This window comes from Pinus tabuliformis, chromosome 7 (assembly GCF_031772625.1).
Source record: "Pinus tabuliformis cultivar Carrire ecotype Pingquan chromosome 7, CPIR1, whole genome shotgun sequence".
In the NCBI taxonomy this organism is placed as follows: Eukaryota; Viridiplantae; Streptophyta; class Pinopsida; order Pinales; family Pinaceae; genus Pinus; species Pinus tabuliformis.
In genome coordinates, this window is record NC_142293.1 from 1946777340 (window position 1) to 1947065697 (window position 288358).

Consider the following 288358-nt stretch of genomic DNA (forward strand, 5'->3'; position numbering starts at 1 on the left):
ACTATCACAATGGCTGATGTAGTGGGAATATTCAACACAGGTATGCTTTATTGCATTGAGTATACAACTCTTGGTTGTTGAGGTAGTATTGGAACCCAATCGCTGGATGTAATTCCAGCATGACCCGAATTCTATTGCGAACTCCCATATGGTTGTTCTCCCAGAGGAAACAATGAAAGGGTATACTGCCCCCCATATGGTGGAAATCCAGTGCTCAAAGGAATGATTGGCCTTTGGGGACAGGACTGCCCAAATTGATATTGTCGCGAAGGATCAATTATTGAGACTCAACATAAGAGATTCTAGATATTATTCCAGACGAACAAACGAGAACATACCATACTGTTGAAACAGTGCCTGGGTGGACTCCATCTAGTGGTTGAGAGCTAGTTGGGACAGATGGTATACCGGTGACATAGAAAATTTTAGGGGCGAATGTTCGCCCTTTGGCGAAATTAAGGGGTTTTAAATTTTTAGTGGGTGAATTTTTTGTATCATAGTACATTTTTACAAATCACCTCAAACAACCCACCTTATTTTAAGGGAGAGGGTAAAAAAGGTAAATTTAGCCCTTGAAATTAGGAGTTACAACCTTCTATTCGCCCATTTTCAAGAATAGGTTTTATTTAAGTGAATCCATTCGCCCATTTTCAAGATTAGGTTTTATTTAAGTGAATCCTATGGGCCAAAGGCCCAAATACCATATTTATAAAAGAGGTATGGTAAATTAATAAAAATATAAATAATTGAGAGGTATGGTAAATAAATAAAACATTTTTTATATTTACTTCATAAGTCACCTTATATACATGCAAGGGTGTAAACAAATAAAAATATAAGTAAAGTGGAGGTATGGTAAATAAATAAAGCGTCTTTTTATACTTACTCAAAAGGTATGGTAAATAAATAAAAATATAAATAAACTAGACGCATGGTAAATAAATAAAACCTCTTTTTATATTTAGTCCATAACCCTCGTTCTATTTATGAAGGCTCAAGAAAGAGGTTTTATTTAAGTGAATTCTATGGGCCAAATACCATATTTGTAAAAGAGGTATGGTAAATTAATAAAAGTATAAATAAACGAGAGGTATGGTAAACAAATAAAACATTTTTTTATATTTACTCCATAGGTCACCTTATATTTATGAAGACTCAAAAAATGCGTTATATTTAGGTGAAAGCTATGGGCGAAATACTATGGGACAATACCATGCAAAAAACATTATTAACCCTAATATTAGTTTTAATTAAAATAAAAATGGCACATGGTATTGACCCATGGTATTCACCAAAATGGCACATGGTATTGACCCATGGTATTCACCTGGAATGTAGCCTATTTAAATGGGGGAATTAAACCAGCATAGATCCATCTTTACTCTGGATCTACTAACCCCCGAGAGGTATCAAATATCGTGATATGCAAACTAGCATAGAGTGAAAAAATATCTGATCCGATCAAGAGTAAAAATGGATGTTGTAATTTAATGTATGTTAAACATTTTAGCTTGGTTAAAATAAAAAATAAAATAAAAATCAACTATTAATTTTATTAATTTTTATAAATTACTAATAGTAATTTCTAAGCTCCAGGTTTATGATAACCCATGGTATTGACCCATGGTAATACCATGGTATTCATGTGAGCATAGACTATTTAAAGGGGAAATTCTATCATCTTAGATCCATCTTAATTTTGGGTCTACCAAGTGCTCAGAGGGATAAATAGATTTCATCCCCCCAAGAGTGGTAGATGTGGAGTTAATATGGATACAGGTTGGTTTTTATGATAATGAAGGTATTAAATAGACTAAGGAAATTATATTGTAAAAACATCTTAAGGTGAATGGTTAAATCATAGACATTGGACAAGTATATTTGTATACTTCTGTTTTAAACTGAAACAAATCCAGGGCTAAAAGGAATGGATTGATTGCACTAGTCATCCTTCTATAACTTTCCAACATATGCGGAGTAAACAGATTGTAATTTGGGCAATTTTTCTAATTGCAAACAGGAACATACTTGTGTATTGGCAGGGTGGTTACGAGGTCCCTAGAAGTGATGAATTTGAATTTTTCTTGGTTTTATATATAGTATTAGGTTTTTTCTCATGTTTTCTGTGAATGGCATGGGTGAATTTTATCCTACACCCACTAGGTTATCGATATGTAATTTCGGTAATTTTGATTTCAAAAGATATTTTAAAGAAATGCGATGATTTCATTTGTGTATTCAATAAACACAAGATTTTCTAATTGAGTAAAATATTCGCCATGCCTGGTGAGAGATTCGCCAAAAAATTATATATACATATCATATTATTGATAAAATCGCCTTCCATTTTTCCTATATACCATGGAGATTCGCCCATTTATTATACATGTAAATTTAGGGGGGGTTCTTAAAATTTTCCCTGACCGGTGAACATTGTTGGAGTAGCAGCAGGTGGTTCTGCTGCTACTGTGTCAGATGACACAGTCCTAGATGTCGACGGTTGTTCAGACATATCTAGTTTATCCAAGAGATTTCCTAGCGATTCTACAGGAACTTGCGATGTAGGGAGACTAACTTCTGATGAAGAAGGATATAGGGTGATCCCGGCTCCAAAATGAAATGGAGTACTGGATGGAGGATCCTGCTGCTACTGCGTCAGATGACACAGTCCTAGATGTCAACGGTTGTTCAGACATATCTAGTCTATCCAAGAGATTTCCTAGCGATTCTACAGGAACTTGCGATGTAGGGAGACTAACTTCTGATGAAGAAGGATATAGGGTGATCCCGGCTCCAAAATGAAATGGAGTACTAGATGGAGGATCCTCCACAATCTCTTCTATAGCAATCAAACCAGGTGGGAGAGGTAGACCATCAGGTCCGTAAAATATTTCTGGTGCCGAAGAAGGTATAGTTTCTGTAGCGACAGTTGTTGGAGGGGTAACACCTTCCGAATCAGTTGTAGATGTAGCCGGTTCAGGAATAGAGGCATTTGCTGTTACACTAGGATCAATTCTAATGTCCTCTTGTGGCTGCAGAACTTCTTCTGTAAAGGCAGGGGTACTAGAGATGGTTGGAGTAATTGGAGTCGCTGAGGATGTTGGAACAGAAGTCCCAAGCAAACTTGGGGACTTTGATCCGGTTAAATGAGTTCGTTTTGTCCGGAATAGTTTCGTTTCTAGAGTCAAAGACGGTTGACTCGTTAATCTCTGCGAATGACGGGGTTTCGATTGACTTTCTTCCACGATTGCGGATTACTTGATCAACTCAAAATAAAGGGGAAAAAGTGATTCCGAATTTAATGAATTTTAGACGCTTTGACACAACTTGCTTTTTCAATTTTTAAGAGTCGAGAAAAAGCTAAAGATGACTTTAGTCGCCTTTGATTTTTAATGAGCCTGAAGTGACAAGTTCTCAGATGGACCTTTTCCTTTAAGGAATCTGAAAAGGAACAAAAGAGACTACTCTGGAAATCTAGACAGAGGGATTACCAAACCAATCCCAAAACTGCAGAATAATTTTTACGGTACGACAATCATTCTTCCTGAATGCTGTGTTTAGTGCATTGCGATCGATAGGGCGGCAAACTCAGCTTCCTAAGGATAAAGGATATAGCCTATTGTGGTCTCCCAATATATACTCGACGGTACGTGGGAGCACAAGTCCGTACTGGCACTTGTCGTCTCAAAGAGGAGGAATCACCCAACCTACGATGAAAGTGATAGTTACCAGGCTTTACGACGCTGAAATACGTCTCTAGCCTAGACTTCTAAATGTTGTGCGTTAGGTTCCAAAGCATTTTTATGTTCATTGAATTTATTTTACAGTTGATCTTTCTTAAGAATTTTGCCTTTCAGGTTCACCGCATGATGTAGATATACAATTCCTAAAATGCAATCTAAGATGATAAACAATTGTTCAATCTTCTTTTTTCAATGAAAATCCTAGCTATTAAGGAAAGAGAAGCATAATTCTTTCAACATAGAGTAGAGAACACACACTAGATGCACTGTCCTAAATCAAAATCAACAAGCAGTCTAAATGCAAATGCACATGCAGGTATTTGTTTTCACTTTCTTAATGTGTGAATGACAAAAAGAATGCTAAGTACAAATCTGAATCGTTTCAAGCGACAATACTAATGATTTTCTCTTCAAAAGACGAAAGGAAGATAATGATGACATTTTGCGACTTTGAATTGAAAATTGCTTTCGACACTTGAAGAACTATTAATCCAAATCAAATACAAGAGTAATAGTGTAATCGACCATCAAGAACAACAAGATTCTTTTCTTTGACTGAAAATGACACTTGCGACACTTACAAATCAAAAGACAACAGTTTGATTACGCTACTTCTTTGTAAAGGAGAACCGTAAATGGCGAACAATACATAAAAAACATTTACTATTCCTTGTACTATGGAGGCTGAATCATGCAAAGGAAGGAAGTTTCCACAGAGGTATACTGATCACAGACAAAAAAACTCTTGAATAAAGCCGAAGAGAGTGAACAAAAAACCAAAATATGGAAGTAGAAGAGGTCTTATCTGATCATCGCACCTGTAACATAGGGAAAGAGCGATGCATCTCACCTACTGCACACGGGAGGTGCGATGCATCCAGATTCCCAAGAGGAGAAGGTGCAATGGTCCAGGGATGAGACTTCAACTTGGTTTTGGGTCACAGTTTGCAGCTTAGTTTAGGGATTTAGGCCGAGCTAATGATAGTCAGTAAATGCAAATCACAGGGGCTGATCTAATGAGGCTACTTGAGCCACCACTAGGGAAATTAGGATGTTTGAAAATCAATTGTTCAGTTTATAAACAAAACCCAGAGATAGACTGAAGCAACATTGATCTACTTTGCACTTGCATAGCAAAAGCAGTTCAAAGGCTAGCTGGCTTGACTTCAGGCTCCGTCTGTAAGTTTATAAAGCAAACAAATATAGAAAATCAAACAAGCTATTCGCTCCCCAGTTGAGTTTCCATTTTTTTATTGGCAAATCTAGTGTTTATGCAGAGCTGCTAGTCCCACTAAGACGGGTAGCTATCTTAGAAACAAACAGATTAAGGTTACTTTCATTTTCCTTTACGAGAAATAGATAGGAGAGGAGCAAAGAATACCAACCTCGATCTCTCGCTCAGTTTCTTGCTTGTTCCTCCTCCTCTCTAACAGGTCTTTGCCGCTCCTTCCTTGACCACTCCACTTCAAAGAGTACCTGTAACGTAAAAGCAACATAATACCTTCAAAGTGCAGAGATCTACAATCATAAACAATATAGGACCAGATATATATTGACCACACAAATGCATATATCATGAAACGTACAAGAATGTGGAGGAAAACTTGAATAGCTTTATTGATAAAGAGAGTAGAAGAGAGGATTACAACCAATTGATCTAACCCAGTGTCATCCTCCTAGCATGAAAGCCCTTCTTCACCTCATGAAAAGCTTAGATCACCCTACACTATGATCTTCCACCAGGAAACCAACAAGACTTCCTTACAAGATACAAGATTCCAGCCTCTAACCTCTGGATCTCTGGGATGAGGGATCCATATATAGATATTTGCAGAGGTGTGAGTCAGCTCTGGGTTTTTGATTAGTGTCATTCCACTAATAGTTCTTGGCTCCACTTGGAGATTTCATTGATCTAGTACTCATCCCTGGGCAAATTCTGAGAGGCAAGTGTCATATGAGAAGTTTCTAGAAGATTCCTTGATCATCCACTTAGAAAACTGTCTCTGCCATTTGTCTATTCTCGCTCATCGCACCCTATAGAAGGAATTTTTAGTATGCATCGCACCTCCCGTGTGTAGTAGGTGCGATGCATCGCACCCTGACCATGGAGCAAGTGAGATGATATAGTTTTGACTAGTTCTGAGTAGTTTTTCATTGAGAACTTCTGGGAGATGATGTAATCAACTGACCTTGTTCCTTTAGGGTATGAAACAACACTTTTAGGGACTTTGAAGCCCTTGGTTTATGGACATATGTGATTGGGGTTGTAGTGCCCAAATATGTTTATAACAGGTGCCTCGTTCCACATGAAAGGGTGTAGATAGTTTTTCAGTGACCTAGAGGAGAAATATATCTAGATGCATATTGATCTTGGGGATGACAGAAGGTACAATGCTAACGTGATTGATACAATAACCTTTAAGAGGGAGTCATGATCCCCTCTTCACCTCAAAGATGTTATGTTTTCACTAGACCTAAAGAAGAACCTTATCTCTATAGTAGTTTTGGAAGACCGTGGCTATGCTGTGATATTTAGTAAAGGGAAATCCTTCCAGAGAAACATAGCTACTGGGCAAGTGAAGCCGACCGGGGTTCATGTGAATAACCTGTATAAAATTGATGTGGAATATTACATTGCATTAAGCAGTAAGGAATAAAAAGAATAGAGTTGAGATGTTGTTGAACTCTCACACAAAAAACTTTTTCATTTTCACTGTGGCGACCTTAAAATTATGCAGCAAATAACCACTAGCGTCCCTAAAGGATCACTTGAGCAACAGGATGTTTGCAGGGTTTATGCCTTGGGGAAGTATGTAAAATCCACATTCCATGATCGAGACAACAAAGAAAATGCAGTCTTAGAGAGATTCCACTGATGTTTGTGGACCCTTCTTGACAACATCCACTTCTAGACATAAATTCTATGTTATTTTTATTGATGATTTCTCAAGAAAGTGATGTATCTTCTTCACATGGGAAAGGATGAGACATTCTCAAAATTTGTAGAATTCAAGGCACTAATTGAGAAAGATACCGACAAGAAAATGAAGGCTTTTAGGAGCAACAAGGGAGGTGAGTATGTTTCGAATGACTTCAATGAGTTTTTTGCCAAAGAAGGAATTCTAAGAGAACTGAAAACTCCCCACAACCCACAACAGAATGAGGTAGCTGAGAGAAAGAACCATAGCATGCTGGAAGTTTCGACACCTATGCTACATGACTAAGGCCTACCACTGCATTTGTGGGTAGAGGCATGTAACACAACAATCTACTTGCAAAACCAGAGTCCTCATCGAATTCTAGGTATGATTACACCAGAGGAGGATTTATAAGGGAGAAAGTCAAATGTGTCTCATTTCAGAATTTTTGGAGCCTCTGTTTACTACCATGTCTCAAAATATTTGAGGATGAATCTTGAGCCAAAAATAAAGTTGTGATATTTTTTGGGTTACACCAAAACTCCACACAATTACCAGGTGTACTTACCTTCCCTTAGAATGAAAATTGTGCAAAGGGATGCAAAGTTTGATGAGGATAAAGAAACATGATTCTCTCTTAAGAGTGATCTTCAAATCCCACCAAAAGAGGAAATTTTAGCTCCTCAGGAAGTTGTGGAGCAACCACAAATGGAGGAGAAGAGAGGAGGTAAAGTGGAGACATCCACTCAAGTAGAACCATCCAGATAAGGTAGAAAGAGAACTAGGGAAGCTGATAGATTGGTGTAGGATGCAAGTGAGAAAGTGGTAGCTCCTTCAAATTTTCGTAGGTAAAGAGGTCACCTGAGATGTACAACATAGCTCTAATGATTGAGCTTGCAGAAACTGAGCCATCCTCTTTTGAGGAAGCGGCTGAGAAACCAGTTTGGGTTGATGCAATAGTGGAAGAATATGAATCCATCAAGAATAACAATGTTTGGGAAGTGGTCCCAAGACTGGTAGACAAATCAATTGTGGGTTCAAGATGGATCATCAAAGTTAATCATGTAGTAGAAAAATGAATATATAAGTATAAGGCTATATTTGTTGCTAAAATATTATCTTAATTTGAGGGAATTGACTATGAGGAAACCTTTTCTTCTGTAAGGTATTCATCCATTAGATCAATTCTAGCACTAGCTGTGTAGATGGGGTGGAAGCTCCAGATGGATGTAAAAAAATATTTCTCAATGGTTTTATTAAGGAGCAAGTGTACATAGAGTAACCATAAGGTTTTGAAACATTTTATCGAGAGTCTCATGTATGCATACTCAGGCGAGCATTGTATGATCTCAAATAAGCACCCCAAGCTTGGTACACTCAGATCGATAGTTATCTCACTAGAATGGGCTACACCAAAAGTGAAGCGAATGTGAACCTATATCATATTTTGGTAGAAGGTAAATTTCTTATCATTTTTTTATATGTTGATGATTTAATATTGAAAGTTAGCCCCAAGGGTTAGCTCAATCGGTCAAGTCGGGGCCTCGCCAATGGGAGGTCACAGGGTCGAAACCCGAAAGCTCTTGGGGTTAGGTCTGTGGTGACCGAGGGGTGGACCCCCTTCGGGTGGGGTCCACCTTGATTTCTCGAACCTGGAGTAGCGGATCAACTGACCAGGGTCCGTGAACCAGCTGGAAAAAAAAAAAAAAAAAAAAAAAATTAATATTGAAAGCTGATGAGTAGTTGATAATTTCTTGCAAGGAGGGCCTTGAAAGGGAATTTGAAGTATGGCAAGGCAATGCGGAAATTCTTGTATCTCAAGGAAAGTATGCCACCAAGATAATGTAGAGATTTCACATGGAGAGTTTTAAGCCCATGGATACACCTCTAGCGACCAACTAGAGGAAGGCGAATTCCACTTCAAGTGAAGAGGTTGATGCTGCCATTTACCGACAACTAGTGGGTTCACTAATGTATCTTGTGAACACACAACTAGATATGTGTTATGCAGTCAACCAACAGAGCCAAGCTATGGTTAGGCTGACCAAATTGTATTGGAAGGCAACTAAGCATGTTTTATGGTACCTCAGAGGCACTATGGTATAGGCAAACAAAGGGAGTGAAAATGTGTTGAGGAATGTAGCAAGAAAGGCTTAATTTGACTTAGCCTTAGTCATGTTGAGAAATTTCGAAATCTCCACATCAACAGACAACTTGGAGGTAGTTAACTGATGTGGCATGACTCTTGTCACTCAGTTAGCTCAGTAAATTCAAGTTAGTGTGCTTGGAGTTTAGTTCGCATGTGTTGATTTCTAATTGGTAGCAATCCAGTTTAATTATTTCTAGTTGTAATCAATTAAACTAATTCTAATAGTTAATAGAACTAGTTGGAGGTGAGGTTTGCATTGGGACAACAATCTAACTCAGAGATCATCAAGTTAACTGACCAATCAACCAAAATTAGCTCATGCATGGAAGGAATTCGAATCACTCAGCTATGGTGGACATTCCAAGGCAGTGTAACATCAATTGTAGACTACGTTTGAGTGTATAGGCATTGCATGTAATCAATGATCAATCCTTGGGAATTGCACAATCATTTTGGAGGAAATTCCTAAAGAATAAGGGCTAATTTCTTGAGGATTTGCGTAATGAAATAAGAGCTTAGGGGGGGGTAGAAATTGACTAAGTCTGGGCTAGAGCTTCGCATTGGACATAGAGAATAGTTATTCTTTTGCAAGTTGAGCTTAGAGTTGGAGCTAGAAATTGTAATAGATTCTCTATTCATCTAATTAATGCAAGCATAATTAAGGGGGTTTTTACTGGTTTATTTCCCCTAGATACATCTGTGTACTTGTGTTTGTTATTGATGCATGATTTCGAATGTTTTTCTAAATTGTGAATTAATTTCTGCAGATCAGCAGAGAAGAATTATGTCTCTTGATTTAGAGTAAATTTCTTGGGTAGTTTGAATTCTATCACCATATTTCTATACTTCACCCACTGATAGCCAACAAAGGATTTGGGAAAATTTACCCATCATCTCTTTCCTTTGTCGATCGAGGGATTCTTCGAGCGACATTTTGAAAGGATATCTTACTCCATCGTCTTTCTTTTCTTCCACCATGAGAAGCTGTAGGGGTTGGCGAGGCTATTCTTGAAAGGGTTCAACCAGTACAAGTCCTAACTCCTTATACCCCAAACTCATTGGGGACATGCAAAGAAAAACAAAGAAAGATAAGACCGCCATGATACCACTGATCCTAATTTATGTTGAAATGAAATGCAGTATAGATTCAAATAGAAACTTAGAGCTACAACAAAAACTAAATTTCAATTCATTAATAAAAAAAAATACTAAAACTGTTTACATGTAGAGTGGAAATAAAGTAGCTTGGGCGATGGTAAATTATCTCTGAGAAGAGATGTGGAAAATACATACCTTTGAACTACATTACAATGAGGCTCCAAGGGATTTTTATTATTGAGAAACAAGGGAAAACCCTAAACATCTAAAAACCTAACCCTAGGAGATGAGGCACCAAAATTTTGTTGACCCCGTTGGGGTTAGTTGGTACATCAACGTTTTGCGGTAATAACTTTGGCAGATGATCTTGATTTGACGTGTATGATACCTTGTTAGAAATATATATCCGAGGAATACAAATTTCAACTGCAATCCCATGTCACAACTTACTAATTTTCTCATTTTCCCAAAAAATATCGTTTAGGGCCTCAAAACAAATCCAAAAGTTTAGGACCTGAAAAAATGCCAAAAATAGTAAATTGTGCTATAATTAAGGAAACTAAAAGAAATAGTGTTGGGGGTCCAAGTGGAATAGGTAGGTGGCCATGAATATCCACCTATATCACTAAGAAGTTTAGGAAAAATGTTGCATTCATGGAGGTTTCAATTTAAATATATCAACTTAAGGTTCATACAAAGTTAAGAGGTATCATGCATTGTATATGTGAGTCGCATTCATTTTTAATTCTCAATGCACATTAATCTATGAAAGTGTTGACGATGCTGGACCCACCAACATGTCACGAGATCTCCTCAGTAAGAAGTCCCAACTAGACCTCAGACCATTGTGGTGAGGATAGGTGTTGCTCCAAAAATTATTTAAGGCTTTGATGGTCTGTGTGGATTTGGAAACGCCGCCCCAATAAGTATGGCCGCCAGGTATCCATTACATGTAAGATGGCCATCACCTCCTTCTCATAGGTAGATTGTCCCAGATTTGTCCCACTTAGTTGTTGGCTAGTGAAGGCCAAGGTTCGACCTTCCTGCATTAAGACCGCCCCAATTTCCATACCTGAAGCATCACATTCAATCACAAAAGATTTGGTGAAGTCATGTAGTGCTAAAACAAGAGTGGAACACATGGCATTTTTGAGAGCTATAAATGCCTGTTGCACTTCATCATTATAGAGAAATGATTTTTTCTTGAGAAGTTGAGTGAGGGGTCTAGCAATGCGACCATAATTGCTGACAAATTTGCGATAGTAGCCCGTGAGACCAAAAATCCTCTCAAGCTCTTCAAGGTCTTTGGTTGAGGCCAATCCTACATTGCCTAGATCATTTTGGGGTCCACCCTGATACCTTCATGCCCCATAATGCGGCCCAAATACTCAACTTCTTCCATGCCAAAAGAGCACTTGGACATATTGACAAATAATTTATGCTTCCGGAGCAGTTGCAAGAGCAGATCTACATGCTGAAGATGTGTGGCCCAAGTGCGACTGTAGATGAGGATGTCATGAAATAAAACAAGGACAAATTCTCTGTGATATGGTTTGAGCAAGTGGTTCATGAGGCTCTGAAAAGTGGATGGGGCATTACAAAGACGAAAAGGCATGACCAGGAATTCATAATGGCCTTCATGAGTTCGAAAAGCAGTCTTTGGAATGTATACTTATTTCATGCGAATTTGGTGATAGCTTGAGCAAAGGTCGAGCTTAGTAAAGAATTGAGTCCCATTTAGTTCATCCAACAAATCATTGACAACCAGGATGGGAAATTTATCTTTGACCATCAACTTGTTGAGGGCCCTGAAGTCTGGACACATAAGCCATTCCCCATCTTTCTTGAGCACCATGACCACATGCAATGAATAAGGAATAATGCTAGGACGAAAGATGCCTGCTTCTAGGAGTTCCTTGATGATTTTTTTAATTTCATTCTTTTGGGCGAGCGGATATCTATATGGGCGCACATTTGGTGGTTGGGCTCTTGGGACCAAAGTAATGTTATGATCATGTTCCCCTCTCGAGGGTGGAAGCTCATGAGGCTTGTCAAAGACCGAAAGATGGTTGTTTAAGATCTATTGCATCTTAGGATGAATATGAAGAGAAGTGGGTTCAAAGGCCTGGATGGCATTAAATTGGGCTATAACTCCTTGGTGGCCCTTTTTTAACAATTTTTCCATCCTATGCGAGCTCATGATAGAGGGAGCACTTGCCTGGAGTTCGCGGAGGGTATGTGTGTGGTTTTTTTTCTTAAAGCTCATATATAACTCCTAGAAATCCATTGTGATTGGGCCAAGTGGGTGGAGCCATTCAGCACCCAAGACAATGTCACACCCACCCATGTGTATGGAAAACATGTGGGTCTTTAGATGATAATCCCCCATTTGAAGTTTGACATTTTCACAGTGGCCTTCACATTTCATTGTCCCCCCATCAGCAATTTGGACCTGGAAATTAGAGATTACTCTGACAAAACAATGCACTGCTTTAGCGACTCTTTGATGGATAAAGTTATGCGTATTGCCACTATCAATCAAGACTACTACAGGGCGATGCTTAATAAAACCTCTGATTTTGAGAGTTTGGGGAGAAGAAATCCCTGCCAAAGCATGAAGTGAGATAACTGGTTTGTCAGGTGTAGTTGGGATTGCATTGTCTGGCTGGTTGTCCTCATCTTCCTCCTTTGGTTCCTGAAATGGTGGGGCTTCCTCTGATGAACTGTGATCCGTAGCATCAATTTGAAAGAATTTTGGTTCCTTGCATTTATGCCCTGGGGAGTATTTCTCATCATAGTAGTAACACAATCCTTGCTTTCTTCTTTCCACCATTTCTGCTGGTGACACCTTTTGAACCTTAAGTGTTTGGGTAGTGCTTGGAGCCTAGGTGGGGCAACCCTTGGCTATGAAATTTGGACGAGTTGACTGGGCCTCTAACGCGCGTTCTACTTCACAAGCTATCTTGCAAGCATCCAACCATGATATTGGGTGTTGTAGTCGGACGTGGGTTTGTATGGCTTCTTTGAGACCACTGATAAAACATTCCAAGTAGAACTCATCTCGTAGACCTCCTGTGTGGAAGGCTAAGGCTTCAAAGGCTGTAATGTATTCTTGCACTGTTCCTATCCATCAGAGCTTAGTAAGATGACCAAAAAAATTAGATTCATGGTCAAAGTGCTTTGAAAGGGATTTTGCAAATATCTGCCAAGTCACGGGATTTCCATAGCAACGTTGATGCCACTGCCACCATTGCCATCTTTCATGGTCCAAGTACATGCTACCCACACTTAGCTGTGTCACATCATCTATGATGTGATTCAATGTGAAATATTGCTCCATTTGTGCTAGCCATGTGGCCGGATGACAGCCATCAAATTTATACATGTCCAGCTTGGGTGGTCGCGACTAGGACTGTTGGTGGTTTCCATAGAAGTGAAGAGAATGGCTAGACTCGCCCTCAATGTTTTCATTAAAATCATATGCCTCTGAATGTTCCCCTGGCTTGCCCTTTGTGAGAGTTGCTTGTAAATTTTGGATCTGATTCATTAATTCCCCTAACCTATGTTCAAGGGAGTCCATCTTCTCATTGGCCATAGCTTGAGCTCTGATTTGTACCATGCACCAATCCGCTACACATGTCATTACTGTGAGAAAAAAATTGGGACCACCCAATTTTTTGACGTTGACAAGTGAATGGTACCACCTTGCTCAGCTCGTCGACCTAATTCTTATGGGATAAGTCTCCTATAAGCGTCTCGAGAGTGTCTTAGACCTTTTTTTTTATACTTCGAGAAGAGTTTTACTTCGTGATTAGGAGTACTACAGTAGCAGATTCCTTGAAAATTTTCCTCTGCCCAATGTCCTGTGAGAATCCTACCCAGGTATAGGAGCCACATAATGGTGGATCTAACTGTTGTGACTGCTACCGAACCCAATTGCTGGATCTGAATGGTGGATCTGATTGGCGGATCTGATAGATCTAGTGGCAGAATTGATTGTTGCTATGGCAATCAAACCCAACCTGCTAGATTTGATCGGGCAAAGATGATGCGTGATCTAGAGAGAGACAAGGCAACTAGGGTCTCAAGGAGTGTTTGGTGCTATAGATCGCAATATACATAAGGGTTCGACAGTAGTACTCGACCCAATCTTTCAGGGCACTAACCAAGGAGTATCAACCATACCCTTAGCCGTACAACCCAACTACCCTATCGTATGCGCGAGTAATCTTCCCGAGTGCTGTTCTCAGTGTACTGTAGCAGCAAGACGGTCGATGGTTTATCTATGGCGAGGTTTCAAGAGAGCCCAGGGGGCTTCCGATATACCCAGAGGGTACTTAGAAGATAGTCCGTGTGCAGTTCTGTCTAATGCGCTACTACTCGAAGGGGTACCCATAGGGATTACAAGGGAGTCCAACAAGCATGACCACCTCTTGTATTTCTTGCATGCATGCTTCCCCAAAATCTGCAGGTTTATGTGCTCAATGATAGATCCCATGGTTTAAAGACGCCAGAACACGTCTCTAGCCAAAAACAATTCTACTAAAAATGGAGATCCCACCAGCCCTGGAAAGTGCTTTGATACCACTTGTTATGCTCTTGACCTACGAGAAGATACCAGAATACCAAATATGCAAAGAAATATACCCAGAACACATAAAAATAAGAAATAACAACATGTATTTTATTATTTAGAAAGGAAAGAAATGTTCACTTGCCTCTTCAAGGGGGCAACCTCCACTAGAGCTGGGCTCAATTACAAAATAAGACACGATGCTCCTCGAGGGGAGTATTTATCCTTTATATAGGATTCATACATGCAATACCATGGGTCAGTACCACGGTTATTATTAATACCATCTATCTAATACCATAGCCCATTTGCAACTAACTGTGGTCCCTTCTTTAAATGCAGGTCAACCACTTACAATTATTAATATGGGCTTTATTGACTATTTACTTAACTATAACTATGACTCGACCCTATTACATAAATAAGGGGGTTAGGGTTTGACCCTAACACATTCATGGAGGTTTCAATTTAAATATATCAACTTAAGGTTTGTACAAAGTTAAGAGGTATCATGCATTATATATGCGAGTCACATTCCTTTTTAATTCTCAATGCACATTAATCTATGAAATTGTTGACGGTGTTGGACCCACCAACATGTCACAAGATCTCCTCAGTAAGAAGTCCCAACTAGACCTCAGACTGTTTGGAGTAGGAGTCCCAATAGTGGGTAGTATGGTATCACCTTAATTACGGTTGCACGCATAGGTAAGTAAGATGTCCTTGTTGGTAGAAAGGGTGTTACCCTATAGCAAGTCAAGGAAGGTGCATGAAAGGCTCTAACACGCGGAAGGGGGAGTGAGTGCGCCCCTTAGACACCTATGATAACATGCAGCTTGAAAGGGAACAAACGAGAAAAAAGACATCACGAGATGGAAAGGAAGATAACCGATGATCCAAAGTGATGGGTTATAACAACAACATGCTTCGATAAGATTCATACAAACACATACGGAAAATTCCATACACACATACATACATTAAAACTACATACATCATTAAAGTAACCAGGATAGCCGAACTACAATAAAAACATATGCATGAAACATGCTGGCTCTATTATATTAAAAGAGTGAAAGATCCAATAATACATACAACCATGAATTCCACTAGCCCCGGTTGCGTAACATGACAGTCACTCCCACCTGCTCCTCCAAAGACATGTACTAGCTTTGCACTATGGAGAAGCCAAGGCTTGTTACAATACACTCCAAGCTTTCTCTAAGTTAACCCTATAAGAAGCTTGGCTCCCAAAATACTGTATAATGAGTTATGAGGTTCTATTAATAGCAAAGAGTGGGATGACCCTTGACATTCCCCTTTGTGACTCTTCACCTACCCTCATGACTTTTCAACTTACACATGACTGTTACATTCTACTATTGACACTTGGTCTTTCAATTTTACAACATGTTTCCATTACAATCTGCACATGTACCCATGCGAGACTAAAATGGGCTTGAATAAGCCATGCAATACATGACTAAGACTTAGAAAACTATGGGAAGAATAACTCTTTGACATCCTCTCGATGATCGACGGTGACGAACTGAGGCCAACATTGGTAGTCTGTTATGGTATCCACATACTCTTTGGTGACATCCTTCTGAAAGTGAACTCCTTCCTCCGTTGCATCTAGGTACACTGATTTGGTACTTTTTTCCAACTTGTCAGATAACATGCACATCATGGTCTTGAGTGCAACCACACCAACAACATACTGGTGCATAATGTCTATGCTCATCTGCAAGTCTGCACTGGAGCCTATGCACATCAACTGATCAAAGTACATGTCCAACTCCAGTTAGACTTGGTTCTTTGTCTTCACCTTGGAGAGTGTGCCAATGGATGGGATTGCATGCGTGCACACAATGGCATCCATGCTCCTGAACACTCGTGCATGTGAAGCCTGTAAGTTGGTGATGAGTGGCGAGAGTTCCTCATAGTTCTGGATCTCACTCTGGATGCATGCCTTCAACTCTATTACCTTTGGCTTGATCATCTTTGTCAAGTTCAATGGGGCTCCTTTTTACATCATTGTCCATATTTTCATGTGATCGAAAATAGTGTGTAAGTTTGACAAGATGCGTGCTCTCTTAGCACCACGCTACTGCCAACCCTTAATATGGACAAATGAGTTCTACATGGTGACGAACCTAAAGTACACCTTCTGCATTATTATCTCAAGGGACGATACTTCATCAAGTATCCCTTTCCTCAACTCTGCTCTTGCGGATGTTGTAACATGCTCTTCTCCTTGCTTGGTTGCTTGTAGCTCCTTAGCCATGCACTCGTTCTCAACTATCAAGAATCTAATACTTGAGCTGGTGACTTCGGGATATGCCTTGGTAGCTTCGGCCAATGTTGCTAGATGTTTGTGCACATCGGACATGATCACTTGTTCTTCAAACTACGCAGGAGATACATGAACATCCAAAGTGGGAAATCTGTGTGATTGCACAACTCTATGTTGTGATTCGTCGAAAGATATGTTGCACACATTCACTTCCGGATTGTCCTCAAGGATTTCAATGTCTCCTTGATCACTTGGGACTTGCTTTTCTTCTGGATTTGGTGAAGCCAGTGGAGTCACCTCTTGCTCCTGAGGCATGAGGTCAATATCCTAATCTAACTCTGGCTGAACCACATCCCTGTCCATTTTCTCTAGCATCTATTCAATCTCCTGAGAAAAGTATTGCTCCTGCAACTACTCACCTTGTATGATATGTGCCAGCTACTCAAATGAATCAATAACCTGTATAGGTTCAGTTTCATCAATATGTGCATGCTGCACCTCCTGCTGCTCCTGTTCCTCCTGTGCTTCCTTCTCTCTTCTACAAAACTCTTGTTCTTCCCTGAGTTGCTACTTCAACTCCTACAACTCCTTTTCTACTTCTTCCAGCTTCTATTTCTCCCTTTTCCTTTGCATGATCCTCCTGTTGCGCCATCGCCTCTTTGCCTCAATCTCCAAAGCTGCTCTCAACACAAGTGGGTATGCTTTGAACTTGCATCTTTTCTCCACCTTTGCGTTGTCAGCAACCTTCCTCTTACGTTTTTCAAGCGTAGGTTTGCTGCGCTCTGCTACTGCTGATGATGCTGCTCTCTGAGATGCTGCTGCATTTTGCACTGCTAACCACTCTGCAGCCTTTCTAACTTGTTCATTGAGCCTGGGGAAGTTGTAGAAATATCTCCATGGTTCTTCCTTAGGCCAATGACACGCACCGTGGATCCAATGATGATACAATCTCGCATAATGCTCATTCACTAAGAAATGTGGGTCATATGGATTGGAATTCTGGGGCTGAAGGTGAACCTCTTGAATTCCTTCGTCTCAGCCTCAACATGCTTGAGATTATAGATCTCATAAAACCTAATCCGCAAAGGAAGAGCGGACCAAGGTGCCTTCTTCTTCCTATGCAGTCTTGCTGACAACCCTATTGAGATGTGATATGAAACTTCTTGCATGACCAACTTATCCATGGAAAAATTTGGTAAAACATGTTGAGCCTTCTCTGTGCTGTACATTTGTATGAAGGTGCCAAGGGGTGAGGCATACCAATCTTCTATGTCAACCAATGCCTCCATCGCTGCCTGCGACATGCAAGGTGGATCCTACTCAAAGATCATTCTGTATACTGAGGTGAAGACATGGTCTGATAGCTGTATGATAACTCCATGAAAGCTGCATTCAAAGAACAACCTGCAATAAGTGTGCACAATGGTTTCTGAAGGTGTCCATGCCCAACCCAAGCCTAAGAACTGTATAAGGAAGAAATTTCATTGAGTATGTAAGAAGACATGAACACCTTTTTTTGCTGACCCTTGGGCAGATGCCAGGCTTCTGTTACTTATTCCTTCAACCGCAGAGCCAACATGTCAGACCAGTTGAAAGGTCTCCCTTCATTATCCAGCTGATCTAACAAAATCACCCAACTCTGCGGGAAGTTCTTTGTACTCTCCAGACAGTATAAGTAGTATGTGAATATTAGCAAGAGATGATATTCCTTCCATAGCATCCTTGTATTTTACACTTGGGTGTCATTATGAACTTAGATGGCTCTTTCACCCAACTCTTCAAGTTGTCTCTTGAGTTTGAACTGCTGCTGGGTCTGGTGAAGGGTGTATCCATCGTGATCACCGACTGCAGCAAGTGATACATCTCCTAAAATTCCTTTGCCCTGAAGGTAGAAAGTTCTGTTCCACTGATACTATTGAACACCATTGTATCTGGACCAGTATGCGAGACAATCCAGTGGATCATGTCCGCACATGGAAACGCAAGATATCTGCATGCAATCTGGTACAAACCATAATTGTGTATGTTGACACAGACTCTGAGGTCCTCTAGATCCTCCTCAACTGTGCATGAAACGATGTCACTGATTTCTTTCCATTTCATCTTGATTTCCTTGTCTATGAACAACTTAGTGTCTTCATAAATGGGCAAGCTCATAGACACTTGATCAACTATATCTCTAGTTGCACTCTCAACGATGTCCTTTGAACCTACTCTCTTGGAAGCCATTGTACCTGTACTGCTGAGAGACGAGCGAACACATGTGATACCTGGAGATAAAAACATGTTGGCTTGTTGGGGCATGACCCAGGTTCAGAGTTAATTAGCCAAACAAATCCCTGTACTACTGGCCCTTTCGGCAATAGCCCGCGGAGCGCGGACTGAGGTCTCACCTAAAATAGTATGGGGGGGGGGTGCTGGAACTAGGATTTTGCACCCTTGAGATGTCTGAGGGTTTGATAGGGCCCAACCGTTAGTTCCTTCACACACTTCCTTGGCCTTCGCGCCTTGATATACTCGCCTTCGTGCATCCTTAACTAGGGGCTGTGGGGCTTCTACGCTGCTGGAGCAACGCTCTGCACTATTTCCCTAAGTCACACCTGTGATCTTACTTAGCTTCCTACACCAGTTAGTTATCTTCATGTAAATGGATGCCTTATGTTAGATTTATTTATATAGTACATTCATATGTGTTCGCGCAACAAATAAATGATAAATTTGCAATTTATACCTAGTCATACATAAAATAGGAAAAGATACACATAAATATGATAAACTTCTCTTTATTAATGCTTCCAATGGTTATAGACTCGACTTGCCCTACGCATTCAACTGTAGGGATCTGCGCACTCAGCTGCAGACTACTAGGCCTTTGCGCACTTAGCTGCAGATCCTTCTTCTACTCTACAACCCAAGACACCCTTTACACTTCGACTCACTCTCTTAAACTCATCATGCTTCTATTATATTCCCTTGATTCATTGATGTTTTTTACACTTAGAGCCTCACTCTATTTATAGAATTCCATGGTCTACGGACCATGGGTGGATCTTTCAAGCTGACATTACATCATAAAAACAAAGGCGGACAACCTTGTGACTCTATTATGACTTTGTGCTCTGCACCCACAAATCGCAGAGCATTTACAAAGGAATTGGTCAAAACTTTGGCTTTAAGCCCCAAAACATGCCTTGGGGGTGATTCCACACCCAACATGCCCCCAACTCAAACATCGTGACTTACCCTCAAGTCACTCTGTCGGTGTGGAGATCTTCGTGCAGAGTCCCTCCAACTCTGTTCAAACTGCTATAAGGTCAGCAACGCATTGAGCGACTACCTGTTGAATCTTCTGGACCTATTGTTCTGAGACCGCGGTGTCAGATTTTCTTCCCTGCATCTGTTCTTGCGTCCCCTACATTTGTACGAGCTTGCCTTCAATTGTTTCTGTAATGGTGAAGGCCTCGCCGATCCAAGGCTAAACGCGCACCTTTAAGACTGCTTCTTTGTGCCGTGCTGCATCCACCTGCTCTTTTAGCGCTTTGGCCTGTTTCATTTGCGCGAGCCTCTGAGTGAGGGCCACTGTTTGTGCGATCCCTTTGACACTGTCGTGTTGCTATTCGAGCTCAAATGTCTCTGTCCCTAAGCGCTAGATGTTGGGGTCCTCCTGCAGATTCGTGAGGACCTCAAATGAATCCTCCAACATTCTGGTGCAGTCCCTTACTGCACTGCTGATCTCGTCCAACCCTGATGTAATAGCGCTGGCGCGCAGTTCTCTTACTTCTGGAGGGGTGGAAGGTTGTGCCTTCAACCACAACTCTGATATCTGAAGGTTTAGCTCTAGCTAAACATTAGTCATTTCTTCTCATGTCTCGTGCACCCCTGCTGCTAGTCTGTGCATGTGCACCTTTACTGGTGTGTCTGCTGGGATGGCTAGCTCAGGGACCATCTGACAAACTTCTTCTAGTACCTGTACTAGCTACCTATTCTAGGATACCACTTCGTCGTGTTGCAAGCTCAACTGCTCCATGTTGATCTTTTGCTCGCTCAGTACTTACAACGCGCCACTCTCCTTAGCCCGCAGTTCTGCAGTAATCCCATCCCATAGAATGTATAACATCTCCCATGGGGGTGCAGCCATGTTGATCCTGATACCTTTTAGTGTGCTAATTGCAGTCCTGTCGGCCTCATTTGTTGTAATGAGTGCCCCTTCTGGTAGCACTATTGTGTTCGTTGTCTGGGTGCACAACATCTACTCTGCTGTAGTTGTCCCTACTGTGAGGCTGGTCGAAAGGGTACCGACCTGAGGAGTGCGCACCTGCAACTCCTGAAGCTCCATCTTTGAGGACCCCCAACAAAATCTGGTTCTCTTTCGTGAAGTTCTGGAGGGCCTTGGAGGTGATTTTGTGGCACCATATCACGGATGTCATGTAGATCACCCTTAGTAAGGGTGATTGGGTCTATAGAAAACTTCGATGCCTTAACCTTCTTGCACGGCCCCGTCTACTCGCTCAAGCACTTGCACTTTAGTTGTGTTGACGCGGTTTGTGGGTCCATGCCGCCCTCCTGTTCCTCTATTTCCTACCTATGCAAAGGTGAATTTTGGGCCTCGCACGCCTTCTCAGCTTCCTCTTGTGTTGTTGCTACCTTTTTCTGTTCTGCTGCTATCTGTGCAGCATCCCATGCCTCCTACACTTTTGCTACTGCTGCTTCCTGCCTTCTATTCTTCTTCTTATGTGCCACAGAATTCTCCAATGGCACGATGTCTGGGTGTGCCACTCTGATGGCCATGTCACTAGTACATCAAAGATTACGTCATCCATGGCTACAAAGGATAGCCCTCTCCATTTCTTGGCCGGGTCCTTGCGCACTCTAATATAGATGTTGTGGAGGTCTGCTTTAAATTTTGCAAAACTTTGCAGGCTGTTGTATACAGTGGGTGATAACCATGGCTTGCGGTTAATCCCCATTCTGATGTTCATTTCCATGAACACCCATAATATCTTACTATCATGGATCTAGTTCGTGTCCTTCATGGCCCAGAGCGAAGCGTACTTCGTAGCCTTCGGTAGATCCCTGTCAATTGTGGGGAACTGATTGTCCTCCGGCAATTCCCTGCCACAAGCACTATGGACATCAGAAGCCATGCCCAATGGAACATTTTTCCTTGTTCCTAGGCCTCGCGGTAATTTTCCAGGAACTCTTTGCATAGGAACTTGGACCAGTTAAACTGGACCCCTCTGTGCATTGCTCAACAAGTGCCACCACCGGTGCAGGTACCTCGTCTGCATGGCACTTGCGCATAACTTTACTTGCTAGTATTTGGGTCGCCACTTTAACTACTTTGTTGTTGATGTTGGATATGGAGTAACCCCTTTTCTTCTTCTCCATCTTGTACTTCTTCTTCATGGCCTTCGTGATGGCCAAGTCACTGCTCTTCCCTTCTGAGATGTCTACGGGGTCCTCTCCTTTGGATGGGAGCTGGGTAATGCGGTGGATTAAGTGGTCCGTGATGGGGATGGGCTCCTACATCCATAAACACCCACCATGCACTAGACAGAGCAGCTACTCGATGATGAATATTGTTATTGGGGCATGGTGGAAATGCGACACCCAAAGCAGGTTTAGTAACCTTGCCTTTTCCACTCCGTGTAACCACTTTCATGGCTCCAATTTGATAACCCTGCCGTGATGTTCTGCTTGGGCTTAATGAGCTGTGTGGTCTCTAGATGAGGGAACTTCTTGTGGTTAGTGAGATCCCAATATTCAAATTTCAAGCTCGGCACCCATCCCAAGTGCGTGCCCTAAAAAATGATGTCTTCCAGGAGGAGTAGGGTCTGGAGAGAGCTCTTGCTCTTGTTGAGATCCTTGGGCACTTTTTCCTTCCACCTCCTCGGTAACTTTTTTGGAGTGTGTGCAGGCTCAGTTTATTCCTCCATGCCTTTGTCCTCATCTTCTTGAACAGTAAGGTCCTCCATGTCTTCCTCCTCCTCTTTTGTTTCTAAGTTAATTTCTTTCCCCTTCTCCTCCATTGTTAACCTAATGTGCAGTGGGTTTTGAGGGGACACACGTACAGGAACCATCAGCTATTTGTCTTTCTTAGGCCTAGGCATGCACAATTATATGGGGATTTTCCCCACAATTCCGACGCCTTTAGGGGCATCCCCCACAGTCAAGGCCTACACAACCTCTTCAGCGGTCATCTCTACAACTTCCCTAACTTCTTGTGACGCTACCATCTTGCTTGTCTAGAAATCTTTCAATTGTGTACTCAGGGACTCAATCAACGCACGACATAGGGCAAACAGATCTTGGCTCGGGATACGTGGGGCATACAATAGCTCAATTCGCAAATGACCAAGTTTTGTTTGTTGGGCAACCCTTTGTAATTTATAACACCTTTTGAATTTGAATTCGACTGCTCCCCCCAAATCTGGTTCATTAATGCTCCCTTGGCGGCATATTTTCCCAAATCTTGCCCATAAAGTGCGTCTTAAATGCCTACTGTGCACTCCATTTGGTCTCAAGTCAAGCATCACATCGTGAATAGTGACTCTATTGGTCACTTTCCATCCAACCCGTGCAACACCGTAGCCCCAATTGCATGGTCGCGGACCTTGTGACTCTTTTCTTTTGTGCACAACTCCAACATCGCACAGCTCTTGGGAAGAGTATTTTATAGTCCTATTCCTCCTATCAAATGCCTAGAGCGCTAAGACTATACTTCCCACGGTTAGTCAGGTGGCTGCACCACCTGTATAGGGTTTCACTCAGTCATCCATCCATTTTCCTAGAATATACCAACCTTTTATTGTTACTGGCTACATCGCACACTTTATCATCAACATCGTGCCACCATGGTTGATCCATTTGGTAATATGTCGTCCAATCCAAGGTGCAAGCTGATCAATTCTCAGCAATAGTCCCCAAATTTGTCGATGTGATCATGCGCATGATTTGGAATTTATCCAGGACAAAGAATTAAAGGTATTACAGACTCATGTGCATGGACATGCCTATGTTACTTTATGCAATGGACCGATAAGATTGCTAGAATACATAGACACTGAGGCAGTTAAAGAAAACATAACAGACAAACATGCAAACACAACAAGTTTAATAAGGAGTTCACCCAATGCTCTTGGGCTACGTCTCCTAGTCTATCCTTCAATGGTGGCCTCTCTATTATGTTTTCAAGTAGAGTTTTACAACAGTGAGCTCAAATTGAGTCTCACTTAATAGATATAAGTCAGTAGGACTGGAGTACACAAAATCTCCTTATTGACTCTCGACCTCTAAGGTTCACAGTAGTATGACAGGCCTATGTCGAGGAGTTTGGTTGAACCTCTCAAGCCTTCTTTGGAGTACACAGACTCTCTGAATCTCTCTCGCTCTATCTGGATTGATGCTGCCTTCAGGTTTGCTCGGCTTCTACTCTCTGTTCTCTGTCTCAGCTTTCTTCATCTAACTAACTCCCTTGTCACTACCTTCTCTACTTCTGTCAGTTCATGGCTTTAAAGCTAGCCTGTTCCTTGACTGTTCGTTTCCGCTTCCCGACCTTTTGGTTTCCCTGCCTCTGTCCCTTCGAATTCCTCTGCTCTAAGTCACCATCACTGGGTAACGTCTCGCAGGGAGGTGGCCACCTATTTCCTAACGAACTAAGTGTTAGATTCCTTGAATCATTTTTGAATAGCTGTTAATTCTGTTTGTTTCAAGATTTCCCACTAATCACAACTCTTTTGCTAACTCATCATCCATGTCGTACTTCAAATCCCCTGTAATCTTGCTTTATAACTTCGCCAAATCTAGTTCTTCATCGAGATGTGCCTCTGCCATTGATCTGGGCCCCCTAGATCCTACGGTCATCATTCATATCGGGTGGGTAAGTTGCATGATGTTTACCTGTCCGATGTGGGTGGTTTTCCCTCTCATCTACCGGATGTGTGTCACTTGGTGTGTGGCATTGGGCGGGACTCAGTCAAAACTACTTATTGCCTTGAAGCCTTCTGATATCCTGCTAGTTTGGGGAATCCCGCGCTACGGAACCGAAACAGTTACTTTTTTGTATTTCACAGCGATTTCAGGTCCGAGCGTTGCGGGGCTTTCCTTCACTAAGGGGGACACTTAGCGCTAATTGTGTATCAAAATCTACCTCTGTTTTTTCCAATTTGTGCCATCGTACTTTACCATGGGTCAATGGTCTGTGTGCTCGACTGACGGTCCTTGTTGCTCCACTTTGGCCACAACTGCAACTGTCATGAGGATTCCTTCTAATAGTTTGATTTCTCTAAGACTTGAATCTTTTAGCATAATTTGAAATAGTCATGAAAACTTAGAGAGTGTTTAGGATCCAATTCGGATCACGACCTTCCCACTAAAAAAGCTTTTGGACCACCAAAAGTTGGTTTTCTTTTAAGCATCAATCAAGTGAGGGTATAGATTCCTCACTTGCTCAATTTCTATCCATTTCGCACTGCTTGGCTTTGAACCTTTGAGTCCAATCCTGAGGTACTCAACATCCCCTCTGTGTGTGGTTCTCACCTTCCTGTCCAGAACTGTATCTTCCTGCAACTCATTAAGATATTCAGGTAACAGATTGTCAATAGAAGGCAATTGAATCTACTCTTCGAGATCTTCAATTAATGAGGGTTCAAATAGTGTCAAGCTGTCTGCATTAACAACTAAGTAGATGTGCATGTAAGCTGGTATATCAAGGCGAAAATCATTCTCACCAATTTTCTCAAGTATTTTTAAAGGTCCATACCTTATTGGCTTCAGCTTCTTACCTTCACCTTGCATTCTATCTTTGCTAATATACAGCTAGACTTGATCACCAACCTGGAGACTATGCTCCATCCGATGCTTGTCATGCCTTGCCTTGTACTTGGCTTGGCTCTTTTCTAGTTGTTCCTATACTTCCTGGTGAATATCTTGGATTTGTTCAATGAACTTGGTTTCTTTGTCCACATCACTATGTCCATCAACTGCTATGTCCTTGCCAAAGACAAAATCCAAGGGAGACCTTGGTGTGAAACCAAAACAGGTCTCAAAAGGAGATCTCTATGTAGAAGAATTTTTAGCTCGGTTGTAAGCATGTTGCACATAACATAAATGTTCATCCCAAGGCTTGGGATGCTTACTGCAATAACCCCTGAGAAATTGGATCACTATCCTATTGACCACTTCTGTTTGGCCATCTATTTGTGGATGAAAAGCTGTACTCTTTTTCAGTCTGGTGTCCATCAATTCCCACATACTCGACCAAAATTTCCCAACAAATCGGGTATCTTAATAAGATATAATGGAAGTGGGTAATCCAAAATGAACCCATACATACTGAAAGAACAACTTTGTAGTTTTTTCAGCTGTAATCTGTTTGTTACAAGGTATTAAAATACACATTTTGCTGAACCTATCCACAACAACATATAAATAGTCATAAACTTTCCTAGATTTAGGCAGTCCTCCAACAAAGTCCAAGGAAACACTTTCCCAAGGATGAGAAGGAACTGGTAGTGGAGTGTACAAGCCTAGTTTTCTATTGCTGGGCTTGCTTTTAGCACACATGGTACACCCTCTTACAATCTAGAAACTGTCTCATTCATTTTTGGCCAATAACAAAATCTTTGCAGCTGTGCAACTGTTTTACTTACACCAAAGAGACCTGATATTAGAGAAGTGTGTGCTTCTCTAATTATCTTTACTCTTTTAGTTTGTGGAATGTATTGCTTTCCAAAATGATACAAGAGCTAGTCTTTAACATGATAGTCCAATTCTCCTACTTGTTTCCCTTGACTTAAAGTTGCATATACATCTTTAAAATCTATATCTTGAGCATATTGTTAAATGTAGCTTTCATGCAATACTGAAGTATGCTTTAGTAGACGAATTTATAATTGGTCTGGACAACATGTTTGCAACTTCATTGTGTATGCCCTTTTTATATCTAATGACAAGATGAAATTGTTGTAGAAAACCCATCCACCTACAATGTCTTGATTGCTACAACTTGGTTTGGGAATGTAAATATTGAAGTGGTTGATGATCAGTGCGTATAACTATCTCTTTGCCCAATAAATAATGTTTCCACTTTTTCACACTTTGTACTAATACATACAGTTCTTTATCATATGTGGGATAGTTAACTACTACAGAATTAAATGTCCCAGAATGATAGCATATGGGTTTACTGTGCTACATCAACATTGCTCCTATGACATAGTCACTGACATCCGTTTCAATCTAAAATGGTCTTTGAAGATCAGGCAGTGCTAGTACTAGTGATGTACTAATCTTTTCTTTCAAGGTGTCGAAGGCTTTTCACTGTTTGCCTCCCCACTGAAACACCTTGTTCAATCCAATTAAAGCATGTAAGGGAGCTGCAATTAAGGAAAAGTTAGAAATAAACTTTCTCCAATATTGTGCTGCTCCTAGGAAGCTTCTAACTTCTGTAGTAGATTTGGGTTTAGGCTAGTTTACAATGACTGCAACCTTAGAGGGATCAATCTTCAATTCACCACCCCCTACTATATGACCCAAATAATTCAAAGATGTTTTGCCAAATTCACATTTTGAGAGTTCAACATAAAGGTTTTCTCTTTTCAAAACATCTAGAGTCTGCTTAACATGCTTTAAATGTTCTTCCCATGTTTTGTTGAAAATAATAATGTCATCTAAATATACAATAACAAAATCATCAAGAAAAGGTCTGAGTACATCATTCATTACTCATGAAAGTAGCAGGAGCATTAGTTAAGCCAAAAGGCATAACCAATCACTCATACAATCCTTGCTTTGTTTTGAAAGTAGTCTTCCATGCATCTTGCTCTGCAACTTTGACCTGATGATATCCACTATGCAAGTCTAAATGGGAAAAATAAACAACTTCTTTCAACTGATCTAATAGGTCATCTATGCGAGGAAGGGGATAACGATTTTCGATCATTATTTTATTCAGTGCTTGGTAATCAATGCACATTCTCTATGAGCCATATTTCTTTCTCACCAAGACAGTTGGAGACCCACATGGTGATGTGCTAGGTCTTATGAACCCTTTCTCGAGCAGCTCCTGCACCTGCTTCTTGATTTCTACATTCTCTAGAGCAGACAACTGTACATCCTAATGTTAGGCAATGGAGCATCTTGCTGCCAATTAATATCATGTACTATTTCCTTATTGGGTGGCAGACCTTTAGGCTTTTGAAATAATAAATCATATTCTGAAACAACTTTTTCTAAATCAGCTTGCTATTTAGCATCGCAACCCTCAAATACATTGGTTTTATTAGGTTTCTTTTCCTTTACAACCATCAGTAAAAATTGTTTCCATGAATTTACTATTCTCTTCATCTACCCTGAGTTTATGAGAGTATAACTATTCTTCAGCTTATGAGCTCTTACAATATATTCGATTCCATCTTTAACAAGTAGATACTTGTTCTCAGCTCTATAGAAAATAGCTTTTCAATCATACAAGTAACCACATATATCCAAAGGAACTATATCTAACTCAACCTCATCTACAAATGCTGACCCAAAAGAAAACTTAAGTTTACATTGTCTAGTCACTTGTAGTTTTGCTTTATCACATAACCAACCTAATGGATATGGTTTCTTGTGAGGTGTGGTTAGTAATCCCAACTTCTTTACAATTGCTTCAGAAATTAAATTTACTTGTGAGCCACTATAAAACAAAGTATCAATCTTTTGATGATTGGAAATAACTTGAATATGAAAAATCTCATGTCTTTTCCTCTCATTTTCTTAATTATCAGTAGATTGTGTAGAATCACTAGTAGATGCTTTAGATTTTTACCTTTTATACTTGTGGTTGCGATTGTTGTTTCATGCCCTGAGTTTGACCCCAAATCCTTTTGAATAGCTGCAGTAGTCTTCTTCCTTTTGCCCTCGTTTTTCTTGGGTCTCAGCTCCGGATGCAGAATCCAGCATTGTTCATCATCATGCCCATCCTTCTTATAGTGAATGCATGAAGACTCGCTCTTTTGTACAATATTTGTCTTCCTCCCTTTCCATTTCTATTTTCTTTTCTCCTTATTTTTGCTTGCAGTGGGTTTGGATGATCCCCCAACTTTTGGGTTCCCATTCTTACCTCTAGCCTCTAGATGTGTAGCCTGAACGGATACCTCATCTATGCTAGTGGGATTAAACATGAGGATAGTGTGCCTTATGTAGCATGTAGACCACCTATATACTTCAACAGAGTTTCAGTTGAGTCTAAAGAAATTCCTAGAATCAAAGCTCTTTTCCTAAATTCTTGGGTGTAAACTTGTACACTTTTCCCTTTTAATTGACGAAGAGTTTTCCAGCTTATCATGGATTGTTGCATATAGGCTAGTGGATAGAATTTATTTTTAATTGAAGAAAAAAATTCACTCCAAACAGAAAGAATCTTACCATGTTTCTTCATGTCAGCTTGTGTCCTGCCTTCCCACCATACCAATGCAGTGCCCCCAAGGCGTAGGTTGGCCAACTGAATCTTACTGTTGTCTAAATCAATGCTCTGCACTTTGCAATAAACATCAATCTATCTGATCCAATTATTCAACTTCTCTACATTCAATTCTCCATCATATATTGGCAAATCAAATTTAACATCTTTAATCAAAGATGCTTTCTTTTTATTTTCAGGACTATTAGGAGGTGTGAGAAATTTTTCTTCTTTCCCTTTGCCTTTAGAGTGGTCATGGATGAGAGATTCTTCTATTCCCTTGTCTTGTTTAGAGTTCGATGAATCTTCATCTCTATTTTTCTTAAATTCCCTATACATTTCCTCCACCATGGATCTCATGGCCATAAAACTATCCATGAACTGGGGGTCTGATTCCAAGGGACTTTCTTCTGTCATTTTCCTCTTAGAATAGACTCTTCCAATTTCTTGGTTAGTTTCAACCAACTCTCCTTCTCCTAATTTAAGATTTGATATAGTTATCATTCAACAACAAAATCTAGCACAAGCTTGTCTAACCTTAATAACCTAGAGCTCTGATACCACTTGATCTGGAATTTATCTAGGAAAAAGAATTAAAGGTATTACAAACTCATGTGCATGGATGTGTCTATGTTACTTTATGCAATGGACCGATAAGATTGCTGGAATACATAGACACTGAGGTAGTTAGAGAAAACATAATAGGCAAACATGTAAACACAAGAAGTTTAATAAGGAGTTCATCCAATGCTCTTGGGCTACGTCTCCTGGTCTAGCCTTTAGTGGTGGCCTCTCTGTTATGTTTTCAACCAGAGTTTTACAACAGTGAGCTCAAATTGAGTCTCACTTAAGAGATATAAGTCAATAGGACTGGAGTACACAGACTCTCCTTACTAACTCTCGACCTCTAAGGGTCACAGTGGTATGACAGGCCTATGTTGAGGAGTTTGCTTGAACCTCTCAAGCATTCTCTAGAGTACACAGACTCTCTGACTCTCTCTAGCTTATCTGGCTCGATGATGCCTTCAGGTCAGCTCGACTTCTACTCTTTGTTCTTTGCTCTTAGCTTTCTTCGTCTAACTAACTCCCTTATCACTGCCTTCTCTGCTTCTGTCAGTTCATGGCTTTAAAGCCAGCTTGTTCCTTAACTGTTCATTTCTACTTCTTGGCATTCTGGTTTCCTTGCCTCTGTCTTTTCGAATTCCTCTACTCTGCGTCATCATCACTGGGTAACATCTCGCAGGGAGGTGGCCACTTGTTTCCTAATGAACTGAGTGTTAGATTCCTTGAATCATTTTTGAATAGCCATTAATTCCGTTCGTTTCAAGATTGCCCACGAATCACGACTCTTTTTCCAACTCATCATCCACGTCAGACTTCAAATACCCTATAATCTTTCTTTATAACTTCGCCAAATATGGTTATTCATCTAGATGCACCTCCACAGTTGATCTGGGCCCCCCAGATCCTACGGTTGTCGTTCATATCAGGTAGGTAAGTTGCATGACATTTACCCGTCCGATGCGGGTGGTTTTCACTCTCATCCGCTAGACATGTGTTGCTTGGTGTGTGGCATCGGGTGGGACTCAGTCAAAATTTCTTACCACCTTGAAGCCTTCCGATATCCTGCCAGTTTGGGGAATCCCGCGCTACCGAACTGAAACAATTACTTTTCTGTATTTCACAGCGATTTCGGGTCCGGGTGATTCGGGGCTTTCCTTCACTAAGGGGGATGCTTAGCGCTAATTGTGTATCAGAATCTACCTACGTTTCTTGATTTAGCCTTCGGTTTTTCCAATTTGTGCCATCGCACTTTACCACAGGCCAATAGTCTGCACACTCGACCGAGGGTCCTTGTTGCTCTGCTCTGGCCACAACTGCAACTGTCACGAGGATTCCTTATGATAGCTTGATTTCTCTAAGACTTGAATTTTTTAGAATAATTTGAAACAATCCTGAAAACTTAGAGAGTATTTAGGATCCAATTCAGATCATCGCACCTTGATTTTTCATCCTAGGTTCTTTATTGAGAAAATCCTTCTTGATACCATTCTCCAGGTTCTTGGATTCCGCTTCCAGCAGAGCGCTTTTCTCCCTTAACTGCACCCTATCGTTTATAAGTTCTTAGAGCCTAAGGTCACCCTGTTAGATTTCCTCGTCGGGTCCCATGTGTTCTGCCTCGTTCAACTGTGCTACCCCATCTTTCACAGTTCCGCGAACCATCGTATTTGCTGGTGCTGCCATGCGCGGACTAGGAATTTTATGCTCTATGGGGATTATAGCATTCGCTCCATACTCCAACATCAGAGGCACCTACACTGTCATTTTCTTGCATGTGGTCCTATAAGCCCATAGAACCATTGGTACGCGTAGGTCCCAATCAGTCCACTCCGCACTGTGTACCGTGTTCAGTGGTTCGCATACTTTGTTAAAGGGTTCTGCATGGATAACCTTCTGTGCACTTGGTCGTTCCATACTTTGGGGTTCCAGTTAGAGGGGTTGTTCGCACCTTTACCTTGCCCACACATGCTTACTGACCATGTCTCCTAACGTGAAGATTGTGTTCATCCACCCAGGTTTTATACCATATGCCTGTATCCATCTGGACATGTGGGTGCGAAAATAATTTTGTCTAGTAATATTGTCTATTAATTACATCTGAAGCTTCCCAAATAATATGCGCATCGTTCTCTTGCATTCGTGCCAGTGCCCGAAGCTTCCTTGGTGTTTATCACACCACCTCGCGGGTGTAATGCGCAGTACCCATTTCAAAGCTTTGAAACATTGCTGTTCTGGTACCTATCTTTCAAATCTATTCAGGAAGTCATCTACCTTGCTTAACCCATCATATGTAGGAATATCCATTACCTCCATTGATACGTAGTGCAATGATCTCATCATCATGTTACAGTTCAGTGTGGTTACCTCATGTAACCGGTTCTGCCATCACTCTATCTCCTCGTTAGAATCCGATGTGCAAGAGATTTCATGCTCCCATGATATTCATCCATTCGCAGTTTGGCTTACCCAGTCTTGCTCTTACGTGGTTATCTTGTAGATGCAGTATAAGTCATCACCGCTTTCATATTAGATCTTTGTAGTGCGAACCTTCTGCAGTGTCCAAGGGTACAACTACGCGCAGATACTTTTTCTCAAAAATCATCTTGCGCTTCTTTAGATTTATCACCCCATTCATTTCAAAGGCCTAATCTATTCCTAATAGCACAGGATAGGGATTGCTGTCATCAAAAATCTCTATCACTTCGAAATCTACCAGCACGCTTGCTCCTTCGATATCCACTGTGATTCCCTGCAATCTTCCCATTGGTAGGATCTTTTGCTGGTTCGCCATTCACAGTTGGATAGGAGACCATTGCAGCGTAGGCCTTCCCATGTGCTCCCATGTTTGCTTCGGCAGAACGCTCGTGTCTGATCCTAGGTCTAGAATCACTTGGTCCATCTCATATTCCCCAATTTGTGCGATCAATATCATCTCCCTTCCCGTCCTTGTTGTGTGCTTTTCGAGCTTCTGGACTACGCACATTTCTCCTAGAGCGGTCCCAACACATCTATTTATGACTTCTGGCAGCCCCTTTACAACCTTGCTATCACGCAACAGTTTCATGCATGTTTCCAAGAACGTTGTGAGCATCGATGGGTCCATTTTCGGCTCCAGTCGATCTTTGCTTCTTGAAGTGGAGGCATCAACGAAGCTCTTCCTGGCTTCCATGAAGGTTTCCTTAGCGCACTCCAAATCAAACTCAGGTTCTTTCGTTAGAGCCTTGCAAACCCAAGTACTCTCTTCAGGCTACTTGCCTTTGTCATTCCCTGTTGTAATTCCACTTCGGAGCACAATATTTACATTAGGGTCTTCCTCATGTGGCTCAGACCTCATCATTTGTATGTTCTGAGTCGGGGGAGGTTGGAGTGCTCCTTTATCGTGCAACCTCTCTATCAGTGTGGGACAATCCTCCGTCTCATGGTCAAAAAATGTATAATAAAAGCATGATGGTTATGTTGGATTCGTACAATCGTGGGCATAATGTCATGGTCCTCCATAATTGTACCATATCAGCTGCTCGTGACCTCTTCTAGGTCCTCCTCCACCTTAGCCTTGTCCACGTCTCTGAAATCCAGTTCGCGCCATTCCTGCATTTTGATCCACGGGCCGTGTTTCGGCCTGAACTCTGTAGGTAGGGGTCTGATCTATCATCAGCTCATAACTTCTACAGGTGCGCTCATCATGTCCCACTGATCTACAAAGATTATAGAACAACTGTAGTGAATTCTGTGTGTACTTCTGTAATAGTTGGCAGTTATCTGTAGCATGCTTTCCTCCTATTTGACAAATCACGCACCATAATGAAAGCACTGTGCTAGGATTTTCTTGTGGCTCTGGTCTTATTGGCATTGGTCCTCCTCCCATGAGGTAATTCACGAACACTGGGCAATGGTCCTTGTCATGTCACTGACCCTTCCACTTTACGCACCATACCTCGTCGTGCACTTTTGGGCGAGCTATCCTCTCTTGTTTCAAACTCAACATCTCAAGGCACATGTTTTTGAACTGTGTGTGAATCTGCTAAACTACTAGGTTAGGATTCTATATCGGATTCTAGTGCAGTCTCATTGCAATATCCAAGGCCTTGGCCTAAGTTGTTAGCCTCTGTTGTGACATCGCGTTCCTTAGATGCAACGTCAATGATGCTACAAACAATTTGCGGTGTTGCCCATCCATCAACGTCATGTTAGTTTCATGAATTGTGCATTTCAATCTCTGATCCAACTCCCGAGGGGTCTCACCTATTAGCATTGTGATTTCCTTGAACCCAATGATTGACTGCACCTCTGACTTTGGCCTGCTAAATTCCTTGTTTAGCACAATTTGAATATCCACGATCCTCGCATTTGGATTGTCATTGGAATGCCTAATGTACCATGTCAGTGCGCGATCCTGTAGAGCACTGACCAATGTCGCTTTCTTTATATTGTCATCCGTAACTCCTTGCGCTTCCCATACAACTTTTATCATGAACCAAAACTGGTCTGGATCTTCATTCCCTACTCCCTTGAATACTGGAAACTTTATCATGGTCGCCATATTGACTTGTGATGGTGTGGGTGGGGGTGGTATGCGCAGAATCCTCTGCCTTATCAAATTGATCGCACTTCTTGGTGAGAGTTTCGCGAGCTCTTCTTCACCCCCTCACGAAGGTGAAATCAAGGGGCTAGTTTCTAGCTCCGCACTACCTTCGTTTCTATAGATTATCCCACTTTGCATAGTCCCAAACATCAATTTATTCACATAACCCATTTTTCACGTAGTAGAATTTTAATCTAAGTGTTCAAATACTTAACATATTTACCTCGTGGTCCTTTGAGGAAGCGTCGTTCTACCTCGCTATAGTTGACTGAAGTATGTACCGTGAACTTGGTGATAAATCCTCCTATAATTCAATCGAGCCAATGATCAACAATGCGCGCGATCTTATCCTCTGATGCTTCCAATCTGCGCATCAATTCTAGAGTCCACACAATAGGTCTGTCAAGCATACACCTTCCTTGGTTATCTTCTAGCTTCGCGATCCACTCGTATATCTTAGTAGGGAAAGATGCGAATAAAATTTTGTGGATATCTATGTATAGATAGCAGTCTAACCACTCTTATTTTGATGGTTGCAGATTCTTGTTCTCCTGCGTCGCGAACTTATGAATCTTCCTATCCAACCAATCCTCAATTCATTTCTTAGTTGGATTCCAGTGATATCAGACATCTCTATGCAAATCTCGATCCTGGCAACAGAACCATTTGTTGGCTTGTTGGGACCTGAGCTAGGTTCAGAGTTAATTAGCCAAACAAATCCATGTACTACTGGCCCTTTCGGCAACAGTCGGTGGAGCGCAGACTGAGGTCTCAACCGAAGTAGTATGGGGGGGTACGGGAACCAGGTTTTTTCACCCTTGAGATGTCTGAGGTTTTGATGGGGTCTAATCATTAGTTCCTTCATGCAGGTTACTTCATGCACTTCTGCGCTGCTGGAGCAGTGCTCTGCACTATTTCCATAACTCACACTCGTGATCTTACTTATCTTTGCATAAATGGATGCCTTATGTTAGATTTATTTATACAGTACATTCATATGAGTTCATGCAACAAATAAACATAAAACAAGAAAAGATACACAGAAATATGATAAACTTCTCTTTATTAAGGCTTCTAACAGTTACAGACTCGACCTGTCCTACGCACTCAGCTATAGGGGTCCGTGCACTTAGCTGCAGACTACTAGGCTTTTGCGCACTCAACTGTAGGGGTCTGTGCACTCAGCTACGGACTACTAGGCCTCTGCATACTTAGCTATAGATCCTTCTCCTATTATACGACCCAAGATACCCTTTACACTTCGATTCAATCTCTTAGAATCATCATGCTTCTATTCTATTCCCTTGATTCATTGATGTTTTTTACATTGCCTCGCTCTATTTATACAATCCCATGGTCCGCGAACCGTGGGTGGATCTTTCAGGCCGACATTATATTACAAAAACAAGGGTGGAAAACCCTATGACTCTATTATGACTTCGCACTCCGCGCCCACAATTCGTTGAGCCTTTACAAAGAACTTGGTCAAAAATTGGGCTTTAAGCCCCAAAACATGCTTTGGGGGGGATTCCACGCCAAACACAACACTCATGGAAAAAAAATCTGTCAGTTGAAAACCAAAAGAAACTTGAGGACTGACATGAAACACATCTGGGTGACTGACTGGAAGGTTTGCACAATTTTCACTAGGAGGTTGGGAGATTGACTGCTAGAACTGTGTAGAACATAGTCTAGACCATCAGTGGGTTGATTGACTACTGAAATTGTGCATAGCATAGTTCAAATTGGCCTGCTAAGGATTTAAATTGTGTAATGTGCAATTTCAGTCAGCTTCACTGCAACATAGTCAAACTGCATCTGCGCAATTTCGGGGGTCAACGGGGAACTGCCTCTCAGAATTGCACAGAGAAAGCCTAGGAGGCTAGTGTTGGGTAAGCTCTGTACAATTCCTAGGAGGAAGGTAGAGCCTTCATTCTTAGGAATGCACAGTGCAAGTTGGGTAAGGCAAGGTTCGGGCTAAGGTAGCCCAGACCCGCCAACAGGTGACTGAAAACATGTAAAGGATGAATTCATGTGCAAAGATGAGTGCAAAAAAGAGTGGAGGCTAGTGTTGGGTAAGCTCTGTATAATTCCTAGGAGGAAGGTAGAGCCTTCATTCTTAGGAATGCACAGTGCAAGCTGGGTAAGGCAAGGATCGGGCTAAGGTAGCCCAGAACCGCCAACAGGTGACTGAAAACATGTAAAGGATGAATTCATGTGCGAAGATGAGTGCAAACAAGAGTGAATGATCATGCATGAAAACATTGAGTGAAATATTTATTAAATGAGAAAACAAGTAAGTGTGTCAAGCAAGTCATCGCAATGGCGACTTTCAGTGCAGAAACAATGTCATGCATGCAACAATAAGGAGATGCAATAAAAAAATTGAAACCATGCTTCTACAAGCTAACATCCATTAAAACAACAACAAGCGTTCAAAAAAACCAAATAAACAACTCACAGAAACCAAAATACAAAAAGCAACAGAAACTAAACAAAAGACATGAAAAGAGGACCTACCTGAAAAAAGCAGAGTTGAGTGTGCCGAATTCTCCTAGATGCGATGGGGTATGCGAGAGCTCCAAGATCGAAGTGAAGAATGAGCTCTGAAGCGTTGAATAAATAGTTTTGATAAGATTGGGGCTTATGATGTGCATGCCACAAATCTAGTAAAAAAAGACACTTGGCGGGAGGTTTCTAAAACGACTTTTGCATGTAACCTCCAACTGCTAAAAATAGATCCCTAAAGTCTAGGGATTCTTTTTAATTTTTTCTTTCTTGACTTTTCAGGAAAGGCAACCCATGCATGTAAAGAAAGACTGGTCAGTCCTAGAGGGAACTGTCAACTTGGGAGCACATGCAATGGATTGCAAGCCTCTAGATGACTTCTGCGCATTTTCTGGGCCGAGTGGCTCTGGCTTCCCCTTAGGCTCTGCACAATTTCTAGACTGAAGCCAAGGTTGTCAGCTATATCTGCACAAATTTTGAGAGCAAGCCCAGTGATGGGTTTTTCTATGCAATTTTCAGAGGGAAGGCTTCTTGGTTTCTCTGCGGGTTTCTCAAGAGCAGCAGGTTGCCTTGATGGCGTGCGCAATTTTGGAGCGGAAGGTTGATTCCCCTCTAGTTTTGGACAATTTTCCAAGTGAGAAAGACAACCAGAAAATGACCAAGTTCTAGGATGTCAGCTTGTGGGTGGAAGGAAAACAAGCTAACAAACACAAGCTGATAAGCCACTGAAAATCAACTGAAGAATATGTACCTGGACAATGCAAGACATGGTGCTGAGGATGGTTGGTAGGGAGACTTCAAAATAAAGCTAAGGCAAATTTTTTGAGAGTGGTTATAGCTGCTACAACACTTGGTGACACACTGGTAGAACTCTAGCTCTTTGAATGGACCTTGTTTCATGAAAATAAAGTCTAACTCCTCCAGAAGTATTGTTCGATTCTTAGATCATCGTGGTTTCCACACTAGCTTGATTGAAAGATGTAGCACCTTCCATGCTCTTAATCAATCAACACATATTCTTAGCCAAGTCAACTCAGTTATTTTGATTGGGGATGAGGGGTATATTAATGCACAAGTAATATGACTATTAGAGTTTAAGTTTCATCTCTGGTATTGCTCCACTGTTAGTAGGCCTGGACAGTACCCGACAGAGTTACACAAGAACACAAGAATCACTTCACTTCCAATGAGCCTGGTTAGTACTCCGGTAGAGTTACTTGAATCACCTCTTTGTGCAACAAGCTTTTCTCTTCTTTCACCTTATTTATTTTTTCAAAAATTTTCACATTTTTGAAGTCCTCTTGTACTTTACCCTGCTTGTTTTAAGAGTCATGCATGGTTTCATGCAAAACTAACCTACAGGCATAAACACGCAAAAAAAAATAAAAATAAAAGAATAGAAGAAAATATGAAAGAAACAAAAGTAAGAAAAGAAAGAATGCAAGCAAACAAACAACAAAGCAAGAAAGAAAACATGCATGCAAGCAAACAAGACAAAAGAAAACACTACTCCTACTTCTAAGCTAACGGTGCATGGGTCTGCTCACGTGAAGTTATATTTTCAATGCAGCCATCAACGCATTGGTTGACCCATGTTGGTGAAGGCATGGTTCGCGAATAACAGAGTCAAGCGAACCAACAAACATGAAATATATAACAATTAAGATAAACACACTTCGAGTCTAAATGCGTCCATAGAAAATAAATGAGTGAAAGCACACGACAAACACTCTATGGAATTAGCATGGTGTTGTGATACATTGCATGCAGATGTTAAGCATATGCACTCTCTTGATAGTGACATGCAAGCAAACGTGAGAAAAAGAGATAAATTACATGTTGCAAGTTTTCTTGCTGTGTAAGATTCCTCCAATGCATGAGTAATAGGATCATGTGATTTAGGTGGAGGAAGAAAAATCTGTGTTGGATTGATCTTCAATGCACATAGATGAGTGATGAGGAGGCTTGGGTAGTTCAACCATTTCCTGATCGGAAGTAAAACCAACCTTAGGATAGTGATGGCTTGACATATCCATCAGCTCAGGTTTAATTGCCTCGAAAACCTACGGGGTTTCGACTTCATCGACAGATAGATCATCATAAATAGGTGGCTTTGAAAGATAAACAACGATATAATCAACATCCTGATCAAATATGGGAGTAAATAGACCACGACAACTATGATAAAAAAATCAATGAATTCATCGACATCCTCATGATCTAATGAATCAAATAGAGGGGTAGATGAGAAGCAATAATGTTTACCCTCTGCGTTTTTGGAAAAAGTAGATCAAAAATCAAGTGGATTTTTTGTGAAAAAATTGTCCTCTCCACTGTCAAATGATGAAATGACATTAGGGGTGTTCTGCAAATGATCAAAAGTAGATGCATTCATGGATGGATTTACACAAGGAAAATCAGAGATAACAAAATCACTAAAGATGTCAGGAAAAAGTGGAGGAGGTGCGGACAGAAGGAGGTCATCCTTCATTGTGGGTTGATGCTCAAATCCCTAGTCATACTCATTGTAAATGACAACACAGGTTGGTTGTGCAACATCAACTTCGTTGATGACCTGATCCTTGTTCACAACAGGTGTAGATTCCGAAATGGAAGAACATAAGACAGTGCAATCCGGAGGATTGATAGAACATGAAGACGAAGGGTGAGGTAACAAGTGCATATGACAACCCATGGGCTTCCCAACCAAATCTACACAGAAATTAAGAGTAATGATGGTGGGAGGATGTGATAGTTGAACATACGAGTGTGCATTCTCTCCCACATCTCTGTGGGGGTCGAGCTGTTTGATGAGGGGAAAGCGGATAGTCACTTGTGATAGTGATTATGTCCACTTGTGATTGTGCAACACCATTTTTAGAAAATTATATATTACAGAGTAATGGAACACATAAAATATTGTTGAAATATAAACACAGAAAATGCATAAAACAAGAGAGACACAGATATATGTGGTTCACCTAGTTTGGGCTACGTCCACGGAGAAACAGCGAGTCCTTCCTTTTATATTATTCAACAAACTGAAGAGATACAATCTACAACAAATTTGCTGAAATTCCCTCTTCGCTCTCAATCTCCTCTCTCTTCCTCACTCAAAATACAAATCTGCATAGACACATTATGATGACCTCATATATAGTGAGGGGTTGCCTTCTAGGGAAAAAACCATAAATTAAACATAACTTCTACTGTCAGATCTCCGCCTAATGAATGGCCCAGATTGACTATGAAATTACAACATTTTACAAGGTAATTTTACATCTATTCTTAGTTTCGGGGGCACTACCCCCGATCGGGGGGGGCTCTGAAAGGTTGTTACCGCCCCCCCCAGATCCCCCCTACAACGAATATTTTACGGGCGGTGTTACCGCCACATTACAAACTGGGGTCCAATGCGGCAATACCTTTGAATACAGAAGATAATCAGGCCCCACACCCAACAATCTCCCACTTGCAGACTGATTATAGTAACTCCACTGCTGCTTAATTTTCTAGACAATGAATCCACTTTGGACCTGGCTGTTTCTCATCTTCTTCATCATACTTTAAGACCAATTGAAACTAAGCAGATTCTCAGTTTCTCCCTGGTTACAAATTTTGTTAACATATCTGCAAGATTCTAGCTAATGTGTATCTTTCAACTTCAACTGTCCATCTTCCAATGCTGACCATATGAAATGGTACTTGAGCTGTATATGTTTGGTCTTGGAATGAAATGTAGAGTTCTTTGCAAGATTTATGGCACTCTGGTTGTCACTGTATAACTTTCCAAACTCTTGCTTCTTACCCACTATATAACCTGCCCAACTCCTACTTCTTACCCAATTCATCCAGAAACCTTTGTAACCAAATCATTTCTTTAATAGCCTCTATAGCAACAACATACTCTGCTTCTGTTGTTGAGAGTGCAACAACACTTTGCAGTTTTGAGACCCAAATGATAGCTGTTCCACATATAGTAAACACTTACCCTATTGTGATCCTCTTGTTATCTCTATCACCCACCATATCTGCATCAGCATATCCTTGTAGAGCAATGTTTGAACTACCAAAGCATAATGCTTGATTTGTGGTACCTCTCAAGTACCTGAGAATCCACTTCACTTCCATCTAATTTTCTTTTCCTAGATTGTTCATGTACTTTCTTACAACTCCAACTACATGTGCAATATCAGGTGTTCTGTAGACCATTGCATACATTAAGTTTCCAACTGCTGATGCGTATGGAACTTTAGACATATGAGCCATTTCTTCCTAAGTCTTGGGACACTCCTCCTTACTTAATTTGAAATGGCTAGCCAAAGGTATACTAACTGGTTTTGCATTATGCATATTAAACCTTTTCACCACCTTTTCTATGTACTCACTTTGAGACAATGTTAATTTGCGATTCTTCCTATCTCTAGTTATTCTCATACCAAGGATTTGTTTTGCAGCACCCAAATCCTTCATGGAAAATGAATTCGCCAATTTTCTTTTGAGCACATTTATTTCCTGCATGTTAGAACCTGCAACAAGCATGTCATCTACTTACAATAACAATATAATATAGCTGCCATCATTTTTCCTTTTGAGATAAACACAATGATCAAAGTGAAATCTAGTATAACCTTGTTCAGAAATAAACCTGTCAAATTTTAGATACCACCGCCTTGGAGCCCGTTTTAAGCCATACAAGATCTTCTTCAACCTGCACACTAGTTTCTCCTTCCCTTTTACCTCATATCCTCGTGGTTGCTGCTTATATATCTCTTCCTCCAAATCCCCATGGAGAAATGATGTATTTACATCTAACTGCTCAAGATGAAAATATTCAGCTGCTAGTAGACCTAAAATAGTTCAAATTGAAGTCATTTTAACAACAGGAGAAAATATCTCATAAAAGTCTATACCCTTTTTCTGTGCAAACCCTTTCACTACAAGTCTAGCTTTATACCTTTTTCTACCCCCATCTTCTTCCTTCAACTTGTAAACCCATTTATTCTGCAATGTTGTTTTACCTGCAGGAAACCTAACTAAGTCCCAAGTCTGGTTATGTGCTAAGGAGTCCATCTCTTCTTTCATGGCTTGCTCCCACTTCTTCCTGGTTTCTACCTATACTACTTCTTCATAACATTCTGGTTCACCAGAATCAATCAAAAATACATAATATAATGAAGGAGAGTATCATTTAGGGGGTCTACTTATCCTGGTATATCTTCTAACACCACTTTTAGGTGTTTGAGGTGCTTGTTGCTGTTGTGGTTGTTGTTTTGGATGTTGATCATTATGATTTTCAGGCACCATCACTTTTTCTGTGATCTCGTCAAGCACTGTGTATTCTCTGTTTTCTTTTTCTTATTTCTTTTCCTGCAGTTGATCCTTATACAAAACCTTTTCATTGAATATGACATCTTTTCTCCTAATGATTTTTTGTTTTACATAATCATAAAAGTGATAACCAAAATCATTAACGCCATATTCAATAAAGGTACATTTCTTTGATTTTGCCTCAAGATTTGTTCTATTTTCTTTATTAATGTGGACAAAGGCTTCACAACCAAAAGTCTTTAAAAAAGAGTAATTTACCTTTTTGCCTTTCCATGGCTCCTCTGGAATACCACCATCCAAGGAACTTAAAGGCCCTCTATTTACTAGATAAACAACCATATCTACAACATATGCCCAAAATTGTAAAGGCAATCCTACATGCAATCTCATGCACATTCCACGCTTCATGATTGTCCTGTTCGTCCTTTCTGACACACCATTTTCTTGTGGTGTTCCTGGAACTGTCTTCTCTCTGCGAATTCCATTCTCTGAACAATACCTATCAAACTCTTTGCTACAATATTCACCTCCATTTTATGATCCGAGACACTTCAACCTTTTTCCTATATCATTTTCAACCAAAGCTTTCCATTTCTTGAAAGTATCAAATACATCAGATTTATTTCGAATACAATAAATCCAAGTTTTTCTGGTTACATCATCAATAAAAGTAACATAATAATGAGAACCACCAAGAGATGATACTTGAGCAGGTCCCCATACATCTGTATGCACAAGCTCTAATTTTTCACTCTTCTTTTTGTTCCCAACTCCGAGGAATCTGACTCTCTTCTGTTTTCCATAAACACAATTCTCACAGAATTTTAAATCAACATGCTTCAAACCTGGCAACAAATTTCTTGAGTGAAGAATCTGCATCCCCTTCTCACTCATGTGCCCGAGGATGCCACAATGCCATATCTTCTCCTGTAGAGGTTAAATCATTAACATAATTAGAAATACCATTGCATAAATACAATGTACCAAACTTTTCTCCTTTTGCTATTACCAGGGATCCTTTAATGACCTTCCAGGTTTTATCTGTAAAATTAGTCACACAACCTTCACCACCCAACTGCCCTATTGAAATAAGATCTTTCTTCAGATCTGGAACATGCCTTACCTCCTTCAATAGCCATTGATTTACATTTTGCTGTTTTATGAAAACTGTACCCATTCCAATGATTTTACAGGGTTTATCATCACCCAATCGAACCTGTCCAAAATCTCCTTGAACATAATCATGAAAATTTTTCTTATCAGGTGTGGCATGGAATGAGGCCCCTGAATCTACCACCTAGGCATCAATAATATTTTCTAAAGAAAGAATCAAAGCATCTTGTAATGCATCACCTATTACATTCGCTTCATGATTATTTTCTTGCTGTGCGCCTCCTTCTTTTCCCTTTAAAGACTTGCAGTATTTCTTCAGGTGTCCTTTATTCCCACATTTCCAGCACACTATCCCCGATATGGACTTGGATATGCCTTTTCTTGACTTACTGCGATATCCAAGGCTCTTTCCTCTTTCCATTTTTCTTCCCTTAGTCTCTGCAGTCAAAGCATTACCTGATGTCTCAGCGGAGCTTTTCCATCGCATTTCCTTGCTAAGAATTGCACCAACAACGTCATCAAACTTTAAAGTACTAGATCCAGAGACAGAGTTACTAATGGCCATAACTAAACTATTCCAACTTTCTGGCAATGAGCACAAAAATAAGAGAGCCCTAAGTTTATCATCAAAAGTTACCCCTACATAATCTAACTGTGTGGTAACTGTATTAAATTCATGTAAATGATCATTGACAGATCCACCTTCTGAAATTTTCATATTAAATAAACGCTTCATAAGAAATGCCTTATTTGAGGCCAAGGGTTTTTCATATAGTTTGGCCAATGTCAACATTAAACCCTCTGTTGTCATTTCCTTTGAAATATTAAACAGTATTGATGCCGCTAGGCACAACCGTATTTTTCAAAGTGCCTTTCTGTCGAGAATATCCCATTTTTTGTTTTTCATACTCGTCGAATTCTTTGCCTTTCTACTCAATGGTTGGTACATATCTCTATGATATAGATAATCTTCCATCTGCATCTTCCATGGTTGATAGTTTTGCCCATTGAATTTTTCGACCCTAAACCTACCCTCTTCTGCCATTGCTCCCACTCGAACTAGGAACCCTTCTCTCCTACGAGTTTATCAGCCAAATAGACCTTCAGTTTTGATACCAGTTGTTGGAAAATTATATATTATAGAGAAATGGAACAGATAAAATATTGCATAAACATAAGCACATAAAATTCATAAAACAAGAGGGACACAGATGTACGTGGTTCACCTTTTTTGGGCTACATCCACTAAGAAACAAGTAGTCCTTCCTTTTATATTATCCAGCAAACTGAAGAGATACAACCTACAGCAGATCCACTATAATTCCCTCTTCACTCTCAATTTCCTCTCTCTTCATCACTCAGCATATAGATCTACATAGACGTAATACAATTCCCTCATATATAGCAAGGGGTTGCCTTCTAAGGCAAAAATTGTAAATTAAACATAACTTCTACTGTCAGATCTCCTCCTAATGAACGACCTAGATTGACTACAAAATTACGACATTTTACAAGGCAATTTTACATCTATTATTAGCTTCGGGGGTGTTTCCCCCGATCCCCTCGCTAGGGGGGGCTCCCAAATGTCAAAGCCGCACCCCCTCCCCCCCCCCCCACACCCTCTAGACCCCCCTGCTGCGAATATTTTATGGGCGACGTTGCCGCCCCATTTCAAATTGGGGTCCAATGCGGCGATACCTTTAAATACATAAGATAATCAGGATCCACACCCAACATCCATCACCAAAGTATGTTGAGTAGGGTTTGAGCTTTATCTTCATTTTGGGACATATTGATTTGTTAAGGAAATATTCAAATCTATCCATGAGATATTAGAATTTCATCTGAGTCTTCAAAGCTTTAAACATGAGTTAACGGAAGCGCTTCCAAAAATCCATAGGAAATTCATGCGAGGCCTTCCATTGTTTTAACATTTTTTTGTCAAGAGATTCAGGATCAAAATGATGGAAAACATATTCGATTAGATCACTAAAGTGATTGAATGAGTGCGCACAATTGTGAGGTAGGTTGCAACACCATTGTTCCAGGGATTCATAAAGTGTGTATGCAAGTAGCATTCTAACATCTACTTCATTAAAATATTTTGCATCCTCCAAGAATGCAAGGAATTTATGTAAGTGCTCAGGTCATGCCACTTCGCCTTCACCATCATACGTGATTTTAGACAAGTGATATTAAAAATCCTTCGTGACTTCAAAGGAATGAGCATTGGAGAGACATCACGGAGGGTTAACTGCAACGATATCCATGATAGATGTGAGAAGAATCAAAACAATATGTGAGGGCTTAGCTTGTTATCTGGCGCTCCTTCTAGCACCAGAAATGTTGACGGTTCTGGACCCACCAACATGTTAGGGGATCTCCCCGATACGAAGTCCCAAGTAGACCTTAGACCATTTGGAGTAGGAGTCCTAGCAATAGGTAGTACGGTATCACCTTGACTATGGTTGCACATAGAGGTAAGTAAGAGGTGAGAGCACCCCTTAGAAACCTGTGATAACACGCAGCTTGAAAGGGAACACACGAGAAGAAAGACATCACGAGATGGAAAGAAAAATAGCCGACGATCCAAAGTGATGGGTTATACCAACAAAAATTCTTCGATAAGATTCATACAAACACATACGGAATAGTCCATACGTACATGCATAAATCACAACTACATACATCATTAAAGTAACTAGGATAGTCAAACTATAATAAAAACATATGCATGAAACATGCTGGCTCCGTTATATTAAAAGAGTGAAAGATCCAATCATACATACAACCATGACTTCCACTAGCACCGATAATGGAATATTACAGTCACTGCAACCTGCTCCTCTAGAGAGATGTACTAGCTCTGCACTGTGGAGAAGCCAAGGCTCATTACAATACACTCCAAGCTTTCTCTAAGTTATCCCTATAATAATCTTGGCTCCTAAGAGCCCATACAATGAGTTATGAGGTTTTATAAATAGGAAAGGGTGGGGTGATCCTTGACATTCCCCTTTGTGACTCTTCACCTACCCTCATGACGTTTCAACTTACACATGACTATTACATTCTACTATTCACACTTGGTATTTCACATTTACAACATGTTTACATTACAATATGCACATGTACCCATGTGAGACAAAAATGGGCTTGAGTAAGCCATGCAAGACATCACTAAGACTCAGACAGCTATGGGAAGACTAACTCTTTGAAATCCTCTCGATGATTGACAGTGGTGAACTGATGCCAAGCTTGGTAGTCTGTTATGGTGTCTGCATACTCTGTGGTGACATCCTTTTGAAAGTGAACTCTTGCCTCCATTGCATCTAGCTACATTGAATTGGAACCTCTATCCAACTCATCGGATAGCATTCACATCATGGTCTTGAGTGCAGCCAGACCAACAACATACTAATGCATAGTGTCTGCACTCATCTGCGAGTTTGCACTGGTAGTTATGCACATCAATTGATCAAAGTACATGTACAACTCTAGTCAGACTTGGTTCTTTGTCTTCGCCTCGGTGGGTGTCTCAATAGATGGGATTGCATGCATGCACACAATTACATCCATGCTCATGAATACTCATGTATGTGAAGCATGTAAGATGGTGATGAGATGCAGAAGTTCCTCATAGTTTTGGATTTGACTTCGGATACATGCCTTCAACTCTATCACCTTTGGCTTCATCATCTTTGGCAAGTGCAATGGGGATCCTTTGTACCTCATTGTCCATATTTTCATGTGATCGATAACAGTGTGTATGTCTGACAAGATGCATGCTCTCCTAGCACAATTTTGCTGTCAACCATTAATATGGACAACTGACTTATGCACGGTGATAAACCTAAAGTGAAACTTCTGCATTACTGTATCGAGAGATGATACTTCATCAAGTATCACTTTCCTCAACTCCTCTGGCAGATACTGTAACTTTCTCTTCTCCCTGCTTGGCCACTTATATCTACTTATCCATGTGCTCATTCTCAACTATCAAGAATCTAACACTTGAGATGGTGGCTTCGACATATTCCTTGGTAGCAGCGACCATTGCAACTAGATGTCTACGCACATCATAAATGATCACTCGTTCTTCAAAATGAACATGAGATACATGGGCATTCGAAGTGGGCATTCTGCGAGATTGCATAACTCTGTGTTGAGATTCATCGAAAGATATGTTGTGCACATCTGCTTCCAGATTGTCCTCAAGGATTTTAGTGTCTCCATGATCACTTGGGACTTGATCTACTTCTAGATCTAGTCGAAGCCATTGGAGTGACCTCTTGGTCCTGAGGCACGAGGTCAATATCCTGATCTAACTCTGGTTGAACCACATCTACGTCCATTTGCTCTAGCTTCTGTTCAATCTCCTGAGCAAAGTCCTGCTCTTGCGACTGCTTACCCTATCTGCTATGTGATAGTTGCTCGGATGAATCAATAACCTGTATAGGTGCAGTTTCATCAATATGTGCATGTTGTGCCTCTTGCTGTTCTTGTTCTTGTTGCACTTCCTTCTCTCTTCTACGCAACTCTTGTTCTTCCCTGAGTTGCTACTTCAACTCCTACAACTCCTTTTCTGCTTCCTCCAAATTCTATTTCTCCATTTTCCTTTACACAATCCTCTTGTCATGATGTCACCTCTTTGCCTCAATCTCCAAACATGATCTCAACGCAAGTGGGTTTTCTTTGAAATTGCAGCTTTTCTCCACCTATGTTATTAGAAACCTTCCTCTTTCCTTTGTCAAGTGCAAGTCTATTTCCCTATGCTGCTGCTCTCTAAGATGTTGTTGCCTTTTGCACTGCTAACCACTCTTCAACCATTTTGACTGGTTCATTGAGCCTAGAGAAGTTGTAGCAATATCTCCATGGGTCTTCCTTAGGCCAATGACACGCCCCATGGATCCAATGATGATTTACTCTCGCACAGTGCACCTTAAATAAGTAATGCAGGTCATATGAATTGAAACATCAGGTGCTAAAGGTGAAAATCTTGAATTCCTCCATCTCAGCCTCATCATTTTTGGGATTCTAGATATCATACAACCCAATCCATAAAGGAAGAGAGGTCCAGGGTGCCTTATTCTTCCTATGCAGTATCACAGATAAACCTGTCAATATTTGATATACAACTTCTTTCATGACCAACTTATCCATGGAAAAATTTGGTAAAACATGTGGAGCCTTCTCCACACTATACATCTGTATGAATGTGCCAAGGGGTAAGGCATGCCAATTTGCTATGTCAACCAATTACTCCATCACTGCCTACGACATGCAATGTTGATCCTGCTCAAAGATCATTCTATATACCGGGGTGACAAAGTGGTCTCATAACTATATAATAACTCCATGGAAGTTGCATTCAAAGAACGACCTGCAATAAGTGCGTACAAAGGTTTCTGAAGGCGTCCTTTCCTAACCCAAGCCGAGGAATTGCTAGTGGGCACAGATTGCATCGAATATGTAAGCGGAGATGAAAATATTTTCTTGCTAACCCTTGGGCGGATGTCGGGTTTTTGTTACTTATTCCTTCAACCGAAGAGCCAACATGTCAGACCAGTTGAAAGGTCTCCCTTCATTCACTAGCTAATCCGATAGAATCACCCAACTATGCGGGAAGGTATCTATACTATCCTGGCCATATAAGCGGCATGCGAAGATGAATAGGAGCTAATATGCCTTTCACAATATCCTTATATTGTACACTTGGTTGGGTGTCATTCTAAACTTAGATGGCTCTTTCACCCAGCTCTTCAAGATGTCTCTTAATTTTGCATTGCTGCTGGGTCTGGTGAAGGGTGTATCCATCGTGATAACCGGCCGCGGAAAATGATAAATATCCTGAAATTCCTTTGCCTTGAAGGTAGAAAGTTTTGTTCCGTTGACACTGCTCAACATCATTTTCTCTGGATCAATATGTGAGACAATCTAGTGGATCATGTCTATGCATGGAAACGCGGGATACCTTCATGTAATCCTATACAAGCCAGACTTGTGTATGTTGATATAGACTTTGTGGTTCTCCAGATCCTCCTCAAATGTGCCTAAAACGATGTCATTGATATCCTACCATTTCATCTTGATTTCCTTGTCTATTAATGTCTTAGTGTCTTCATAGACGGCAAGCTCATAGAAACTTCCTCAACTGCATCTCCAGTTGCACTCTCAATGGTGTCCTTTGACCCTTCTCTCTTGGAAGCCATTGTACCAGTACTGCTAAGAGATGGATGAACACCTGTGATACCCAGAGACAGATCAACACTCATGGAAAGCAATCTGTTAATTGAAAACCAAAAGAAACTTGAGGACTAACATGCAACACACCTGGGTGACTGAATGGAAGGTTTGCACAATTTTCACTAGGAGGCTAGGAGACTGATTGCTATAACTGTGTAGAACACAACCTAAAAAATCAATGGGCTGACTGACTACTGAAACTATGTAGAGCACAATCCAACTTGTCCTGATAAGGACTGAAACTTTGCAATGCATAGTTTTAGTCGGCTTGACTGCAACAAACTCAAATTGCATCTGCACAATTCCGGGGACCAAAAGGGTAATGCCTCTTAGAATTTCATAGAGCAAGCTTGGGAGGCTAGTGTTGGGAAAGCTCTACAAAATTCTTGGAAAGAAGGTAGAGCCTTCATTCTAAAAAATATTCTGTGCAAGCCAGACAAGGCGCGGTCTAGGCCAAGGCATCCTAGACTCATCGATGGGCGATTAAAAACATGTAAAGGTTGAATGCATGTGCGAACTTGAGTGCAGAAAATAGTGAATGATCATGCATGAAAATACTAAGGGCATGATTGAGTAAATAAGAAAATAAGTATGTGTGAAGCGAGTTTCTGCAACGATGACCTTCAATGCAGAAACAATTTCATGCATGTGACAACAAGGAGATGCAATGAAAAAATTGAAACAATACTTCTACAAGTTAACATGCACTAAAACGACGGTAAAATTTCAATAAAACTAAGCAAACAACACTCACACAAATCGAAATAAAAAAAGAGACAAAAAAACAACAAAAGACATGAAAAGTAGACTTGCTCGGGAAAAATTGAGCTGATTGTGCCAAATGCTCCTAGATGCGATGGGGGATGCCAGAGCTCCAAGATCGAAGTGAAGAATGAGCTATGGAGTGTCGAATAAATAGTTTTGATAAGATCGAGGCTTATGATGCGCATGCCAAAAATATAGGAAAAAGCAACACTTGGTGAGAGGTTTCTAAAATGACTTTTGCATGTACTCCAGTTGCTAAAAATAGATCCATAAAATCTAGGGATGCTTTTTTTTCTTTTTCTTTTTTTCCTTTTCAGGAAAAGAAACCCATGCATGCAAAGTAAGATTGGCTAGTCCTAGAGGGAACCGATCAACTTGGGAGTGCATGCAACACACTGCAAGCCTCTGGATTAATTTTGCTTAGTTTCTAGGCTGAGTGGCTCTGGTTGCCCCTCAAGCTTTGCACAATTTCTGGATTGAAGCCAAGGTTGTCAGCTAGATATGTGAAAATTTTGAGAGCAAGCCCAGTGATGGGGTGCTCTGTGCAATTTTCAAAGGGAAAGCTGCCTGCTTGCTCTGCACATTTCTGGAGAGTTAGTTCCCCTCTAGTTCTATGCAATTTTCCAAGTGAGCACACCAACTAGAGAATGACCAAGGATGTCAGCTTGCAGGTGGAAGGAAAACAACCTAGAAAACACAAGCAAATAAGCCACTTAAACTCAGTTGAATCATATGTACCTGGACAATGCAAGACATGGTGCTAAGGATGGTTGGTAGGAAGGCTCCAAATGAAGCTAAGGAAAAAATTTGGAGGGTGGTTGTAGCTGCTACAACAAAAATAAAATATATTTTTAATCAAGTGAAAGTGGTAATCATGCAAATAAATTGTCACTTAGCTAGTTTACTCTTGCAAGAAATGAAGTTGTAGATGTAACACCCCTACTTGACCCATGGAATGTAAATAATATGTATATGTGGAACTTAGGCTTGTGAGTTTAGGATCTATTTTGAGTGTTCCTGTGTAGCTGTGTGTTTGTGTTTTGGAGTTGAAATTCCTAGGTGCACTTGTTTCTAATTGTATATGTTTTTTAAGACTAAAGGCCCTAGAAATGTAATTATGACAACACATGCACATTAATGAAATTATATAATGGCTATAGATCGATAAATCATAAAGAGTTTTAGGGGATGAGACTTGGAGTAGAAAGGGGCTTATGATCTAATAATCATGAAAAAGTGCACTTGCATAGAACCAAGGTCCATTAAGTGCCTTGGGTGAATGCCAAATGGAAGAAAAATGACATGCATATAAAATGAAGCATCTTGGCATTGTGAAGGGGGGATATTCATTCAACATTCATTCAGTTAGCTATGGATGCATCAAGACAATATGGAATGAGAACCTTTAAGGTACTTGGAAGACCCATGAGGGCAATGGAACTCCTATAATTCACAAGACTTTGAAACATTCTTATCTAGTCGAGTAAGGTGCCTTGGAAGGTGGTGGTAGAAGTTGGGGGATTGTAGGTGCAAAGAAGGGCGTGCGCCACTTGGGTGCAAGTCGATGGAGAATGCGAGCCTATTGGTTTGAGTTGCAAGGTTAGGTATCTTAGATATGTAGGGGTATGAAAGTGTACATGAAAGACTCATGAGGGAAGTTAAACTCTTAAAATCACAGGATTTTCGAACATATTTGGTCAACCAAGATAGGGGCTGAGGGGGATGTGAGATTGTTGGTTGGAGACTTCCATGTTTGGTACCTTGGGTAAAAGAAGGTACTGGACACGTACTAGGATTTGGGTGATTTGTTTCCCCCATGAATTTGAAGCCCTAGCTCAGGGGTGACCCATTATCAAGAGAAAATGAATAACATGGTCTATGTTTGTGTGGAAAGTTGAAGGTCTGCAACCAGTTGGGCACAAATTAAAATATAAGTATTTGTATTATGTATTGAAATAAATAATACATAATACAACTATAATTTTTTTATTCCCGGGGAAAAGTATTGTAATTTTCATTATCAGGAAAATTACATGTTGTAAATGCCATAGGCATATGCAGAAAAATGACAGTGGTCATCTGAGAACATTTGTACTGTTAAAACCTATACAAGAAAACCCAACATAGGTTGTGCTGATAGTATCTGATCACATACAATATTATTTACATATTCAAAATTTCACCCATGGTGATTACTGTTCTATAGACAAAAATTAATAACAGAAAATAGATAAATTAGGGTCTGTCAGCCCTCTGCAGTTCCTGATCCATGTATGGTCTATGATAATACTAGTAGATATGTTCAGGTGTGTGCTCCCTAATCAACCATTCCCCTCTAGGATGATTCATTGCCGCTTTTGAGAGCCTGTCTGCGGGATCATTGCGCTCCATGTAGATATGAGCACATGAAACATGATCAAAATTTGTTTTTAAAACAAAACATCATCCAACATGGTTGAGTGTATATGCATGACATGTAGAAATGCAGTTAAAAAAGTTAATAACAATCTTGGAGTCCCCATAAACTTGTAAGTGTCTATAGTTTTTATATAAAGAAAAATATAAGGGATGACAAAGTGTAAGGAGCTCTGCAAAGTTATTTGTTCCATCTCCCAACCCAAAACAGATGTGATAATAATGTGACTTAGATATATGGAGAATAATTTCACCACCACAACCTTGTTCCTATGCCGATCTGTCGAAATAGGCCCAAGGGTGCTCTTTGTCTATGAAATTTGAGGTAATGTTGTGAATCTTGAAAACCTGTTCATCAACCGGAATTTCCATGTAGCTGTTACAAATCTTGGGAATAATCAAAGGCTAGACTATCAGCTTCCCATGGAAAATATTGTTGTTCCAGCTCGTCCATATATGCCAACATACCATGAGTGGAAGGTTTTAGGATCTTGGTTCTGGTGCTTCAGCCCACCACCAGTTCCAGGCTTTTAGTATATCATCGCCAGCCCATGTAAGTGTTTTATTTAGAGTATGTAAAATTTGCGTGCAGACCCGTTGTGTTGTAGGATAGGAGAGAAAGAGATGGTAATTTGATTCCTCCTCCTCACGGCATAATACACACCATGTAGGTCCTTGCCAAGCTCGTTTTCCGAGGTTTGTTCCGGCAGGGGTTTTGTCCATAATGATGTTCCACATTAATAGATGAGTACGTGATGAGCCTTTTAGCTTCCATTTGCTGCTCCACTAGCTATCCAATGAATCAGGCTTATGGCTAGCATGGATAATAGGATATCCATCCTTTGAAGTATAGTTTCTCTTTTGTGCATGCCCCCAAATCAGTTCATCATCCTTGTCCCTTAATCTCACATGCGATCCACTTAACGTTGCCAAAAAACACCTCCTCTCCATATGCCATTGATCTGGTATATCCAAGGCCTCCCCTAATAACCACACTTGGTGATATATAATGTTGTTCTGTAGGTCCCCGATCTAAGCAATGTATGCCACTCCATATTGATTTAGGAAAGCAATCAATCTAGGAGGGAGATGGTATGACTTGCCGCAACCAATCCATGGAATAGTCCCAATGCAGACAAACATAGCATTGCCGATCTTCCAAGTGAGACCCCTTCTTATAATGGGAAGGGTATTTATAACAACCCTCCAAATCACCGATATACCTTTCTTGTTCCAAGCAGGTAACCTTAACCATTCCATGACTGAGTGCAGCGAGATGTATTTATAGGTAACTACCTTTGACCAAAGGCTCTTATGCTTTAGAAGCAACCATCCTAATTTGGCTGCTAGTGCTCGTGCAAAGGGCGAGAGATTTTTGAGGCCCCAATCGCCCCATTTTTTGGGAGTTGGAATTCTACTTCATTTGAGCCATGCATAGGGTTTTCCATCCTTGTGACCCTTCCATAAGAAGTGACAACAAATACGCGAGATCCTTTGTAGAATGCCTTGGGGGATCCAGGCCAAAGACATCTAGAAGACTGGTGTAGCTTCTAGAACCAATTTAATGAGTACCAGTATACCAGTGTTGGATAGTAGACGATGGCTCCAAATGTTTAATATTCTTTCCACCTTGGCAATCAACCGTGTCCAATCTGCAATTTTGTATCCATCTTCTTTTATCCTGAACCCCAAGTACTTCAATCCATCCTCCATAATCAGGTTTTGGAAGGGGAAGTGTTGGAGTGCATGATAAGTCTCCTGTTGAGTACAAACTGAGAAAGATATAGTGGATTTGGCCTCATTAATTTCCATCCCAGTTGCAACACTAAAAATATTCAGTACTTCAGAGAATGTGTTGTTGTCCTGTATGCCTCCATCTAAGAAGATGATAATGTCGTCCACAAAGAGCAGATGTGATAGAGTGCATTGTTCCGTGATCTTGAGACCCTTGAGTCTCCCAGCTCTTTTTTCTAATGCAATCAGCCTGCTTAAGCCTTCCATCACAATAAGAAAAAGCAGTGGAGAGAGAGGACACCCCTTCCTGATTCCTCGCTCCACCTGAAAAGAATGGGAGACTGATCCGTTGATTAAGATTCCAAACGATATAGATGTAATGCAACACATTATCCATCTGATAAAGACCAGTGGAGAGCCCATGTGAGTAAGGATCATCCTTAAGAATAACCAGCTGACCATGTCAAAGGCCTTTTGAGAGGTCAATCTTGAGCATAACCCCTTTAAGATTCTTCTGTTTGATGGAGTGTAAGGCCTCTTGTGCCGTGACGATGGCCTCATGGATTTTTTGATTTTGTAGGAAGGAAAACTATTCCGAGGAGATGTTTTCCAATAGGATCAACTTGTTGCGGTTAGAAATAATCTTCGCAATAATTTTGTATAGAAAAGTACATAGGAATATAGGCCTGAAGTCATTGAAGGATAGTGGGGAGTCCGTCTTGGGAATGAGGGCTATATAGGTGGAATTTGTAGGTGCAAACATTATGCCCGATGAACAGCATTCCTCGATTACATCGAGTAGATCCAGTCCAATAATGTAACAGAACTTATCATACAATTCCATAGACCAACATTTTGGCCCTAAAATTTTGTATTTCTTAAACCACTTCAGGGTGCCCTCTAGTTCCCCCATAGTAATAGGTCTTATGAGATCCTCCACCAAGTCAGGTTACACGAATCTGGGGAAATTCCCAGTAATGCGAATGATATCAGCTAGTGGTGTGCCTGGTGGGGCTTTGAACAACTGCTTGAAGTGAGAGTTTCCCAACTGTACCAACTGGTTATATGTTTTAGCAATCAGACCCTTTTCTATGGGCATCTACCAGATAATGTTGCTGGATTTCCTTCCATTTGCAAATTTATGGAAGAGTTTAGTATTGACATCCCCCGCTTGTAACCAAATTGCCCTTCTTCTGAGTCTCCAATTTTCTTCTTGGTCCAATAGTATCTTTCATCTTTGGGCTTCCAAGCCCACAAGGTGTAGTTTTGTTGCTATAGAGATGAACCCTCTTCCTTGTTCATCTGTTAATAATCACTTAAGGTTGAACAAATTATTACAGAATCCTTCGGCCTTCCTCTGGAAATTTGTTAAGGGATGGGCCTTCCAAAATTCCAAAACCAACCTGAGATATTGAGGATCCTTTAACCAGGTTGAATTGAACTTAAAAGGAGCCCTAGATATTTTGAAGGCGCCAACCACTTCCAAATAAATAGGGGAATGATTCGATATTCCTCCAGTGCCAACCCATTGTCTGTAATTTGTGAGAGAGGTAAGCAGATCTTCATGAATGAGGTACCTGTCTAGTCTCCTTCCCAGAGCAGAATCTCCAGTCCTTCCATTGTGCTAGGTTAGCATATTCTTGTTCATAGGGGCATCAATAAGACCATATTGCTCCAAGAGGGTGCCCAGTTGATCTGAGAGTAGATCTAGCTACGAATGGTGTGCCCAACACTCTACATGTCTGATGGAAAAGTTTAGATCTCACCCTAGAATAATGGATTGATCTATCATGGGGTTTTCTAGGAGCTGATACCAGAAATCCATTATATTGTGATTGGGAGCATAAATGTTCAGCATATGGAGATTTCTACCCAATTCAATAGAAAAATATCCATTCCTAGGTAACCCTGACCTCCCCAAGTCGATGTAACTTTGATGGATCAAAGGTTTATCCCAACGGCTAGCCCCATGGATCTCCCAGTTGCGTCCAGGGCTTGAAAGTGCCACCTTGGTAGGATAGATAGAAGGGTCCTAACAATTTGCTCAGAGCTACCTAGGGTTTCCTAAAGAAAAAAAATGTCACAAGGCTCAGGTCTCAAGAGCCTCTTAAGGGATAATTTTTTAGAGGGACTAGCTAAACCCCTACAATTGTAGGAGAGCCACTTCATTGGGGAACAATGCCAAGGGTGTCCGGTGCTCTAAGTACCCTTTCAATGGTGTTATGTCGGCCCTAGGAAACATCATCCCCAATAATCTTAATGGCTTTGGACATCTTGGAAGGCCTCCCTCGGGCAGGTATATGCTCAACAGTAGAGGGTGTGATACCAAGTCCACATAATTTAGGGTTTGTGTGGTGGTAGGAATGGAGGTTGTAGGAATGTGAGCCTGAAGCAGATAGGGAAATAGGATTTTGATGGATCCCCTATCCAAGGACAACAGGAGGGGTGGTGGAAAAGATAGGTAACAGATGATCCAGTGCACAAGTAATGGGAGAGGTAACCAAACAAGATGAAGATGTAGATGATGCCAATGTGATGAAATGATGATTAAAATTTAGTGTAGAGGATAAGGGAGATGAAATTGTACCCAAAGAAGGAGTAGCTATCACAAAATATTGGTATCTAGTTAATGGTGGGGATATTGGTGGCATCTGGGAGGCACTGGATGGCTGAACTGTGACCCCAGCGCCATCCTTCAGACGATCTGGACCTGTGGGCTGCTCATCCACAACCGGGTCTTCTGCCTGTCAATGTTTTATTCCCTTAGTATTAGATGGAGTAGTATGCATGATCAGTGGGAAATATTTGAAAAATATGTCTGACCTTATGGCATCTTCTACACCTGAATGGGACACCTTCATAATACAAATTTTTTTTGGCGACATAAATGCCTCCAATGTAGGGTAATATTTTCCTCCAGGATTTCTCTGGTATCCAAATGAACCAGGATACGAGCCATAGTCATATTCCCCGACGTTTAATATGATTGATCATGTTCCAAATAGGTGCCAAGTGTGTCGCCTATGCGCTTAAAAACAAATGGGGTCTAGTATTGCATCGCAAGACCTCGTAATATAACCCAAATAGGAGCAACTCCCATTTGTTCCCTCTCAAGATCAAATAAGGGATCCCATATTTTCAGCATAATAGGTGCTAATTCGATGTGTCAGAATCTAGAGAGTATCCAATCCATGTACTCTTCCCGGTGGAAACGAAGGGAAAACCATCCTCGTGCGAGCACCCGAATGGTGAGTAATTATTTAAGTAAGGAACCCCAAATATCTGCAGTCCAAAGAGAAAGTCTCTCCACAGTATAGTTCTGCCCCATGACTCGGCCAACCAAGACTTTCTTGGCAGTATCAACGACTTCCCCCATCGAGAGGTCTTCTGCCAAGGAAATATTGATGTTCCTGTTAGGAGCTTTAAGGAACCTTCCTTTCTTAAGCTTGTCATATCTGTGAGCTATCAGATAGTCCCGAACAAGACCCTGAATGCCTTAATTTATCATCTGTGGGGTGGATGGGGTCGATTTAGGGTTTGGGATCAGGGAGCTAAAGCATCAATAATGGCTAGGTGTGCTAGGAGATGGGCCACTAGGATTTAGGGTGAAACCAGATTATGTAGGGATAGGGTAGGAAGTAGTCCCAGGAGGGGGGATGCCAGAGGAGGAAAGGTTGTAGGGCAGGGTAGAGATGTGGGAAATATGGGGCATCAGTGCATCAAATGTGGGCGATGGTTGCATGCATGTTCCGAGTAGATTCAAGGTAGCCAGGGAAAGTGGTGGGTAGTCCAAGCTGGAGGCATCATTGATAATGACTGAGGGCGGAGGATGGGGCACAGATGGCCCATGTCAGTCTAGGGCAGAGCTAGGAGTAGATAGAGGTCACAGAGTTGCGGAAAAGGGACTAGAGCCCGACATGGCATGCTGGCGAGACCAAATGACCTCATGGGGATTGGGGTCCTCGGTATAGTCCACCTCGTCTAGATCCATTGCAACCAACAAGAAAACAATCAATGGAGGTTACATATAGTAAGAAAGTTGGGAGGACCGCAGGAATGGAATGCCAGAGAGCCTGCATGAAGAAGGTAAGGTTGGACAGAGTCTGGTGAGCCATGAAGGTTAACCCTGACTGTCAGGGGTCCGGCTACAGTGCCACATTAACTCCATGATCACTGCCCTTCAGAGCTCTGCTAGGTAATACAACTAGATTTAAATACATAATACATAATACAATTTTTATATGTGTTAATGAAATACAACTAGATTCTCAACTTAAGAACCATGCTAGAATATGCTTATGCATTCATATTTCATTTCTACATGCATTTCACTAGGTGCAAATTTCCTAGAAGTCAAATAATGCAATTGGCTATGCCCTGTTTCACTATGAATCACACTATTACTTTGAGGGAGAGTTTTGACAAATATACGAAGTTGATCTGTACTCCTAGGCATTTGAAAAGTCATTACGTCAAAAACAAATTACTAAAAAAGAAAAAAAACGAGAACAATGAATCAAAGCTATATTGAAAATGAAAAAAAATCTGTAAAGAAACTATATAATAGAAATTAAAATATAGAATAAGTAAAGAAATCAAGCAACACAATATGAGCTATACTATTGACAGTTCCTCAACAATGGTTCAAAAATTGAAAGGCCTTTTAATTTAATCTTCTAATTTCTTAGAGAGATAACAAAAATACTATTCTTTTAATTTTCAACCTAGGGTTTGTAGAGAAATTGCGAAGTGTCATGCATTATGCATGCTAATATAACTTTGCATGTGTTTAAAGTTGTAGTAACTAAATTATTGTTACAATTCAAGACATATATATACTTTTACATGAAACTAAGTAATCTAAATCTGTAACACCCCTCCATTGTATGTAAAACTTTACTAACCTAAGCTGAGAAAAGCTAGGTCTAATGTGTAACAAGAAAAGTAAATACTTTATGAAATAAATAAAATAATTAATCACTTGGAAAAGCGAGACACCAAGAGATGAGATTCTTGCCAAATCCCATTGGTGAATGGGAAGGGATAATTATTTCATGATAAAACTTCTAGATAAAATTCTAGACAAAGCTTATTGGTTTGGGAGATAAATATCCATTAGCTTTCTTAGCTGTAAAAGGATGCTAAGTTTAACATAAAATCCTTGTAGGAGAGAAAGGAAAGCTTTTATGGGAAAAGCCTCGCGGGTTAGAAAGGAGAGCTTTTCCATGAAAAGCCTAGGCAAATGGATAAAAACATCCATCTAGAAGTGGGACACTGCTAAAGGAAACAATATCATGAAAGAGGGTACTAATTACCCATTGAAGAGATCAAAAAAGGCAGTTTATCCATGGCAAGAACTCTCATCTCGGGGGTGAATTGGTAGAAGACAGTTCTAGGTTGGGTGGCGGAGCTCGATTCTCCAAGTGACTGTCTTTAGCTAAGCCAGTTTACTTCAATTACTTGGGATGTACTGTATGTGGCCCCTTTAGTCTTTAAACCTATGAGTATGGTTACATAATGCTATCTTATGACTTATTACTCTTGGTGTTGTATAATTTGTGAGTGTATGATGCACGGATAATCCTTGCCCTAAGATGATGGAATAATGACGATTAATTATACATGAGACAACTATGTTTAAATAGTAATTATGTTTTAAGATGTGAAATTGTATAGTCTGTGGTTTAAGTTTTTTATGCTATGCATTACACATCATGAGGTGAATTGCATTCGTGGAAGCATCGTTTAACCATTTATTCCTATTACATAATATATTTATCAGTAATACTTCGACTATGCCAGTAGGACTATGATCATGATTCATGGCCATGCTAGCTACAATAGAATTCTTGATAGGATTCCATTAATGTTTGTGTTGAGTCATTAAAGAATCTTATTGGTTGCATGCCATGATTTATTCTTTTCTCCAAGCTGAAATTTATGCTTAAGGGGTTGATTTGAAATATAAGTCTTGTAATTGAATGAAAAGGTCCACATCATGGATTTGGTAGAGCATAGAAGGAAATTGTAGTATTTTACCCAGGGGGTATGTGACAAATGGTATCAGAGCATAAGTTCAAATATTTCGGCCTATGGGCCAAGCCACCTCTGTAAGGTATGCATGAGATTTAGGTTTCAAACAAATAAGAGGTTTCATTGAAAGGTTTTGGTTATAATTTTTTTATAAGAAAAATAACCCAAAATCCATAAAGGATTGAAATTAAATCACAAATCTTAAAGCATGTGAATATCATATTGATTACTAATAATCAAAGGAAATTAGGATTCCTTAAGGTTGAATCTAAATATTAAAATGATTTATTTGAGGGAATGTGGAAGTAATAACATATATATGTTAATCCATGATATACAAAATGTTATTATATCAAATCAATCTATTTAAATTAATTGATTGTCGAGAAATAGGTGGTTTCTATATGTTCCACAATATTTGAATTCATTTTGAAAAAGTGCGGTCTTTGTAATATAATGGTTCTAATTGGTTGATTTTCATTACATTGAACATTGGTTCCTTCATCTATGAGAAATGTTTCTCAAATTCTACCCCAATGCTTCGATGAGGGAGACAAAAAACTATGCTTGGTGGAATTAAATATAAAAGAGAGATGAACAAATTTCCACGCTAAGAGGCATGAGCTCTATTGACGTTAGAAAAAGACATAGACAACTAGATGGCCAAATGCGATCTCTGATCATTCACTTTCGAGTGCGAACCTTTGTCTTCATATTATATGGACCATAAGTCATTATTCCCCAAGTTCCTGATCGTAGCTATCCGACAACATGTTTTCTTGGTCGTTCGTCAATGAGTACCTCTCAAACCTCCATAGCAATTGGAAAACTTGTCAGTTTGTTATTAATGTACTTCAATTGTGGAATATTATTCGTGTAGATAAATTTATAGCTCGTGCAAAGCTAATAAGCAATGGAAACTAGTATTTGAATAAGGAATTAAAGTTGTTGTATTGCTTGTCAAATTATGTAATTAATTTTGTTTTTAAATTGCATAAAAAGATAAATTAAAAAACTGATAGAAGTTCTATTGTGTATATAGTAGAAACCTCCCATTGCCCGAAGGTGGGATTTGCATGCCATAAGCCCACTAAAGCAGTGAGAGGCACATTGTTACCATCTTGGTGGCCGACCATGGCACCCAAGAAGAGATATGAGTTGTAGTTACTGTATAAATTAACTAATTTTTATAAATTATGTCTATTTGGTAGTTATTACCCAATGCATGTGTCGAGAATGATGTTGGTAAAATAATTTCCACTCCTACGAATTTCAATTGTTTAAATTATACATGCAATTAGAGTAGGGAATGAGGTTTAATGATACCTTCATAACCAGATAAATTTTTTGATAGAATCGTCAACTTGTAAATTGTAACTATAGAGAATATAGATAACGAAGGAACAAAGATAATAGAGGAGCTAGATTGAAGATATAAATTACACAAAATAATAATTGAAATATTTCAATCAAATCGATTTATCTGGTAGTGGGGGTGATCTGATAATCACCCTTTGAGTGATTTCAGTTAAAGAATTATTGAATGAAGGTATTATAGACTCATGTACTGGTGTGTGTCTATGTTATTTTAGGCAACAGATTGATCAGATTGCAAAATACATAGGCACTGGAAAATGGGAAACAACAGAGAAACACAGTAAGCAAATACAAGAACACAACAATTAATAAGGAGTTCACCCTATCCTCCAAGGCTACGTCTCTAGTCTAGCTTTCAGTGGTGGCCTTCTTTTATTGTGTCTTTAAAGCAGAGAATTACAATGAGGAGCTCAATTTGAGTCTCCTGAAATAGAATTGCTTGGCAGGGTGGTCTTTGGATTCCCCAAGCCACTAGAGTGCACATAATCTTTTCCTTACCAGCTCTTGATCTCTCTAGTCTTCAATGGGAGGAGCCTAATGTGGTGCTCAGTTCTCGACAGATCCTCTTAGGGATGGCTTGAACCTCTCAAGCTCTCTGGTGCTTGACGCTGCCTGTGGTAAGCTCGGCCCTCTGTCTTTCTGCTTTTTGCTTCACTGTCTCTTCTTTTCTCTGTCTTCGTCTTCTCTCTGGTTCTTTTCTCTCCGTGTCCTCTCTTCTTTGTTCATGGCTTTAAAGATAATCAATCTCACAATTTTTGATTCCCCTTCCACCTCCGTCAGTTCACCTGCTACTGTTCACTTGGAATTACCTGTCTCTACATCATCGTCATCGGCTCCCAGGGAGTGACCACTTGTCCTCTCGTGAACTACGCCAGCTCTTCCTCGTTGGTTCAGTTCTTCGGTTACATCGTGGAATGAGTCATCCGTCACCTTGGCGATCAAATCGGACCTCAAATCCTTATAGATTGCGGATCAATCCCTGTCAAATTTGGTTCTTTCATCGGGTGCGTTCTCAACCGTTAGATCTGGAGCCCCCAGATCCTACGTCATTCACTCATTTCGCGTAGTTGACTTTCTCGATCATTAGCGTGTGATGAGTGGTGGTTTTCTCTCTGATCCACTTGCCACACGTTGGGCATTGAATGGAATCGCTAAGTTTTAGCCAAATCCGCTCACTGCCCAAGGGTGCCCCCGATATACTCCCGGTTTTGAAGCGAGGGTCCTGCCTTTAGCCTTTAGCACTTTCCCCATAGTTTTCCTAGCTTCCATGTGACCGAACGCTTAGGGCCTCTCCTTCTCAAGGGGTATTTCCCAGCGATGCATGATTAGTGCTAATCGTGCATCAGAAACTGCCTCCTTTTCTCGATTTGGGCTTCCCAAGTGCCATTTTTGCCTCCTGTGCAGTCTCCATGGGCCTCGGTCAACACTCTTTGAATGAGGTCCTCATCGTTCCTTGTTGGCTACCAACTGCCACTGTTTAGAGGTTTTTTTAATCGCTCTGTGCTCTTGAATTCGAAGTTTGTCCTGATCTGATACAGTCATGGTATTTTGATTATTTTTCATGGATCCAATTCGGATCATGCCCTTCCCACTGAAAAAGCTTGTGGACCACCAAAATTTGGTTTTCAAGCATCAACTAAGTGAGGATATTGTTGTCTCACTTGTCTAATCTCGATCCACTTTGCACTGCTCGACTTTGAACCCTTGAGCCCTACCCTGAGGTACTCAACATCTCCTCTGCGTGTTGTCCTCACCTTCCTGTCTAGAACTGTATCTTCCTACAATTCATTAAGATATTCAGGTAGCAGGCAATCAATAGAAGGCAATTGAATATGCTCTTTAGGATCCTCAATTAGCGGGGGTTCAAACAATCTCAAGCATTCTGCATTTACAACTAAGTAGATGTGCATGTAAGCTGGTAGATCAAGGCGAAAAGCATTCTCACCAATCTTCTCAAGTATTTTGAAAGATCCATACCTGATAGGCTTTAGATTTTTAGCTTCACCTTGCATCTTGTGCTTGCTGATATACAGCCAGACTTGGTCACCAACTTGGAAACTATGCTCCATCCATTGCTTGTCATACCTTGCCTTATATTTGGCTTGGCTCTTTTCCAGCTGTTCTGCCTGGTGGATCTCCTGGATTTGTTCAATGAACCTAGTTGCTCTATCCACATCATTGTGTCCCTCAACTGTGGTATCTTTACCAAAGACAAATCCAAAGGAGACCTTGGTGTGAAACCAAAACAGGTCTCAAAAGGAGATCTCTGTGTAGAAGAATGTTTTACTCTATTGTAAGCATGCTGCACATAACACAAATGTTCATTCCAAAGCTTAGGATGTTTGCTGCAATATCCTCTGAGTAACTGGATCATTTTCCTATTAACTACTTCTGTCTAGCCATCAGTTTGTGGATGAAATGCTGTGCTTTTCTTCAGTTTGGTGTCCATCAATTCCCACAAACTTGACCAAAACTTCCCCACAAATCGGGTGTCTCGATCAGATATAATGGAAGTGGGTAATCCAAAATGAACCCCTACATGTTCAAAGAACAGTTTTACAGTTTGTTCAGCTGTAATCTACTTATTACAAGGTATCAAAATACACATTTTGCTGAACCTATCCACAACAAAATATAGATAATCATGATCGTTCCTAGATTTAGGCAGTCCTCCAACAAAATCCATGGAAACACTTTCTCAAGGGTGAGAAGGTACTGGCAATGGAGTGTACAAACCTAGTTTTTTGTTGCTAGGCTTGCTTTTAGCACACATAGTACACCCTCTTACATATCTACAAAACCGTCTCATTCATTTTTGGCCAATAACAAAATCTTTGCAGCTGTTTTACTTACCCCAAAGTGACCTGATATCAGATAAGTGTGTGCTTCTCTAATTATCTTTACTCTCTCAGTTTGTGGAATGCAGAGTTTCCCACAATGGTATAAGAGTCAGTCCTTTACATGATAATCCAATTCATCTACTCATTTGCCTTGACTCAAAGTTGCATATACATCTTTAAATTCTATATCTTGAGCATATTGTTCAATGTAGCTTTCATGTAGCATAGAATTATGCTTAAGTATAGTAGATGCATTTATAATGGGTCTAGATAACATATCTGCAACTTTATTATGTATGCCCTTTTTAAATCTGATGATTAAATGAAATTGTTGTAGAAAACCCATCCATATGTAGTGTCTTGATCGCTGCAACTTAGTTTGGGAGTGTAGATATTGAAGTGGTTGATGATCAGTATGTATTACTGTTTCTTTGCCCATCAAGTAATGTTTCCACTTTTTCACACTCTGAACTAATGCATACATTTCTTTATCATATGTAGGATAGTTAACTACTGTAGGATTAAAAGTCTCAGAATGATAACATATGGGTTTACCGTGCTGTGTCAACACTGCTCCCATGGCATAGTCACTGACATCTGTTTGGATCTCAAATGGTCTTTGCAAATCAGGGAGTGCTAGTACAAGTGTTGTACTAATCTTTTCTTTCAAGGTGTCGAAGGCTTTCTTATGTTTTCCTCCCCACTGAAACACCTTGTTCAATCCTGTTAAAGCATGTAAGGGAGCTGCAATTGAGGAAAAGTTAGAAATGAATTCCTCCAATATTGTGCTTCCCTTAAGAAGCTTCTCACTTCTGTAGCAGACTTGGGTTTAGGCCAGTTTACGATGACTGCCACCTTAGAGGGATCTATCTTTAATTCACCACCCCCTATTATATGACCCAAATAATTTAGAGATGTTTTGCCAAATTCACATTTTGAGAGTTTAACATGAAGTTTTTCTCTTTTCAAAACATCTAGTGTCTGCTTAACATGCTTTAAGTTTTCTTCCCACGTTTTACTAAAAATCAGAATATCATCTAGATACACAATAACAAAATCATCAAGAAAAGGTCTAAGTACATCATTCATTAATCTCATGAAAGTAGCAGAAGCATTAGTTAAGCCAAAAGGCATAAATAGCCACTCATACAATCCCTACTTTGTTTTGAAAGCAATCTTCCATGCATCTTGTTTTGCAACTCTGACCTGATGGTATCCATTGTGCAAGTCTAGCTTGGTGAAATAAACAACTTATTTCAATTGATCTAAAAGATCATCTATGCGAGGAAGGGGATAACGATTTTTGATTTTTATCTTATTCAGTGCTCGATAATCAATGCACATTCTCCATGAGCCATCTTTCTTTCTCACCAAAACGATTGGTGACCCAAATGGTGATGTGCTAGGCCTGATGAACCCCTTATTGAGCAACTCCTGCACCTGCTTCTTGATTTTAGCATTCTCTAAAGCAAACAACTTGTACATTCCAATGTTAGGCAAATGAGCATCTTGTTGCAAAATAATATCATGCACTATTTCCTTTTTTGGGTGGCAGAACTTTAGGTTCTTGAAACAAGATATCATACTCTGAAACAACATTTTCTAAATCAGCGTGCTGTTTAGCATTACAACCCTCAAATACATTGGTTTTATCAGGTTTCTTTCCTTTACAACCATCAGTAAGAATTGTTTGCATGAATTTATCTTTCTTTTCATCTAACTCGAGTTTATGAGAGTATAATTATTCTGGAGCTTATGAGCTCTTACAAAGTATTCAATTCCATCTTTAACAAGTAGATACTTGTTCTCAGCTCTATAGAAAATAGCTTTTCTATCATACAAGTAATGACTTCCTAAAACAATTCCACATATATCTAAAGGAATTATGTCTTACTCAACCTCATCTACAAAAGCTGACCCAAAAGAAAACTTGATTTTGCACTGTCTAGTAACTTGTAGTTGTGCTTTATCATTAAACGATCCTAATGTGTATGGTTTCTTGTGAGGTGTAGTTGCTAATCCCAATTTCTTTACAATTGCTTCAAAAATTAAATTTACTCTTGAGCCACTATCAAACAAAGTATCAATCTTTTGATGTTTGGAAATAACTCGAATATGGAAAAGCTCATGTCTTTTTCTCTCATTTTCTTCATCAGTAATATATTGTGCAAAATTACTAGTAGATGCTTCAGAATTCTTACCTTTTATACCTGTGGCTGCAATGGTTGTTTCAACTCCCGAGTCTGACCCCAAATATTTCTGAATAACAATCTTCTTCTTCTTGCCCTCAAACTTCTTAGGTCTCAGCTCTAGATGCAGAATCCAACAGTGCTCATCATCATGCCCATCCTTTTTACAGTGAGTGCATGAAGCTTTGCTTTTCTGTGCAGTGTTTGCCTTCCTTGCTTTCCACTTCTTCTTTCTTTTCCCCTTGCTCTTGCTTGCAGTGGGTTGGGATGGTCCCCCAACTTCTGGATTTCCATTCTTTCCTCTAGCTTCTAGATGAGTAGCTTGTACAGATACCTCATTTATACTAGTGGGATTAACATGATGATGGTATGCCTCATGTAGCTGTGTAGACCACCAATGTACTTCAACATAGTCTCTGGTGAGTCTAATGAGATTCCTAGAATCAATGCTCTCTTTCTAAATTCCTGAGGGTACCCTTGCACACTTTTCCCTTTCAACTGTTGAAGAGTCTGCCAACTCATCATGGCTTGTTGCATGTAGGCCAATGGATAGAACTTCTTTTTGATTGCAGGCACAAATTCCCTCCAAACAGAGATAGTCTTACCATGTCTTTTCATGTCAGCTTGGGTTCTGCCTTCTCACCAAACCAAGGCAGTGCCTCCAAGGTGTAGGCTTGCCAGCTGAATCTTGCTCTTGTCTGAGTCGATGTTCTACACTCTGCAATACACATCAATTTGTCTAATCCAATTGTCCAACTTTTCTGCATTTAACTCTCCATCATATATAGGAAAATCAAATTTAACATCTAGCTTGATCAAAGATGCTTTCTTGTTATGTATAGGGCTATTAGGAGGTGTGAGAAAGCTTTCCTCTTTCCCTTTTCCTTTTGAGTGGTCATGGAAATGTGATTCATCTTCTCCTTTGTCTTGTTTAGAGCCTGATGAATCTTCATCCTTGTGTTTTCTAAAGTCCTTATACATTTCTTCTACCATGGACTTTATGGCTAGGAAACTTTCTATGAATTGAGGCTCTGGACCCATAGAACCTTCCTCTGACATTGTCTTCCGAGGATAGACTCTCCCAATTTCAGGATTAGTTTCAACCAACTTCTCTTCTCCTAATTTGAGCTTTGATCTAGTGAGCATTCACAGCTAAAACAACACAAGGTTCTCTAACCTTACAACTTGAAGCTTTGATACCACTTGATCTGATAATCACCCTTTGAGTGATTTCAGTTAAAGAATTATTGAATGAACGTATTATAGACTCATGTGCTGGTGTGTGTCTATGTTATTTTAGGCAACAGATTGATCAGATTGCAAAATACACAAGCACTGGAAAATGGGAAACAACAGAGAAACACAGTAAGAAAATATGTAATATTCCTAACCCGGAATATACCACAAACCCCATCAAAAACTCCAACCAAATATGTGCAAATGATATAATAACCCAGAAGTGATAAAATAACACTGGAAGAACATATAATAATGTAAACCGAAAATATAACTAGATACACAAGAAATGCAGCGAGAAATGCTAGGCCATTTTATTATACCGGGCAATAAATGAGTACAAGAGGTGATTAAACAGATGGCACCTCGAATTGCACAAGGCAAGTGAAGAAATACTCTCAGAATGACAAGAATGGCCTCTCTGCGTGGATGCTATTGCTGCTAGAAAACAAATGATGATTTGGGGCTACTCCCCTCCTCGGAAAAAGTTGAAACTCTAGATTCAGGCTCTACTCAAGAAACCTAGAAAAACCCAGAAATCTTTGCTGGAATAGCCTCACACTGATCTGCATCCCAGCTGCTAGAAAACTGTTGTGCTACTGGAAATCAAATGAGGATTTGGGGCTACTTCCCTCCTCAGAATAGGCTGAAACTTTGAAATTAGACTCTAGTAAAAACACCCAGAAAAACCCAGAAAGATTTTCTGAAATGGTCGACCCTCGAAAATCACCCCCTTGGGGTTCTGCGCAGTTCCTCAAAGACGCTGATGAAACTGCTACTGAAATGCTGATGAAACAACTGCTTAAATGATGATGAAAATATTGCTGGAATGCCAATGGAAATACCTTGCTTGAGCAGGCACTCGAAGTCCCCCAGGGCTAAGGGTGAGATCTCCGAATGGAGACACTCAATGCACTAAACAGTGCTGCAGACTAGCTAAACAACCAGCGTGCTCTAAGTCGAAATGACTATCACAAATGCTCATAACCAGAATGATCAAAATGAGGGGGCTCCTCTCTCCTTTATAGCTTTTGCCTCTCTCAATCCCAAGACTCACCCCCTCCTGCGTGATTCCTCTCTTGCCATGTGTTTCTTTTCTCCTGCGCAGTCCCTCCATGTGTCCGTGTGGGCTCCATTTCTGCATTCCCCTTTGGCCCCCTTGGCTCCCCTCTAAGTCACAACATTGTGCTACTAGGAAGTGATTTTTTATTCTAAAAGTGAGTTATGTCCCTAGTCCTCACTTTTTTTTTATTTACAAATAACTATAGAAGGCAAAAATATAACAAAATCGAATATTCCAATTAGCCATGGCTAATTAGGAATATTACAGTCTCCCCCGGAAAAATGTTGCTTGTCCTCAAGCAATTGAAGTGATGGATGCTGCAATATCTTCTCACTCTCCCAAGTGGCATCCTCATCCGGCAAATTCTTCCACCTCACCAAGAATTCCCGGACTGTCCTGCTTCGCAGTTGCCTCTCCCTGGTATCAATGATAGCCTCCGGCTGCAATACCGAATTCCCCTCATCATCCATGGGTGGTAGCTCATCTGTCACTGTCACTTGATGCCCCAATGCCTTCTTTAGGCATGATACATGAAAAATGTTATGAATTTTGCTGCCTTGGGGCATCTCCAACTCATATGCAACCTGTCCAATCCTGCGTATCACCCTATATGGCCCATAAAAGCGGGGCTTGCGCTTCTCAGCCCCCTTATGCTTCAGTGGCGACTGTTGGTATGGCTGTAATCGTAGGTAGACCATGTCCCCTACCTCGAACTGCCTCTCCACCCGACCCCTTTTGGCATACAACTTCTGCTGGTTCTGTGCTGTAGCCATGTTATCCTTGAGAGCTCGGAGGATATCCTAAGGCATAGAATGGTGACATACCAATGGACATGTGATGTGAAGTATTGTAGCAGTACTCCCCCAGATGCAGCCATTTCAGCGATGCTCGCTACTGCCCACTGACATAGTTACATAGGTAGCCCTCCAGCCACTTGTTAACTATCTCTATTTGCCCATCCGTCTGTGGGTGATAACTGGTACTCGGTGTCAACTCCATCCCCACCAACCGGAAAAGCTCCTACCAAAACCTGCCCATGAAATGGTTGTCCCTGTCACTGACGATGGTCTTAGGAAGACCGTGTAGCCTAAAGATCTCTCTGAAGAATAGCTTGGCCACCTGTGCTGCTATATAGTGTGCGAATATGGCAAAAAAATGTGCGTACTTTATCAATCGATCAACGATGACAAAGATACAATCCTTGACCTATACCATGGGCAACCTTGTGATGAAGTCCATCGAAATACTCTCCCATTTCCCCTCCAGAATGGGAAGAGGCTGCAATAAACCCGCGGGATGGCTCATCTCTCCCTTATTCCTCTGGCAAACATCGCACTCTCGGATGTGCTGAAGTACGTCCTCCTTGAGGCCCTTCCATGAGAACTTTTCTCTAATGGCCCTGTAGGTTTTGGTAAACCCATGATGTCTTGCCAAAGGTGAATCATGTGATGCTTGGAGTATCTTCTTCTTGAGCTGAGACCCCTCAGTCAAGAAGATCCAATCCCTGTAATAGATGATCTCATCAACCACCCTGTACCTGTCATCTGCCACCTGCCCATCCAGGACCTCACATGCAAACCTGTCCTTGGAGTACTCTACTAAGAGTCGAGCCCTCCAATCTGTATCCAAGCTCATAAGAGACAACGTGGCTGGTCTACGTGAAAGGGCATCTGCTACCACGTTGTTCTTACACTTGACATACTCAATGTCAAAGTCGTATGCTTGGATCTTACTGATCCACTTCTGCTGCCTCTCTTGTAGCTGCTTCTACTCCAAAAAGAACTTGAGGCTGTTGTGATCAGTCCTCACCCTGTAGTCGATGCACATCCTCAATGTACCATCCTTCTTCTTCACCAACACCATAGAAGAAGCAAAAGGACTCGTGCTCGGTCGAATGTGCCCAAGAGCCAACAACTCTTGGATAGCCTGCTCAATCTCATATCAATAGGCCTTGGGGTGCCTATAGGGGGTGGTGATCACTGCCTGGATGCCTTGCTCAAGCTCGATAGTGTGCTCAAACTCCCAGTCTGGTGGCTTTCCTAGTGGAATCTCCCCAAACACTATGGCATACCAGTTAAGGATGGACTGTATCTCCGGATGTACCATCCGCCCTGTAGTCCCTGCCTTTGATGCACGCAGCTCTAATGCCCACTCTATGTCTCCCTTTCTGAAGATTGCCTCCATCCGATGAGCCGAAACAGTCTGAGGCGGATATGTGTGCTGTTCCCGTATCTTCTCATGCCTCCCTAACTTCTCATCATCCCACTCCATCTCCAGGGTCTTCCAATCTGTCATGACCTTCCCTAGAGTGATGAGCCACTGAACACCTAGTATCATGTTGGTGTTCGGAATATCGACCACGAAAAAGTGGACAGTCAATGTGTAGGTGCCCATTGTCATTGATAGCTCTGGAACATAACGAGTACACATCATAGTCTGATCTCCTGGGACCAAAACTGAAAACCCATCGAAGCTCTCTGTCTGTATACCTCTCCGCTCAACCATCTGTGCATCGATGAAGTTGTGGGTGGCCCCACTGTCAACCAGAACTGATATGCGTTGGCCATGTACCGTCCCTCGTACACATAGCGTCATATACTTGGGAACTCCTCGCAACGCTGCAAGGGCCCCTCTGGTGGGTGCAAAAGATGCACCACCTGCTGGTGGTGGTGGAGGTGGCATAGGTCCCTGTATGGCATGGCTATCTCCTGCCTCCACATCCTCCTCGTCATCCTCTTCTCCACTGCTCTCGAAGAAGACCTCAATAAAATGTCCTCTGCTAGCAGCACATCTATGTCCTGGTGCCCATGGCTCTTGACAGGTGAAGCACAACCACTTCTTCTTCAGCTCCCTCTTGGCATCGTTGTCAAGCTGTACTCGTCCTGGATTCCCCTTTGGAGGAGGAATCCTCACATCCTTCCCCTTAGTCTGGAAAGTATGTCTCTGGGTGTAAGGTTTCCGGGTCCTGGGTAAGACATCCTATAAGTCCCGGGTCCTATTGATAGGATCCTGGAGTGTGGTTGGTTTAGTGGATCGGACTAAACCCCGAAGTGGCTCTGCTAACCCCTCAACATATATATAGACCCTCCGTGTCATGGATAGGTCTGGCACCATCACGGACCCTCAAGAAATCTGCAATGTAAGTCTCTAGGCTCCTTGTCTGTTTGAGCCTCGTCAACTCAATGAAATGTTGCTCTGGATCCCTTTGATCAAATCGCTCCATCAGTCACCTGGTAAACTAGGCATATGTCATCACTGTGGAGTGCCCTAGTGTAACCATCCCATGAAACCACCAATCCTGGGCCTCACCATCCAAATGCAATGTTGCCACCTTGATGGCCTCTGTCTCTGACATCTGGTTAAGCTGGAAATAAATGTCCAACTTCTCCACCCAAGACTTTGCCGAACTGTTTGATGAACCATCAAACGTAGGCAAGTGGAATCTACTCGCTACATGGTGGGTGTCACCATCATGGTAATGCTGGTACCCTCTATAATGATTGCGGGGTCTGCTATCCCACTAGAGCTGAACAAAATCTCTGAATGAGAGGGCTTCTTTGAACTCCTGCCCATAGGATTGGTACTCTGCAAAATAATCGCCCATATGCCCAGGCTCTGCCTCTTGCTGGGCTGCAGCCCCCATGTCTGCTCCTAAGAAGGTGGGCATGGTATAACGTGTAGGGGCATGTGAGGCTCCCTGCTGCACAGTATCACACTGCTCTGGCAAGTGATGGAATGCACCTGATCCCTCACCGATCTGAAAAACTCGTGGGCTTTCTTGCTGTCTGGCCTCTACTGCCATGAATCTCTGCCCCATCACCTCAATCTGCCTCGACAGATCCTGCACTAATTTGAGGAGCATATCCGTAAATCTCTTCCCGTCATCATATGCCATTGGATCCTTCTGCTCTATGTCCACCACAGGCTCCTCCTGTTATACGTCCACCACCAGAACACAATCTCCGTCTCCATAAGTGTTCTCCAACCTATGCCCAATGTCTCTGCATCTCTGACCTTTGTAAAAGATATAGGGTTTTTCCCCCGGTGTCATAGATTTCTAGCTCCACAGGCTGAGCCAGATCTATGCTCTGGTACCACTATAATATTCCTAACCCAGAATATACCACAAACCCCAGCAAAAACTCCAACCAAATATGTGCAAATGATATAATAACCCAGAAGTGATAAAATAACATAATAATGTAAACCAGAAATACAAGTAGATACACAAGAAATGCAGCGAGAAATGCTAAACCATTTTATTATACTCGGCAATAAATGAGTACAAGAGGTGATTAAATAGATGACACCTCGACTTGCTCAAGGCAATTGAAGAAATACTCTCAGAATGACAAGAATGGCCTCTCTGCGTGGATGATGCTACTGCTAGAAAACAAATGATGATTTGGAACTGCTCCCCTCCATGGAAAAAGCTGAAACTTTGGAATCAGGCTCTACTCAAGAAACCCAGAAAAACCCAAAAGCTTTCCTGGAATGGCTTCACACTGATCTGCGTCCCAGCTGCTGGAAAACTGTTGTGCTACTGTTGCTGCTGGAAATCGAATAAGGATTTGGGGCTTCTCCCCTCCTCAGAAAAAGCTAAAACTCTGGAATTGGACTCTACTAGAAAAACCCAGAATAACCTAGAAAGCTTTTCTGAAATGGCCGACCCCCGAAAATCACTCCTTTAGGGTTCTGCGCAGTTCCTCAAAGACGCTGATGAAACTGCTGCTGAAATGCTGATGAAACTATTGCTGGAATGCCAATGGAAATACCTTGCCTGAGCAGGCACTCGAAGTCCCTCGGGGCTAAGGGTGAGATCTCCGAACGGAGACACTCATTGCACTAAACAGTGCTGCAGACTAGCTAAACAACGAGCGTGCTCTAAGTCGAAATGACTATCACAAATGCTCATAACCAGAATGATCAAAATGAGGGGGCTCCTCTCTCCTTTATAGCTTTTGCCTCTCTCAATCCCAAGGCTCACTTTCTCCTGTGTGATTCCTCTCTTGCCACGTGTTTCTTCCCTCCTGCGCATTCCCTCCATGTGTCTGCGTGGGCTCCATTTATACATCCCCCTTTGGCCCACATGGCTCCCCTCTAAGTCACAACGTTTTGCTACTAGGAAGTGAATTTTTATTCTAAAAGTGAGTTATGTCCCTCGTCCTCACTTTTTTTTAATTTACAAATAACTATAGAAGGCAAAAATTGAACAAAATCGAATATTCCAATTAGCCATGGATAATTAGGAATATTACAAAATACAAGAACACAACAATTAATAAGGAGTTCACCCTATCCTCCAGGGCTACGTCTTTGGTCCAGCTTTCAGTGGTGGTCTTCTTTTATTGTGTCTTCAAAGTAGAGAATTACAATGAGGAGCTCAATTTGAGTCTCCCGAAATAGAATTTCTTGGCAGGGTGGTCTTTGTATTCCCCAAGCCACTAGAGTGCACATACTCGTTTCCTTACCAGCTCTTGACCTCTTTTGTCTTTAATGGGAGGAGCCCAATGTGGTGCTTAGTTCCCGACAGATCCTCTTAGGGATGGCTTGAACCTCTCAAGCTCTTTGGTGCTCGACGTTTCCTGTGGTCAGCTCAGTCCTCTGTCTTTCTGCTTTTTGCTTCATTGTCTCTTCTTTTCTCTGTCTTCGTTTTCTTTCTGGTTCTTTTCTCTCCATGTCCTCTCTTCACTGTTCATGGCTTTAAAGCCAATCAATCTCACGACTGTTGATTCCCCTTCCACCTCCATCGGTTCACCTACCGCTGTTCACTTGGAATTCCCTGTCTCTGCGTCATGGGAATCGGCTCCCAGGGAGTGGCCACTTGTCCTCTCGCGAACTGCGCCAGCTCTTCCTCGTCGGTTCGGTTTTTTGGTTACATCGTGGAATGAGTCATCTGCCACCTTGATGGTCAAATCAGACCTCAAATCCTTATAGATCGCGGCTTAATTCCTTGTCAAATCCGGTTCTTTCATTAGGCGCATTTTCAGCCATCAGATCTGGAGCCCCCAGATCCGACGTCATTCGCTCATTTCACGCGGTTGACTTGCTCGACTCTTAGCGTGCGATGAGCGGTGTTTTTCTCTCTCATCCGCCTGCCACACATCGGGTGCTAAATGGAATCGCTAGGTTTCAGCCAAATCTTTTTACCGCCCAAGGGTGCTCCCGATATACCACCAGTTTTGGAGCGCAGGTCCCGCCTTTAGCCTTTAGCGCTTTCCCCATGGTTTTCCTGGTTTCCGTGCAACCGAGCGCTTGGGGCCTCTCCTTCTCGAGGGGTTTTGCCCAGCGACGTGAAGCACTAATCATGCATTAGAAACTGCCTCCTTTTCCTGATCCAGGCTTCCCAAGTGTCGGTTTCACCTCCTGTGCAATCTCCATGGGCCTCAGTCAGCGCACTTTGACCAAGTTCCTTGTCGTTCCTTGCTCGCTGCCAACTGCCACTGTTTAGAGGTTTTTCTGTTTGCTCTGTGCTCTTGAATTTGAAGTTTGTCTTGATCTGATACAGTCATGGTATTTTGATTATTTTTCATGGATCCAATTCGAATTAGGGGGAAAAGAAATTTAATAATAAATCTTAGAGAAATTACTAAACTCTATAGATATATGATACATTAATGACTAAGTACATAGAGACTCTCCACATTTCGTGTGAGTTCCACCTTATGGAGTACTTCGAGATGGTAGAATCCAAGAAACTAAAGACTCTTGTAAAAACGGAAAATTGAGGATAGGTCCGTCCATTGTAGTGGTAGCCATATTGGTTCTCCAGCTACAAGAATTAAAACCATGGCTATGCAAAAATTTCTGTCGCAGTTTTGGCCAATACTAAGAGCAAAAGCGGAGGCATTGTCGAGTGCCAAGGAGAACCATTCTAAGTGTACCAGGGTGTTAGATGAGATTCGATGCCAAATTTGGGATAACAAAGTGAAGTAAATCGATTCCATCGTGTCGTTAGTGCTGATTGTAACTTGTTCCAAAGATTGTGCTCTGGTGAATTGTAATGGTAAGCCAACTTCTTTAGGAAAGGAAAAATATTGGATTGATCAAAACTTTTAAAGGAAAGTCATCGGTTGCTTTATCCTTTGAACTGAAGGCGTTCGATGGTAGATAGAATTTCCACAAAAACTTTCATATAATAATGCGTGGCACGCTTTAAAAACAAAAAAGATATTCATTGGATAAGTAGACATATCATGCTTGTTGTTTCTATAATATGCGTAAATATGGATAAGGGTTATGACGCGAGGACAATAATAAAATCCCTTCAACACCTTGAAGAGATTGACGTGAGAGTTATATGATTGTCCATCCACCCTCACAGTTAGCGAGTGTTAGGTTGGAATTTGACTTCTTGGCCAGAGGCCCCAGGGTTTGGTTGAATAGAAACCATGGACCCAACTAGGTAACGAAACTTCATCAACAACGATGAACAACGCGAACCCCGTCGAGGATTAAAGGGTAAACCGCAGACCCTGTCTGGTTTCTATAAGGAATACAATTTTCATGGCGAGGGTAGATTTTATGATCCAAAAATAAATGATTTTTTCTTCTCATTATTTTCTTTTTCTTTTTATAGTTACTGCATTGTTCAACGGTGGTTTCACGTGGCATCGACAAGATGGAAGAAATAAGTTGTGTTTATGTCTGTGTTTGACAGATGAGACGAGAGAGATTCCATAGTGGTTTCCCCCACATGTAGAGACTTCATGGCGGCGATGGCTAAACCTCCACTCTCTTATGGAATTAGACAACTGACGTCGCTCCTCGCAGGTCCTGGACCCTCTAAGATTTCACCAACCCCATCTCATGTAGGTTGAATAAGCAATGTGCATGTTCATCGTATAAAACTAACCAACTTTCGTTATTGTAGGTTCCCGGGTGAGTGTGTCTATGTTTTTGCCTATTTCTGTATATTCTCTTATTAAAAAGAATACAAAATCTAAAGAAGTAATGTATGCTTAAATCTCATTTCATCACTTTATTATATCACAAAGAGAGGAACATGGTATGAAAAGAAGTAAAAAATATTTCGATTAAAAATAGCTTTGAAATTATTTAAGAACTGCATGAGTTGAAAACCTTCTAACTAAATGATCTTGTACATGGGAAGACCATGTAGACTAAAAATGGAAAATACCTAATGGTAGTGGTAGGTATTGTATATTTTACACCTTAATGTGTGAAAACACCAAAACATGTTGATGGATATGCCATGATTTCTAGGAGGACAATGATATTGTTTTCCGATTAGTCTCCAACTTAGTTAAGCAGTAAAAATGAGAGTAGCCTATTTGGGGGACTTTTGAGTATAAACAAACTACATAGAAGAGAGTGTACAATTTATATGATTTTTTTGTTGTTGTTGCATAAAATAGAAGAATATGAGTACTTGAGTTGCACATTTACATATATGTATGACTTGCAGGTAGGGCTCATTTGCGTGGAATGCAATGAGTTGCATTGATATGCTTTCATGTGTGAAGGGATCAAAATTCTCACAAATTAACATGAGTTAAAAACTAAATTATGATGAAACAAAGTGGAAATTTACAATGTATGTTAGAGAATCAAAATATGTGGTGTATTTGATTCTTGTTAGATACAATAAAGGTCAAATATTAAACTATGTTTATCTTAAAAGTCATTAAATAAATTTCTAAGTGAGTATCTATATAAATGAGCAAGGTTGAATTTAATCATTACACCTATGTTAAATATTCAAGTCTTTGGATAGCTATAGTGCATGGGGGGAGAGAGAATCCATGGAAAACTATATTCGAACCAAAAAAATTCTGCCATGTTGAATTGTAGGGGAGAAAAGAGAAATGCAAAGAAAAGACAAAATTGATTATTTCAATAAGTAAGAGAGGGTCAACCATAAATTTGTTATTTTTACGAGTATATCTTGGAAATTAGAGTAGGTTCAAATACTAAACACCTCGACATAAGAGGAGTAAAGACTATAACCAACTCTAGAAAGGATAATGGACATGAAAGTTCTGAATAAATGATGATGGGGAATAAGTGATTTTTAAAGTATGGTTATTTGATGGATTTTAGTGATATGGTCATCATATCATTTTACTCATATTAAAATTATATTCTGAGTTGTATGATTGCTATGCAAGGACATAGCTTAATAAAATACAAACTAATTGAGGTAATTTAGTAATATGGTCATCACCTTATTCTACCCATATCAAAATCAAATTATGAGTTGTATATTTTCTAATTAAGGACATAACTTAAGGAAATAAAGTTATGCTTAAAAGATCCTAAGAAAGGATGAGATATGAAGGAGTAAATGTTGAACTCTTATAAGGTAACTCACAAAAATAGATAGAAGGTCAAGTATTTCCCCATAGATCATGGCCAACATGAGGAACAATCATAAAAAGCATATAGATGGAATCTATAAGACCTAGAAAATAATTCAATTCCATCTGAAAATTGATGGTTAATTAATTAGGTTCCAACCTAGAATAGATTCTGAAGGTTTTTTGTTCATAAAATTCCCATGAATTATCATTAAGCTTATGAAAGACAGGTCTCTGTATGTAGTATGAGACTAGGTATCTTAAAATTGTCTTTCAATTTAATATTGCTGTGTTGATCAGTGCACATGTAGGTAATGATGTAATTCACTTTGGATATGGTTTGCCAATGGATGAATCATTTTAATAAGAAAATGCTCCAAATACACATTATTTGAGGGAACAAAACCTTACCAGGTTATTATGCATAGTTAATTAAACATGCATAATTTGGAACCTACGGTTTCCTGTTGAGTAAAGAAATATCGTAACTGAGATATGCAAGAGGCATAAAGTACATTCCAATCTAGACTAAACTAGGGTCGAGATTGTGAAGAGTGTGCATAAATGTAATACAACATACTATATACATATTAAAGAAGACATCATGCATTAATAATGGTATGATTTTAATAAGAAGGTCAAGGGGACTGACCCAAAAGTACCTCTAGTGTAAATACATAATGGGAATGTAAAAGCAACTCCTGGTGCTTCTGGGCTAATAGTAGAAAGACAATATTAAGCTTAAGAGCACAAGCTCACTCAAATTATAATATGTAAAAATTTGAAACTTAAAATGTTCAACCTCAAACTCCACAACCTTAATAAACATATCCATCTAGATACAGATGGGGTTTGGTGAATATCTCACCAAGAATAATCTTTCAGAAATATGCTTTGAATAGAAGGATGGTAGATCTTACAAATATACTTTGCATGGGAAGGGATAAGATTACAATGATTTGTGTGTATATATAAACAAACTATACATGAAATGACAAATAGATTGGATATGGTGGTGCTGGATGCACTGGAAGTAGAAAGAGAACAATTCATAAAAACCAAATGAATAACAAGAAGGGTACACTAGATTCAGAACATGACTGGTCTGAATTAATAAACCAATCTTTGGTAAACCATAAGTTTTCACATTAATACAACCTATGATAATCAAAGGATATTAGGCTGGTGGTGAAATAATACACGCAACAAGTAAAATGGGACATATAAAATGTTCTAGACAAGGAAGAAAGAGGATGACAAATTAGGCAACAAGTTGTTGCTAAAATAAGAAGATGATGGCTAAAGTTTCATTGGTAATAAGGATTGTTGTGCACCAAATATATTGGGACAACCATTTAATTTGAAATGCATATTGTAACACTATTCCCTATCCAACAATCCTAAAGAAGTCTCCGTATTTGATTGTGGTAATAATGTTGTCTCGTTATGAATAGGACAACATAGAAAGTATTGCATAAACAATGCGGGAATTCATGTTAATAAATTTGACAATTAATAAATAAGTTATTTTCTCTTGGTTTCCAGGGGTGATTTAATGTTAAAAGGAGGTGTTAACATGTAAATACCCTAGGATCACACCTTGGTACACATGGTGCTTAAAAATTTAAAGGGTGTGAAGTTGCGAATATTGTAACTTTCATTTATAACTCATGTATGGGAAATGTATGCATGTGCATATTATTTGTTCAATGGGGTTTAGACCTACACTGAATTAATCATGGCCAACAAGGTGTTGGAAGAAGTGAAAAAAGAGCAACAATAAATCATATGACATGATTTGTTTAAGTGTGGAGTATTTGTTGAGTACCAAACAATTTTGTTCTTGGTTAAAGACAAGCTAAGATGGTTATTAGACTTCAAATATCTATGATAGACTAAGTATCATAGTCAATAGTCTGCTTTATGATTAAGCAGAAGTCATATTTCATTGTTGTTAAAACCTTGTCCAAGTGACAGATTTAATCCCAAAACTCAAAGTTATGGGTATGATAAAGTTGTAGTATGCATGATTACTTCTATGGTATTATTTTGCTGACATTGTACTACAACCACAAGACACATGAAAATAATTTGCTAAATAAAAGCACTTGAATATGTTGACATAAAATTATTCACTCGTTGCAGAAGCTGAACAAGTCCATGAAATTCCTTATTCTCTAGTCGATAAACTAAGCACGATTTGATTGAACTTGCCTAAAGGTAATAAATAAAGGAATTTTTGGCATAATACTAACATGGTTGAAAACATGTGGATGAAGTATATGTCATGCAGGTAACATTATGGACATTGATATTAGGTACACATGTACAGGTGGTAATGTGTACAAATGGTACATATGGTACTGGTATGGATGCATGTATTCAATGATGGTATATTACATGTATAGCTATGTGTGTGTAATGCACACTATGTGCAGGTGCGCATGAAGACAATGGGTGATTTCCTGGTAAGGAAACCTATCCAGAGTGTGTACAGAGGTAAGATAAAAGTGGAAACTAAGAATTGGTATTGGAAACTAAGGATAAGTATCCATATTTTGCTTCAGTATTAGTATACATATGACATATGGTTCTGCTTTATGATGGTTAAATATGGGGTATGATTTTGATGGTTATGTTTGAGCTAACCTGATATGATATTTTATACATGTTGATTAGTCAAAGTGCTAGTTGACTTGTTGTGACTAATGCAGGGAAACTACAGGAAGCAAGTGTTCAACAAGAACACAAAGGAATTGGAAGAATGTAGGGGAAGAACATGCATTTATTAAAATACAATGAACATGAGGAATCATATTTAAATGGTGGGCAACATAACCCATAGTTACTCAAATAATAACACTGTATATCAAATTATGATATTAACTGTGGTAAACATAGTTGAGTTTTTGCATCTAAAATCTCTCACAAAATTGGTTGAAACCAATGTTACAGGTAGCAATGGAAGGAGATGTGCTCGGAGAACTCCTTTGTAACTGATATATTTCTATCGGAAGATTTGCATCAGATGGAAAGGCCATGGGAGCCTGTAAATTCAAAAACAACTACCTATGAATGAGGAAATAATATTGTAAGATGTAGTAATACACCGAGGACGGTGTAAATTTAAGGGGGGAGTATGTAACACCCCTCCATTGTATGTAAAACTTTGCTAACCTAAGCTGAGAAAAGTTAGGTTTGATGTGTAACAAGAAAAGTAAATACTTTATGAAATAAATAAAATAATTAATCACTTGGAAAAGTGAGACACCAAGAGATGAGATTCTTGCCAAATCCCATTGGTGAATGGGAAGGGATAATTCTTTCATGATAAAAATTCTATATAAAATTCTATATAAATCTTAATGGATTGGGAGATAAATATCCATTAGCTTTCTTAGCTGTAAAAGGATTCTAAATTTAACATAAAAACCTTGCAGGAGAGAAAGGAAAGCTTTTATGGGAAAGCCTCACGGGAGAGAAAGGCGAGCTTTTCCATGAAAAGCCTAGGAAAATGGATAAAAGCATCCACCTAAAAGTGGGACGTGGCTAAAGGAAACCATATCATGAAAGAGGATATTAAATACCAATTGAAGAGATAAATATATGAAGTTGATCCATGGCAAGAACTCTCGGCTCAAGTGTGAACTGGCAGAAGACAATTCTAGGTTGGGTGGCGGTGCTCGATTCTCCAAGTGACTATCTTCAACTAAGCTAGTTTACTTCAATTACTTGGGATGTACTATATGTGGCCCCTTTACTCTTTTTGTTTTCACATCTTTAAACTTATGAGTACAATTAAATAATGCTATCTTGTGACCCATTACTCTTGGTGTTGTAGAATATGTGAGTGTATGATGCCTGAATAATCCTTGCCCTAAGATGATGGAATAATGGTGATTAACTATGCATGAGACAACTATGTTGAAAGAGTAATTATGTTTTAAGATGTATAAGTGATAGAGTAGGTTAGATCTTAAAAGAAAAGAGATGAAAAAGAAAAAAAAAATGAAAGAACAAAAAAATGCCAGGATAGAGAATAAGGGTAGGTAGAATCAGAGAATAAAGAAGGGATATCAAAGGGCCTTCTTAAAAATTGGAAGACATTTCCTAAGGTTCAAAGAAAATTCAATATTTCTAAGGTTAGATAGCAAGATTTGTAAGGAAAAGGAGCTTATGACACATTAATAATTATCTCCCCCTTTAAACCTTATCCTATAGTCCACCCCCATTCATAACCTGACCCCACCACACACTCACCCGTCATGTCATTATTAACCTATCCACCATATTTCCCCTCATCTTCACTCACTCTACCCGATCGAATGGCCCACGTATTTTTTTTTCCACCCCCACCCGCAATCCGAAAGTTAATCCCGGGGGTGGGGGGGGGGGTCGAGTGTCCGAAGTCAGTGGTTTCCGCTCCCCTACCCGTCATGCTCTCGTGAGTTCAGACCCCCCCCCCCCTAATACCGTCTACCGCTCCACAGGCCCCCCGAAAAGTTGTATTTGGTATCGTCTAAACCATTCACCCAAGTGACAGTTGAACACTCGTCACCTCACCACGCTAACCTGTCCCATCTGTCCAATCATCCCCATTCCCGCCTTTCAGCCATAAATGAGGTTGGGCCATTAGCCAATGGACTTGCGCCAAATTAAGACAATCTAATAGCTTGATTTCAAATCATAAAACCACCAAAGTCGCACTGAGTTCAAACTTTAAACATTATTGTCCATTTGCAGTCACTTCCTCCCACTCCATTTGTAAGTGCTTCCTCCCACTCCATTGATCTATTGCAAAGAATGAAAAACAGAGCAAGAGAACATCAACATAGTCCAACATTATTTTCAAGCATTGATCATCAATTCCTACAATGGTCATCAATTCCTATTCTTGAATCCCATTTTTGTTCAAATCCCCTTCTTTCTCCCTCACTAAAAGTCCCACTTCTTTCATCCTTTTTCTATTACAGAGTAGACAACAATGGCACCTAAGTAGAAAGAACCAGAAATCTTCAACCCAATGGTGCAGCCACCACTAGATTTAGATCATTTACCATTGGCTGATAGGGATTTCAAGATCCATGAAACCCTCTCAGAATTTGATCTGTTTAATGTATATTGCTGGTGGGAGGACAAATTCATGGAGGAAATGGATGACATAGGTGATGAGCCCCAAATTTGGTAACATTTTGGGCTCATTTGGCCTAACTACCCTTGCTCAATCCTTCATTTTTCATAACTTATGCATCATTTTTTAGTATGTTTATGTCATTTGTACGAATAAGGGCAGTCATTATTCCTAGGTGGCTAACACGTGCTCATTTCAGGTTTTTTGACACATGTTGGAGCAAAATTGAGCAGATAAGGGCTAGGAGACAGCCAAGATGGGGTTGAGGATTCATAGGAGGGTTGTCCACGGCATTAAATGGCCTTCCTCGGGATCTTCACCCCCAACTCCGAGCTCCAATAGCCACCACAACCGGATCTAGAAAAGCCAAACGGATTTTGAGGAAGCAGCTGTTCACTCCCAGTTTGGTCAGCCAAGTCCCATAGATTTAGGAGGCCAGCTTGGGGCCTCATGATGTATAAATGATAAGGCTTCAGCCTTCGAAAAGGACTTTTTGAAACACTGTTGCACATTCTGCACTACGAGCTGCCAGCTTTGTTTTTGCTCTTTTGTAGCCATCATTGGCATACCTCTGGACTTATGATTATTATTTTTTAATGAGAAGTAGTCAGATTTGATTTCAGCTCTGAGTTCCTAAAGGAGCCATAGCTCTCGGGGTTGGGCCCAACCTGAGAGCCTAGGGCCTCCTTCTTTTGTATTGATATCCTTCCTTTCAGCAATATGGTTTTCTTTACATGCATTTGAAACGCAGTTTGTTGAGTTAGATTTCTTGGTGTGGTTAAGTAGGTCATTGTTAGAAGATAGAGTTGCTTCAGATGTTTAGAATAGAGTGAAGAGATTAGAATTGATAAAAGTTCCAGAAAAGGGTTGCCTGCACTCTCATTTTCACCTCTTTCTAGGGGCTGGAATTGCAGAGAGTGCTACCCACCAAAAACATTGGTTTGCGTACTCATGCAATCTTTGGTGCAATATTTTCGTTTGTAGAAGTTATCCATGTGCTCAGACCTCTTGGAATGTTTCTTTGCTTCAGTACCATACATGGTTCTCTTTAGAAATAACGTTGTTGTTCATTGGTTTCATTAAACAGTTAGGATAGATTAGGAATGTTTTGATTATGTGCAGGACGTGGATGATTTGGTTCAGTTTACACTGTGCAGTGCAACTCCATCACTCTCTCGTCCCTCTAAGCTTTGTCCAGGCCAACTTCTCATCTCCAAATTAGACCCCTCGTCTCACAACTACTCTACTGCCCACGTCATCCTACCTTTTTGGCCTTCCATTCCCCCTGCCCTCTTTAAGACAAACTAGCTTTACACACCCTCTCATCACCTCATCTCTCTGTCACTAAGTCATTACAAACCCCTCTCCTACCTCCCTATCCATCCATACAGCCTCTTCCACTCACCCATCATCCAAAATCCAATCGTAGAACATTCTGTAGGAATTGAACATCCTGTAGAAATTCTGAAACATCCTGTAGAACCCCTGCAGACTTCCTGTAGAAGCTCATAAACGCGGTTTCTTGGCAGCCAAACTTTGTGAAACTCTCTGGAAGGATGTTAGGGACTCCTTAGACCCTCTCTAAACCTTCCCGACCTCTTCCAAGCATTTCTCCTCCGTGATCCGCCTCTACACAGTAAAAAGGCAGTTACAAGCACATGCATGATAATTCTAAATAACTTATTCAAAAATACAAAAAGATGTTTTCTTTAGGTAGAAGTAGTCTAGACACATGCATCTCACCTTCATAGAAGTAATGGCATCTCTTTCAGTAGTTTTCATTCCCACCTTTGCATCAGTAGGACTAGCTGGTAGAATTAGGGTTTGCTAGGGTTTGTGTTTCTTGTTGGCTTTCAGTTCCTTTCTGCAAGTAGACTAGCTTCCTTTGAGTTAGCTTTCATCCATCAGTTAAAAAGCTTCTTCTAAGAGCTCATAGAAGTTGGCTTGAGCCCCTAGCGAACTTGTGCCAGCTGACCAAGTGACAGCTGCGGCAAGAGCTAGTACTTGTGCATACAGCACCGTCGCTTCCAAGTTTGTTACGAACTACCGGGTTGATAAAATTAAAGAAGGAAGCTCTAGGAGTTGTAGCATTATTGCTACAATACTGGAGTCCACCATCTTTTTGGCGCCGTTGCCGGGGAAGCGTCAAAGTATTGGTGATTGTTGCTTTTCTTCTATTTTCCTGCTCTCGCCTTCTGCTAAGTAGTTTATTTAATTTCCATTCTGCAATTTCCTTTCCGCAAAAGTAGCATAGACATTTCCTGCTTTCATAGATTAACATTTCAATTCCGCAATTTCATTTCTGCAAGCGTAGATTAGAATTTCAATTCCGCAAGCGTAGCCTAGCATTTCATTCCTGTAATTTCATTTGAGCAAAATAGATTAGTTCTTTCATGTTTTCATTTCAATTCCGCATTTCCCTTTCAGCAAGATAGTTAGTTGCAGTTCAATCTGTTTTAAGTTTTGCAGTTACCAGAAAAAAGAACAAAAGCAATCAAAAGTCTTTCCATTTCATGCCTCGTAGAAATCGAGATAAAACAGGCAAATTCTTACCCAACATCCCCACCACGTCACTGAGTCACCCTTCTCTCTTCTTTGGTGACAGTGATCCAGAAGAATCTATAGGAGAGCCTCCTGAGATATACGAAGATCCTATAACAGAAGAAGAGTTAGAGAACACTCCATCTGAAGCTATGGCTGACAATAGGGGAGAAGATGAGAGAATTGAAGGTGCCTTCCCCATCCGAGAGACCAATGGAAACATGAAAATGAAGAACATAAGCCACTCTGCTTTACCTCACTTCCATGGACTGGCTACTGAACACCCTGATACCTTCCTGTTTGAGTTTGCCGTCCTTTGTCGAACCTATGACTATACCGAAGATGAGCAAAAACTGAAACTCTTCCCCTCGACCCTTAAGGATGCAGCATTACGCTGGTTCATGGGCTTACCTGGGAACAATATCACCACTTGGGCCCAGATGCAGCAAGCTTTCAATACCAAATACCGGGACTACTGTAGGTCCAAGGAAGCCAAGGGAGAAATCTTTCGGATGACCATGGGAAATGATGAGTCCTTAGAAGATTACGAGGAATGGTTCCAACTTAGCTATAAACGGGCCAGGAGCACACTTGACCCTGAATCTCTCAAGTTGGTCCTGCCCCGAGGAGTCCCTGAAGACCTCTTAGATACCCTTCACATGCTAGCTGGAGGAGATATTTACCAACTACCTTATGAGGATATAAAGACTGTGTTTAGAAACCACTCTAGGGCAGCCCGGAAAAGAGGTAGGGGAAACCTCCTCTCAGCCGGTATTCCTTTCTCCAAACATGAGTTTACAAATCAATTAGAGGACCTCAAGAGTGAAGTGAGACAGACCATTGCCATGCAACTTGATACATTCCGAATCCAACAGAAGAAAGAGGAAGCTGAGAGGGCTTTGGCTATCTTCTGCCCTAGGTGTACAAGGAAGCACCCTAAGAACGAGTGCCCATTACATTCGGTTGAGGTATGTTTTGTTTGTGAGGAGGACCACCCCACAAACCAATGTCCAACCTTACCTGGGCTTAAAGCCATGTATCAAGGGACAGAAGCGCCCACTGAACCTCTCTATTTCCTCAACCAAAGGAGGCCACATGGACCTAGACCTTACCAACAAGGGATGCAAGGGACACCCCAAGCTTATTATAGCCCCAACCAATCTGCTCCTATGCCTTCCTGGGGTCCCCCTGCTCATCCTCCCTGGTCTGTGCCTCCTCCATGGTCTTACCCACCTCAGTACCATACTCAGCCCACTACTCATTCGTTTCACTCACATGCCCAGCCACAGCCTCAGTGGAATGCACCTCAACCGGGGTGGAGGCCCCAGTACAATACTCCTCCCGCCATTTTGCCTCCACCACCAGCTCAACCACAACCATTACCTCCTGCTCCTCCAAGGCAATCCCAAATGCCTGCTCAACCGAACCCGAACCAGAACCCCAACAACCGACAGGCCCAACAGGTATATACTGGGGAAACATCATGCCCTACCTATGCTGTGGAGATCTAGGAGATCAACCTGCGATCTGGAAAGACTCTTCCGGATCGCCAACCTCCTCCCCCAGAGGACGAGGAAGATAAACAGGAAAGTGAGCCAAAAGCCATTCCACCCTTTCCTGAGAGACTAACAGCCACCACACAACCCAACCCAGAGGAGGATGAGCTTCTGGGAGAACTCAAACAGTTGTGTGTGAGAATACCACTTCTCCAAGCCATCAAAGATGTACCGATATACAACAAACTGGTTAAGGAAAAGTGTTTCATACACCCAGGCAAGAGAAAAAGAGACGCTTCAACCATCAATGTCATAGGACAACTATCTGATCTTATGTTGGGGCAGGGAAAATTTTAAGAACCCCCCTAAATTTATAAATATAATAAATGGGCGAATCTCCATGGTATATAGGAAAAATGAAAGGTTATTTTATCAATAATATAATATGTATATATAATTTTTTGGCGAATCTCTCACCAGGCATGGCGAATATTTTACTCAATTATAAAATCTTGTAAGATCTTGGCGAGTCTTTCACTAAATAATAAAACTTTGTAAAGTCCTAGTGAATCTTAGCATAGGCTATATGCTGGTTTAATTCCCCATTTAAATAGGCTACATTCCAGGTGAATACCATGGGTCAATACCATGTGCCATTTTGGTGAATACCATGGGTCAATACCATGTGCCATTTTTATTTTTATTAATTCTAATATTAGGGTTAATAATGGTTTTTTGCATGGTATTAATAACAATCTAGTCCATGGTATTTGTCCCATAGTATTTTGGCCATAGGTTTCACCTAAATATAACCCATTTTTTGAGTGTTTGTAAATATAAGGTGACTTATGGAGTAAATATAAAAAAATGTTTTATTTGTTTACCATACCTCTCGTTTATTTATATTTTTATTAATTTACCATACCTCTTTTACAAATATGGTATTTGGCACATAGGATTCACTTAAATAAAACCTCTTTCTTGAGCCTTCATAAATAGAATGAGGGTTATGGACTAAATATAAAAAGAGGTTTTATTTATTTACGATACATCTAGTTTATTTATATTTTTATTTATTTACCATACCTTTTGAGCAAGTATAAAAAGACGTTTTATTTATTTACCATACCTCCAATTTACTTATATTTTTATTTGTTTACACCCTTACATGTATATAAGGTGACTTATGGAGTAAATATAAAAAATGTTTTATTTATTTACCATACCTCTCATTTATTTATATTTTTATTAATTTACCATACCTCTTTTATAAATATGGTATTTGGCCCATAGGATTCACTTAAATAAAACCTATTCTTGAAAATGGGCGAATGGATTTACTTAAATAAAACCTATTCTTGAAAATGGGCGAATGGAAGGTTGTAAGTCCTAATTTCAAGGGCTAAATTTACCTTTTTTACCCTCTCCCTTAAAATAAGGTGGGCTATTTGAGGTGATTTGTAAAAATGTACTATGATACAAAGTATTCACCCACTAAAAATTTAAAACCCCTTAATTTCGCCAAAGGGCGAACATTCGCCCCTAAAATTATCCTTGTGTTGGGGCAAGTCATCTGCCCAAAGTATTTGGATCCTGGGAGTCCTGTAGTTGATGTCCACATCAATGGCACCATCATACCACACACATTGATTGATCTGGGGGCTACCATTAATGTGATGACCAGGGATACCATGCTCAAACTCAACCTTCAGGGTTCCTTGAGAAAGACCTCGACAGTCCTGCAACTAGCAGATCGCTCCACCATGACTCTCGAAGGGATTGTAGAGGATGTCTTGGTCTCCGTTGACTCTTGGGAGTACCCTGCAGACTTCTTGGTTCTGCAACCAAAGGCAAAGCTTATTGGATACCCCCTTATTTTGGGAAGGCCTTGGTTAGCCACTGCAGATGCTTACATAAGCTGCCGTGCAAAAAACATGACCATCAAAAATGGTCCTATGTCCAAGCAGCTAGTCCTGTACCCTCCTGCCCAACCCTTATTAGAGCATGACTTACCACTTTGGTTGGAGGAAGGAGAAGAGGATGAGGTGTACTCAGCACCTTTGTGCACCCTAGACACCACTAGGGGAGGCCCCCCAACTGAGGATGATTTGATTGAGACCTTGATTCAGAATCCACCTCCCAGTGCATTGTCCTTAGAGGAATTGGTGGAGGATGCCCAAGCCAGCACCTTAGTGGACCTTTGTGTGACCAACCCAGTCGCTCCCAGAGTAAAAAATGTGGAGTTCGGCCCCGAGAGAACGTTAAAGATCAGCTCCTCCCTATCTCCTTCCCAGGAAAAGGAGCTGTGTAGTCTGTTGGCCAGTCATCTAGATGCTTTTGCTTGGAGCTATAAGGAGATGAAAGGAGTCCATCCTTCGGTCTGTACCCATCACATCTACATCAAAGAAGATTGTAAACCGGTTAGGCAACCCCAAAGGAGAATGAATCCAGCCCTTAAGGACATCGTCAAGGAAGAATTGCAAAAACTGTTGGATGCCGGATTCATTTACCCCATCTCGGATAGCGAATGGGTGTCCCCTCTGGTGTTGGTTCCCAAGAAAAACGGGAAGTGGAGAATCTGTGTGGACTACCGAGAACTGAACAAAGCCACTAAGAAAGACCACTTTCCTCTACCATTCATAGATCAAGTGTTGGATGGACTGGTAGGAAAGAAGTTTTTCTCTTTCCTGGATGGGTTTAGCGGGTATAACCAGATCCAAATCAGCCTGGATGACCAAGATAAGACCACCTTCACTTGTCCTTGGGGTACCTTTGCTTACCGAGTTCTTCCCTTTGGACTATGCAATGCTCCTGCCACCTTCCAGAGAGCTGTCTTGAGCATCTTTTCTGAGCTGGTCCATGATTCGGTGGAAATCTATATGGATGACTTCACTCCTTATGGGTCTAACTTCCAGGAAGCATTGTCCAATCTGGGAAAAGTCCTAACCAAGTGCATTGAGATGAACTTGTCCCTTAGTCCTGAAAAGTGTGAATTCTTGATGACTGAAGGGACCGTGCTAGGACATACCATTTCTCGCCAAGGGTTACAGGTGGATCCTAACAAAATTGCTCTCATCAAGAAGGTTCCACCTCCTCAGAAGGTAAGAGATGTTCGAAGTTTCTTAGGTTTAGCAGGGTATTATAGGAGATTCATTAAAGACTTCAGTAAGCTAGCCTCGCCATTGTTTAGCCTCTTCGCAAAAGATGTTGAGTTTAAATGGACTGACGATTGTCAGAAGGCTCTGAATGAATTAAAGGATAAGTTGGTGTCTGCCCCAATCTTGAGAGGTCCAAATTGGGCCCTACCTTTCCACATCCACACTGATGCTTCGAACAAAGCCATAGGGGCAACCTTAGGACAAGTTGAACAAAAACTTCCATACGCCATATATTTTGTCAGCAAAAACTTATCCAAGGCAGAACTGAATTATACTGTAACTGAGAAAGAATTCTTGGCCGTGGTCCATGCACTGAACAAGTTCCGACATTATATCACTAGCTATTAAACATTTGTACATACGGATCATGCTGCAATCAGATATTTAATGAATAAACCAGATGTGAATGCTCGTATTATTAGATGGTTACTTTTGTTGCAGCAGTTTGATTTGACTATCGTTGACAAACCAGGTAAAGAAAATGTTGTTGCTGACTATTTGTCTAGATTGGATTTACCTACAGGTGAGGATGGAACAGTGGATGACCAGATGCCAGATGAACATCTATTTGCTATCTCAGTACTCTCTCCATGGTTTGCTGATATAGCAAACTACCTTGTCTCAGCACAGTTCCCTCTGCACCTATCCTCAAGAGAGAAGAGCAGAATCGTAAGGAAGAGTGCCTCATTCACTTGGATCGGGGGCAACCTGTTCAAGCTTGGCCCCGATCAGATCTTAAGGCGTTGTGTAAGGGAGGAGGAAGTCTTTGATATCCTCCTAACCTGTCATGATGGGCCTTGTGGAGGACATTTTGCAGCCAAAAGGACTGCCTTCAAAATCCTACAGGCAGGCTACTATTGGCCCACGCTTCATCAAGATGTCAGAAGGTGTATCAGCCAATGTGACCGATGCCAAAGGATGGGGAAACTGACTCCAAGGGACGAAATGCCTCTCCAACCTCAAGTGACTCTTGAGCCATTTGAGAAGTGGGGTATGGATTTTGTGGGTCCAATCAATCCCCCTTCGAGGCAAAGGTCTTACATCATTGTGTGCACAGACTACCTGACAAAGTGGGCAGAAACCAAGGCAATCAAAGTAGCGACAGAAGAAAAGGTGGCCGAGTTCTTAAGAGAAAACATCTTCTACAAATTTGGCTACCCAAGAGAGCTAGTCACCGATCAAGGAAGCCAGTTCACCTCCAACTTAATTAAAGACCTACTCGCTCAGCACAAAATCAAGCATAGGACTTCCACCCCCTATGATCCTCAAGCAAATGGGCAGGTGGAAGTCACCAATAGAGCATTGGAAGGGATCTTGACTAAGGTGGTGAGCAGCAGTAGAAAAGATTGGGCAGATCGCCTGGTTGAGGCCACGTGGGCTTACAACACCACTTGGAAGACCACAACCGGCTTCACACCTTATGAGCTGGTCTATGGGAAGAGAGCTTTGCTGTCAATTGAGTTCGAGTACAACACTTTGAGGATGGCAGCTCAACTACACCTGGATCTCAGCCATGCCCAACAAGAAAGGTTATTTCAGCTGAATGGATTGGACGAGCACCGAATGCAGGCCCTTCTTCACTCAGAAGTGGTTCAACTTCAGAGGAAGGTATGGCATGACCAACACCTCAATGACAAGCAATTTCAGTCGGGAGATTGGGCGCTGTTGTATGATTCCAGGCATAAGGATTTCAAGGGGAAGCTGAGAACCAGATGGCTGGGACCATATGCAGTGGAAAAATGTAATGACAATGGGTCTGTTCTTATTCGGACCATTAACGAGGAGGCCATCCCCATGCTCGTCAATGGGCATCGACTAAGGATCTACATAAAACCTCTTTCAAGGCAAGAATTCATCAAAACTGTGGAAAAATCAGTGTTGGTCATAGAGAAGGGTTCTGCCTCTGTTTTGGGCATACCCTGAACATCTCAAAAAATAAATAAATAATAATAATAATAATAAAGATCCTTGGGTGAAAACCTTTCTGAGGCTCCCAAGGCAGATGGTAGGGGTGAAAACCTCATTGAGGCATCCCTGCTGTCTTTCTAAAAATGTTTGAAAAAAGACCCTTGGGTGAAAACCTCTCTGAGGCGCTCAAGGTAGATGGTAAGGGTGAAAACCTCATGGAGGCGCCCCTGCTGTCTTTCAAAAAAAAAAAAAAGAGAAAAAAGGAAAAAAACGAACAAAGAAACAGGGAAAATAGGTTTGAGATTTGACAACTCATGCAGCTTGCAGGTATTCCATGCAGCAAAAGGGGTCCCTCAACTCAAGGACAAGGGTCCTTACTATGCTACCAGGTGACTGCACCAGCACTCCCTCCAGAAACACTCATCTCTTCCAAGGTCTGGGCATGATTTGATCACAGTTTCGCCTTCTACAGGAAGCTACAAGACTTTCTACATGAAGTTCTGTATTTCTACAGGAAACTTCCTGTAGAATCTTTGGACGGCCCAGAACCGATTGTGTGGGAAGATCTAAAGCCCGAGGTCCGACACGGAGGCATGCAAGCCAATGTTTTTTTCCATCACCCACTACTGTCGCCTCCTTCTACCACCCCTGTTGCCATGCAATGGAAATACCTGCACAGTCAAATCAGAACGTTGAATTCTCAGAGGAAGCAATTCTCAAATGGAATAAAGGATGCAGAGACCCCATGCACTACTTATCAAAGCCATCCGACGACCCTGCGACCGTGACCGTGATGCCACCGTCTCCACCGTTTTGGCATGCACTTGAGGAGGAGAAACGACTACAGGATATCCTACAAGAATCCTGTAGCAGTTCATCCAGCTAGAGCGTACACCATCAAGGCACCTGCAACACATAGAGCGGGCACATGCACCATCCGCAGCCAGGTAATAAGTTTCGTAACCAGCAGCAGTCAGCAAGGAGGAACCCCCGTGCCTGTGCATGAAGCAGTAGCAAGCGGATCCGTCACCCTCATCCTGAAGCCTGAAAATAATGTCGCGGCCGCACAGGTAAGTGCCTCACCCTTTTTCGTCAAATTACATGAACAATGCTCTAAAATGTTTGCCAGTAAGAAAATGAATGGCTTGAGCCAGTCGGGTAGCCATTCAACTGGCCACCACGACCAGTCCGATGGTCTCGTCAGATTTGGAAAGTGTTGGATGTGTCAAGCGAGACATGAAATGGACACGTGGGAAGCGTCCAGTCGGGGAGAAGCGGCGATCTAACAGAAATGGCGGCGGTATATATGCAGGGAATGATGCGGCGGTCAGGCAGACTTGCAGTGGAATGAATAGGTGACGTCGTCCAACGGTTCGGCAGGGACAGCTCACCCCCACGCCACGAGTTCCGCAGGGATTCAAATCCACCGGCTAGATCGTGTATGGCACTCCACTCATTTATCATCCACCGCTTTGCAGTCGAGTAAGCGTCCGAAATTCCCTGAAGCCTGTTACTCCGAGTCCTCGGCTTGTTCAAATGTCTGGTGGTTGCACAGAAGACCCAGAACCACTGACGCGCTCTCCAGAACCCGTGCGCGACTTCTACAGGAAGCTACACTACAGGAAGCTCACCGCTACGGAGGAAATCAATCTATTCACGTCAAAGGTGGCGAATTGGAAGAGGTAAGCCTGAACCTGGTACTCCCATGCAATTGGTTTGAAGGGTGGCGAAGTCGACGTCCTAAAAAAGTAAAACTACAGTCTGGGCATAAATTTGCAAGCGTCGTCTTCCTTTTGCATGAGAATTGTCGTCGTGGTGTATATGCGGGGTTTTCTACAGGATTTGGTTCGTAATTGAGGCCCTATCAAGGCTCACCTGTAGATAGCCGAGAATTCATGAACTGTGTGCTTGACAGAGGCGTAATTCTGCGCTCTATCTAAAGAAATCCCAAAGGCCCATCTTTTGATACGCGCCAGCCACCTCCGGCTAACACAACAAGCTTCCACCATGTCGGGTGGGTTCATTAGGAAGGAACCGACAGACTCAAAGAAGCTACGGGAAACCCTTGAGGTGGTAGAACTGTTTTCTCGCGCACGATGGATGTCATTCTACGACAAGCTGCAAGGTTATGATGACGAGGTGGCAGAGGAATTCCTGCGAGCTTTGAAGCCAAAATAAAAAACGCTGGTCGTCGTCAATTTCAGGGGTTTGAATCTCAGACTCACCCCACAGTTCATCAGCAGAGTCACTGATCTCCCAATGGGGGTACCGTGGGATAAGGAGGAGAGAAAACTAGGCCAGAAGGCTAAAAAGGAGTTCTTTCTACCAGAGGAGCAATTCTCAGAGGATAAGAACGGGGTTCGCAGAGCTAGCCTACAGCCGCTCTGGAGTGAGGTCAGCCTCCAAATTATGAAATATATCACGTGCGAAGGACGATTCAGCATCATATATGGGTACCATTTCCGGCTACTCACAGAACTTAGGCACCAAATGGACCTATCTTTAGAAAACAAGCTAAGTATTCCTTACTTCCTCCTGCAGTCCATAACTGAATGTGCCACCAAATTATGAGAGGGCACGCCAGACCAGGTAGCTCATCATGGGCTCATTAAGCTCCTTGTGGAGGATGCACTCCACACATACACCGTCCCTCTCTCATGGGAAGCCTTCCGAAATTTGACTAAGGATGGCGACATCAAAATGTTGACCGAGGAGCTCACCTCCTCCAACAGCGAGGAGAAGGAGCCAATACACACAGAGAAGAAAGCGAAAGGCCAAGAAACCACGGCCAAAGCACCGAAGAAAGAACAAAAGGGGAAACAAGAGAAACACCAGGTTGCCGAAAAAGAGGATGACAAACCCACATTGACACCTAGGGAGAAAAGGTTACAGAGTAGGGTGGAAACGACTGAACAAGTCCACGTCAGTAAAGGCACCTCGAAGGCAGCCTCAGCAAAGTCAAAAGACAAAGCACCCTCAGTCAAACAGGCTAAAACGGTGCCACCTGTTTCTACAGGAAAATAAAAAACGGCTTCTACAGGAAGCCAGAAATCAGCCGATACAGGGCTTTCTACAGGAAGTCCTGAGAAAGGAAAACCAAAGGAGAAGACAGCCGAAATCCTTGCAAGGGAGGCAGCAGCCGTGCTGGCCACCCTTAGTACCCCTCCCAAGCCGAAGGAAAAATGAAAGAGGGAGATCCTTCTGTATTTCAAAGCCAGGAGAAGTGTGAGAATCAAAATAGGCAGGCCCCAACCTCCATCCAGCAGCCCAATTACCATAGAAGACACCCCTACCTCGCCAAGGGAGAGGTCCCCCTCAAAAATATCAGTCACTTATGAGTGGGGGAGCCCGAAGACAACTGCTTGGAAGGAGAGAATGGATAGGTTGGCTTCAAAAACCCCGCTACAGGATGCTGAGGCCGTTCTACAGGAAACATTGGCCCGGCTCAAGGAGACCGAGAGAATGGAGGGAGAAGCAGCCACATCACCACTTAGGGAAGACGAAGTAGAGCCATCGAGGGAGGAAGAGGAAGAGCATATTTCGGAACCTAGTCCCCAGCCAAGCTTGAGCTCGTATTATAACTTTCTGGAGGCTGGAAAAATTATTCCACAGAAATTCACAGTGCCACTTTTCTTTGCGTTGGAGGAGGAAAGAGTGAGAACCCACACGTGGATGAAGATAGCTAAATCTAAAGGAGTGGCAAATATAGGCCCCTTGGAGGAACAACTCAAGGAGGCACGAAGAGAATTAGCTATGGCCAAACACGTGGCAAACTGCCAGCGGGTATTCCTACAAGAAGAGAATGAGAAACTTAAACTGCAGCTACAGGAACTGAGGAAAGAAAGGGGCACATCATTAGGGGACACTACAGCAGAACCTCAAGGCAAAGAAGGATTGCAAGTTGGTCTTGGGGAGCTAACCTTGCATCTACAGGAAAGGGAACTGCAAGCACAAATCGAGACACAAGCTCTCAAACAGCAGTTGCAGCAAAAAGAGGCACAACTGGCCTGCATGGCCAGTTGGGCCATGGATGCTCTACAATGTAGACAACCGACCAAATCTTATGGCCTATACCTACGGGACCAGTGGCTGCAATTCCAAATTAATGCATTGGCACAGAGGGGTATATCCCAAATCCAAGACCCCCAGTAGTTCACAGAGTTATGCAATAGCAGTTCATCAGAGGACAAGGCCAAACTATCGGAGTTCTATCTCCATAATTTGGCCCTTCCTAATGTGACTTCATGGGATCCCAACACAGTCGTAGGAGATATGCAGTTGATGGCATTTGCCTCATGGTTGAACCATGAAGAAAAGAGAGCAGCAGAAGTCAAAGAGGTCATGAACCGAGAGTTACATGAGCCACTGCTGATTAGGGCAGAGCCAGGGGATCCCACTGCATTGATATCGGCCCACCAACACTTAGCCACCAACCCTCAAGCTTTATTGAAATACATGGATCAGCAGGCTCAGGCTATAGCACATTTCGAGGATATGGAGTGACTATTAGGGGACAACTGTGTTCATGCTTGCACCCGCCGATGGAACACATTGTCCCACAGCTTCAAAATCAGGGAATATCACACTCCAACTCGAATGAGGGAAGCTCTAGTACGGGTGCCCCTCTATAAGAAGTCCATACAGAACCTCCAAGCCAGCTGGATTGGCCTCAAGCTAAGCCCACCTTTTCTTTTAGGATTGATGGAAGGAAGAACAGAAAAAGACGAGCATAAGCAGTGGGAAGAGGTGGAAAGGAAGGCTGGGTTCCATGCCAGTGAGGAGGATACTACTTCAGAAGCCTGGGATGTGAGGGTGGCGGTGAAAGCTATGAAGGACGAGGAGCTGGATTAGTTGCTCAGGGATGAGCAATCATTTTAGCTGGGGGGTGATGATGAGCCCCAAGTTTGGTAACATTTTGGGCTCATTTGGCATAACTACGCTTGCTCAATCCTTCATTTTTCATAACTTATGCATCATTTTTTAGTATGTTTATGTCATTTGTACGAATAAGGGCAGTCACTATTCCTAGGTGGCTAACACGTGCTCATTTCAGGTTTTTTGACACATGTTGGAGCAAAACCGAGCAAATAAGGGCTAGGAGACAGCCAAGATGGGGTTGAGGATTCGTAGGAGGGTTGTCCACGGCATTAAATGGCCTTCCTCGAGAGCTTCACCCCCAACTCCGAGCTCCAACAACCACAACAACCGGATCTAGAAGGCAGCCAAACGGATTTTGAGGAAGCAACTGTTCACTCCCAGTTTGGTCAGCCAAGTCCCATAGATTTAGGAGGCCAGCTTGGGGCCTCGTGATGTATAAATGATAAGGCTTCAGCCTTCGAAAAGGAATTTTTGAAACACTGTTGCACATTCTGCACTACGAGCTGCCAGCTCTGTTTTTGCTCTTTTGTAGCCATCATTGGCATACCTCTTGACTTATGATTATTATTTTTTAATGAGAAGCAGTCAGATTTGATTTCAGCTTTGAGTTCCTAAAGGAGCCATAGCTCTCGGGGTTGGGCCCAACCTGAGAGCCTAGGGCCTCCTTCTTTTGTATTGATATCCTTCCTTTCAGCAATATGGTTTTCTTTACATGCATTTGAAACGCAATTTGTTGAGTTAGATTTCTTGGTGTGGTTATGTAGGTCATTGTTAGAAGATAGAGTTGCTTCAGATGTTTAGAATAGAGTGAAGAGATTAGAATTGATAAAAGTTCCAGAAAAGGGTTGCCTGCACTCTCATTTTCACCTCTTTCTAGGGGCTGGAATTGCAGAGAGTGCTACCCACCAAAAACATTGGTTTGCGTACTCATGCAATCTTTGGTGAAATATTTTCGTTTGTAGAAGTTATCCATGCATTCAAACCTCTTGGAATGTTTCTTTGCTTCAGTACCATACATGGTTCTCTTTATAAATAACGTTGCTGTTAATTGGTTTCATTAAACAGTTAGGATAGATTAGGAATGTTTTGATTATGTGCAGGACGTGGATGATTTGGTTCAGTTTACACTGTGTAGTGCAACTCCATCACTCTCTCGTCCCTCTAAGCTTCGTCCAGGCCAACTGCTCATCTCCAAATTAGACCCCTCGTCTCACAACTACTCTACTGCCCACGTCATCCTACCTTTTTGGCCTTCCATTCCCTTGCCCTCTTTAAGACAAACTAGCTTTACACACCCTCTCATCACCTCATCTCTCTGTCACTAAGTCATTACAAACCCCTCTCCTACCTCCCTATCCATCCATGCAGCCTCTTCCACTCACCCATCATCCAAAATCCAATCGTAGAACATTCTATAGGAATTACTGAACATCCTGTAGAAATTCTGAAACATCCTGTAGAACCCCTGCAGACTTCCTGTAGAAGCTCATAAACGTGGTTTCTTGGCAGCCAAACTTTGCGAAACTCTCTGGAAGGATGTTAGGGACTCCTTAGACCCTCTCTGAACCTTCCCGACCTCTTCCAAGCATTTCTCCTCCGTGATCCGCCTCTACACAGTAAAACGCCAGTTACAAGCACATGCATGATAATTCTAAATAACTTATTCAAAATACAAAAAGATGTTTTCTTCAGGTAGAAGTAGTCTAGACACATGCATCTCACCTTCATAGAAGTAATGGCATCTATTTCAGTAGTTTGCATTCCCACCTTTGCATCAGTAGGACTAGCTGGTAGAATTAGGGTTTGCTAGGGTTTGCGTTTCTTGTTGGCTTTCAGTTCCTTTCTGCAAGTAGACTAGCTTCCTTTGAGTTAGCTTTCGTCCATCAGTTAAAAATCTTCTTCTAAGAGCTCATAGAAGTTGGCTTGAGCCCCTAGCGGACTTGTGCCAGCTGACCAAGTGACAACTGCGGCAAGAGCTAGTACTTGTGCATACAGCACCATCGCTTCCAAGTTTGTTACGAAGTACCGGGTTGATAAAATTAAAGAAGGAAGCTCCAGGAGTTGTATCATTATTTCTACAATACTGGAGCCCACCAATAGGCTTGTGGGACACCAACCTGCCTTTCTATATCTTCCCTAAAACACAGAGTTGTCTAGAACTGATCAGGAAGTGCCATTCATGTTACAACCCACAACAAAGGGTAGTGATGGCCCCAACAAGACATATTTTATTCACAATTGATGCTCAATAAATCATGCAAATGATGCAGGCCCCAATTATTGAAGGAAATGTTCCTTTTTCACATGAAGTTTTGATTGAAATGTACCAAAATATTTATTTCTCCAAAAGAGCTAAAACATCTGAGATTTTCATGGCCGAGAACACACCTCTGCCAGGCAAAAACCCTCCTTATTCCTCCTCTGTTTTCCCTGACAGAACCATACATATTGCCTTAGTTCTTTCCTACCTACTTGGCTATTATTCTAATCAATGGCTTGATGAAGCTATTATAGATTTCTTATCTATCCTCTCCACTAAATCCAAACCCTTAATCATTTTCAATTTAAACAAGTTTCTAGCAGATGTGATCCATGAACAACTTGTCAATTTTTTCATAGAAGAAGTTTTCATTATTCCTCAGTGTTGGTTTATATGTTTGTGTATTTTCAGGCAGACATGTTTCAATTTTCATTGAGCAAAATGAATGATGAAGGTGAGCCTCCACCAGTGATATTTTGGACAACCTTGGTTATGAAAGATCAAAAGGATTTCAGTTACAAGACATTTGCGGAAATGTTTGTCCACCCAACAATGAGCCTACTTAGTGGAAATGCAGAACCAAGGATAAGTGAAGACATAAAAAAAATTATGCAGCTATCTGATCAAGCCAGAACATGTGATTTGTACTTGTACCAAAACTACACTGAAATAAGAGTGTATGGTTGTGAATTTCCCCCCTACAAGCTGCCAAAGTTCCTCCCCATGAGGATCTTTGCATTAGAGTATATTAGACAGATGATTAGTGCAGATGAGATGCATTTTGTAGCAGCCAAGAAGAAATCCCAATTCAGGATCAAGTCCCAAATTGGTCCTTTCATTTGCAATAGCAGAGCTGCAAGAGAGGAGGCATATAGAAGACTAAGAGAGATGAATTTCACCCATAGCTTCACTTGGTCTTATGACCCTTGGGGTATTATTTCTAAGAAGAGGGTGGAAAATAAATCCACGGCCTACATCCACACTCAAAGACCTGAAATCGAAAAATACATGAATCAAATAGAGTGGATGCCAGATACATTACAGGAGGCCGAGGAGTAGGTAATCTCCTCATCTAGTGCACAAACCCTAAGGCCACAGGAGAAACAAACTACTGTAGAAAGTTATGAAACGGGAAAAGAGCCAGAGAAAGGAATAACAAGGAAGAGATCTAGAGAAGAGCTGTCACCAAAAACTGATATTTCCATAATTAGATTGAAGTACAAAAATAAAGCCAGAAAACAACATATGGATATAGATAAAGGATCACCACCATAGATAGTTATCAAAATAATTGATATTCCAGATTCTTCACGAGATGGAGGACAATCATTTCCTTCTACTCCAACTTCAGAAAGACAACAAACTCTTCAAGTGTCCTCATCTACAAAGGTGACTAAAGAGAAAGAAGAAACTGTGTTTGATACCTTCAGGGAAATCAAAATTAGGAATGAAATGCTCAAGAAGAGCACTTATGCTCAGTTTTGGAAGTAGAGTGCAACTACACAAGGTAGAATTCTCTCTGCCTTTGACTCAAAGAAGGGCAAGATGCATATGGCATTTTTGGAGGCACAAACATCAGAGCCTAAAAATCCAGCAGACTACAAGTAGACCTCATTTGAGTTTGATGTCAAAAATGTGCATCCAATTGATCAGATGGATATGCACAAGAAAATAGGTGAAATTATTTCATCCACTTTGACCAACACTTCCATGAATTTGTTTAAAATGCAGGTAGCACTTTCAAATGCTCAGTCTGAGTTGAAGATGGAGAAAATTTCATCATTATCAAAGGACACCAAGATTAAGTCTTTGGAAGACTTAATAATAAAAATTGGGTATGACCCCTCAGATACCAAGGTGGCTGAAGAAGTGATAAAGAAGAAAGAGCTAGACCTCACAGCTCTGAAGAAGCAACACAAGCTGCCTACTACACATGACCCACTGACCAAGGAAATAAAGGAAACAAAGAACATAAAAGGTGACATGATGAAACTTATAGTAGAGTAGTCCATCCAAATTAGATAGATGGAGACAGAGATGGAAAAGATGGTGCAGGAAAAAGAAAAAGTAGCACATATGGCTACCCCCACAATGGAGATCCTTCCTCTAATGGCCCTCCCTATAACTACTCCAGCAGGTACAACAACAGGAGCAGGAAGAGGTACAAAACAGTTGGCAAACTCTATAGAGAGAATGAATCTGAAAAATGAAGAAATTAAAAGGTTGGAATCCCAAGTTAGTGTGCTACAAGATCAGATTAAAAGGGATAAAGATAACCACTTGGTAGAGATGCAGAGAGAAAAGGCATTGATTGAGAGGCTTTAGAAGTTAGAAAAAGAATCCTCCATTGGGAATAATCTAGGGAGGGTTAAGGAAATCATTTGGCACAATATCATAAATCAGATGAATTAAATTTTGCCTAGCATCCAAATTATTTTTGAGCAGAAAGAGTTGCTAGAAAAAGCCAAAGAAGTCATCTCAGCCACCAACATAGAGTTGGAATATATTCCAGAGACATCAAATAGAATTATCAAGTTCCTGAATGCAAGAAACAAATATGAGCTGGAAGACTTGGGAGTGGCAGACAAGATAGAGACCTTACTACAAGTCAAGAAGGTGCTGACAAAGAAGAATTTAAATGTGTAGCTGAAGGAAAAGTGCCGAGTTTTACAGTTGACAATAAACAGGTTTTTTAACAGAATGCAACCTCTACACCAAAAGGGTCTTCCCTCTCTGTTTGTTATAAATGAAAAACTCATGGACAAAGGGGATCATGTCCAAAAGCTTCAAGGCATAGCCACAAATGCTACAAATTAGTCAAACATCAAAGGCAATGTAACAGGAAAAGCTTTATTAGAAGCAATCAACAATTAGATTTACATCCAACATGACCTAAAGCATGCTTTTTTGGTCAAGCAATCATTCACCAAATACACTGATGCTGATGAGGTGTACCGAATTTTAATCAAAATTAAGATCCCTAAAGGGAAAGAGTGGAGTGACTTATGTGACTACCAGGATGAATGAGACAAGGATGACTAGAATAGTCATACAAATTTGAGGCAGCACCAGCCACGTCAGCAAAACCACTCCAGTCTAACTAACACTTCAAGCAACAATATTCCAGAAAAGGAGGGACACTTGTCCCAGTATTCTCAGCATGGCTACTCCTTAGTTACATTTGTCAATTTTTCCTTCATTGTAATAAATAATAGATTGCCAAGTGTACAAGGCAAATCTTTGTAGTTTTTGTTTAAATATTCCATGCATTGGGAGTATTAGGGATTGGACCCTAGTCATATGAACTATTTTTCTATTTGGAGCATTGTAATTTCGAGCTGGAGCATCAATAAAAGGACAATTAATAGGATACTTGATCTGTTTTGACCTAGTGATGTTTTTTTCTCCGTGCTTAATGTATTTCAGTTTACTTATCCATGCATTTTCACTTCTCATTGTAGAACAAAAAATATAGTTTAAGATATGGTGTTGGAGCACCTTACTGCTAACTGTATTTACAATCTCTATGTTTTTTTTCTTTCTGAAGTATGGTTACAAAATACTTAAATGCTTTGTAATCTTAACTGATATCATTATCTGTCATTTCATTTATCATTCTGCTTTAAAATATCTAGTGAGGATAGTTAGCTTGCCTTGTAAGCACTCTGTAAAATTGATGTTACCACATGGCCTGGACTCCATTGCCCAATGGAAATTTTTTAAAACTGATCTTTCTCCAACCAAATGAACAAACAAACAAACAATCTTTTTATTCTTGATATCTAGCCTAAAATATTCTAGCACTAAAAACAAAGTTAAAACATAATTGTATAGAGAGAGCCCTCTCTGAGTCCAGGAAGGCTAGGTATTGCACTCATAAGTGGTTTGATGTATATTTTGTGACTTTTGTCTTACCAATCTTCAAAATAACAGAACGATAACATAGTGGCGACCATACTAGGGATCATTGAAAAGATATCCTTTCATTCAAATTCAAAGTACCGAGTTAAATAACTTTGTATGATAGAATAACTCCCAAGATTGGTTTTTCCTGTTTTTGTATGTAATCAGTTTGCCTGTGATTCAAATCTAAATTTTGGCTCCCAAAAGAATATCTACCAGATCTCACCCAGATCTAAATCCTCCTACTATAGTGGATAACCCTGAGAAGATTTTGAGAAAAACCCCAAGAACTGAGAGTCAAACTAGCAACAGGGTTCTTCATAGAGAAAATTCCCTCCCTCAAAATTTTGTTACATTACAAGATATCCAGTTTGATTCTCACTTTGAACAAGGTTTATTCAGGACTAAATCAGAGAATTGGAAAGATCACACTATCTTTGATCCATCAACTTGGCAAGGAAGTCCTATAAGAGTATCTCTTTCCTAGACTGAATCAGATCTTCAACTCTTACAACATTTTGATACACTGCAAGATCTAGTGACAGACCTCACGCCAGAAATTGATGATGCTTACTTTTGACAGTCAGTAGAATTGAGTGATTTAAACCTCGCAGATTCGTCATTCACATCTTCACCCACATATATGTAGTCACCAAGTCCTACTATCTCCATAATTACCACCCCTTATTTCATCCTTCAACATAAGGTTTCTTAGATTCCCATACTCTCATTCCCACCTAGCACTAGTCCAACTCCATCCACTATTCAACCTCCTTCATCGACTATTAAACTTCCTTCAAGTGGCCCTCCACCACCACCACCAATCATGGCTGCAAGATATGCTCCTTTGGTGCTACCTGCACCATTGGCCAATATGCCACAAGACTATCAATCCAAAATTGTATTGTTTGATGGGAAATGTCCTTTAACAACCCAACAACATGTGGAAAAAATGAATGACTATTTTGACCTACAAGAGGTAGATGATGAAAGCATTAAACTTAGAATGTTTGCCCAAAGTTTAGGAGGAGAAGTTAGGAAGTGGTTCAAATCTTTCCCTGCAAATAGTATAACTGATCTCCCTGCATTTCACTAAACTTTTCTCAATAGGTGGGAAGTCAAAAAGAACCCTCTCCAAATCTTATGAGAATATGAAAATATCAAGAGGGAAGTAGGGGAAAGTGTTCAATATTATTGCTCTAGATTCAACAAGACATATAATGAAATTCCCATTAATCTCAAACCACCTCAGGATTTAGCCTTAACTAAATTCCGAGATGGTTTTGATGCAGACATGTATGATCAACTTAGGGAAAGAAATTATCAAACCATAGAAGGGATGCAAAGAGATGTTGTGAGTGTATAGGCCAACCTACAAGCTAAAAGAGCAAGAATGAGGACTGAAAAGAGATTGACTTTTAGAGAAGAAGCATCCACTTTTTCAGTCGAAGCCAAGATTGATTCCCTAGTAAGGACTATGGAAAGAATGACGGAAAGGATAAATATCAAAGAAAACACACCTGCTAAACAGAACCAAAATCCAAATCTAGAAGAAATCCTCAACAAAATAGACAAAGAGGCCCAGATCAACAAATTAGGCCTCCATTTCAAGAAAATTATGTAGAGGAAGGCAGGGAGGTGATAGAAGAAGTGGAGGAAAATCAAATAAATTTGATGGGAACTAATAAAGATGATTATGTGTTCCTTACACAAGAAGAACACAAATTGTTTTTATTGACTCAAACAGAATTGGAATTTGAAGAATACAATGATTATAAATATGGTTTTGAAAATTCTATATTAGAAGTCCACAGACAATATAATCTCAGGAGCAAGAAAAACAATGATAACTCCAACAAAAATGATCTAAAAATTTTTGGAAACAAAACTTTAGTTTTTGATCCCAAAAAAACAACTGAAAGTTCAAAGAGAAATGACAACAATGCATAAAAGAGAAATACATAAAATATTGCCAAGAAAATGATTGATGTCTCAACAAAATCTATCCAAATTGAAATGCCCACTACAAGTAAACAAGATGAACTAATAACAAGGACCATAGCTGATAAAACAGATTTTTCAAACTTGCTAAAAATTTAGGCACCCTTCAGTATTGAGAATGAAATTGCAAAACTTAAGATTTCTATTCCCCTTACTAAATTGGTGAATAAGAATTTTTATAGGTCTTAAGTTTTAAAGGCACTCAATGTAGGAGAAAACACAGATACAATGAATTTAAGTGATGACCAGATTGAACTCTTGTTTGGACCAGAGGTGGATGGCAAGCCTCATGAAGGAGGTGTTCCTCCATTTTATGTCAGTCTCAATATTCATGATAAGATCCTACATAATGCCATGTTAGACTCAAATGCATCACATAATCTCAGGCCAAAAATTGTTATGAAGAAACTTGGATTGGAAATCACTAGACCATATAAGGATCTGTATTCTTTTGACTCCAACCAGGTTATATGTCTAAGTATAATTAAGGACCTTTGTGTCACACTAGCCCAGATACCAGCCAAAAGTTTAGTGATGGACATTATAGTAGCAGATATCCCTCCTAAGTATGGTATGTTGTTATCACGGTCGTCATAAGTTTTAAAGGCACTCAATGTAGGAGAAAACACATATACAATGAATTTAAGTGATGACGAACTTGAACTCTTGTTTGGACCAGAGGTGGATGGCAAGCCTCAAGGAGGTGTTCCTCCATTTTATGTCAGTCTCAATATTCATGATAAGATCCTACATAATGCCATGTTAGACTCCGGTGCATCACATAATCTCATGCCAAAAATTGTTATGGAGAAACTTGGAATGGAAATCACTAGACCATATAAGGATTTGTATTCTTTTGACTCCAGCAAGGTTAGATGTCTAGGTCTAATTAAGGACCTTTGTGTCACACCAGCCTAGGTACCAACCAAAAGTTTAGTGATGGACACTGTAGTAGCAGATACCCCTCCTAAGTATGGTATGTTGTTATCATGGTTGTGGGGGGCTAAGTTGTAGGGAAAACTTCAAATGGATATGAAATATGCCACACTACCAGTATTTGGTCAATCAAGGAGACTATATAGAGAAACATTAATGAAGTACATGATGAGCAGTCAAGAAATGCCAGACAATTATCCCCTCTACTCAGTCCACACCGATCTTGATTCCTTCATTCTGTATAATGACAATATTAGAGACATAGATACTCAGGTAAAACAGGCAGAAAATGAATATGATGAAAAACATAACACTCAAGTACTCACTATGTAGTAAAACGTTGAAACAAAACCTCTGTGGAATATGACATTTGATGGCTCATGTGGCAAAACAGGATTAGGGGCAGGAATTTGGCTATATAATTTGACAACTAATCAGGCTCAAGGTTACTCTTATAAACTAGATTTTCTGTGTACAAACAACATAGCAGAATATGAGGCATTATTATTAGGCTTAAAGTTGCTTAAAAAGATAGGTGCCAAAAGTATTTCTATCTAGGGAGACTCTGAGCTTATCATTAGACAAATCAAAGGACAATACTCGGCTAAACACCCCAGATTGAGAGAATATCGAAATGATGTTATTGATTTCCTCAAAAAATTTGAAGAGTATGACCTTGTTGTTATCCCTAGGCTCCAGAATGCTTTGGCCAATGGACTAGCTTTTTCAGCCAGCACTTGCAAATTACCTCATCCAAATAAACAATACATAGTTGAAGTAAAGCATCGCCCTACAGTGCCTGATAACATGAGATACTGGCAAGTTTTTGGGAATGACAAACAGATTGAAAGTTTTTTGCAATCAAAAGATGAATTTGAAGACTGCAGCATAGATTTGGAAAGTGAAATAGATAGTCAAACTGTTGTACATAGTGATTTAGAACAAATTGCTATCTATGAGGAGAAATTTCCTGTAAATAAAACTGTACAAAAAACTGAAATACATAAGGACCCAGAAAAAGAAGAATTTAAAGTACTGCAACTTAAAGATAATGTTCTCCCTAGAGGACTTTCTCCTTTAGAAGAACTATTTGATTTTAATGATGTTGCTAGAAAACCAAAAATAGAACCCACAGGGACAAACATAGAAGAATGCAATATAGGTAGTGAATTGAACCCCAAAATCATAAAACTGTCAAAATCACTACCCCTCATGGCTAAAAGAAAATATATAGCTCTATTCAAAGAGTTCATAGATGTGTTTGCTTGGAGTTATGAAGATTTGAAAGCTTATGATACTAGCATTATACAACACAAAATTCCACTCAAAGAAGATCAAAAGCCATTTAAATAGAAGCTACACAGGATAAACCATGTTTTAATGCCTTTGGTTGAAAAGGAAATCAAGAAGATGTATGATGCTAAGATCATAGTCCCGATAAGATATTCTAAATGGGTATCCAACATAGTGCCTACAAGAAAGAAAAGTCATGAAATATGACTGTGCATTGACTTTAGAATTTTAAACAAGGTTTCTCTCAAGGACAACTATCCTTTACCAAAGATGGATCATTTATTGCAAAGGGTAGTGGGTCCTGGTAGGATTTTCTTGTTAGATGGTTTCTCCGGATACAATCAAGTCTTAGTACATCCTAATGATCAAGATAAAAATTCTTTCTCTACCCCTTGGGGAACTTTCATGTATGTTAAAATGCCTTTTGGATTAATGAATGCAGGTGCCACTTTTGAGAGAGCAATGGACATTGCTTTTTGAGAAGATATTGGACATTTCATTGTAATTTATCTCGATGACATCATAGTATTTTAAAAAACTGGTGAAGAACACTTAACGCATCTAAGAAAGGTATTTGAAAATTGCATAAAGTTTAGTATTTCACTTAATCCTAAGAAATCATTGTTTGGACTTGAAGAAGGAAAGATTTAGGCTGTATCATATCCAAATATGGAATTAGGATTGACCCAATCCTAAAAATCAGTCATCCAAGAAACATGAAATAACTTCAGTCTTTTATTAGGAAAATCAATTTTTTGAGAAGATTTATACCAAATCTAGCCAAATTACTCAGGAATATAACAAACATGCTTAAAAAGGATACATAAATCAAATGGAATGTGGAATCTAAGAAATATTTTGACCTAGTTAAACACGCATTAACACAAGCTCTAATTTTAATCAGCCCAGATTTCACCAAGGATTTCATAATAATTTCCTTTGCATATGAACATACTATTGTTGTTGTGTTATTACAAAAAAAACAATGATGGACATGAATAGCCAATAGCATTCTTTCGTAAATCTTTGAGAGATGCTTGTTTGGAGTACAATATCATGGAAAAACAAGCATTTTCTTTAGTCAAAGCAATCAAATATTTCAGGGTTTATATTTTACATTCTCATATCATTGCTTATATGCCCAATGTAGTGGTCAAAGAAATTCTCACTCAAAATGGACCAGATGGGAAGAGAGGCAAATGGATAGTTGCGATATTGGAATATGATATATAGATAAAGCCCACTAAGTTGATCAAAGGACAGGGATTAGCCAAATTAATGGCTAAATCAAATTTCAATGCTTTAGACATCAACATGGTGTTTTCTTTGGATGATCTTGAGGAACTAGCGACTCCACCAATAGATGAGGCATATTTGAATTCTCCCTGGTATGCAGACCTTTTATATTTTCTTTTCAATTTAAATGCTCCTCCTGGATTATCCAAAACAAAAGCTAGATTTTTCAAATTGAAAGCTGTCAAATTTTGTATTGTTGATGGTATATTGTATTAGAAATATGTTGGAGGTGTTTTACTCAGATTCTTTTTAAAGGATGATGCTGACAATGTTATGAAGGAATTCCATGAAGGTGACTGTGGAGGCCATCTTTATTGGAAGGCAACTGCAAATAAAATCCTTAGAGCTGGTTATTATTGGCCTACATTATTCCCAGACATCCATAAGATAGTAACCACTTGGCACAAATGCCAACTTTTTGAAGGAAAGAGAAAATTTGTACCCCTGCCTTTGAAACCCATCTCTGTTGAAAGCCCTTTCCAACAACGGGGACTGGATTTCATGGGCAAAATTCATTCTCCATCGTCTGCCCAACATAGATGGATCGTAACTGCCACTGATTATTTTACCAAATGGATAGAAGCCATTCCTTCAAGAGCTGCTACTGACTCTATCATAATAAAGTTCCTAGAAACCAATATCCTTTCTAGATTTGGTTGTCCTAGGAAACTAATCATTGATAACACTGCGACTTTCAAGTCAAAAAAGATGGTGGATTTTTCTCACAAATATCATATCTCTTTGGGAAATTAAACAACTCATTACCCTCAAGGTAATGGGTTATATAAATCTTCTAATAAAAGTTGGTGAACATTATTAAGAAGATATTGGAGGACAATAAGAAGTCATGGCACAACAAATTGATCTCTGCATTATGGGCTGACAGATTGACTACAAAGAAATCAATTATCATGTTTCCATCTCAGTTGGTTTATGGTATAGATGAAGTATTTCCTACTTCCAAGGGAGTACCCGTTATGAAGATCATCCAGGAGATACAAAGTGAACCTAATGAAATCCAAAGGGGGATATATCATACCATTCAATTACAACAATCCAGAGAAGAAGTTTACAACATAACTCAGGTTATCCAAGAAAATATAAAGATTTTTTTTGACAAAAGAACCAAGATTGATTATTTCAACATGGGGGACAAAGTGTTAAAGTGGGACTCAAGAAGATAAGACAAAGGAAAACATGGCAAATTTGAGAATCTTTGGAAGGGTCCATATATCATTTCAGCTTTTAGAGGAAATAATGCATTTTTTCTTAAAGAATTGGATGGAACATAATGTTATGAAACCAGCTCACACAAAGATAGAAAAGAGAGATCCACGCCTTAGAATTCAGCCTCTTCGAGGGGGCAACCTCCTTTACATTACATAAATGAACAATTCTTGGATGATACAAATGACAAAACCTCCTTTCTATATATAGGAGTCTAAGGAGTCACAATATAATCCAGCCGACCTAACAATAATAATATAAAGCCACAAAAATAACAATAGAGGGATTCTATGGGGCACAGAAATAACAATATGGGGGTAATAGGGGCACAACAATATAAATAAGGGGTATAACTACAATAGTAATGGGGTAATCACTAGTATTATAGGGACCCAACATGCCCCTCTCCTTCAAAAAAGTGTTGTCCTCAACGCTTGAGTAGTTCTGGATACTTCTGCATAAAATTCTCATCCTCCCATGTGGAATCTTCAGCGGATAAGTTCTTCCACTTGATAAGATACTCTGAAATTGATCGATTTCGTAGCTGTCGAGTTCTTGTTTCTGTGACTGCTTCCGGTTCCAATATAATTTTTCCTTCCTCGTCAAGTTCTGGCAATATTGTTTGAATTGGGAGCTTGTCACCTATAACCTTCTTTAAACATGAAACATGGAAAACTGGGTGCAATCGAGAAGCTGCAGGAAGCTCCAATTTGTATGCCATAGTACCAATCTTTTGCAACACCTTGTACGGACCATAATACTTTGGTGATAATTTATTATCCTTCTTAGCTTGCTTTAGGGACATTTGCTTATATGGTTGTAGCCGTAGGAATACCCAATCACCTACATCAAAACTTCTTTCACTGCGATGTTGATCTGCCTGTTGTTTCATTCTATTTTGTGCCAACACGAGGTTATCCTTTAAGAGTTGGAGGACTTGTTGTTGATGTTCGATGTGATGTTCCACTGCCTGAACCTTAGAATTTTCTCTTAAATATGATGTGATGGATGGTGGTTGATACCCATAAAGTGCCATAAATGGGGTCATTTTTGTTGCTGTATGGAAGGAAGTGTTATACCACCATTCAGCCAGAGGCAACCATTTGACCCATTGTGTCTGTTTATCAGATACAAAGCAACGAAGATATCCTTCCAAACATTTGTTTACTATCTCAGTTTGCCCATCAGATTGAGGATGATAAGATGAGCTATGAGCTAACTGAGTACCAAGACAAGAAAATAATTCTGTCCAAAAATTTCCAGTGAAAATGGGATCTCTGTCACTTACAATAATCTTTGGGTTTCCATGTAGCTTTTGAACTGTTTCCATAAATGCAGTAGAAACTGTACTGGCTTTAAATGGATGTGATAATGCACAAAAGTGTGCATACTTGGTAAGTCTGTCAACTACCACCATGATGACACTCTTTCCCTCAGACTTGGGTAAACCTGTGATAAAATCCATTGAAACCTCCTCCCAACGTTGGCTTGGAATGGATAAAGGTTGTAATAGACCCGGTGTCTTAATTGTTTCAACTTTATTTTGTTGGCAAACCAAACATTCCGCCACAAACTTTTGAATATCTGATTTAAGGCCATCCCAAAAAAATTCCTTCTTAACCCTGTGGTAAGTTTTTAAAAATCCTGAGTGCCCTCCTAAGGGAGAAGTGTGCAATTCCATAAGAATCTTTTGTTTTAGCTGGGAATTCTTACAGAGGTATAAGCGATCTTTGTACCATAACGAATCATTTTGCCAGCTAAATGTATCAGAAGTACTGGAATCTTGTTGTAGCTTTCGAATAAGTGCCCACACTTCTTCGTCATTCTTCCATTCCTCCCTTGCTTCGTTTATCCAATCTGGTTGGATAATAGAAATGGCACACAACAATGCTTCCACATCCTCATCCTTTCTTGAGAGTGCATCTGCCACCACATTTTGCTTCCCTTTTTTGTAGATGATTTCAAAGTCATAACCCAACATCTTTGTGACCCACTTTTGTTGCTCTTCAGAGGATAATCTTTGTTCTAAAAAGTATTTAAGGCTATCATGATCCGTTTTTACCTTGAAGTGTCTTCCCATTAGGTAGGGTCGCCATTTCTTAAGTGCATGGAGTATTGCCAACATTTCCTTCTCATAAATAGCTTTGCTTAAAAACTTTCCCTTGATTGGACGACTTTCAAAAGCAATGGGTCTTTCATCTTGCATTAGAACAGCACCAATTCCATTTCCTGAAGCATCACATTCCACAATAAAGGTTTTTGTGAAGTCCGGTGTAGCTAAGACCGGTGCTTGGCACATTGCCTCTTTAAGATGTTCAAAGGCCTTTGTTGCTTCCGGAGTCCATGAAAATGAATCTTTCTTCAATAATGTTGTTAGAGGTGCTGCTATTCTCCCATAATTCTTAACAAACTTGCGATAATACCCTGTCAACCCAAGAAATCCTCGCAGATGCTTTATGGATGTGGGGATTTTCCATTCCTTAATGGCTTTAATTTTGCTAGGGTCTACCTTAACTCCTTCATGAGATACAATATGACCCAAATATTCCACCTCCTGGACTCCAAAGAAACATTTGGATCTTTTTGCATATAATTGTTTCTCCTCCAATAGTTGTAGCACCCTGTCAACATGTTCAACATGATCCTTCCAAGACTTGCTGTAGATTAGTATATCATCAAAAAATACTAACACAAATTTTCTAAGGAATGGTTTGAAAATTGAATTCATCAAACCTTGAAATGTTGAAGGTGCATTGGTAAGGCCAAAAGGCATGACCAAAAATTCATAATGACCCTCATGAGTTCTAAATGCCGTTTTCGGAATGTCTTCAATCTTCATTCTGATTTGATGATATCCTGAACGAAGATCCAACTTGGTGAAGTAAATTGATCCATGCAATTCATCCAGTAATTCATCAATGACAGGAATGGGGAACTTATCTTTAATAGTGAGCTTGTTGAGCTCCCTATAATCCGGACACATGCGCCATGATCCATCCTTCTTGTGCACCAATACTACTGGAGCTGAGAAAGAACTTTGACTCGGTTGAATTATACCAGCCTCTAGCATTTCTGCAACCATACGTTCAATTTCACTTTTTTGGACATAGGGATATCTGTACGGCCTGATGTTTGGAGGAACACTTCCTGGAATCAGATGAATAGCATGATCATGATCACGCATAGGTGGGAGACCTTTGGGAGTCTCAAATACCTTGGAATGATTGTCCAGGACTTTTTGGAGATCTGGAGAAATAGATGATTCCAATGTGGAAACATCTAGCGAACATAATTGTGCAATTACACCTCTTTGCTCCTTTTTTAGAAGCTTTGTCATGCCATTAGAGCTGATTATCTTTCCTGGTTTCCCTGCAATACCCCTTAATTCAACTTCCTTTCCTTCCACAGAAAATTTCATGAAAAGTTCTTGAAAATTAAAAGCTATTGTACCCAAGGATTGTAGCCATTGGACTCCTAGTACAACATCAGCACCTCCCATTGGAATGGAAAGCATTGGGCTAGTCAATACATATTCTCCCATGGATAGCTTGATATTATGGCACTTTCCAGAACAATTTATTGTTCCTCCATTTGCAATCATCACTTGACACTCTGGTGCTGGATATAGGAAGCAATTCAATTCTTTTGCTACCCTACAATGAATAAAATTGTGGGTGCTTCCTGAATCAATCAACACTATTACCTTTTTCTTCTTGATTTGTCCTTCTATCTTGATGGTTTGAGGAGTGGTAATTCCCGCCAATGCATTACAAGATATGGTCGGATTTATTTGTTCTTCATCTAGGCTTTGTTCCTGGAATATATCCTCTTCTTTTGACCTTTCTTGCTCCTTTTCTTCTTCCTCTTCACAATCTATGTAGAATAATTTCTTCTCAGCACACTTATGACCTTTTGTGTATTTGCTATCACAATTGTAACAAAGCCCTTTTGCTCTTTTTTCTTCCAATTGTTGTGGTGTCAACCTTGTAGGTTGTGGAAGACTATGGGCAACAACACTTCCGTCTTTATAGTTGTGAATGGTATGCTTCCTAGTTGCCATAATTTTGCTTTCCATTTTTCTTGCTAACCTGAATGCCTTCTCTAATGAATCAGGTTCCCAAAGGCGCACATCATGTTGGATATTATCCTTTAAAGACCCTATGAACACATCAATCCTATGCTCCTCTGGAATATCTTTTACCCTTATGTTCAATTTTTGGAACTCCTCAATGTGCTCCATTATTGAACCCTTTTGTTTGAGACTTATCAATTGGCTAAAAAAAGTGTTGCTTTTTGTATCCTCATAATGTGCTATCAATTCTTCCGTAAAAATTGCCCAAGTGATAAATTGTTTACGAGAACAAAGCCATTGATACCATACAAACTGATTTGGTTCCAAATATAAAGTTGCCATACGTACCTTTTGTGTGTTTTGCACATTATTGAGATCGAAGAATTGCTCCATCTGTAATATCCATGTGGCGGGATCCTTGCCATCAAACTTCCTCATATCGATTTTTGGAACATGGTGAGTCTTCGATCCAACATTAGAGTCTATGGAATCATGATTAACATTTCTTTTGTTCTCATCATGAGTTTCCTTTACTACCTTTTCACCATTAGTGACCCTTTCTTGTAGCAACTTCTTCAATTCATCCATCTTATCATCCATGCCATCAAATTTAGCGTCAATCTTAGCTTCCATGCCATCCATCTTAGCTTCCATTCCCTTTATCTTAGATTCCATGCCATTTACCTTAGATTCCACGCCACTTATCTTAGCTTCTGTTAGCTTTTGTGAGCGTGACATTTGTTGCACTTGTTCTTGTAATTTTGATATATCATGTAGCATTTCTTCCTCTTCTTCATGAGTCATGCTAGAGCTTTCAGGTTCCTTACTAGGTGTTTGCATTTTCTTTCCTCGGGGCATCAGTTACCGATAATAATGCTTTACTATGCCCTTTGAATTCCGTTAAACCAAGCTTACACAAAAAAAAAAAAAAAAACTACACACCTTTTTTCACTTTATAGAAGCCTGATATTGAATCTGATGTATCTCTGTAATTTCGGATCATCCAATTCTGAAATTGCTACCTGTAGTAGCCTTCTGCGTCCTCTTTCCAATGCCACAAGTCTGAGCCAAATTGGATTCTCCAAGGAAGAGTTATGTGAAATCTCCCACAGTGACTTGCTTTTAGACTGGTTCAGTAGAGCGAACTTGTACGACGTGCCACGAGTCACTGTTTCAACCTTTGAATCTGAAACACACGCACAAGAAACTAAAGTCTGTCCTCTTTCTGTACCTTTTTACGAAATTTCAATCCGATCTTCAGAGAGAGAGTTATGACGATTTTCCCCAGGTCACCTGTTTTGAATGTAATTCAGGAGTCTGCAAAAAGACCAACTTCCTCAGATCATATCTCCAAAAATGTCGCGAGAAAAGCTCTAAAATTCGGACCCAAGGTTCAGCACCAATTCTTCTCAAATGGGTTTTTTTTGCGACTTCTGAAACATCACAAAAAAAAGTTATAGCGAAAATGCCACGATGACCTGTTTGGAGCAGCGAAACCCTAGAATCCAAAGCTCTGATACCAAATGTTATGAAACCAGCTCACACAAAGATAGAAAAGAGAGATCCACGCCTTAGAATTCAGCCTCTTCGAGGGGGCAACCTCCTTTACATTACATAAATGAACAATTCTTGGATGATACAAATGACAAAACCTCCTTTCTATATATAGGAGTCTAAGGAGTCACAATATAATCCAGCCGACCTAACAATAATAATATAAAGCCACAAAAATAACAATAGAGGGATTCTATGGGGCACAAAAATAACAATATGGGGGTAATAGGGGCACAAAAATATAAATAAGGGGTATAACTACAATAGTAATGGGGTAATCACTAGTATTATAGGGACCCAACACATAATTATCAAGAGGTCCTATCAATGGCAGGATTCTGAAACATTATTTATCATAAGCACAGAGATCTCTTCACTCCATTGTAAATAACACAAGTTTCATGGTTTTGATTAGTTTATTTGATAAAAGAAATAAAATTGAAGATAAAACACATTTGAAAGCCTCAAGGCTACTGGTGATATGTTCTTGAAACTTTAAGAGAAGTGTCATCCCTAGCTGGAGCCATTGTTAGGGTCCTATAATTTATAGGATTTCAAGGTGATTAAGCATCTCAAAATTTGTAGGTTTCAAATTGTTCATAGATTTCAATTTTCAATTGATTTCATAAAGAAAGGGAAAAAGAAATGAAAAGAGGGTATATAAAAGAGAAGAAGAGAAAAATAAGAAGAAAAAGAAAGCCCCAAAGATTGTTCAAATCATACGGTTTAAGCATGATTGAAAAAATTTCAATTTATGTTGATAGGGTAGAAAATAAAGAATTGCCAAATAGTTAAACCTTAGCAAATCAGTAGCTAGGGAGAAATGGAATTTGGTGCAACTATTTAATCTAGACCAAAGAGGAGAAATAAGTGATAGAGTAGGTTATATCTTAAAAGAAAAGAGATAAAAAAGTAAAAAACAATGAAAGAACAAAAAAATTCCAGGATAGATAATAAGGGTAGGTAGAATCAAAGAATAAAGAACGGGTATCAAAGGACCTTCTTAAAAATTGGAAGACATTTCCTAAGGTTCGAAGAAAGTTTGATATTTATAAGGTTTGATAATAGGATTTGTGAGGAAAAGGAGCTTATGAAACATTAATAATTATCCCCCCTTTAAACCTTATCCTATAGTCCACCCCATTCATAACCCGACCCCACCACTCCCTCACCCTTCATGTCATCGTTAGCCTACCCACCACATTTCCCCTCATCTCCGCTCACTCCACCCGATAGAATGGCCCATGTCTTTTTTCAACCCCCCCCACCATCCGAATGTTAATCCCAAGGAGGGGTCTGAAGTCAGTAGTTTTCACTCCCCTACGTGTCATGCTCTCGTGACTTCGCACCCACGTCTCATACCACCTACCACGCCACAAGCCCCCTGAAAAGTTGTATCTGTTATCGTCTAAACCATTCATGCAAGTGACCATTGAATACTCGCCACCTCACCGAGCCAACTTGTTCCATCTGTCCAATCATAGCCATTCTTGCCGTTGAGACATAAATGAGGTCGGGTCGTTAGCCAACGAACCTGCACCAAATTAAGCCAATCCAACAACCTGATTTCAAATCATAAAACTACCAAAGTCGCGCCGAGTTCAAATTTTAAACTTTATTGTCCATTTGCAGGTACTTCCTCCCACTCCATTAATCTATTGCAGAGAATACAAAGCAAAGAAAGAGAACAACAACACAGTACAACATTATTTTTAGGCAGTGATCATCAATTCCTATAATGGTCATCAATTCCTATTCTTGAATCCCATTTCTATTCAAATCCCCTTCTTTCTCCCTCACTAAAAATCCCACTTCTTTCATCCTTTTCTGTTACAGAGTAGACAAAAATGGCACCTAAGCAGAAAGAACCATGAATCTTCAACCCATTGGTGCACCCACCACTAGATTTAGATCATTTACCATTGGCTGACAGGGATTTCAAGATCCATGAAACCCTCTCATAATTTGATCTATTTAATGTGTATTGCTGGTGGGAGGACAAATTCATGGACGAAATGGATGACATAGGACTGTGGGACACCAACCTTCCTTTCTATATCTTCCCTAAAACACAGAGTTGTCCAGAAATGATCAAGAAGTTACGTTCATGTTACAACCCACAACAAAGGGCAGTGATGGCCCCAATAGCACATATTTTATTCACAATTGATGCTCAATAAATCATGCAGATGATGCAGGCCCCAATTATTGAAGGAGCTATTCCTTTTCCACATGAAGTTTTGATTGAAATGTACCAAAATCTTGATTTCTCCAAAAGAGTTAAAACATCAGAGCTTCTCATGGCTGAGAACACACCTCTGCCAGGCAGAAACCCTCCTTATTCCTCCTCTGTTTTCCCTGATAGAACCAGACATATTGCCTCAGTTCTTTCCTACCTACTTGACTATTATTCTAATCAATGGCTTGATGAAGCTATTATAGTTTTCTTATCTATTCACTCCATTGAATCCAAGCCCTCAATCATTTTCAATTTCATCCAATTTCTAGCTGATGTAATTCATGAACAACTTATAAATTTTTTCAGAGAAGAAGTTTTTCATTATTCCTCAATGTTGATTTACATGTTTGTGTATTTTTAGGCAGACAGGTTTCAATTTTCATTAAGCAAAATGAATGATGAAGGTGAGCCTCAATCAATGATATTTTGGACAACCTTGGTTATGAAAGATCAAAAGGATTTTAGTTACAAGACATTTGTGGAAATGTTTGTACACCCAACAATGAGCCTCCTCAGTGGAATTGCAGAACCAAGGATAAGTGAAGACATAAAAATAATTATGTAGCTGTCTGATCAAGCCAGAATAGGTGATTGGTACTTGTACCAAAACTACATTGAAATAAGAGTGTATGGCTATGAATTGCCCCCCTACAAGCTGCCAAAGTTCCTCTCCATGAGGATCTTTGCATTAGAGTATATTAGAAATATGATCAGTGGATATGAGATGCATTTTGTAGCAGCCAATAAGAAATCCCAATTGAGGATCAAGTCCCAAATTGATCCTTTCATTTGCAATAGAAGAGCTATAGGAGAGGAGGTAGATAGAAGACTAAGAGAGATGAATTTCACCCATAGCTTCACTTGGTCTTATGACCCTTGGGGTATTATTTCTAAGAAGAGGGTGGAAAATAAATGTTGGAAATAATACTGAGAGGGGGGGGGCGGGGGGTGAATCAGTATTATCAGCTCAGTAAAAACTTTCCAATTTCATGCTCAGAAACATATACGCTACTTCAATTAAGTGAACCCGCGTGTACACGCTACTGTGTCTAATGCAACTAGCGTATATCCAGAGATCTTATGATTCAGTTAATCTTATCTTCAGTAAATGCATCAGAACATTATTAAGCTTATTAACAGTAAACAGGTGCAGTATAACAGAACAGATCATCACACAAAAGGCACACACATGAACGCCATGATATAAGGTGGAAACCCAATGTGGGTGAAAACCACTTGCTGCAATTCGTCTCTTTCTTCTTTAATAAAAAACTTCTTTTACAATGTACTGGTGCAGTCCTTTACCAGTACGCAGGCTACAACCTGCAGAGGGCTACAACCCTCTTAGCTCTTGTACTAGCCGATCCATTTACTAGTACGTAGGTGCCTACCTACAGAAGGCTCCAACCTTCACTCGTTTTCCAGCTGCTCCTGGAAGGGAGCTACAACCCCCTGGCTTTTGTACTGGCTGATATGTTTACCAGTACGTAGGTGCCGGCCTACGATCTTTCCGGGACCACTTTTCATACATTTTCATACTGGATCCATGAAACAATCACCATTGTAGAACAACCTGCATCATCAATCTCTGAATCACGCAATACTGAATCACTGAAACCCTGTCAAGAACACAGACAACATAACAACAACCAGATCCAACTCCATCTTCATACTTCACATTGTATACACTACTTCGACAAACCCAACCTGCGTGTATATGCTCTTTTACCAAAGACAACCCGCGTATAGATCTGTAAATTCAAACTTAAAGTTCCGCAGCTATATCAGACATCAAAACATACCCAGATCATAATAATAAACATGCGTCAGTAGATCTAGTCTATCCACAGTAAAACCATAAGAAGATAATCATTCCAAGCCTTGAGATCTCGTTCCATCATTCATCATCCTCCACATGAGTGAAACCTTGGTTCAGATCACCAACCCATAACCAGCACTTGGATCTCACACTACCTTAGATCTTCACAACACACACACATTCCATATATCTTTGCCTAATGATCTTCTCCTTATATAGCCTTAGGCCCTTCACAATACCACGGGCCAAAACCATAGCAACACAATACCATCAACCTCGAAACTAGGGATCAACACGTCCGTCGAGACACCATGGTCCAAAACCATAGGCACAACTTCCAAGGAATAACCGCCACGGACCAAAGATAAGTTTTCCACATACACGCGCTTTTACTGAAGCCAACCTGCGTGTACACGCGACTTGGGCTTAACGAACCTGCGTGTATGAACTTTCTTGGCATGCTGTACTAAGATCTGTTCTCTGATTAAGTTGCCATCACCTGTACCAACCTCTGAGCATCTGTACCAACCTCTGAGTGAGTTGCCATCAAAGACAACACTTGAATCATAATGCCAACAATCTCCCCCTTTGGACTTGATGGCAACCACCACACCAAGTCTCTCTCCCCCTTTGACATCAAGGGCAAAGGGCGGACCAAGATATTCTCTTCTTTGGTATACCTTCTGCTGTCCATACTCCCCCAGAGTACCTGCTGAAATCTCCAAATGTGCTCCCCCTTTGTGTATGCCAAAGTGTACCAATCTATCCATCCTGCTCTTGCTGAAATGTGCTGTTCATGCTCCCCTTGACTATAGGCAAGATCTGCAAAAGATGTTCTTCAAGAAGAACAAAGACTTATACATCATAAACGACCTTCCTATCACCAAAATACTCAATACATACATTCATCACCCAACCTAGTGGGGATATACCAATATTGACTCATCCACCTAACCATGTGGAGATACATTAAGAGTTTTACTCATGATAATACATGAACATTTCATCATTCATCCTAGGCATAGTGGGGAAACCAACATAGGCCGTTACATGACCTTGACATCATAAAAGAGATATCACAAAAGAGATACATGACATAGTGATGAAATATCTAGACCAAGACTTATGAAAGCCACCAGCAGCATCATGATCTGTACCATAAGCATCAGCCTGCAATACCATTCCTTTGATCAAACAGCAAGATGTATCATTTAGCTTCATAGTCTTTATCAACAACTTCTAACCATAATGCCAACAATGCATTAAAGTATATGCTCCCCCTGAGTGTGATCCAACCATTTCCTGAGTCTGTTCTGCTCCCCCTGAGCCTGAGCCAACCATGACTGAACCTGGGTCTGTTCTGCTGCCCTTTCTTCATATACGCGACTTTGCAGCCTGTAACTCGCGTATATACGCGACTTTCCTTTATTAAACTTGCGTATGAGAATTAGAACACTGCAGTTCTATACCTTCAGCTCCCCCTGAGTCTGTTATGTCTGTGCTGTGCTGAGTACCCTGTGCTGTGTCACATCTTTATGACTGAACTTCCTTTTTCTTCCATATCTTCAGGCATGCTGATGATTTCTTCTTATCATGAGCTTTGTTCCTGCAAACCTTTGCTCTATGTCCAAACTTGTTACATGCATAGCATCTTACATGTTTCATATTCCTCCTATAGCAATCAGTAACTTTGTGGCCAAACATATTGCAAGAAAAGCAATATCCATGAAAGTACCTTGAATGTGATGATCTTTCTGCATGATGGTCTTGAAACCTTCTTCTTCTACATATGGCTGCAACATGTCCAAGATTATGACATACATAACATTCAACATTATTCATGGGAGGAGTAAAAGATTTTCTTTGAGGAGTCTCTTTCCTTGATTGTTGATGGGGTTGTCCTTCCTTGTAGAACCTTTCAGATTTTGCATTAGAGATTCTTGTCTTACTTTGTGAACCAGATTCACCTTCAATAGACTCATGAAAACCAAGACCAGTTTTGATAGCAGGGGACCTTTGACTACTAAGAATATCATCCAAGATCTTAGTACTATCTTGAAATCGTAGTAGTTTATCTTTTTCTTCTAATTTATTTTTCAAGATATTTACCTCAACTTGATGTTGTTCTTCTTTTTCCAGACATTGCTTCTTCAAGGTCTCTTCAGCTTTCCTTCCTTCATCCAACTGATGCCTTAGATCGAGGATCTCGTTCTCTTGCTCTTTATTCAGCGCTAGCAGCATTTGTCGAATTCTGGATGCACATTCCAACTGATCTTTTAATATGATGATTTCTTCTTTGAGGGCATTCTCCTTTTTTCTAGGTAGATCTTGCTGATCTATGATTTGATCTGATGCTTCATTTGCTTGTCCATCTTCAATCTGAGGTGATTCAGGATCTGAATTCTTGCTTCCACTCAACGGCAGGTTGTCATTGTTCCTTTGAGCTGTCTTCTTCTTCTGACGTGCTTTCTTCCCCATTGTTTTTCGAATCTCCTTCAAGCGATCAAGCTTCTCTGAAGGACCTGCTCCGATACCAATTGTTGGAAATAATACTGAGAGGGGGGGGGGTGAATCAGTATTATCAGCTCAGTAAAAACTTTCCAATTTCATGCTTAGAAACATATACGCTATTTCAATTAAGTGAACCCACGTGTACACGCTACTGTGTCTAATGCAACTAGCGTATATCCAGAGATCTTATGATTCAGTTAATCTTATCTTCAGTAAATGCATCAGAACATTATTAATCTTATTAACAGTAAACAGGTGCAGTATAACAGAACAGATCATCACACAAAAGGCACACACATGAACGCCATGATATAAGGTGGAAACCCAATGTGGGTGAAAACCACCTACTGCAATTCGTCTCTTTCTTCTTTAATAAAAAACTTCTTTTACAATGTACTGGTGCAGTCCTTTACCAGCACGCAGGCTACAACCTGCAGAGGGCTACAACCCTCTTAGCTCTTGTACTAGCCGATCCATTTACTAGTACGTAGGTGCCTAACTACAGAAGGCTCCAACCTTCACTCGTTTTCCAGCTGCTCCTGGAAGGGAGCTACAACCCCCTGGCTCTTGTACTGGCTGATATGTTTACCAGTACGTAGGTGCCGGCCTACGATCTTCCCGGGACCACGTTTCATACATTTTCATACTGGATCCATGAAACAATCACCATTGTAGAACAACCTGCATCATCAATCTCTGAATCACGCAATACTGAATCACTGAAACCCTGTCAAGAACACAGACAACATAACAACAACCAGATCCAACTCCATCTTCATACTTCACATTGTATACGCTACTTCGACAAACCCAACCTGCGTGTATACGCTCTTTTACCAAAGACAACCCGCGTATAGATCTGTAAATTCAAACTTAAAGTTCCGCAGCTATATCAGACATCAAAACATACCCAGATCATAATAATAAACATGCGTCAGTAGATCTAGTCTATCCACAGTAAAACCATAAGAAGATAATCATTCCAAGCCTTGAGATCTCATTCCATCATTCATCATCCTCCACATGAGTGAAACCTTGGTTCAGATCACCAACCCATAACCAGCACTTGGATCTCACACTACCTCAGATCTTCACAACTCACACACATTCCATATATCTTTGCCTAATGATCTTCTCCTTATATAGCCTTAGGCCCTTCACAATACCACGGGCCAAAACCATAGCAACACAATACCATCAACCTCGAAACTAGGGATCAAAACGTCTGTCGAGACACCATGGTCCAAAACCATAGGCACAACTTCCAAGGAATAACCGCCACGGACCAAAGATAAGTTTTCCACATACACGCGCTTTTCCTGAAGCCAACCTGTGTGTACACGTGACTTGGGCTTAACGAACCTGCGTGTATGAACTTTCTTGGCATGCTGAACTAAGATCTGTTCTCTGATTAAGTTGCCATCACCTGTACCAACCTCTGAGCATCTGTACCAACCTCTGAGTGAGTTGCCATCAAGGACAACACTTGAATCATAATGCCAACAATAAATCCATGGCTTATATCCACACTCAAAGACTTAAAATCGAAAAATACATGAATCAAACATAGTGGATGCCAAATACATTACAGGAGGCCAAGGAGTAGGTAATCTCCTCATCCAGTGCACAAACCCTAAGGCCACAAGAGAAAAAGACTACTGAAGAAAGGTATGAAAAGGGAAAAGAGCCAGAGCAAGGAATAACAAGGAAGAGATCCAGAGAAGAGCTGTCACCAGAAACTGATATTTCCATAAAAGAGTTCAGATTGAAGTACAAAAAGAAAGCCAGAAAACAACATATGGATATAGATAAAGGATCGCCACCATAGATAGTGATCAAAATAATTGATATTCCAGATTCTTCACTAACTGTAGGACAATCATTTCCTTCTAATCCAACTTTAGAAAGACAACAAACTCTTCAACTGTCCTCATCTACAAAGGTGACTAAAGAGAAAGAATAATCTGTGTTTGATACCTTTAGGGAAATCAAAATTAGGAATGAAATGCTCAAGAAGAGCACTTATGCTCAATTTTGGAAGTAAAGTGCAAATGCACAAGGAAGAATTCTCCCTGCCTTTGACTCGAAAAAGGGAAAGATGCACATGGAATTTTTGGAGGCACAAGCATCGGATCATAAAACTCCAACAGACTACAAGCAGACCTCATTTGAGTTTGATGTAAAAAATGTGCATCCAATTAATCAACTGGAGATGCATAATAAAACAGGTGAAATGATTTTATCCACTTTGACCATCACTTCCATGAATTGGTTTAAAATGTTGGTATCAGTTTCAAATGCCGAGTCTGAGTTGAAGATGGAGAAAATTTCATCATTATCAAAGGAAACCAATATTAAGTCTTTGGAAGAATTAATAATAAAAATTGGATATGACCCATCTGATACCAAGGCAGCTGAAGAAGTGATAAAGAAGAAAGAGATAGACATCGTAGCTCTGAAGAAGCAGCTCAAATTTCCTGCTACACAAGACCTACTAACCAATGAAATAGAGGAAACATAGAACATAAAAGCTGAAATGATGAAACTTATAGTAGATTAGTCCATAAAAATCAGACAGATGGAGACAAAGATGGAAAATATGGTGCAGAAAAAAGAAAAAGTAACACATATGGCTACCCTCACAGTCCTATAATAGTCCTCCCCATAATTACTTTAGCAGGAGGAGCAAGAAGCAGTACAGAACAATTGGCAAAATATATGGAGGGAATGAATTTGCAAAATGAAGAAATTAAAAGGCTAGAATCCCAAGTTAGTGTGCTACAAGATCAGATTAAAAGGGCTGAAGATAACCACTTGGTAAAGTTGCAGAGAGAAAAGGCATTGATTGAGAGGATTCAAAAGTCAGAAAAAGAAACCTCCATTGGGAATACTCTAGGGAGGGTTAAGGAAATCGTTTGGCACAATATCATAGATTGGATGAATGAAATTTAGCCTAGCATCCAAATTATTTTTGAGTAGAAAGAGTTGCTAGAAAAAGCCAAAGAAGCCATTTCAGCCACCAACATAGAGTTGGGAGATATTCCAGAGAAAACAAACAAAATTATCAAGTTGCTAAATGCAAGAAACAAATATGAATTGGAAAACTTGGGAGTGGTAGACAGGGCAGAGACCAAGTACAAGTCAAGAAGGTGTTGACAAAGAATAATTTAAATGTGTAGTTGAAGGAAATGTGCCAAGTTTTAGAGTTGATAGTAAACAAGGTTTTTAACAGAATGAAACCTTTGCACCAAAAGGGTCTTCCCACTCTATTTGTTATAAATGAAAAACTCATGGATAGAGTGGATTATGTCCAGAAGCTTCAAGGCATAACCACAGATGCTGCAAATTTGTCAAACATCAAAGGAAACATAATACGAAAAGCTTTATTAGAAGCAATAAACACTCAGATTTCCATCCAACATGAGCTAAAGCATGTATTTTTGGTCAAGCAATCATTCGTTAAATACACTGATGCTGATGAGATGTACCGAAGGTTAATCAAAATTAAGATCCCTGAAGGGGAAGAGTGGAGTGACTTATGTGAATACCAGGAAGAACAAGACAAGGATGACTAGAATAGTCATAGAAGTTTGAGTCAACATCAGTCATGTTAGCAAAACCACTCTAGTCTAACTAACACTTCAAGAAACAGTATACCAGGAAAGAAGGGACACCTGTCCCACTCTTCTCAACCTGGCTACTCCTTAGTTACATTAGTCAATTTTTTTCTTCATTGTAATAAATAATAGATTTCCAAGTGTACAAGGCAAATTGTTGTAGCTTTTGTTTAAATATTTCATGCATTGGGAGTATTAGGGGTTGGACCCTAGTCATTTGAACTATTTTTCTATTTGGAGCATTGTAATTTCGAGCTAGAGCATCAATAAAAGGACAATTTACAGGATACTTGATCTGTTTTGACCTGGTGATGTTTTTCTCTCTATGTTTAATGTATTTTTGTTTACTTATCCATGCATTTTCACTTCTCATTGTAAAACAAAAATTATAGTTTAAGACATGCTGTTGGAGCACCTTCTTGCTATCTGTATTTACAATATTTGTGTTTTCTTCTGAAGTACAATTACAAAATACTTAAATTCTTTGTAATCCTAACTGATATCATTATTTGTCATTCCATTTATCATTTTTCTTTAAAAGATCTAGTGAGGATAGTTAGCTTTCCCTATAAACACTCTGTAAAATTGATGTTACCACCCAGCCTGTGACTCCATTTCCCAATGGAAAATGTTTAAAAATGATCTTTCTCCAACCAAATGAACAAACAAAAAAACAATATTTTTATTCTTAATATCTAGCCTAAAATATTCCAGCACTAAAAACAAAGTTAAAACATAATTGTATAGAGAGAGCCCTCTCTGAGTCCAAGAAGGCTAGGTCCTACACTCATAAGTGGTTTGACGTATCTTTTGTGACTTTTGTCTTTCCAATCTTCAAATTATAGAATGATAAAAACCTCCATGCTTGGTTTTATACTTTTCATAGTAGTCCTTGTCACCTTCTTTCTTTTCCCATTTCATTCTTGCCTAGAATACGAAAGAAACTGCATTTCTTGTCATCGAGAGTCATGTTAACCGCTGGATCTTATCCACATCAATTGGGTATTCTTTGTCTAGCCACAATGATCCACCATGCATCTTGCTTGCAAGGAGCTTGGTACATTGCATTGCAGCTAATTGCATACCGAAAACTAGTAAACTTCTGAGATTGATCAATGTCGATTGTTGGAGGCCCTTGAATGTAGCTTTAACTTTTGTGGTCATGGTTCCATCTCCCTTGGGAACCTCCTCTGTGTAGACTTCTCATTTCAAGGTTGGGAATTGGAAACAGTCAGAAAGATCATTGTCCACTACTGTTGCCTTATCATACTTGCCATATAGAGTTTCGAGAACTACAATTCATTCATCCAATCTATCCTCCAGGACTGAGATAATGGCCTTTGTCATCTTGTTATGCCTCTAGTAGATTATGGTTATTGAATGTTTATAGTTTATGCTTCTTTTCTGTTGCTAATGCTTAGACTGAATTTAGAGCTCTTCTATCACCTACAATTGAAACTCTAAAACTTCCTACATAGCCATGCATATTAAGTAGAATAGCTCTGACATGACATTTCTGACTAGACTCATAACTAATTACTAGGAGAAATTTCCCTATGCAGACTCAATTATGTTACTCTATCAACGGAAGACCTGGACCTGACTCAGATGACGTAGCATGAGAAAGTGCAGAGTGCCATGTATGGGTAATAAACTTTCCATAATTGCAAACACTTATTAGTTAATTTCTTCCATAACAAGAAAAGATCCTACAAAAATTTGTTTGAGAGGCATATTATTGCCTACTTATTTAGGAAAAGACTCGGAGTATGATGTATAAGACTTATAAAACGTGTGACTACCTACCCCGACCATAAGTGGGTTGTGGTGTCATGGTATTGATGCCGCCACCCAACTGACATGTGTTATTTATTTGCTGGAAAAATAAATTGAAATGCAACTGACTATGAAATTGACTAAGTGCTATTGAATCTAAACCTACCTATGGGTCCGTTTCCAAGACCCCTTCAATTTGGAATTGTGGAAAGGTTTTAGACATGTGTTGTTCACCCATCCTGGTAATAGTATCCCATCTAGTTGCGCTAACTTCACCGCACCAGACTCTTTGATCTCCACAACTATGAATGGCCCCAACCAATGCATCTGTAGCTTGCCTGGGAATTTCTGAAATTTGTTGTCATATAATAGAACGTGATCTCCCACCATGAAATCCTTCTTCTTAATGTGCCTATCATGCCAAGCCTTTTGTCTCCGTTGTTCGACTAATTGGTGGAATTCAACTAAAAATCTTGATTCATCTAACTCCATTAGTTCTTCCAACCTCTCTTTTAAGGATGCATCGTCTGTCATTTTAGTAGCCTGGGAAATGAATATGCTTGGTACAATGAATGCCATTGGTACTACCTCTTCTCGCCTGTATACCAATTGGAATGGTGTTTTTTTGTGTGACCGCTTTACCATTGTTTTGTAAGCCCACAATGTGGCTGGAACTTGCTCATCCTGGCCATCTCAGTTTGCTAAAACAATCTTGGTCAGGACCTTCTCAAGTATCTTGTTGAAAGCCTTAACCATTCCATTAGCCTAAGGATGGTAAGGGCTGCTCTTATGATGCTAGATCAAGAAATTCTTTAGGAAAGAGGCAACAATTTTATTTGTGAAATGAGCCCCTTCATCGCTGGTTAGGCTCTTCAGACATTCGAACTTGGATATTATGCTTTCAAAGATGAACCTTGGCATTGTATCGGCTGTACAATCCTTTATTGGCACTGCTTCTACCCATCGAGTGAGGTACTCAGTAGCTATGATAATGTACATTTTATGGGAATGACGTGTTGGCGGTGTAATTGGACTGATAAAGTCTAATGCCCATTTTTTGAAGATATGTACTGTGTGTACTAGATGTAAAGGTAATTCATCGTGATGCAAGTCTTTCGAACCCTTTGACAAACATCATATCCATTTGCATACTCCTTAGCATCCTTGTGGAGGGTGGGCGACCACAACCCGACTTGTATGATTTTCCTTGCCGTAGCTTTTCCGTCGACATGGCCCCCTGTAGCCCCAATGTGGCATTCCCACAAAACGTCTTTCCTTTCATGCTGAAGGAGATAGTGTCGCAGAACTTGATCAAGTCATTGCTTATATAGATGTCAGACAATTAGCTGATAATCTGCTGCTCTTACTATTAGGTGCCTTTTTTCGTTGCTGTGTATCCTTCTCGGTAGTGTCTTGTTGCCAAGAAAGAAACAATTTCCTCCAGGTAATTTGGTATGGCCTCTATTTAGAACAAGTCAATGTCTAACAGTTGGTCATCCAATGATCCTTCATTCTCTCCTAAATCCAATCTTGATAGGTGGTTTGGCCCCACATTTAATCTTCCTGATTTGATAACAACTTCAAATGTGAACTCTTGGAATAATAACAACCATCTACAGATTCTTCCTTCTAGGATTGGCTTGTTTACTAGATATTTCAAAGTTGAATGGTCTGTGAAGAACTTGAATGGTGCTCCCAGTAGATAGTGCTTGAACTTTTGTAAGGAGTATACCATGGTTAATTCTTCTCTTTTCGTTGTGGTGTAATTCTTTTCTGTGGTTGATAGCTTCCGACTGGCGAAGTAGATTGGGTGGTCTAGGTTCCCTTCTCCGGGTTGTGCCAGTACTGCTCCTAGTGCAATTCCTGATGTGTTAATGTGTACATGGAACTGTTTATTCCAGTCTGGATATACCAAGATGGGAGTGCTCACCAACTTTTCCTTTAGTTTTTTTAGCACTACTTGACAAGCCTTTGTCCATTTGAAGGCTTCCGTCTTCTTTAGCAGTCTCTCCATGGGAGAAATAATAGATGCGTTGTTGCAGATGAAATAGTGGTAATATCTTGTGTGGCCTAGTGCTGACCGCAGTTGCCTCACAATGTTCGATGGATCCATATTTACGATGGATGAAACCTTTGCAGGATCTATGCAGACACCATCCTTGCAAACGATATGGCCTAGCAATATTCCGAAAGGAATTGGAAAGATGCATTTCTTCAGGTTTAAAGAGATTTGCAATTGTCTGCATCGCTCAAACATCACTCAAAGGAGTCTGGTACGTTTCTTTAGCAAGCTGTAAACTACCTAATCATCCATGTATACTTCTAAGAATCGGTGGATGTAATCCCTAAAGGCAGCTATGACAATCTGGGAGAAAAAAATAGGTGCATTCTTCAGACCGAATGGCATGACATGATATGAGTAAGACCCCCATTCTATGATGAATTTTATTTTCTTCTTATCTTCTTCCACTATGTCAACTTGATGGTATCCTAAGAATCCATAGGTGAAAGAGTATGCTTTATTCCCCGCAACGTTATCCAGGACCTCATCACTAAAAGGAGTTGGAAAAAGGTCTTGTACATATGCATTATTTAGGCTCTTGTAATCTACATAAACCCTGATTTCTGTGGAATCCTTCTTATTAAATTGGGTTTATCCATTCTTCTTCATATACTGGGAATATAAGCCCTTCTTCTAACATCTTATCAATCTCTCTCTCAACCTTCTCTTTTACCCTTGGGTTGAGCCTGTATGGTCTATTATTCACTGGTCCTGTGTTTGGCTTCAGCATAATCTTCATTTCCCCAATGTCCCCTATTATTCCTTTCAATTCAACAACCGAGGCTGGGAATAAGCCTTCATACTCATGCAACAAATAAAAAATATCTTTAGCTGTTTGCTCATCCCAATAATCCCCAATGGACCCCATCTTAGGTTTATCTTCTAAGTCAATGTTGTGCTTTTGCAACTTTACTGGGAGAAAAATGGGGGGCGTCCGTTGTGATGGGCCGTTAATATGCCATTATTATTATCACTTGTGAACACTTATTCCACCCATTTCTATGATTCTTCATCACGTCATTTGTCATAATTTATCATCTAATTCTATTTTATGATGATTTATGCTCTTATGTAAAAATATTATTTCTTCTCCTTTATTTCTAATAAATTGATGATTATGCATGATTTTATCAATGATAGTTTTAGTAAATTGGTTATAACATTATTCACCATTTTTAGCCTCTAAGATAATTTCTAGATTGAAGATTTGATCATTAAAAGTGCCAACTCAAAAATTCGTTGGAATAAGAAGTGACAGTTTTGCGGTTGAGATTCTGAGCAAATGAAGCAGAATCTGGACAATCCAGAACATGGGTTTTGTCCAGAACGGACCCAATTAACTTTAGTCAAGAACAATTTGCCCAAATTCGACTTGTATTGAGAGAAACGTAGGGTTCTTTGAGCACGATTTTCTCATATTTGTTGTTGCGGCCGTCGTCCAAATCTCAGCTGCAAAGCCAAATTCGCTTTGTTCTTGTTGATCAATTGGTTAGAAGCAAACCAATTTTATAATAGGAATCATGTTGTACTTATCCTTATTGTAAGTTCTCTATGATCTCTTTCTATTTAAATGAAAATGGAGATCAGAGATGGGGATGGAAAAACTATGGAAAAATGGTGGAGAATTGAGGATGAATTAGAGATTCAGAATTGAGGATGGCAGAGAGAATGGATAATGGTTGAGAGATGGGGAGATTTCTTGTTGTAATTCACTGTAACTCTGCTTTGATATTTTAATATAAATCTAGTTGCCATTCCATTGTTGATCTTGAAGTAACCCAGTAGCATCCGCTGGCGGCTAAGGGCCCAGCCTCTGGTGGATTGTGCTGCTGCTGTATATTATATTTTTAGTTTATGCGTGGTTTTGGTTATCAGCTTTATTTGGTAATTTGGTATGTTCTATTATTTTACATCACAGCTCTGTCACGTAATCTCATTTTCTGAGACATAAATATCATATCAATTTTGAAACGCATTGTTGTTTCTGTAAGTGCTGATATAAATGGTTTGTACAGGATACGTTGCTGATCAATTATAGAATATCTGTGTTGTAACATTTGTCCATTGATATTACTGAATTCATCTTGGAAATTATATTTCCTTACGATTGTTGAACTTATAAACGTTGTTGTTCCATTCTAAAAAAGACAATCGTATTATTTATAAGACTGATAATTGGATTACCAGATCAGATTACTATTAAGGTGTGCCATGTGTTGAGTTATTATGCATTTGTATTTGGCTTTCAAGCACTATTCCATATTCTATCATTAATCAGTGCTGTTCTATTTACCGTGTGCTATTCGATTCATCTTTAAAGATAGGGGATTGCCATTTGATTTCTGGAGAACATGATTGTTGCATTTATTCTTATAGACTAAGGTGTTGTTGCTTATTGAATTCAGTTGCTGTTACATTTCCTAGCTGCTGTTCCATTTCCTATTATTCGCATTATCTTTGCTTTGGTGTGAAGAACGATCCGAAACTGTAGTGAGCATTGGCATTTGTTGTCTAGTCCACGGATTGATGATTTGTTCCTTGATTACTTTTGGTTACATCAGTTTCCAAAGGGATGAGTTATTGTTACTAGACCCTTGACTGATACGTTGCTTATTTTTCCGAATGAATGATTTAGGCTTCAAGGTATTTTGTTGTAAGTAGATTTTTCTTTCAAGAATTCATTTACTTTTGGATTTTAAGCACTATACTGCAGAACATTACTCTTGAGTAAATAGTCACCTCAGACTGAGTACACTCTTGAAATAAAAAGTCGTCCCCGGGTTGACAATTACTGTGAAGGTAATTAGGAGTTAAATAGACACCTTTTTATCACTCGACATTTTGGCGCCGTTGCTAGGGAGAGTGTAGCCATTTCTAAGGAGTAGTGTGTATCTGATGAGTGCCTGTTAGGAAAGAATTGGATATTAAAAACGGAAGGTAAGAACCTGCGTACAGGAGCATGTAAAAGCCCTACTCCTCCACCCGCTTAATTGTTAAAGAACTTAGGGTAAATGTCTGAATTTTTGTGTGAATGATTAAAAAAAATAGAAATTTTGAAAAACAAATCTCATGATTTCACTCAAGTGGTGATGTAAGCACCACCCATTTCACTAACCAATTGATAGGAACATTTGAAGAAGGAGTCTTGAAGAAACACATGAAAAACATCTTCTATTATGGTAAGAAATGGCTCACATTTCTACTTTTGAATTTCCTATCAAAGATCCAGGAGGAGTGACACAAATGCACATAATTCCCCCATCTTCTCTACCAAATTTTCATGGTTTAACAAATGAAGATCGAGATACATTCTTATTTGAGTTCGAAATACTTTGTAGAGGATATGATTATTGCTCTAACGATCAAAGGTTGAAAGTGTTTCCTCTTACTCTAAAAGGAGCAGCTCTTCGATGGTTCATGAGCCTAGGTGGGAATTGCATCCAAACATGGGAGGACATGAAGAACATATTCTTGAAGAAGTACCAAGACTATTGCAAAGCGATGAAGATATTTTCAATATGATACAAGGGGAAGATAAAAGCTTGGAGGACTATGTAGATCGATTTCAATACAACTTTCAAAAATCAAAGCATAAGCATTTGGAAAAAGAAATCTTAAAAACACTTCTTCTTAAAGGAATCAAAGATAAATTTTTAGAACTCTTAAATCTGATAGGAAAAGGTGATGTTTTCAGTTATCATATGATGATGTTTGTGAGTTGTGCATAAGGTATTCAAGAGGAATATCCAAGGCTGGTAAGAATTCTAGAGATGTTTGTTTTTTGTTTTCCAAATCTACTGCAAGAACAGGAGACATAAGAGTTGAAATCAATGCTTTATTTGAAAATTTTAAAGTTGATTTTATTAGCTCTCTAAATGAAAAATTGGATGTTTTGCAGGTTCATAAAAATGAAGAATTTGATGAAGTGTTTTGCCCTCATGACCGAAAGGAGCATACCATAGATGGTTGTTCTTCCTTATCTAATTTGGAAGTGGCATATCAAAGAGATGGGGAAGCTGCAACAAGGTCAATAGGTATGGTTCAAAACACTTCCTCTTCATTCTCTTACTTGCATAATCCATTATGGAATACTAATGTGTTAGGGCAGCCATGTCAATTTCAATATAACCACCACCAATCTTGTTTACAAGTTTGGCATGGTTCATCTTATGATGGCATGACTACTCTCCCTCATCTTGTAGCACAAACATATTCTCCATATTTTTCACTAGCTCTTCCACAACATCCTGCTTGCATACCAAATTCATCCACTCAACCCAATCAACCACATCATCACAATGCACCATTCGTTACACATTTTCCTTCTCAACTAATTCCACACCCTCACCATAATAAACCAGTACAACATGCTTACAATGTTGAACTGCAAAATTTACTCACCCTTCCCACCCATTCTATCTCACATGTGCCATTAGAGAAAACTTACAATGAGATTCAGAATGTTTCAAAATTTTTTGAAGCTATGGAAGAAAATGAGGTTTCTTTTAGTTTGCATCAACAAGCCATTTTAAAAGCTCAAGGACTTCATGGTATGATGGCTATGGGAAATCAAGAAAGTAACGGATACATTGAAGATTGGTTTCACTCCATCATTTGTTTGCAACATCACTCTATGCTTCAACAATTTTTGATACCATCTTTTCAAGGGAAGTTGGCTTCTCATACCCTAATATCCATTAATATGCATCTTTCAAATTTGGATATGTGCATACATGAAGCCCTATTTCGAAGATGGCTCCACTGGAAGTACTCATATATGTAGTCATATTTATTTTTCAAATCAAAATAGCTTAGTGTAGAAAATAAAATAAATAAGGGCATAAATAAATGCATTTTGTTTTTTTATGTAAAACTAGTTGTTTTTTGTTGCAACACGCTATCGAAATCAATATCAGTGATAAATGTTTCAATTTACTTGTGTATGTAGATGATTTATAATGGAAATAATAGTTCTACAAACACTTGTATTCATTTTTATCACCAATTTGAAAAAATTCTTGAATATCACATTTTTTTGGCTTGCGAGCTTGATGAAATTTTTGAAAAAACAGTCGGGACAGTCATTTTTTGAGGGACCAAAATGCAATATTTTAAAAACATGTTTCTATCATAAGTATCCCTTGATGTTTACTTTCCAATCCAATTTGAATCACTCAATTTGGATTTGAAACGAAAAATTTAGAACCGAAACATTGACAGGGTGTCTAGCGGGCAGCTCAGGAATAGAGTTGGGACAGTCAGTTTTTGGAGGCCTAAATGAATGAATTTTTAAAACCTGTTTCTATGGTAGATTCCCCTATGAATCTAGTTTACAAGACAATTGGAATGACTCATTTTTGATATCGTATGGGGAAGTTATGATCAAAATACTGACTTCCTATCGTAAATCAACACTCTTAAAACTATGTCTTTCCAACTGTTCCTTACAATATTTGACCTATCAATTCTTCTTGTCTTCAAAACCTATTTCTATTGGAGATAAATAAATAAATATAATTTCATTCCAATTTGAATCATTCAAATCTGACATCAAACGAAAAATTTATGCTTGAAATATGAACTATTGGTCTAAGCTGGAAAATCGAAAATGACTTTGTTATGCAGGTTGTTCTCACTAAAATTGACATATCATATAATTGAATATTTAAAACCTATTTCTATTGGAGATAAAAATTTGAATTAGATCTCATCTGGCTTTGGAATCACTCAATTTGAACGAAAAACAAAGAAGTTGTGATTAAATTACTGTTGGTTAGTATGGTCGACCACTACTCTCCCGCATGTGACAAATAACTTTTACTTTGTTATTTTCTCAGTGGATTTGTTATACAAAGTAACTACTTATTGTTTTTTGCATAATTCTTGGATTAGGGGAGCCCGATCACCTCTCTTTTTCCATGATTTAATGTTTTATTGCAGGTAGACACTCGTTTTTTTTTTGCAGGCCTTGGGAAAATAAAGAAGGTCAATTTATGGACAAGTGATTTTTGAAAGAAATTTTATGAAACAAAGGAATTTCATCCAACTCATTACCCAATGGATTCATAATATAAGAAATGAAGAATTGATTTCCATTTGAAGATTCATGTCTTGTCACTGCTGCCAAAACATTTTTCAAAGAGATCATTTTTTAATATAATATCATAGCTGGTGTAATTCAATTTATTTACATACTATTTTTAAATAAAATGTTGTTTCTTTTTTGATTTCTTTTATGTTTTTGTGTTTCAGGTGTTGCTTCATTCAAACTGTAACCCATCATCAGCATCAATACAGTGAACATCTAATTCATTCTTTGCGTACTTGCATTTTATGCTTGTGCATTTTGCTGTTCCTTTTCTGAAGGGACAACATTTGTGTGTACTTTTGTCGTTTCTGCTGTTCCTTTTTCAAAGGGACAACATTTTCGTTTTGCTGTTCCTTTTCCAAAGGAATAACACCATTTGGGTTAGTCGTCCATTTTGTTGTTCCTTTTTCAAAGGGACAACATTTTCATTTTGCTGTTCCTTTCTCACGGTTCATTTTGCTGTTCCTTTTCCATGGTTCATTTTGTTGTTCCTTTTTCACGTTTTGCTGTTCCTTTTCACAATGGAACAACACTTCTGCACTTTCACGTTTTGCTGTTCCTTTCTGAATGGAACAACACTTCTGCACTATCACGTTTTGCTGTTCCTTTTCGAAATGAAACAACACTTTTGCACTTTCATGTTTTGTTGTTCCTTTTTGAAATGAAACAATACTTCTGCACTTTCACGTTTTTCTGTTCCTTTTCGAATTGAAACAACACTTCTGCACTTTCACATTTTGTTGTTTCTTTTCGAATGGAACAATACTTCTACATTTTCACGTTTTGCTGTTCCTTTTCGAATGGAATAACACTTCTGCACTTTCACGTTTTGCTGTTCCTTTTCGAATGAAACAAAACTTCTGCATTTTCACGTTTTGTTGTTCCTTTCCGAATGGAACAACACTTCTGCACTTTCACTTTTTGTTGTTCCTTTCCGAATGGAACAACACTTCTGCACTTTCACTTTTTGCTGTTTCTTTCCAAATGGAACATCACTTCTGCACTTTCACATTTTGCTGTTCCTTTCCGAATGAAACAACACTTCTGCACTTTCACATTTTTGCTGTTTCTTTCCGAAGGAACAACACTTTCACATTTTTGCTGTTCCTTTTCAAAGGAATAGCATTTTTCGCATTTTTTTGTTCCTTTAAAGGAACAACAATTTTTTCACATGCATTTTTCGCCGTTCCCTACAGGGAACAACACCTTTTTCGTGTGTATTTTTTCCTTTTGGTGTGCATTTCCTTTGCTGTTCCCTACACGGAACACCACTTTTTTGAGTGTTTTTGTTGTTCCTTCAAAAGAGCAACACTTTGGGAGTATTTTCGAGAGCAACTCTTCCTTCCTCTTGTGGGATTATTTCTAGTTCATCTCAACCACATTTTACTGATTCCCTTTCATGGCATGAAGTATGCTATTTTTATGAGGACGAGAATTATGGATTCTATTGAAGAGAGTTAATATCTTTCACGTTATGATTTTTAACAGGACAACTCCTTGATGATAGCCTATTTTCAAAATGGATACAATTATTTATATACTACTTTACTGCATTGTTTTCTGCTGTACATGATATTGATTGATCATCTTAATACCATGCTGGTTCCACCCTTCCTGGTTATAATCTTCTCTGTCTGTAATAAATGAGATTATGGGTATATTTTTTTCTCTATTGACATGTTCAACTTCTTCCACCATCCCTACTCTTAAGGAGTACTGAGCCTCCCTCTTTTTATCATAAAAATGTGTAATAACAACAAAATTTTGTTCGCAGATGGAGGATAGGGGGTCTCATTATGAGCCAGCCTACTATGTTCATAAGGCTGTAACAAAATGACATTCCCATTATGGCCACCACACCAGGGTTATGATCCATTGGATAGCCCAATTATCCTTGGAATAGGAGGTCTCATCACGAGCCGGCCTGATCACTTTTCCTACATCCCAGTGAATGGCAGTGTGGTTATTTGGTTACCATGCCAGCACACTGATCTCTTTTGTAGAACAAAATTGTAACTCTCCATTTATAAATTGAGGATCCTAGCTCATGTGGGTTAAAAAGCAACCCTACCAAGGCTATGGACGCCTGCTGGCAGTAGAGGCTCTGCTTATGGTATTGAAGTTATATCTTATCGTCAATTATTACTATAATACCCTTTTTTTATTCTTTCTTTTTATCAGAGAAGTTATTTCCTTAATTTTTTTCCCTGTTTTGAACCTTTATGCATGAGAAATTGTTTTATGATCAATCGCATCATTTTCAGCTAGAATGTTGTCAGTAAAGCATCTTTTGGCATATTGCTGTCTTTTTTTCATAACTTATCATCAATCCAAAGCGTCTTATATTTTATTAATAACTATCTTTATACACTCTGCTCTCATTAAAACCATAACTCTCATCGTCATATCATTGATATGTGTACTCTGCTTCATTTACTGTTGTATTGTTCATTCCCTTGCCTTGTCATCAACATAACACCTTTCATATACTTTATGGTCATGGAATCCCTTTTCCAATTAGAGGGGGGAATGTATGCATCATGAGATAACATGCACTCTGCCATAACTTGTTGATTTGACAAAATATCAGTATTGCATGTATACAAAAGTTTTTCTGATTGAAATTTTTGCATGCATCTTAATCTGTTGCTATTCACAACTAACACTATGGATTCAAGAACATTGTATGAAAAATAGTGATTGTTTATAGGAGAATAACAAGTATGGGCAGAATTCTATTCACAACATGACCACACTATTGCAACTAACAGAAGAGGCTCGAGCAACTCGTGAATGTAAACAATTCTTCAGACATGATGTGCTTGCCTGGATTCCACCTTTTGCATCACTTTTAGCACCGAATCTGCCTACATCAGCTTCAACAAATGCCAGTACATATATGTCATTCCACATTTTTGGAGGTAAAACTTGAGGTAAAATAGCATAATTTTCTGATTTATTACGAATTTAATGAAAATCCATTGAGCATTATTTATCATCCTTCCTTCCACATCTTTACCACTTCCCATTTTTTTCAGCAACATATCATCTTGGGGGAGTGCTCCTTTCATTCATTTCTTGCTTATAACCATGTGATTCATAGTCTTTATCATCCATTGCTATTCTTATTCATTCTCAACACCTCCCTTATTCCATGTTGTTTTACACCAAGCATAGAATTCAATAGCTGGTAGCAACCACCTCTATTTGTTTTCTAGCATTGCATGAGGGCATGCTAATTTTTCAGAGAGGGGGAGGAATTGCTACGCATGATGGATGCTTTCTACTTTCTTTCTCATTTAAGGCATACAATTTAATTTTTACAAAGTGCAAAAATTGATTTCCATAATATTTTTAAAACTATGAACTCAATTCTTGTGATTTCTGGACACATCATTAAAATACACAAACCCAGATAATTTCAAATTAAATTGGTTCGTACTATTTTGGAAATCATGCATTCTCACCTACAGCCATTTTGTTTATATCTCATAATCCATGCATCAAAACGATCTGATTTTTGGATCATAGAGGCATTCATATATTGTAAATTTACTTGCAACATTTCAACAAAATCTGGTTTGTAGTTTTGAGAAAATGGTTAATGAAGTTTGCTGTTATCTATATCATATTTTGCTGCAACTTCATACATATAGTTGAATGTCAATGTAAAAATTGTTATGCCTTCATCAAGATTGCTAAAATTTAATATTCATTAATTAAGGAAGAATTCATTTGTCCTATCCATTTCATGAGCTGGGATGAACAAATTTTTTATTGCTTGATTAACATATGGGTTTTTGTCTTTGGGTTGCATGAGGACATGCAATATATTCAGTTTTTGTTGCATGAGGACATGCAACATATTGAGTGTGGGGTTATGATGAGCTGTTAATATGCCATTATTATTATCACTTGTGAACGCCTATTCCACCCATTTCTACCATTGTTCATCACGTCATTTGTCATAATTTATCATATAATTCTATTTTACGATGATTTATGCTCTTATGTAAAAATATTATTTCTTCTCCTTTATTTCTAATAAATTGATTATTATGCATGATTTTATCAATGATAATTTTAGTAAATTGGTTATAACATTATTCACCATTTTTAGCCTCTAAGATAATTTCCAGATTGAAGATTTGATCATTAAAAGTGCCAACTCAGAAATTCGCTGGAATAAGAAGTGACAGTTTTTCGGTTGAGATTCTGAGCAAATGAAGCACAATCTGGAAAATCCGGAACATGGGTTTTGTCCAGAATGGACCCAATTAACTTTATCAAAAAATGGTTTTCCAAAATTCGACTTGTATTGAGATAAACGCAGGGTTCTTTGAGCACGATTTTCTCAGATTTGTTGTTGTGGCCGTCCTCCAAATCTCAGCTGCAAAGCCAAATTCGCCTTGTTCTTGTTGATCAATTGGTTAGAAGCAAACCAATTTTGTAATAGGAATCATGTTGTACTTATCCTTATTGTAACTTCTCTCTGATCTCTCTCTATTTAAATGAAAACAGAGATCAGAGATGGGGATGGAAAAATTATGGAAAAATGGTGGAGAATTGAGGATGAATTAGAGATTCAGAATTGAGGATGGCAGAGAGAATGGATAATGGCTGAGAGATGGAGAGATTTCTTGTTGTAATCCACTGTAACTCTGCTTTGATATTTTAATATAAATCTGGTTGCCATTCCATCGTTGATCCTGAAGTAACCCAGCAGCATCTGCTGGCGGCTAAGGGCCCAACCTCTGGTGGATTGTGCTGCTGCTGTATATTATATTTTTAGTTTATGCGTGGTTTTGGTTATCAGCTTTATTTGGTAATCTAGTATGTTCTATTATTTTACATCACAACTTTGTCACGTAATCTCATTTTCTGAGACAGAAATATCATATCGATTTTGAAACGCATTGTTGTTTCTTTAAGTGCTAATATAAATGGTTTTTATAGGATACCGTTGCTGATCAATTATAGAATATCTATGTTGTAACATTTGACCATTGGTATTACTGAATTCATCTTGGAAATTATATTTCCTTACGATTGTTGAACTTATAAACGTTGTTGTTCCATTCTAAAAAAGACAATCGTATTATTTATAAAACTGATAATTGGATTACCAGATCAGATTACTATTAAGGTGTGCCATGTGTTGAGTTATTATGCATTTGTATTTGGCTTTCAAGCGTTGTTCCATATTCTATCATTAATCAGTGTTGTTCTATTTATTGTGTGCTATTCGATTCATCTTTAAAGATAGGGGATTGCCATTTGATTTCTGGAGAACACAATTGTTGCATTTATTCTTGTAGACTAAGGTGTTGTTGCTTATTGAATTCAGTTGCTGTTACATTTCCTAGCTGCTATTCCATTTCCTGTTATTCACATTATCTTTGCTTTGGTGTGAAGAACGATCTGAAACTGTAGTGGGCATTGGCATTTGTTGTCTAGTCCCCAGATTGATGATCTATTCCTTGATTACTTTTGGTTACATCAGTTTCCAAAGGGATGAATTATTGTTACTAGACCCTTGACTGATACGTTGCTTATTTTTTCAAATGAATGATTTAGGCTTCAAGATATTTTGCTGTAAGTAGATTTCCTTTCAAGCATTCATTTACTTTTGGATTTTAAGCACTATACTGCAAAACATTACTCTTGAGTAAATAGCCGCCTCAGACTGAGTACACTCTTGAAATAAAAAGTCATCCCTGGGTTGACAATTAATGTGAAGGTAATTAGGAGTTAAAAAGACACCTTTTTATCACTCGACATGTTGCAGGTACCTCTTGAATATCTCGTTCTCCATTTCTTGAAATGTTAGGTGTCTGAGTCCTTCCAAATCCTCCTCCTCTGGATCCGTGTTAACTTTTACACAAGGCATAAACTTCGGATACCCTACTTCATAGAAATATTGTAGGAACCTCTCATCAATGCACCCTTCCCACAATTGTCCTAGAGTAAATAGGATCCTTTTAATGGCATGCAGGGCTTCAGTAATTTGTTGATCACTATCTCTGAATGAGAAATTGATGCTGAACTATTTAGCCATAACGTTCTAGTCTCTAGTTTTTCTTCAAAGTTCCTCTTGTATATACCATTCTTGGGGAATTGTACCCAAGATATGTATGAACATGTGGACCCAAAATTCCTTTGGGACTCACTCTTTTCTCCATCTCTCTATGGATTCCTCTATATTTTTCCCAGGATCATAGTGCCCCCTATACTTCACCATCTTCCACGAGCGTCTCCTTCTTCTCTAAACCTTTCCCTCATGGCCCGCTTGATTTTATCCCAGTCACAAAGGGTGTTGCGATGTGCTCCCCACCATCTTGCTGGGGTGGCTTGCAATGCAATGTCCAATAACGAGACCTTGTGGCTCTCCCTTATAGTTCTATCAACCTTATTCAAAAAAGCATCTACTGATTCTATGCCATGGAAGGTTGGGTAATTACTTACCTTGGTTCCAATCCAGTTCACTCGGCATATCTTGGCACAACGTCGGTATCAACCTTGTATCATCCTTGTTTCCAAGCATCCCAAGCGGATTCTGTGCCGAATTTTGAGCTCTATATGCTTCTCCAAATAATTGATCCTCCTGTTGTGGGATTGATGTAGTCTTCTATTTTTCCTGTAGTTAGCCTGTACAACTGATCTAACATTCTAGGCTCATCTCGATCATCTACAGGTTCAGTGAACCTTGGTCCATGGTACAAATCTATTGGTTGTATTACCCACGCCCCTTCTACATCAAAAACCATCAACTCCTTTTTAAGGTCGATGATGACATAGTTCTCATATGCCTAATCGATACCAAGGAGTGCTAGGTAAGGGTCCTTTTCTTCCATTATATCTATTACTTCAAATTCAGCATGAGCTTTGACCCCTATTACATCTATCTCGACATCTTCTAGCCTCCTAATGGGTAAGATGCAGTAGTAGTTTTCCATATGCAGTTGAATTGGTGAATACTTCAGTTGTGGCTTCCCCAATGCTTCCCATGTTTTCCTAGGTAGGATATTAACATATGACCTTAGATCTAGCATTGTACCTTTAATCTGAAACCGTATGTTGGGATGGGGTCCCCAGGGGTAGAAGGGAATTGATTAATAATTTTTTGTAGCAATTTTTTTAAAAATGTATAAATTCTCTGTGATTTGTGGATGCGGAGCGTGTAGATAAATAAGAGTCAAAGGGGCTTAGCCCCTTGTTTCAAGTAATGTTTTGAGTCAGTTTTGAGATTCACCCATAGTCCACGAATCATGGAATTATATGGAAATTCTATAAATAATCGAGTCTTAACGAGTCTTGTTGAAATGTGGCACAAGAATATTCCAATTTTAATTTGTCCTTGAATCAAAATTGTGAATTAAAATCGAGTTTAGTCTCACCAGCTGCTTGGAAATAATTAATTAATTCATTATGGATTAATTAGTTGGAGAAATTCAAGTTAGAAGTCTTTCTGAAGTCATGCAAGAGTTATCCTTTAAATTAAGGAGATAAGATTGAGTTATATTTGAGTTGTAATTAGTTGACTCAGTTTACTGAGTTAAGTCCAGTTAAATTAGTTCCAAACTGTTTGAGGAACTAACTGTGAGTTATCAGTTAGTTGATGCATGCATGCACTCAACTAGTGTATTCTAGATAACTGAAGATTCCCTCATCAGAAACTCATGCATGTCTATTATGAGAAAGACCCAGTTGAGATTAAAGACAAGGACATCGTACTATCAGTTGCATGTGTTTTCCTATAAAGGAAACTCATGCATGCAATCAAGATAAGGTTCCTTGAGGATTGCACAGTTCTGACAGTGTGTTAGAGAAGTGTGTGAGAGCAGCGTTACACTAGGTGAAGGAGATCATCCCAGAGATAACTGCACAAGGAAATAGGAGATTGGAGTGGAGAGGAGAAGGCTTATCAGAAGCTTTGGTTGCCTGTGAGCATCCAGGAGGATTATACTGAGAGTTGGCTAGCTATGAGATCTAAGGCTTTGTATAATTCTGATGTATTTCCACCTTGTATGATAATACAAATAGTGGGCTTTTTAGCTAAGGCTTTCCCCTGAGTATTTTCTATGTTTCATGTGCATTGATTCTTCTTCTTATGGTTATACGTGTTCAGCTCTGATTTAGCTCTATCTTTAAGCTTCCCCAAATTGATAGTAGAAGTAGATTATAGTATTTTTCTTTGGTATATTACATTATCAGGTTAATCTATAGTAAGATTTTCTATATGGTCTCAGAGCGAGATTTGTAGAGAATTTGCAGAATTTCTACATGGTATTAGAGCTAGCTGATCTATAGAGAAATTTCTACATGGTATCAGAGCTAGGTCTATCAAAGCTGTGAATAATATAGGAGAAGAGAATTTGAAGTTTGAAGTTCGGCGTTGTAGGTGCAAATCAAATTCATAGCATACTTCAATGGAGATGGGACATTATGCGACTAATTTCCCATCGAAGAAGTCCAAGAATGGATCCTCAGTAGGATCAAAAGGTGAGGCATTAGCCTCTCAGCTCGAAATGGACTTTACCCTCATTACATGCATGGTGTCATCAATGATGGGTTGTGTCTGGTATATTGACAGTGGAGCCTCATTCCACATGACCGACGATAAAAGTTTATTCAGTGCCTTGGAGGAGAAAGACCTCAAGATGCACATAGAGATCAATGATGACATAAAGTATAGTGCTTCAGGAGTGGGCATGGTTGCTTTTCAGAGGGAGCATGGAGCTCCTCTCACCTTGACAAATGTGATGTATGTGCCTGGAATGAAGAAGTACTTGGTATCAGTTTCAATTTTGGAGGACAAAGGCTATGATGTTGTCTTCAGTAAAGGAAAGGCATTCCTAAGATACATAGACATGGGTTAGACTAAGAGGATAGGGATTTGGGTGAAGAATCTCTATAAACTAGAGGTAGATTATTGTGCAGCATTGAGTATGAAAGCAGAATTGGTGCAAAGCCATGAAATTGGCGAGTTGTGGCACAGGCAGTTGGCCATTTGCATCATGGGGCTTTCAAGATAATGCAACAGATATCTGTAGGACTTCCCAAAGGTAAACTTGATCAAGTTGACACATGCAAAGGTTGTACCTTGGGAAAGTACACTAAGTATTCCTTTCATTATCGAGACAGTCGAGCAAAGGCTATCTTAGAGTGAGTTCATATAGATGTGTGTCGACCATTCTCGACAACGTCCACAACAAAGCAAAGGTATTATGTGATTTTCATTAATGATTTTTCTCGTAAATGCTAGAATTTATTTCATGCAGAAAAAGGACCAAACCTTATCAAAGTTTTGTGAGTTCAAAGATTTGGTCGAGAAAGATTCAGGGAAGAAGATCAAGGCCTTGAGAAGCAACAACGATGGAGAATATGTCTCTCAAGAGTTTAAAGACTTCTGTTCAGCGGAAGGAATTAAATGAGAGTTGATGACACCTCATAACCCATAGTAGAATGGGGTGGTTGAGAGGAAGAACACAACTATTGTAGGGGTAGCACGGGTGATGCTACATGAGCAAGGCCTACGACTTCACTTGTGGGTTGAGTCATGCAACGTAGTGGTCTATTTGCAAAATAGAAGCCCGCATCACATACTTGGGATGAAGACACTAGAGGAAGCTTTCTCTAGTAAGAGACCAAATGTGGGTTACTGCAGGATCTTTGGCTCATCATTATATTGCCATGTGACAAAGAATGCACAGAAGAAGCTTAAGCCAACAACATAGTTAGGGATACTTGTGGGGTACATTGATACACCTCACAACTATCGGGTGTACTTTCCTACCAGTTGGAGGATAGTGGTTCGCAGAGATCTCAAGTTTTATGAGCAGAAGGCCATGCAAGTTTCCCTTGAGAGGGAGCTCCGAATACAGGCTGTGGAGGAACTGGTGGTTCCTAAGGAGGAGGAGCCTCAGATTGATGTGGAGTAGTCGCATGCAGAGGTTCCAGGAGTGGAGACATCCACTCAAGAAGAGTCTTCCAGAGATGGACAGAAGCACACAAAAGAAGCTGACAGATTGTTGCAGGATGCGAGAGAGAATGTGGGAGCACCATCTTCTCAGCGCAGATAGAGGAGGTCACCTGAGAGGCACAATGGATATATGGCCCTTGCTGGGGAATGTGTTGAGACTGAGCCACATTCCTTTGAGGAAGCAGTGCAGCATCCTTTTTGGGTTGATGCTATGGTGGAGGAGTATGACTCCATAGTTCGTAACAGTGTTTGGGACATGGTTCCAAGACTGGAGAACAAGTTAGTTGTGAGGTCCCGTTGGATTTAAAAGGTAAAGAAAGCTGATGATGATAGTGTGGAGAAGCATAAGGAAAGATTTATTTGCTGTGGCTTTTCACAGGTCGAGGGGATTGTCTATGATGAGACTTTTGCACCTGTTGCAAGGTATTCATCTATCAGATCTATGTTGGCACTAACAGCACAAATGGGTTGGAAGATCCATCATATGGATGTGAAGACTGCATTCCTCAATGGCGAGATTGAGGAAGAGGTGTACATAGAGAAGCCAAAAGGTTTGAGACCTTCGATTGTGAGTCGCATGTGTTCCGACTCAAGAGAGTGTTGTATGGGCTGAAGCAAGCACCTCATGCTTGGTACACCAGGACAGACAACTACTTCACTGGGTTGGGCTTCACAATGAGTGAAGCGGATGCTAACCTGTACAACATCGTGGTGGAAGGTAAGTTGTTGACCATCGTTCTTTATGTTGATGATATCATATTGACTGGTGATGATCAATTGATCATGTCTTGCAAAGAGGACCTTGCAAGAGAATTCGAGATGAAAGACATGGGTCTAATGCATTACTTCCTTGACATGGAAGTGTGGCAGAAGGATGGGGAGTTGTTTATGTCTCAAGGCAAGCATGCTAAGGAGATACTCAGGAGATTCCACATGGAGAAGTGAAAGCCCATGCAGACTCCTCTAGTAGGTAACTAGAGGTAGGAGGATGCTACTTTAAGAGAAGTAGTAGAGGCTACTATGTATAGGTAGCTTGTGGGTTCACTGATGTACTTAGTGAACACATGACTAGGTTTGTGCTATGCAGTGAACCAACTGAGTCAAGCAATGGTTCAACCTACCAAGATGTTTTGGAAGGCGATAAAGCATGTATTGAGATACCTCAGAGGCACATCTCAGTATGGATTATGGTACATATGAATAGAGAGAGTGAAGTGACAGGGCTTCACTGATGCAGATTGGGCATTGAGTCCATCAGATTGGAAGAGCAGATCAGGAGGTATTTTCAACCTTGGGTCAGCGGCAGTTTCTTGGTACAAAAGGAAAAAGAGGTCGGTTGCACTTAGCTTGATAGAGGTTGAATACATGGTTGAATTTAGGTAGCATGTGAGGCCATTTGGATGTAGAAAACCCTAGTTGGTTTGTTTGATTGGAGGATGGATCCAACTGTGATCTATTGTGATAATCAGAGTTGTATCAAACTCACTAAGAATCCAATATTTCATGATAGGTCCAAGCACATCGACATCCAGTATCATCATCTCAGAGACTGTGTAGCGAGGAGGATCATGTTGCTGCAATATATTTTGACAGAGGAGCAAGATACTGAAATTTTGACAAAGGAATTGTCAAAGTGTAAATTCAAGTTTCATAGAGACAGGATCAGGGTGGCAGATAATCCCTTTCTTGTTGAGAGGTTGTGTTGAAATGTGGCAAAAAGAATATTCTAATTTTAATTTGTCCTTGAATTAAAATTGTGAATTAAATTGAATTTAGTCTCACCAGCTGCTTGGAAATAATTAATTAATTCATTATGGATTAATTAGTTGGAGAAATTCAAGTTAGAATTCTTTCTGAAGTCATCCAAGAGTTATCCCTTAAATTAAGGAGATAAGATTAAGTTCTATTTGAGTTGTAATTGGTTGACTCAGTTTACTGAGTTAAGTCTAGTTAAATTAGTTCCAAACTGTTTGAGGAACTAATTGTGAGTTATTAGTCAATTTATGCATGCATGCACTCAACTAGTGTACTCCAGATAACTGAAGATTCCCTCATCAGAAACTCATGCATGTCTGTTCTGAGAGAGGCCCAGTTGAGATTAAAGACAAGGACAATGTACTATTAGTTGCATGTGTTTTCCTATAAAGGAAACTCATGCACACAGTCAAGGTAAGGTTCCTTGAGGATTACATAATACTGACAGTGTGTGAGAGTAGTGTTACACTGGGTGAAGGAAAGAGGAGCTTGGAGGGTAGAGGAGAAGGCTTGTGAGAAGCTTTGATTACTTGTGAGCATCTAGGAGGATTGTACTGAGAGCTGGCTAGTTGTGAGAGCTAAGGCTTTGTATAATTCTGATGTATTTCCACCTTGTATGATAATAAAGATAGTGGGGTTTTTAGCTGAGGCTTTCCCCTCAGTATTTTCTGTGTTTCATGTGCATTGATTCTTCTTCTTTTGGTTATATGTGTTCAGCTCTGATTCAACTCTATATTTAAGATTCCGAAAATTGATAGTAGAAGTAGATTATAGTATTTTGCTTTGGTATATTGCATTATCAGGTTAATCTACAGTGAGATTTTCTTTATGGTCTCAGAGCCATTTGTAGAGAATTTTCAGAATTTCTACATGGTATCAGAGCTAGTTGATCTATAGAGAATTTTCTAGAAGTCTAAGGAGAAGGAGGAAACTAACATAGAGATTTGGGTTCATTGAAGAGTCTTGGGCAGGAGCTAAGGCAGGAAGGCTCTGCTTCCTGTGCTTAGGCAGAGAAAGGAAGGTTCTGAAGCTGAGTGTGTGGAGGCTTAGGTAAAGTCTGCAGATGAGTGCGTGGACTGCTACAACTATGTGCATAGGGTAGTTTGAGTATGTAATTAGTGAATTGAAGATCAACAAAGACAACTTTTCGAAAAATTACTGAGTATTTCCGTTTATATATGTTAATTTTAAATGCTACTAATGAATGACATGTTTTATGAAATACTGATTGAATGCTACATGATTATCTTGAATCTATCATAATAATGTATGCAATGAATATTTAGACACTTCCGTGAAGTTTTTGGTGATTTCTCTTATGTTTTTTGACAAATTAAGTAGATCCACGCAAACTCCAAGTTCGGATTGTTCTCTCATATGCGTAAGTGGGTAAATCAACTATTAGAGGTCCGCAAGGACTGATAGTGGACCTTCACGAAGGCTTGAAGGCGATTTTGATAGAGTTACAGTACAAGCCCTAGAAGTCTATCGATTTGTGCGGAGGTAGATCTAAGGCGCTCGAAGACATCACACTAGTTTCTGGATGCAAAAAATTGGTTCTTGCATCACCTCTACTGCTTCGGGTGAGACTGCAGCCTGCGCTATGCGGGTTGTTGCTGAAAGGGCCAGTAGTGTAGGGTGTTTTTGGTTGTGCAACTAACTCTGAACCTGGGTTAGGACCCCCTAAGCCAAAAAATTGTTCCATTTCTGAGACCGTGATCTTCTTGAAATAGATGTGTGGTGTCGCATCATTTGAATCTGACTAAGAAAGAAATTGAAAAGTGGCTGGATCAAAAGATTCATGAGTTCGCGGTGCAAGAAAATAGGAATCTGCACCGGTCAAAGGAAGAGTGTTTGAATATATATCTATATACAGAGATACATGAGATTTTCTTCTGCACCTTCCCAATTGAACTATACAAGTGGTTAGCTAAGTTGATATACAATCAAGGAAGGTAGAAGCTTGATAGTCCTATAGTGTGGATTCCAGAATTAGTGTGATGACTAGAAGCCTTTAAAAACAAGATCGCTTAGGATGTCGATCATTGGCTCGGTCTAACTCTAGGAGGATTTGTTATAGAATTTATATTTGATACCTCAATCAGCTATAGTGAAGATTCTTCAAGGGACCGCGAGGTAAGTATTTAAAATCCTTGAATAATTGGATTAAAATGTTGTTATGTGAAAAACAGGTGATGCCATTACCTTAATGGTCGGAGCTACGCGAAGTGGAATATTCTTTAGAAATCGTGAAGGATCAGAAGCACAGTATAGTCCATTGACTAAACCTCCTTCAAGCAATGATCTACCCCACCTCCACCTCCACCACGTATGCCTTCACCCATACCCCCACCTCCACCACCACCATTCAACATGGCGAACACAATAAGATGCAGATTTTCAAGGGCATATGAAGTGAAGACCCACATCAATTTTGGTTTGTTGTGAACGTTGTATGTAAAATGCAACAGATCACCAATGATAATATTAAGAAAGAGTAGTTGGTTACCAATTTGTAGGATCGCTTGCGAAATTGGTACATTAAGTATTGCACTGATAATCCTCTTGCAACACTAGCAGAGACTAAGATGGCTTTGAACAAAGAGTTTAGTAAACCTAAATCTGACTCAGAGTCAGTAGTTGGATTTAAAGAGATCATGATGAAGGCTGAGGAGATGCCTTGGGAATTAGATTAGAGGCTGAAGTGTCAGATCAGATAGGTTAACATGTAGATGACAGATAGCCAACATCATGAATGGTTTATAACATCGCTTTTTCCCCACTTGAGAATTGTTCTGTCACAACAGAAGATAGAAACACAGTTAGAAACCTTGGAGATCATGATGAGTCTGCAGGCATAACCTATTTAAGACACAAACTTAGGGGTGTAGCAGATCTACTCACAATTAGCAAGCATACAACTAGAATTGCAAGGTTTGAAGAAAGACAAGGAAATTAAGCCTGAATTGCGTGCAGAATTATGGTGTTTGAAGTGTAAGGGCTACAGGCATGATAAGGACCATTGTCTAGTGTTTGTGAATGTTGGCCGGATAAATCGATCTTGTGGACAAGGCCGATCTCCCTAGTATCAAAGATATCTAGCAACAAGCAGGAAAAGCAAATCTATCTTTCTCTAAACATATTGTGATTCATTAATAAAAACTAGAAAGGTGTTAATTAAACCCTACCTTAAGTCCAACACTAGTTTGTAGCGGCCATCCTTCAACCGTTCGAAAGAGTTTCCTTTCGAGAACCTGCAGTCACAAACAAGCACACATCAAATAACACCTGCATAGCTAATATAATAAATCATGTTCATTATGGTGATCAAGGAATCCATAAAACACAACTTATTGAGAAAAATAAACTTATTTGTATTAAATTTGAAATAGAAGAACCTTACAACCTTTGGTGCCTTGATGTTGTACAAGCTCTTCCCAGGGTCCGAAACAGGAATCTCCTTTATTTTGACAAGCCCCACACTCTTCCAAATGAGATCAAAGAGGTATGTAATCTCTCCTCACAAAAGTTCAATTAGGAAGACTAAGTTCCAACAACATTTCACCTCAAAAATATTTAGCTTTCAACCTCCCTAGTAACTAGCCCAATGCTTCATTTTATAGTGCAAAGGAAGGAGGTTACAGGTCCACCTATGAAGGGATAGAGTCCTCCTTCAAAGGGATAAGCTCCTCACATCAAGGGGTTAGCTCCTTAAGGTATGGGATACATGAACCTTAAAGGAGCGAACTTGCCACCTCAATGTTCCTTCCAGAAGCTTCTAGAAATGACTCAAAGTGAGTTTTTAAGAATATACTTGCACCTTTTTGACTTTTACAGGGGTCTGCACCCATAACACAGAGATAGAGTGGTCAGGTGCGTAGGGGACATGACCTTTAGGTGCAGGACCACAGGTAATGCTAAGAGAAAGTGCGGAACCAGAGTTTTATAAACTTTTGAGGGCTTTCTCTTATTTTCAAGGCTTGATATGAAGAACTGAGGCTTAAGACTTGCAAAGGATGAAAGTATGAGTGATAATGGACTCACACAGATTACAGAATGTCAAGGTGACAATTTTTGTGCAACAGATTGCCCCTTAAAGTGCGAAGTCTATAATAGATGAAGATAGAATTTGTCATCTAAGAAGAGTGAAGTACTTTATCATTTCAAGCATCATCTTGTGGACACCCCGGTCAGAACCTGTAAAAACATTCAATGCAATCTATGTATATCTATATATATATGTGAACATATCATCGCTGAGGTAGGCATTCCCATACTCAAATAAAAATTGACTAGAAACTAACTAAACTGCTCTGATACAGGAATGATTTTGTAATACATCACGAGTATAGACATATGTAGACACAGTATGGGCACAACCATTTGTTTATGAATAGTCCACTGTATAATGAATAACAAAATTCCTCGTAGCCTGGAGGGTGGAAACTTGATCCAGGGTCTTGATTTCTGCTTCCCGAACTAGTACCATTCTATCCATGTGAATAAATGTGTCGAAGTCGAACATGGTAGAAACCACTTGATTGCCAGTCAATGATGTGAACTGTTAACAAGTGTGAGAGAAACCACTAGTAATGTCAATGGCTCTCAAAGTACTCAGTGCAATCCATGAAATGTGAATAGATGAGCTGATGTCGAACATGTCATAGAATCCTTTAATCGAAGGTCAATGATGCAACCTATCATTGAAGGCGAGAAACCTGCCATTAGGGCATGCCCATTCCAAGGTACTGACGATTTCTAGATCATATTTCTAGATAATGAGCTGAGGTCGATAAAAAGCGATCTGTTGTAGGCAAGCCCACAACACGAAATCATAGATCAAGTTTTGAAGAAATATATTTGGCAAGGACTAACTCAGGGATGGTCAAAATGGATGACAGATATTTTGTAGATGAATGGTTTATTTGAACTGACCTCTTGAACACATAACGACACTGCAGATGGTTTGGTGACAATTGACCCAAAGCTAATACCTAGAAACCAGCTGAAGACTTTCAATATGGTCTGATTAACTGTTAGGCAAACGATTTCCCAACCCAAGTGAACAAAAAGTGTCGTGTTCAAGAGTGGTTAACTGCTTTTCTAAAACACAAAGTGTAACAAACAGGTTCATTTTTCTCTCTTTTCCCCCACCATTTCTGGCAAGTACCTCTTTATTTTTGACAAGCTTGAGGATGATAACATTTGCTTGGTTATAAGCTCATCCTTCAGATGAATCCAACTTAGTTTAAAATTCGAACCCTAAGAAGGAGTGGTTAATTCCTGTTTAAAATTGAACAGGTCCTTTACTGTGAATTTTTAACGGGCCCAGTATAGGAAAAACTTGGTGTTTTTCAATTTTAGGGAGTCAGAAGAAAAACTTAAGGAAACTCCATGGGTGTCCTTTTTCGTAAATTTGTGTCCTCCAAGCCCAAAAAAGTATAAAATAATACTTGAGAGAACTGCTTGACCATTACGATCAAGGGTACTTTTCATAATTAGTGGCTCCGATCTGAAAGAGTAAAAAAGCGATCAAAGACAGGTCGTTTTATAACCAATATCGAACTTGAAATGACAAAAGTCCGATGATATTTTCATGTTTATACAGTCAGAAAAGAGCTGTAAGTGGACTGCCTTTTGAATTCTGTTTAACGAGTTAAAAAGGGAAAAACTCGGTAATATTTTCATATTTTACGAGTTAGAAAAGAGCTTAAAGAAGACTCGTCCTAGAGGAACGAGTGGTATAAAGGGTAGCAACTGGTTCCGGTAATGGTGGAACTGCTCAAAACATGTAATGGTTAAGAGGTTGGCTAATAAGACCACTCATAAGTGCGGTCCCTCAGGAAAGGAAAAACAACCAAGTTAAAGCATATGATCAGCCAAAGAGATGGTGTCGATGGAATGAAAACAACCAAGGCTCATCTAACAAAATTTAGCAGATAAAAATGACAATCATGAGATGTAAATTGGGTATGGGTTTATTTTACACAAGCTTGAACCATAGAGAACTCTACTTGGATTCGGTTTCATGTTTATACAAGCTTGAAACGAAAAACTATGCTTCTTTTAAGTTCGCATGCCCCCAACGTAATGACTCAAAATGAGGTACATGCCCCCCAAGCTTCATTGCATTCAACCAGGTGGATGGAATGAAGGTTCACTTTCGAAATCTTGGAAAGACTCGATGGAGTTGTTTCATTTTTTAATGAGGTTGACACAGGAAAAGAACTATTCTCATAATCCTTTTTTCATTTTTTAAACGAGCTTGATACAAGACAAGGAACTATGCTTTAAATCCTTGATTCATTTTTTAACGAGCTTGACACGAGGCAAAGAACTATGCTCAAGACTCCTTGTTTCATTTTTTAACGAGCTTGACACAAGACAAGGAACTATGCTCCAAAACCATTGATTCATTTTTTAATGAGCTTGACACAAGACAAGGAACTATGCTCATGACATCCAGTTTCATTTTTTAACGAGGTTGAGACAGGAAAAAAACTATCCTCGCAACATCGAGTTTCATTTTTTAATGAGGTTGATACAGGAAGAAACTATCCTCGCAATAGGTCAGGAATCAGAAAATGACTGTACAGCCTAATATGCAATTTCAGGGACTCAAAGGCATCGCACCATGAAATGAATCCACCTTAGAATTAGAAGGTACAATTTGGGGATCATCAAAAGTAACAATATTTGATGAAATCATATGAATATTTGGAATAGAAGGTGATATGTTAGGAGGAGGGAAGGAAAACGTTCCTAGTAAACCAGAATCTTTAATAAAACCTACTCCAACATCCTTGTAAGGGATAGTCATTTTACCAACATACTGAACACTATCTGTAGAGGCTGGGTCGGATGAGAAATAGCTCAGCTAGTCTATCGTAACGATCTTTCTATTATGAGGAAACTTAACAAGCTGAAAGACCGATGAAACAATAGCAGTCATAGCATAAGACCAACTGCGACCCAAGAGAAGGTTGTAATCTAGAGGGGCATCAACCATTTCCACATCTAGATTTACGGTTTTGCCTTCGACCCCTATAGGTAAATCTTCCAAAATACCAAAAGGATGGAACCCTCGGCCATCAAAATCCTTTAGAATTGTCAGAGACTAATTGAGTGTAGGAGAACCAAGTGATCTCCAACACTGGATCGACATAATACACGTAGAAGCTCCCTCATCAATCACAGTCCGAAAGCAGGGTCTGTTTTTTACTAACACTATAATCTGGAGAGCCATTTGATGAGGAAGGTGGGGTGTACTATTCTATAAATTGAAGATTATTAGGTTCGAATCCTGAATATCAACAGCTCCTATAGCAGACAATAGTAATTTACGCTGTGCTGGGCATGATTGCAGCACTTCCAAAGCTGACATTGTTGAAGGGGCAATGGCTAGGTCTTCTACAATTTTATTATTCTGAGTAGCTCTTGCATCTGGATTGAAAGCTGATTTCCAAAATATACCTTTAGAAGGTAGTTTGGTTACTAATTCTGGGTTGGGTTTCTTGATCTGTAGTGGATTAGAAACAGGAGGAGTTGAAGTTGATGGGTTTGAATTAGAAGATTCTGCTTCTTTACCACCAACAAGATTTTTACTACCATAATCTTGTGATCGTGTCGCAATCTTGACATGAGACATCATCATAATGGGCTCTTCTGAGGTATTCGAGGAAGAAGAAACCACTTTACTATCTTGAGTAGGAGAAGGATCCTTCAAGACAGTAAGCATTTGAGAACCTTTAACGAATTTTGAAAACTCTGCTTGATATGGGCATTCTTTAGTAAAATGATCCTCGTCGCAGATGAAACAAGGATAGCGAGGTTTTCGTTTTTCATCAATAGATTCATTTTTATTTGTTTTATCTTTTGAATTTTGATTGTTTTTGTTCTTCCCCTTCTCTTTACTACCGGATTTGGTCGTAGATGAATCTATGACATGGACGTCGACAGAAACTTCAGTGGAAGAATCTCCTTTTGGGGAATCAGGTAAAGTTATTGTAGGAGAAGAATACTTTAAAGATTTATTCTTGCTTTTAATACTAACTGAACAAATCATACCATCAGCGGCATGAGTCCCTAAAGGAGCTGTAGTTTTGGGAAGATTAGGGATTTTTCGTGTAAAGTACTTGACTGCGTATAAACGAGGTCAAGGTACTGAGCCTGAGTAATTACTTGCTCTTCAGTGACAACTCCTACCTTAGCTACATCTTTAGTGATTTTAGGTAAAAATGATTTAATGAACCATTCTGCTAAAATCTGATCTGGAATAAAAACTTTCACTAAACGCCTTCTACATCGCCATTCATGAATATGATCAAAAATATATGTGGATGTGGATTGTTTTAATGAAGTTAATAATTCCGTGCCATTGTCGTATCTGACAAGCAACTAAAAATGAGTTAGGAAAGAGGTGGCTAATTGACTGAAATTATAAAAAGAGCCTCGTGGTAACTCAATGTACCATTTGGCAGCAAGACCAATAAGAGTTCATTGAAAAAGATGTAAGCGAATTGAATCATCAATAATGGAATTAGATACACACCAGAGTCATCACATGATTTGACGGATCCTCACCTGACTTACCCTTGAATTTCAGGGTATCATTGGGCAAATTATTAGGCATTGGCAGCCAATACAGAAGATAGTAAATCGGATCGTTCATAAGGAACAACAAATCAGGTAAATCCAAAGTTGCAATAAATGGTAAATGACTGTTAGGTTCACGAAAACCTTGTGTAATGAGACCAGCTCCAGGAGGAGGATATCCAGGATAACCTAGAATTGGATTTGCATTAGGAATGTTATAACCTCCTGGGAAACCAGGATTAACTAGACCAAACTGGGGTTGTTGAGGCTGTTGATAAGTATAGCTAGGGTACGGTTGATACTGATAAATTGGATTTTGTACAGTAGGACCGGATTGATACTGTCCCTGGTACGGTTGACTCGTGGCAATTGTACTTGGACCAGCTTGTCCTGCAGGCATTTGGACTGAAGTCTAAACTGTAGGTCCTGACTGGGGTACAAAGACTTGAGGAGTTGACACTGATGCAGGGATAGTAGAAACCAGAGCTACAGATACTCCAGAAACAGGTGTGGTAGGTTGAACAAAAAATGTAGCAGTTGCAGCAGCAGTTCGAGGCGGAGTCTGAGGTGAGCTAGGCCCAGGCTGCTGAACTAAACCAGGTGCAGAGGTTTGAACCATAGGTTGGACAGGTTGCTGGGTTCGACCAGAAACCAAAGGTTGTCCAACTTGATTAGATAACTGCACATTAGGTTGCAAAGTCTGTTGAGTTTGAGATGGATCCCACACCATATTCATTCCGGGACCCATAAAAGGTTGTACATAAGGAGGACCATAACCTGGTTGAACGTAGGGCTGATAATTAGGAGGTACATTTCCAGCTCCTTGTAAAAATGAATAACCAGAAGGCGGTTGGAAACCTTGAGTTGGGTACTGACCTTGAGGTTGATAACCTTGAGGCACGTACTGAATCTGGGGTTGATAAGCATCCTGAGGAATATGGGGTTGACCTTGGGGTATGTACTGTCTTGAAGGTTGAAAACCTTGAGGTAGCCCTCCAAGAGGAAACTGACTACCTTGAGGTTGCCCCCTAGGTGATAACTGACCACCTTGAGGTTGCCCCCCAGGCGGTAACTGACTACCTTGCCCCCCAGGTGGTAACTGAATACCTTGAGGTTGAGGATTTGGAATACTACCTGACATCATAAAAATCTGCTCTGCGTTCAACATTTTAGTTCCATTATTACTAGGTGATAACTTATATTCAGTCGGTCGAGGAGTTGCTCCTGAAAAAGTACCAGAAAGTGACTGGTACCCCAAAGGAACAGTAGGACCGCCATATAAAAATGTTTCCGGTGATTGGGAAAACATGGATGATTGTCTCGACATGATTGATCAAGGATAATAATCTTTGGGTGTAGGATGGAAATAATCACATGAAAACAAAGAAAATTTCAATAAAACCACCTAAAGTCTCTAAAGAAACAAACAATTGAATCACAGGCCTGAAAAATATAAGAGTTCAAACCACACACAAACAGTAACTTCCCGTACTAAAACACTAGCTGGTGATGAAATCCAACGTCGTAGAATTTAATACAGAAAGGGCAGTTGGAATAGTTACCCCGACAACCTGCTTAATGAAACAGACTGGCACAAGTTTCTTCACAAAACCATCTTGAGCAAAGAGAACCCCCCCAGAGAGTCCAAGTGAGTCTAGTCGATGTCTGCTCCAGGTACAGTGAGACCCATCCTTCACCGTCACCTTAGGAAATAATCTTAAGTTTATGGACACTAAGGTTACCAAAAACAACAAATACAACTGGGGGAATAGTCTACGATCCGATCTACGTGCAAGGGCAGAGTAACAAAGCTGAATCCCCTTGAAGGCTCCTCGACATGATCAATCCAAGGTTTACCAACAAGTGACCCCAGGCTCCTCGACAATGGTTAATCCGAGGTTTACCGTTTATAACACGACAAATCTTCTATCTTTTCCAATGAGATAGACTTGATTGTCTCAAAGGTTCGGACATGATCTCTGGTTGACTCCTTTAAGAGAAGCTTCCCAGACTATATCAATTACAATTGGATTTATTTCCTACCGCAAGATATAGCTACTTTTTTGTTTTAACTATCTTGGAGAGTTAATCACTCCCTACTCCAAGATACTAGCCTAGGCTATATTGGTGATAAGAGCCCTAGAAATAAAAAAGATTGCTAGATCAATTTTAATTAAGCGTTACTTTTATGGGTTGTTTCTTAAGTCAATAGGTATGGAAATGAAACTTTGATGGTGCGAAGACTCGACTCTAAAAACACTAAAAAATGCACCTAAAATGATAAACAATCTATTTTTCCTTCAATGAATTTCTAGCTAAAAGAAAGAGTTTGAGAATGCAATTCTTTGAAAAACAAATCTTTCTTTCAACATTTAAATGAAAAGAAAACCTTTTTGTCTTTTTCAATAAGAACTCAAAACGAGACTACTAATTATGCTCACAAAAAATCCCTTTCCTTTTTCAACACTCAAAACTACAAAAAACAATTTCTTTCAAAAGAGATTCTACAATTTCTAGAAAACACTCAAAACTACAAAAACTAATTTTGAGATCTAAAAACTTCTAAAACCCTAATGGTATAAAAGCTTCAATTCTTTTTGAAGACGTTTTACTTAGTTATTCAGTAAACTAAGGATTAATTCGTTCAGAATAACAAATCAATCAAAAACATCCAAATGTGTTTTCTTTTATAAAAATGAAATTCAAAACTTATAACCAAGTTTGTTCAAAGATTTGCAAAGAGAAAATGAAATCTATTTCTCACTAAGGCAGATTTCACAAACTAGTTAGAATCATCAAGAAGACAAAAGAGACCAGGGTAATATAAGGTTTCTAAGGCTTCTAATCTTTGAGTCACTACAAAGACCAAGTGAAAACCAACCCAGGCATGCAAAACTTCAAAATCATCTAAAACAAAAATAACAATGGAACTTACTCACAAGATATTTTTGAAAGAACACATGCAGATCTGGGTAGACTCTAAAAGCCATAAATAAAACCTAAACTTAACTGGAAGAAAACATTTTAGGTTTTTCAAAAATTTTGACAGGGTCCATAGGCTTCCAAAAGAACCAGATGCGATATCGCTCTGTGTACTAAAGGAAAAGTGCGGAGATGACCACACTGTTTGTAAAAAGAAGGTGTGGTTCCCTGAAAACTTCGAAAAAGACAAAAAATAATCCAGATCCTAAAAACTACCCAATCCCACACACATCAGGCAAAAACCAGAAACAGGAACAAGTTTCTCAAGTCAAAGACAAAGGAAAACCAAAAACCAAATTCAGCTCCCCGGTGGAGTCGCCAATTTGTTGGTTGGATAAATCGATCTTGCGGACAAGGCCGATCTCCCTAGTATCAAAAGATATCTAGCAACAAGCGGGACAAACAAATCTATCTTTCTCTAAACATATTGCGATTCATTAATAAAAACTATAGAGGTGTTTAGACCCTACCTTAAGTCCAACGCTAGTTTGTAGCAGCCATCCTTCAACTGTCTGAAAGAGTTTCCTTTTGAGAACCTGCAATCACAAACAAGCACACATCAAATAACACCTGCATAGCTAATATAATAAATCATGTTCATTATGGTGATCAAGGAATCCATAAAATAAACCATAAAACACAACTTATTGAGAAAAATAAACTTATTTGTATTAACTTTGAAATAGAAGAACCTTACAACCTTTGGTGCCTTGATGTTGTACAAGCTCTTCCCAGGGTCTGAAATAGGAATCTCCTTTATTTTGACAAGCCTCACACTCTTCCAAATGAGATCAAAGAGGTATGTAATCTCTCCTCACAAAAGCTCAATTAGGAAGACTAAGTTCTAACAACATTTCACCTCAAAAATATTGAGCTTTCAACCTCCCCAGTAACTAGCCCAATGCTTCATTTTATAGTGCAAAGGAAGGAGGTTACAGGTCCACCTATGAAGGGATAGAGTCCTCCTTCAAAGGGATAAGCTACTCACATCAAGGGGTTAGCTCCTTAAGGTATGGGATGCATGAACCTTAAAGGAGCGAACTTGCCACCTCAATATTCCTTCTAGAAGCTTCTAGAAATGACTCAAAGTGAGTTTTTAAGAATATACTTGCGCATTTTTGGCTTTTATAGGGGTCCGCACCCATAACACAGAGACAAAGTGGTCAGGTGCGCAGGGGACATGACCTTTAGGTGTGGGACCACAGGTAATGCTAAGAGAAAGTGCGGAACTAGAGTTTTATAAACTTTTGAGGGCTTTATCTTATTTTCAAGGCTTGATATGAAGAACTAAGGCTTAAGACTTGCAAAGGAGGAAAGTATGAGTGATAATGGACTCACACAGATTGCAGAATGTCAAGGTGACAATTTTTGTGCAACAACGAATTATATTACGGGGGGGAAATTCCCCTAAAGCCAGAAACCCTAATAGAGCCAAGCATGGGGGCCGCGTTTGCTGTTCCATTTGTCAAGTTACATGATAACATGTGACAGATTATTGTCACTTGCTTTAGAATTTTTTTCAAACACTTCAGCAACTGTTCTGTAACTTGCAAATCTGTGGGCCATGATGAGCACCACTGTTGAAGCTATGAGTTGATGATGGAAAGGACCCCTATGTACTGTATGTAAGAAAAAACTTGGCCCTCGGATCAAGGCGTCAAAGGAGCACACAAAGGTTATCAAGGTTGAGGAGGAGGAGGACTTGGTAGAGGTCGCAGTTAGATTATCTGCTGCAACTGGGGAAACTAGGGCACTATGCGTGAGAGTGCCAGAATCCTACACACCCTCATTTCAATATTGCAGAAATTTTGACCATACTATAGAAGAATGCCCGATGTATTTAGCTAAGATGCAAGAGAAGAAAATGCAGCCTCAACAACCTATGCAGAAGTTACAAAGGATGAGGTCTGAGTCCCACGAGGAAGATGAAAGCGTTAATATTGTGCTACAAAGTGGAATGGTGACTGATGCTGATAAAGGTAAACAACCTGAAGAAGATGGATGAGTCAACAAAGATCCGAAGAAGGAAGCTGACTTTGATTTGGATCTCACTAAGGAAACCTTTATGGAAGCTAAGAAGAGCTTCGCAGAGGCCTCCACCTCAGGAAACCAAGGAAAGACGCAAGAAATCAATGCGCCTACAGAAGTTGATCCTTCTGTACTCACCACGTTTTTGGAGACTTGCATGAAGCTGCTACATGATAGAAAGGATGTGGAAAGATTGTAGGAATTAATAAATAAATGCGCTAGTAAAGAAAAGGCCCCTGATGGACATCACATGGTAAGAAAGATTGGGAGGCATAAGGCATGAACAGGGTGAGAAATTAGGCTAACAACACAGATAGGTGATTATGAGATGGACGAGATCATCTTGCATTTGCGGTCCAATGTGAATGTTTTACCAAAAAATACATGGGAAAGGATGGGGAGACCTGCAATGCAGTGGTCTCTGATTCATCTCAGGATGGTGAAACAACAGAAAATCATCCCCATGGGATGATTATATGGAGTAACGATGGATATTGAAGGTGCGAGTGTGGTAGTAGATTTTGAAGTTATAGAAATTTTCAATGATAGTAATCCCTACCCCGCAGTCCTAGGAATTGACTGGGCTATTGATATGAATGGGGTCATTAATTTTAAAAAAATAATGATGTTGTTTGAAAGAAAGTCACTTCGAGTTATAGTGCCACTAGATCCTACAGAAGGGGCACGGTATACTAAACCAGTCTATGATTATGAAGAAAGTGATGATGAACTAGATCAAATATACAAGATAACAACGTGAGATCAGGACTGGATCAATCCGATGATAGATGTACTGATTGCATGGGACCGCGAGATTTCCTGCACCTCGGATTTGAATCAGGAATTAGAACAATGGCAGAATATCTTACATGAAGTTTCTACATTGTGGCTCAATATGATGACAAAGTCGCTGCATTGTGTTCCATTGGATGTAAGAAATTTACCTTATTACGATGGTTTAACTGATGTAGATGTGTTTTTAGATAAATTTGAGCACGAAGTCCCTGAAGACCACCACTTCCAAGCATTATAATTGGTGTTGCACGCTACGCCTACACGATGGTGGGGTAGACATAAGGATAGTTTTGCTGGATGGAGAGATTACAAAAGAATGATGAAGCTATGATTTGGGTCTTCTAATACCAAAATGACTGAGAAGTATAATGGGAAGGATTATCTGCGCGATCACCTGGCCAAATGGACTAAGGCACGGGGGAAAAAATCACAACCAGATTGGGTACACATATTTTGTCATATCTTGGATACAATTCCCATGAGCTGGTATCTCGAAATGGAGCTCTGACATGGCACTGCAAAGTGGAATGTATTGAAGGAAGGTTTCCTATTGACTTTCAATTTTGAAGATGAATTTGCAAGCATCAATGAAGTGCTGCAAGATATTAAGGCATCTATCTTCAGAACACCAAAGTAACCTATGGTATGGACCCAACTAGACTGGAGCACTCGGCTGCACCATGCATTGGAATGCTATAATGCGACCATTGAAGAGGAAGAAGAAGACCCAAGGAATATGAATATTCTGGAGGTAGAAGGGCATCACGAAGTCAAGGGACCATAAATAGGAAACCCAAACATCTTTGCACCTTTGAAAACAAAGCAAGTAAACATTGGCATTGAAGAATAATCGAAGTTCACAAAAATTGGAGATTATTGGGATGACGCTACAGTAGATAGAGTTGCTGAATTACTTTGTGAATACCAGGATCCATTTCGCACAAAGTCTTCTAATTTAAATGGCATAATCAACAATTTGGGAATTATAAAGATCACATTGAAGACGAATGCAAAGCCTGTTAAAAAAATGCCTTATCGCCTTAATCCTAAGTATAAGGAAAAGGTTCGCCAAGAGCTAGATAAGATGCTGGAGGCAAGCATCATAGAATCTGTTGAAGAATCTGATTGGGTGAGCTCGATGGTGGTCCAAGAGAAGAAACAAAAAGGAGAAATAAGAATCTGCATAGATCTACAGAAGCTTAACGATGTATGTATTCACGATCCATTCCCAGCACTGTTTATAAATGAAGTGTTAGACAATGTTGGAGGGTAGGAGGCTTATTCCTTTACTAACGGGTTCGCGGCGTATCATCAAATCAAGATCGCACTAGAGGACATAAGCAAGACAACCTTCGTGATAGAGTGGGGTTGTTTTCAGTACACTGTGATGCCATTTGGACTAAAGAATGCGCTTGCGATATTTTTCCGCGTAGTCATTGCGATATTCAAGGAGTTCATTCATAAGCTTCTGGAAGTGTACTTTGATGATTGGATGATGTTTAGATTAACGAAGTGCCATGTAGTGAGTCTGTGCCAGATGCTGGATACATTTCAAAGGTACCAGATCTCACTGAATTTGAAAAAATGCATATTCTGTGTTCCTTTTGGGATCTTGCTCGGTCATGTTGTGTGAAAGTAAGGATTAATGGTGGAACTTGGAAATATTGCGGTGATTGTGAACTTGGAGGCCCCTTGGAATGTCAACCAACTGCGCACGATGTTGGGACATACAAGATATTATAGAAAATTTATCAAAGCTTATGCTCAAATTACGTGCCCATGGATAAATTGTGAAAGAAGGATGCACCATTCTGTTGGGATGAAGAATGTCTGTGCAAATTAGATGTGGTTAAAGAGAAGATGTTAACTGCACCAATATTGCTATTTCTCAACTGGAAAAAGGAGTTTCATGTACATGGATGCTTCTTGCATTCCGTTGGGTGCGGTGCTAACACAGGATAGTGAAGGAGAAATGCACCATCCTATAACCTTTGCAAGTAAGAAGTTATTGAAGGTCGAGAGAAACTATTCAACGACTGAGCACAAAGGGCTGACCATGGTCTATACACTGAAAAAATTTAGGCACGATCTATTAGGAGGGAATTTCAATATGTATACATATCATCCTGCCTTGAAATACCTGACCAATAAGCCTGTGTTTGGGGGGAAGATCTGTAGATGGTTGCTATTATTTCAGGAGTATGACTTTGAAGTCATTGTGAAGCCAGGGAGGTTAAATGCAAGACCTAGTCATCTGTCGTGGATTGAAATAGGCAAAGAACCTAGTAATCGAGAGGAAGGGTTGCTAGATGCGCAGCTCTTTGCGGTGCACATAGTGGATGACCATTTTTCAGACATTATTCACTTCTTGACTACAGGGATGACACCAAAAGGATATACAAGTCACCAGGAGAAGGAATTAGTAGTGCACATAAACAATTTTTTAGTTATTGTGGGACATTTGTATAAAATGGGTGTAGATGAAATATTGTGAAGATATGTGCCAAACTTTGAGCAGGATCATGTTCTTGGTAAAGATCATGGGGGAGCTGCGAGAGGCCATTATGTAGGCAAGGCAAAGCAACTGCGCAGAAGATTTCACACGTAGGTCTATGGTGGCCAAAATTGCACAAGGATTCCAAGGCATATTGTATGGTGTGTGATTAATGTCAAAGAACTGGCAAACGATCGTGAAGGGATTAGTTACCACTACATCCTTAAGTGTCCTTGCAGGCATTTGAGAAGTGGGTGATTGATTTGTTGGGCCAATTCAGCCCCCTAGAAAGAAAAGGGCGCGCACTATATTATCATTGTAACGAAATATCTAACTAGATGGGTAGAAGCACAACTGGTTAAGGATTCTACAAGGGCTACAAGAGAAAAATTCTTGTTTTAGTATGTCTTAACTAGATTTGGATGCCCGAAAGTGTTGATGAGTGACAGGGGTACGCAATTTCTGAACGAAACGATCAACCATTGACTGAGGAATTCTAGGTCTACCATCAGAAGAGTACACCATATCACCCATAAGAAAAAAGAAATTTTGAACCATTTAACAAGATTTTGGAGAATGCGTCGAAAAAGATCTGCAACATGCAGCGAAATTCCTGGGATGTAGTGTACCTGCAGTGTTATGGGCTTATAGGACTACTTGTAAGAATCTAATGAGACAAACGTCGTTCAGATTGGCTTATGGGGTCGAAGTTGTAATGCCAATGGAATACATTGTGTCTAGTATATGCATAACAACTTTGACGGACATGGCGATTCATGAGGCCTTAGAAGAATGGCTTACATAGCCAATGGAGCTCGAAGAAGACTGATTTTTGGCAGGATTCCATCAACAAATAATGAAGGAACATGAAAAATCATGGCATGATCGCCATATCAAGCATCACACATTCAAGATAAACGATCATGTCCTGTTATATGATTGTAAATTAATTAAATTTCTGGGTAAATTCTAGATGCATTGGTTATGGCCATATATTGTCAAAGAAATTACAAATGGAAGTGCAGTTCAGCTCGTGAAGCTAAATGGGGAGCCCTTCCTAGGAAGAGTAAATAGGAGTAGGTTAAATGTATATATAGGGGATCCTACACAATAACTATATGGTAGTAGGATAGGAATGGGGAGCCCTTCCTAGGAAGAGTGAATGGGAGTAGGTTAAATGTGTATATAGGGTATCCTACACAATAACTATATGGTAGCAGGATAGTCTTAGTGCTCTAGGTAGTTGCAAGGGAGAAGGAGACTATAAACTACACTGCCCATTTTGAAGGACAGTAGCGAGTAGGCTGCACGGAGAGTGATGAAGATGCAACAAATGAAGTTGTGGCATGAGGAAAGGTACTGCGCAGCCCAGTACGAAAATTACCGTTGGAATTACTATTCATGACTTGACAGCGAAAAAATGGTTAAGAGGAGCGGGGTGGCAGAAATTAAGGCAAAAATATTTGAATATCTACCACCAAAACAACATTTATTATCAAAATTTGGGGGGAATGTTTGGTTTTGAATTAAAAAACCCCTATAAATTACGTGTGCCATTCCAACAGAGAACACTTTGCGCCCTAAGACTTGTTGGTGGATTTTTTTGTCTGTCACATATGAGGCAAGCATTCTGGGAGGAATTTTTGTCGAGCCCACCATTTGTGAATTATTCTGCAGAAGAATAGGAGTTATTCAATTGAGAAAATGACTTCCACTAACCCCGCTTATGTCCTGAGTTACGAAGTAGCCGTATATGACGCGCCAAAATAAAAAATATCTAGTATGGAGGCTATCCTTGCTATTTCCACCACGCCTAGGTCGCATAGGCCGAAATAGACTATGGAGAAAGAAAAATAACTTGCAATGAAAGAAAAAAAACCAAATGTGAAGGAAAAGCCAAAGAAGTCGGTGTTGGTGTGTGCACGGAGGAAGCATACCGAGACACAGGTGAAACAAAAAAAGGATAAACAACCATAAACAATAGTGGACCTAGAGGAGGAAGTTTTACAAGGAATTGAGGATATTGATGTCGAAGGAGGGGAGCCTATGACAAGACTACCTCAGTATATCACTCTGTGGAAGGGAAAAGCCAAGGTCATGAAGGACCTTGATACGAGGAAATTTAAAATATCAACACCTTTGCTGCCTAAGAAAGTGGGTGTTTGAGGGTCCTAGGCTGACACGCATTGCATTGCTTAAAACGGAATGTTGGGACCTCACGGAACAGACAAAATTTCCACACTTGACGACTCATAAATACAAGATGAAAACCTATTTTGGTGACACAGGGGTTACAATTTTTTAGCCCATGAAGTGGGTGCGAGGTGGTGAGAAATCAAGATTGCTCAATTTGCTGTTAGTTGCCACATTATCACCGCACTCCCATTAATATGGTATGTGTGTACCAGCTCCTCGCTATGAGAGCCTATCCCTATCACAGACTTGTTGAGCTATAGGATCACTAAGTTACCTTACAAAGGTGTGAACCCTGCGAAAGAATTTGGAGGAAAAGCTGGAGAGAAAGAATTGACCGATAAGTTGAAGAAGGAGTTTGGTATGATTAAAAAGTCGTGAGGGTATTCTATCATGTCCATATCAGACCCAACAATACAGTTGGCTGCCCAGATCCTAGCAGGAAAACTCATGAGAAAATGCCGCGCAAATGAAGTTTTGACGCTTGTCATATTGCTAGGATCTCAATGCATGAAGGGGGTTCAGTACAACTGGGCCAAGTATCTATGTCATGAGTTCCTCACGAACTGCCACGAGGCCTAGTAGGAGAGCCAACCATTTCATTATTCCTGGCTATTATTATCCATTGTTTTGGTTGCTTGGAGGTTTTTGGAGGATACCTAGTTTCCTCCGCACAAAGAGGAATTGCCCGAGGCAGTGTGGTTTGCCTCGTTATGGGCCTCAAGAGATCCATAATAGGTTAAAGAGATGAAGATCATTTGGGTGTTCAGGGAGATGGACATGCACATGGTGATTAGCCAGTGGCCAAGATTGCCCCCCACCTTGTACGCACAACTATTGGCTTATGTAGAATTCAAATCCAATTTTCATAGGGTCTCGATCAAAGCATGCAAAGACCCTGAGCAGAAATGGCACGCATTGCGTTATATGGTGACAAATACAAATATCCAGGAAGTTGTGGGGATTTGGCCATGGGAATGGTGCACACCTACAGAATTAGATGTAGGAACAAGCACAAGTGCAGATAGCTCAGCTGTGCAGAAGAGGAAGGACGCCACTCAAGAGGTCGTTTGCACCTTGGCTGTGTAAAAGAAGAAGGATGCTGCTATGGAAGCTAAAAAAAGGCCCGTCTAGAAAATGAGTGTGCTACCAAGGCACAGGTAGAGTGCAAGAAGAAGGATGTAGAGGAAAATGAACAGTTTGCTTCCCACCACACTGATGAGCAAGAATTTTCAGAGGAAGGAGGATGTGGCGGTGAAGAGAAAACAACTCCTTTCATTTTGAAGAAGCACATGTAGGAGCAACAAAGTGGGAAGCGAAAGAAACATAAGTCTGATAAGAAGACGCATGTGGATTCCATGGTGCTGATAGAGGATAATCTCGATGAGATCAATGATAAAATTTGGGACACCATGACAAAGGTGCTGCAACAATTCGAGCAACAATACATGTAGACACTTGAGGGCATCCAGAAGGATCTACATGAGCTACAAATCCAGGCGAAGAGAATTCAGGCCAATGTAGGGAAGGCGAGCGACGTGCAAGCCAACCTGACACAGATAAGGAGTGCAGTATCATAGTTTTACTGGCCTCGGGATGTCATAGTCTTTCCTTTTCTTGAAGGGTCAGTCAGTGCGGAGACAGAGGAACAATGCACAATGCTTCACACAGTCAAAGACATGGGGCTGAACCTTGTCGCCTTGCCACTTGAGTCTCTCCATGCGCTACATCAGGGGGGTCATGGAAGAGCTTAAGATCAAATAACAATGCCCACTCACTGCTGTTAGTGAGTTCAAAGTCAACAACCAACATATTTTCGTAGAAAAGACTCATGCCCTGAAGGAGAAAGAGGAGTTGTGTACACAACATTAGAATCTAGTCACAACTATCGAGCAGGCCAAAAAATTTGTGCTTGAGTTGGGTATACCTGATGATGTAGAGGCCTCAACCAAGGTAAGGAAATTGGTTGCTACAGTACGCGCAAGGTGACTTTCAACCTCAGGATGCAGATAGCTGAGCTGCAGTTGAAGTTGCAGTCGACCACACCGACAGAGGTGCGGGAACAAAGGAACACAACGATTAAAGAATCCATGTCTTAGTTAGATGTCACCTTTCAGGGGTGTGATAAGCTCTTCACTCAGGCACTGGGAGACACTATAGGAGGATCCCACATTGCAAAAGTTGAGCACAAAACTTAGGAGAGTGCAACAAAAGTACGATGAAATTAGTATGACAGCACGGATGTTGGCACCAGTCTAGCATCTTGCATGCCTACAGGAAGGTAAAGCCAAATTGATGCAGATACAAGAATTGTAGAAGAAGAAGTGTGTGCTTAGCACACAACTTGAGCTTTGGATAGAGGAAGCCAGCCAATACTCACATACCATTCTTGAGAAGTTGAAGGCTGTGCAACAAACATAGAGGAATACAAAGCTGGTAGTAGAGGGGCCAACCACAGAGAAACTGGTCCAAGAAGTGCAGCAAGAAGCAAAATAGGGTACCGCAGAGCTACAAGCATTGGCAAAGGAATTCAATGAACTCCACCAGAAAGTAGAACAACCAACTGAGTGAATTGAGGGTGAGTCACGATCTTTGTGTTGGGGGCCTGTTGGGATGGGGTCCCCAAGGGAAGAATGGAACTAATTAATCATTTTTTGTAGAAAATTTTGTAAAAAGATGTAAAGTCTATGCAATTTGTGGATGTGGAGCGCGTAGGTAAATAAGAGTCAAAGGGGCTAAGCCCCTTGTTTCACGTAACGTTTTGAGTTGATTTTGAGATTCACCCATGATCTGTGGACCATGACATTGTATGGAAAAGTCTATAAATAGTTGAGTCTTAGCGAGTCTAAGGAGAAGGAGGAAACTAAGATAGGGAATTGGGTTCATTAAGAGTCTTGGGTAGGATCTAAGGCAGGAAGGATCTACATCCTACGCTTAGGTAGAGAAAGGAAGGCTCAACAACTGAGAGTGCGGAGGCCTAGGTGGAGTCCGCAGCTGAGTGCACGGACCCTTGCAGCTGTGTGCATAGGGTAGTTTGAGTTTGTAATTAGTTAACTGAATATCAATAAAGACATCTTTCCGAAAAATTACGGATTATTTCTGTTTATATTTGTTAATGTTATATGCTTCTAATTAATGAGATGTTTTATGAAATACTTATTGAATGCTACACGATTATCTTGAATCTATCATAATAATCTACGCACTGAATGTTTAGACACTTTCACGAAGTTTTTGGTGATTTCTCTTATGTTTTCTGATGAATTAAGTAGATCCGCGTGAAATCCAAGTTAGGATCGTTCTCTGATACATGTAAGTGGGTAAATCAACTGTTAGAAGTTCACAAGGACTGATCATGGACCTTCGTGAAGGGTTGGAGGCTGTTTTAACAAAGTTAAAGTAACAATCCCGAAAAGTCTATCAAACTGCACAAAGGCATATCTAAGGCACTCGAAGGCATCACAATAGTCTCTGGATGCAGAAAATTGGTTCTTGCATCCCCCCATACTGCTTCAGGAGAGACTGTAGCCTGCGCTACGTGGGTTTTTGCTGAAAGGGCCAATAGTGTAGGGTTTTGTTGGTTGGCACAAATAACTCCAAATCTGGGTTAGGACCCCCTAAGCCAAAACCCTACAACTTGAGCATCAATCTAGAATTCCCTACCTGTCCTTTTCTTGTTCCTCTAGATCCTCCTTGTATGTCTTTCAGGAAATTTGATGATATTGCTTCTTCTCTTGTTTCTTCTTCCAGTAATACTGCTTTTAAACTCCTGTGTAGGCTTTAACCCTATACAAAAATTACCTACATACGAATTCTAAAACACAGAAAATAAATAATGCGAGAGCATAACACATAAAACCCATATACATAAAGATTTTTCCCTGGATCCCAAAACCGAGACTACCAGCTTGATTTTTCATTATGTTCCTTTCAATGTTACAATACATATTTATACTTGCCGAAGCATCCAATACCATGGAAAGAAAACCATTGCATCCAAAACCATGGACTGAAAACCATCGTGTCCAAAACCATGTGCAAGAATCATGCACAAAACCATAGGTAGGTACGCCCAACCTAATATAGGGTCCAATTTTTTTTTTCGGAGGCGCTACTCCTGGCCCTGTAGAGGGGGGCTACCTGCCCCCCTCAAACCCCCTAGACAGAGGGGGTTTCCACCCCCCCTATGACCCCCCCACTACGCAATCATCTCAATGAAAGGGGGGGGGCTCCGCCCCCTCCTCTAACCCCCCCGTTCACTTTGTGGGCTAGTCGTGAAAAAAATAACACAACCCAACATTCTCCCACTTCTTGTTTTCTTTCCATAGGGGGCCACAAGAGAGCTTAGTCGTTTATCCACCCTTGCAATGGCCATTGTTTCTATACACCAAGAGAACTTCTCAGAGCTCACAGATTTTGTCAATGCATTTTCTGTATTCTTCAAAGTGTCCACCTTTACCAGCAACACCTTTTTGTCTTCTATCATATCCCTCACAAAGTGATACTGAACATCAATTTGCTTTGTCTTCGAATGGTAAGCAGGGTTCTTTGCCAAGAAAATTGCACTTTGGCTGTCATAGTCTATCCTTATAGCTTCTTGTACTAACCCCTTACTTGAACACAATATCTGCAACCAAAATGCTTCCTTGCTTGAATCAATGGCTGCCATGTATTTTTCCTCTATAGTTGATAGTGCCACTACATATTGTTTCTTACTCATCCAACTGACTGCACCTCCAAATAGGTTAAACACATACCCACTTGTAGATCTTATCTGATCCAGATCTCTAGCCCCGTCCATATCAACAAAGCCACGAATATCCAAAACTTTGTCCAATCTTGGTCTTCCTTGGTAGCACAAACCATAATCACTAGTGCCACACAAATACCTGAAAACCCGCTTCACTGCTGTCTAATGCTCCTTCCCTAGTTTTAACATAAACCTGCTCAATACTCGCACTACATGTGCAATGTCTGGTCTAATACAGACCATCACATACATTAGGCTACCGACTGCACTTGCATATTGAACACGGGACATATCCTTTTCCTCTTTTTGTGTCTTGGGACACTGTTTAAAAGATAACTTTACACCTATAGGAATAGGAACCTTCACCAGTTTACTATCCTTCATATGAAGCCTTTGCAATTTTGTATCAACATACTTGCTCTGGTTTAATCAGAGCTTCCTCTTTGCCCGATCTCTTTTAATTTCCATGCCCAAAATATAGTTTGTAGCACCAAGATATTTCATGTCAAATTTGGAGGACAATTGGGTCTTCAAATCTTGGATAATTTCTTTGTCATTTCCAACCAACAACATATCATCCACATACAAGACCAGATAAATAACATGGTCACCAATTAATTTAAAGTACACAAATTGATCTGCTTTGCTTTTGGTGAATCCAAGTCCCCGTATAAATGTATCAAATTTCTAAGACCACATCCTTGGTGACTGTTTTAACCCATACAGAGACTTCTTTAAATTGCATACTAGCTATTTCTTACCCTTTATCGCAAAGCCTTTAGGTTGCTACATGTAGATCTCATCTTCCAGGTCCCCATGAAGAAATGTTGTCTTGACATCCATCTATTCTACTTCAAAATCAAAAGCAACAACAACAGATAAAAGTAATCTAATAGAAGTTACCTTGGCAACAGGAGATAAAATATCACCAAAATCAATTCCTGACACTTGGGAATAACCTTTTGCTACCAACCGAGATTTGTATTTCTCCACCTTTCCTTCTACATTTGTCTTCTTCTTGAACACCCATTTGCTGCCAATGGGTTTCCTTCCAGCTGACAACTCCACTAGATCCCAAGCCTAAATTTTGTGCAAAGATGCCATTTCAACAACCATGGCATCTTTCCAGAGTTTTCCATCATTTGAATCTACTACTTCCTTCACAGTTCTGGGATCATCATCAGTAATAGATAAAGAAAAATTTGTACAGAAATCAGATGGACTATACCTTTATGGTTGCCTTCTTTCTCGAACTAATCTTCTCACACCCAAAGTTTGTGGCTCTTCATCTTTGAATTCCTCCTCTACTATAGAGTCTGATTCTTCCTCCTTTAGCTCAAACTCTAAATTCTCAGGTTCCTTTGGTTGGACTTCATGTTTAATAACTTCTTTCACATCTTTGAACACCACATCTCGGCTGTACACAACCTTCCTTGTTACTAGGTTCCAAAGCTTATAATCCTTTAAACCATCCTTATACCCAATAAAGATGCACTTTTCAGATTTACTATCCAACTTGGTTCATTTCTCCTTTGGAACATGTACATATGCATCACATCCAAATACCCTCAGATGTGAAAGAGAGGGTTTCTTACCAGTCCATACCTCTTGTGGAGTCTTATCCTCCAACGCTGATGAAGGTGATCTATTGACCAGGTAACATGCTGTCTCCATCGCCTCTGCCTAGAATTCCTGTCCTAACCCGACACCACTGAGCATGCTTCTTGCCCTTTCCATCAACATCTTGTTCATTCTTTCTACAACTCCATTTTGCTGAGGTGTATATGGAGTAGTCTTATGCAGTGATATACCACACTTCTTATAGAATTCTTCAAATTCCTTACTGCAAAACTCTCCATCGTTATCTGTCCTCGACACCTTTATCTTCTTCTCTGTCTGGTTTTCCACGAAAGCTTTAAATTCTTTAAACCTATCAAATACTTTAGATTTCTTCTTAGGGAAATATATACATGTATTCCTTGAGAATTCATCTATAAATGATACATAATACATAGACTTACCCAGTGATGGAACCTTTGATGAGCCCCAAAAATGGGTAACTTTATGGGCTCATTTTGCCTATTATTCTCGATTAATCCACCATTCTTCATAGTTTTATGCATGCTTTTGAATATATTTATGTTAATTGAATGAATGGAAATAGTCACTTGAACACAAAGTCTAATACATGCTTATTACAGATTTTTGGACATTTTTTGGACTAAGGTCAGGAATTTATGAGCAAATTGGCAGCCAAATATGAAGGAACAAGGCTGAGGATTTGTAGGAGGGGTGTCTCCTGCACTAAATGACCCCTTCCTCAAGTTCTCCACCATCATCTCGGAGTTCAACAGCCCACCAAAGATGATTTCAAGGGGCAGTCGAGCAGGTTTAGTGAAGTGGCTGATTAACTGCAGTTTTGGGCAGCCAAGCTCCTAAAGTTAAGGAGGACTGTTGGGAGTCCTCATGTTGCATAAGTAGGAAGGCTTCAAGCCTTGGTATTTTAGCTATTGAACAGTTTGTTTTCGCACTTGAGTGAAGCTCTGCATTTCAGCTCATTTTTGAGCTCTCGCTGTAAACAATTCTGTAACATGACTATTATTTTGGATTAATGAAGATGAATCTCGCTTTGCACTAGCTCTGAGCTTTCTTAAGAGGCTGTAGCTCGTGGGGTTGGGCCCAAGCCAAGTGCCAGTACCTCCTTTGTGTACTTTTATGTGTTTTTCTTGCATTCATGGAATAATTTCTGCTATTTAGGTTAAAATCTTGCTTTGTTACTTAGGTTGTTTTTGATGATTAACATAGTTTTTCATGCTTCAGGTTGATTTGACAATTTGGTAACAGAAAATATCTATAAAAATTCCATCAAGCAGTCCTTGATCTCATCTCTCCCTCCTTGGGACCATGCGCTGAGACCAAGGCATACTTGCTGCCACAAAACATTGTTTTTGCCTTCCAATGCAATTGCTAGTGTTAGATTTTAAGTTGGAAAAGTTGATATCAATTGTGTTTTCATGTTTAGATCTATTCTTGCTTAGTTTCCATAGCTCTCTTGCATGATTTCCTGTCTATAAACTTCTGTTCATCATGTTTTTGGTTTTTAGGTCAGATTAGGTCAAAATATATAGATCTCTGGTTTTTCCAGTCTTTGTTCGATTAGGTTTGGAAAATAGTGTGAAGAGCACCTGTGATACATTCCTACCTACCATTCATCCATCATACAACCTGTTCCAACCCCTAATTCAAGATTCCTTCCCTTCATTTGCCACACTTTCCCAATTTGCCCTAATTTCTACATTTTTGTGCAACATTGCTCTCTCCATCCTTGAACAAATCCAACCACCTTCATCACTCCTTAGCTTCATTTACCAGGTACTAGACCCCTTAACATCCTTATCCATCCTTATTTTCCACTTTCGCACCGTTTTTCCACCATCAACCCTCTAAAATCCACTTTCGGCCTATTCCTATAGAACTTCCTGTAGAACCCCTGCAGACTTCCTATAGAAGTTCACACGAGTAGTTTTTTCGAGATCTCGTCACTGTGGAATTCTCTAGAAGGGTGCTAGGGACCCCTTAGGCCCTCTTCTCACCTTCCCAACCTCCTGAAAGCACCCACTCCATTTACTTTCACCAATAAACCCCTGCACAGTCAAAAATAGTTAAAACACATGCATAATAATTCTGCAAAATTACTCAAAAATACCAAAAGATGATTTTTCCATATTTTCCTTCAGAAGTAGCTTAGACACATGCATTTTACCTTTCCAGGAGTCAATGGCATCCATTTGAGCAACTTTCATCTCTTTTCTTGCACCAGTAGGGTTAGTCAGAAAAACTAGGGTTTGTTAGGGTTTGCATTTCCTTTCAGCTTTCTGCTTCTTTCTGTAAGTAGACTAGCCTCTTTTGAGTTAGCTTTCATCCATCACAGTTAAAAGATTCTTTTAAGAACTCATAGAAGTTGGCTTAAGCTCCTAGCGAACTTGTGCCAGCTGATCAAGTGATAGCCTGCAGTAAGAGCTAGTACTTGTGCATATAGCACTGCTGCTTCCAAGTTTGTCACGAACTACCGGGTTGATAAAAGTAAAGAAGGGAGTCCGAGGTGTTGCATCATCATTTCTGCAATACTGGAGCCCACCATATTTTTGGTGCCATTGCTGGGGAAGCACCAGAGTATTTGTGATTGCTGCTTTTCTTCTATTTTCTACTGCAACTTTCTGCTAAGTAGTTTATTTCAGCAAGAGTAGAGTAGTTATTTCATTTCCATTTTGCATTTTCATTTCCACAAAAGTAGATTTGACATTTCCTGCTTTCATTTCATTTCAACAAGCATAGATTAGATATTTCCCGCTTTCATAGATTAGCATTTCAATTCCACAATTTCAATTCTGCAAGCGTAGGTTAACATTTCAATTCTGCAATTTCAATTCTACAAGCGTAGCTTAGCATTTCATTTCTTCAATTTCAATTCTGCAAGCGTAGCTTAGCATTTCAATTCTGCAATTTCATTTTAACAACATAGATTAGTCATTTCTTGCTTTCATTTCAATTCTCTAATTTTCATTCCAGCAAAGTTTATTTTAGTTAATTGCAATTTGTTGTTAAATTAATTTCAGTTTTGCAGGTACAAGTAGAGAAAAAAATAGAAATCAACCAAAAATATTTCATTTCATGCCTCGTAGGAATAGAAACAATTCAGGAAAATTCCTATCCAACACCCCCACCACATCACTGAGTCACCATTTTCTCTTCTTTGGTCGCAGTGATCCAGAAGAACCTATAGGTGAACCTCCAGAGATATACGAAGATCCTATAACAGAAGAAGAGCAAGAAAACATTCCTCTTGAGACCATCACTGAACACAGAAACAATATAGGAAATGAGGAGAGAATATAAGGTGCCTTTCCCATCTGAGAGACCAATGGGGATACAAAAATGAAAAACATAAGTCCTTCAGCCTTACTTCCATGGATTGACCACTGAAGACCTTGCTACCTTCTTGTTTGAGTTTTCCATCATTTGTCGAACTTATGACTATGCAAAAGACGAGAAAAATTTGAAATTGTTTCCCTCTACTATTAGGCCCCTATACTACTAGTGTAACCCCTTATTGTTATTAGTACAACCCCCTTATTATATTGGTGTACCCATATAGTCCCCATATTGTTACTAATGTGCCCTATAGAAGCCCACTATTGTTATTATTGTGCCCTTACATTATTATTATTATGTCGGCTCTGATTATATTATGACTCCTTAGACTCCTATATATAGAAAGGAGGTCTTGTCATTTGTATCATCAAAGAATCATTCATTTGTGTAATGTAAAGGAGGTTTCCCCCTTGAAGAGGCTGAATTCTAAGGTGTTGATCTATCTTTTTTATCTTTTTGTGAGCTGGTTTCATAAAATTTGGTATCAGAGCTTTGGATTCTAGGTTTTCATTGCTCCTAATAGGTCATCGTGGCATTTTCGATATAATTTTTTTTTCTGCGACATTTCAGAAGCAAAAAAAAAAAAAAAACCCATTTGAGATGAAATCACATTGAACCTCGGGTCCAAATTTTAGAGCTTTTTGCATTATATTTGCGGAGATATGATTTGAGGAAGTTGGTCTTTTTGCAGACTCCTGAATTACATTCCAAACAGGTGACCTGGGGAAAATCATTATAAATTTCTCTCTGAGCATCGAATTAAAATTTCCTAAGAAGGTACAGAAAGAGGACGGACTGTAGTTTCTTGCATATATTTTTTAGAGCTAAAGGTTAAAACAGTGACACATGGCACGTCGTACAAGTTCGCTCTACTAAACTAGTCTATAATCAGGTTACTGTGGGAGATTTGGCATAACTCTTCCCTAGAGAATCCAATTTGGATCAGATTGGTGGCATTGGAAATAGGACACAAAGGGCTACTGTAGGTCGCAATTTTAGAACTCGAAGAACAAAAATTACAGAGTTATAGTTGTTTCAAGATCAAGCTCCTGAAATCAAGAAAAGGTGATATGAGGAAGTTTGATGGCAAGGATCTGGTAAATTGGATACTTCAGATGGAGCAATATTTTGATCTACATGGTGTACCACTGTTACAAAAGGTATGTATTGCATATTCATATTTAGAACTGGATCAATTTTTATGGTATAGAGGGCTTTGTTCTCGTAAATAACTTGTTACGTGGTCAATTTTCATGGAGGAAATGGTAGCACATTATGAGGATAAAAAGAGCAACACCTTCTTCAGAGCAACACCACAACAATTGGAAAGAGTAAAAGAGCTTCGTTACATAGTGGAAAGTAAAATTATGGCAACAAGGGAGTCTACCCCTCACAACTATAATAATGGAAGTGTTGTTTCTCCTAGCCTTCCATAACCTACAAGGGTTACACCGCAACAATTGGAAGAGAAAAGAGAAAAAGGGCTTTGTTACAATTGTGATGGCAAATGCACTAAAGTTCATACGTGTGCTAAGAAGAAATTATTTTACATAGATTATGAAGAGGAGGAAGAAAAGGAACAAGAAACATCAAAAAAAGAGTATATACACCAGGAAACAACCCCAGAGAAAGAAGAAATGAATCCGACCATATCTTGTAAAGCATTGGCAAGAATTACCACTCCTAAAACTCTCAAGATAGAAGGACATATCAAAAAGAAAAAGGTTCGAGAAGTGAAAGATCACATCGAGAAAGAAGAAATGAATCCAACCATATCTTGTAATGCATTGGCTGGAATTACCACTCCTAAAATTATCAAGATAGAAGGACATATCAAGAAGAAAAATGTTCAAGAAGTGAAAGATCACATCGAGCATCAAGAAATGAATCCGACCATATCTTGTAAAGCATTGGAAGAAATTACCACTCCTCAAACTCTCAAGATAGAAGGACATATCAAGAAGAAAAAGGTTCAAGCAGTGAAATATCACATCAAGCATCAACAACAAGTTCTCCAACTTTTAAAGTATAACGCCACTTTGGCGCAAAATCGAATGAAACAACAGGTATATCAACATTGTAGTGAAAAATGTTTTGATGTAGGTGATTGGGTATTTTTACTGCTACATCTCAAGCAAGCTATTTATGACAAGGAAATGTTGGAAATACTACATGCACTTAAGAAATGGTGACCTTACCGAATGGGAAGACACTTCAAGGTAAAAATGGATCGTGATAGTCTTAAATACTTTTTAGAACAAATATTATCTATAGAAGAACAAAAAAAATGGGTCACAAATATATTGGGTTATGAGTTTTATATCATCTATAGAAAAGGGAAGTAAAATTTTGTTGCAGATGCACTCTCAAGAAAGGATGAGGATGTGGAAGCATTATTTTGTGCCATTTCTATTATCCAACCAGATTGGATAAATGAAGCAAGGGATGAATGGAAGAAGGATGAATAAGTGTGGGCACTCATTCAAAAGTTGCAGAATATCCCAATTCAAACAATATTGCCAAAACTTGAAGAGGAAGGAAAAATCATATTGGAACCTAGAGTAGTCACAGAAACAAGAACCTGACAACTACGAAATCGATCAATTTCAGAGTATCTCATCAAGTGGAAGAACTTACCCACTGAAGATTCCACATGGGAGGACAAGAATATTCTACAAAAGCATTAAGAACTACTCAAGCATTGAGGACAACACTTTTTGAAGGAGAGGGGCATGTTAGGCCCCTATACTACTAGTGTAAACCCTTATTGTTATTAGTACAGCCCCCTTATTATATTGGTGTACCCATGGAGTCCCCATATTGTTATTATTGTGCCCCATAGAAGCCCACTATTTTTATTATTGTGCCCTTACATTATTATTGTTATGTCAGCTTTGATTATATTATGACTCCTTAAACTCCTAGATATAGAAAGGAGGTCTTGTCATTTGTATCATCAAAGAATCATTCATTTGTGTAATGTAAAGGAGGCTGCCCCCTCGAATAGGCTGAATTCTAAGGCATTGATCTATATTTTTTATCTTTTTGTGCGCTGGTTTCATAAAATCTACCCTCAAGGATGCAGCACTACACTGGTTCATGGGGTTACTTGTAAACAGTATCACAACTTGGGCTCAGATGCAGCAAGCCTTTAATAAAAAATACCAGGATTACTATAGGTCAAAGGAAACAAAGGGAGAAATCTTTCGGATGACCATGGGAAGTGATGAATCTTTAGAAGACTATGAAGAAAGGTTCCAACTGAGTTATAAAAGGGCCAGGTGCACAATTGACCCCGAATCTCTAAAGTTGGTTCTACTCTGAGGAGTCCCTGAAGACCTTCTAGATACCCTTCATTTGCTGGCTAGGGGAGACATCTACCAACTACCTTATGATGACATAAAGACTGTGTTTAGAAACCATTCTAGGGCAGCCCAGAAAAGAGGTAGGGGGAGTCAACTTTTAGCTAGTGCCACCTTTTCCAAACATGAGTTTGCAAATTAGATGGAAGACCTTAAAAGTGAGGTGAGACAGACCATTGCCATGCAAATGGATACCTTAGAACCCAATAGAAGCAAGAGGAAGCTGAGAGGGCTTTGACCATATTTTGTGCTAGATGCATAAGGAAGCATCCTAGGAACGAGTGTCCATAGCACTCTGTAGAGGTATGTTTTGTTTGTGAGGCAGACCACCCTACAAACCAGTGCCCAACCTTACCTGGATTTAAAGCTATGTACCAAGGGGCTGAAGGAACCATTGAACCACTCTACTTCATGAACCAAAGGAGGCCACATGGACCCAGACCTTACTAGCAGGGGATGCAAGGGACATCCCAGACTTATTACAACCCCAACCAATCCACTCAGGTACCTTATTGGGGTCCCCCTGTTCATCCTTCCTAGTTCGCACCCCCTCCTTGGTCATATCCATCTCAATACCATACTCAACCTACTACTCATTCGTTTCATTCTCATGTTCAGCCACAACCTCAGTAGAATGCACCTCAATAGGGGTGGAGGCCCCAGTACAACTCTCCTCCCACTATTTTGCCTCCACCACATGCTCAACCACAACCATTACCACCTGCTCCTCCAAGACAACCCCAGATGCCTGCTCAACTGAACCCAAACTCCAATAACAGACAGGGCCAACAGGTATATACTTGGGAGACAACATGCCCTACCTATGCTGTGGAGATTCAGGAGATCAACCTACGATCTGGGAAGGTCCTCCTAGATAGCCAACCTCCTCCTAAGGAGGATGAGGAAGAAAAACAGGAAAGTGAACCCAAAGCCATTCCACCCTTTCCTAAGAGACTAACTGGAACCACGCAACCAAACCCAGAAGAGACTAAACTTTTGGGAGAACTTAAACAGTTATGTGTAAAAATACCACTTCTCCACGCCATAAAAGATGTACCAATCTACAAAAAATTGATCAAAGAGAAGTGTTTCAGGCACCCACGCAGGTGCAAGAGAGATGCCCCAAACTATCAATGTCAGAGGACAACTGTCCGATCTGATGTTGGGACAAGTAACCTGTCCAAAATATTTGGACCCTGGGAGTCCTGTAGTCGATGTCCACATCAATGGCACCATAATCCCCCACACCCTAATTGATCTAGGGGCTGCCATATATGTGATGACCAAGGACACTATGCTCAGACTCAACCTTCAGAGTTCCCTAAGAAAGACCTCGATAGTACTGCAGTTAGCAAATTGCTCCACCATGACCCCCAAGGGGATTGTGGAAGATGTCACGATCTCCATTGATTCTTTGGAGTACCCTGCGGACTTCTTGGTCCTTTAGCCAAAGGAAAAACTCACTGGATACCCCCTCATTTTGGGAAGGCCTTGGTTAGCTACTGCAGATGCTTACTTTAGTTGTCGAGCTGGGAGCATGACCAGTAAGAATGGGCCTATGTCCAAACAACTAATCCTATATCCTCTTGCCCAACCTCTACTAGAACATGACTTACTTCTTTGGTTAGAGGAGGAAGATGAGGATGAAGTCTACTCTACACCATTGTGCATAGTGAAGCCACCAGGGGAGGTCCTCAAACTAAGGAAGAACTTATTGAGAATTTGATTCAAAATCTACCTCTCAGTGCACTGCCATTAGAGGAGTTGGTAGAAGACACCCAAGCCAGTGCTTTAGTGGATCTCTGTGTGGCTGATCCAACCTCTCCCTGAGTTAAGAATGTGGAATTTGGTCCTGAAAGAACCTTGAAGATCAACTCATCCCTATCCCCCTCACAGGAGAAGGAGTTGTGTAGCTTATTGAACAACCATTTGGATGCTTTTGCTTAGAGCTATAAGGAGATGAAAGGAGTCCACCCCTCAGTCTGTACCCATCACATTTACATTAAAGAGGATTGTAAACCAGTCAAGTAGCCTCAGAGAATAATGAATCCAGCTCTTAAGGACATTGTCAAAGAAGAACTGCAAAAGTTGTTGGATGTAGGATTCATCTACCCCATCTTTAACAGCGAGTGGGTTTCTCCTCTAGTGCTTGCACCCAAGAAAAATGGGAAGTGGAGAATCTGTGTAGATTATCGAGAACCTAACAAAGCTACCAAGAAGGACCATTTCCCTTTGCTTTTCATAGATCAAGTGTTAGAGGGCCTGGCGGGGAAGAAGTTCTTTTCCTTCCTAGATGGGTTTAGCGGGTATAATCAGATCCAAATTAGCCCAGAAGACCAAGATAAGACCATGTTCACTTGTCCATGGGGTACCTTTGCCTACCGATTCCTTCCCTTTGGGTTATGCAATGCTCCTACCACTTTCCAGAGAGAAGTATTGAGTATATTCGCTGAGTTGGTTCATGATTCGCTGGAAATCTATATGGATGACTTTACTCCTTATGGGTCCAACTTCCAGGAAGCATTAACTAACCTGGGAAAAGTTTTAACCATGTGTATTGAAATGAACCTATCCCTCAGTCCTGAAAAATGTGAATTCCTAATGACTGAAGGGACCGTGCTAGGTCATACAATTTCTCAGCAAGGATTACAGGTGGATCCCAACGAGATTGCTAGCATCCAAAGGGTCCCACCTCCTCAAAAGGTAAGAGATGTTCGGAGTTTTCTAGCCTTAGCAGGATATTATAGAAGATTCATTAAAGATTTCAGTAAGCTAGCCTCTCCATTGTTTGGTCTTTTGGGGAAAGATGTTGAGTTTATATGGACTGACAACTATTAAGAGGCTCTGGATGCATTGAAAGGTAAGCTAGTAATTACCCCAATTTTGAGAGGTCCAAATTGGGCCCTACCTTTCCACATTCACACAGATGCCTCAAACAAAGCCATAGGAGTAGCCTTAAGAAAAGTTGAAGAGAAGCTACCATATGCCATATATTTTGTCAGTAAAAACCTGTCCAAGGCAGAGTTAAACTATATTGTAACTGAGAAAGAGCTCCTAGCTGTAGTCCATTCCCTAAACAAGTTCAGACACTACATCACTGGTTATCAAACATTCGTACACACTGATCATGCTACAATTAGGTATTTGATGAATAAACCTATTGTAAATGCTCGTATCATTGGATGGTTACTTTTATTGCAGCAATTTGATTTGACCATTGTTGATAAGCCAGGTAAGGAAAATGTTGTTACTGATTTTCTGTCTAGACTAGATTTGCCTGCAGGGGAAGAAGGGATGGTGGATGATCAAATGCCAGATGAACGCCTGTTTTCTATTTCAGTACTCTCTCCATGGTTTGCTGATATAGCAAATTACTTGGTTTCAACATAGTTTCTGCCACACCTATCCTCAAAAGAGAAGAGCAAGATCATGAAGAAAAGCGCCCCATTCACTTGGATTGGGGGAAACCTGTTTAAACTTGGCCCAGATTAGATTTTTAGGCGTTATGTCAGGGAGGAGGAAGTTTTTAACATCCCCCTAACCTCTCATTATGGGCCCTGTGGAGGACACTTTGCAGCAAAAAGAACTGCCTTCAAAATTCTACAAGCAGGGTACTGTTGGCCCACTCTTCATCAAGATGTCAAGAGATACATCAGCCAATGTGGCCAATGTTAAAGGATGGGGAAACCGACTCCAAGGTATGAGATGCCCCTACAACCTCAAGTGACTTTCGAGCCATTTGAGAAGTGGGGCATGGACTTTGTGGGTCCTATCAACCCTCCTTCAAAACAAAAGTCTTACATAATTGTGTGCACGGACTACCTGACAAAGTCGGCAGAAACAAAGGCAATCAAGGTAGCAACAGAAGAAAAAGTAGTTGCGTTTTTGAGGGAAAATGTCTTCTACAAGTTTGGCTACCCAAGAGAATTAGTCACAGATCAAGGAAGTTAGTTTACCTCCAACCTGATTGAAGACTTGCTCACTCATCACAAGATTAAGCATAGAACTTCCACCCCTTATCATCCGCAAGCAAATGGACAGGTGGAGGTCGCTAATAGAGCTTTGGAAGAGATTTTGACGAAAGTGGTGAGCAGCAGCAGAAAAGATTGGGCAGATCGCTTGGTTGAGGCCACCTAGGCCTATAACACTACTTGGAAAACTACACCAGGTTTCACACCATATGAGCTAGTCTATGGGAAGAAGGCTTTGCTATCCATAGAATTTGAATATAACACATTGAGGTTTGTAGCTCAGCTAGACCCAGATCTTAGCCATGCACAACAAGAAATATTACTGCAGCTGAATGGATTAGATGAACAGAGAATGCAAGCCCTTCTCTACTGAGAGGTAGTTCAACTTCAAAAAAAGATATGGCATGACTGACACCTCAAAGAAAAGCAATTTCAGCCAGGAGATTAGGCACTGTTATATGATTCAAGATACAAGGATTTGAAAGGGAAGTTGAGGACAAAATGGTTGGGACCATATACAGTGGAGAAATGCAATGACAATGGTTCGGTCCTTATTAGGACCATTGATGAAGAAGCCATCCCCATGCTCGTCAATGGGAATCGATTGAAAATATATAGGAAGCCTCTTTCTAAGCAGGACTTCATTGAAACTCTGGGTAAATCAGTGCTGGTAGTGCAGCAGGTCCCTATCTCCATTCCACCCACACCTTAAAAAAAAAAAAAAGGAATAAAAGATCCTTGGGTGAAGAACTCTTGGAGGCGCCCAGGGCAGATAGTGAGGGTGAAAACCTCCTGGAGGCACCCCAACTATCTCAAACTAAAAAAGAAAAAAAGAAAAAAGGAAGAAAAAATAAAACTAATTTTTGTTGAATAAATTGCAGGTTGCAGGAAGGTCATTACAGGTTTTAGGAGGATCGCACAAGACAAAGGCAAAGGTCAGCACCAGGTTGCAAGTATCCCTCACAATCCATTCCTCCATGACCATTACCCTTTCCTAAGATTTGGTCTCATTTAGGCTAAGATTTCACCTTCTATAGGAAATTTTGTATCTTCTACAGGAAGATCCTATAGAACCTACAAAAAGCCAAAATCGATCTCAGAAGAGGGCCCGAAGGTTGGGAATCTATCTATGAGGCCTGTAAACCTCCCTACTTCCATCCATCACCATATGTCACCCTTTTTCCATCTCTGTACACCTCCATTGCACTCATTTTTATGTCCCTACATAATCACACACATAAATCCTGTTTCCTTCATGTTGCCATCAATTTTTTTTTAATAACCAATCGAAGCAACAATTTTCCATACTTGATACCCTCCATCTAGACTCCTTATCGGCTGAGACCCTCGTCAATAGTGTATCCCTGATCATTCTAGCTTGCATTCGAGGAGAAGAAGCAGCTACAGGAAATCCTACAGGATTCCTGTAGCAGCTGATCCCTCTGAAAGACATACTCCAGAGACAGGGACAACAAAGTATGGCATATGAAACATGCATGGAGCTCTACTTGAACATGTGAACATCAACAAGTGCCCGAGGTGAAGCATGCAGTGCGCAAGCAACAACAACAAATGAAGAAATGGGTTCCAAAATCTGAAATCTGCATAACACGGCCGAAACTACGCAGGTAAGTGCCTAAACTCATTCTTCAATTGCATAAATCATATTTCAAGGCTGCGTGACTATGGGAATGGTTCGGATTGAGTGGAATCAGTGGCCAGTCAACTGGCCACCCTCGGATAGTTACACATCCTCGTGGAATCCAAACGAGCCCCGTTAAATTTAAAACTACCGATTAGATGCGCAGCCAGCACGTTTGGAGTGTCCATTCAGGAAGAAATCGTCTGGACTAGTAGTGGTGGTGGCAGATAACGGGAGAAAGGGAGGTGATGGTGGTTAGATGGCATGCAGAAACAATATAGCTGTGACGTGGGATCAACGGTCCGGTCTGGCCACCTCATCCCCTCACCACGAATCATGCCTGCAAATAAAAGACAGCTCAGTTGTAACATGCACCACCCTTTGTTCATTCTGCACTCATGACGTTCTCGACTGGAGTACATATCCACCGCTTCCAGAGCAGTTAACCAATCATCCTCCACCAATTTTCTGCCTGTTTTTGAAAATATCCTACCTATCGGGATCTACTGGAAGCACATTTTCATTCTATAGGAGCCAAGAGATTTCTACAGGAAGGGTTCTATAGGAAAGGCAAAGAATGGCTCTGCAGAAAGAAAACTCAGGATTTTCGTCGGAATTCAAGCTCAAAACAAGGTAGGCTCTGGAAAACTCCTCTGTGCATGATTTTTTTGAGTAAGGTGGTGAATTGAACATGACAGTAGATTGAAAAAGAGAGTGAAACTCTGCCTGTGCATTGAAAAAGTGAAAGTCTGCCTACATATTTCCCTGAGTCTACACAGTTGCTTTTTCTCTCTGCATCCAAAATCTCCCCATCCTTTTTCAAATTCTCCTGTAAGAAAGATACATGCAGCAGTAAAGGCCAGCCTGTGTGTGTGTGTGAAAAAAACGAATGTGCATATCTGCCTACGTGCTGAGAAAAGAACCTGTGTCCTTATCCTCTGTTATGTAGAAAAAATTCTTTCTTTTCAAAACTAGGAAGTCAAATTCAGGGTGGCAACAGTTTAAAATAGGAGAATTATTGCCATTTGATATTGCAAAGAAGCACCTGGGACATTCCTTCTTGGGTTCAGAAGAAACCAAATTCAACTATCCTCTGTTTCAGTGATTGACAGTTTTTTTTCCCACCTGAGCATTTTCTTTTCTGGTTAAAACATAAAAAGAGCACTCAACACCATGCCAGGAGGATTCATAAGGAAAGAACCCTCAAACTCTAGCAAATTGCACGAGCACCCTGAGGTGGTGGACCTTTTCACCAAGGCAAACTGGATATCCTTCTTTGATAGAATTCAGGGTTATGATGAGGAGATAACTGAAGAGTTTTTTATGTCCTTGAGACCACATTCAAAGACACATGCCATAGTTAGTTTTAGGGGTTTGACTCTAGAACTTACACCTGATCTCATTAATAGAATTACTGGTCTACCATTGGGGCTCCCTTGGAGCAAAGAGGAGAGATCATTGGGACAAGTTGCTAAGAAAACATTTTTTTTTCTGGCTGAGGAGCATCCTGTAGAAGATAAAAACGGGGTTAGAAGGACAAGCTTGCCTCCTCTCTGGAGTGAATTCAGTTATCAAATACTGAAGTATATCACATGTGAAGGGAGGTTTAGCATCATTTATGGATATCATTTCAGGTTGTTACACGAATTAAGGTATGGGATGGACTTGCCTCTAGCCAGAAAACTGAGCATCCCATATTTCCTCCTTCAGTCCTTAATTGAATGTGGTACAAAGCTAAATGAAGGGATCACAGATCAGTTAGCCCACCATAGGCTCATCAAAATATTTTTGGAAGATGCTTTACACACCTATATTATCCCCATAGCTTGGGAAATCTTCAGAAATATGTCCAGGGATGATGACATTAAAACTTTGACTGAGAACATCACCCCATCTAGCAGTGATGAGGGGGAGAAAACTGAAGAAATTGAGAATAACAATGATGAGGGAGCACAAGACATTCAAGCAGAAGGAAAAATAGAGGAAGAACAGAAAGAAAAAGAAGAATTTGACAAGACTGTTGAGCCTAAAACAGAGAAAGAGACAACAACAAGAACAGAGAAAGGAAAAAGGACATAGATTGGAAAGGAAAAGGCTAAGAAATCCCAAAAGAAGACTGCCACAACCAAAGCAGACACCTAGCAAGAGAAGGAAAAGACACACCCTGAGATATCAATAACACAGACAAAAACAGTGGATACAGAGATTTCTACAGGAAGCGAAGGAAAAGAACAGTAGCAAGAGGAATCCCTTGAAAAGTTGGCACGAGAAGCAGCAGCTGTGCTTGCTGCATTAAGCACACCTACAAAACAAAAAGGGAAAAGAAAGAGGCAAACCTCCATGTACTTTAAAGCCAGAAGAAGCACAAGGATCAAAGTAGGCAAACCCCAGCCACAATCAAAGGAACCCAATTGTCACTGAGGACACAACCATTAAAATGAAGGAAGAGTCTCCTTCCAAGATATCTATCACCTATGAAAGAGGAAGCCCAAAAACCTCCACATGGAGAGAGAGAATTAGGATGATGGACTCAAAGGTAGCTCTATAGGAAACTCTAGCCAAGTTAAAAGAGATTGAGAAACTAGAGAAGAAGGCAGCCAACGAATCACAAGGAGAATACAAGACTGAGGAAATACTGGAACCAAGCCCTTAGCCTAGTTTGGGCTCATATTACAACGTGTTAGAAAGTGGGAAGATCATCCCACAGAAGTTTGTTGTACCACTTTTCTTTGCATTGGAACAGGAACGGGTTAGGACTCACACTTGGATGAGAATTGCCAAATCCAAGGGAGTTGTAGACATAGGCCACCTGGAAGAACAACTAAAAGAATCAAGAAGAGAGTTGGCCATGGTGAGGCACATAGAAAGCAGTAAAAGAGCCCAATTACAGGAGGAGAATGAGCTGTTGAAAAAGCAATTGCAGCTACAGGAAGGTCATAAGGGAGATAGGCCGTCCATTTTGGGAGGGTAGTAGTAGCAAGAAGGACCTCTGGCAGACAGGGAAACAACCAAGAAACAACAGAGAGAGGAAAAGCTACAAGCTGATGTTGAGATGTTGACAAAACTGCTGCAAGAAAAGGAGTCTCAGTTAGCAGAAGAAATATAGGGTTTAAAACAACAGTTGCAAGAAAAAGAAGCCCAAATGGCTTGCATGCAAAATGGGCAGTAGAAGCCTTACAATGTAGGTAACCTGCTAAGTCCTATGAATTATATCTTAAAGATCAATGGTTACAATTTCAAATTAACACATTGGGCCAAATGGGCACCATTCCATTTCAGAATTACAATCAGTTTATGTATTTGTGTGACAATAGCTCAGCTAAAGATAAGGCCAAGTTAGTAGAATTCTATTTACACAACTTGGCACTTCCAAACATGAATCTATGGGACCCCAATGGTGCATTGGGAGATTTACAACTCATGGATATGGCTTCTTGGTTAAGCAATGAGGAAAAGAGGGCAGTAGAAATTCGGAAGGTTATGGATAGGGAGCTAAGTGAGCCACTTATGATCAGAGCAGAACCAGAAGATCCCTCAGCTCTAGTTTATGCGCATCAACACCTTGCCAACAACCCTCAAGTTCTCCCAGACTACATTGAAAGGAAAGCTCAGGCCATTGCTCACTTTGAAGACATGGAAAGACTGTTTGGTGATAATTGCATTCATGCTTGCACAAGGAGATGGAACACATTGTCCCATAGTCTGAAAATAAGAGAGTACCACTCCCCAACCAGAATGAGGGAGGCTTTGGCAAGAGTGCCACTTTATAAACAGACAATGCAAAACCTGAAGGCCAACTGGATTGGCCTAAAGTTCAGTCCTCCATTACTTTTAGGACTACTGGAAGGGGTCAAGGAAGAAGAAGAACACAAGCAATGGGAGGAAGTAGAGAGAAAGGCAGGGTTTCATGACCGAGAAGAGGACATCACCTCAGAAGCCTGGGATGTCAGAGAGGTAGTCAAAGCAATCAAAGATGATGAACTGGATTAGTTGCTCAGAGGATGAGCAACACATTCAGAAGGGGGGTGATGATGAGCCTAAAAAATGGGTAACTTTAAGGGCTCATTTTTCCTATTATTCTCAATTAATCCACCATTCTTCATAGTTTTATGCATGCTTTTGAATATATTTATGTTAATTGAATGAATGGGAATAGTCACTTGACCACAAAGTCTAATACGTGCTTATTGCATATTTTTGGACATTTTTTGGACCAAGGTTAGGCATTTATGAGCAAATTGGCAGCCAAATATGAAGGAAAAAGGCTGAGGATTTGAAGGAGGGGTGTCTCCTGCACTAAATGACCCCTTCCTCGAGTTCTCCACCATCAGCTCGGAGTTCAATAGCCCACCAAAGACGATTTCAAGGGGTAGTCGAGCAGGTTTAGTGAAGTGGCTGAATAACTACAGTTTTGGGTAGCCAAGCTCCTAAAGTTAAGGAGGATTGTTGGGAGTCCTTGTGTTGCATAAGTAGGAAGGCTTCAAGCCTTGGTAGTTTAGTTATTGAACAATTTATTTTCGCACTTGAGTGCAACTCTGCATTTCAGCTCATTTTCGAGCTCTTGCTGTAAACAGTTTTGTGACATGACTATTATTTTAGATTAATGAAGATGAATGTCACTTTGCACCAGCTCTGAGCTTTCTTAGGAGGCTGTAGCTCTTGGGGTTAGGCCCAACCCAAGTGCCAGTACCTCCTTTGTGTACTTTTATGTGTTTTTCTTGCATTCGTAGAATAATTTCTGTTATTTAAGTTAAAATCTTTCTTTGTTACTTAGGTTATTTTTGATGATTAAGATAGTTATTGATGCTTCAAGTTGATTTGACAGTTTGATAATAGAAAAGAGTTGTAAAAAGGCCATCAAGCAACCCTTGATCTCATCTCTCCCTCCTTGGGACCATGAGCTGAGACCAAGGCATACTTGTTGCCACAAAACACTGTTTTTGCCTTCCAATGCAATTGCTAATGTTAGATTTGAAGTTGGAAAAGTTGATATTAGTTGTGTTTTCATGTTTAGATCTATTCTTGCTTAGTTTCCATAGCTCTCTTGCATGATTTCTTGTCTATAAACTTCTGTTCATCATGTTTCTGGTTTTTAGGTTAGATTAGGTCAAAATAGATAGATCTCTGGTTTTTTTAGTCTTTGTTCGATCAGGTTTGGAAAATAGTGAGTAGATCACCTGTGATACATTCCTACCTACCCTTCCTCCATCATACAACCTGTTCCAACCTCTAATTCAAGATTCCTTCCCTTCATTTGCCACACTTTCCCATTTTGCCCTAATTTCTACATTTTTGTGCAACATTTCTCTCTCCATCCTTGAACAAATCCACCCACCTTCATCACTCCTTAGCTTCATTTACTAGGTCCTAGACCCTTTAACATCCTTATCCATCCTTCATTTCGACTTTCCCACCGTTTTTCCACCATCAACCCTATAAAATCCATTTTTGGCCTGTTCCTGTAGAACTACTACAAACTTCCTATAGAAGTTCATGTGAGTAGTTTTTTTGAGATCTGATCACTGTGGAATTCTCTAGAAGGGTTCTAGGGACCCCTTAGGCCCTCTTCTCACCTTCCCAACCTCCTGCAAGTGCCCAATCCATTTCCTTTCGCCAATAAATCCCTGCACAATAAAAAATAGTTAAAGCACATACATAATAATTCTGCAAAAATTACTCAAAAATACAAAAATATGCTTTTTCCATATTTTCCTTCAGAAGTAGCTTAGACACATGCATTTTACCTTTCCAAGAGTCAATGGTATCCATTTCAGCAACTTTCATCTCTTTTCTTGCACCAGTAGGGTTAGTCATTAAAACTAGGGTTTGCATTTCCTTTCAGCTTTCCGCTTCTTTTTGCAAGTAGACTAGCCTCTTTTGAGTTAGCTTTCATCCATGACAGTTAAAAGCTTCTTCTAAGAACTCATAGAAGTTGGCTTAATCTCCTAGCGAACTTGTGCCAGCTGATCAAGTGACAGCCTGCAGTAAGAGCTAGTACTTGTGCATATAGCACCATTGCTTCCAAGTTTGTTACGAACTACTGGGTTGATAAAAGTAAAGAAGGGAGTCTTAGGAGTTGCAGCATCATATCTGCAATTCTGGAGCCCACCAACCTTCACAGGTCCAAACACGTCACTGTGCACAAGCTCTAATATCTATTTCGCCCTCTTACCACTAGAGGGAAACTCACACGATTCTGCTTCCCATATACAAAATTTTCACAGAAATCAAAATCCAGAGAGCTATTACTCATACCTTCTATCATACCTTTATCATGAAGCGTTCAAAGGCCCTTCTATCCAACATGTCCAAGCCTTTGATTCCACAACATGGTCTTCTCTCCAGAGACCACTAGATTTTCTGCTCCACTTTCAGGAACCACATAACTATTGCACCCATCAACAACAGTGATACCTTGCAGCTTGTACAATGTTCCAATTCGAACTCCCCGCATCAATACCAGTGCTCCCCGAACCATCTTGCAGGTATCCTTCTCAAACACTGTTTTACACCTACATCATCCAACTTGCTTATGAAAATCAGATTTCTGGCCAATGCAGGAATATGTAGAACACCCAGAAGTGTTCTAACCCTTCCACCTTGCAACTTCAATTTTACTTTTCCACCACAAATGATTCTAGCCTTCCTATCATCCCCTAAGAAGACATCACCACCATCGTATTTCTCATACTCATGATCCACTCTCTATGGGGAGTGAAGTGAAAGGATGTACCTAAGTCAATCAACCATGCCTCATGATCTACATGTGTGCTTGAAGAAGCCAAGTACACATCCCCACCTTCATCTGAGGTGGTTTTCAACTCTGTAGAAGGAGAATCATTAGATCCCAACAGTGTAAACTTTGAAACGGGAACTGCTACTGTTACCCGTTTTGTAGAGATAGCAAAAAAGTGACCCGATTTTGAAAAGGGGTGATGCAGAACACACATGTTTTTTTTAAAGCATAGTTTTTGAAACTTTAATTTTTTTTATGTACATTGCATTTTAAAATGGTAGTGATTTTCATGCTGATTTAAAAAAGTGGTTATTCTGCATCAGACCCTTTTTTTAAAAGACCTATTTTTTGACTTTAAATTTTTCTAACATAGGAAATGTAAATAATTATTTCGTAAATTTAATAATTTTGGAAGTGGTCTTCTTTTTCTTATTTTCTAGTTTTTATTTTAATTTTTATTTTTTTTGTAGTGGGGTTTTTATTGATTTGCATATTTAAAGAAGAAGGTCGATATTTTGCATTTTCGATATACTACATATTTATACATTGTTAATTAAATTTTCAATCCAAATGAAATAATTGTCTCTAAAAAAAATATAAAAATATATGTAAAAAAGACAAAAATAAAAAATAAAAAATGTTAAAAAAAATTATCTCACAAACCATAAAAGAATTTGGAAAAGAAAAAAAAATTAAAAAAATACATATATATATATATATATATATATATAAAGTTAAGTAAGTAAATATTGAGAAATTAAAAAAAAAAAACATTAGCAAAAACTAGGGAAAAGAAAAAAAAAATTAAAAACAAACTAGTTTAAAAAAAAGAAATAGAAAAATAACGAAAAAATAAAAAAAATAGTAAAATTAATATTAAAAAAAAATACAAAATGTAAAAAAAAAAATATCTCACAAACCATCAAAAACTTTGGAAAAAAAAAGAAAATTAAAAAAATATATATTTATAAAATTAAGTAAGTAAAAATAGAGAAATTAAAAAAAACATTAGCAAAAACTAGGGAAAAAATTAAAAACAAACTAGTTAAAAAAAAAAAAAAAGAAAATTAATGGAAAAAAATTAAAAAACTGGTAAAATTAATATAAAAAAAAACACAAAAACAAATTTAAATTAAAAAAAAAAACCCATAAAAGCGCGTAATTTTTATTAAAAAAAAAATGCAATTATTTTGATTAAACATATATATTTTATTTAAAAATAAATAAATAATTTTATTTTTTTTTAAACAATCTTTGTTTTTATTAACAAAAAAAAAAAAAAAAAAATTAAACAATTTTTATTTGAAACAAAAAAAAAAACCAATTTAAAACGATTTTTTTTTTATGTGAAAAAAATTATATTAAATTTTATTAAAAATTAAATTATTAAAAAAAATTAACAAATAATTTTAATAATTTTTTTTTTTTTTTTTTTTTTTTCAAATTTCTGCGTCACCCCCGGGCCTCTTGGGGGCCATGGGGCGATTTCGGGAATCGCCCCATGGCCCCCGAGCGGCCCGGGGGTGGCGCGGCCGGAATCGCCCCATGGCCCCCGAGCGGCCCGGGGGTGGCACGGTAGGGGGGCACGTTAATTTTTTTTTTTCATTTTATTTTTTATAAAATGAAAGTTTTAAAAAAATTAAAATTTAATTCTTATTAAAAAATTTTGTTAAATTTTTTTAATAGTTTAATTTTTAATAAAATTTAATATATATTTTTTTTAATTAAAAAAAAATCGTTTAAAAAAAAATACAAACATTAAATTTTTTTTTTTTTTTTTAATTAAAATTATTTGATAAGTGTTTTTAATAATTTAATTCTTATTATAATGATTTAAAATTTAAGTTTTATTAAAATTGTTTATTAAATTAAAATTTAATAATTTTTATTAAAAAATTTTAATGATTTTTTTTGGTTTGTTTTTAAATAAGTAATGAAAATTTAATAAAAAAAATTTTATTTTTATTTTTAAAAATCAAAAACACATTTTTTTTAAAGTTTAGAATGTTTTTTAATTTAATTTAATTTTTTTTAATTGGAAAAGACATATGTTTTTAAAATTTTGATTTTTTTTTGTTTTTTTTTTTTTTAATATTTTGAGCTTATTTTTGTCTTTTTTGTTTTTTCTAAATGCTTTTAATAGTAATTTTATTAGTTTTTATTTTTTATTTTTTTGTTAATTTTCTAATTTTGTTTAATCTAGTTTGTTTTTAATTTTAATTTTTTTTTTTGCTAGTTTTTGCTAATGATTTTTTTAATCTTTCTATTTTTACCTACTTAATTTTATATATATAATTTTTTTTTTTTTTTAAATTTTTTCTAAATTCTTTTATGGTTTATGAAACAAATTTTTTTTTTTAACATTTTTTATTTATTTTTTGTCTTATCTATATATATATATATATATATATATATATATATATATATATATATATATATATATATATATATATATATATATATATATATATAATTTTTTTTTTTTTACATTTATTTTTTTAAGTAACCATCATTTTAATTTTAATTTCACTAGTTTTTAATTTTTTTTTTGTTAATTTTCCATTTTTTTTTAAATCTAGTTTGTTTTTAATTTTCAGTTTTTTTTTAGTTTTTTGTTAATGTTTTTTTTTTTTTTTTCTCTATTTTTGCCTACTTAATTTTAGAGTTTTTTTTAATGTTTATTTTTTTCTTTTCCCAAATTTTTTTAGTTTACATATTTGTTTTGTTTTTTTTTTTTAATATGGTTTTTTTACTATTTATTTGTTTATAATTTGTAATTTTTTTCTAGTTTTTTAATTCTTATTTTTTGTTGGTTAATTTTGTTTTTTATTTCCATTTTTATGATTGATTTTTATTTTTGATGTTTGTTGTTGTTGTTGTTGTTGTTGTTTTTTTTTTTTTTTAAATTTTATTTTATTTTATGTTTTGTTTTTAGTATATATTTTTATTTATGTTTTGTTATTTTTATTTTTATTTTTTTTGTTTTGTGTTTTTCATTGTTTTAACTTTTTTATTTTTTATTTTTATTTATTTATTTTTTCTATATGAAATTTTAATGTTTTTCGGGGTCATGATAAAATATTTTATGCTATTATTTTGAAATGTTGAAATTTTACCCTTGAAAAACAATTTGTTATCTCAGCATCAACACTTTTCGTTTTGAGGGTGTTTTCTGCACAAAATTTACCATTGAGAAAAAAAAAATGTTATTCGAACATCAGCACTTCGTTTTGAGGGTATTTTTTGGATAATTTTTGCACAAAAAATTGGTTTTCATCGCCATTTTTAAAACATGTTGAAAATTTACCCTGGAAAAAAAAGGGTGTTATTTCGGCATCAACACTTTTCGTTTTTAGCATTGTTTTTGATGTTTTTTCGGGGTTTTTTGGCCAGAGTTCCCGTTTTGAGTTTATAGTTCCCGTTTCAAAGTTTACATTGTTTCCCTTTCCTTTGTCAGGAGCTTTAGATTTACAGTCCCTTTTGTAGTGCCCTTCCTTTCCGTATTTCCAACACACCACCTTTACAGGTTTTCCTGGAGATTTAGATCTCTCACTCGATGACTTATTTTTGTTTCTGTTCTAGGATTGTCCTCATACAGAGAAGGAATCACCATTCTGGCTCTCCATATTTTTTCGTCTCATCTCTTCTGTCAGCAAGGATGAAATTATTTCATCAAACTGCAAGGTAGTTGCATTGCTACCTATTGCAATAACCAGACTATCCCACGAATTTGGTAGAGAACACAACAAACTAATGCACTTATCTTCATCTTAAATTTTGATATCAACATAAGATAACTGACTTACCACAGTATTAAACACATTCAGATGCTCTATCATCGAGTCTCCATCTTTCATGCTCGGGTTATACAACTTTTTCCGTAAGAACAGTTTATTCACCAGAGACTTAGATTGGTACACAGTCCCTAACTTGTCCCACAAAGCCTTCGTCGTAGCTTCCCTTGATACATTCAACAATATTAAATATGAGACACACAATCGTATTGTGTTCTTTGCCTTCCGATCCAACTTCTTCTATTCTTCATTAGATACTCCTATTGTTTTAGTACTCAGATCTATCGCCATCCACTAATATTTATCCACCAACAGATCCTCCATCTTGAGTTTCCACAACTCAAAACTTTGACCATTAAATTTCTCGATCTCTATCTTTCCACTGTTCGCCATCTTCTTTCACTACCAGAATTGATTTCATAGATCTCCCACTAAACGGGGTTTGCCACAGGCCCGAGCGAAACCCCTCAGCAACAAAGGCGTCCCCTTGAAGCCAAAACAACTTTGATACCAAATGTAGGTTTTAAACCTGTACAAAAATTACCTGCATACGAATTTTAAAACACAGAAAATAGACAATGGATGAGCATAACACATATACACAAAGATTTTCCCCTGGATTCCAAAACCGGGACTACCAACTTGATTTTTCATTATGTTCTTTCAATGTTACAATACATATTTATACATGTCGAAGCATCCAATACCATGGACCAAAAACCACCACGTCCAAAACCATGGACTGAAAACCATCGCATCCAAAACCATGTGCAAAAATCATGCACAAAACCATAGGTAGGTTCGCCCAACCTAATATAGGGTCCAATTTTTTTTTCCTGGGGCGCTGCCTCGGACCTCGTATAAGGGGGCTACTTGCCCCCCTCAAACCCCCTGGACAGGGGGGCTGCCACCCCCCGTGACCCCCCTGCTATGCAATCGGTGCAATGAAGGGGGGGCTCCGCCCCCTGTTTAACCCCTCGGTTCACTATGTGGGCTAGTCATGGAAAGAATAACACAACCCAACATCTTGCAGAACTCCCCTAGCATCTGTTCATTATCAACAATTTGCAGGAATAGCCTAAACCATTCTTTAATTGGTTGAGAACTTGCCAATGTGCCAAAGTCCTGCACCATGTCCTTTTTAGCTTTCGTTAAGTTATCAAACAACTTGGCTGCTTCCTAATAGTATTGCTTCTATTGAGTGGGATTGTATGACTGCTTTGAGGATGCCACTTGAACAATTGAGGGTTGATTTGTCACTCCCCGATCATCCCCTGTCTTCTTACCCCCTCTTGTAGTTATGTTTATATTGGTTAGTGGGAGAATGTTAGCGGTCTGTGGTTTTGTGTTGATTAAGTTAGTTCCTCGCTGCCTTGTCCTTTCTTCCCATCTTGCAATCATCTCGGGGCAATCTTCTATGGCATGTGCATTGACCAGATACTATGTGCACTAAGGCCTTCTTGGGAGTGGGGAGTATCTGGTGGCATGTCCCTCCTGATCCCAGTTGTAGCACCTCATGGGTCCTCTATCCCCTATTCTACCTCCTCTCATACCTCCTCCCCATCCTCCCTGACCAGTTTCATTAATTCTGAATGTTTACTGGTCTAATCATTTTCCTAAGGCATCTAACACTCAACACTGGTCAGTATGGTGAGTTGTGGATGCACATAACTCACAATAATTGTTTTTGGGTACATTGGAGTACTTCTGCAATATTGGACATAGTCGCAGTAGATTTCCATAACTTCTATAGACTTCATAATAGTCTTGTGAATTCCGGCCAGAGAATTCTCCTTGTGATCCTACCACCACAACACCTACTGTTGGCGAGGCCCCTGATGATCCTGCAAGGCCTGCTGAACTACCTTTTCCTCTCAACCTTGAGAATTCAGTCACTACATGGCCCTTTATTAGGAAGTGAGTGCACCATACATTGGGTCTCACTGGTCGAACTGGTTGTAAGTTCTTTAACTTCTCTATTAGACTAGAGATCTAATTTTGGAGGTCCATGATCGATGGATCCTGAGATCCCATTCCTCCCTAATACTCATGGGGGTACCCTGCCATGGCCTCTATGCACGTTTCTTGCTCTAGAGCATCTTGGAGGGTTTTGATCTTGTGTTTTGTCAGCGGTGTCATAGTAAGGGGTAGGAGCGCTTTCATGAACCAATCCATCTAATGATTAGGATCTATTATATAGCTTAACTTGCCAATTGCACTTTGAACCTATGCATTAATTTCCAAGTAGTCTCTCCTTCCTTCTGCTTGATCTCTCACAATTTTGACAGTCCTTGTTGATCTGTTTGTGGTACTTTGAACTCTTTGTACAAATTTCTTCTTGATGTCATCCACAAAGGGATTCTGATTTAGCTCAACCCATTTCATAAAACACCTTAGAGATCTCTCCCTTAGTGTAGTCTGGAATTCAATCAACTTCACGTTGTATGGTGTTTGGCGAGCTCTCCATATTGCTTCACATAGGTACCAATTTTGTTCCACATCTTCGTTCCCTCTACCAGAAAACTATAGATATCTAGTAAAGGATCTTGCCATGTTGGTTCGAGTATGTGCTAGGAGCACAAATACTTGGGCTCTGGGTTGCTGAGATCCTCGTAATCCTAGGTTACTAATATTTCTAGCCCCACTACTATTATATGTCTCAAAACATGTCTTATATATATCATGCACACTCTATACGCGTATCACTTTAAGTAATTTAGCACCAAATTTACCAAGGCTATTGTAAATCACCATGGGAAGGTCGAAGTGAACACTAGCTGAACTTTGTGGATTCCATTGCCAAACTTCGTCTGATGTATCATCCTCCATGAACAATCAACTCATCACATCGCACATATCATCTTCCATCTCTTCGTCAGAAATGATGTGATTGCTTGCTTCTGGTATCCTCCCCACAACTTGGGAGGGAGCGTTCTTGCCATTCTCCTGGCTCCCATCTATCCTATCAACATCCATCTCTTTCTCTGGGTTCTTTACCATCTTATTTATCTCTTTCATACTCTCTGACACCACTCCTACTTGGTGGGTTCCTACAAGTCTCTCTTTCAGCACCTGTATGCTCTTTCCTACCACTTTTCTTCTACTTGACATATCTATCTCTTCGCGATCCTTCTATATCCATTCCTTCAGTAGTGTCCCACTTCCCCAAATGGTAGCATTATCCCCTTAGATCCTTCCCCCAGCACTGGGGTTTTACGCTACCATACACACTTCATGTAAAGGTATCAACCCTTCCTCCATCGTCAACATCTTAATCCAAAAGGGTACCTCTTTCACTAGTTTTCCTCTCAAGCCTAATTTGAATATCAGGTCCACTTTCGAGAAGGATTGGTAGCTCTTTGCCGCGAACTCAACAACATACCTCTCTATGGTAGTTTGTACCCAGAAATCTACTATCGTCATTAGGTCACTATCCAATCGTTGGAGCATCGCGAGATTTGTGGGGACCCAATCATGCCATGCTGGCATCAGTTCTTCTGACTAGTTCTTCAATTTTAGTCTCCTTAACTAGTTGTACAACTCTTCTGAAAATTTACACTGGAAGATCTCATCCTGATCACTCGCAGCATGCAAGTATAATGTTTCTTTGTCTGACTTAGCAGTAGATCAACTTCAAAGGGTAGCCTATTATGAAACGAACCGATCCACCTGATTATCCCACCAGTCTCGCATCTCCTTCTTAAATATCCTTGATACCATATTCCAAACCGCTTCTTATGATTTCTGGTCCTGACAATAGAACCATTTGTTGGCACAAAATGCCATCACGAAAGAGACCCTAGGTTTAGGCACAAGGGGCCAACAAGGATTTGTTGTAGTTTAGGCCAACATTGACATTTTCACCTTACGCAAGGGGTAAGGAGTCTCACCCAAGGTGTGCCGTGACCAGAACTAATAAGGGTTAGAGAGATATCAAGGGAGGTCCAGACATTAACTATCATTAGCTTAAAGAAATCATTAATAACAATGTTATACTGCTACATTTATCATATCCATCCAGTAAAAGGCCATTAATTAAAATTTTGAGTAGGTCTATAAACTAGAAAAATACACTTGACCATAATACCATTCAAACTATCTCATTCATTCATTAACATCAACTTAAGGAAGATTCATTATAGTATACATCAGGCATAAAGCCTTTCATTAGATACATAAAATACCATAGACACAGGATGCCTCAGACCTCTGACCGAGTCTAGCTCTGGCCATTTCGCAACTGCTCAGGTCCTCAGGACCCTGTTCTTCTACACTTATGACCCTTGCTAGATACCAACCCCTCTCACTTGCTATCTTATTCTTTTATAGTTTCTTTCGCCATTCCCACTACCAGTTCTATTTGGCTGTCCTTGCCATCAACTACTTTCCGCTCTCCTTCTTGTTCACTCGGTTGTTCTTGTTTGCTCTCAACACCTTCCCACAACTTCTCGTCTACTGTATATTCTTGCCTCCATACCTGGTTATCATCTCCACAGCTCAACCTTGCTCTCGCCACTTGTTCTTCGCCTTGATTCTCTCAAAACTTCAAAATCCAAGATGAAGGCCCCAACAATGAATTGTATCTGCAGAGACATTGTTTAACCTTTTATTCCTATTACATAATATATTTATTAGTAATACTTCGACTATGCCAGTAGGACTATGATCATGATTCATGGCCATGCTAGCTACAATAAAATTCTGGATAACATTCCATTAATGTTGGTATCAATTCATTAAAGAATATTATTAGTTGCATGCCATGATTGATTGTTTTCTCCAAGTTGAAATTTATGCCTAAGCATTGATTTGAAATATAAGTCTTGTAATTGAATGAAAAGGTCTACATCATGGATCTGGTAGATCATAGAGGGAAATTGTAGTATTGTACCCAGGGGGTACGTGGAAAAATGACACGTTCAATCCAATCCACACTTTCATGAATATAAATGCACACGGTCTAATCAATGTTGTAGGAATGTAAATCTCACTTGTAGGAAAGTAAATTACTCTTGTAGGAAAGTAAAACACACTAGCATCTAAAGGTTACTTGCTAAGTATTAAAATGGACATTCGATCCAATCAAACAAGAACTAATTCCTCAAAATGATAACTCTAGCAAAAAAACCCCCAAAAAACATGAAAAAACAACCCAAAGATGAAAAGTGATGATGCTGCATCAACACTTTTTTTGGGTAGATTTTCGGCAATTTTTATAAATGACAGTAAAAGCCAGATTATTTTACAGTGAAAAAAACATGACAAAACACATGCAATCGATGCTACATCACCACCATTTTTTTATGGGCAAATTTTCAACAATTTTTTAAAAATTGCAGTGAAAACACATGCAAATTGATGCTACATAAATTTTTTTGGTAAATTTTTAACATTTTTTTTAACAAAAATGAGTACGTTTCACTAGGCACAATTGATAAAGAGTTTCCACTATTCCACCATTACTAAAACTATTTCCTAAATGCCACACGGGCCAACGTGTCTCTGGAGACTTGAAGCCAAGCTACCTGGGACACAAATCATGAACCATAGCACTTGAATTAAGTTCCTTTGAGAAATTTTCAACATTTTTAATAATGGTAGTAAAAATCAATGTCCCTAGCCCTTGTCTTGTCACCCCCACAATGCCTAAAGGGCCCAGGTCAAGGGCATGAGCAGCCACCCCTGCCCTGGGACCCTTGGGCATTGTGGGGGTGGTGACCAATTTTGGGTCTCAAATGTCATCCCCATAACCCCCAAGGGGCCCATGTGAGGGGCTATCACCATTTTTTTTTAATTTAATAATTTTTTTAGTTTTTTAATGTAGACCTTTTTTTAAATGGTTTTTTTGTGTTTTTTTTTTTGTCTTTTGTTTTTGTTTTAACAAGGGGACATTTTCTATTTTTTTTAAATGGTTTTTATTTTTTATTTTTTATTTTATAGCATTTTGTATATTTTATTTTACATATTTTTAATGTTTTTTTAATATATATTTTATTTTATTTATGTACTTTTTTTGGGTTATTTTTGTTGTTATATGTTTAATATTTGTGTTATTTGATTTTCACCTTAATTTTTATGTAAATCATTATTTTTTGAAGAAAAATTGGTGATGTTATTATTTTTTGACATAAAATTCATAAAAAATGCTATTTTTAATTTTTTTTTTGTTAATTTTTTCCCATAAAAATAATTTATTTGGCATGTCATTTTTAGCAAAAAGATCTCAAAATGTGTATTTTTCTTATTATACCTATATTCAAAATGTGTATTTTTTGTCAAATGTTTAATCTTTTTTTAGTGACAATTATTTGATGTACATTGAAATATTAATTAACGATACATAAATATATAGAAAATTCTTAACTTTATAATATTGACCTTTTTTAAAACTATGCAAAAAAATGAAGATTTCATTACAAAAAAATTGAAAAGAAAAACAAAAAAGCACAAAACTGAAAAACACTTATATCTCAGAGAAGAAGAAGATGACTAATTCAAAAATTGTTAAATTTAAAAAATAATTATCCACACTTAATATATTAGAAAATTTAAAGTGTCAAAAGTAAGCCTGCCAAAAGAGGCATTGATGCTACATCAATGCTTTCGAAATCAACATGCAAATCACTAACATTAAAAAAATGTACATACTTGATACATAAGAAAATTTAAAATTTCAAAAATATGCTTAAAAAATATAAGGTGTATAAGGTGTACCACTAAAAAGTGAGAACTCGATACAGTTCTCATTGGATTTTGTGTTAACGATCTTGGTTGTTGTAACTAATATGTAATGCACATCTATGATATGAAACATATTCAATCAAAAACCATTTATTTAGGCATTTTTGTAAAGGAGATGTAACCATATACTGAACTCTTGATAAAATAACCAATCCAAGCTGTTTAAGACAATAAAACTATTATTATTTTGGAAACATAGTAAGTTTTAGTACTACAACATAGTTGCAACAACAAATTTAACTTACACAATGTTGTAAATCCTTCAGGAAATCAATTAGTGAGTAAATGAAGATGACATTAACACCTGAGTTGCAGCAATAAACCTACAATCCAAAGTTGCAACAATTAGTAATTCAAAGTTACAACAATTAGCAATTCAAATTTAAAGTAGAAATAAACAAAAATAGAAATTATAGCCATATCTATGTTGTGGATACAAACATTACCTGGGTAAGGTGGGGAACTTACCTCCTTAAATGAGGCACTAGTTAGAAAAAACATAGAATGTGAATGCTCAACAAACCATTACTCGAATTGGATCAAAACATAAATTAAATTGCAAGAAGTTTGGATAATATAATAACTTTTTCTTCTCTTTACATTATTAGTTTTTGGTTACCTAACTCATGGAGAGTAGAGGGGTTTTATATAATATGTTTTCTATCTAAATTAATAAAAAGGATGGAAGGAAAACCATGACAATTGGGTTCATCTTATAACATTGATTTTCTAAGAAAATGGTGAAAAATGAGCATCAATTGAATTGATTTAGTTGTGTGATAGGTGGTGGCTGAATCATCCTCTTTTCTTGGTCATCCAATTATTCCTATTGTCTTCCTACATGAAAAATCATTCGTTGACTACATGACTGGTGAAAAACTAACAGCTGAATGGTTCACTATGGCACTGACATAATAGGTGCAATGTTGCAGAACTATCACTATAGTTTCAACAATAGGAAAAATGGGGAATTACAACATCGTAACACTAGTAGGGGTAGTATGAGTCACAACACTAGTAATCACAACACTAGAGTCACAACAAAAATGATAGTGACACAAATTTGCTATTGAAAAGTTTGGTAGCTATGGATAGTATTTTCATTGGCAAATTGATGGAGAAAATTCAAATTTTGTTGTTTGAACAAGTCATCCTAAAGTCAACAAGTCAGCCCCATAGGGAAAAATCCACCTCCTCAACCCCATATAAATATGACTTCATTGGAGCTCATTTTGGAATCAACATCACAAATCATTTGATTTGAACATCACAGAGACACATCCACACGTGTGAAGGAGTCAAGGGATGGTATTCTATCTGTGTTGACCAACTTGTATTCTTTTGTTTGACTAGTGTTGACTTGAGCTAGAATTTCTTCTATTGACCAAGACTTTGACTAATTTGAGAAGGTCAAATTTTATTGAGGTTCATTGACTCTTGGTAGACCAAGTTTCTATTTTGCTTTTGAGATAGTGATCACAAGTTAAATCTGCCACTTTGACTAACAATTGTAGGTGACTATTTGACTGAGGTTGACTGAATTTTGACCCTCCTGTTTTGAGCTTCCATGGGATGAAATTCACCATATTGTTGCAGACTTTCCTTTGACTAAAGTTGACTATTTTTATCTTTCTCTGTTGACTAGTTTGACTTGGTATTCATCGAGGTCATATTTATAATCTTGTTGGAATATTTTGATGTTTCCCCTTGTGGGTTTTGCCTTGGTTATGAGCCTAATTTCCAGTGTATCTTGTCTCTTGCTTACTATTTACTGTGATCTCTATTTCTTTATTATAGAAAGTGAATGTTTGAATTTTTTCATGTGTAACTAATTAAAGATTGGAATACTATAAGAATATAGCTTGCATCATTGGAAGTAGTTATCAATTTTGAAAAACTATACTAGTCTTGATTTCACTATAAAATCAACATGGAATTAGAGCTTTGGTGAAGGAAAATAGCTATGAAATCACCTTGAAGAGCATCTTGAAGGACATTGAGAAGCACTTTGAAGATTTTTGAATTCTAGCTTCTATCTTTGATCACCCATCTTCATCATGAATTTCTTCATGAAGGCAAAACAAATATTAAAGGAGCTACTAATTATAGGGCATGGAAGGCTAGGATTGACCTAGTACTTGCAAGGCACAAGGCCTTGTGTATTGTTATGGGACAATTTATAGAACCAATTGATCAAACAGGAAAAGACAAATTTCAAGAATATGACATCTTGGCAAGAAGAATCATTATAGAATATGTTAAGGATCATTTAATTCCCTATATTGTTGATCATCAACCTTCCAAGGCTATGTGTGGTGCCATTGTTGGATTGTACACTATCAACAACATCAATCTAAAGGGTCAACTTCACAATATCAAGATGACAAAGAAAGATACAGTGGAATCATACTTTGTTAAAATTTCTCAAATATGAGATCAATTCAAAACCATTGAAGAAGAAGTGTCTGACAAAGAATTGGTAGTTGTAGCTTTGGGCAGTTTACCTAGATTGTGGGATTATTTTGCATCAATAATTTGTGGAAGAGATAATGCATGTAATTTTGACAAGTTATGGGGTGCCTACACTTAAGAACAATCAAGACTCCATTCTAGAGGTGATATTGAAGATCCATGTGAAGAATCTTTTGCAACCAATTTAAGTAGTAACAAGAAAAGAAGCCCTAATATTGGAATATTTCAAAGAAGTTTTGGTAAAAGACCAAATTCAAGGCCTGCTCCAAGAAGGGAATATGATCCATAAACATGACCTCCTCCTCCCACTAGAGATTGAGGATATAGAAAATATTTAACAAATGTTCAATTTTTTCATTGCCAAACATATGGTCACTATTAATATCACTATCCTCAAAGGAATTAAAGTTATGACTATTAAAGGAATGGAGATAAAAAGAGGAGAGGGAAGCATCATGTTTCTGCTACTGATCTAAATGAACCATATCTTAAGAGGAGGCATAGGAATAATGATTCTGATTCTAAGTACTCATTCTATTTTACCTCTATAGGTTCCATTGTAGGTCATGATGAAATATGGTTGGTAGACAGTGGTGCCTCTAGGAACATGATTGGAAGTTGTGTAATACTCGCTAAATTGGTTGAAAAGAAGATAACTCAAAGAGTTTAACTTGGAGACAACGGAAAATATGAAGTAAAAGGAATTGGATTTTCATCCTTCCAATTGGAATTAGGAGGTAATGTATTTATTAACAATATTTTATATGTTCTTGGTTTGAATAAGAATTTGTTGTCTATTTCTTCTCTTGAAGACAAAGGATATAAAATTTATTTCGTGCATGGACACGTTCTAGTATAGGAAAAGGATGCCTCCTTTGAATATGCTAAAGTCATTGGTGTACGAATTGGAGGCCTATATCATCTCCTTGGACATTTAATTCAAGCTACATTACTCAACACCACTGATCTTTGTGTATGACAAGTATGCTCATGCTCATTATAAGGCATTGTATAGAATGAAAGATTTTGTTAATGGTGTACTAGAAATTAAATTTGATCATGATGGAATTTTCAAGGGATGTGCCTTGGAAAGAATGTTAAAGGAAGATGTACTAGTAGTGACACTAGATCCAAAGGAATATCAGATCTTGTGCATTATGATGTTTGTGGGCATATGTCTGAGAAGACTTTGGGTGACAACGTGTATTATGTGATGATTTCTCTTGCAAAACATGGATATATATCTTAAATATCAATGATCAAGTATTTGAAAATTTTCATGAATTCAAAGCTTAGCTTGAGAATGATACAATAAAAAGAATCAAGACTTTAAGGTTTGATAATGGTGTAGAATATGTATCCAAGGAGTTGATTGACTTCTGCAAGGATGTTGGAATTAAGAGGGAGATGATAGTTCCCTACTATCCTCAACAAAATGGAACTGTCAAAAGAAAGAATAGGAACATTAGGGAACCTACCTAGGCCATGCTTCATGATGATGGACTACCAATGTTTATATGGGGAGAAGTTGCAAGAGAAACTGCTTCTATTCAAAATAGGTTCCCACATCAAATATTGGATTATAAGACTCTTGAAGAAGTCTTCACAGGTGAGAGACAAATTTTGAGAATTTAAGTATCTTTGGTTGTCCTATTTATGTTCATGTGCCATAGGAGAAAAGAAAAAAATTGGAACCTTCTGGGAAGAAAGGAAATTTTGTTAGCTACAATGAGAATTCAAAAGCCTTCAGGGTTTATGTTCCAAGACAATGTTTTATTGAGACTTTTAGGGGTGTTATATTTAATGAAAAAGTTTCTTTTAGGAAGTCCAAGGGTTCACACTTGGACTTTGATGACGAGATAAATGTGGATTCGAAGAATATGGAATCAAAAGAACTTGAACCTATGGATGAAGACCCTCACGAACAATATGATGATCATGAACTTGTTAAAGCTCCCAAATCCATTGTACCTAAGACTAGAAAGAGACCAACATGGATTAAAAGAACTTTTAAGGATGTTGAAGGAAATGCTACACCTCACGGGACCTTCATGGAAAGCAAGAAGCTGAAGAAGTACTTTATTTATGTAGAAATGATGTGCAAGCCATCATTTCTACATAAGAGGAAGTCATCCTCCTATGAAAAAGCAACAAAGGAACAAGTTTGGAAAGATGTTGTAACTGAAGAATATAAATCTATATTAAAGAATGATGTTTTGGAAATTGTGCCAAGACGTGAAGGAAATTTTGTTGTCTCTTCTAAGTAGATCTAAAAAATCAATCATGCTGTTGATGGAAGTGTTGAAAAGCACAAGGATATATTTGTGGCTCATGGATTATCCTAGAAAGAGGAAGAGGACTATGAAGACATGTTTTCTCCCATTGCTAGGTATGCTTCTATTAGATTTGTCATTGCTCTTGCCTCTATTGCAGGTTGGAAATTACATCAAATGGATGTCAAAATTTATTTTTTGAAAGGAGTCATTCAAGATGAGGTCTATATTGAGCAATCTCAAGGCTTTGAGGTCCATGATAGAGATACATGTATGTTTGAAAATTGAAGAAATTCTTGTATAGGTTGAAGAAAACTTCTCATGCATGGTACTTTTGTATTGATGGCTATACAATAATGACTCTTGGCTTTAATAAGAGCGAAGTTGATCCAAAATTAAACTTTAAATTTGTTGAAGGAAAACCCTTGATGTTGCTGTTGTATGTAGATGATTTGTTTCTAACAGGGGCTGAAATTATGATTTCCTAGTGTAATAGGAAGTTGGTTTCTAAATTCGAGATGAAGGATCTTGGTCTCATGCATTACTATTTGGGATTGGAAATTTCGAAAAATCCTGATGGAATATATGTTGGCCAAGTCAAATGCACTATAAATGTACTTTAGAGATTTCGCATGATGGACTATAGGTCCATGGATACTTCAATGGTGACAAATTTTAAGAAGATACATGACTTTGACCCTGATTTGATTGATCCCTTGGTGTATCACAAATTGAGTGGCTCTCTGAACTATCTTGTGAACACTAGAATTGAAATTTTCTATGCTTTGAACATGTTGAACCAATTTTTGGTTGAGGCCCAACATGTGCACTAGGTTGCAGTAAAACATAGTTTAAGATATTTGCATGGTACCATATTCAATTGAGATATGTTTCTAATGGAGAATGGAGGCTACATGGATTTATTGATATTGATTGGAATAGACATTATAATAATAGGAAGAGAACTTCTATATTCTATTTTGGTCTGGGATCCATTATGATTTCATGGTCTAGTAGAAAGAAAACTTAAACCCCTTTGAGTATAGTTGAAGCTGAGTATATAGTTGCATGTTTAACTTGTTGTGAAGCTGTTTGGATTTGAAAACTATTTGTCATTTTGTTTAATCAAGTGTTGGAATTGACGATTATATATTATAATAATCAAATTTCTGTGAAGATTTCTAAGAACCTAATATTTCATGACAAGTTGAAGCATATTAAAATCAAGTATCATTATATCTAGAATATTTTCCGTGGGAGAGATGTGAGGATAAAGTATGTCCCTACTGATTGTACAACATCATATTATGGACAATCTTCCTTAAGCTGCAACTAGGAGACCTACGCATTGATCGAGAATATTATCACTCCCTTAGGTCAATTGATTGTGAGGCTAGTGATTCTAGTTAGGAAGCTTGACTTTGAGGCATAAAGTGATCCCTTAGGTTTTTACTGGGAGTCCATTTTGCTCTGGGACGCTGATTTTATGATCTATTCCTTAGGTAGACACTAGGAGACCTATGGATATGTTAGAGAGATTTTTCTTCAATTTCCTCCATTAGGATGTGGGCTGAGGGACCTAATGATTAGTCAGGGATATGTATCCTATGCATATGATTGGTTTGGCCTCATTTATCAATCCCATTAGGGTTGTGAAATGTGTTGGATGCTATGTATCTTTCCTATGATGAGACTAATGATCAATTCCTTAGGATGTGGGCCAAGAGACCTAAGGATTGGTTAGGGAGTTTGATTTTAATAGAAATAGAGACTTATTCTTTTGATCTATCACTTAGGATATGGATGAGAGACCTATGGATTTGTCAAGGAGATTAATCTTGAGAGAGAATGAAAAGTACATCCATAGCTAAGAGGGAGTTTTGAAAAATTTGGTAAACATGGTCAGTATTTTCATTCGAAATTGATGGAGAAAATTCAAATTTTTTTGTTTGACCATGTTAGCCTAAAGTCAACAAGTCAACCCCACATGTGGAGAAAACCATCTCCTCAACCAGATATAAATATGACTTCGTTGGAGCTCATTTTGGCATCATCACCATACATCATTTGATCTAAAAATCACAGAGACACATCCACATGTGCGAAAGAGTCAAAGGAAGATTTTCTAGTCTATGTTGGCCAACTTGTATTCTTATGTTTGACCAATGTTGACTTGGGATAGACTTTCTTCTATTGACTAAGACATTGACTTATCTGAGAAGGCCAAATTTGATTGAGGTTCATTGACTCTTGGCAGACTGAGTTTCTATTCTATTTTTTGGATGTTGACCACTAGTCAACTCTGCCCCTTTGAATCATAATTGTAGATGACTATTTGAATGACATTGATCAAATTTCAGCCCTCTTGTTCTGAGCTTCCACATGCCAAAATTCGGCCTTATTGTTGTAGACTTGAATTTGACTGAAGTTGACAATTTTTATATCTCTTCATTGACTGCTTTGACTTGGTATTTATTGAGGTCATATTTGGGATCTTGTTGGAATATTTTGATTTACTATTGATAAACTAAATTCTCTCTCTTATAAGGAAAGATTGGTTCAGTTTTCCCCTTGTGGGTTTTACCTTGGCCGTGGGCCTAATTTTTGGTGTCTCTTGTCTCTTGCTTACAGTTTACTATGATCTTTATTGCTCTATTGTAGAAAGTGAATGGTTGAAGTTTTTCACGTGTAACTACTTAATGATTGGGATAATATAATAAGACAAATTGTATCATAGTAGTTATCGATTTTGAAAAACTATACTAGTCTTGGTTGCACTAGAAAATCAACAATTGCAACTCTTTATAATTGCATCCAAAAGTTACAAAAATAATGAAGAGGTGTAGAAATAATGAAGAGTTGCAGCGAGTATGGTTATATATCAAAGTTGCAACAACTTTACTTTGCTAGAGCAAAGAGAGTTGTAAGACTTGTAGGGATTTGCAACACCTACATGGAGTTGAAACTGTTTAAACATGTAACTAGGTTTGGTCTTCATAATGTCTTATGTAATCTTGATTTTAAGTATTTGATGTAAAGAGAAAAATAAAATTTATTATTATTATTTTATAGGATGGGCTTCATGCTAAGGGTCAATTTATTTATAGGTCAAGCACCCATTATGTGATTTTAGGGTTTTTCATAAAGTCAATAAGTTAAAAGAGTGATTGTCATACATAAAGTATCCCATTAGGAATCTTGTAACAAGTAAAAATAATTTATTTGAGTCAACATTGTGTCAAAAGACCCTCCAAGATCAAGTTGGCCTACAAGATATCAAGTCAGCCTCTTGAAGGCAATTCAGACCCCTAGGAAGCCTATATATATGAGGAATTCAACCTCATTTGAAGCAAACATCCAAGACATGCGAAAGAGAAAGAGAAGAATTTTGATATTAAGGAGAAGAAGTACAAAAAGCAAGGGAAGCTCAAGAAGGAAGCTGCAGTTGAAGTTTTGGGTCTTTCTTTCTCTCTCTCTAATGTGCAATGAAGCTAGGAAGCTACATCAAAGTCGAAGTGTTGAAGCTGCATAAAGATCAAAGCTGTGAAGTTGCATCAAGGATGAAGTTAAAAAGTTGCATCAAAGTCAAAGTTTTGAAGTCGCATTTAGATCAAAACTTTGAAGCTGCATCAAGGTTGAAGCTCTGAAGATGCATCAAAGTCGAAGTTGTGAAGCTGCATTAAGATCGAAGCTATGAAGTTGCATCAAGGCCGAAGCTGTGAAGCTAAATCAAGGTTAAAGCTGTGAAACTACATCAAGGTTGAAGTTTCTAGGTCCAAGTTGTAGAAATTGTTGTTGGGGGTTGAAGTTGCTAGAATTGTTGTTGGAAGGTTGAAGGTTGTTGTTAGAAGTCGTGTAAGGAAATCCAATCAAGAAGGAAGGTTGACTTGGTCTTAGAGGGGTCTCTGTATTGGGTCTAACATCTTGGAATTCATCATTTGAAGATTCTATAAGAAGAGAAGAATTACTTGTGGGTTTTCCTGTCTACTAGGGACCTAGGGTTTTTTTTCCTTGGCTAGCAGTGTACATCTTGTGTCCTTTTGTACTATTTATCTTCATGTTTTGGTAGTTGTTTGATGATAGGAACAACATTATAATAAGTGAATAAGAAGCTAATAATAAAGAAAAGTAAAATAATATCACAAGCAATTATCAAGGTAAAAAGAAATCAACCTAATCAAGTTGCCCTAGATTTCTCAACAACAACCACTATTGAGACACCTACATTGAAATTTTTTTGTGTAGTCTTGTGTCCTATATGCCATTTTTAATACATAGAGGAAATAATTTCCCAAAAAATGCATAAAAATAAGAATTAAAATGACACATATAAGGATATTTGTACCTTGACCAAAAATCTATCAATATGGATGGAAAAGGTAATAAGAAAGAATGGAAAGTCAAAAGCAAAAATGTATTAGGTACGTATTAAAAATATGCCAATTTGGGCAATTGTCACCATTCTCAAAGAATTTTTATCTATCTACAAATTAATAAATATAGTATTGAATAACCATTTTGAGCCTAATTCCATATCTACATGCCATTTCATTTTTCAACTGGTGTTCTTCCACTAGATTAGAGCCCTCTTGGTGGGTCATATGCCCTTAAAATTCTTATGCTTATGTGATCATTCTACATGTATCAAATATATTCATTGATATAGACGAAATTATTTCATACCTTGGAGTTTTATCCACTTTAGGTGTGCATATGTTTCCACTTTTTGGCATTAGTCTCTCTGGACTATTCTTTGTGTCATCCTTGTCCCCTACTACTACACTAGTGTTTCCTTGTCCTCACTCTCTTGATTGGTTTATTGTCGCTTTTCCTTTCTCACTATTCACTACATTTATTTGTGATAATTTCACCCATTCCATATATAATGTTATATTTCTTCCTCTTTTGACCAATGTCTCAAGTAACAAACTCAACTCTAGTCAATTGTCTCTTTAAACCCTGACATTCTCAATGCATTAGAGGAAATTCAGCCTAAAAGTCACCTCCTAAGGAAAAATAATAAAATAACAATAATTGAAATAATTGTGGCCTCTACACTTGAAATTTGAGTAAACCTATAGGGAGATCAGCCAAAAATACAATTAAAAGACACAATTTTCTTCTTTTCCCTTTGTTAGTATCAGTCAACACTTCCTGTCACCAGTGATCAAATATGCTCTTACAAGGTGTTGTTAGGGTGTAAAGTCAAATTTTTGTCATTTTAATGAGTCTTCAAATAAAAATTTGGTCACTAGCCAGTGTGTCTAGGGCTATTTCCACTCTCTCAAGAGTTTCATATGCCGGTCACTTTCATCACTCAGTTGAGTCTACCATCATGAAAACATCATTAATATCAGTTCAGTCACATCATCATGGTCTCCAATCATCTTAGTGTAACCATTAGCTCATTAGGGTTAAGGTCACAATTTGGTTATTTCATGCATAAATCCAGAAAATGAGGAGTGAAAATAGGTAAATTTGTTCAATAATACTTGATTTCAAATGTAATTTATATTTCTATATGTAATAATGTTCCTATGGTTCTAAAGTTACAATAAAGGCTACAAAACTCAAAAAATAAGTGAATTGGTGAGGTGGGACATCCTATCTCATTAATCACATAGATACCAAGAACAAATTATAGAGCACATGGAGGAGCTTATTCATACTCATTTACATTTGTCTCTCACCTTAGCATTGAGCTCCCACCTTTCCTTTGCAAAAAAGTGTGTTTCCATAACCCTCACTAGCAAAAAAATAGCTCTCGCTACATACAAAAAGCCCTCGCTACACTCCTGGACAACACGTTGCACACCTGGAAACATCTTGGGAGAATGGAAATATCTCAGCCAAAAATGAGGCATTTTGTGTGCACAAATACTCTAAAGACATCCAAACTCTCTCATATTTCCAGAAAAGGCTTCAGATCTGGATTTGGACTTCAGAAAGGCACTCAAAAATTTCCTCCAACAAATTGCCACACACCTGAATATTTCTAAGATTTTTGTGATTTTTGTGATTTTGTGAAACTTTGTCTGATGTATCATCCTTCACAAAGAATCACCTCATCACATCGCACATCTCATCTTCCATCTCTTCCTAGGAAATGTTGTGATTGCTTCTTTCTAGTATCTTTCTCGCAACTTGGGAGGGAGGTTGCCTATCATTCTCCTAGCTCCCATCTATCTTGTCGTCATCCCTCTCTTGCTCTGGGTCCTTTACCATATTATTTCTCTCTTTCAGACTCTTTGACACTGCTCCTTCTTGGTGGGGTCCTACAAGTCTCTCTTTTAGCACCTGTACCACTCTTTCCTGCCACTTTTATGCTATCAGCACTCTCCTTTGCGCTCTATCATCTCTAGCTCTTCGTGATCCTTCTATATCCATTCCTTCAGCAACATCCCAGTTCCCCAAATGGTAGAATTCTCCCCTTATATGCTTCCCACAACACATTGAGGTTTTATGATACCATACTCACTTCGTGTAAAGGTATCAACCCTTCCTCCACCATCAACATATTAATCCAAAAGGGTACCTCTTTCACTAGTTTTCCTCTCAACCCAGATCTGAATACCACGTCCTCTTTTGAGAAGGATTGGTAGCTCTTTGCTACAAACTCGACAACGTACCCATCTATGGTAGTTTGTACCCAGAAATATACTGTCATCGTCAGGTCACTATCTAAGCATTGGAGTGTTGCGAGATCCACGAGGACCCAATCGTGACATGCCGGCATCGGTTCTTCTGGCTGATTCTTCACTTTTAGTCTCCTTAACCAATTGTACAACTCTTCCTGAAATTTACACTTGAATATCTCGTACTAATCGCTCATAGCCTCCGAGTACAATATTTCTTTGTTCACCTTAGCAGCAAATCAGCTTCGAAGGATAACCTGTTCTAACACGAACCGATCCACTTGATTATCCCACCAGTCTCGTATCTCCTTCTTAAAAATCCTTGATACCATATTCTGAATCGCTTCTTGTGATTTTTGGTCCCGATAATAGAATCATTTGTTGGCACAAAAATATCACCAGAGAAGAGACCCTTGGTTCAGGCATAAGGGGCCAACTAGGATCCACTGTAGTCTAGGCCAACACAAACATTTTCACCTTACCCAAGGGGTAAGGAGTCTCACCCGGGGAATGCAGTGATCATAACTAAGAAGGGTTAGAGAGATATCGAGGGAGATCCATACATTATATAAATAGCTTAAAAAGATCATTCATCACAATGTTATACTGCTACAATTACCATATTCATCTAGTAAAAGGCTATTAATTAAAATTTTGAGCAGGCTTATAAACTAGAACAATACACTTGACCATAAAACCATTCAAACTATCTCGCTCATTCATTAACTTCAACTTAAGGAAGATTCATTACAGTATAAACTAGGCGTAAAGCCTTTCATGAGATACATAAAATACCATAGATACAGGATGCCTCAAACCTCTGATTGAGTCTAGCTCTGATCATTCTGCAACTGTTAAGGTCCTTAGGACCATGTTCTTCTACACTTATAACCCCTGCTAGATACTAACCCCTCTCCCTTGTTTTCTCATGCTTTAATCTTTTCTTTCACTATTCCCACTGCCAGTTCTGTTCAAATGTCCTTGCCCTCGGTTGCTTTCCTCTCTCCTTGTTCACTCAGTTGCTCATGTTTTCTCTCGACACCTTGCCGCAACTACCCATCTACTGAATGTTCTTGCCTCCATCCCCAACTGTCATCTTTGCAACTCAACCATTTCTCTTGCCACCTGTTCTTCGCCTTGATTATCTCAAAACTTCAAAATTCAAAACAAAGGCCCCAATAGTGAATTGCATCAACAGAGGCATCATTAACCATTTATTCCTATTATATAATATATTTATTAGTAATACTTCGACTATGCCTATATGACTATGATCATGATTCATGGCCATGCTAGCTACAATAAAATTCTAGATAGCATTCCATTAATGTTTGTGTTGAGTCATTAAAGAATTTTATTGATTGCATGCCATGATTGATTCTTTTCTCCAAGTTGAAATTTATGCTTAAGGATTGATTTGAAATATAAGTCTTGTAATTGAATGAAAAGGTCCACATCATGGATCTGGTAGAGCATAGAAGGAAATTGTAATATTGTAACCAGGGGTATGTGACAAAATCACATGTTCAATACAATCCACACTTTCATGAATATAAAGGCATATGGTCTAATCAATGATATAGGAATGTATATCTCACTTGTAGGAAAGTAAATTACTCTTGTAGGACAGAAGAAAAACTAGCATCTAAAGGTTACTTGCTCAAGTATTAAAATGAACTCCAATCAAACTAGAACTATTTCATCAAAATGAGAACTCTAGCCAAAACCCCCCCAAAAAACATGAAAAAAGACCCAAAGATGAAAAGTATTGAAGCTACATCAACACTTTCTTTTGGGTAGATTTTCAACAATTTTTATAAATGATAGTAAAAACCAAATTATTTTACAGTGCAAAAAACAGGAAAAAACACAAGCAATTTATGCAGGATCACCACCATTTATTTTGGGTAAATTTTCAACATTTTTTAAAAATCGCAGTGAAAACACATGCAACTTGATGCCAGATATTTTTTTTTTGGTATATTTTCAACATTTCTTTTTAACACAAATGAGTACATTTCACTAAGCACAATCGATAAACAACTACCACTAATCCACCATTAGTAGAACTATTTCATAAGTGCCATACGGGCCAACATGTCTTTGGAGACTTGAACTCAAGCTGCTTGGGACACAAATCGTCAACCATACCACTTGAGCTAAGTTCCTTTGAAAAATTTTCAACATTTTTAATAATGTTAGTAAAAACCAAATTCTTTTGCCCAAAAAACATGGAAAACACATGAAACTTGATGCTGCATCATTTTTTTGAATAAATTTTCAACATTTTTAATAATGATAGTAAAAACCAATTTTTTTCGCACTAAAAACATGAAAAAACACATGCAACTTGATGCTGCATCAACAATTTTTTTGTTTTTTTTTTTTTAATATATATATTTTTTTGAAACAATAGCATTAAATAATGAAATCTTTGTGCATTAAACATGAAAAAACAACCTGAAATTTTTTTTTTTTGATGTCGGCTAAAATTTCAACATTTTTAGGCAATGACATTAAAAATAAAATATCATGACTCCAAAAATTAATAAAATTCCAACAGTTTTCAATAATATGTTGAAGATAAATGTCACGACTCTAAAAAACCTAAAAACTCCAACAATTTTCAACCATGACATTAAAGCTAAATATCATGACCGAAAAGGTTAAAATGTTGACATTTTTAACCATGAAATTAATGATAAAATATCATAACTCCTAAAAACCTTAAAATTTCAACATTTTCAGCCATGGAATTTAAAACAAATATCATGACTATAAAAATGATCTTGATTTAAACAGGAATGCAACAAATTACAAATATAACCATAAATACAGAGATGCAGTAGAAATCATACTTCATTTCATTAATGTAAAATACTGAAATATGCTTACAAACAGAAATAGAAATAAACCAGCTAGGGCGATGATATCTTATCCCTGAGAAGAGATGTGGGAGCTACATGCCTCTGAACTATCTTACAATGAGACTAGAAGGCCTATCTATTGTTGAGAAACAATGAAAAACCTAAACATCCAAAAACGTAACCCTAGGAGATGAAGCGCCAAATTATGGGCCCCGTTTTGGGTAAATTGGTACATCAACTTCCCGAGGTCGTAACTTTGGCATATGATCTCTGTTTGATGTGCACAATACCTCGTTAGAAAGATCTATCTGAGGAATACAACTTTGGAATGAGAAAAATTAGGCTGGCAGTCCATGATGCTCCCAATTTTCCCAAAAAACGTCATTTAGGGCCTCAAAACAACTTCGAAAGTTCAAGACCTGAAAAACTGCTAAAAATAGTGAATTGTGCTACAATTAAGGAAATTGAAAAACTGAAAGAGACATTTGTGGGGATCTAAGTGGGATAGGTGGGTGGCCACCAACATCCACCTAGATCATTCCTCCCCCCTTAGGAAGTAATGGTCCCCATTGCGTTGAGTTCCTCCATGAGATGAAGAAACTTCTGCTGAACTTGGTCCCTGGTGAGCTATTTTGCAACCTTTGTTGTGTCCAGTAATGGTGGGAAGAATGGTCGACAATGGTCCACACTGAATACTCGATGCAAGAGAAGGAATTGGGGAATGCTGTGATCCAAAGCATTTTTTCCCACAACCTTGGTAATAGTGTAAGGACCATATTAGAGTGGTCGGAGCTTCTGATGGGCTCTTGTAAGGCATTCTTTCTGTAGATGCAACTAGAATTTGTCACCCACTTGAAACTTATGTGGTACCTGATGCTGATCATGTCACTGCTTGTGCTTGGCATTTTCCAGAATCGAGTGGTGATAGATCAACCCGTTGGGTAGAGGTGCTCCGGAAGTCAGATCGGATGAATGCTTGACCTTATAGTGCAACGGTACCCCTATGGGTGAGGAGAAGATGTCCCTGTCTTCTTTCATGACATCAACTTGCTTTTGCTGCATGGAGTAACCCTTACTGGGGGCCATGGATGTGGCGACGATCTTCTCCTTACTTTGAGAGTGAACCAGATAGAAAATAAATTTCCTAGTCTGGGAGATGATCTTACTGCCTTTCTTAGCAGAGATCAAAGAAGTGGCGGTAGGTGGGGATACCTACGGTATCCTGTATAATGTATTATACAAAGAAATAATAATAGCGCGAGGCCTTGACTCATACAGAACATGTCACTTCCAAAAGTATGGTTGAACTAATAATACATCACAAACATCAAGCGGTGAAACATCATACAATACCTCATTTGTGAAGGGCTTGATATTTTAGGGAAGGTGACACTGCTGGTGGACTCGGAGATCTCGTCGTTTGTGAAGACACCTGATGCTGCAAGGTTGCAGGTGTGGTATGGTTGGTAGTCCCATCCGCTTCATGAGCTCTGTTAAAATGAGGTTCTTTTGGATCCCACTGTCAACAATGAATTGTAGCGGCGAACCCTTCACCCACATCTGTGAGTGGAAATGAAACTCCCCCTCCTCTGGATCTTTGGGTTCTTTCTTTTGGACCTTGGTGGTGGAAACAATGGCATTGGGATCCACATCAATGATTTGCTTCCATTTTTCATTCCCATTGTCAGGGTATGACTCAGGGTCGGAATATGCATCTGATTCTGAAGCCTTAAACTCGGCCACCAATGACTGTTTGGTCCGACACTCACTTGTGTTATGAGTGGGGCTCTTATGGAACTCACACCACTTTCCTGTGTCGTTCCATTGTGTTGTTCTTTTCTTATGGCTTCGACAGGCTGTATTTGGTTACCCTGCCTTGACTTTGTCCTTTGTTCTTCAGGTTTGCAGATCCAAAGTCTCGCTTCTTTTATTTAAACTTCTACTCGATCTTGACAACATATTAGTATGTCGTGAAATGTGAGGAGATGTTCAAGAACTCCATCTCGTCCTAGATGTACCTGTGTAGGCAGCCGCAGTATTTGAGTAGCAAATGCAGCTCAGAATCCTTGATACCCAACTTTGTGCGAAGGGTATGAAAAATATTTGTGAACTCCGACACATCTTGGTCCCTGCCCTCCCACAGCATGGTCCACTTTATGTATTTATCCTCATAGCTTTTGACATGGTAGTATTGCTCCTTGATGGCATCCCAGAATGAATTCCAAGTCGGTGTGGTTGAAAAAACTGAGCTCATACTTTCATCCTTCTACTCCTTCTGCTTGCAGTAGGTTTCCCACTAGTCCTTGATGTGGGAGGCTGCTTTGAGAAGTGCAAAAGTGATCTTTTCCTGGTTGGAAAACTCATGAACAAAAAAATAACCATCTAGAATATTTAACCATTTATCTACGGCATTTGCATCTATCTAACCCTCGAATATGGGGATTTCAAAGTTAACTTGTACCTTAAAGGGTGTGGCATTTCCAACATAACTGTTGGAAGCAGATGCATTGCCCTTGGATAGCCACTGAAGGAACTCGCCAAAGTTTTCCATCACCGCATTCCTTTGTCGCTCGAGGGATTCTTCAAGAAATATTTTGATAGGATCTCCTTCCCCCTTGTCTTTCTTTTCATCTGCCAGGGGAGGTCGTCAGGATTTGTGAGGCTGGTCTTGCAAGGGTTTGACCAGTTCAAGCCCTAACTCCTTATATCCCGACCTCAATGGGGACATGTAAAGAAAAACAGAGAAAGAGCAGACCCCTCTAATACCACTGATCCAGATTTAAACAGGAACGCAAAAAATTACAGATATAACCATAAATACAGAGATGTAGCAGAAATAATACTTCATTTCACTAATGTAAAATACTGAAATATGCTTACAAACAGAAATGGAAATAAACGAGCTAGGGCGATGGTCGCTTATCCCTGAGAAGAGATGTGGCGGCTACATGCCTCTGAACTATCTCACAATGAGGCTCGATGTCCTATTTATTGTTGAGAAACATTGGAAAACCATAAACATCCAAAAACCTAATCTTAGGAGATGAAGCGCGAAACTATGGGCCCCATTTTGGGTAAATTGGTACATCAACTTCCCGAGGTCGTAACTTTGGCATATGATCTCCATTTGACATGAAAGATACCTCGTTAGAAAGATCAATCTGATGACTACAACCTTGGGATGAGAAACAATTTCGCATTTACCCATGTTACTCCAAGTTGTCCCAAAAAACGTCATTTAGGGCCTCAAAACGGCTCCAGAAGTTCAGGACCCGAAAAAATGCTAAAAATAGTAAATTGTGCTACAATTAAGGAAACTGAAAAACTAAAAGAGACAACTGTGAGGGTCCAAGTGGGATATGTAGGTGGTCACCAACATCCACCTAGATCATTCCTCCCCCCTTAGGAAGCAACGGTCCCCATTGCATTGAGTTCCTCCGTGAGATGAGGAAACTTCTGTTGAGCTTGGTCCCTGGTGAGCTGTTCTATAACCTATATTGTGTCCAGTAATGGTGGGAATCATGGTCGATGACGGTACACATTGAACACTTGGTGTAAGCTAAGGAATGAGGGGAATACTATGCTCCAAAACATTGTTTCCCACAACCTTGGTAATGGTGTAACGGCCATATCGCAGTGGTCAGAGCTTTTGATGGGCCCTTGGAAGGCGTTCTTTCTGCAAATGCAACCAGACTTTGTCACTCACTTGAAAATTGTGTGGTACCTAATGCTGATCATGTCACTACTTGTGCTTGGAATTTTCTAGAATGGAGTGGCGATAGATTGGCCCATTTGGTAGAGGTTCTTCGGAAGTCAGATCAGATGAATGCTTGACCTGACAGTGCAATGGTACCCCTGTGGATGAGGGGAAGATGTCCCTATCTTCTTTTATGACCGTATCGACTTGCTATTGCTGGAAGGAGGAAACCTTCCCAGGGGCCATGGATGTGGCGACGATCTTCTCCTTACTTTAAGAGCGAACCGACAGAAAATAAATTTCCTAGTTTGGGAGATGATCTTGTTGCCTTTCTTAGCAGAAATCAAAGAAGTGGCGATAGGTGGGGCTACCTCCGGTATCCTATATAATGTATTACACAAAGAAATAATAACCATGCGAGGCATTGACTCATACACAACATGTCACATCCACAAGTATGGTTGGCCTAATAATACATCACAAACATCAATCAGTGGAACATCACACAATACCTCATCTGTGAAGGGCTCGATACTGTAGGGAAGGAAACACTACTGGCGGACTCAAAGATCTCATCCTTGGTGAAGCCACCTAGTGTTGTATAGTCGTGGGTGTGGTATGGTTGGTAGTCCCAGCCACTTCATGATCTTTGTTGAAATGAGTTTCTTTTGGCTCCCGCTGTTAATAATGAATTGCAGAGGTGAACCCTTCACCCACATCTGTGAGTGGAAAAGATGCTCCCCATCCTTTGGATCTTCGTGTTCATTCTTCTGGACCCTGGTGGTGGCAACAGTGGCGCTAGACTCCACATCAATTATTTTCTTCCCATTATCATTCCCCTTGTTGAGTTTTGACTTAGGGTCAGAACGTGCATCTCATTCTGAAGCCTTCAACTCAGCCATCAATAACTGCTTGGTCCGACACTAACTTGTGTTATGAGTGGGGCTCTTATGGAACTCACACCACTTTCTTGTGTCCTTATTTAACTTCATGGTGCTATTATTTTCTTGTGGCTCCGACGGGTTGTCTTGGGTCACCCCGCCTTGGCTTTGTCCTTTGTTCTTTGGATTAACAAATCCAAATTCTCTCTTCTGCTATTTAAACTTCTGCTCGATCTTGACAGCATATCTGTATGCCGTGCCAAGAGAGGAGATGTGAAAGAACTCCATATCATCCTAGATGTACCTGTTTAGTCAGCCGCGGTCTTTGAGTACCAAATGCAACTCAGAATCCTTGATAGCCAACTTTGTTTGAAGGGCACGAAAAATATTTGTGAACTTTGGTACATCTTGGTCCCTTCCCTACCACAGTGTGGTCCACATTATGTATTTATCCTCATAGCATTTGACAAGGTAGTGCTGCTCCTTGATGGCATCTTGGAATGAATTCCAAGTGGGTGCGACTGAAAATAGTGAGCCTGTACTTTCATCCTTCTTCTTGTAGTAGGTTTCCCACCAGTCCTTGACGTGGGGGGCTTCTTTGAGAAGTGCAAAAGTGATCTTTTGATGGTTCGAAAAATAATGAACAAAAAAATAACCATCTAGCATATTTAACCATTTATTTACAACATCTGTGTCTATTTGACCCTCGAATATGGGGATTTCAAAGTTAACTTGTACCTTAAAGGGTGTGGCATTTCGAGCGTAACTATTAGAAGTAGATGCGTCGCCCTTGGGTAGCCGCTGAGGATCTGGGCAATGTTTTCCATCATTGCATTCCTTTTTCGCTCAAGGGCTTCTTCGAGTAATATGTTGATAGGATCTCCTGCCCCCTCATCTTCATTTTCATCCACCATGGGAGGCCATTGGGATTTGCGAGGTTGGTCTTGCAAGGGTTCGACCAGTTCAATCCCCAACTCCTTATATCCCGACCTTGTTGGGGACATGCAAAGAAAAAGTGAGAAAGAGCAGGCCCCTCTGATACTACTGATCCAGATTTAAACAGGAACGCAAAAAATTACATATATAACCATAAATATAGAGATGCAGTAGAAATAATACTTCATTTCATTAATGTGAAATATTGAAAGATGCTTACGAACATAAATGGAAATAAACTAGCTAGGGCGATGGTAGCTTATCCCTGAGAAGAGATGTGGCAGCTACATGCTTCTGAACTGTCTCACAATGAGGCTCGAAGGCCTATTTATTGTTGAGAAACATTGGAAAACCATAAAAATCCAAAAATCTAATCCTAGGAGATGAATCGCCAAACTATGCGCCCCGTTTTCGGTAAATTGGTACATCAACTTCCTAGGGTCATAACTTTGGAATACAATCTCCGTTTGATGTGCACAATACCTCGTTAGAAATATATATTCGAGGAATATAACTTTGGGATGGGAAAAATTTGTCCAAATAGCCATGTTGCTCCTAGTTGTCCGAAAAAACATCGTTTAGGGCCTCAAAACAACTTCGGAATTTCAGGACCCTAAAAACTGCTAAAAATAGTAAATTGTGCTACAATTAAGGAAACTGAAAAACTGAAAGAGACAGTTGTGGGGGTCAAAGTGGGATAGGTGGGTGGCCACCAACATCTGCCTGGATCATTCCGCCCCCCTTAGGAAGAAATGGTCCCCATTGTGTTGAGTTCCTCCATGAGATGAGGAAAGTTCTACTGAACTTGGTCCCTGGTGAACTGTTCTACAACCTATGTTGTGTCCAGTAATGGTGGGAATCATGGTCGATGGCGGTTCACATCGAACACTCGGTGCAAGCGAAGGAATGGGGGAATGTTGTGCTCCAAAGCATTGTTTCCTACAACCTTGGTAATGGTGTAAGGTCTATATCAGAGTGGTCAGAGCTTTTGATGGGCTCTTGTAAGGCATTCTTTTTGCAGATGCAACCAGAGTTTGTCACCCACTTGAAACTTGTGTGGTACCTGATGTTGTTCATGTCACTGCTTGTGCTTGGAATTTTCTAGAATGGAGTGGCAATAGATCGGCCCTTTGGGTAGAGGAGTTCTGGAAGTCAAATCATACGAATGGTTGACCTGACAGTGTAATGATACCCCTGTGGGTGAGGAGAAGATGTCCCCATATTCCTTCATGACCGTATCCACTTGCTTCTGCTATGTGGAGGAACCCTTCCCGGGGGCCATCGTCATGGCGACAATCTTCTCATTACTTTGAGAGTGAACCAGACAGGCAATAAATTTCCTGGTCTAGGAGATGATCTTATTTCCTTTCTTAGCAGAGATCAAAGAAGTGGCGGTAGGTGGGGCTACCTCTAGTATCCTATATAATTTATTACACAAATAAATAATAACAGTGTGAGGCCTTGACTCATACATAACATGTTGCTTCCACAAGCTTGGTTAGCCTAATAATACATCATAAAGATCAAGCGGTGAAGCATCACACATTACCTCATCTGTGAAGGGCTTGATATTGTTGGGAAGGCGACACTGCTGGCGGACGTGGAGATCTCGTCCTTGGTGAAGTCACCCGATGCTGTATGGTTGAGGGTGTGGTTTGTTTGGTAGTCCCAGATGCTTCACGATATCTATTGAAATGAGGTTCTTTTGGCTCCCATTTTCAACAATGAATTGAATCGGTGAACCCTTCACCCACATCTGTGAGTGGAAAAGACGCTCCCCCTCCTCTGGATCTTCGAGCTCATTCTTCTAGACCTTGGTGGTGGAAAGAGTGGTGTTGGGCTCCACATCAATGATTTTCTTCCATTTTTCATTCCCCTTGTCAGGTTTTGGCTGAGGGTCGGAACATGCATTTGATTCTGAAGCCTTCAACTTGGCTACCAACGACTGCTTGGTCCGACACTCACTTGTGTTATGAGTGGGGCTCTTATGGAACTCACACCACTTTCGGTGTCCTTCTTTGACTTCATGGTGTTCTTCTTTTCTTGTGGCTTCGACGAGTTGTCTTGGGTCACCCCACCTTGGCTTTGTCCTTTTTTCTTCAAATTCACAGATCCAAAGTCTTGCTTCTTTTGTTTAAACTTCTATTTGATCTTGACAACATATTGGTATGCCATGCTAAGCGAGGAGATGTCCAGGAACTCTATCTCATCTTGGATGTACTTGTGTAGGAAGCCGTGGTATTAGAGTACTAAATGCAACTCAGAATCCTTGATACCCAACTTTGTGCAAAGGGTATGAAAATATTTGTGAACTCCGACACATCTTGGCCCCTTCCTTGCCATAGCATGGTCCAGTTTATGTATTTATCCTCATAGATTTTCATAGAGTAGTACTGCTCCTTGATGGAATCCCAAAATGAATTCGAAGTGGGTGTGGCTAAAAAGAGTGAGCTCGTACCTTCCTCCTTCTGATTGCAGTAGGTTTTCCACCAGTCCTTGACGTGGGGTCCTGCTTTGAGAAGTGCAAAAATAACCTTTTCCTTGGTGGAAAAATCATGAATATAAAAGTAACCATCTAGTAGATTTAACCATTTATCTACGACATCTATGTCTATTTGATCCTTGAATATGGGGATTTCAAAGTTAACTTGTACCTTAAAGGGTGTGGCATTTCTAGCATAGCTGTTGGAAGCAGATGCGTCACCCCTAAGTAGCTGCTGAAGGATTTGGGCAAAGTTTTCCATCATCGCGTTACTTTGTCGCTCGAGGGCTTCTTCGAGCAATATTTTTATAGGATCTCCTACCCCCTCGTCTTTCTTTTCATCCACCATGGGAGCCTGTTAGGATTTGCGAGGCTAGTATTGCAAGGGTTCGACCAGTTCAGGCCCTAACTCCTTATATCTCGACCTTGTTGGGGACATGCAAAGAAAAATAGAGAAAGAGTAGACCCCTCTAATACCACTGATTCAGATTTAAACAGGAACACAATAAATTACAGATATAACCATAAATATAGAGATGTAATAGAGATAATACTTCGTTTCATTAATGTAAAATACTGAAATATGCTTACAAAATAGAAATAAAAATAAACCAGTGAGGGCGATGGTAGCTTATCCCTGAGAAGAGATGTAGTAGCTACATGCCTCTGAACTATCTTACAATGAGGCTCGAAGGCCTATTTATTGTTGAGAAACAATGGAAAACCATAAACATCCAAAAACCTAACCCTAGGAGATGAAGCACCAAACTATGGGCCTTATTTTAGGTAAATTGGTACATCACCTTCCCAAGGTCGTAACGTTGGCATACTATCTCCATTTGATGTGCACAATACATTGTTAGAAAGATCTATTCAAGGACTACAACTTTGGGATGAGAAGCATCAATTTTAATTTAATTTTGCTCCCAGTTTTCCTAGAATACTTCGTTTAGGGCCTTAAAATGGCTCTAGAAGTTCATAACCTGAAAAATTGCTAAAAATAGTAAATTGTGCTACAATTAAGGAAACTAAAAAACTGAAAGAGACAGTTGTGGGGGTCCAAGTGGGATAGGTGGGTGGTCGCCAACATCCACCTAGATCATTCCTCCCCCCTTAGGAAGCAATTGTCCCCATTTTGTTGAGTTCCTCGATGAGATGAGGAAACTTTTGCTGAACTTTGTCCCTAGTGAGTTGTTTTGCAACCTCTGTTGCGTCTAGCAATGGTGGGAAGCACGGTGACGGTGGTCTACGTTGAACACTCAATGCAAGTGAAAGAATGTGGGAATATTGTGCTCCAAAGAATTGTTTCCCACAACCTTGTTAATGGTGTAAGGACCATATCAGAGTGGTCATAGCTTCTCATGGGCTCTTGTAAGGCATTCTTTCTGTAGATGTAACTAGACTTTGTCACCCACTTGAAACTTATGTGGTACCTGATACTGATCATGTTGCTGCTTGTGCTTGGAATTTTCTAGAATGGAGTGACAATATATTGACCCATTGGGTAGAGGTGTTCAAAAGTCAGATCAGACGAATGCTTGACCTGAAAGTGCAATGGTACCCCTATGGGTGAGGAGAAGATGTCCCTGTCATCTTTCATGACCATATCCACCTACTTCTGCTACGTCAAGGAACCCTTCCCGAGGGCCATGGATGTGGTGACGATCTTCTCCTTTCTTTGAGAGTGAACTAGAAAAAAAATAAATTTCCTAGTATGGGAGATGATCTTATTGCCTTTCTTAGAAGAGATCAAAGAAGTTTGGTATCCTGTATAATGTACTACACAAAGAAATAATAACAATGTGAGGCCTTGATTCATACAAAAAATGTCACTTCCACAAGTATGGTTGGCCTAATAATACATCACAAACATCAAGCGGTGCAACATCACATAATACCTCATCTGTGAAGGGCTTGATACTATAGGGAATGTGACACTACTGGCAGACTCGGAGATCTCATCCTTGGTGAAGCTACCTAATGATGTATGGTTGTGGGTGTGGTATGGTTAGTAGTACTAGCCACTTCAAGACCTCTGCTAAAATGAGGTTCTTTTAGCTCTCATTGTCAACAATGAATTGCAACGACAAACCCTTCACCCACATCTGTGAGTGGAAAAGACGCTCCCCCACCTCTGGATCTTCAAGCTCATTCTTTTGGACCTTGGCGGTGGTAATAGTGGTGTTGGGCTCTGCATTAATGATTTTCTTCCCTTTGTCATTCCACCTTTTGGGTTTTGACTCGGGGTCATAACATGCATTTGATTCTGAAGCCTTCAACTCAGCCACCAATGACTGCTTGGTCCGACTCTCACTTGTGTTATGAGTGGGGATCTTATGAAACTCACACCACTTTCTTGTGTTCTTCTTTGACTTCATGGTGATGTTCTTTTCTTTCAGCTTCGACGGGTTGTCTTGGGTCACCCCGCCTTGGCTTTTTCCTTTGTTATTCAGATTTGCAAATCTAAAGTCTCACTTCATTTGTTTAAACTTCTACTCGATCTTGACAACATATTGGTATGCCGTGCCGATTAAGGAGATCTCTAGGAACTCCATCTCGTCTTGGATGTACCTGTGTAGGAAGCTGTGATATTTGAGTACCAAATGCAGCTCAGAATCCTTGATACCCAACTTTGTGCAAAGGGTATGAAAAATATTTGTGAACTCCGACACATCTTGGTACCTTCCCTGCCGCAGTGTGGTCCACTTGATGTATTTATCCTCATAGATTTTGACAAGGTAGTATTGTTCCTTGATGGAATCCCTGAATGAATTCTAAGTGCATGCGGCTGAAAAACGTGAGCCCATACCTTCATCCTTCTGCTCATAGTATGTTTCCCAACAGTCCTTGACGTGGGGGGCTGCTTTGAGAAGTGCAAAAGTGATCTTTTCCTGGCTGGAAAAATCATGAACTAAAAAATAACCATCTAGTAGATTTAACCATTTATCTATGACATCTATGTCTATCTGACCCTCAAATATGGGGATTTGAAAGTTAACTTGTACTTTAAAGGGTGTCGTGTTTCCAATGTAGCTGTTGGAAGCAGATGTGTCGCCCTTGGGTAGTCACTGAAGTATCTCGGCAAAGTTTTCCATCATCGCGTTCCTTTGTTGCTGGAGGGCTTCTTCAAGAAATATTTAATAGGATCTCCTGCCCCCTCATCTTTCTTTTTATCCACCATGGGAGACTGCCAAGAGTTGTGAGGTTGATCTTGCAAGGGTTCGACTAGTTCAAGCGCTAACTCCTTATATCTCGACCTCGTTGGGGACATGCAAAGAAAAATAGAGAAAGAGTAGGCCCCTCTGATACCATTGATCTAGATTTAAACAGGAACGCAACAAATTATAGATATAACCATAAATACAGAGATGCAGTAGAAACAATACTTCATTTCATTAATGTAAAATACTGAAATATGATTACAAACAGAAATGGAAATAAACCAACTAGGGCGATGATAGCTTATCCCTGAGAAGAGATGTGGCATTTACATGCCTTTGAATTATCTTACAATGAGGCTCGAAGGTCTATTGATTGTTGAGAACAATGGAAAACCCTAAACATCCAAAAACCTAACCGTAGGAGATGAAGCGCCAAACTATGGGCCCCGTTTTGGGTAAATTGGTACATCAACTTCTTGGGGTCTAACGTTGGCATATGATCTCCGTTTGACGTGCACAATACCTTGTTAGAAAGCTCTATCCGAGGAATACAAATTTGGGATGAGAAACATAGGTCTGCAGCCACATGTTGCTCCTAGTTTTCCAAAAAAACTTCGTTTAGGGCCTCAAAATGGCTCCGGAAGTTCACTACCCAAAAAACTGCTAAAAATAGTAAATTGTGCTACAATTAAGGAAACTAAAAACTGAAAGAGATAGTTGTGGGGATCCAAGTGGGATAGGTGGGTGGCCACCAACATCCACCTGGATCATTCCTTGCCCCTTAGGAATCAATTGTCCCTATTGCGTTGAGTTCATCCATGAGATGAGGAAACTTCTGCTAAAATTGGTCCCTCATGAGCTGTCTTTCAACCTCTATTGTTTCTAGTAATGGTGGGAAGCATGGTCGATGATAGTCCACATTGAACACTCGGTGCAAGTGAAGGAATGGGGGAATTCTGTGCTCCAAAGCATTGTTTCCCACAACCTTGGTAATGGTGTAAGGACCATATCGAAGTGGTCAGAGCTTCTGATGGGCTCTTGTAAGGCGTTCTTTCGGTAGATGCAACCAAAATTTGTCGTCCACTTGAAACTTGTGTGGTATGTCGCTACTTGTGATTGGCATTTTCTAGAATGGAGTGGCAATAGATCGACTCATTGCGTAGAGGTACTCTAGAAGTCAGATTAGATGAATGCTTGACTTGACAGTGCAATGGTACCACTGTGGGTGAAGAGAAGATGTACCTGTCTTCTTTCGTGACTGTATCCACCTACTTCTATTGCATGGAGGAACCCTTCTTGGGGGCCGTGGAGGTGGTGACGATCTTCTCCTTACTTTGAGAGAAAACTAGATAGAAAATAATTTTCCTAGTCTGGGAGCTGATTTTACTATCTTTCTTAGCAGAGATCAAAGAAGTGGCAGTAGGTGGGGCTACCTCCAGTATCCTGTATAATGTATTACAAAAAGAAATAATAACAATGCAAGGCCTTGACTCATACACAACATGTCACTTCCACAAGTATGGTTGGCCTAATAATACATCACAAACATCAAGTGGTGCAACATCACACAATACCTCATTTGTGAAAGGCTTGATACTGTAGGGAAAGCGGCACTGCTGGTAGACTCAGAGATCTTGTCCTTGGTGAAGCCACCCGATGCTGTACGGTTGCGAGTGTGGTATGGTTGGTAGTCCCAACCGCTTCATGACCTCTGCTGAAATGAGGTTCTTTTGGCTCCCATTGCCAACAATGAAATGCACTGGCGAACCCTTCACCCACATCTATGAGTGGAAAAGACACTCCCCCTCATCTGGATCTTCGGTCTCATTCTTCTGCACCTTAGCGGTGGCAATGATGCTACTGGGCTCTGCATCAATTATTTGCTTCCCTTTGTCATTCCCCTTGTCATGTTCTGACTCAGGGTCGGATCATGAATCTGATTTTGAAGCCTTCAACTCGGCTACCAATGACTGCTTGGTCTGACACTCACTTGTGTTATGAGTGGGGCTCTTATGGAACTCACACCACTTTCCTGTGTCCTTCTTTGACTTTGTGTTGTTGTTCTTTTCTTGTGGTTTCGACGGGCTATCTTGGGTCACCCCGACTTGGTTTTGTCCTTTGTTCTTCAGATTCACAGAGCCAAAGTGTCGCTTCTTTTGTTTAAAATTCTGCTCGATCCTGAAAACACATCGGTATGTTGTGTTGAGCGAGGAGATGTATAGGAACTCCATCTCATCTTGGATGTACTTGTGTAGGTAGGCACGGTATTTGAGTACCAAATCTAGCTTAGAATCCTTGATACCCAAGTTTTGCGAAGGGTATGAAAAATATTTGTGAACTCCAGAACATCTTGTTCCCTTCCCTCCCACAATGTGGTCCACTTTATGTATTTATCCTCATAGCTTTTGACAGGGTAGTACTGCCCCTTTATGGCATCCCGAAATGAATTCCAAGTGGGTGCGGCTAAAAATAGTGAGCCTGTACCTTCATCCTTATGATCACAGTAGGTTTCCCACCAGTCCTTGATGTGGGGGGCTGCTTTGAGAAGTGCAAAAGTGATCTTTTCCTGGCTAGAGAAATCATGAATAGAAAAATAACCATCTAGCAGATTTAACCATTTATCTACGACATCTGTGTCTATCTAATCCTCATATATGGGGATTTCAAAGTTAACTTGTACCTTAAAGGGTGTGTAATTTCCAGCCTAGCTATTGGAAGTAGAAGTGTCACCCCTGGGTAGCTGCTGAAGGATCTGGGCAAAGTTTTCCATCATGATCACGTTCCTTTGTCGCTCGAGGGCTTCTTCGAGCAATATTTTGATAGGATCTCTTAGCCCTTCGTCTTTCTTTTCATCCGCCATGGGACGCCATCGGGATTTGCGAGGCTGGTCTTGCAAGGGTTCGACGAGTTCAGGCTCTAACTCCTTATATCCCGACCTCGTTGGGGACATGCAAAGGAAAACAGAGAAAGAGAAGACCCCTCTGATACCACTGATCCAGATTTAAATAGGAACACAACAAATTATAGATATAACCATAAATACAGAGATGCAACATAAATAATACTTCATTTCATTAATGTAAAATATTGAAATATGCTTACAAACATAAATGGAAATAAACCGACTAGGGTGATGGTAGCTTATCCCTGAGAAGAGATGTGGCGGATATATGCCTCTGAACTATCTTACAATGAGGCTGAAAGGCCTATTTATTGTTTAGAAACAATGGAAAACCCTAAACATCCAAAAACCTAACCCTAGGAGATGAAGCGCCAAACTATGGGCCTTGTTTTGGGAAAATTGGTACATCAACTTCCAGAGGTCATAACTTTGGCATACGATCTCCATTTGATGCGCACAATACCTCGTTAGAAAGATCTATCCAAGGAATACAACTATGGGATGAACAACATCAGTTCATGGATCAATGTTTCTCACAGTTTTCCTAAAAAACATAGTTTAGGGCCTCAAAACGGCTCCAGAAGTTTAGTACCTGAAAAACTGCTAAAAATAGTAAATTGTGCTACAATTAAGGAAACTGAAAAAATGAAAGAGACAGTTGTGGGGGTCCAAGTGGGATAGGTGGGTGGCCAACAACATCCACCTGTATGATGAAATTAATGATAAAATATCATAACTCCTAGAAACATTAAAGTTTCAACATTTTTCGGCTGTGGAATTTAAAACAAATATCATGACTATATAGCAAACCTTAGATTTTCAACATATTTCGAGATTAAATATCATGACTAAATTAAATATTAAAAATAAAGATTTAATTAAAAAATCATTATACCAAATGTTAAACACATAATTCTTTTAAAATCTTAGCATAAGAGAATTTGGCATATTGCAATGAAAACTTGAAAATTAACCATCAAATTACCACATAGTGGCCTTGCTAGACTTATTGCAATGAAAATTTAAAAATCAACCATCAAATTAACACATAGTAGAAGCAAACTTGATTAATTGTAACTAAAACTGAAAAATGAACTGTCAAATGGACACATATTGGGGTTAGGTTGCTAGTTGAACATCAAGAGTTACCCTTGCAACAATAAATAAATCAATAAAAAAAATAAACAAATTAATTAAAACATAACACAAAAAATAAAAAATAAAAATAAAATAAAATAAACTTAAAACGTTGAAAAAGGATAAATTTAAAATTACAATTGACAAAAAAAAATTCAAATAAAAAAAAATTGCATTAAAAAAAATACACTGATGAAAAAAAAAAAGATACAAATATCTATTTAAATAAACATTAACTAAAAGAAGAAGAAAAAAAGCATTAAAAAATATAAAATAAAATAAATAAAATAATTTAAAAAATGCAAAAAAAATTTCTCCCCTTAAAAAATATAGAAAAAAAAAAATTTATGTCTCCCCTTGAAAAGAAAAAAAAAATTAAATAAAAAAGGGGAAAAAATAAAATATAATTATATGTCCCCCATTTGAAAAATATAAAATAAGTAAAAAAAAATAAAAAATTTAAATGTCCCTAGTCCATGGCTTGGCACCCCTACAATGCCTATGGGGCCTAGGACAGGGCATGAGCAACCACGCCTTCCCTAGTCCCCTTGGGCATTGTGGGGGTGGCGACCAATTTTGAGTCTCAAATGTCAACCCCATAGCCCCCAAGTGGTCCGTGCCAGGGGCTATCGCAATTTATTTTAGTTTTTTTTTTTAAATGTTTTTTTGTGTGTGTTTTTTTTTAATTTTTATTTATTTATTTAATAATTTTTTTTTAATGGAGACCTTTTTTTAATTTTCTTTTTTGTTGCGTTTTTTGTTTGTTTGTTCTTTTAACGAGGGAACATTTTTAATTTTTTTTTAAATGTTTTTTTGCATTTTTTATATTTTATTTTATATTTTTTTGATGTTTTTCTTTTAATGCATATTTTTATTTTATTTATTTATGTTTTATTTTATAATTTTTTGGGTTTTTTTTGTTGTTATATGTTTAATATTTGTGTTCTCTGATTTTAATTTTAATTTTAATGTTAATCATTATTTTTTGAAGAAAAACTGGTCATGTTATTATTTTTTGACATAAAATTCATAAAAAATGTTATTTTTTAAACTTTTTTTGTTAAAATTTTCCCATAAAAATCATTTATTTGACATGTCATTTTTAGCAAAAAAAAATCTCAAAATGTGTATTTTTCTTATTGTACCTTTATTCAAAATGTGAATTTTTTGTTAAATGTTTACGTTTTTTTTTTAAGTGACAATTATTTGATGTACATTGAAATCTTAATTAACGATCTCTCTCTCTCTCTCTCATCTATATATATATATATATATATATCTATATATATATATATATATATATATATATATATATATATATATATATATATATATATATATATATATATATATATATATAATCCTAACTTTATAATATTGACCTTTTTTTTAAACTATGCAAAAAATGGAGATTTCATTACAAAAAGAAAATGAAAAGAAAAACAAAAAAACACAAACCTAAAAAACACTTATATCTCAGAGAAGAAGAAGATGATGACTAATTAAAAAATTGTTAAATTTAAAAAATAATTATCCACGCTTAATACATTAGAAAATTTAAAGTGTCAAAAGTAAGCCCGCCAAAAGAGGCGTTGATGCTACATCGATGCTTTTCGAAATCAAGATGAAAATCACTAGAATTAAAAAAAAGTACATACTTGACACAAGAAAATTGAAAATGTCAAAAATATGCTCCAAAAAAAAAGGTGTATCCTAAATCAAAACTTTTCAAAATCGAATTATTTTTTGCTACCTCTAAGAAATGAGAACTTGATATAGTTCTCATTGGATTTTGTGTTAATGATCTTGGTTGTTGTAACTAATATGTAATGCACATGTATGATATGAAACACATTGAATCAAAAGACATTTATTTAGGCTTGTTTGTAAAGGAGCTGTAACCATAAATCAAAAGCTTGATAAAATAACCAATCCAAACTATTTAAGACAATAAAACTATTATTATTTTGGAAACATAGTAAGTTTTAGTAATACAACATAGTTGCAACAACAAACATAACTCACATGATGTTGTAAATCCTTCATGAAATTAATTATTGAGTAAATGAAGATGACATTAACACCTGAGTTGCAGCAATAAACCTACAATTCAAAGTTGCAACAATTAGTAATTCAAATTTAAAGTAGAAATAAACAAAAAAAAAGTATAGCATTATCTATGTTGTTGATACAACATTACTTGGCTAAGGTGGGGAGATTACCTCCTTAAAAGAGGCACTAGTTAGAAAAAAAAATAGAATGTGAATGCTCAACACACCATTACTTGAGTTGGATCAAATTAAATTGCAAGAAATTTTGAAAATACAATAGCTTTTTCTTCTCTTTCAATTCTTAGTTTTTCGTTACCCAACTCAGGGAGAGTAGAGGGGTTTTATATAATATGTTTTCTAATATTTGTGGAAAAACCTGTGAACAGTTTTTGAAACCAACATTTCGGACTAACTTAGTGAGTCCATCATCAGGGCAATGTGATTTGTATTTTGAGAAGAGAGAGCGTGAAATCATGGAGCTATTAATAGTTAATTGAGAAAAATATTTGATGTCATCTTTTATTGTTGTCTTTTAAATGACTAACTAATTATTATAATTTTTTTAATCTATTTTTGGTTTAATTAGTGATAGATTTAAAAGTCTATCATGCTTTGTTGATTATGTATATATTTAAATTTATTTATTTATTTTTATAATTGTTTTTATTTGTTTGTTTGTTTTTAAATTAAATTCATGTTAATTTTATGTTATATATTTAAATTTTTTGCTATGTATTAAATGTTTGGTTAGTAATATATACAATTTTAAAGTTACTGTTTGAAGGTTTATTTATGTAGACTTAGTTGATTTTATTTAAAAGAGAGTTAAATAGGGTATTAGTTGTGATTAGTTTTAATTTTGATTATAATTAATTTATGAATGTTTGTTAATTACTCATTAAATTATATATATATTTACTATTTTTTAATTTTATTTAATAAGGGTTTCCGGGTGTTACTTAGTTTTAGCCCGTCATCTCTATTCATGTTGTTGGAGGAATTTTCAATTTCAATTGCCTCTTTCACCCTTCTTTTTAAATAATGTTCTTCTTTGTGAATTAATTTTGCATGTTCCATACAAATATAGTGTGAGGAAGAACATGCATGCTCTGCTTGACCTGATTTTTCTGACCTATTTCTTGCAATATCATTAATGTGTTCTTTTAACCTTATGCCCAAGGATCTCCATGTTTTACCTATATATACTTTTGCACATGAGCAGGGAACAGAGTATACTCCTTTGTGATTTGGTAGAATCAAGCATGTTTTTGATGGTGTTTGGAGGAGTGAAGGCAACCATGATGTTATGTTTGGTGAGAATTCTAGAAATTTTGTCTATGGTTCCTTTTATATAGGGTAAGGAGATTCTAGGGTTTACAAGAGTTTTTCTTTTTTGGGTTCTGGATGTGGATTCATTAATTATTTTTTGGATAATGTTTTTCTGATAACCATTGTTTATAAAGACCTTGTAGAGATGGTTAAGTTCTTCCTCTAAATATTCGGGGTTAGAGATTCTAGAAGCTCTGGTAGCTAGGGTTTTGATGAAGATGGAAGGAAAACCATGATAGTTGGGTTAATCTTGTAACATTGATTTTGTAATAAAATGGAAAAAAGTGAGCATCAATTGAATTGATTCAGTTATGTGATAGGTGGTGGCTGAATCATCCTCTTTTCTTGGTCATCCAATTATTCCTATTGTCTTCCTACATGAAAAATCATTTGTTGACTACATGACTGGTGAAAAAATGACAGCTGAATGGTTGACTATGGCACTGACATAACATACGTGTAATGTTGTAGAACTATCACTAGAGCTGAAACAATAGGAAAAATGGGTAATTACAACATCATAACACTAGTAGGGGTAGTACGAGTAACAACACTAGTAATCACAACACGAGAGTCACAACAACATTGATAGTGATACAAATTTGCTATTAAAAAATCTGGTAAATGTGGTCAGTATTTTCATTGGAAAATTGATGGAGAAAATTCAAATTTTGTTGTTTGACCAAGTCATCCTAAAGTAAACAAGTCAGCCCCACACGTGGAAAAAGCCACCTCCTCAACCACATATAAATATGAGGAGCTCATTTTGGAATCATCATCACACATCATTCAATTTGAAAATCAGAGAGACACATCCACACGTGTGAAGGAGTCAAAGAAGGGTTTTCTATCTATGTTGACCAACTTGTAATTTTTTGTTTGACTAGTGTTGACTTGAGCTAGACTTGCTTCTATTGACCAAGACCTTGACTGATCTGAGAAGGTCAAATTTTATTGAGGTTCGCTGACTCTTGGTAGACCAAGTTTCTATTTTTTTTGGGGTAGTGATTGCATGTTAAATCTGCCCCTTTGACTACCATTTGTAGGTGATTATTTAACTGAGGTTGACCGAATTTCGACCCTCCTGTTCTGAGCTTCCCTAAGATGAAATTCACCCTATTGTTGCAGACTTGCCTTTGACCGAAGTTGACTATTTTTCTCTTTCTCTGTTGACTAGTTTGACTTTCTATTCATTGAGATCATATTTATAATCTTGTTGGAATATTTTGATGTAATATTGATGAACAATTCCCTCTCTCATAGGCAAGGATTGGTTGTGTTTTCCCCTTGTTTGTTTTGCCTTAGTTATGAGCCTAATTTCTGGTGTCTCTTGTCTCTTGCTTACTATTTATTGTGATCTCTATTGCTCTATTATAGAAAGTGAATGTTTGAAGTTTTTCATGTGTAACTACTTAATGACTAGAATACTATAAGAATACAGATTGTATCATTGGAAGTAGTTGTTAATTTTGAAAAACTATAGTAGTCTTGATTGCACTATAAAATCAACATGGAATTAGATCTTTGGTGAAGGAAAAGAGTTATGAGATAACCTTGAAGAGCATCTTGAAGGACATTGAGAAGCACTTTGAATATTTTGGGATTCTACCTTCTATCTTTGATCACCCATCTTCATCATGAATCTCTTCATGAAGGAAACAAAATCTTAAAGGAGCTACTAATTATAGGCCATGGAAGGCTAGGATTGACCTAGTACTTGCAAGGCACAAGGTCTTGGGTATTGTTATAGGAAAATTTATAGAACCAATTGGTCAAACAAGAAAAGACAAATTTTAAGAAGATGGCAACTTGGAAAGATGAATCATTATAGAATTTGTTACGGATCATTTAATTCCCTATATTGTTGATCATCAATCTTCCAAGGCTATGTGTGGTGCCATTGTTGGATTGTACACTATCAACAACATCAATCTAAAGGGTCAACTTCTAAATATCAAGATGACAAAGAATGATATAGTGGCATCATACTTCGTTAAAATTTCTCAAATAAGAGATTACTTCAAAATCATTGAAGAAGAAGTATCTGACAAAGAATTGGTAGTTGCAGCTTTGGGCAGTTTACCTAGATTTTGGGATTATTTTGCATCAAGCATTTGTGGAAGAGAAAATGCACGTAATTTTGACAATCTATGGGGTGCCTACACTCAAGAACAATCAAGACTCTATTCTAGAGGTAAGATTGAAGATCCATGTGAAGAACCTTTTGCAGCCAATTTAAGTAGTAGCAAGAAAAGAAGCCATAATATTAGAAGATTTCAAAGAAGTTCTAGTAGAATACCAAATTCAAGACCTGCTCCAAGAAAGGAATATGCTCCATAAATAGGACCTCCTCCTCCCTCTCGAGATTGAGGATATATAAAATATTTAACAAATGTTCAATGTTTTCATTGCCAATCATATGGGCACTATCAATATCACTGTCCTCAAAGGAATTAAAGGGATGACTATCAAAGGAATGGAGATAGAAAGAGGAGAGGGAAGCATCATGTTTCTGCTGTCGATCTAAATGAACCATATCATAAGAGGAGGCACAGGAAGAATGATTTTGATTCTAAGTACTCATTCTATTATGCCTCTATAGGTTCCATTGTAGGTCATGATGAAATATGGTTGGAAGACAGCGGTGCCTCTAGGAACATGATTGGAAGTTGTGTAATCCTCACTAAATTGGTTGAAAAGAAGATAAGTAAAAGAGTTTAACTTAGAGACAATGAAGAATATGAAGTCAAAGGGATTGGACTTTTATCTTTCCAATTGGAATTAGGAGGTAATGTATCTATTAACAATATTTTATATGTTCTTGGTTTGAATAAGGATTTGTTGTCTATTTCTTCTCTTGAAGACAAAGGATATAAAATTTCCTTTGTGGATGGACACATTCTAGTATGGAAAAAGGATGCCTCCTTTGAATATGCTAAAGTCATTGGTGTACAAGTTGAAGGCCTATATCATCTTCTTGGACGTTCAATTCAAGCCACATTACTCAACACCACTGGTCTTTGTGTATGGCATTGGAGGTATGCTCATGTTCATTATAAAGCATGCTCTAGAATGAAATATTTTGTTAATGGTGTACCGAAAATTGAATTTGATCATGATGGAGTTTTCGAAGGATGTGCCTTGGAAAGAATGTTAAAGTAAGATGTACTAGCAGTGACAGTCGATCCAAAGGAATATCAGATCTTGTGCATTATGATGCTTGTGGGAATATGTCTGAGAAGACTTTGGGTGACATTGAACGTGTATTATGTTATGATTTTTCTCACAAAACATGGATTTATCTCTTAAATACCAAGTATCAAGTGTTTGAAAAGTTTCATGAATTCAAAACACAGGTTGATAATGCTACAATAAAAAGAATCAAGACTTTAAGGTCTGATAATGGTGTAGTATATGTATCCAAGGAGTTGATTGACCTTTGCAAGGATGTTGGAATTAAGAGGGAGATGATAGTTCCCTACTATCCTAGAAAAAATGGAACTACTGAAAGAAAGAAAAGGAACATTATGGAAGCTACCAAGGCTATGCTTCATGATCATGAACTACCATTGTTTCTATGGGGAGAAGTTGCAAGAACAACTGCTTATGTTCAAAATAGGTTCCCACATCGAATATTAGACTATAAGACTCTTGAAGAAGTCTTCACAGGTGAGAGACCAAATGTTGAGCATTTAAGTATCGTTGGTTGTCCTATTTACATTCATGTGCCGTAGGAGAAAGAAAAAAATTGGAACCTTCTCGGAAGAAAGGAAATTTTGTTAGCTATAATGAGAATTCAAAAGCCTTCAGGGTTTATGTTCCAAGACAATGTTTTATTGAGGCTTTTAGAGGTGTTATCTTTGAAGAAAATGTTTCTTTGTAGAAGTCCAAGGGTTCACACTTGGACTTTGATGATGAGATACATGTGGCTTTGAAGATTATGGAATCAAAAGAACTTGAACCTATGGATGAAGACCGTCACGAAGAATATAATGATCATGAACTTGTTAAATCTCCCAAATCCATTTTACATGGGACTAGAAAGAGACCAACATGGATTAAAAGAAACTTTGAAGGAAGTTGAAGGACATGCTACACCTCGTGGGACCTTCATGGAAAGCAAGAAGTTGAAGAAGTACTTTTTTTATGTAGCAATGATGTGCAAGCCATCATTGCTACATAAGAAGAAGCCATCCACCTATGAATAAGAAATGGAGGAACACATTTGGAAAGATGCTATGACTGAAGAATACCAATATATATTAAAGAATGATGTTTTAGAAATTGTGCCAAACCTGAAGGAAATTTTATTGTCGCTTCTAAGTAGATCTACAAAATCAAGCATGTTGTTGATGGAAGTGTTGAAAAACACAAGGATAGATTTGTGGCTCATGGATTATCCTAGAAGGAGGGAGAGGACTATGAAGTCATGTTTTCTCCCATTACTAGGTATGCTTATATTAGATTTTTCATTGCTGTGTAGATTATCTTCCAGATACATCGCATTAGGTTTCCTTCTGATCGACATTTTGAACCAGCAATGATGGTTCATCTTCAGGATGTGAAATATTATTTGAAAGACTGTTCTCAATTTTTCTTCATATATATATAGATGAGATGCTTAGCCAAAAGATATTAGAATTGAATTTATTTTTAATCTATTTAATTAATTTATTTTTTCATTGCTCTTGCTTCTATTGTAGGTTGGAAATTACATCAAATGGATGTCAAAATTAATTTTTTGAAAGGATTCATTGAATAGGTGGTCTATATTGAGCTAACACAAGGCTTTGAGGTCCACGATAGAGATACATGTATGTTTGAAAATTGAATAAAGCCTTGTATGGGTTGAAGCATGCTTCTCTTGCATGGTACTCCTGTATTGATGGCTATATAGCAATGACTCTTTGCTTCAATAAGAGTGAAGTTGATCTAAAATTAAACTTTAAATTTGTTGAAGGAAATCCCTTGATGTTGTCATTGTATGTAGATGATTTGTTTTTAACATGGGTTGAAGTTCTGATTTCCTAGTGTAATAGGGAGTTTGTTTCTAAATTCAAGATGAAGGATCTTGGTCTCATGCATTACTATTTGGGATTGGAAATTTGGAAAAATCCCGATGGAATACTTTTTGGCCAAGTCAAATACACTATAAATGTACTTTAGAGATTTGGCATGGTGGACTGTAGGTCCATGGATACTTCGATGGTGACAAATTTGAAGAAGATACATGACTGTGACCCTAATTTGATTGATCCCTTGATCTATAACAAATTTATTGGCTCATTGAACTATCTTGTGAACGCTAGAACTGACAGTTTCTATGTTGTGAACATGTTGAACCAATTTTTGGTTGAGACGTGACATATGCACTAGGTTGCAGTAAAACATATTTTGAGATATTTGCATGGTACCATTGAATATGGTATGAGATATGTTTCTAATGGAGAATGGAAGCTACATATATTTACTGATATTGATTGGAATGGAAGTTATAATAATAGGAAGAGCACTTGTAAATTCTATTTTGGTTTGGGATCCATTATGATTTCATGGTATAGTAGAGAGAAAACTTCAATCATTTGATTACATTTGAAGTTGAGTATATAGTTGCATGTTTAACTTGTTGTGAAGTTGTGTGGCTTTGAAAATTATTTTTCGTTTTGTTTAATCAATTGCTGGAATTGACCATTATATATTATAATAATAAAAGTTGTGTGAAGCTTTATAAGAACCTAATATTTCATGACAAGTTGAAGCACATTAAAATCAAGTATCATTATATCCAAAATATTGTCCATGGGAGAGCTATGAGGATAAAGTATGTACCTATTGATAAGCAGGCTACTGATGTGTTGACAAAGTCGTTGTCCCAGATGAATTTTATATATTTCAGAGAACAACTTGGATTTTTTGAGAAACCCTCTTTGAGAGAGAGGGAACATTGATTTTACAACATCATATTATGGAAAAACTTCCTTAAGATTCAACTAGGAGACCTATGGATTGATGGAGAATATTGTCACTCCCTTAGGTGAATTGACCGAGAGGCTAGTGAGTCTGGTCAGGGAGATTGAATCTGAGGCATAAAGTGATCCCTTAGGTTTTTCCTAGGAGATCATTTTGGTCTGGGACACTAATTTTGTGATCTCTCCCTTAGGTAGAGACAGGGAGACCTATGGATAGGTCATAGAGATTGATCTTCAATTTCCTCCCTTAGGATGTGGGTTGAGGGACCTAATGATTGGTCAAGCAGATTTATCCTATGCATATGATTGGTTTAGCCTCATTTATTGATCCCACTAGGGTTGTGGGATGTATTGGATGCTATGTATCTTTCATATGATGAGACTAGTGATCTCTTCCTTAGGATGTGGGCCAAGAGACCTAAGTATTGGTTAGGGAGATTGATCTTAGTAGAGAGAGAGACTCGTAATTTTGATTTCTCACTTAGGCTGTGGCTAAGAGACCTATGGATTGGTCAAGGAGATTAATCTTGAGAGAGAATGACAAGTACCTCCATAGCTAAGAGGGAGCGTGGAAAAATTTGGTAGACATGGTCAGTATTTTCATTGGAAAATTGATGGGGAAAATTCAAATTTTGTTGTTTGAACATGTTAGCATGAAGTCAACAAGTCAACCCCACATGTGGAAAAAACCATCTCCTCAACCAGATATAAATATGACTTCATTGGAACTCAATTTGGCATGATCATCACACATCATTCGATCTGAAAATCATAGAGACACATCCACACGTGCGAAGGAGTCAAAGAAGGATTTTCTAGTCTATGTTGACCAACTTGTATTCTTATATTTGACCAACATTGACTTGGGATAGACTTACTTCTATTGACCAAGACATTGACTTATTTGAGAAGGCCAAATTTGATTGAGGTTCATTGACTCTTAGTAGACCAATTTTTTGTTCTATTTTTGGGACGTTGACTACTGGTCAAATCTTCCCATTTTACTCAGAATTATAGGTGACTATTTGACTAAGGTTGATCAAATTTTAACCCTCCTGTTCTGAGCTTCCACAATAAAAAATTCGGCCCTATTGTTGCAGACTTGACCTTGAATGAAGTTGAAAATTTTTACATCTCTTCATTGGCTATTTTGACTTGGTATTTATTGAGGTCAGATTTGTAGTCTTGTTGGAATATTTTGATTTACTATTGATAAACTAGATTCTCTCTCTTGTGAGGAAAGATTGGTTGGGTTATCCCCTTGTGGGTTTTGCCTTGGCTGTGATTCTAATTTTTGGTGTCTCTTGTCTCTTTCTTACTGTTTACAATGATCTCTATTGATCTATTATAGAAAGTGAATGGTTGAAGTTTTTCACGTGTAACTGCTTAATGGTTGGAATAATATAAGAAGCCAAATTGTATCATAGGAAGTAGTTATCAATTTTGAAAAACTATACTAGTCTTGATTGCACTAGAAAATCAACTATTGCAACTATTTATAATTGCATCCAAAAGTTACAAAAAGAATGAAGAGTTGTAGAAATAACGAAGAATTGCAGCAAGTATGGTTATATATCAAAGTTGCACAATTATAATTTTCTAGAGAAAAGAGAGTTACAAGACTTGTAGGGATTTGCAACACCTACATGGAGTTGCATCTGTTTAAATATGTAACTAGGTTTGGTCTTCATAATGTCTTATGTAATCTTGATTTTAAGTATTTGATGTAAAGAGAAAAATAAAATTTATTATTATTATTCAATAGCATGGGTTTTATGCTCAATGTCAATTTATTTATAGGTCAAGCACCCATTATGTGCTTTTAGGGTTTGTCATAAAGTCAATAAGTTAAAAGAGTCATTGTCATATATAAAATATCCCATTGGGAATCTTGTAACAAGTAAAAATAATTTATTTGAGTCAAAATTGTGTCAAAAGACCCTCCAAGATCAAGTTGGCCTACAAGATATCATGTCAGCCTCTTGAATGTAATTTTTACCCCTAGGAAGCCTATATATATGAGGCATTCGACCTCATTTGAAGCACACATCCAAGACATGTGAAATATCAAGAGAAGAAGTTTGATCTTAAGGAGAAGAAGTCCAAAAGGCAAGGGAAGCTCAAGAAGGAAGCTAGAATTGAATTTTTGGGTCTTTCTTTATCTCTCTCTAATGTGCAATGAAGCTAGGAAGCTACATCAAAGTCAAAGTTGTGAAGCTACATAAATATCAAAGTTGTGAAGCTGCATGAAGGATGAAGTTAGGAAGGTGCATCAAAGTTGAAGTTGTGAAGTTGCATTTAGATCGAAATTATGAAGTTGCATCAAGGTTGAAGTTGTGAAGCTGCATCAAGATCGAAGATATCAAGTTGCATCAAGGCCAAAGATGTGAAGCTACATCAAGGTTGAAGCTGTGAAACTACAAGGTTGAAGTTTCATAAATTGTTGTTGGGGGTCGAAGTTGATAGAAACGTTGTTGGAAGGTTGGAGGTTGTTGCTAGAAGCTGTGTAAGGAAATCCAATAAAGAAGGAAGGCTGACTTGGTCTTGGAGGGGTCTCTGTCTTAGGTCTAACATCTTGGGATTTATCATTTGAAGATTCTATAAGAAGAGAAGAATTACTTGTGGATTTTCCTCTCTAGGAGGGTTCTTTTTCCTTGGCTAGCAACCTAGATCTTGTTTCCTCGTGTACTGTCGATCTTCATGTTTTGGTAGTTGTTTGATGATAAGAACAACATTATAATAAGTGAATAAGAAGATAATAATAAGGAAAAGTAAAAGAATATCACAAGCAATTATCAAGGTAAAAAGAAATCACCCTAATCTAGCTGCCCTATATTTCTCAACAACAACCACTATTGAGAAACCAACATTGAGTAATACTTGTGTAGTCTTGTGTCCTATATTCCATTTTTAGTACATAAATGAAATAATTTCCTAAAAAATGCATAAAAGTAATAATTAAAATGACACATAGAAAGATATTTGTACCTTGACCAAAAATCAATCAATATGGATGGAAAAGGTAATAAGAAAGAATAGAAAGTCGAAAATAAAAAGGTATTAGGCACGTATTAAAAATATGCCAAAGAGTTCTCCAGAAGTGCCCAAAAAAACTTTGTATCCCTATCATACACAATACTTACAGGCAATCCATGTAACCTTACAACCTCTGAAAAAACAGATTAGCAATATGTGTTGCATCACTAGTCTTTTTACATGAAAGGAAATGTGCCATTTTGGAAAATATTTCTACCACAACATAAATGGAATAATTCCCTCTTTGAGTTCTAGGTAACCCCAAAACAAAATCCATACTATTTCATCCCATGGTCGGTCTGGTATTGGAAATGGCTGGTACAATCTTGTATTTTGGCTTCTCCCTTTAGCATGCTGACATATCCTACACTTCTCAACAAATCTCTTAACATCAGTTTGCATCTTTGGCCAATAGTAAAAATAATTTACCTGAGCAAAGGTTTTGTCTTGTCCAAAGTGACTAGATAATCCTCCACTGTGTTTCACCTTTATTATGTTTTCCCTCATAGAACATTTGCGAATACACAGTTTATTACCTTTAAATAGTAAACCTCCTTTGATAAGATAATCCAACCACTGAATTCTATTATGAATTATTGGATTTTGTACAAATGCATAAATATCTTTGAATTCTACATCATATTTATACATATCAACCATTTATTCAAATCCTACAACACCAACTCTTAATTCTTGTACAACGAAATTTACCCTGCTAAAAGCATCAACAACTTTGTTCAACTTACCACTTGTGTGTTTTATCACAAAAGTAAAACTCTGTAAACACTCTACCCACTTGGCATGTTTCTGGTTCAATTTTGGCTGGTTGTTTATGAACTGTAATACATAATTTTTAGAATGCAATACAAACTCCTTTGGTAGCAAATAATGTCTCCATTTTTTTAAAGCTTGCACAGTAGCATAAAATTCTTTATCATAAGAAGAATAATTCTTCTTAGATTCATTTAGTTTCTCACTAAATTAGGATATTTGTCTTTGTTCCTGACTCAAAACTTCTCCAATTGCAACTCCTTTAGCATCAGTTTCAACTTGGAAAGCTTTCCCAAAATTAGGTAAAGCCCAAAAGTTGTTTCTCTGTAATTTTCTTCTTCAATAACTTAAAATTTCGGTCTGCTACTGTAATGCCCCACTTAAATTTTATCCTACACATCTTGTTAAATATTTACATTATCTGAAAATATTGAGAAATATTGGTCTAATATAAATTTATGATTTCCATTATTCAAATTCCCCACTTACCTTCTCAAATTGAATATTATGTAGGATATGGTCTCTTTCCATTAATTCAAAATATATGTATTCATTTCACATTCCCCAATGTACCCTCACATTTACTTGGGAGAAGACATAGTCTTCTCCATCTTATCATCAATATATATTTATTCATTTCACATTCCCCAATGTACCCTCACATTTATTAAGGAGAAGACATGGTCCTCTCCATGTAATTACACTTCACATTCCCAAATGTACTTTTCAGATTTACTTGGGAGAAAACATGATTCTTCCCATTAAATTCTCAATTTTATATTCATGTCACAATTCCAAATGTACTCCTAGCTTACTTGGGAGAAGAGAAGTCAACTAAGGATGGATGAGAAGTTAATGACATTAATGAGAGGTGGTTGAGGAAAGAGGGTATAAAAAGGGAAGGGGGAAGCAAGAAAAGGGGGGGGAGTCTTGCTTAGGATTGTGGGGGTTGGTTATGATTGTTTGGCCTTGTCATGATTTTGGGAGACCTTGGAAACCTATGGAGGTTTCTTGGGTTTGAGAGGAGGAAAGTATCATTATCTGGTTTTGCACATTCTTCTTGAGGACACACTATATTTGGTTGGACTTGGGCACGAAGGGCTAGGGAACCTGTGGAGGTTTCCTGGGCTAGGAATTTGTTTCCTAGTTGGCTGGGAGGTAAATCCGGTTGGGTCGGCCAGAAGGAGCGTTCAGCTGGAGCTATCAGACAAAGGTATCATCATCAACCGCCGGAACAGGTATTTTTCCATGGACTACTCTTGTTAAGTTGATATCAATGGAATGCTCACCTTAATTTATGTTGCTTATGATAAAATGATAAGATGTTAAATGTTTTAAGCTATGTGAAAAGGTCAGCAAGCTCCTTTTATTATTTATAAATTAACAGGAAAATATATCTATTAGTGTATAACGGAATAGAGGCTCTAATAATAGGATTCAGGTCCTTACACATGGTATCAGAGCTTTAGTTCAAAATCTGGACCCAAAGCCCACTAAACCCACAATTTATACTTTCCACAAGTCTCTTTGTCATTTGATGCGAATCCCCACCCATGACTACTGGCCTTTACATCTGCCAGGATCCCATATTCCATTCGCATTTAGTTTGAATATGCCCTTTCCTCCCCCAATTTGATGGCTAGCCAATCTGATGGCTAGTCTGAGGAGCTTCTGTGTTTTATAATTGATTTTTTTTTTGCGCTAGCCAATTATGTGAGAACAACATACGGATTAGACTCTCTGCAAGATAAATCTGGGCATGTGCAGTTCATAGAGGGACCAACAAAGCCTAGCAGAGGCGGTCAACAATAAGCTGAGCTTCCCTCTTCTGTGATTTTATTTTACCACCGCTGAGTGCTTAAACTTGGCCACAAATACCTGGAAATTTGAAATCTTTAGAGCGTAATTTGGTGGAAACTTAATGCCAGCGTTAATGCACCAGGAAATCGGTACAACTGCTATACTACAAGGCTCTAAATTGGAAAGCCGCCACAAGAATTTGCTCTAATTGTGGATTCAGGAAGCACTGTTACATATGTTCCCTATTCAACCTGTACACGATGTGGCAATCACGGCAAGTATACATTGGGTCCACATCAAGGGAGTTTAAAAGTCAGACTAATGTCTACAGGTTAAAACTCATTGTTTGGTGAAAATCCTGCCTGGATTATGTAAATAATAAACAAACTGACTTCTGCTTGGCTAATTCTATCCATCATTGTTGCTTACCAAAGTGTGGCGAGAAATTTGTTACTTGATAAACAAATTAATGTATATCTCTATCTAGAACATAGTAGCTTTCCATGGACTTTCACTTGTCTTGTGGAGTGTTGGGTTGTGATGTCATAAAGAAGGCATTGCTGCTCTGAGCATATGTTCATACTTATCCTTGATGTCTCAATTAACTGAATCCCTTTGAGCTACAGACTATGAGGAGGAAGTAACTTTTAAGATTGGGTTACAAGAATAAGCAAGAAGCAAGCTTTTATTATCATAATGAGATTTAGTGTCAATGGGATCTTGACTGCTTGTAGTCCGTCAATGATTTATTGTTTTGCAGTTTACGCCCATTCCTTAGCACTAGCTTTTGTTAAGTTCCTCTAAACCCTTTGATATCTTCGACCGTCCCAAAAGCTGGTAGCGAGGTGTAAGTTGTAACTAGTAAGGATTAAATCCCAATTATCCGCATTTGATGAAAGGAAATGTTGAAAGTTAGTGCCATAAGAAGAAATTCAGGAATAAAAAAAACTAAATTCCAGACGACCTTTTTATGCACATTGCAGCCAAGCACTTCGAGTTTGCCAAGTAGGTTAAATACTGTGTTATGTTAAGTTTCTGTTTTAAATGGAGGGTGACATGCGTATTACTCTAATGCACGCCACTTTTATGCAGCATATACTTATTACTTGTGTTGTAGCCATTTGTCTGAAGTGGATTATGATAGAGAAGTTGCTGGAGACTCATTTAATATTTTAATCCATTCAGAAGAAAATATGTACCATTTCACTCAGTGGTTTATATATATATATATATATATATATAAAAGAAAATCAGAGCAAAAATTAAATTCCAGATGACCTTTTCATGCACACGCAGCGAAGCACTAAGAGCTTGTCAAGTAGGTTACATACTGTGTTATGTTAAGATTTTGTTTTAAATGGAGGTATGCTGATCAAGCCATTTGGATAAATATCATTTGATTGTGTGCGTGCACTGGAGTATCTCTTCAACCCTAAAGATTCATTGAAAATCAGATAAGTGGCAGTGAAGAAGGTTGGTTTTGTTCTGAATTTTTTTTTGGTGAAAGAAAATTGGGCTCGGTCCTCATTAGGGCATCATACTCTAAAATAATACATCCTTATTTATATGTTTTGAAGACCTGTGGAGGAGAAACATTTTCAGGACATTTGACCCTTTCTTAAAGAGATCTAAGGGTTGTCTTATCCCTGCAAAGAAGATAGTAAATATTGCGGCCTTGTGATTAAGGTATGTCCTCATAATTTTTGAATTTAAGAGCACAAATTGTAATAGTAAGATCTATTCTCGGCCTTAGGTTTCTTCAGAAGTTGTAGACCAATAATTTTGACAATGGCAAGGAATGATGATTACTATTTCCATTCTCTCCACGATTTTAAGGTTTCAATATGAGCCACATTGCAATGTCTCAGCCTTATTGCATAACAACGAAGATTCTGAGTTTAATTGCAGTGGTCAAATTACAACCACAACACTCTCCGTTAGGTGATGTCTAGAATTTCAATTCACTAAGTATAGATCTATGTCTATCAAGGGGAATTGAGCCGACCTATGCTAGATAAAGAACCAAGCAGTTATAGCTAAATGTTTCGATCTCATTCTTCAGGCTGGCTTGAAGTCTTTATTTCTTGTTGAAGACTGTCATGAAAGTTTGTGTATTTATCAGTGATCTAATTACATCATCTTCTTCAACAATCATCTCAAACTATAATTGATCCTTGTGGATGTTCTAGATTCAAATCTGTCATATTCTTGAGGCATCAGTAACATCAGTACGTCTGATTTGGGAATTTGGTCCTCAAAAGTGAGTTCAATTTGAAGAGATGATATAGCTCAAGCATGTTAACAAAAGTTTAGCACCCATGTACAAATCATTGAAGCCTCATCATTTATAGCATGTCTGTGTAGTCTAACATATTGGTAAATGAAAAGGCAGTGTAGGATGTGTGAATTGCATTAGCTTTCAGCCTGGTGTAGTTCTTCATGGACTATCATAATCAAGTTTATAGATATAGCAAGGCATTGACATATACAGGCTGGTGGGAAAGTATCCAATCATCCAGGAACATTAATTCAGCCTTGCAACAGTTGGGCTATATATATACTTGACAGGGATTGTTGATTCTGAGTAAAAAGTCAAGGAACAGAACAATTATAAGGATATCACCAGTCAGACTTATATCATTATCACAGGATATCGTCATCAATGCGCTAGAATATGAGAAATTTCCAGTCCGGAAAATTCTGTTCATACTCTATTCTATTTTGTGCTTGAGTAGCCATTTCAGAAATTTTCAACATGTGGAACTCTGCTTCTGAATTGTGTTTATCCTATTGGGTACTTTATTGCAGTCTAATTCGGTACTGGGCTTGGTACTTGATAGGTTTCCTGGTAGTGGAAATTATAGTGAGTTCACTTTACTCTTTGTCAATGAAAAATTGAGATGCATGAAATGCAACACTGTCTTTCTAATCCAGCAGAAACAACATAACATGAACAAGATTCTGATAATTGTAAGTGGTGAGAAGCAAATACAAGAGACAATGAGAAATACCTGTAGATTATAACCCTTGTGTTGATAACTCCAAAACAGAGAGCAATATTCACAGGCCTCTTCGAGGGAATAATCTCCTTTGATCAAAGCTTCAATATAGTAACATTCCTTTATCAAACATTACGTACAGCTGCCCCAGTTGTTGTCATTCCCATAACTTTTGCTTGTCTTAGAATTTGTAGGTATAGCTTACGATCAAGTTGAAGTAACCCATCACAGACTTTCTTTTATATCTCAGACAAGCGATGCAGTTTCCCTTCAGCATTTTCATTGGCTCTCTGCAACCAATAATTATGAAGCCCGATCCTTGGTTTTTTTTTTTTTTGGTAACAGCCATACATCCTTGGAACCAAGGATTCTTTCTGGAGAAGATTTATTAGCTGTATTTGCAGGCACAACTTCATCATCATCAGCAGGAGGAATAACAATAGACTCACCTTTATCATCATTAGCAGTAAGAATAACTCTAAGTTCACCATCCTCATCAGCAGTAGTAGGAATAACATTAGGTTCATCATGATCATCAACTTTGCCTAGTGAAGAGAATGCACTATATGTTGTTACATGCATGGTTGACAACATGTTTTGCTTCCCTTTCAGTTTCCAACCCCCCTTTTATCAGCTGCTAGTTCATCTTCCTTCCTGTCCAACCATACCTCTTCTATTGTCTTATTATTAATTGAATACTTGCTATAGAAGGACTCAATTTGTTGTTGTGAAGCTATACCCGGTAGCATCCTCTTGGAGATTAGCCGTGCTCTCAAACGATTCTGCCAGGAGATAGGCAATTCAAAGGATAAATAAACCTAAGGAAGCACTAAGTAGCTGGGCTTGTAATTTCATGTCAAAGTTTGGCTGCAAATTTAGGTCTCAAGTGTGTGACTCTCAAGAAAAGACAGTTGTTCTAGTCAGAGTTTGGATGGAAGAAGCATACAAGCTACAAGGAGGTCTAGACATCAGCGCAGCTCCTCAGCTGTACAAGCCCATCTTAAACAACCAACATTGCTTTTATGCAGCAGAAATTTGTATCCAAAATCCTAGATAATCCTAGTCAAACATTGTTTATTTATCCAACATCTAATTCGTTATCAAACAACTTGACCTGGCTTCGTTCAAGATTTTGCTTTATACATATTCTTAGTTGTTGTATGATGTCACCATTTACCAAATTTGAAGTCATGTTTCATACTAAAAAGGTCTATATACCTGCATGGTGAGGACTTGGGTACGAGGATGATAGTGATATGCTTGTAATTGTAAGTTCCAGAATCCATGGGTATTCCAAAATGATCCTTCCTTATTTAGTGTGGTAATGGATGATAGTCTATCTCAGTGAGCTATACTAGAATTTGTGCTTTTAGCGTTACTTATACATCTGTTTATATTTTGGACTTTGTTGTATGAAATGGGACCGTTATGATTACTGATAAATAGTAAATGCATCTGCTATGTTTTATTGTATGCAATTGGATACTACCATGTTTCTTTTGATAAATATGTCAAATAATAATTATATGGAAAAAGTATACACACGTTACATATTGCAATACTGAGAAACTTTAGATTGCTATCACAATATTGTTTGTCTTGAAATTGTTCCTTGTTCCTCTCCTTCTCAACCTGCCTTCCAAGCTTATCTGAAGAATTAGCTAACACTAGTAGAAATTTGCATCATGTACACTTCTTTTGTGTGGCATGTTCCAGTTAAAACATTCCATAATGAATGTCATTTTTGGATTGCTGTTAACTGTAAATCTGTAACATTCCTCCCATCAAAAACCCCTTTTAGTTTTATTTATTTATTTATTTTTATCTGTTTTAGGGACCACCTAAATTCTCATATTGCTAAAGATTTCAGTTTAGGTGAGATACTTTTAACTTACCTTCATTATCAACAGTGAAATTAGGGTATAAGAAATATGTTTCTGTTCATAGCATCACCAAAAGAATAGCGGAAGCATCATTGTTAAAATTGTCTACTATGCATCAGTAACTTGCCTTCTGTTGTCAAGCCTACTAGTTTTTAACAATTAGGTTGGTATTAACAGTGTATCTGCAAAATTGAAAACATACACACTATATCAACCAGCTGCAATCCTTGCAAAGTCTAGTTAATATATAAATGGCAAATGCCTTATACAGAAGAGATATGGTTCACCAGTCTAAATTTTAAAACAATAAACTTCATTACGAGTTCAAATTTGAAACAATGATTGGGGAACATCAATCTCATTCGGAATGGAAAAGATTATTTGTTGTTATTACCTCTATGAATATAAAGAAGTCCCTTTTTATCAAATGAAAGTGTTATCACAAATGTTGGATATTTTACCTTCCTTCTGGCAATCACCTTGTACATATGTAAAGTGCATTGCTTATTATTAAAAATTGTGCCATTCTTGATACTTCCAAATGCTGTTTATGTTCTCTTCCATCTAGTAGTCGGTGCAATCACATACATCTATTTTATTGTCATGAAAGTTATGACCACAGTCTTCAGAGAATTTCATCCTCAACATAAAATCACAGCTACAAAATAGCTTCATTAGTAATGTTTACTGTCTATATTAAGAGAAGGAAATTAATTTAACTGCAATTTTGTCAAAAGCAGTCACTTTTCTTCATCTTGTACCTTTTATGCATAAAATCCATGTGGAACTTACTCTTTGGTTACAAGAAAAACAGAATATGCCTGGTGGTGAAGTTTTCATACCTTGGGAGGGTTTTCTCCACAAAAATCCTGGTATTGAAGGCATGAAACACCGCAGGAATTAATACGGTTCAGTAATGCATTAGAAATAAACTCATATCTTCTATATTTCCACAAAGCATTTATAACTTAAAAATAAAAAATAAAAAAAAAATTCCACTTCTGAAAATTTCAGATCAGTTGGTATTAGAACTGAGTTCAAAGTTACTTGGCTGATTAAAAAAAAAAAAGAGACAGAAGTACAGAAGCTTTATTTATTTGTTTCTAATGAGCATAAATACAAACTGACATCTTTAAGGGGCATTTACATTTGCTTGATAACTTATGATAAGTTCATTATTAGAATTCTGTTGTTTTATTGTGTGCTTTGTTACTGCTTTTTATTTTTTTATTTTTATTTTTTTTGTCAAGCTTTAGTCGTAAATTTAACCAAATCTTTCAAATTTTGATGCTAGGTAAGTTAATTCATGGAATTTCTTTTTAAATGACTTTAATTTACTTGAACAGCTATTTTAATATAATTAGTTCATATCTGACTATTTGAAACAACAAATTTAATTTAATTATCACATATTAGAGTCTTTGAAATCGTCACGATACTAGCTTGAGGAAGTTCATAGTAGATAGTAGAAATTGTTATTCCAAATCTTTTCAGCTTTGTTTGCAACCAAAATACAAATAGAAAACTAGATAATGTTGGATTTTGGATCGAAGTAATAGGAACAAAATGTGGATTGTTGTCATTTTCTTCCATGGTTATTTTGATCCTTTGGCTGACCTTGCAGCCATTACAAGTGTTCCAAAAGGATTTATTGAACCTTCCTTAGAACTTTTATAAATTATACTCATTTCAAAATAACAATGGAATGAATATTTTCAAGGAAAATCTTCTTTTGCAAACTGTTTTGGAATTGTAATTTATTTCCGGAATGTGTTAGTGTGGTATGCAATATCCTTTAGAGAGCTTAAACATTTTTTTTATGGTTTAATTGGGCAGTACTACTTGTGGAAGTTTTCAAGTTTTATTGTGTAAGCATTATACAAATAATGATAGAGATGACTGCTGATATCTTTTGGAGAAATCTTACTAATGTTTCTTTTTTTTTCAAGCACAGAGATACAAAGCTAGCGAATATATGTTTATCTATTTATTCTGAGTAAAGGAGACTAGTAACATAAGTAATCCATATTTTAATTTATAGGTATGGGAGGATTATTTAGTTTCATTTGCAACAAAATATTGTCAATGGTTTTGAAATGTCGTTTATATGAGGTCTTCATAGTAAAGATTGGAATTTTTTTTTTGAGCACCCATGTTTTATACCAGCGAGTATGTATTTATCAATTTTTATACATTAAAGAAGATAAGTAATATGGGCAATCTATATTTTGTTTTGTAAACCCTTTTCTGTCTGAACTGGTAATTGCATACATTGTATTTACTTATCAAATGAAACTTCTTAACTCCGCTTTACCTTCTAGAATAGGCCATTCAAATATGGCCGTGATCTTCTTGGATCTATGCTTAGGGCATCTACTGAAATTGAATTTCAAAGTACTAAGGGTTCGTCTCTTCTTTGCAAGATTCGCTCTTTTCAAGGTTGATTATAAAATTCTTTTATACAAGTGTTCTAGATATCAATTCATGGTTATCCTAACAATTATTATGATATAAAAAAAAAATATACACATATATATAAATATATATATGTGTATATTTCAATGTATAGTGTAAATACCTAGTTTATTGTTCTTATAAATGATGTGAGGGTGTTTATTAACACAAACAACGTGACCACCTATTCATACAAACCATTCTTGGTTTTGAATCCCGTATTTCACTCATCTCCTTCTCGAGTTTAGAGTCGGTAATATCCACTCCTAGGATTTTGATCTCCTTCGAGTAAAAAAAAAGCAAGGGCATAAACAAAACAAGAAAAACAAGAGACCATGATCAAGGTTGAATTACATTGACTTTTAAAACAATCTAATTATGTTTATTGAGAAGCTATAAGAGATTGAAAATGCATGAGTTCGAATAGCTGATATTCTCATCACCTTGAGGACTAACATAAATAAGTAAACAAAATATAGGTTGATAAATATGCATTGGTCCTTACTGTTATGGATATCATGGTTTATAATTTTGGTGAGCATTGATTAGAGATTAATATGCATCAGTTTGAATGTCAAATATTTCATTGCATAAAAGACCAGTGAAAATATTAGAATACACTTTTACCATTATTCTAGGGTTGAATAAAAAAATGCCTTCAAAAATAATGTGTCTCTAGGACCCTCAACTTTCTTCGCAACTTTTATGGTCATTGGCCACTTCTGAAAGGGGTAGGCTTCTTTAAAAATGTGGTGCCATTTAGAAGGGAAATACTAATAGTAGCACGGCAAAGGCAATTATTCCATTCTTTTATTTATTTCTCATTTGTCTGGTCATATTGTGAGTTGCAATATATATATATATATATATATATATATATATATATATATATCACGAAATTGTTTTAGTACTAGTAAACAATGATTAAATATATAATAAATTTAAACCTTTGACATTTAGAGGACGTTTCTCTCAATAAGTATGAAAATCATGTTGGAAACAGTTTTTGAAGTTTGGAGTCTTTTATTTTCAAGATTAACTAATTGGTTTGGAAGATGAAAAACCAACAAATTGGAAGAGTGGGACTTTTATATTCACTAAGGTATTAAAGAAATTATATGCATGAAACTTATACTAGCACCTTCTAGTGGAAAGTGATAGTGCACGAATCCGTTGCTTGCCATTATTTTGGGTTTTGGTACCACCTTATAGCATATTCGGGTTCAAATGCTATTTTCCATGACGGACAGTTAAATCTATTTCAACTCTAATTGTTATTTAGGGGTTCCACAAGGATGTCACATGAGCATTTATGATGCCCATTTTAACATAGATAGCCACCTATGTTAAGGTTCTATTTTGCAGTTCCATGTTATTTATGAACATTATATACATTTGGTTGGACACGTGAAAATCGATTGATGGATTGGGTATTGATGATGGACATGTTGGATGTATGACCAAATGTATGACTTACTTGGTTACAATTTATCTAGTGCATGACTTGTCAAAGTTATTGTTGCATCGTATAGGCTTATATAGATATGATTTATCTAATCAATGACTTAGTGAAATTATGATTTATCTGATGTAATATTTATTTCCAGTATGAACAACAAAAATTGACACGTGGACACTGGGCTTAATAAACATGATGTTTAAGATCATGTATCTATATCTATTTTGTGGTTGTATATATGCATGGATGAGAACTAAACTACAGGTTGGAAAGAACCATATGATAACCAAGATCTACTATTCCATTGGGGAAGGTCGAGATGACCAATGAGGAAAGGTACGATGTACATTGTTCTATTACATTTGGTATCTACTTGATATGCACTCTTATGACATGAGTAAAATGCAAATGATAGGTGGCAAGACGACCTGACTGGATTATTCGATGACAAGTCCAACCAGCTCTGTAGTGTGGTCCGTGCTCTGAAGGAGGGGTGGAGGTGTTTCCCACCGTGTATCCTCCGAAACCTGGAATCATGGGGAGGACAGCTGAACGCTCCCCCTAGACGTGTGATGACGATTGCCAGATGCCTGCTGGGGAAAGTTCGGTCGAGGTATTCGACGCTTCCACCATGTCGGTTTTATCAGTGGTTAGTATGGCCGTTGCCACTGATAGAGCAGCAGAGGATGGATAGGGTGGGAACGGAAGTAGGTCAAGGTGGATAGGAGGATATAGATCATTTGGAAACTCTTGATGGGAAGAAATGTCATGGTCGGACTTTTCTGATTTTATTGCTATAACTCTCTCCGGTTGCTATGCTTTCAAACTCCTTGCATCTTTCATTCTAACTTTGGGACGAAGTTTTTTGAAGGAGGGGTGTATGTAATGCCCCACTTAAATTTTATCCTACACATCTTGTTAAATATTTACATTATCTGAAAATATTGAGAAATATTGGTCTAATATAAATTTATGATTTCCATTATTCAAATTCCCCACTTACCTTCTCAAATTGAATATTATGTAGGATATGGTCTCTTTCCATTAATTCAAAATATATGTATTCATTTCACATTCCCCAATGTACCCTCACATTTACTTGGGAGAAGACATAGTCTTCTCCATCTTATCATCAATATATATTTATTCATTTCACATTCCCCAATGTACCCTCACATTTATTAAGGAGAAGACATGGTCCTCTCCATGTAATTACACTTCACATTCCCAAATGTACTTTTCAGATTTACTTGGGAGAAAACATGATTCTTCCCATTAAATTCTCAATTTTATATTCATGTCACAATTCCAAATGTACTCCTAGCTTACTTGGGAGAAGAGAAGTCAACTAAGGATGGATGAGAAGTTAATGACATTAATGAGAGGTGGTTGAGGAAAGAGGGTATAAAAAGGGAAGGGGGAAGCAAGAAAAGGGGGGGGAGTCTTGCTTAGGATTGTGGGGGTTGGTTATGATTGTTTGGCCTTGTCATGATTTTGGGAGACCTTGGAAACCTATGGAGGTTTCTTGGGTTTGAGAGGAGGAAAGTATCATTATCTGGTTTTGCACATTCTTCTTGAGGACACACTATATCTGGTTGGACTTGGGCACGGAGGGCTAGGGAACCTGTGGAGGTTTCCTGGGCTAGGAATTTGTTTCCTAGTTGGCTGGGAGGTAAATCCGGTTGGGTCGGCCAGAAGGAGCGTTCAGCTGGAGCTATCAGACAAAGGTATCATCATCAACCGCCGGAACAGGTATTTTTCCATGGACTACTCTTGTTAAGTTGATATCAATGGAATGCTCACCTTAATTTATGTTGCTTATGATAAAATGATAAGATGTTAAATGTTTTAAGCTATGTGAAAAGGTCAGCAAGCTCCTTTTATTATTTATAAATTAACAGGAAAATAGATCTATTAGTGTATAACGGAATAGAGGCTCTAATAATAGGATTCAGGTCCTTACAGCTACTTCTGCCCACTTGAATGGTTGATTAGTCTCTTTGATTATTTCAATAATTGGTGCACAAATCTGACTAAAACTTCTGATAAATTTTCTATAAAAACTTGCAAGACCATGAAAGCTTCTTACCTCAAATATGTTTCTTGGAGTAGGCTAGTTCCAAATTTCTTGGACTTTCTTTGGATCCATTTTCAAACATTCTTTAGAAACTACAAATCCAAAATAGATTAATTCTTCTTTCATGAGACTACATTTCTTCAGATTTATCGGCAGTTTCTCTTTGTGCAGAGTTCTTAAAACCAACTTAAGATGCTCCAAGTGTTCTTCTTTGCTTCTATTGAAAACTAGAATATCACCAAGATAAACAATGACAAAATTTCCTGCATATTCCTTCAAGACTCCATTCATTAATATCATGAACATGTTAGGTGCATTAGTGAGTCCAAAAGGCATCACTAACCATTCATACAACCCACTATTTGTTTTAAATGCAGTCTTCCATTCATCTCCCTCTCTAATCCTTATTTTATAATATCCACTCTTCACATCTATTTTAGAAAAATACTTTGACCCACTTAAACAATCCATAAAATAATTCATGCATGGTAAAGGAATCTATACCTGATAGTAATCTTATTTATGGCTCTGGAACCTATACAAATATGCCATTCACTACCTTTCTTTGGATTGAGTACTGTTGGTATAGCATATGGACTAAGAATCTCTCTAATTAATCCCTTATCCATCAGTTCCTGTACTTGTCTTCCAACTTCTGCATTTCCTTGAGGAGTTAACCTATATGCTGCTTTGTTTGGAAAACTTGCTCCAGGTATTAGATCAATATGATGACTAATACTATTGATGGGTGGTAATGCATTTGGAAACTCATCCACAATAATATCAACAAAATCATTCAATAGAGTTTTGATTTCTTCAGATAAATCATTTAGGTTTGTGGAAGTTAAAATTACCTTAGGTCTCCTCATGACAAAAAAATTCATCTGTTCATCCTTCTTGACTTCTTGTAGCAATTCTTTCCCACTCATCAGCATAACACTGTATCTAGGCGCTTATTTGCCTACTTCATCCTTCAATGGAAGTAGTGTGTGTTTATTTCCATCCTTCTCCAGAGTGTAAGTATTTCTTCTCCCATCATGAATAGATTTCCGATCAAACTGCCAAGGTCTTCCTAATAATATGCCATTGGAATTACATCACACAATACCACATCCTTATAAGTACCAATTTGTATCTCTACCTTGTGTTGTTATGTTACAATAAGCTGATGTCCTTTTTGCAAACATGATACTTTGTAAGGAGTAGGGTGTATTGTTTTCACTAATCCTATCTTGTCCACCATTTCTGTAGAAACAAGGTTATGAGTGCTTCCAGTATTAATTATCACTTTACACCATTTTCCTTTGGACTTGCATGTAGTTCTGAATAAACTCTTTCTCTGAGTTGGTTCTCCTGTCTCTTTCTCTGCCTTAAGCAATACCCTTTTGAACAACAAGGATTCTCCTACTTTAGGTGATTCTTCCTTGTCTACAATTTGAGGTTTTTCTTCCCTTGCCCCAACCACATTCACATTTCTCTGATTTCTTGCTTTATTATGAGGATAGTCCCATGATCCATATCCCCATTCTCCACACGTGTAACACTGAATTTCTCTTCCTCGGCCTCTTCCTATGGGTGCAAATCTTCCTCTACTAAATTCTCCTCTTTGTGTTGGTCTACTACTTGAACTTCTTGCTTCACCCTTAGGGTGCTAAAATCTTGATCTGGTAGTTCCTCTACCTCTTGCTGAACTTTTTCCTCTATTCCTTTGATTTTGCTTCCTCAACATCTTCTTTTCTACCTTCAAAGCTGCTTGATAGGCATCTTCAATTGTCTTCAGACTCAGCAAGATGATTTCATCCTGTATGTCATACCTCAAGCCATTGATGTACCTGGCTACCTTTTCTACATCATCCTCTGCATGTTCTGCTCTAATGCTCAACTTATAAAACTCTTCTATGTATTCTTTGACATTCATTCCTTTTTGCCTCAAATTTTGTAATTGTATGAAAAGATTTAACTGATAATATTTTGGCATAAATTTGGCTTTCAATATACTTACCATTTTATCCCATTGTTTGATATTGGACTTCCCTTTTCTTGCTCTAGATGTTTTTAATTCATCCCAACAAATAGCTGCATTACCCTTCAATTTGGTAACTGCAAATTTCACCTTCTTTTTTTCATCAACCTCCTCCTCATAGTCAAAATACTTATCCAATGAACTGATCCAGTCCATCAACTCTTCTACATTGAGATTCCCATCATACAAAGGTATTTCCATCTTTGGTCTTCCACTTGCTTTGCCCAATATCTTGAGAACTTTGGCAGCTTCACTTTCATCCTCTTCTTCTTCCTCAGAAGATTCTTCTGTAGCACTAGCATCTCCTTCATCAGTTTCTCTCCTTTGAGTAGTCTCCATTGTCTCCATCCTTGTACGCAGACTCCGGATCTCATCCAGCAGAACTGCATTTGCTACAGGTCTCCCCCGACCTATGCCAGCTCCTCTCCTCGGTGGCATGTTTACTGTAGCAAAACTTAATCTCTATGCTCTGATATCAAAATGACACAGGAGGTTGATGAAAATGAGGTGGTAGTCTAGAATTAGACTACTAGTTAAATTTGTAACCAATCAGCTACGCTTAAACGGATTCTATACATGAATGTCCCCCTGAGGGTCCTGATTACATGACCAATCAATGTTGGTCCCTTGTTGACTTCTAATTTTGTTGAGCGCTTCAATCCGTGCCATTGATCCCAGTTCTCCAGATAGAACGGATATCACGTCATCCGATAATCAACTTACCCGGACGATCTCCGCCGTCAATGTGACTTGTCGAATTGAATAGCTTTCGTGCAATCTCGTGCGAATTCTTCCATGGACGATATCAAGTCGGGAGCATGCGAGAAAAGTGGTTTTCTCATGCTACGTGTTGACCACTAAAGGTAATCACGTGAAATTTCCCAATACCATTTACAACCTTTTATGTGCGTGAGATACACCTTCCCACTTATCAAATACAACCCACATGATTTAATTCATACTTTAAGGAAAAGCTCTTAAGGAAAGGTTTTTAGTACTTAAGCTCAATATTAGCCCTTAACATTAATTGACTGTGATTTATGAAGAAAGTGTTTAAATGGAGAAAAATACCCGATTAAGTCCAAAACGCTGATACACAACTACAAATGAATTTCTGCACCAAAACAATGCATCCACACCACACTTCATCAATTATTCAACAAAATGGAAATTACAGAGTCTTGGCCCTCTCGGTTCAATTACAAAGGTTTGTCTGACCTCTATTTTAATCTCAAACCCTATCTCTCACTTACTCACTCTATCTCGATAATCTAATCTCTCTGTCATTACATTCTTTTTTCTTTTATGAAACAAATCCTATCCTAACTGCATTGACAACTCGATCCCTATTTTTATCAGTCTAACAATCAAATCCCTATTTCCAAGCTCTGAGACACACCTATACTAACAACTTATCTCTTAGTCTAAAAATAATACAATATTCTAATTATTACAATAATTGAGATAAAGATTAATTTGAGAGATCCAACCCTCTCTACTAAAACTGATTTTTGACCACTTAGGTTAATGAAATTCATCTCTTGTTAGCCACAACATGTGAACGCACAATCAAATTGCTGTCTAAGTCTGAATCCTCCTGCATCAAATTCCATATCTACATGCCATTTCATTTTTCATCTAGTGTTCTTCCATTAGATTAGGGCCCTCTTGGTGGGCCATATGCCCTTAAACTTCCTATGATTATGTGACTCTACATGTATTGAATATATTCACCGATTTAGATGAGATTATTTCATACCTTGGATTTTTATCCACTTTAGGTGTGCATATGTTTGCACCTTTTGACATTAGTCTCTTCGGACTATTCTTTATGTCATCCTTGTCCCCTACTAAGACACTAGTGTTTCTTGGCCCTCACTCTCTTGATTGCTTTATTGTAGCCTTTCCTTTCTCACTATTCACTATCATTTATTTGAGATAATTTCACCAATCCCCATATAGAATGTTATATTTCTTCCTCTTTTGACCACTGTCTAAAGTATCAAACTCAACTCTAGTCAATTGTCTCCTTAAACCCTGACATTCTCAATGCATTAAAGGAAATTTCAGCCTAAAAGTTGTCTCATAAGGAAAAATAATAAAATAACAATATTTGAAATAATTGTGGCCTCTACACTTGAAATTTGAGTAAACCTATAAGGAGATAAGTCGAAAATACAATTTAAAAAAAACAATTTTCTTCTTTTCCCACCAAAATATTTGCATGTATTTCCTTTTAAATTTAAAGGATTTTGATTGGTTTATGTATTATGACATGGAAATTACATGAAAATTTAATTGGCACTCTTAGGCTGAAATTTATTATAATGTACACATTTAATTAATGCATTCAACTTCCAAACATGTGTTGGTAAGAAGAAATTTGTTCTAGTGCAATTTGTTTTATAGGATAATGTAAATTGCATGGTGTTGTGAAGCTTTGAGATCTTCAGAAGACATTATATATTGTAAATGAGAATACTTTTAACATAATCCATTTCTACATTAAAAAAACTAAATTAATTTAAAATTACAATACCAAAAATATTATGTAACGAAATTTTGTTGGACCCAACAAAAATAAAAATCATTATATTATTTATATGATATCTTTGTACACATACATTTATAACTAGTGCAACCATATAAATTAAATGGATGGTAAACATGGATAGACACCAATCCATGATAAGCATCAAAGTATTTCATGATACATCTTACATTGTTAAAATTAAAAAAATCATAAAATTCAACTAAATTATAACTTTATTTCGATTTTTGTTTGTTTGTTAATTAATTACCATCTATTATGACATACAAATCTCAACAATTAGCCTTAAAACTATCATGGCTTGCAACAAGGGAAACCAAACCAAAAATAGTGGAGGCATCTTACCAATTTTTTATCCATTAAAATAATCAAAATTGAAGTTATTGTCTAAGTTTTCCTGCACCTAGAGATTTGTCTAGATACATAGTAAAAATTGTTATATATAATCTGCTGGGTGGATCTAATCGCCCATAATTGTAGCTTATCTATGAAAATAAAAAAGAAAGTTTCATATTAAAAAACATAAAACAAAAAGACCTGTGCATTTATAATTCAAATCCAGAAGTTTGTGGGGTTGGATCCTATGCTATTGGGCTAGAGATGGACCCATAGTGAAGATATCCCTAAATATGGGTGAGACATGAATCTAAGTTGACCAAAAAGGAGCGTTGATGGAATTAAACCTGTTGGATTTCATTGAGGCGAGATATAATCTCATTTTTCAGCCCCAACCGTTTTTTCATTTACTAGTGAAGGGTGATATAGTTAAAATATTGGCTCATACGTTCCTTGGTGTTGCCAGGGTCAGGGACCCAACTGACTACTTCAACTTGAAATTCAGATACTGAATATGATTGAGGGTTAGTCATGGTTAAGGATTCCAATTGTTGAATTTCTTATTGAACTTTAGATGGAGTGACACAGTGGTATATTTCAACAGTAGACTTGGCTTGAGACCGGGCTCTCGATCTTCGGGATTGATTGTGAAACAAATGGACATAGAAAATTATTGGGATAGATACCTGAATGAAAGGGACTTAGGGAGACCAAAAAAACCTAAATTATGCTAGGGAACTATTCCTCAATGGAGCCACCTTACATACAAGGCTTTAAATTCCAATACATATAAATAAGCAAACTATATTAACTAAAGGTGTTCGCTAGAATAATGTTTACCGAATTGCTAGTAGTGTGCTTGCACAAGGCGATGTTTGTTAGCTTATGCTTCCAACCACACCATTAAAGAGCTCTCCTTATCGATGCATTCTTCCATGAGTCCATAATAGATCTTCAAGTTATCCTTCTTGTAGTGGAATGAGAGCTATGGGGGTCAAGGATAGGAGGGCCTTGGCCTTATGTCATAGTATTTTCGAAATACTAGGCTTTGTAGGGTAAAAATCCCACCTAGAGCCTACAACAGATGCAAAGATGGAAGACAAGGGTGGGTTGATGTTAAGATATATAGGAAAATGTGAAGGGTGCAGAGGTTGGAAGAAAAGGGTGGGCCAATGATGAGCTCTATAGGAGAACGCCAACGTTCCAGAGGTTTCCATATTTATTCACTTTTAGGTTGAGACTTATAACATGTATGGTTGGATGAGGGGAAATGACCATGTCATCCCCTTATTTAATGAGACACAGTGTGGTGGCTGTGAGAAGCAGTGGGGTGGCAGGTCTTCTTGCCCCCCCTTTTCGTAGCTCATTTTTCCATACCACATTTGCGTTGAACTTTATTTCAAATTATTATTATTAATAATTATAAAAAGAGTTAATGCATAAGTTAAACATATATTAATTTTAGAAAAAAAATCGACCAAATTCTTAGTTTTGGAGATTCACCTTCACTTTACTATGGAGATTCTTAATTTGCAAAGAGATTTTGTTACAATACCATGGGTGAAAACCATGGGTGACAATGTGACCTTAGTGATTCCAGGGAAAGGCATAGGGGTGTTTAGGCCCTTTTTAAAGGTGTGGCATACTATTATTTGCACCCTAATGACTTAAGCGCTCATTATTGCTTCAAGCTTAATATTGCAGCTGCATTGAGAGAGCCGCAAGATACCCAAGAGCTAAACAACTAGTCCCAGTGCCCAAACGTTGAGCTAGATTTCTATTTAAGTGCCCAAGGCTCCCTAACACATGCATGAAAAGGCATCCATGTGGTTATAGGCCTCCAAACACATGCATAAGCATACCAGGGTGTAGTTATGGTCCAAACCTTCTAGTTCATAGGGTCCCAAATTTTGAGTCCCCATTTTAGACTAGCCTCCAGACCACTAAGTAGAACTCAGTGAGACTTTCTAGAATGATAAAAAACATCAAGACAAATCCATTCATACAAAATTTGATTAAAGACTTGTCCTAACCAGGCCTAACCATGGTAGTCATTTCATTAAACACATTGTGAACATTTAATCTATAGGTCATGAATGCATATTTGAACATAAGGGTCTAAAACTTATCAAAGAATCACTAAGAAGGTCTAATGCCCTCTCATAATAGCTGCAATAACATTTTTTAGCTCATGCATTCATTAACCATTCATCAACAAATCAAACATATCAATAAACATAGCTAGAACCTATTAAGAAACCATGCTTATAACCAACATATAACTAGAATAATAACCATGATAGAACAACCATCAAAGCCACATAATAAAAACTACACGTAATTATAAAATACAATAAGAAAATAGATCTTATTAACATGTGCAAAATACAACCAAGTTAGGGACTTCCACATACCACTTGACCATATATTGGATTGAACCAAATATTTCTTTCAACCAATCACCCCCATGCCATATTCCAAGCATGAATGTCAGACTCAAGATATAGAAAACTAGGGTTTCCCACAGATTAAACCACCTCCACTCTCATGCTCCCGTGATCTCACCAACGCTGGTCAAGGGATCACACAATAAAACCAATGAATAAACAACCAGGGCTTCCCGGAGATTGAACTACTTCCACCCTCAAGCTACCATGATCCCACTAAAACTAGTCAAGAGACATCTAAGCCCAAAAAATCTTGGATGCCTCAAAATTTATTCACCATTACCTTGAGGAGTTTTCCTGTCTCCACTCACCTGTCAAGGGCTTCCAAGAGATTAAACCAGCTCCATCCCAAACCATTTGGAATTTTCCTAAGACCACATCACTCATTTCCAACACAATCCAAAAACCCGAATCTCAACCAAATAAAGGAACCCCATCACACCATGACTATCCACAAATGGAAAGGCAAGTATGAAAGCACCATCACACCTGGAAAGCCCATGCCAATGACAACAAGAAAACCAAATACACACATGCATGTACCATGCATTCAAAAACCAACTAGGAAATCACACATGCAACCTGTTACTTGCAATTCTTTCGGCTGAAGCTACTTGATCCAACTTTTCCTTGCTTGTTCCTTGCTTGCCTTGCCCATCATTTTCCTTCCTTGTCCTTCCTTGGCTTTACTTTGCTTACTTTCTTGCTTTCTCCTCTTGTTGGTCTTCTCTCTCTCAAGCCAATTCCAAAGCCCAACTAATAAAAAGTTATGAACTGACTCAGAAGGCTTTTTATTATTGAGGCCTCTATTTTCTCCCTTTTCCTCTATTTTTCCTTCAATTTCCCTCTCTTGCAAACATATGACCTTTCATCTCCCTTTTCACTCATTTTCCTTTATTTTCATAAATAAAATGCCAATTAATGCCTCTTTTCCTTTGATAATTCCTTTGCCAATTTACTTAGCCATAATAAACAACAAGTTATGCCCACTAGGATGTTTTTCCCAACATTTAGCTTGGAATACGTGTCCAATGACCTTGGTTTTATTTTACCTTTATTAAATTTATTACATGAACTTATAACTTTATTTTCAATTCATTTAGTTTGCTTATATTGTTCTCTTTACTTGTTGTCATATATTTTTGCAATTTGTTAGTAGATAAATTCTTGTTTAGTATATTTACAAGGACCTCTAGATTTAGTCTTTTTGGGAATATACTGATTCATCAAAGGAATAAGGAATTAGGAAGACATTCTTGACATCTCCTGTTATGCTCTTAACCTGCAAAATGATACCCAATACAGAATATGCGAAGAAAAGATACCCAGAACACAGAATAGCAATGATTTTATTATTCAGAGAGTAATGTTCACTTGCCTCTTCGAGGGGGCAACCTCCTATAGAGTAGAGCTCGATTACAAAATAAGACACGATACTCCTTGCAGGGAGTATCTATCCTTAATATATGACTCATACATGCAATTCCACAGGCCAATACCATGGGTTTGATTACTACCATCTATCTAATACTACTGCCCATTTGCAACTAACTGTGGTCCCGTCATTAATTGCGGGTTAACCACTTACAAATATTAATATGGGCTTTATTGACTCTTGACTATGACGTGATCCCATGACATAAATAAGGGGGTTAGGGTGGGACCCTAACGTGCCCTCCCCCTTAAGACTAGTCTTGTCCTCAAGGCTAAAGCTGCGGAAATTGCTGAAGAATAGTGGCCGGTTCCCAAGTTGCATCTTCCGGAGAGGTGTCTTTCCATTTGACGAGGACTTCCTTAATCATGCGGCTGCGCAGATGTTTGTCTCTTGTGTCTAGAACCTGTTCGGGTTGAAGCCAGATTGACCCTTCTTCGTCCAATTTAGGTAGACTGGTTTGGACTCGGCAATTGTTCCCGATCACTTTCTTGAGGCACGATACATGGAAAACTGGATGGATTTTTGTAGTCGGTGGCAAAGCCAACTTGTAAACCACTTCTCCAATGCGCTGAAGTACTTGGTATGGTTCGTAGAATTTTGGAGATAGCTTCTGACAACCCTTGTCTTTGAGTGATGTTTTCTTATATGGTTGCAGCCTCAAAAAGACCTGATCCCCTTCTTGAAATTGGCGCTCTGAGCGATGCTGGTCTACCTGTTGCTTCATGCGGTTTTGAGCTTGATGAAGATTCTCTCTAAGATGGGCGAGCATGGTTGCGCGGTGTTGTAGGAGTTGATCCACTGCTTGTACTTTGGAGCACCCCTTGAGATAAGAAGTAGGGGAAGGCAGAAGTTGACCATATACTGCTTCATAGGGAGTCATTTTGGTGGTGGCATGATAGTTGGTGTTATACCACCATTCAGCCAGAGGTAACCACTGTACCCAAAGGTGTTGCTTTTCTGAAGTGAAACACCTAAGGTAGGTTTCTAGACATTTGTTGACGGCTTCAGTTTGACCATCCGTTTGCGGATGATAGGAAGTACTGAGTTTTAGTTGAGTGCCTTGTATCCTGAAGAGTTCCTGCCAAAAATTACTGGTGAAGATTGGGTCACGATCGGACACAATAGAAGTGGGCATGCCATGCAATTTGAAAATCTGATCCATGAAATATTGAGTGACCAAAGTTGGTGTAAATGGGTGGGGTAGGGCGCAGAAATGAGCATACTTCGATAGTCGGTCCACAACCACCATGATGACTGACTTGTTTCCGGACTTTGGAAGACCTGTAATGAAATCCATAGAAACTTCCGTCCAAATTGATGTCGAGATGGGCAATGGTTGTAATGTGCCTGGTGTGTTGACGGTTTCCCCTTTGTGGTGTTGACAAACATCACATTCTGCTACAAAAGTAAGGATGTCCTTTTTCATGCCTGTCCAAAAAAATTATCTTTTGGTGCGAGCATACGTCTTCTGAAAGCCCGAATGTCCTGCAATGGGCGATGAGTGAAATTCTGCCAAAATGCAACTATTGAGGGTGGATGTTGGGGATATTACGACTCTGTCCCTATAGCGAAGAATATCATCCTGCCACGAGTAGCCCTTGGTGGAATTTGGATCTGCCTGCAATTGAGAAATGAGTTGGGATAGCCCGGGGTGTGAAAACCATTCCTTGCGAGCCTCTTCAATCCATTCTGGAATGGGGAGGGAAATTGCTAGCAGAGTACTTTCTTCCTCAATTTGGCGAGATAATGCATCTGCTACACTATTGTCTTTCCCTTTCTTGTAAATGATCTCATAATCATATCCCAGCATTTTGGCGAGCCATTTATTTTGTTGAGGGGAGGATAGGCGTTTCTCCAAAAAATATTTAAGACTGCGATGATCTGTGCGGATTTGGAAACATCGCCCCAATAAGTAAGGTCGCCAGGTCTTGATGGCATGTAAGATGGCCATCATTTCTTTTTCGTAGGTAGATTGGCCCAGATTCCTCCCACTTAGTTGTTGGCTTGTGAAGGCCAAAGGTCACCCTTCCTGCATTAAGACCGCCCCAATACCGGTCCCCGAAGCATCACATTCAATGACAAAGGATTTGGTGAAGTCAGGTAGTGCTAAGGCTGGAGTGGAACACATGGCGTTTTTGAGAGTGGTAAATTCCTGTTGTGCTTCCTCATTCCAGAAGAAGGAATTTTTCTTTAGGAGTTGAGTGAGGGGCTTTGCTATGTGGCCATAGTTGCGGACAAATTTATGATAATAGCGTGTGAGACCCAAAAATCCTCTCAAGCTCTTCAAGGTCTTAGGTTGAGGCCATTCTTGGATTGCCTGGATCTTTTTGGGGTCCACCTTGACACCTTCACGCCCCACAATGTGGCCCAAATACTCAACTTCTTCCATGCCAAACGAACACTTGGACATCTTGACAAATAATTTATGCTTGCGAAGCAGGTGTAAGAGTAGATCTACATGCTGAAGATGTGCAGCCCAAGTGCCACTATAGATGAGGATGTCATCGAAGAAGACAAGGACAAATTTCCTGAGATATGGTTTGAGAATGTGATTCATAAGGCTCTGAAAAGTAGAGGGGGCATTATAAAGACCAAATGGCATGACCAGGAACTCATAATGGCCTTCATGAGTTCGGAAAGCAGTCTTGGGAATGTCAACTTCCTTCATGCGAATTTGGTGGTAGCCTGAGCGAAGATCCAACTTAGTGAAGAATTGAGCCCCATTGAGTTCGTCCAGCAAATCGTCAACCACCGGAATGGGAAATTTATCTTTGACTGTCAACTTATTAAGGGCCTTGAAGTCGGGACACATCCGCCACTCCCCATCTTTCTTGAGCACCATGACCGCTGGGGGTGAATAAGGACTAATGCTGGGACGAATGACACCTGCTTCCAAAAGTTCCTTAATGATTTTTTCTATTTCATTCTTTTGGGTGAACGGATATCTGTATGGCCGCACATTTGGGGGTTGGGCCCCTGGAACCAAGGTGATGCTATGATCATGTTCCCCTCGCGAGGGTGGAAGCTCATGAGGCTTGTCAAAGACCGACAGATGGTTATTTAAAATCTGTTGCATCTCAGGATGAATTGGCAGAGACTTGGTTTCGATGACCTGGATGGCATTGAATTGAGCTACCACTCCATGATTGCCCTTTTTTAACAATTTTTCCATCCGATGTGAGCTGATGATAGAGGGGGCTCCCGCCTGGAGTCCACGGAGGGTATGTGTGTAGTTGTTCTGCTTAAAACTCATATATAACTCCTGAAAATCCATTGTGATTGGCCCAAGAGTGCGGAGCCATTCAGCGCCGAGGACAATGTCGCAACCCCCCATGTGTATGGCAAACATGTGGGTTTTCAATTGATAATCCCCCATTTGAAGTTTGACATTTTCACAGCGGCCTTCACATTTCATTGTGCCCCCATCCGCAATTTGGACTTGGAAGTTAGAAACTGCTCGTACAAAACAATGCACTGCTTCTGCGATTTTTTGATGGATGAAATTATGGGTACTTCCACTATCAATCAAGACTACTACTGGGCGATGTTTAAGAAAACCCCTGATTTTGAGAGTTTGAGGGGAAGAAATCCTTGCCAACGCATGCAGCGAAATAATTGGTTCGTCAGAGACATTCTCCTTTTGGTTGTCTTCTTCTAGCGCCTCATGTTCTTCAAGTGGTGGATCTTCCTCTGTTGAGCTGTAGTCAGTGGCATCTATTTGAAAAAATTTGGGCTCCTTGCATTTATGACCTGGGGAGTATTTTTCATCACAGTAGTAACATAGTCCTTGCTTCCGTCTTTCGGCCATTTTCGTAGGTGACACCTTTTGGACCTTAAGTGTTTGAGTCGTGTTGTGAGCCTGTGGGGGACGACCTTTAGCGGGGAAATTTGGGTGACTGTATTGGGCTGCTAATACACGTTCCACGTTACGGGCTACCTTGCAAGACTTTGTCCAAGTGGGAGGGTGGTGCAGTAATACTTGAGCTTTGATGGCTTCTTTAAGAACACTGATAAAACATTCCGTGTAGAACACATCTGAGAGACCCCAAGTGCGGAAGGCTAAGGCTTCAAAAGCTGTAATATATTCATCCACTATACCTGTCTATCGAAACTTAGTAAGACGACCCAAAAAAGAGTCCTCCTGTTCAAAGCGGTCTCGAAGAGCTTTGGTAAATTGGGTCCAAGTCTTAAAAGGTCCATTGCAATGTTGATGCCATTCCCACCATTGCCACCGTTCATTGTCCAAGTACATGCTCCCCAACATAAGCTTAGTCGCATCATCTAAGATACGATTCAGTTTGAATACTGCTCCATTTGTGCTATCCATGCGGACGGGTGAGAACTATCAAATTTATGCATATCCAACTTGGGAGGTCGTTGACTAGGTGGTGGGTGGGTGTGCCAGACGTGAGGAGAGTGGCTAGACTCACCCTCATTGTATTCATTGCCATTATATGCCTCCTTGTGGGCTTGCTCCTTGCCCTTCGGGATTAATTGCTGGACCTGGAGAGATAGTCCGGTAAGCTGATTATTGAGGGATTGCATGGATTCTTCAAGTTTGTCCATTCTTTCATTGGTCATTGCTTGAGCTCTAGTTTCTACCATACACCAACCTGATGAACAGACTGCTGCTGCGGATCGGCTGGATCTAATAGATCGGAATGACTGATCTGTGAACTTGAGACTGCGGGACTGATGTCGGCTGCTGCTGCACCCCATTGCACCAGCGGATCTGGAATAGATGATGTGCGATCCCCTGATAGAAAAGGGAACTATGGTCTTGAGGAGTGTCAGGTGCAATAGATCGCAATATACATAAGGGTCTGGCAGTAGTACTCGGCCCAATGTTGCAGGGCTCTAACTAAGGAGGATCGACCGACCCTTAGCCGTACAACCCGACTACCCTATCGTACGGGCAAGTAATCTCTCTGAGTGCTGTTCTCGGTGTACTGTAGCCACAAGACGACCGACGATTTATCTATGGCGAGGTTTCAAGAGAGCCTAGGGGCTTCCGATATACCCAGAGGGTATGTGGAAGACAGTCCGTGCGTGGTTCAGTCTAATGCGCTACTACTCGAAGGGGTACCCACAGGGGTTACAAGGGAGTCCAACAGACGTGACCACCTCTTGTATTTCCTGCGTGCATGCCTCCCCAAATCCGCAGGTTTATGCACTCAACGACAGATCCCGTGGTTTAAAGACGCCAGAACACGTCTCTAGCCAATTATTTTTTTTTGCTAATAATTGGAGATCCCACCGGCCCTGAAAAGTGCTCTGATACCACTTGTTATGCTCTTAACCTGCAAAATGATACCCAATACAAAATATGCGAAGAAAAGATACCCAGAACACAGAATAGCAATGATTTTATTATTCAGAGAGTAATGTTCACTTGCCTCTTCGAGGGGGCAACCTCCTATAGAGCAGAGCTCGATTACAAAATAAGACACGATACTCCTCGCAGGGAGTCTCTATCCTTAATATATGACTCATACATGCAATACCACGGGCCAATACCGTGGGTTTTATTACTACCATCTATCTAATACTACTGCCCATTTGCAACTAACTGTGGTCCCATCATTAATTGCGGGTTAACCACTTACAAATATTAATATGGGCTTTATTGACTCTTGACTATGACGTGATCCCATGACATAAATAAGGGGGTTAGGGTGGGACCCTAACATCTCCTTAGCTCTCCTTCACCTTATAAATCCTTCAAATCACATCCAGAAATCATTTTCTTGCTCACATGTCTGTCTCCTGTAGGAAAATAGGGGCTTCCTATAGTAGTCCATAGATTTCATAAAAAAACTCCATATTTTCACCCATAGCATGCTCATCCTTCCTTAGCATATTATGAATTTCGAATATTGTAATGAATTTTCCAGATAAATCCCATCCATATTGACTTGAAGATCGACATTTCGAACCTGTAACTAAGGTTCATCATCACGATAAAAGTGTGTGAGGAAAATTGATCTACCTTGGTATTAATAGGGAAATGGTAATAAGGTAAAACTAGACGACAAAGAAAATGATCATAATGGAGCAATTTGAGAAATTGGTCGACAGAGAGAATGTTCATCATAGAAGTAGTAATTATTAAAAAATGTAATGAATGAAATTATATATAAAGATTTAGAAATGTGTAAATAATATGATTAATAATATGATATAATATTAAATATTTAAAGCATTTTATAAATTTCAAAAACAATATTTTTAATTTTTCATATAGATCTATCTATCTATCTATATATATATATATATATATATATATATATATATATATATATATATATATATATATATATATATATATATATATATATATATATATATATATATATATATATCTATCTATATATCTATATATATATATATATCTTTATATATATATATTTAATATTATAAATAATTATAGTATATTTCTAAATGAGGGAATTAGGGTTAAATAATATTAGGAATAATATTTAAAATTAGTAACTAAACAACAGGTAAGTTCGAAAACTAAACGTGAGTTAAAAGGGGTATCAAGATTTCTGGATTTGGAATTTATTGTAGGGATCCAATTTTCACTTATGACCCATCCTTAATCCCTGTTGATTTTTTTGGGATGTTTATTGATTTCTATGGCTTCTCTCAATTTTTTGTGGAAATAGTGGTCAAATTTAGTGAGAATGCGGGTTTTTCAATGCAAATATGATGTTTAGTACTATTGGAATGCTTTGTTAAGGCTGAGTCTTTTAACCTGTTATGTTTTGTGTTAGCAAAATATTCCACGATGTGTGTGTTGATGGAATGACCGCTCTCACCAACATATAAAATCCCACAAGAATAAGGATTTAGATAAAATCCTTTTTGGCTTTTAGGGTCATAGGGATTTTTAGCAGAATTGCGGCGGCTACAGATGGTGTTAATAGGGGTTTGAAGGTGGTCATGATTTTATACTTTCTTAGAATATGGGAGATTTTATCAGTGGTGCCCTGAATATTAAGGAGTTTTACTCTACTCATGAAGTTGTCAAAAATTTTGTTTCTATTTATAACATAAGTTTCCTTGTTTTCCTTATTCAGGGCTTTTATAACTTGATTTTTAGTATCCATTTTTCAAAAATACATTTATTAGATGGGATTTCTCTTTATCTAGGTGTTCTTAATGAGAGATTCGAACAACTCTTGTTGCAAGGGTGTTTAAAATGCAAAATTTTTTATTGGGATGGTGGTGAGAAGAGGCATGGAGATAATGCTTTGTGTGGGTCTTCTTTCAGTAGACATAGTGAGATATGGAACCATATGGATTTCAAGTGATGAGGATGTCAAGGAACAAAAGTCTATCATTGACTTCTATTTCCATGGTAAAATTTATTGATGGGGAAATATTATTCAGAAGCTGTTTGAAAGATTCCAAAGCTTCATGTCCATGAGGCCATATGATCAAAGTGTTGATGATAGCCTTTTAACCCAGGGTTGTTACAATATCTTTATGCATTTTCATTTAAGCATAAACATAGTTCTTTGATATAGTCAACATTATCTTCAATGCATTTAGCTTGCTTATATTATTGTTTCTTTACTTGTTGTCATATATTTTTGCAATTTGTTAGTAAATAAATTTTTGTTTTCATATTTATGAGAACCTCTAGATTTACTCTTTTTAGGAATAAACTGATTCATCATAGGAATAAGGGCTTCGGAAGGCATTCTTGACATCTCCTTAGCTCTCATTCACCTTATAAATCCTTCAAATCACATCTAGAACTCATTTTCTTGCCCAAAGGTCTACCTCTTGTAGAAAAATAGGGGCTTCCTATAGTAGTCCATAGATTGCATAATTACTTTTCCTGATTTGCACTCAAAGCATTTTCCTCCTTCCTTAGCATATTATAATGCACACTTCCTTAAATGTGGAATTTAGGATGTTGTAATGAATTTTCAGGATAAATCCCATCCATATTAGCTTAAAGATTAATGTTTTGAACCCACATCTAAGGTTCATCATCAGAATAAAAGTGTATGACAAAAACTGATCTACCTAGGTATTAATAGGGAAATGGTAATAGGGTAAAACTAGAAGACGAAGAAATTAATCATATTGAATTAATTTGAGAAATTGGTTGACAAAGAGAATGTTCATGATAGAAGTAGTAATTATTAAAAAATGTAGTGAATAAAATTATATGTAAAGAATTATAAATGTGTAAATAATATGATTAATAATATGATATAATATTAAATAATTAATGTATTTTATAAATTTCAACGACAATTAATGTATTTATTTTTATTATTATTTCTATTTTTTTAATTTTTCATATATATATTTTAAATATTATAAATAATTATAGAATATTTATAAATGAGGGAATTAGGGTTAAGTAATATTAGGAATAATATTTAAAATTGGTAACTAAATAAGAGGGTAAGTTCGAAAATGAAACATGAGTTAAGGTGTATCAAGATTTCTGGATTTCGATTTTAATGCAGGGATCCATTTTTTACTTATGACCCATCCTTCATCTCTGTTGAGGTTTTTGGGATGTTTATTGATTTCTATGGCTTCTCTAAATTTTATGTGGAAATAATGGTCAACTTTAGTGAAAATGAGGGTTTTCGCAATGCAAATATGATTAGTATGATTGGAATGCTCTATAAGGGCTGCGGTTTTTAGTCTATTATGTTTTATGTTAGGAAAATGTTCCACGATGCGAGTGTTGATGGAATGACCAATCTCACCAACATATGGAATTCCACAAGAAAAAGGAGTTAGATTAACTCCTTTCTGGATTTTAGGGTCAATGGGACCTTTAGTAGAATTGAGGCGACTACGGATGGTGTTAATAGGTTTGAAGGTGGTCATGATTTTATGCTTTCTTAGTATATGGGATCTTTTATTAGTGGTGGCTTGAATATAAGCGAGGTTAACTCTACTGATGAAGTTGTCTAAATTTTTGTTTTTATTTATAAGAAAAGTTTCTTTGTTTGCCTTATTTAGGGGTTTGATAGCTTGATGATTTTTGTATCCATTTTCCAAAAATACATTTATTAGATGGGATTTGTCTTTATCTAGGTGTTCTTCATCATATATTCGAAGAAATCTTGTTCAAGGGTGTTCAAATGCTTAATTGTTTATTGGGATGATGGTGAGAAGAGGCATGGAGATACTGCTATGTGTGAGCCTTTCTTCGGTAGACTTGGTGAGATATGGAATCATATGGATTTGGAGTGATGAGGATGTCAAGGAACGAAAGGTTATCATTGACTTCTATTTCCATGGTAACATTTATTGATGATGAAATATTGTTTAGATGTTGTTTGAAAGCTTCCAAAGCTTCACGTCCATGAGGCCATATGATGCAAGTGCCAATGATAGTTTTTGAACCCAGGGTTGTTACAATATCTTCATGCATTTTTATTTAAGTTTAAAAATTGTTCTTTCATATAGTCAACATTATTTTCAATGCATTTAATTTTCTTATATTATCATTTCTTTACTTATTGTCATATATTTTTGCAATTTGTTCGAATCTCTAATGAAGAACACCTAGATAAAGAGAAATCCCATCTAATAAATGTATTTTTAAAAAATGGATACAAAAAACATCAAGCTATCAAAGCCTAAATAGGGCATACAAAGAAACTTGTCTTATAAATAAAAACAAAAATTTAGAAAAATTCATTAGCAGAGTTAACCTCCCTTATATTTAGGGCACCAGTGATAAAATCCCCCATATCCTAATAAATCATAAAATCGTGACCACCTTCAAACCTATTAACACCATCCATAGCCACCTCAACTCTGCTAAAGATCCCATTGATCCGAAAAGTAAAAAAAGAGTTCATCTAATTCCTCGTTCTTGTGGAATTCCATATGTTGGTGAGACAGTCCATTCCATCAACACTTGCATCTTGGAACATTTTGCTGACATAGAACATAGCAGGTTAAGAAACTCAGCCCCATTAGAGCATTCCAATAATACTAAACATCATATTAGCATTGAGAAAACACAGATTCTCGCTAAAGGTTACCACTTTTTCCAAAAAACACTCGAAGAAGCCATATAAATCAATAAACATCCCAAAAACCTCAATATAGATGAAGGATGGGTCATAAGTAAAAAATTGATCCCTACATTAAAATCCAAATCTAGAAATCTTGATACCCCTTAACTCATGTTTCATTTTCGAACTTACCCTCTTGTTTAGATACTAATTTTAAATATTATTCCTAACATTATTTAACCCTAATTCCCTCGTTTAGAAATATACGATAATTCTTTATAATATTAAAAAATTAAATATTAAAAATTAAAATATTAGAAATAATAATAAAAATAAATACATTAATTGTTTTTGAAATTTATAAAATACATTAATTATTTAATATTATATCATATTATTAATCATACTGTTTACACATTTATGAATCTTTACATATAATTTTATTCATTACATTTTTAATAATTACTACTTTTATCATGAACATTCTCTTTGTTGGCCAATTTCCCAAATTGCTCCATTATGGTCATTTTCTTTGTCAACCACTTCCACCCTATTACCATTTCCCTATTAATACCTAGGTACATCAATTCTCCTCACATTTATCCTAATGATGAATCTTAGTTGCAGGTTTGAAACTTTGATCTTCAAGTCAATATGGATGGGATTTATCCAAAAAATTCATTACAACAAGCTAACAATCCAAGAAATCTAAAATATGGATTTTAGAAGTTCAAAGATCCCCTATAATCCTTAACCTAGTGGTTGTCACAAAATTGCTATCTTTTATACAATTAGGGTTTATTGTTTGTTATTTGTTTTCTTCCAACTAGTATACATTTACAATTTGTTCTTTGTGTGTTTGAAATTTAAGAGTATTTCCTATAGCCTATAGAGAATTAGTGGTCTCTGTGCAACCTTGTTTCCCTTCAGTTGCATCAGATCAACCAAATAATAATACATTGGATGATGCACACATAATTCATGGCCCTCTTAAGTATGTAGGAACCCTAGTTTGATAATTAAAGTTGAGACACTCAGAAGTTTCAACATTCTTGTTGTAATATTGAGGGTCATCACATACCTACTTCCATCCTTACTATCCTGCATATACCCTTTAGTTACTATAAAAAATATATTTTGGTGTTAAACTTATTAAATTTCATGACAATGCAGGTTCTATATTCAATACCTTTTATTCTCAAATTTTCTCTACCTTCAAGTTTAAGGAGATTTGTTGTTGTCTGTATCACTCAAAAATCACTCGAAGGAGGCTGGTATGTTTCTTTAGGAATTATCCAATCATTCATGTATACTTCTAAGAATCGATGGATGTAATCCCTGAAGGCAGCTATGACAATCCAGGAGAAAACAAAGGGTGCATTCTTCAAACTAAATGGCATGACATGATACGCGTAAGACCCCCATTTTGTGGTGAATTTTATTTTCTTCTTATCTTCTTCCACTATGCAAACTTGATGGTGTCCTGAGAATCAATCGGTGAAAGAGTATACTTCATTCCCAACAACATTATCCAGGACCTCTTCACTAAAGGGTGTTAGAGATGGGTCATGTACAAATGCATTATTTAGGCTCCTGTAATCTACGTAGACCCTGATTTCGTGGCATCCTTCTTATTTTGTATTACAATTAGGTTGATCCATTCTACTTCTTCTAATGGGAATATAAGTCCTGCTTCTAACATATTATCAATATATCTCTTGACCTTCTGTTTTACTCTTGGGTTGAGCATGTATGGTTGATTATTTATTGGTCGTGCATCTGGCTTCAACATAATCTTCATTTCCCCAATGTCCCCTTTTATTCCTTTCAATTTAGCCATCGAGGTTGGGAATAATTTTTCATACTCGCACAACAAATAAAAAAATGCTTTATTTTTTTTCTCATCCCAATAATCCCCAATGGATGCCATCTTAGGTTTATCTTTCGAGCCAATGTTGTGCTTTCGCAACTTTAGTGGGAGAAAATTGGGGGCATCCATTAGATGTCCCTCTTGAATATCTCATTCTCCTTCAGTTTATTGAAATTCCAAGTGTCTGAGTCATTCCAAATCATCCACCTCGGGATCCGCATTAACTTTTCCTCAAGACATGAATTCCAGATACCCTACTTCATATAAATATTGTAGGAAGCTCTCATTAAGGCACCCTTCCCACAACTATCCTGGAGTAAATAGGATCCTTTAATGGTGTGTAGGGCTTCAGTTAGTCATCGGTCACTATCCCTGAATGAGAAAATGATGTTGAATTGTTTAGCCATAACATCCCAATATTCGGTTCGTCTTTGAAGTTCCTCTTGTATATACCATTCTTGAGGAATTGTACCCAAGGTAATTATGAAAATCTGTACCCAAAATTTGTTTTGAACTCGCTCTTTTCTCCATCTCCCTTTGTAGTCCTCTAGATGTTTCCCAGGACCAGAGTCCCCCTATACTTCACCATCTCCCGCGGGTGGTCTCATTCTTGTTTAAACCTTTCCCTCATGTCCCGCTTGATTTTATCCCAGTCACAAATGGTTTTGCGATGTGCTCCCTACCATCTTGCTGGGGTGTCTTGAAATGCAATGTCCAATAACGATACCTTGTGGCTCTCCCTTATAGTTATATCAACCTTATTCAAAAAATCATCTACTGATTCTATGCCATGGAAGGTTGGGTAATTACTTACCTCGATTCAAATCCAGTAAACTCAACATATCTTGGCACAACATATAGTATCAACTTCGTATCCTCCTTGTTGCCAATCATCCTAAGCAGATTTTGAGCCGAATTTTGAGCTCTGTATGCTTCTCCAATTGACTCATCCTCCTGCCGTGGGATTGATGAAGTCTTCTCTTTTTCCTGCATTTAGCTTGTACAAATGATATAAAATTCTAGGCTCATCTCGATCATCTACAGGCTCAGTAAATCTTGGTCCCTGGTATGGATCTAGTGGTTGTATTACCTGCATCCCTTCTACTTCAAAAATCATCAACTCCTTTTTAAGGTCGATGATGGCATAATTCTCATATGCCCATTCAATATCAAGGAGTGCTGGGTAAGGGTCCTTATCACCCATATATCTATTACTTCAAATTAGACATGAGTTTTTACCCCTGCTACATCTATCTCCATACCTTCTAGCCTCCCAATGGGTAAGATGTAGTATTGGTTTGCCATCCACAGTTGAATTGGTGAATACTCTAGTTGCGGCTTCCCCAGTGCTTCCCATGTTTTTCAAGGTAGGATATTGACATCTGATCCCAGATCTAGGATTGTATCTTTAGTCTAAAACCCTACAAATTGAGCATCGATCTAGAATTCCCTACTGGTCCTTTTCTTGTTCCTTTGAATCCTCCTCATATGTCTTTCAAGTAGATTTGCTGATATTTCTTCTTCTCTCACTTCTTCTTCTGGTAATAATGCCTTTAGATTACCAAGGAAATCCCATAGCATATGTTCATTATCCAATATTTACAGGAATAGCCTAAACCATTCTTTAATTGGTCGAGGACTTGCTGTTGTGCCTGAGTCTTACACCTTCTCTTTTCTAGCTTCTGTTAAGTTATCAAACGACTTGGCTTTTTCTTGATAGTATTTATTTTATTGAGTGGGATTGTATGAGCATGTCATGGATGCCACCCGAAAATTTGAAGGATGGTCTTTCACTCCATGATCATCCCCTATCTTTTTACCCCCTCTAGTAACTATGTTTATATTGGTTGGTGGGATAATGTCAATAGTTTGTGGTTTTGCGTTGATCAAGTTAGTCCCTCGCTGCCTGGTCCTTTCTTCCCATGTTGCAATCAGCTCGGGAAAATATTCTGTGGCATGTGAATTGACTCGACACTATGAGCTCCAAGACCTTCTTGGGAGTGGGTAGTCTCTAGCAACATGTCCCTCCTGATCACAGTTGTAGCACCTCACCGGTCCTCTATCCCCTGTTCTTCCTCCTCCCATACTTCCTCCCTATCCTTGTCGACTAGTTTCATTAATTCTGAATGTTGACCAGTCCAGTCGTTCTGCTAAGGCATCTAACACCCGAAACTGGTTATTATGGTTATTCATTGATGCACATAACTCACAGTAATTGTTGTTGGGTACATTAGAGTAATTCTGCAATATTGGACATAGTCATGACAGATGTCCATAGATTCTACAAACTTCATAGTAGACTTGTGAATTTCAGCACGAGAATGCTCCTTGCAATCCTACCGCCACAAAACCTATTGCTGTTGGGGCTCCTCATGATTTTTCAAGGTCCGCTGAACTAATTTTTCCTCTCACTCTTGGGAATTGAGCTGCTACATGGCCCTTTATCAGGTAGTTTTTGCACCATACATTGGGTCACCCTAGTCGAACCAATTGTAAGTCATTTAACTTCTTTGTTAGATTGGCAATCTTATTTTGGAGGCCCATGATCGATGGATCCTGAGATCTCATTCCTTCCCAACACTCATGGGGGTATCCTGTCATGGCCTCTATGTGTGCTGCTTTCTCTAGATCATATTGGAGGGTTTCAATCTTTTATTATGTCAGCAGTGTCCTAGTAAGGGGTAGGAGTGCTTTAATGAAACAATCTCTTTGATGATTAGCATCTATTGTATAGCTTAACTTACCGATTTTATCTTTGAACCTCTGCATTAATTCCTAAGAAGTATCTCCTTCCTTCTGCTTGATCTCCCAGAGTTTCGATAATCCTTGCTGATTTGTTTGTGATACTTTGAACTCTTGTGCAAAGCTCTTCTTGATGTCATCCACAGAGGGATTCTGATTCAACTCTGCCCATTTGATAAACCACCTTAGAGCTCTCTCCCTCAGAGTAGTATGGAATTCAATCAAATTCATGTTGTCTGATGTTTGGTAGGCTCTCCATATCGCTTCACATAGGTACCAATGTTGTTCCACATATTCGTTCCCTCTACCAATGAACTACAGATATCTAGTAAATGAAACTGCCATGTTGGTTCGAGTATGTGCTAGGAGTATAAATCCTCGGGCTTCGGTTTGCTGAGATCATTGTAATCCCAGGTTACTAATATTTCTAGCCCCACTACTATTATATGTTTCAAAACTTGTCTTATATCTATCATGCACACTGTGTACGTGTATCACTTTAAGTAATTTAACAAAAAAATTACCAGAGCTATTGTAAATAACTAGGGGAAGGTAGGGGTGAACATTATTGGAGCTTTGGGGATTCCGATGTTGAACTTTGTTTGACATATCATCTTCCATGAACAATCACCTCATCATATCATACATCTCATCTTCCATTTCTTCCTCGGAAATGTTATGATTGCTTCCTTCTGGTATATTTCCCGCAACCTAGGAGGAAGGGTTCCTGTCATTCTTTTGGCTCTCATCTGTCCTGTCAACATCCATCTCTTTCTTTGGGTCCTTTAAGATATTATTTCTCCCTTTTAGACTCTTTGACACTGTTCTTGCTTGGTAGGGTCCTACAAGTCTCTCTTTTAGCGCCTGTACTGCTCTTTCCTGCCATTTTTCTACTATCAATGTTCTCCTTTGCGCTTTGACATCTCTAGCTCTTCATGATCCTTCTATATCCATTCCTTTAGCAGCATCCCAGTTCCCTAAATGGTAGCACTCTCCCCTTAGATCCTTCCCCTAGCACTAGAGTTTTACGCTACCATACTCACTTCGTGTAAAGGTATCAACCCTTCCTCCACCATCAACATATTAATCCAAAAAGCTACCTCTTTCACTAGTTTTTCTCTGAACCCTGATATGAATACCACATCTTCTTTTGAGAAGGACTGGTATCTCTCTGTTACTAACTTGATAATGTAACCCTCTATGGTAGTCTATACCCAGAAATCTATTGTTGTCATCAGGTCACTATCCAAGCATTGGAGCATTGTGAGATCTGCGGGGACCCAATCACGACATGTTGGTGTCAGTTCTTCTAGCCAATTTTTCAATTTTAGTCTCCTTAACCAGTTGTACAACTCTTCTAGAATTTTACAAAAGAAGATCTTGTACTGATCACTCATAGCCTCCAAGTACAATATTTCTTCGTTCACCTTAGCAGTAGATTGACTTCGAAGGGTAGCCTATTCTAACATGAACCTATCCACTTGATTATTCCACCAGTCTCATATATCCTTCTTAAATATCCTTGATACCATATTCTGAACTGCTTCTTGTGATTTCTGGTCTCAACAATAGAACCATTTGTTGGCACAAAAATGTCATGAGAGAACAGACCCTTGGTGCAGGCATAAGGGGCCAACAAGGATCCATAAGGGGCAACCAGAACTAAGAAGTGTTAGATAGATATCGAGGGAGATCCAGACATTAACTATTGATAGATTAAAGAGATCATTCATCACAATGTTATACTGCTACAATTACCATATTCATCTAGTAAAAGACCATTAATTAAAATTTTGAGCAGGTCTATAACCTAGAACAATACACTTAACCATAACACCATTCAAACTATCTCATTCATTCATTAACATCAACTTAAGGAAGATTCATTACAGTATACATTAGGCATAAAGCCTTTATTAGATATATAAAATACCATAGACATAGGATGCCTTAGACCTTTGACCGAGTCTAGCTTTGGTCATTCTACAACTGCTCAGGTTCTTGGGACCTTGTTCTTCTACACTACTAACCCCTTCTAGATACCAACCCCTCTCCCTTGTTGTCTTATGCCTTTATATTTTCTTTCTTCGTTCCCACTGCTAGTTCTATTCGACTATCTTTTCCCTCGGTTGGTTTCCACTCTCCTTCTTATTCACTTGGTTGTTCCCATTTGCAATTGCTCGTATATTGTATTTTATTGGCTCCATCCCTGAATGTCACCTCTGCAACTCAATCATTTCTCCCACCACCTTTTCTTCACTTTGATTCTCTCCAAACTTCAAAATTTAAAACGAAGCTCCCAATAGTGAATTGCATCAGCAGAGGCATCATTTAACTATTTATTCCTATTACATAATATATTTATTAGTAATACTTCAACTATGGTAGTAGGACTATGATCATGATTCATGGCCATTCTAGCTATAGTAAAATTCTGGATAGCATTCCATTAATGTTTGTGTTGAGTCTTTAAAGAATCTTATTGGTTGCATGCCATGATTGATTCTTTTCTCCAAGTTCAAATTTCTTCTTAAGGGTGGATTTGAAATATAAGTCTTGTAATTGAATGAAAGGTCCACATCATGGATCTGGTAGAGCATAGAAGGAAATTTTAGTATTGTACCCATGGGTATGTGACAAAATCACACATTCAATCCAATCCATACTTTCATGAATATAAAGGCACATGGTCTAATCAATGTTGTAGGAATGTAAATATCACTTGTAGGAAAGTAAATTACTCTTGTAGGAAATCAAAACACACTAGAATCTAAAGCTTACTTGCTCAAGTATTAAAATGAACATACGATCCAATGAAATGAGAACTATTTCTTGAAAACGAGAACTCTAGCGAAAAAAAAATGAACAAACAACCAAAAGACAAAAAGTGTTGATGTTGCATCAACACCATTTTTTGGGTAGATTTTCAACAATTTTTATCAATGGCAGTAAAAACAAATTATTTTACCGTGCAAAAAACATGAAAAACACATGCAATTGGTGTTGCATCAACACCATTTCTTTTTCGATAAATTTTCAACAATATTTTAAAAATCACAGTGAAAACACAATTTTTTTTGGGTAAAATTTCAACCTTTTTTTTTAAACGGAAATGAGTACATTTCACTAGGCATAATCGATAAACAACTGCCACTATTCCACCATTATTAAAATTATTTCATAAATGCCACACAGGCCAACGTGTCTCTCGAGACTTGAACCTAAGCTACTTGTGACACAAATCATGAACCATACCACTTGAGCTAAGTTCCTTTGACAATTTTTCAACATTTTTAATAATGTTAGTAAAATCTAAATTCTTTTGCCCAAAAAACATGGAAAACACATGCAACTTGATGCTACATCAATTTTTTCAGATAAATTTTCAACATCTTTAATAATGATAGTAAAATGAATTTTTTTTGCACAAAAAACATGAAAAAACACATGCAACTTGATGTTTCATCAACATTTTTTTCGGTTAATTTCTTTTAACAATAACATTAAATACTGAAATCTTTGTGCATTAAACATGAACAAACAACCTTAAATAAAAAAGTGTTGATGTCAGCTAAAATTTCCACATTTTTAGGCAATGACATTAAAAATAAAATATCATAACTCCAAAAATTATTAAAATTCCAATAGTTTTCAACAATATGTTGAAGACAAATACCATGACTCTAAAAAACCTAAAAACTCCAACAATTTTCAACCACGACGTTAAAGATAAATATCATGACTAAAAAAAGTTAAAATGTTGACATTTTTTTAACCATGACATTAAATATAAAATATCATGACTCAAAAACCTTGAAATTTCAACATTTTTCGGGAGTGGAATTTAAAACAAATATTATGACTATAACAAACCTTAGATTTTCAACAAATTTCGAGATCAAATATCATGATTAAATTAAATCTTAAAAATAAATATTTAAAGAAAAATAATTAGACCAAATGTTAAACATATAATTCTTTTAAAATCTTAGCCTAAGAGAATTTGACATATTGCAATGAAAAATTGAAAATCAACCATCAAATTAACACATAATGGCCTTACTTGACTTATTGCAATGAAGACTTAAAAATCAACCATCAAATTAACACATAATAAAAGCGAACTTGATTAGTAGTAACGAAAACTAAAAAATCAACTCTCAAATGGACACATATTGGGGTCACGTTGCTAGTTGAACATCGAGAGTTACCCTTACAACAATAAATAAATCAATAAAATAAAACAAAATTAAAAAAATTAAATTAAAACATAACAAAAAAACATAGTAAATAATAAATAAAATAAAATAAACTCAAAACATTGAAAAATGTTAAATTTAAAATCAAAATTGACAAAAAGAAATCAAATATAAAAAAAATTGTATTTAAAAAAATAGGCGGATGAAAAAAAAAACATAATTAAAAAGAAGATACAAATATCTAAAAAAAAAAACATTAATTAAAAGAAGAAGAAAAAAACATTAAAAAATATAAAATAAAATAAAATAATAGAAAAATGAAAAAAAATTGTCTCCCCTTAAAAAAAAAGTTCAAAAATTATGTCTCCCCTTAAGAAGAAAAGAAAATTGAATAATAAAGGGGAAAAAATAAAATATAATTATATGTCCCCCATTAAAAAAAAATTAACAATTAAAAAATATAAAATAAGTAAATAAAAAAGAAAATGTCCCTAGCCCCTAGCTTGGCACCCCCACAAAGCCTAAGGGGCCCGGGCTAGGGGCATAAGTAACCTCTTGCCCTGTCCCCCTTAGGCATTGTGGGGGTGGCTACCAATTTTGGGTCTCAAATGTCATCCCCATAGCCCCCAAGGAGCCCTGCAAGGGGCTATCCCCATTTAATTTTATTTTTATTTTTAAATGTTTTTTTGTGTTCTTTTTAAAATTTATATTTTAATAATTTTTTAAATTTTTTAATGGAGACATTTTTTAAAATGTATTTTTTTGCGTTTTTTTTGTTTGTTTGTTTTTTTAAGAAGGTGACATTTTTTTTTTTAATTTGTAAATGTTTTTATTATTTTATTTTATTTTATTTTATATTTTTAATGTTTTTTTAATATATATTTTTATTTTATTTATTCATGTTTTTTATTTTTTTTTTTATTTTTGGGTTTTTTTGTTATTATATGTTTAATATTTGTGTTCTCTAATTTTCACATTAATTTATATGTTAATTATTTTTTCAAGAAAAATTGGTCATGTTATTATTTTTTGACATAAAATTCATAAAAATGCTATTTTTAAATTTTTTTTGTTAAATTTTTCCCATAAAAATCATTTATTTAACATGTCATTTTTAGCAAAAAAATCTCTAAATGTGTATTTTTTGTCAAATATTAGTTTTTTTTTAGTGACAATTATTATATATATATATATATATATATATATATATATATATATATATATATATATATATATATATATATATATATATATATATATATATATCTATATCTATATCTATATCTATATCTATATCTATATCTATATCTATATCTATATCTATATCTATATCTATATCTATATCTATATCTATATCTATATCTATATATATATATATATATATATATATATATATATATATATATATATAACTTTATAATATTGATCTCTTTTTTGACCTATGCAAAAAAATGAAGATTTCATTACAAAAAAATATTGAAAAGAAAAATAAAAAAACACAAACCTGAAAAACACTTATATCTCAAAGAAGAAGAAGAAGACGACTAGTTCAAAAATTGTTAAATTTAAAAAATAATTATCCACAATTAATACATTAGAAAATTTTAACTGTCAAAAGTAAGCCCACCAAAGAGGCATTGATGCTACATGATTTCTTTTCAAAATCAACATGAAAATCACTAACATTAAATAAAAATGTACATACTTGATAAACATGAAAATTTAAAATGTCAAAAATATGCTCCAAAAAAAGATAAGGTGAATCCTATATCTACACTTTTCAAAATTGAACTATTTTTTGCTACCTCTAAAAAGTGAGAACTCGATACGGTTCTCATTGGATTTTGTGTTAACAATCTTGGTTATTGTAACTAATATGTAATGCACACGTATTATATGAAACACATTCAATCAAAAACCATTTATTTAGGCTTGTTTGTAAAGGATATGTAACCATAAATCGAACGCTTGTTAAAATACCCAATCCAAACTGTCTAAGACAATAAAACTATTATGATTTTGGAAACATAGTAAGTTTTAGTACTACAACATAGTTGCAACAACAAACTTAACTCGCATGATGTTGTAAATCCTTCAAGAAATCAATTAGTGAGTAAATGAAGATGACATTAACACTTGAGTTGTAGCAATAAACCTACAATTCAAAGTTACAACAATTAGTAATTCAAAGTTTCAACAATTAGTAATTCAAAGTTTCAACAATTAGTAATTCAAATTTAAAGTAGAAATAAACAAAAATAGAAATTATAGCCATATCTATGTTGTGGATACAAACATTACATGGCTAAGGTGGGGAACTTACCTCCTTAAACAAGGCACTAGTTAGAAAAAAAGTAGAATGGGAATGCTCAATACACCATCACTCGAATTGGATCAAAACATAAATTAAATTGCAAGAAATTTGGA